General features: G+C 47.3%; 2 pseudogenes; one reads left to right on the top strand and one right to left on the bottom strand.

The window, feature by feature from the left end:
- Window positions 1–14,799: 14,799 nt before the first annotated feature.
- On the bottom strand, window positions 14,800–133,466 carry LOC142435744 (cytosolic phospholipase A2 beta-like; annotated as a pseudogene).
- A 55,295-nt stretch (window positions 133,467–188,761) lies between these two features.
- On the top strand, window positions 188,762–189,839 carry LOC142435745 (large ribosomal subunit protein uL3 pseudogene; annotated as a pseudogene).
- Window positions 189,840–288,358: the final 98,519 nt, after the last annotated feature.

Raw genomic sequence — 288,358 nt, forward strand, 5'->3', positions numbered from 1 at the left:
CACCTGAGCCTCAGGTCACTCAGGGCCATCTCCTCCCCACACCTGGCCCCGGCCAGCCAAGCCCTACGCGGTTTGGTTGGAAATTGATGGGGCTCCTCCCCACCTCGTCAGAAGTTGGGATGTTCCTAACGGCCCCCAGGTTGGAGTGCTCTTCTTCCTCAGGTTCCTTCCCCTCTTGCTCAGCACCCACCTCCCCACCCCCAGCCGCAGGCCCCTTGATGCACCCCCATAGAGCCCAGGCTGTAAACCAAGGTTCTGGCAGATGTTGCTGTCCAGGGTTCCCTTTGAACCACCATCTGTGCCCCTGATCCCCCCCCCCACCTCTGTGTCACCTCCATGGCTGCCCCAGGTCTTCCAGGAAACCAGTGCCCTGGAGGGCTCTGTGGAAGAGTTGGCGCAGCTGATCCAGAAGCATGGCACCTTCCAGAGGTGCTGAGCACACAGGAAAGGGAGGTGATGGCCGGGACGGTCATGGGCGTGACCCTGATAAGGCCAGGGGATCCAGACTGTTGGGGGCACACGGGTGAGGTGTGTATGCACACCGAACCTGTGCTGGTGGGTGAGGGATTACCAAGGAGCCAGGGGCTCCAATCCAGGGCTCGTGACCAAGCCGAGGTGCCCAAGCACCCAGAAGTGCATGGGGATGGGTTAGGCCACACTCTGGGGACCACAGAGGGCATTTGGATCTGCCCATATCACATGGCCCCTGTTTCCTTCTGCCCAGGAGCCTGGCCAACCCTCTACTGCAGAGCTGTTAGTGAGGGTTAGAGACTTATAGTGAGGACTATGGGCTGTGAGCCAGCCCCAGCAGGGGTACACTCGGTACTCAGGGCTGGGTCCACCTCCCACTTCCCACCTCCCACTACGCAAGCGGTTGCGCTGAGAGAGCAGGCCAGGGTGCTGCCAGGCCCCTGGGTTCAGGGCCTGCTGGGCAGGATATGAGAGCGGCTGGCTTGAGTGGAAGTCTTGGGATAAGGTCAGCGACACAGCTTCACACCTCTCTGATTACTGCCGGCTTTCTCAGGGCTGCTAGCCAGGTCAGAGGGCACCGCACCTGAACCCCATTTTACCTTTACAAGTGACCTTCCGCCCCACTAGGGGCCAAGGGGCGGCCTGCGGTGGAACCAGATGTGGAGAGTTTAATGGCTTTTCGAGTGGCAAAGCTAGGACTGGAGTCCAGGGCCCTTGATTCTCAGACCCGTCATTCTGATGGGTAGAGTAGACAGGGCCCCAGGGGTGGGTGAGGGGCACCCTCCACATGAGAACCCACCCATGGCTCCTGCCCAGTCACTTCCTAGATCTGAAGATTGATGGGCCTGGGCCCTGTCATCTTGGGTGAAAGAAAAATTATTGTGCTGTCCCTGAGCCTGGTCAGCATTTCACTCCTTGGCACAGCCCGAAGGGTAGACGGGGTCACCGCTTGGGGCCAAGACAGTATGAACATCAGGGCACTCATGTCCCCACCATCACACAGGACGGCGACTGGATCCAGGGGTGGGGCCAGCAGCTGGAATAGCCTGTCCCTCTTGGGGACCACAAAGAGAAGCTGATGCGGTTTCAGAAACACCTGGCCTATGCGACAGAGACCCCATGGAAGGGAGGCAGGAAAGGAATTGACAGGAAGACCTGGCACCCCTGCTAGGTACTGGTTTTCCATCCAGCAGCCTTGTCCCCAACACCCGCAGTGTCACTGTGCAGACACTAATCAGACTCTGTCACCTGCCCGAGGCCAAGGCCTACACCAGCCAGGAAGAAAGGATCGAAGAGAACCCTGGGCAGAAGGGCAGAGGCCAAGCCTGTAATGTGCCCGTCCTCCACAGGGTGCCCTTGCTAGAGTCCTGGACCTTGGGAAGGATCTGGAGAGCATGGAGAGGCTGCTGCACAGACACGAGGCCTTGGAGCAGGAGATGGGCCTCCTCCAAGTTCAGGGGCAGGTATGCCACTGGGTCTAGCATCGGGGCCAGGCCAGGGGACCTCTTCTGTGGGACCCTGCAGAGGAAGAGCTGAGCCAGTATACTCCCATGCCAGGGGCCTCTTGAGCACAACCTGATCCCCTTCCTCAGCCTCCGTACATCCCCCATATCCCGGAGCAGAAGGCAGCCCTCCTCTGCCAGAGAAGCCTGGGGTCAGCCCGCAGCCTCGGCCACAGGTGCCAACAGTTTATGCACAGCTGGCAACAGCTCCACAGCAGAGCCCAGAAGTGGTATGGACTCCCTTTGTGTCCATTTCTTCACTCCTGCCCCCCTTCAGCAATCAAGTCCCATGCATCTCCTTGACTCCTTGTTTTAGGGTACTAAAGAGACCTTCAGGACAAACAATGTAAAGAAAACATCGATCAAGTCTTAAAATAGACCACGACCACACAATGACCCAGACACATCATCCGTGAAACAAATGCAGGGAGACTCATATGTGTGTAAGAAAGAGGTCTACTGGCGATATCTAAAACAGATGGAAATAGAGTTACCATATGACCCAACAACCCCCGCACCCTTACTGGGCAAGAAACAAACCAAGATCAGACATCTGTGCTCCAATGTTCATTGTGGCACAGTTCACAATTGCAAGGAATTGGAAACAACCCAAATTTCCATCACCTGACAATTGGATTAAAAAGCTGGTTTACCTCTACAAGTGGGGATCAACGATGTAATGTCACACCGGAAGCTCTCGGAGCCCCAGCATGGGTCTCTAGGCTTCCTGCCTCGGAAGCGCATCAGCCGGCACGGCGGGAAGGTGAAGAGCTTCCCCAAGGATGACGCCTCCAAGCCGGTCCACCTGACGGCCTTCCTGGGCTACAAGGCCGGCATGACCCACATTGTGCACGAGGTCGACAGGCCAGGCTCCAAGGTGAACAAGAAGGAAGTGGTGGAGGCCGTGACCATCATGGAGACCCCTCCCATGGTGGTGGTGGGCATCGTGGGCTATGTGGAGACACCTCGCGCCCTCCGGACCTTCAAGACGGTCTTTGCGGAACACATCAGTGACGACGAGTGCAAGCGACGGTTCTACTAGAACTGGCACAAGTCGAAGAAGAAGGCTTTCACCAAGGACTGCAAGAAGTGGCAGGATGACGAGGGTAAGAAGCAGCTTGAGAAAGACTTTAGCAGCATGAAGAAGTCCTGCCCGGTCATGTGCGCCATCGCCCACACCCAGACGCTCCTGCTCCACCTGACGGAGATGCAGGTGAACGGGGGCTCGCTCCATGGCTGACAAGCTGGACTGGGCCTGAGAGAAGCTGGTGCCAGTGAACCAGGTGTTCAGGCAGGATGAAATGATCGACGTCACGGGGGTGACCAAGGGCAAAGGCTACAAAGGGGTCACCAGTCGTTGGCACACCAAGAATATGCCCCGAAAGACCCACCGAGGGTTGCACAAGGTGGCTTGTATCGGGGCCTGGCATGCCGCCCGTGTGGCCTTCTCGATGGCCCGCGCTGTGCACAAAGGCTACCACCACTGCACAGAGATCAAAAAGAAGATCTATAAGATTGGCCAGGGCTACCTCGTCAAGGATGGCAAGCTTATCAAACAACGCCTCCATCGACTACAAACTCTCTGACAAGAGCATCCACCCCCTGGGCGACTTTGTCCACTACGGGGAAGTGATCAATGACTTTGTCATGCTCAAGGGCTGCATGGTGGGCACCAAGAAGCGAGTGCTCACTCTGCACAAGTCCCTGCTGGTGCAGAACAAGCGCCGTGCCCTGGAGAAGATCGACCTCAAGTTCATTGACACCACCTCCAAGTTGGGCCATGGCCGTTTCCAGATCGTGGAAGAGAAAAAAGCTTTCATGGGACCACTCAAGAAAGACCGGATTGCCAAGGAGGAGGCGCATAACAGATGGTACAGCTGGTGGGATCAGAATAAAGACTTCTTTTTCAGTGGGGAGGAAAAAACTGTGGTACATACATACAATGGAGTACTACGCATCGCTAAAAAGTAGTGATGAAAGTTTGAAGCACATCACTGCATGGGAAGAACGGGATGAAAGCATGCTAAGCGAAGTAAAACAAGCACAAAAGGACAAGTACACATTGAGTCCACGGAGGTAAGCTTTAAAAACAATGCAAAAGGGACATAGGGGAAAAGCTACTGTATGAACATTCCTGGGGTGAGGACCAGGTAATATGGCAGGGACCAGACCAAATTCAGGGATACACATGGTAGACAGATAAAAAGAGGTGAGGAAAGAAAAAGTAATAATAATAATAAATAAATGGGTAGCGGGGTCACAGGGCACTAACCCGCCCAAGGGTGCCAACGTGAACCCCTATATCTCTGATCTGCCTGCCTCTGTGCCTTTGCCTGTGCTCACCCTTTCTCTACTTGACTCGGTCTGACACCTGTTCTTTTGTGTCTGGCTTATGTCCTTACCAGCAGCCCTGCTGGCGTAGTAGTTACAAATTGGACTGTGATCTGCAAGACCGGCAGTTCAAGTCCACCAGCTGCGCCTTGTGAGAAAGATGAAGTTTTCTATGTCTGTAAAGAGTTACCATCCCCGGACCCCATGGGGGCAGTTCTACTCTGCCCTTTAGGGTCACCATGAGACAGAGTTGACTGGATGGCAGTGAGTTGGGAATTTTATTTATTTCATTCCCAGCATGTCTTTCCAAGGTTCATTTGTGACCTGACATTTATCCCCCTATTTTAATGAAAGACACCACTCCATTCTAGAACTCGAACTCACTGACTTGGTCCATCCATCTGTCCACGGACTCAAAGGCGGCTTCCACCTTTGGCTGTCGTAACTATAATGCAGTGATGTCCATAATTTAAAAGAAAACGTTTTGACATTAGGTTTTTAGGGGACACAGTGAGACCAGAGCATTTGTCCCTGCCGGTGAAGGGACTGGAGGTCAATCCTTTTTTTTCCCCTTCTTTTTTAAGTGTCTCTATTCCCATCTACAAAAGGTGGACCCCACTCAGGACTGTATATGGTTTCTCTCCTTGAAACAAAATAATCCATTGTTGTGCCCATTACATAGAGGGGGGCACGAAGCTTACAAGCTAGTGCCCAGACCTACAGCCACAAGGCTGGTGGCTGGAGGAGGTCTGTGTGCCCACTGTGGCTGCAGGAGGGACAGAGGGGCCTGCAGGGGGGGCCACTGGGCCTCAGAGACCTTCCAGGCGAGGCTACAGGAACTGCAGCATCTCTGGGGCGAGCTGAGGGCCAACTGTAAGAGGAAAGAGGCCACGCTCCAGGAGGCCTGCAAGGTAGGACTGTGCACGCCCTGGGCCAGGTTGGATGGGACCCCAGGTTGCCCAGTGCCCACTGCTCACCCCACGTCCTTCTCGGGCCCTGCGTACGGGGGAGCATCTGGGAGCTGGAGAGCTGGCTGCATCCTGTGGAGGGGGAGCTGCGAGTCCCTGGCAGTGGATAGGACCGTCCTTGGGTGGATGATCTCCTGGGGGCACAGGCAGACGTGGAGGCAGCAGTGGCTGAGCATGCTCAAAGGGCACGGAGCCTGCTGGCCCGGGCCTGGGCCTTCATTCCTGAAGGGCTCAGCCTCAACGTGGAGGATCCTGCCCGGCTGCTGCTTCAGAAGTAGATCTGCCTGTGCCCCCTCCTCCTTTCCTGCAGGAATCCCACCCCTGTCCCCAGCACACTCACTCCCAGCGCTCCTGTGACCAGCATGAGGAGCTCACCTTAAGACTGTCAACCCTGCACCACCACCACACCCTGACCCCCCCACCCCCATCCCTCACCCCCACCCCCCACACTGACAGCAAGCTAGAGAGCCTGCGGGAGCCCTGAGGCCCGGAGCCTCCTTTCCCAGTACTTTAGGGACACTGATGAGGAACAGGCTTGGGTGCAGGAAAAACTGGCCCTGGCCACAGCCCAGGACAACGGCCAGAGTCTGAGCGAGGTGCAGTACCTGCAGCAGCAGCACCAGGTGCCAGCCCACTCCAGGATCAGAGGGGAGGGTGTCTGCCCCAGCAGGGAGCAAGCACAGGGCCCTGAGTGACCACTAGAGACTACGAGAAGACACAATGTGGGGCCCAAGGAGGAGCTTCTGCCTCAGCCGGCTTTGGGACATCCTGGGCTCTTTGCTGACCATGGAGACAGGGTCCATGTCTATGGGGCCCCATAAGGCTTCATGGGAGTCTCCCAAGTAATGGCCTGTTCACATAGCAGCCCTGGAGACCTTGCGTACTCCACAGAACTTGGAGCAAGAGCTGCACAGCCGGTCCTGGCCAGGTTGGTGGAGGACACAGGGCACAAGCTGCAGGCTGGCACTTTGCCACCCAAGAGGTGGCAGCTGAGGTGCAGCAGCTGGAGAGCGCTATGCGCTGCCTGTGCGCAGAGGCAGAGCAAAGAGGCTGAGGCTACAGCAGGCTCAGGAGGCCCAGCAGCTGCAGATAGATAGAGGTGAGGGGCACGAAAAGTGGGGGTCTGCCCGGTGTCCAGGGCTCAAGGGGACTCCTATGTGGGACCCAGACTCTCGATGTGCCTAGCAACTCCTCTAAGCGCTCTCTTGTTCCAAGGCCTCTCTTCCACACGTGTCCAGAGATGAGACCCACTGTGTCCTTTAGCTTTGCTTTCCTACTGAGGCAGAATGGACCCAATGGCAGTGGGTGTGGGGGTGTCTTCTAAGCCGGTGGCTCTTCTCAGTCGGTTATTGCATTCGAATGTCCTGGAACTTTGAAAAGATATGGACATGCAGCCTCCAATCCAGACAAAATCTGGATCTACAGGGGTGGGGCCTAGGCAGAAGCACCTTTTAAAGCTCTCCTGCCAACCCCGCGGGGAGGAGGCAGCACACCCAGGTCCAGTGGGGAAACAGATAAGCCACTCTGGACAACCGTCTGGCTGGAATCACCGTGTTCTTGTGACACGGGAGAACTTCGTGGGAAAGGGAAAAGAAAAGGCCACAGGGCTGCAGGGGACCTCGGGGAAGGAGCTGTCTTGCTTCCTGAGAACCAAGACTGCCTTCAGAGTAAACTGTGGGAAATAAAAAAGAAACAGGGGGCGGGCTTCTAAAGAGCAGCCAGGTGGGCCGGTGCACTCCTTCTCAAAGCTGCAAACCCAGGTTGGAGGCCATGGCCCGCCCGGCTGTCACCCCAGCTCCTGGAGGCAGAATCCTGGCTGGCAGAGCAGGGCTGTGCCCTGGACGGCATGAACACGGGCCTCGTGCACCCTGATGCCATGGTTGGAGGCCACCCAGAGCGAGCTGAAAGGGTTCTGCGGGCACCTGGAGGATTTGCAGAACTCAGACAGGTTGGCAGGGGGTGGGAAACCTAGAGAGCAGGGGGTGGGCAGCCAGAGAGGAGAGGGCAGCAATCCCCTGTGACTTTCCTGATGCAGCCCCACAGTGCTGTCCAGCTGTGGGCGGTGAAGGAGGTCCACGCAGTACGACTATGGGCAGCGGAGGCCCAGGGGTAGTGCCAACTGGAGGGAGAAGCCCTGCTCCTCCACGCCTGGCTGTACAGCAAGGTGGCCACTACGACTCCCAGGACTGTGGGCAGGACCTTGAGGGTGTGGAAGTGAGTCGTGCCGGGAAAGTGGATGGAGGAACGGAGGGTAGGGTAGATGCTGGGTGGGCTGAGGGGGCAGGAGATGCCCTGCGGAGTTCTAGAACCAGGGCTGAGGGATGTGGGAGCTGTTGGGGCCAGCTGGCCCTTTCGTGAGTTTTAGGAGCTGCCTGAACCCTATCCACATTGACCCTCTCCAGCCCCACCTTTGCAGATGCTGGAACAGAAGTTCAAGGTCTTCCGGGAGAAAGGGCAGAGTGTGGGGCTGCCAGGGTGCAAGCTCTGAGGGAGCTGGCAGGTGCCCTGGAACTCGCCTCCCCCAGCTCCATGGCCCAGAGTCAAGTCCACAGGAGCTGGGTTGAGGCCACATGGGTGAGGCTGGACAAGGCAATGAAAGCCCGCACAGAGGTGGGTGCCAAGAGGGACAGGCCAGCGACAGCCAAGGGGCTCGGGACGCTGGGGCCTACCCCAGATGTGTGTGCGTGTGTGTGCGTGTGTGTGTGTGTGCTCATGTGTAGGGGTGGGCATGTGGGTGTGTGCATGCGTACTTCTGTGTGTATGAAGGGGCATGGCTGACTCCAGCTCCCAGCATCAATCAGCCTTCCCCGTCCAACCACGCTCCTTCCTGCCCCCAGTTTGGAGTCCTTCAGCGCAGGTCACCCCTTGTGGCAGGAGCACGAAGTGGACTCTCCCAATGCTCCCTGAGCACAGGCCGCAGTTTCGTTGGGGGCACAGGCCCTGCTGGTCTTCTTGCTGACCGCCACTCTTAGAGCTCCCTGCCTCCCCTCCCCACACCCTCCTTTCTCGGGATCTGGTGTCTCAGTGCACTGAGCACCTGACAGGTCCTGCAACCGAAATCCTGGGGCTGGGTGGCCACGGGGCCAGCCCTCTCCACACTGACTGTTGGAGGTGCTACAGGCAGACCCCCTGACAGGCAGCCCACTCGCTCCCTGAGCCGCCGTCCTCATGTGCTCAGGGCTCCCCATATTTTTGCCTTCCACCCAACATGCGTGTCCAGACCCTTTCCTCCCTCGGACCCTGCCTGTGGCCCCCGGGCCTCATCAGGAACCTGCTGTGATCAGAGGAAACCATCTTCTAACCACCAAAGGGCCAGAAGGTGCGAATGTACAGCGATGATAATAGGTAAAGGTCACGGTAAAGTCACAGAGGACAGGAAAGACAGGGGCGAGAGAATACAATACAGAGTCAGACATGTTTTATTAGGCATTCTCACTTCAGCTCCTCTTGATGGACCACGTGGAACTGGGAGAAGTGGAACCTTTGCTATCTTGGGACGTGTATAGGGAGCCTGGAGACACACCTCTTCAGTAGTGACATGGGTCACAAGGTGGGTGATATCTATCGTAAGGCCCCTGTACTTGAGCTCACCAAGGTGAGGAAAGCTAATACCTGCATTGGGGGAAGCTACAAAGGGGGCTGGGTGTCACGGTGGGAAGAGAGGGCAAAAGGATCATATCTGCTTCTACACAGAGATACAATCAGCCATGTGCTCACGTTAAGGCAGCCTAGCTGTTAACGGAGAATCCGTGAGAATGATTTTTAAAGTAGGATAATGTACTTGGACTTTACCTCTAACTTACCAAAGTAGAGGCTTTCCTACCGTGGAACACCAGCTTTCCAGATTCTCACTGTTATAAGTTAGGGAATAGAGTCTTCGTCCTATTTCCCTCCGTGTTAACGCCCCACAAATCCCCAAGCCACAGTCTTTGCTCAAAAGGAGGTGGCCCTGTTCTCAGGGAGAAAGTTGCTGGCCCTCCTTCCCGCTGTGCCCTCGACTTCCACAAGGCGGCGCTCGAGCTGTGGGGCCACATGCAGAAGGTGGTCTGGTGGAGGGTGCTGTCCTTGGCCACGACCTGGCGTCTGTGGAGGTGCTGCAGCGCCAGCACCGCCTCTTGCAGGGAGGGCCCCAGTCCCTTTCCGCCCTCCGCGTGAACCCCTCTTTGTAGGCAATGGATGGATGAGGAGCCCTCGCCCCCAGCTGACCTCAGGCAGTACTGCAGCCTGCCCCTGCCCCCTCTGTGATGGGGGGTGACGAGCCTGGGCTTGACCTAGGCTGGGGTACAGCCAGGATGGCCTGCAGAGTCCTGGGTGGTGAAGCATTCAGCCTGCTCTTTGCCAGCTGCAGAGGGAGCTGGTGGCTGTGGATGAGGTGGTGGTTCAGATGGGGATGGAGGCCATTCAGGTACACCCTGCGGTCCAGGAGGGCCTGGCCGGGCAGCTGGCTGAGGTGCAGGAGGCCTGGGCCACCTGGACATGAAGGCCTGGGGGCAGGACCAGCAGCTGGAGTGGGCAGCCCATGGCCATGCCTTCCTCAGGCACTGCCAGGAACTGCTGTATGTGCCACCCCACCTGGATGGGGGCTCGCTCTGTCCCATGAGGGTGGGGGCACCCAGCTCTTCCCTGCCTCCTCCCTGTTCTGCCCTCCTGGCCCTAAGACCTGTTCCCATGCCCTGTCCCCCACCCAGCACTCGGGCTCAAGCGAAGCAGGCACTAGTCTATATCCTCAGAAGGGCCAGCTGGGGCCAAGGAGACACTGGGGCAGGAGCTCTGCCTGAGAGCCCAGGCAGTGTGACCGGCGGGGTAGCAGGTGCTGGACACCAGCCACGTCATAGCCCCAGAGATGTGCGCGCTGAGGGCTAGGGCCAGGGTGGTGCGTGGCCAGAGCCCCCTTTCCTGCTTCTCCCTGCTCCATGGTAACCCAGTCCTGCCCCACCCAGGTGACACTCTGCGCCCCTCCCAACAGCCCTCTGCCCCCCAGGTCACAGCGTCTCCGGGAGCTGAACAGGCAGCTGCAGGAGCTCCGGACGACCTGGGCCCTTCACCAGGAGCACTGCCTGGTGAGCCAGGACCAGGAGGAGCTTCGGGGAATGCTTGGTCAGGCTGAGGTCTGGCTGGCCTCCTGAGAGGACCTCCTGCTAGACCCTGACTGTGGGGTGAGCAGGGATCCACCCCTTAGAGGGCCACATGCCTGGCACCAGGACTTGGAAAGGCAGCTGGCGGCCCAGGAGGAGAAGCTCACCCAGCTCCAGATGTAGGTGAGGGTGTGGAGGGCGGAACTGAGGAGGGGTCGAGGGGCCTCAACCTGCGGTGGAGTCCCCAGAGCATTGATCCGCCCTGAGGGGCACCCCTTCGAGGAAACAGCCGCAGGGTCCTGTCCTCCGTGGGCAGTCTGGCTCTGTGGGGTCCATCACAGCGTCTTCTGCCCAACTGCTCCCTCCCCTCCTCCTCCTGGTTTCCCCATCTGAGAGCTGCCCTCAGAGCAAGCCCTGTGGGACACAGAGGGTCACTATGGGTGGAAACCAATCAATAATCTCATGGGTGCAGAGCACACTCTGAGGAACACAGGGGAGGTGACACTAGCTACAGAGAATCTGAGTGGAGCGAGGGTTTGTAATCCTTGTGTAGGCTGGGGGCGGGTTGATATCACAGGATCCTGTGGGACTGAAAGTGAGGACCTGAGGGTGGATGGGAAGAGGGAGTGCCCCATCCTCTGAGGCAGGAAGGTGGTCAGCTAGGGTGAGCACGGAGGAAGATGAGCAGGGGCTCTGCAGTCACACAAATGTCACCTAAGAATCTCACTTTAGTATAAAATGTTTGTCTCCATTGCAAAGCCACCTCTAGCAACTAGGATCCCCTCTCTCCCCATCTGGAGCAGACGAGTGAAGAAAATCAAAAACTGAAGCAAAGCAGTCCACAGGACTAACGGACCACCAACACCACAGCCCTCCATCCTTGTCCTGGAGACCAGGAGAGTTAGATGGTGCCCAGCCACCGCCTCAAACTGCTCTGGTTGAGCTCAAACTGGCAACTTGTGCACAGCTTGAAAGACAATGGAAGTCGACTTCATGAAGAGAGGGCATTACAAGTTTGACAGGGACTACTGGATCCCCGAACCAGGGCCCTTCAAATCCAAAACAGAGCCCAGCTCCGGGAATCACCCCTGCCCAAGCAACAGTCGAGCTGATAAAGTGAACGCATGGCACCTGTGAGGCACTTGCTTCCCAGAACAAAGGGGAACATTTGCCCTCAAAGTTCAGGAGGGAGGGAGGGGCCAGGGAGGAGGCAAGAAGAGTGCTGTGTTATATTATGAGGGCTGCAAACAAAATGTGTAGAAATTGTTAAACTGCTCTGCATGTTTTCACTTAAAACAAAAACCCTCTATATTAAAATTCATATATATATGTGCATTATATGTATATATATATATATATATATATATGTATATATTAGTCAAACCCAAGGTCAGAAAAAGGCATGCCCCGGGCTTCTGCTCGTGGCAAGGTCAGTGGTCTGAAACCCATCAGAAAGATGCGGCTTGGCTGTCTGCTCCCGTAGTGACAGCCTCAGAGAGCCGCAGGGGCCGTCGTGTGCTGTCCTACAGGGCCTCCATGATAGAAATCGACTCGATGGCAATGATTTGAGTGCTTTGAAGGTCAGAAACTGTAGACAGTGATCTATAAATGTCCTTCTCTCCTGTAAGGTGTCTGTAACACAATCAAAGGAAAACAATCGGTCTGCTCTCCAGATCTTCAATGGGACCATTTCCAGGGAGCCTGGCCACACATTTCCAGGCTGTGCCTTCTCAGATCAGCTGGCACTGCTAGGAAGGTTGTGGGCCCTGCAGGGGTGGGGGACTCTCCAGCCTGCTCCCCAGCAATAGAGGCACTAGGCCAAGACTGGAAGAGCCCCGGCGGGGGGAGAGTGGGGAGGTTGAGGCAGTCACTGTGCCCTGCTTCTGAACTCTTCATGTGGCTGCTATGGTCACCCTTGACCTCAGGGAAGGCCAAGGGTCACCAGGGCAGAAAACACTTCCTTTTTATGGTGAGGGCCATATCGGGTCTCAACTCCACTGCTAATTAGCTGTGGTCTCTAGCAAGTAAGCCAGCCTCTCGGTGCACCCAGTTTCCCCAGTGCTATCTGGAGTCCCCAGAAGGGCCAGGGACAGCGAGGCTGCTTGCAGCTGGGCCAGAACCAGCACCTGCCCTCACCGTGCCCTGAAGCCAGAAGCCCAGAACTCAAAGGCTGAGCTTTGCTGAAGGTCGTCCGACAGGGCCTCTCAGCTTAAGTAAGCGGTCCCAAGCTCCAGGCTGCACAAGTTGCTCCCTGGAACACGTGGCCCAGGCCCCCAATATGGGCACACAGAAAGCCAGTTCACCTCTCAGGACAGTGGTGGTGTGACTGGATGTGGACATGCCCGCATGGCCCACTCGGGGCTCCTGGAGCAGGGTCCCCATCTGCTCTGCACCTCCCGCACCAGACACTCACTGCCCTGGGACTAAGAGAAGCCTCACCCCCACCCGCCAGGCAACCCATGGTCCCCGGGCAGCTTCTGGACCATGTCACTCCCTTCCCCAGACTTGACGGCTGTCCCACCCATGGGCTCAGCCCTCTGTACTCATGCCTTTCCATGTGTGCATGTGTGTGTGCGGGCGCACCTGTGATAGATGTTCACGTGTTTTTGGTAGATGCGTGTCCATCGGTGTGGTGTGTGTTCATCCAGGTGTGTTTATGGTATACATGCCTGTGGTATGTCCATCCATGTGTGTGTGTCTGTGTGGTGTGCGTCCATGGGCACACACACACATCTGCAGACCCGTGCGATCCTTCAGCTTCCTGCTGCTGGCTGGTCTGCGGAGAAGAGCAGGCCCTCTCGGAACGCCTTGCCTACTGGAGCAGCACGGGGTTAGGGCAGCCTCTCTTGGCATAGTCCCAGCAAGCTTGCCTGGACTTGGCCTCCTGCAACTGTGCCCTTTGGCCTGCCTTCTCCTCTTCCCTCTCCAAAACAACCTTGGCTCATGGGCAGCCTGCTGCCTCCCTGTCCCTTGCTGTCACAGTCCCCTGCAGCTCTCCCAAGGCACAGGCCCTGTCGCCCTCCAAGGGGAGAAGAGAATCTAGTCAGGGGTCAGAAGGTGGAGGCAGAGAAGGCAGGGCATGGCAAGGCTCTCTCTCTCTCTCTCTCTCTCTCTCTCTCTCTCTCTCTCTCACATGTGCAAGCAGGAGCCCCTGTTCCCCCCTACTCCCACCCCCCAGAATGTGCAGCACCCCTGAGCCCACCACCCTCCACCAGTGGAGACATCCTGGGGCACCATCTCCGCTGTAATTGCCCACCTCCACGCACTCTCCCATGGGGTCCAGTTCATGAATGGGATGAATGGCTGGGGTGAAGCCTCATCCTGGACACAGGGGTACTGAGCAGTCACTCCTGCCCTGACTCTCACTCTGTGCCCAACCTGGGCGTCACTCAGCCATGCATTGGGGTGAAGGGGGAAGGGGAGTGTCATGGGAATCCACGTGGTTACCAATGCTAGAGAAACATGGGGTATTGTCAGGGAGGTGGTGGTGGGGCAGGTGTGACCCAGGGACCCAACATTCATTCACTGGGCCTCGCTGCTCCTCCACAGGGGTGGGTGGGGCCAGAAGTGACCCTGGGGCTGTAGGTGAGGACGTGCTCCATCCAGGTCACCACATGGAACCAGCCACAGACTGCCCATGCAGGCTTGCCACAGTCTAGCCAGGCCACCACGCAGCACCCTGGGAACGGGCAGCTCCTGGTAAAAGGCAGCCCTTCCGAGGTCACACCTTCCTAGGCTCTTCCTCAAGGTGCTCTGACCCCCACCCAGCAAAGAGGGCAGCTACTGGCTGGGAGGGTGGGGCAGGGCTGCCCAAAGCAGACACCTCCTACGGGGCATCCGGCTGGGAAAGGGTGGCACAGCACCAAGAGGCTGGCAACTCTTTGCGGGGCCAGGGAGATGTGTCCTTGTCTTGTTTCCTAAACTGGTCTTTGATGGTGGTACCAAAGGTCTCCCCATTCGTAGCAGCAATGACATCCTCAGACCGTTGGTGGGACGAGTCCTGTAATGTGTGCAGGCCCCGAGTCCCTGCGTACAGCATTCAGAGCAGCAGGGCGGGGGAGCCTGGGACCCTCCCCCCAGTGCCAGCACTCTACACCGGGCCCAGCCACCCCGAACCCCAACCCCACCCCATTTGCACCCCGGCTGCCACAGCACCTCTGCACCCCACCTCTCCCGGTGCTTGAAGAAGAGGCCCACTGTGGCCTGCTCCAGGGGCCCAGGGCCCAGGACCAGAGCAGCTGCTGAGCTGTGGCAAGCCCGTAGTCACAGCTTCAGTTCACAGTGCAGATGGCCCTCTGTGAGGTGCTGGCAGCTCCTGCCCCATCTGGGGTTCCAGGGCATACACCCAAGGCTAGGAAGGGTGCTGCTGGGGCCAACCAGGCCCTCTGAGGCCCCAGAACACTGGGGGATGGCTCTCTGAGGCTGAGGCATGGCGTCACTCGGGGCGGGCTGTCAGCGCTGCCTCCTCTTCAGCAGGGCCTCGCGCAGGGCAGCCGGCAGAGGCTCCTGGTTGTTGCAGATGTTGTAGTGGGCCAGGCCCAGAAGCTTGTCCAAGTCCTCTTGGCTATGGGTCACTTTCGAGTAGTGGTAGGGGGAGTCAGACGGAGACTTGTTCAACCGGCCGGCCTCCTGCTCCTCGGGTGTCCTAGGGACCCCTGTGCAGAGAGCACATCATGGGCATGGAGGGGCAGGGTGCTGGGGTGGAGGGCGGGTCTGCTGGGTCGGGGAGGCTGGGACACCAGGAAGGGGGTGGCGGCAAGCTGGCTCACCAGGGGCTGAGTGGTCCTGGAAGGAGTCGTTGACCAGGGGGAAGTGCAGAATGACTGGGGCCTCAGGCCGGCCGGGATCAGAGAACTTGTGGCACTCCCGAGGCTGGCGCTCCTCATCAAGGCTGGGAGAGATGGGCGGGAATGGGATGCCCTGCTCTTGGCACATGCGGCCCACCAGCTCCAGCTGCTGCAGGGGCACAGAGGGCAGGAGAGGGCTAGCCTTGGGCTCCCTTGGTCCTGGACACTGACGTCACATAGGACCAAGCATCAGTCGGAGTTGACAGCCGTGCCACAGCCCCTCAGAGCTCCACCAAACGGACTGTAGCCATCGCTGAGGCCAGCCATGAAGGGCACACACCTCTCACTAAATTAACATAGAAACTAAACGCTGGGGTGTCGACGGCCTGCAACCAGCCGTGGTGCAGGTGCAGCCAACCAGATTCACCATCACATCCTCTCCCCATTGCGGAGAAAGCCCCCTGATGGAGCGTGAATGAAACCCCAGTTCTTTTCACAGGGAGCGCTGGTGGTGAAGCAGTTATGTGCTGGGCGAGGTTCTGCAGGGTCAGCACTGGGAAACCACCCGCTGCTCCATGGAGAGAGGGCCGAGCACCACGTTCCTGAACTTGTGCCTCCACGTTGGTAGCCACAGACTCTCCCTTAACAGCCATGCTGCCTTCAAGTGGGCACATGGCTGGTCTGATCTCCCTACAGAGGCAGACATCCTCTGGCTCTCTCTTCCTGCTGTCGCCCAGCCCCCCTCTCAGCTTCCCCCAATGCAGCTGTTAGGCTTCCTCACTTGTGAGCTCAGCGTTACTGTCGATCCCACCCACCTTGTGGCGTATGTAACTACTGAATATGCATGTCTTAAGGCTACCTGTAACTACCCCAAGATAATACAGATGCTCTCTCTTCCCCCACTTCCACGTGGTCCATCAAGAGGAGCTGAGGTGAGCATGCTATCATAAAACGTGCCTGACTCCTTTATTGTACTCTCGCTCCCCTATCTCTCCTAGCCTCTATGACTTTACTAGACCTTTACTATTTTATCGCCATACAATTGTGCCTACTGACCCATTGGTTGTTAGAGGCTGATTTCCTGTGACAAACTGCTCCGTGGGCATTTTTACTCCCGTAAGCAGTTCGATCTCGGAAACACACCAAGGGGGACCCGGTGAGTCAGCATGGACTCCATGGTGGGGATCCTGGTTTGGTTGTTTTGACTGGTGTGGTGGTTAGATATTATGTCCACTTGGACCTGCGTGAAAGTGCAGGGGTGGAGTCCCACCTGTCACTCAGGTGGAAGCCTGGTGATCCCTCCTTGGAAGGAAGGGGAGAAGCTATGAGCCTCTTCTTCCTCGCTGGGATTCTGTCTCCAGGGACGGCCCCATGGGGCCACCAGCCTGGAGAGCCGCCGACTTGGCCGTGTTCACGCCAGCCTGGGCATTATCTGCCTGCAGCTACACAGAGGCTGAGGAAAGTTCTGACTAGCATGGTCTTGAATCACACTGGGCTGGGATGCCTTGCTGATCTAAAATGACTTCTTGATCTAAAGCTCTTTCTTTCTACACAGAGGAGTGTTGCTGCTTTTGTTTTTCTGGACAGCTCAGCCCATAGCATGTGGGTCCCTGTCTCATAGGGTTGGGAGGAAGCCAGCAAGGCACACACTGTGAAGCCGCCCTAGCATCCTCGGGTGCCACTCATCAGCTCCCCCACCTGAAAGGCGGCATTTAAGTTGTAGTCCAGCGACAGGATGAGGTCCACGTCCCGGGTGGGCTGCAGGAGGGGCGGGCAGCTGGTGTTGACAAAGTAGCCCACGTCCAGCAGGCAGAGGCGGGGCTCCCCAGGGGTCAGCTGGTTAGGGAGTTCATCCAGTTTGGTGTCTGGAGAGGTGAGCGGGGTGGGAGGGCAGCCTTGAGCACGGGTGCTGAGGACACCACGCTTGCTCCCCTGGTCAGTGGCAGTCACTGGCTGCTCCTGGAAAAAGACTCCGCCCTCAGGCCCCACCCACCTGGCCCCAGCCCTGAAGCAACCTCCAGCCCCAGCTGAAGGAGAAGGCAGGAAACTCTACTCCCCACATCCCGTGGGATCCCGTGGGTCCACACATGGAAGGCCTGGAGCCAAGGGGTGAGGTGAGGGGCCTGGAGCCAAGGCCCACAGCTCTGGGAAGACATCAGGGGGCTGGGCCCCGGTGGGAGAAGCTACCTTTCCAGGAGGAGAAGTGAGGGTGCTGGAAATAGTCTTTGTGGAACTGGAGACCACGCAGAAAGTTGTGGGTGGCCTGGGCAAGCGGGCGCCACGTCAGGAGGCCAGAGAACAACTCCCCGATCCTCCCAGCCAGGCTGGGTGGCACTTCCATCTTCAGCACTGGGACCTGCTCCTTGTCTGCATAGCCAGGGAGTGGGGCGTGGGTGCTAGCCCAGTCTGAGGGCAGTGACCCCGGAGAGGGAAAGAGCTGAGACCAGTGCCCCCACCACCACACACACACAGAGCTGGGAGTCACATGCCCACCCCCAGCACCAGCCCCGGTCCTGGGCACCTACCCAAGCTGGTCAGGGTCTGAGCCCAGCGATCCCAGAACGGACTGGGCTCCAAGGACCAGTATAAGCTGTCTTGGAGGCTGGCTGCATATAGGTTGGTCCAGATGCCTGGGAGCGCAGACACAAGGGGACGAGAGCCACCATTCCTGTCACAGCCTGACCCTTCCCTGCTGCCCGCCTCAGTGATGGGGCTCCCCCAGAAACATCCTCCCCTCCCCCATTCTCTCTCCAAGACCCCCTCACCTTCCAGGAAGCAGATGCGGGACTCAGGCATCCTCTTCATCAGCCGCCCCATGAAGAACTCGGAGCCGAAGAGCTCGGAGGGGATGGAGGCACCTTAATTGGAGAAACCGAGCTCGTAGGGGGAGAAATCACACCACTGTGCGGTGGGAAGGGACCGCTGTTGGCCACCACCCTCCTGCCCACCCGAACCCACGCAGGGCAGCCACAAAGGAGGCGCGACTCCCCTCCAGTCCAAGTATCTCTGGGGTCATGGGTGTCTGGATTCACTCGGGTCCCGGACCAGAGTGTAAGGAGAAGGGCATGAAAAACTGTCTCCCCACACCATCCCAACCACCCCTTCCCCGACCCCTGGCCGCCCGGGGCCTCAACCAGCTGCCTCGACCTGCCTCCAAATTCAAAGGTGGACAGGCCGTGCCCCTTAGTGTTGAGGGCATAGTACATGGGGAGAGGTTTCTGGCCGTGCCTCAGAGCCTGTCGCTGCTCTGAGAGCTTGTGGACATTAGGCTGTAGGGAGATACCTCAGTGTAAACCCATTGCTGCCTGGTCTCTGGAGATCTCCCCTCACCCTGCTACCCAGCAGGGCTGCCTCCAGGTCCAGGCCCGTCCCCGTGGGCCGCCCTTCTGTATCCCATCATGTCGCATGGCCTCATTGATGAGGGCCCAGAGGTTGGTGAAGCAGGCCGGGTGTTCCCAGGCGAGCGCACTCCTCCAGCTCCTGGTAGTACCATTGCAGCTGGCTGGGAGCCAACACGCCCAGCTTGTTCTTGGTCACCTGCGTCTTCAGCAGTACGGTGACGCCCCCCAGGTCCTTCTGCGACCACTCTGGATCCTTGTAGAGGTTTTCTAAGGTCCTAGGCAAAGCCAGAGTTCGGGGGCAGACAGGTTCCTCTAAGAGTCCCCCGAGACCTCACACCCCTTCGGACCTTCTCTCCCAGGGCAGCAGCCCGCAGGTGCCTTCCAGCTCCATGGAGACAGCCGAAGCCCATGGGGCACCTTGGGCATATCGCACCTGCCACCTGCCTCCTCGCAGACCTTCCAATCTAGTCAGGGAGGCCAAGGGGGCACTAGAGAAGCCTTACCACAGGCACCCCTGCCTCTGCCCACTCACCCCCAGATCCCACACTCAGCCTGCTCACCAAGTGGAGCCCGAGGCCCCTGTGATGTAGAAGACGCAGTCCAAGAGGCCCAGCTCCCTGAGGCCGGTCAGCTGCCCATACAGGGAAGTCATTGCCCGGACCCCTCCACCAGTAGCCATGATTGCCACCACTGGGACCTGGAAGGGCAGAGTACAGCTGGGGTCAAGGGAGGCCCTGCGGGGACTTCCAGTTGGTGGAGGGGAGGTCAGGGTGCGCCGGGCAGTAAAAACCACAGGAGGAGAACACAGCAAGTCAAGTGGCCACTCAGTCCCCTGCCCCTGGCCCCACCACCAAGTTAGCGTAGGTCAGAGTCTGGTGGGGACCCATGGAGCGGGTCTGAGTCAGAGCAGCTGAGGAGAGTCATGTCAGGATAACCTCCTTCAGCAGGGTGGGTCCTTTCGGGTTTTGAAAACTCCAGGGAGCGTACAGGCCACAGGCCTTATCTCCCCATCCCCAGCCTGGGGAGTACGGCGGTCACTACTTAAAAGACGCAGGCTCACCTCAAAACCCCCAAATCAGCGTCCCTCTCCCCTTGCAAGGAGCTCATTTCCTTAGGAGCCAGCCCAACCAGCAGAGAGGCCTGGCCAGATGTCCACCGAGTTGTCTGAGAGGCCCAGTCTTAAAATCAGCTCCAGGCCAAGGGCCAATGCCCAGAGAAGGGTAGCTACCCCTGGTGGGGCCCGTGGTTCTGACACTGCTCAGCCGCATCGGGCCCAAGATAACATCAAGAGAGCTCCGGGAAGTACAAGGGGGGTAGGTGGGCAGACGAGAGGCAAACACAAGTCTGCCTTACAACCAACCCTGGTCGGGCAATGGAAGTGTGGAGGCCCACTCAGCTCAACACTCAGCCTGAGACCCCCACACTCCTGCAAAGCCTGACAGACCTCGTCCTCCTGCAGGTCTCCCTCCAGCTGCAGGGCCTGCTGCAGGGCCTTGGCCACCACCTGCTTCCTCCTGCTCAGGAAGGCCTGCTCCTCAGCACACAGCTCGAAGTCCAGGCGCACGGCTAGCTCCCCTGGTCTGGGGGTGGGGTGGGGGGATGGACGGACAGTGAGGCAGTGCTCATCCTCGTCAGAAAAGAGGACACTGGGCCCATCTCCCTGCAAGATCCACGTCCATCTCTTCTCTCCCTTCAGCCTGCGTGCTGAAGCTTGGAGAGTGAGGTGGGCATGGTGGGCCCAGAGCCACACCAACACGCCCGGCATGACAGCAAGGCCAGCTGTCAGATGAGGGTGTCCCTGTGGCCAAAGGTGGCCCTGAGTCTCAGCTTCTCCCTCCCCTGCAACGCTGGACCAGGGCTACACTGGGAAGGGGGCACGGGGGCTGAGAAGGAACAAAGGTCTTTAAGTTGGGGCTGTTTATGCTCCTAGACACTGAGGGCCAGTAAAAGTTCTTGAAGGCCCAGCCACGTTGCTTCTACCCAAAAGGTTGCTTCCTTCTGGTCTTTGTGCTCCTCAAACCAGGCGTGTTACTCTCCTCAGCCCCCACCTCTCTCCCACCCAGTGAGGCCACACGCAGACTACAAGGCTGAGGAAGGACCCTCTCTGCTCTGAGCACCTTCCCAAGACTGGGAGCTCCCTGCTGCAGCCACCCGCTTGCTTCCGGTCCTCCAGGCCACCCAGCTGCACATAGCGCCCTCCCTCCCCCGGCTGCTCTCCCCCAGCCCAGCCTCTCACCTGTCTTCTTTTCTCAGCTCCACCTTCATCAGAGGCTCCTGCAAACCAGCAAAACACCACTCAGAAAGGCTGGCACCTCCACCCCAACTTCGGCCCTGGGATGCCCCAGTCATCTCCACAGGGATGCACCCCCACAGCCCAGCCCAGGGGCTTGGCCCAAAAGAAAAGGGAGAGAAGGAGTCACCCCCTGCCCCCACCCCCGCACTGGCCTGAGGCCCTGTCCCACACCCACATCAAGGTCTCTTCCTCTGAGTGAAGAGTACCTGGGACGTAGGGAAGACCAGCCTCACAAGGTGGTCTGATGGCAGGGCCCTGAGTGGCACCTTCAGTTGCTCCTGGGGGGCATTCTGCAAGGGGACAAAAACTGTACACTTACCCGAGTCTCAGAGCAGGGGTACCACCCGGCCCTGTGGGCCTGAATTCCAGGGGGTCAGTGGGGGAGCACCCTACCTGCAGGTGGATACTCAGCTCCTGCTCCCAGCAGGTGGGGAAGTGGAAACGGAAGGAGTCGCTGCCTACGGTGGCCTCCTGAGATCCCTCGTAGGACCCGGGGACCACAAGCTGAATTTTCCCTTTGACTCTGGAGAAAGTAACCGAGGTAGGGGTGGGAGGGGGTTCCCTGCCCGTGAGGTGTCTCCCGCCCCTGTGGCTGGCAGAGGCTGGGAGGAGTTACCCCCAGCCCAGCCCCCTCGGAGCAGGGTCATGGGAAAAGACCAGGTCTTGGTAAGCCCGGGCAGTTTCACCCCCAGCCCCTAGCCTTCGGAGGCTAAAGGTGGCTGGCAGCTTCTTCCAGGATGGGCAGCTGAGGAAGGGGGAAGACATAGGCTGAGGGCCAGGGCTGTCCTGGTGACCTGGGAGACTCACCCTTCTGGTCCCCGGCCTCCTCCAGCCGCACATGCAAGCGGGAATGCTCACGGCCTGTGTTGGGAAGAGGAGATTCATATGCCGCCCCTCCCACGGGAGGATACCTCACCACTACCCATTCCCCTGCAGCCCGCGGTTCCTGCTCCTCAGTCCCATGTCCTCTGGAAATCATAGCCCCTCCCACTTTGCTCTTTCCTGGTCCAGACAGACTTGCAGCCAGGAGGGCAGGTGAGCAGATGGCCTGAGGGAGGGTGTGTCACTCACCACTACAATCCCAAAGCACCACTATGCTCCCAAATCACTACTGTGATCCCAAATCACTACTATGATCCCAAATCACTACTATGATCATAAAGCACTACTATGACCCCAAAGCACTAATATGATCACAAAGCACTACTATGATCACAAAGCACTACTATGATCACAAAGCACTAGTATGATCCCTAAGCACTACTATGATCATAAAGCACTACTATGATCCCAAATCACTACTATGATCACAAAGCACTACTATGATCACACAGCACTACTATGATCCCGAATCACTACTATGATCCCGAATTAGTACCATGATCCTAAGTCACCATTACCATCCCAAGTCACCACTATAATCCCGAATCACTACTATGATCCTGAATCAATCACTACAATGATCTGACTCACCACTAGGACACGGTTGCTGGTGAGCTGCTCCGCACAGTCTGTCCTGGGTAAAGCCATGAGCGGGGGTCAGGTTCTTGCCCCCAAGGAAGCCTAGGCAGTCCTTCCAACCACAGAGGGTCCCCGGGGAAGGACACCAGCCCTGAGCGCACGAGGCTCTCTCCTTCCAGAAGGGACAGATTTGACCCAGAGCCCCTCTCCCTACCTCGCAACTGCCAACTCCCCTGACCCCCGCAACCCCCAACTCACACACTCCGCAGGCGGAATTCAACGTCAAACCGCTCCCCACCATGAAAAAGCAAGTTATAAAGGTAAGACGTGTGCATGTATGTGGGCATGCATGTGAGTGGTTGTGTGCACATGTGAGTGTGTGTGCATGTGTATCCACATGGCGGTGCATGTGTGAGTGTGGCAGTGGTTGAGTGCGTGTGCTTGCGTGTGAGTATACCTGTGTATGTGTGTGAGGCTGCGTGTGGGTATGAATGTGAGTGTGTGTGTCAGTGTGGGTATGTGCAGATTCCAACCCAGATGCCAGCCAGGGGAGCCAATGCGGGGAGGGCTGCTGTCCATAATGTGGCCCCGAGGAGGGGGCCGCTCCTCGGGAAGCAGGTCCTGGTTGACAAGGGCCTCAGGCACCAGGGAAACCTGACCTCATGGTCTGTAAACAAGTTCTTTGAAGAGGGGCATTTAAGCAGCATCCCGTTGGTGGTACCGAGGGTGGCCGCCCATGTGGAGTCTTGCCTGCAGGCTCAGCAAGAAGCTCTGGCGCCGGAACTCCCCAGGCAGCAGAGTGCCCACGTCAAACAGCACTGACAGCACGGGGTCGTCGCTGGTCAGCAGGTCCTGGTCAAAGACTTTCAGCTCCACCATGTTCTGGAAGGGGAGCAGCGGGACAGGGCCATGGGGTGGGGGGTGGGGTGGGGGTGGCACTGGGGGTACGCAGGGCTGGGCTGAGGCAGGCCCACCTTGATCTGGCTGTGCACCCGGAAGTGGAAGCTCTGGTTCCAGACAGGGTTTCTGTAGTTGTTGACAGTGTGCGTCTGGAACCGGTGGTTGCAGGCCGTGGTCAGCCACAGGGTCACACAGAAGTCAGGGTGGGTCACTTGGAGGAGAAGAAATGAGGGCCAATTCTCCCCCAAGCCACGCAGAGTTCACCACCAGAGGGATCCCTGGGGACGCACCAAGCCCCACCCTCCATCACCAGCCCTTGCCCGTCACTCTTTGCAGGCCCTCCTCCCAGGACCTCGCAGGCCCAGCCCTCCTGCCATCTCCCACCGTCCCTGCCCTGCTCCAATTGCAACCTCAGTTCCCTTCTCCTCTCTCGGTCAACTCACCCACATCCCTGGCAGGCAGGCTGTGGGCCTGCAGCACATGAATGGTGTGCAGGCAGGTCCCGGGCAACTTTGCCTGCAGAGCAGCGGGGAGGGGACAAGCTTGCTGTGGGATGACATGACCAAAGGCCGCAGGCAATGGAAGGGAGGTTGGGGCACCTGTGAGGGCTCACCCTGCACCAACAGGGCCAAGGCCACCCAGAACCCCGAGTCTAGAAGAGACAGGGCACGTCCATAGGAACTTACACAATGCCCATGACAGGTCTGTCCCAAGGGCTATCCATACATTAACTCAGCCGACTACTACGCTGCCTCACGAGGAGGCGGAGGCATGGAGAGGTGACCCAGCAACTGGCCGGAGACCCAGAGGCAGGATCGCTGTGCTCTCCGCTTCCCTCTCCTGGAACCAGCAGGCTCCCATCTTGCCACCTGTCTGCACCAGCCCATGCCCTCGCTTACAAAGCTCTGGGTGGGCATACAGAAGGGCATGGAGGGAGCGGCCTGCTAGGACTAAGCTCCTGCTTGCTCACTCACTCCTCCCTGTGCATCCCACCCCTGGTCAGGGGGCAGTTCTGGAAGCCACCTCTGTGCTGGGGCAGGTGGGAGGTTACCAGGCCAGGCAGCCCATGGGCGCCAAGCCCTGTGCCCTCCAGGTTCTCCGAGGGCAGAGAAACAAAGGACCCCAGGACTCCATCCCAAACCACCCCGGGCTCTGGGCTGAAGCCCTGCCAGGTGCGCTGGGGCCAGGGAGCGTGTGTCAGCACACCCTTTCACTGGCCTCCCAGCTGCCATTGGAAGTCCCAGCTGCCTGCGCCCAGGGGTTCCTGGCAGAGGAAGAACCCGGGAAAGTCACCCATCTCATCAGTCTCAGGCCCCGACAGCCCAGGCAACTGACTCAGAGGGAGCAGGGGAGCAGCCAGGAGCCTCTCCCTGCCTAGAAGCTCTGTGGATCCGCAGCCCAGCCATGCCCCTACCCAAAGCTGGCAAACACGCCCCCTACACCTGAAGACCACCGCGGCCACAGCCCTCCAGAGAAAGCATTAGCCAGGACTCAGGTGGGCAGCAAGGGTCAGAGTGGGCTCCAGTGCCACGCCAGTCTTACCAGAGCCATGAGGCTGGGGGTCCCAGGCGGGGTGAGCAAAGGCAGCAGTAGCCACTGGGCCGAGGACTCTGGTGTTTTAAGCCAAAATCCAAGTATGTCCCAACTGGCCTCCCTAGCCCCTCCCACCTGCATCTTCCGCTCCGCCCAAGCCCCACACCCTGCCCAAGAAATGAGGCACCTCAGCCTATACTGGGGCTACTGACACCCTCCCATGGGCTCAAGGTCCCCCACCCCTGCTGGGTTCCTGGAAAACCCACTGCCCCCAGCAGACACCAACTGGGCCTGCCCAGCCGGGTCCTGCTTCCAGGACAGCTCACCAACCACCCGTGTGAGCAGGACAGGAAGGCATGGCTTGGAGGGGCCACAGGTCTGGGCAGCCGCCAGAGGTAGGGCAAGGGCAGAGTCCCCACCAACAAGGCTTGTAGAAACAACCAGGTACCAGTAGGACAGGAATGCCCAGTTTCCACTGAAGCAGACCCGGAGGAGGGGTGTATCCGGAGCCTATCATCACAGCAGGGGAGTGGCTGTTACTAAAAACAGCTCTTCAAAGCCAGGGCCTGGGCCACCTGGGTCCCCAGAGATGGCCAGGACTGGAGCTCCAGGTGGGCACCCAGGGGAAGGGGGCTCATCTCCCCTTTTGTGGGGGCAGCAAGAGAAAGCCAGTTCCTTCTGCAGAGGAGCAGCCCAGGGGTGGGGGTGGGGCAGTTTCTGTCCCCTGGTCCCTGTGCTGGTTAGGAGACACAGGCTCTTCCCCAGGCAACCAACCCTATCGCAAAGTAAACCAGAGTCCCAGTCAATAAGCCCTGGCAGATAGTTAAAACAGGGTTGGCCTGCCGGCCAGACCGGAGTACAAGCTGTGGTCCCTGGACAGACAGGGAGCTAGCTCCTCTCTCTGACGTTTCCATCTGAACCCTCCCCGCCCTCCTGGAGACACAGAAAGCCACAAGGAGCAGGTACCACATGGAGCCTCCCCGGCTTTATTGAGCATGTCCTTCGAGCGAGCGAGCGGGCCCTTACAGAAACCCTCTCCACTCCCCAGGGCGGCCAGAAAGGTAGGGACCATCATTATATCCACTTCACAGCTTTACAGAGGAGGGAGGACGCCGCAGCTGGCCTCCACCCACGGGGCTGCTTCACCTGCGTGGCAGCTTTCTGGGAACCCTGACCTAGACACCTGCCTGGGACTTCCTGGTCCTCCTCCTATCACCACGATAGTCTCCAGGGTCGGTCCCAACCCAAACGGGGTTCTGGGTCAGACAGATTGCAGGGTGTCTCTGTGGGGGCCCATCTGGGGAGGAGCCAGAGTGCCCCCTGAGCTGTGGGGGGGCACGTTCCCTGGGGGCTCCACTAGTCCAGGCCTGAGGTCTTGGTGAGGGTGTCGAGCAGTTGGAAGTAACTGTACTTGAGGTCATACTCCATGTCGTACCAGAAGTTCACTGTGGGGAGAGCAAGCACAGGAGTGGGTGGCCCAGCTCTGACCCAGAGCCTCCCCAGCCCACCCGCTGGCCGAGGCCAGCAGCTCCTCACCAGCAATGCAGCCCTGGGACTGCTGCACATGGTGGAACCACAAGGCCGGCAGGTAGAGCATCTCGCCGGCCTGCATGGTGCAGCGGAGGGCCTGGGCCCCACGGTACTGTGGGTACCGGGACAGATCTGGTGTCAGGGGATCCAGTGGAAGCCAGGGCACCTGGGGATGGAGCAGGACCGGGGAACTCGGCCTTTGGCCTTGCCAACGGTAAGGGCCAAAGATCCCCCTCCATCCGCCCTGGGAAGCCAGCCCCAGAAGGCAGGACCTTACGGAGGAAGGGGCCACCTTCCCAAGACCTTTGGGGCCCGCTTGCTCCTCAGAGATGGATGAGCTCGCTCCTCCCTGAGGCCCAGGGCCAAGATGGACACCTTCTCCATGGCCTCTTCATCCACCACCTCAAAGGTGCCTGCCTCAGTGACTCGGTAGGTTGCTGGGGTGTACAGCTCTGATGCCAGAGAAAAAGGGGTAGCTCAGCAAAGAGTGCTCCCAGCCCCTCACACCTCCTCCCAGCCTCTCCTGTTGGCTGCCTGGCCCCAGGGACACAGGCAGGGAATCCTCGCTACCCTTCCTCTGGTTTGGGGCCCATGCTTAAGGCAGGCCCCAGCCCTACCATAGGGGATGAAGGGTCAGTCGCTTGGCGGGTGTAACAGGAAATGTTTCTCTCCAGAGAGGACACAGTAGAGGTTTTCGTAGTGGTCCTTGTGCACTGCCAACACAAAGAAGGTCCTGGGCAGATTTGGCGGAGCAGGGCACATGAGAGGCAGAACCTGCCCACCCAGAGCCTTGCGCCTCAAGACAGCCAGGGGTGTAAAAACGAGAAAGTCCTGCGAATAAAGATTTCAACCTTCCATCCAAAGTGTCCCCTGATGTCTCCTTTACGCCCAGTACTAGTTCAACTTAGCCAGTAAAGGATCTCCATCCCTCTGCCATGAGCATGGTGCTCTTTTAAACTCCATCCGGGATCAGACTGAAAACAGCCTCTTCAAAGAACAGCCAGGATCCTGGAGGACAATGAATTTATAAGGGGGGAGGGGGAATCCCATTATTTTCTACACAGTTTCTGAAGCCCCCTCATTTCCCTCAGGGAGAAGAACTCGGGAAGGGAGGGTGAGAACGTTTGAACCAACTAGAGGGACTGAATCAATGTCACTGAGCTGTCAGCGTAGAAGCTTGGTGTGTGCTTTTGCTCTGTGTATTCTCAACGACATAGTCAAACCAGACTCCAGGAGATGCCCAGGGGGGGTTGGGGTGGAGGGCATTCCAGATCCCAGCCACCAGGGACTTGGCACTCACCACACGCCCCATGCGGGTCATCTCTCCAAAGAGGTAAATATCCACGCATAGGGTTCTCCCAAGTTCACCTCCGGGGCCAACGTGCCCTCTGAGAGATGTCTAGGGCGCCCCCACACCAAAGTCATCCCACCCACCACGCTGCCACGCCGCTCCTCCTCTGTTCGCAGAATGGTAGACCGACCCTCCAGGCCAGCCTCCCACCCTTGGCCCCATCCTGGCTCCTCCCTGTCCCTGCATCCCAGAGACACCTACAGGACGTCACTGCGGCCGCCTCCCCCAGCCAGAAGTTCACCGCATCTGGCATCTTCCCTGCAGGACAGAGGAGGAGAGTTAGGAGCGGTTCTCCCCTGCAGGTTGGGTCTGGGATAACACCCAACAGGATGTGGGCAGGGGTGCTGCGTGCGAGCGAGGGGCATCCCAGGGAAAAGTGGCGAAGAGGCCATGGTTTGGAGGGCTTGGGGAGTGGGCCCAGCCCCCCACAGGCAAAATTAGAGCACTAATCCTTTGCAGTCGGTCAACAGTCAAGGCTTCCAGGGTGGCAGGGCCTGACCCTGGCCATGGGGTGGTGGGTGTGGCCCAAGACAATCAATGTCACCGAGCTGTCAGTGTAGAAGCTTGGTGTGTGCTTCTGCTGTGTATTCTCAACGACTGCCCTCTGCCCCAGTCGCCCCCTCTCACCCAGAGCCTCGGAGGCCCAGGGCATGTGGGGCTCCAAGTCGGGCAGCAGCTGGGGCAGCTCGGTAAGCAGGTTATAGCACTGGTTCTGCACGTAGAGCACACCAGGGTGCCGGGCGCTGTCCTCCAGGACGTCCAACACACCTCACAGGGGCAGCAGGCGCTCGGCTGGCATCACAAAGTGGTCTCCGCGCACGGAATCAGCATAGCCATCTGGGGTCACCGCTACGCTCACCTCCGTGGGGCCCACCGTGGCCCTAGGGGAAGGGACTCTAAGAGCATGCCCACATGCCACAAGACAGCTCGCCCATCACCCTAGCCCAGCCCAGGGCTGCACCCACCTCAGATAGGGGAGTGACCACTTCTGCAGGGCATTGCGCACGATGCAGGGCCTGCTGGGGCAGACCCAGTCCCGGTAGAAGTGCAGTGGCATCGGGGCCTCATCCAGGTAGGGCACGGTTGGAGGCACGCCAAGCTCTTAAGTGGGGTGGGAGGTAGATGTTGACATAAACAGCACCCAGCCACTTACGGATGAGATGCCCTCTCTGGGCAGGCCACAGGGTATCACTGGGCAGTGCTCACTGGGGAGGGACCAAGAGACTCTGGACCACCAGAAATAGAAGGGGATTTTCAAGGAGGAGGCTGCCGCACGCCTACTCCAGGAGGGGCCACACAGCCCAAGAGCACGTGAGCAACATACTCTGGTGTCAACTTGTGGAGGGGTGGAGTCTAAGCTGTCATTCAGGTTGCAGCTAGATGACTTCATTTGTAGGTGCCCTCGATAATCAATAGCTCCCTTCCTGTGAGACATTCCTGCTGACAAGACACACAGAGCTACACTAGAGCCCTGGAGCCGCAGGGCTCACTTGGAGACCCCTGCTAGCGCTGGGATGCCTCCACCACCACTGGGTCCACAAGGCTTTCCACCCACTGGCCTGTGATCTTCCTGCATCAGCACCATTGCTTGTGTTTCGTGAGGAGGAAGAGGGATTTATAGACTGGTATCGGACATATGGGCTAATATCAGACTTAAGGACTTGATCTGGACTGGGCTGGGATGTTTTCTTAACGTACAATTTTTCTTTGATATAAAGTTCTCTTTTAAAACACATATAAGTGTCTATGAATTTGTTTTTCTGGTCAACTGGGGCTAACACAACGGGACTCCTGCTTGGCCCAAACCCCAGTCCTCCCTGGGGCCAGACCCTTGGTTAGCTTCCCTAGCTACGGTGGCAGACCTCTAGCGAAGTATAGAAAAGCAGCCTCAGGCACCACGCAGGGAGCTCCCCGTGGCTGGGGGCAGCAAGATGAAGGAAGAATGCCTTCCAACTGCGAATATTCACTGAATATTTTGGAATGTGCTCAGCACTTGGCTTGGCCAGTGTGAATGGGTCCTTTCAAGATGCTGACAGCCTCATCGGGGAGACATGCCTATAACCTGAACGCCCTGGGTCTTCCATGATGGTACCGTGCTGTGTGCTGCCTGGGTGGCTTTCTCTTGCTGCCCTTCATCGCACCCTTCATAAACATCACTGACTCCCTGTTGTGCTCCTGGCTGGCTCCTCGTCTCACCGAGTCTACCTACAAACACTCCCAACCTCCCTCGCCCTCACCTTCTCCCTCTCCCATGCCACCTCCTTTGAGGCCCCTCCACTCACAAGTCACCCCAAGAGCCTTCCTTCCCCCAGCTGGCTATCCTTCTTCTTTAGGAACTTGTGAACCACACCACCCACCGCCCACCCCCTCCCGGCCCCAGCCCACAACCATTTCTAGTAAACAAACAACAGTTGCCCTCGAGTCGATTCTGGTTCCTGGTGACCCGGGATGTCAGAGTGGACCTTTGCTCCACAGTTTGTGGCCCTGACTTTTCTGAAAAGGATTGCATTTCATTGGGGGTCCTTTAGGAGTAGGCAAAGTGCACCGACCTTCCCATTAGTAAGACAAATGCTTAACCATGGACACCACCCCGGGGCTCTGAAAAACTCCTCGTTCCCTTCCTGCGTGCATGTCCACTTGACCACCTACACCGTCAAGCACACTATCTACGGGCCCTGGTGGTGGCACGGTGCTTAAGCACTTGGCTGCTAACCAGGAGGGTATGATCTCAGTCCACCAGGTGCCCCTCGGGAGAGAGACGTGGTGGCCAATCTGTTTCCTCAGACACAATACGGGGCAGTTCTACGACTCCAGTGACAGGTTTGCAAACAGGTTAATATACTATCTACTCAATTGATTTCCACTGGATAGCTGTCTCTGTCCCCGGCTAGAATGTGATCTCCATGAGGGTGGGGGTGTGGGTTACGCCTTCCCAGGATGGAGCACAGTGCCCAGTACGCCCATGATCCCCAGTACACACTGGCTTAATGACTGGATGAAAGACTTACAATATCTCCTGCCACAGTGAACTAACTGGTTCCCCTGGCTTAACTCCCCTCCTTCCAAAAGCATTTATCACCCCAGCTCCAGACATCTTCTTGAAAGGCAGCCTCATGTTGTCACTCTGAGCAAACCTCCTTTGATGACTTACCACTTGGAGAATAAAGTCTGCCTGGCCTTGGTAACGGGGCCCAACCCATTCTTCTCCTCTGATTAGCCTCTGCCTGGAGCCGGCCCCTTACCACACACCCTCCCTGCTCCCTGGCCCTGCAGCTCCCTCCATTCTTTCCCTTGGGTAGAGAGGAAGGTCCCCCCTGTGCTTCAAGGCCACTGCCCTCCCCCTAAACCACAAGGTCGCGCGCCTCCGGTGAAGTCATCCGATTAGTCTCACGGTCAGTGGGAAAGTGGGGATGTCTTTAGCTAGATCAGAAATTGGAGCTGAATAGGAAGGTCCCAGGGGACCTGGGAAGGTGGAAAGGGAAGAGCTGATTGGTACTTGAAAGTCACTGGCAAAGAGGCAAGAAGGATCCTACCTAGTAGATACAGGAACGCGGAGGGGTGACACGTGGCCAAGCTGTGCCAGCCCACTGTAACAGGCACCGCGGAAGATGACTCAGTAAACCCCTGAGATTCTCACAGAAATTCTTAACAGAGGTGCTAACTGCTATTTTTAGCCCCTTTATGTTTTCTACTCTTCTTCCATTTTGATTTTCTTGCATTTGAATAGATTTCTTTTGGGGTACGGTCACTCTTCTATCCCAGGGCTTTGAAATGAGAGAATTTCAAAGGAGATCGAGACAATTCCTTTGACCCCATAATTCCTCTGCTAGGAATTTAACCAACCAAAAACACATGGGCAAAACGCTTCCCTCTCCCGAGCGCACCAACCTCTCTCCGACTCAGGGTGTTTGCCTTCCGTGAACTGCCCCCGCATGTGTCTGCACACTCCCTCCCTCCCCACCCTTGAGTCTGTGCCCAAGAGCCACCTCCTCATTGAGGCCCGCTGTACTCACCCTATTGAACCTCCATCCCGGAGCCCCTCATTGCACTTAACTGATTTCCCCACATTTATCTTCTAACCTACTGTCTCTTCATTTAGTGTGCCTACGGCTAACTGTAAGGAACCCCGGTAGCTGCTAACAGCAAGGTCAGTGGTTCAAACCCATCGGCCACTCCTCAGGAGAAAATAGACGCTGTCTGCTCACTTAAAGAATTTCAGCCTCACTAACCCACCCAAGGGGAGCGGGTATTGTTTTTATCTCCACAGGGAAAGAGGGACCAGACTTCAACCCAATGCTCCAAGATGTGAATGCAGCATGCCAGCACGCAGTAGGGAACCAGTGGAGAGGTTTGAGGGGCCGGTCCCAATCCCAACTACTAAATGGACACCTGCCCCTCGCCCCAGAAGAATTTATTTCAAAGGGCGGCATTGAATCTGAAGCTCCGGGAGAGGGACATATCTGATCGGAGCACACGGGAGCAGATGAAGGGGAACGAGGAGAGTGGAGCACATCCTGGACCACCAGGCCATGGGGACGATATTTCCAATTAGAACAGCCAGTTCACAGAGAGGACCACATGGCCAGCCAAACTAGGAGACATGGCGCCCCTCACTGACTCATAGCCCTACAGGGGACAACAATGGAGACACAGTGTGGGAATTGCACCCAATATGATCCTGCCACACTGAGGCAAAACACTAAAGGGGTGCAACAGCAAGGGATTGGAGTGGCGAGGTCCCCAGGGAATGCTGAAGGTGGACTTTGGAGCCAGCATGGTGCCCCAACAGACTGGACTGGAAAACACTCCTAAAGGCCAACAAACAATCCTTGAACTAACTACAAGCTTTTTTTTCTTATTGTGTTTTGTTTTGGTTTTTGTCATTGGTTTGTTGTTGTTTTGCTGTATATTGTTTCTTGGTTTTGCTCTGTCTTGTTTTTGTGCATGTTATTACCTCCTCAGGTCTGTCTAAATAAGATAGGCTGGATGAACAATCTGGAGGAGAAAACAATGGAACCAACAATTCTGAGGGGACATGGGAGAGGGGGAAGTGGGGGGAAAGGTAGTGGTGTTAACAAACCCAGGGACAAAGGAACAAGTGACCCAAATCGGTGGTGAGGAGGGTGTGGGAGGCTTGGTAGGGCATGATCAAGGGTAATGTAACCAAGAGGAATTGCTGAAACCCTGGTGTGGACTGAGCATGATAGAGGGAAAGGAGGAAAGTCAAAAAAGGAAATAGAGGGAAGAGCTGGGAGGCAAAGGGCATTTATAGAGTTCTTGATAAAGACATGTACATAGGCAAATATGTTTATATATGAGAATGGGGAAATAGATCTGTTAGGTAGCTTAGCCTAGGTAATTGGGAAGTCCATTTACGCATGCCCAGGAGAACCAGCAAAGGACAAAGCTGGATTTTCCCGCCAGTGGGTGGAGATGGGCGTTACACCTGGAGCAGCCCACCTGGGCCAGGTTACTACAATTCAGCCAATGGGATCGACCTGGGGTCGTTCACCACGCCTCCCCCAGGAACCCTTAAGAAGGCAGGAACCGAGAGGGAGAGGGTCTGGTCATCTCCGTGGGAGGGGAGAGATCCTTGCGTGTCCCGGAGCAGTCTCTGCCAGGCCGCATGGTCAAAGGAATCCTATGGGTGCCGTGTAAAACCTGATGCTTCTTTGAACTTTCATTAAATTCACTTGGATCACGAGCCCGGCGTCAGCATAAAATCTTTCTCACGCGGAGCCAAGGACCAAGGCTGAAATCTAGTCCCAGAGAGAGAGACCTTACAGATCTATGTGCATATATTTATAGGTTTAGTATTAAGGTAGCAGAAGGACTTTGGGCCTGCACTCAAGTACTCCCTCAATGCAAGAATACTTTCTTCTTTTAAATTGACACTCTATGAGGCTCACCTTCCTGATACAACTGCTGAAGACAAAGCGGGTGAATAAGCAAATGTGGTGAAGAAAGCTGATGGTGCCCGGCTATCAAAAGATAATAGCATCTGAGGTCTTAAAGGCTTGAAGGTAAACGAGCGGCCATCTAACTCAGAAGCAACAAAGCCCACATGGAAGAAGCACACCAGCCTGTGTGATCAAGAGGTGCCGAAGCCATCACTTATCAGGCATCAAAGAACAAAAATTCATATCATTGTGTGCTCACCTCCCTGATTTGATCGCTGAAGACAAATGGGTGCATAAGCAAATGTGGTGAAGGAAGCTGATGGTGCCCGGCTATAGATTTGGGGTCTTAAAGGTTTGAAGGTAAACAAGCAGCCATCTACCTCAGAAGCAAAAAAAGCCCACATGGACAAAGCACACCAGCCTGTGCGATCACGAGGTGTTGAAGGGATCAGGTATCAGGCATCATCAGAACAAAAAATTATATCATAGTGAATAAGGGGTGGAGTGCAGAGTGGAAACCCAAAGTCCATTTGTGGGCCACTGTACAACACCCCCTTACAGAAGGGTCTCAGGGAGGAGACAAGCCAGTCAGGGTGCGATGTTGCAATGATGAAAAATACAACTTTCCTTAAGTTCCTAAATGCTTCCTCCTCCCCCACTATCATGATCCCAATTCTACCTTGCAAGTCTGCCTAGACCAGAGGATGTACACTGGTACAGAAGGGAACTGGAAACACAAGGAATCAAGGGCAGATGATCCCTTCAGGACCAGTGGTGTGAGTGGTGATGCTGGGAGGGTAGAGGGAGGATGGGTTGGAAACGGGGAACCAATTACAAGGATCTACATGTGACCTCCTCTCTGGGGGACGGACAACAGAGGGGTGGGTGAAGGGAGATATCGGACAGGGAAAGATATGGCAAAATAATAATTTATAAATTATCAAGGGTTCATGAGGGAGGGGGGAACAGGGAGGGAGGGAAAAAAATGAGGACCTGATGCTAGGGGCTTAGGTGGAGAGCAAATGTTTTGAGAACGATGAGGGCAATGAATGTACGGATGGGCTTTACATAATTGATGTGTATATGGATTGTGATGGGAGTTGTATGAGTCCCTAATAAAAAGATTCTTTAAAAATATGTTGTGCTTCCATACACCAGCAGCAAACAATCGGAAAAGGAAAGAAAGAGAACAATTCCATTTCTAATACCATCTAAACAACTAAAGGACTGAGGAATAATTTTTTTAATAAATCGTATTATTGGGGCTCATACAACTCTTATCAGAATCCATACATACATCAATTGAGTAAAGCACCCTTATACATTCGTTGTCCTCATCATTCTCAAAATTCGTCTTCCAATTGGGTTCCTGGAATCAGCTTTTTCCTTTTTTTCCCCTCCCCTCCTTCTCCGCTCCCCCTCCCCCTCCCCCATGAACCCTTAATAGTTTATAAATTATTATTTTATCTTATCTTACACTGCCCCGCGTCTCCCCTCGCCCTCCGTCGCATTGCCCATTTCCCAGAAAGAAGGTTACATGTAGATGGGACTGGGGAATAATTTAATGAGGGAGACAAATACTAAAAATACTTCTGAGGGAATTTAAAGAAGACATAAATAAATTAGAAGGCTTAATATTGTTAAGATGACAATATGACCAAAGTGATCTGCAATCCCTATAAAAATTCCAACAGCTTTTATGTTCCTTTTAGGGGAACGGAAAGTTCCTTTTAGGGGAATTCTCAAATTCACATGATTGCAAAGGGCCTCAAATAGTAAAAATGATCTTGAACAAAAGAAGAACAAAATAGGAGGTTTCAAAATAAAATAAAAAATAAATTTTTAAAAATAGGAAGTTTCATCCTTTCCAATTTAAAAATGTACTGTAACGTTGTTAGGCAGACTAGCGCAGGGATGGGATGTCCCTTAAGCCATGCCCAGAGAGCCAGGCAAGGGAACAAAGAGCGGCACACTGCACATGCTCAGAGGCTCAGGTTTCCCACCAGTGGGATTGGGTGGGTGCTAAACCTGGATCAGTCCACCTGAGCCAGGTGAATTCAGTTCAGCCAATGGGGTCCATCTGGGGTCGTCCACCACGCCTCCCCCTGGAATACATGAAAAGGGAGGGGTGGGGGAGGGGGAGGGGGAGAAGGGAGAGAGAGAGTGAGAGAGAGAGAGAGAGAGAGAGAGAGAGAGAGAGAGAGAGAGAGAGAGAGAGAGAGAGAGAGAGATCTAACAGAGAGCAGAGAGTCGCAGGGAAGGAGAGATCTTTGCGTGACGCTGAGCAGCTTCAGCCAGGCTACATGGTCGGGAGGAGTCCTATGGGTGCTGTGTAAAACCTGAAACTTCTTCTACCTCTCTTCAAACTCACTTGGATCACGAACCAGGCTCCGGCGTGAATTCTTTCTAAAGAGGTACAACTCGATCTCCTGAGAGATCTAACAAAGCCACAATCATCAAAAGAGTGTGGTACTCCTAAGAGGGCAGTCCAAGGAGTAGAAATGAGAATCAAGAAATACACCCGTACACCTATGGTAACTTTTGATTTGACAATTATGTGAATGGGGGAAGACCCACTTATTCAATACACAGTGCTATGACCACTGAGTCGCCACATGCAAAGGAATGAAGGCAAATGGGCCGATACCTTACATCATGTATGTGGAATTATAAAGAGACTTCTCCCTAGATTTGTCTCCCCAAAGGCATGTCAAACACTAGAGCCTATTTGCTAGCATATCGTGGGAGGCCAGATGCTTGGAGACATCCTCCCTGAAGGCAGTCATTGGCCAGACAACTGTCTGCTCCCAGGGCAGGTAGAGGTCCCCCCCTCCCTGCTGTTAAGGACAATGGGCTAGTTCTCCCTAAATGCTTGTGACCATTAGCTTGGTTCCCATAGGAAGAGTTTACACCCTACTGATAATGGTTTCTATGGAGACCCAGAAAACAGGTCAAACCAGCTCAGTGACATTCCAAGTTAGGCTGCCATCCTGAATCTAGGATCTGCCCTTGTCACATGTGTGCCCCCAATCCCTCCTCTTCCTATTGTGTATATCCCTATATTGTCCCCCTCTCATTGCTGTATACCCTATAGTGCAACCCCTTCCTGTGATGTATGTCTTTACCTGTAATTACTGGTCTTGCACATCCCCCAAAGATATATAGGCCTGGGTTATGTGTCTTTGTAGTCAGAACTCCAGAGCCTCGGAGCACTCTGCTGATTTTCTTTAGATGCCTTTCCTCCCACATACCCAACAACCCGTTCCCCTATTTTAGCATTGAAAGTCCCTCCACCCAGGCCAACTGGTTTGATCATGTATTCGATTTGCATGCAGCCCCTCCCCTCTCCTGAGGGGTAGCCTCAGTGAAGGCACTGACAGGCTCAGAATCTTGGTTTCCTGACCTGTGCGTGTGCTGGAAAGTTTACATGGGATGATAAATAATAACACGGATCGCAATGAACAATTAGAAGCACTTACTATGGGCCAGACGTTGTTCCTCAGTGCTTCTAGCAGGCACACAAATGCCATGTCCTTGGGGCCTACAAGAACTCAGATTCCACTTCAGCAGATCTGAAGCAAGCTGTGAGAAATGGAGTTTCTACAACAGTGAGGACCAGGATTCTAAGAAGGATTGAGGCATTCAAATGACCGTGATGGCAAAGACCATGTATTGAGTATACTTTGGGTGGCCAAAAGAATGAGCAAATCAGTCCTGGAGGAAATCGAACCAGGACATTCTTCGAAGAATGTTCCTAGAAGATAGAATGGCAAAATTTTGTCATGCTGATTTTGGACATGTCGTTAGGAAAGACCAATTGCGAGACGAGAACATCATGTTTGGTAAAATAGTGGATCTGGGGAAACTCTTCATGACACGGACTGGCACAATAACCGCAACAATGACCTCAAACCTGCCAATGGGCAGGAAGATTGCATAGGATCTAGCAGTAATTTGTCCTATTCGGCATAAGGTCACAAGGAATCAAATTTGCTTTGCTGGCGACTAACAACAACAAGGTCTTTCTATCATTCAATCTCAACCTCGAACACACAACCTAAGAACTATTTTTCACTTCCCTTGTACACATAGCAGAACAAAGGGGTTTCAATGATTTTTCCGAGGTTATAGAGCTAGAAGGACATAGAGCCAAGACTGGACAATGGAGCGATTTGACACCAGAGATATTAATCTTAAGCAGGACCTTTGTCTCCCACAAAGATCATAGGCATATCCATAACGGACATGGCACAAGCTCTTCCACATGGCAACCTTTCAGCAGATAGTTGATATCTTAGTGCCATCCAGTTGACACCAAATCAGCGACTGTATAGGGCAGGGTAGAACAGTCTATGTGGGTTTTTGACACTAAATATTTACAGCCGTAGAAATCCTCATCTTTCTCCCACAAAAGTCTGAATGATTGTTATTAATTGGGTCAGAAGTCACTTTAATGGTGACCAAATCCTTCCTCTTCTTGGATTCAACATTATACCCCACTGCTTCTAATAGCTCCTCTACCCAAAACAAAACAGGCATGAGAGAGTTGATTCTGACTCATGGTGCCTTATGTGTGGATTCCACAGGACTTTCAAGACTATAGGCTTTAAGCAGGTTTCCAGGCCTTTCCTCCATGGTGCCCCTGTGTGGGTTCCAACTGCCAATGATTTGTTGAATAGTTGAGTGTGGAACTCTTTGCCCTCCTCCAGGAACTCCAATACCCTTGAAGCTCTCTATTCACAAAGGACTGTCCTTCCAACCTAGGCTCAGAGTGCTTTTCTTCTCTCTCTCATTTTCCTTTTCATCAAGTTGTTTGGGACTCCCCAGGAGTTGGGTCCCAGGGACATATTTATATGTAATTATGTCCCTGTCATCTACAACATGATCATGATAAATGGAGAAAATACTGAAGTGATCAGTGCTATCTTCTTGCTGCGATCCACAATAAATGATCACGCGAGCCCCAGTCAAGAACACAAAGGATGTATTGCATTGGGTAAATCTGCTCTATGAGACCTCTACCTTTTTAAAATTTATTTGCAGCTGGGAAAGAGGAAGGGGAGATGGCTCTTCTCCCAAATTGGCATCCCTGCCAGGGCACCCCTACTCAAATCTGGCCAACTTCACTCCCGAATAGAGTTCCCTGCTACTCCTGTAGAACTGCCCCGTGGAAGGACCAATGGTCTAAAGATTCAGAATGGAGAAGACAAGTGCCAAAAGCCATAGCCTAGCCCTTCACAGCCAGAGTGTGACCCTACAAGGGCCCCCACAAACAGACAATTTCTAGGGATCTTAAATTGTTGGGGCTTAAGGGGAGGGGAGTGGGGCTATAGCAAGCTAGGATCCCATTCCAGGCTGTGGGCACATATCCCGAGCCCTTGATGGGGAGGCCTCACGTACCCAGTGGGTCCAATGGAGTTCTGGGTATATGGCCCTGTGGGAGGGAAGCCACCTTGGGGGCTGGACCAACCCAGAGCATCCCAAGTTGGATGGGGTGCAAGGGCCTGGGCAGGATCCCTCCTCCTTTCCATCCCTCATGATCAACCAGACTAACAAAGTCTTGGGCAGGGAGGGGGCCTGGAGCAGGACCAGGGTTGGGACAGGGGGCCTGGAGTGAGGCCTCAGGTGGGTGGACCAGGCAGGGCAGGAGTACTGGGGCCTAGGCTGGCACCAGGTGGGCTGCAGACCCACATCAGTGGTTATGGTGGCAAGGCCCGGGTGGGCAGGAGTCTGGGAGAGGGCGGGGAGGCCGCAGGAACCACATCAGGTCTGTGAAGCCCTAGGCCTAGCCCATCAGGTCATTTTGGCCCATGGAGGTGGTGCGGCTCTGAGGCTGGCTCACTCAGCACTCAGAGCTTAACCTGCTCAGGTCCTGAGCCCTTGGCCTCCACAGGAAGTGCTGGCTGGCCTCTTGCCTTGTCCTCAATAGTGGCTCCAGCTGCTGCCAAATAGGCCAAGGCTTAAAGGGGCCATGGGCTTCCACCTGTGCGCCCCGCCTCTTCATCCTTAAAGGGGCCACGCGTTGCAGCCAGAGACCTCTTTCAAAAGTGTTCTCCAAAGTGTTTAAGAGCAAGGATTTTGCCTTGAAGCTTAAGGTGTACCTGAATAAAGCCATCTGAGTCATATATTCAATGGCCTTGTATGCACGTGAAAGTTGGACATTGAAAAGGAAGATCAAAGAAGAATCAATGCATTTATATTGGGATGCTGGTGAATAATATTGGAAGTACTATGAACTGCCAAAAGAACAAACAAATGTGGGTTAGAAGTGCAGCCAGAATACTCCTTACAAGCAAGAATGGTGAGACTTCCCCTCATGTACCTTAGACATACTGTTAGTGAGAGATCAGTCCCTGGAGGAGTAAGGACATCCTGCTAGGTGAAGAGAGATAAGCGAAAATGAGGAAGACCTTCAGTAATGGATTGACACAGTGGCTGCAACAAGGGGCTGAACCATAACAACTATTGAGAGGATGGTGCAGGACTGGGTGGTGTTTCGTTCTATTGTCCATAGGGTGGCTAGGAGTTGGAATTGACTCAATGGCATCTAACAACAGAAACAAAATCTACACCCACTACTAACAGGACAGGAAGTTTTCCAACCCCTCGCATCTCTAAACCCCAGGAACAGAGATGCCACCTTCCTTCTAGTTGTATAACCAGTATCTAGAACAGAGCTCAACGACGAAGTGGCTAACAAACATGAAGTTGCTGTTACTTAGCTCCATGCCTCATAGGTCTCAGTTCACCAGCCCCAAAACAATAACATAGGTGTTGTTGTTTGTTGCCATCAAGTTGATTTCTACTTACACCTGCCTCACACCTGCCTATTTAGTAACCCACCTTATGAAAATAAGGCAGAAGAATGATTCTTTCCCACGGTGTCTGCAGACTATGACTCACCACTCTGAAGGCACTGTCATGGAAATGTTGAATGGCTAGCTGAAAGGTTGACAGTTGAAACCCACCAGCTGCTTCAAGGTAAAATGATGGGGCTGTCTGTTCCAGTAATGTGGTACAACCTTGGAAAACTTACATAAGGAATTGATTGGACTGCAATGAGTTTGCTGTACCGGGAATGATGATGTGACCAGAGAAAGAATGAGAGGGAAGCCTGAACAGAAAGCACTGCCTGCCCTCCATCTGGCAGTTTTGTGATTTTTTGCAGCAGTTGGTTCGAATGGAACAAGGAATAAAGAGGGGGAGCGCATGGCAGTTGAACGCTATTTGCCATTCTGACCAAGTGCCTCTGTGAGAAAAGGGGGAGGGTAGGGTTGATCTTGGTCTTGATCAAAGTCCAAGACAATATTTGCATTTCCAGAAAGTGGGAGGTTTCCCAAGCCAGGGTAATAACAGGAGCTGCTAGCTCTCACATCTGGCCTTGTGGACCCTGTTCAAAGAAGCTCCTGCACTGGGTAAGAGGTTGGTGGTTAGGCAGAGAGACAAAGAGAGAGTTGAACTTCCTCTGGTTGTGTCTGGTCTGAAGGGGTTTGTCGACAGGCATCTTGGCTCTTTCCCAGCCTGAGCCCTTGAGCCTCCTCAAGTCCACACTCCCGCTTCCCAGCCCCCAACAGGGACACCTTCAAGAGGTCTTCCTGTACCCATATGTGGATTTTGGCTTTTCCTTCTTTTGGCTCTGCTCAGTGGCAGGGCATTTGAAGGGTGGTTGTGGGTTTTGTACAGTTATCATTAGCATAAATGAGTGAAAATTTCCTAAATTTCTCCCCCCGCAGCTTTAGGCTGTGTTTCCAAACTCCCGGTCCTCCCAGAGGCTCTGCAGAGGGGGCAGTGGCTCTGATTCCAACAGGCAGTTCCTGGTTGAGCACATGGATGCCACATCCCAGTCTAGCCATGGCACCAGGGATCACGGTGCTAGGAGAGGGGCAAATGGGTCCTCCAAAGGAGATGTGTAGTGACCACAAAAGTGACACACTTATGGTTATCTACTAATTGTACATGGTGGTGCATGGCCCTCTCAAGGTGGAAACATACAAATTAGCCTATGCCTCTTCTCTAAAAGCAAGGGTACCTGCTTGTGACATGAGGTTTTGGAAAGTTCTTTCATGGACACAAAGAAGGGTGGCTGATCCAATCCTTCAGCAGCTCATCAATCATTGAGTATCTCAAGCTGATTTAGAGTAGTGTCCAGAGATCTAGTGGTGAAATGGGGTAGAAAGCTGTGGGGCGCTAGCCAGGGAGAGAATACGGAATATTTTGAGCCAGAAAGAGTTATGAATGGGAGGCAGAATGAATATAGAAGGGATCTGAGAAATAAGTTTGGATCTATCTACCTCTTGAAGGATCTCACACTTCTCTCTTCTCAACTGCTTCCTATGCAGCCTCGGTCTGCCTGCTCTGGGCTTCCAAACCACACAAGCGACAATGCAGACACACGCACTCACAGGCACGCACACGCACATGTACACACACATGTACAAATCCACTCCGAAGAAGCAAAACCTACTTTTGGTGAATCCAGCCAATTCAGATGCATAGCAATCCTAGAGGAAATAGTAGAACTTCCTGTGTGGGTTTCTGACACCATAAATTTGTCCATTGTCAGACGGCCTCATCTTTCTCCCTCTCAGAACAGCTAGTGGGTTTGAACTGCTGGCCTTGTGATTAGTAGTGAGATGCTTAACCCACAGCATCACCAAATCTCCTTAGCAAGAAGGATATTACCAAAATCACCACCACCTTTTTCCTACTTTTCTGGGGGTTATGGAAGGAAAGAGTACTGTTCAGCATTCGACTCCCTTTAAAGAAAATGGGAGGTCCAGGGTGATGACAGCAGATGGCTGGAACATTCCAGCCTGGCATCCTGGGTCACCCGGAAAGATTCTCCCTTGTGGGCTCTATAAAGCAGGCACACTCAAAGACCACAGAACCTCGTTCTCAGCTGTCAGCCTCGGGTCTTGGGTTTCTTCGGACCTGCTGGTTGGAGAGGGGCTGCTCGATGGAGAGCCTCATCACTTAGCATCATGGCTGCTCCGACATGATACCTCTGAGTCATGTAATTTATATTTCATGCACAATTGAAGCAGCTAATGGTGTCATTCTCCAAGGGGGAAACAAGTTGTTACAGTGTGAATTTCATTGCAGGCGTGTGCCCTTTCCTTTGTCCCCAAGTGCCCCAGGGGAAGTTCCCAGGTACCCGTCTTGTGGGTGTCCAGGAGAGTGGACAGGCCCCAAGGTGTCAGGGCTAAGGAGTGGTGGCAAGGCCAAAAATGCTTTCTCTGACTTCTTTTTGTGTGCACTGAGGCGGTGGAAGTAGACGTGGCAGCTAAAACTGCCCAGTGGTCTCACCATTTTTTTCTCACCAGTACGTGTGGGATTGGGCAGGGCTAGAGTGTGACTCTTCAGTTCTCATGCTAACATTGATCGATATTGGACAGTGGAGATGATGTGTAGGGGAAGGGATGCAAAATCCAACCACTTGTAGTCAAGACATCAACAGAGTGTGGAGCTAAGCCTGTAGTCTCTGAGGTTGGTCTGCTGGGTTATGAAATCTAGCTCCCCCTTTGATAACCTGGTCAACTCTGGGCTAGATTGTTTCACTTTTCTGTGCATTCATGTTCTCACCAATAGTCGGGAGCTGATGCACTCACTACCAATGGGTCAGTCAATTCCAATTCATTGTGAGCCTGCAGGACAGAGTGGAACCATTCTAGAGGTGTTCCTATAAGCTGTGACTTGTCCTGGAGAAAATTGATGCATCATTCTCAGGGGAAGCTGCTGAGGGTTTTTCTGAGCTTGTGGTAAATAGTCAAGGGCTTCTCTATTGCCCCACCAGCGCTGCTCTTAAAAGGGTTGCAAAAGCCACCAAAACCCCACTGCTCTTGAGTTCATTCAGACCCATAGCAACTCGGCAGGATAAATTAATAACTGTCCCGGCAGATGTCCAACCCTGAACACCTTTATGAGAGCTGACAGCCCAATCTTGATCCCGAAGAACAGCTGGTGGATTTGAACCACCGACCTTCTGGTTAGCAGTTCTAATGCTTCACCCACACCACCACCAGTGGGATGAAATGAGTGAATGTACATGCAATGCTTAGAACACTGGTACATAACATGAACTTAGTAATTGTGTGATATTGTGGTAGGAGGGGAGTCCAAAAACCAAACCAACTCACTGCCATCCAGTCCACTCTGACTCACCATGACCTGAGTTCTACCCTATAGGACAGGGTCCAACTGCTCCTGTGGTTATTTGAGACTGTAACTTGGTAGGAGTGGAAAGCCTCATCTTTTTCCCTGAGAGTGGCTGGTCGTTTTGAACTGTTGACTTTGGGATTAGCAGTCCAATATGTAATCACCCACGCCACTATTAAATGAGAGCAACGAGTTTCTGACATTTTCTTTGAGGTGGTAGAATTATTTGTCATTTCTATATTTGAATACGGTAAATCGACTGAAACACAGCAATGGTCATGACTTTACAAAGAGAGGAGAGATGTCAATTTTAAGGATATATAGAGCTGGAAGTCAATCCTGGATAGTACAAATGGTGAAAACACTTGGCCATTAAGAGAAACGTAGGAGGCTCAAGCGCACCCAGAATACCTTGGAAGAAAGTCTGGCCATCTGTTTCTGAAAGGATATGCCCATTGGAAATCCTATGAATTGCCATGAATCACAATCAACTCAGTGTCAAATGGTCATTTTAAATTTCAGAATGGTTCCTGGGATGAAAGAAAAAATCTAAGTTGTCTATTGAAGAGGTGGTTTGTGAGAGCACCTGGCCCATTTAAACACCAAAATGGACGAGGAACCTCGCTGGGGTCACTGTACACAGACCAGTCCATGCTTTCTCCACATCTAGTTTTGTTGGATGCTGTCAAGTTGGTTTCAACTCACAGTGACTCTTTGTACAACCGAAAGAAACACTTCCTGTTCCTGTGCCATTCTCAACAATTGTTATGTTTTAGACTATTGCTGCAGAAACTGTGTCCATCCATCTTGGTGAGGGCCTTCCTCTTTTTGGTGCCCCTTTACCAAGCATGATGGCCTTCTCTATGATGTTGCTCCTCATAGCTCCTGATGTTCAAGTATGTGAGACGAATTCTAGCCATTCTTGCCTCTAAGGAGCATTCTGGATACACTTCTTTCAAGACAGATCTTGCTCCTCAACTGAAATTCTTGCACAGAGAGTGAAAACTAACCTGATTTACCTAGAGTCTCATTTCCCACAGTGGGCAACACCACCATCTGCTTGGCATGGAAAAATCCAGGGATCTACAAAGCAGATATCTACATTTTATCCTGGATGGTGAGCTATAGTACAAAATTCTTTCATTAACAGGGGTCCCTGAGTAATTTCTTTTTCTGAAAAGAGGGCAGTAGGCAGAATAAGTTTCGGAACTTTTGGTCTAGAGCAGGAGCTGAATACTTGTTTTTCTGCCAAGGATCATGTGATTTATAATGTCATTCATGGGGCCATACAGGTCAAATATTTAATGAACTCACCCCTAAGGTGATGGCTACAAATGCTTCTCTTTGGTGAGATGTGTGATGCTGGCAGGTATTGATGATTTGGGGGGCCATATACAGCCCTCGGGGCAAACGTTGTTCTAGGGTAGTAGATCTCAACTGGTGGGTCATGACTCCTTTGGGGGTCGAATGAGACTTTCACGGGGGTGGCCTGATTCATCACAGTAACAAAATTACAGTGATGAATTAGAAATGAAATAATTTTGTGGTCAGGTGTCACCACAAACTGAGGAAATATATGAAAAAGTCACGGCATTAGCAAGGCTGAGAAACACTGGTGTAGGGAATGGTTGGGATCTCAATGTAGGAAAACATGAACTTAATAGGCATTCAGGCAGTGTAGCACTTGGGTTTCATTGGAGAGGAAAGAACTATTGATCTTGTTACAAGGACAAACTAATCTGGAAGTAAATGCTTTTGTGGATGAAAACAAAACATAAAACAAACTCTTGAAAGATTTCTGTATGCTAGAGATGAATTGCAATCAAGAAAATTAAATGATATCTGTTAGGGGTCCAGCAGAAAACAAACCATTCAGAAGTTTTAATTAAAGAGAGTTTAATGAAGACTGTTCACAGTGGTGCAGATGGGGTTAAGGGAACCAACAAAAGATAGGGTGGCCCCAAGGGGTTAACAAGAGCATAAAGCTGTTGCCACGTGTCCTATGGAATTTCCTCTACAGCTCTTTGACTTCATATCATCTCATTGTCTTAGCTACTCTATGATGTAGAGCAATTCTGCCTCATAGGAATTTTATACTACTGTCCTCTCCCAATTTCCATTACTTTCCAACTTCATTCATGTTAAAATAGGTAGTATTTAATCAGATTTACTATGCTCTAAACCAGTGGTTCTCAAACTTCGTAATTCTTTTGCACTATAATGAAGTCCCTGATGTTGTGGTGAACATCCATTCATAAAATTATTTTCGTTGCTACTTTACACCTGTAATTTTGCTACTAATAAGAAGAGGCCAACCCCTGTGAATGGGTAGCTCAAGCCCCAAAGAGGTCCTGATCCACAGGTTGTGAACCGCTGCTCTAAACTAAGAAGTGTTTCTTTAAGATGTAGTTCAGTATATTGTTAGACGCCCAAGTCCTGTTGTTGCTGTTGTTAGGTGCAATCGAGTGGGTTTTGGCTCACAGCAACTCTATGTACAATGTACTGAAATGCTGACCCATCCTGTGCATTCCTCACAGTGGTTCTTTGCTTGGGTTCTATGTTTCAGCCACTGAGCTCTTCCAAATTGTAGGGGCTGCCTCTCTTTTGCTGCCCTTCTACTGTATCAATATTTGTGTCATCCTCTAGAACAGTGATTTCAACCTTCCTAATTCCACAACACTTTCCAATGTAGTGGTAGACCTTCAATCATAAAATTATATTCTTTGCTACTTCATAGCTCTAGTTTTGCTACTGTTATGAATAGTGCCACCCTGTAAAAGGTTCGTCTAAGCCCCAAATTGGTCACGACCCACATGTTGAGAACTGCTGCTCTAAATTCAGAGGAGTTTCTCTTAAGGTCTGCTTCACCATACTGTTAGAATCTCAAGTCCATTTGTTGTTGTTGTTAGGTGCCGTAGAGTGGGTGTGTCTCATAGCAACTCTATGCACATTATAATGGAATGCCGCCCTGTCCTGTGCCCTCCTCATAGTGGTTCCTTGATTATGTTCAGCCACTGTACTAATGTATCTTGTTGGGGACTGCCTCTCTTTTCCTGCCCTTCTGTACCAAGATTTGGGTCTTCCTTTAGAGCAGTGGCTCTCAACTTTCCTAATGCCATTTTCTTTTCATACTGATTCTCATTTAGTGGTGACCCCCAACCATAAAATTATTTTCATTTCACCTTCCTAACTGTAATTTTGTTACTGTTATGAATCATGACACCCTTGTGTAATTTTCATTCCACACTACAAAGAGGTTGTGACACGCAGGTGAAAATCCTCTGCTCTAAACTAAGAGGAGATTCTCTTAAGATAGAATTCAGCATATTTGTAGATGCAGAAGTTCTGTTGTTAGGTACCATTGAGTGGGTTTTGGCTCATAACAACTCTATGCACAATGCAAAGAAACACTTTCCCGTCCTATACCACAGTGGTTCTTACACTTGCGCTCATTGTAGCAGCCACTGTGCTAAACCAACTTTTGGGTAGCTGCCTCTTTTTTGTGGCCTTTGTACTGTACCAAGAATTGTGTCTTCCTCTAGGGCAGTGGTTGTCAAATTTCCTAATGCCATGACCCTTTCATACAGTTCCTCATGTAGTGGTGACTCACATCATAAAATTAATTTCATTGTTACTTTGTAACTGTAATTTTCCTACAGTTATGAATCGGGTCATACTTGTGAAAGGGTCATTTGACCGCCAAAAGCGGTCACGACCCACAAATGGAAAACTGCTGGTCTAAACTAAGAGGAGTTTCTCTTAATATCTATTTCACCCTATTGTTAGAAGCTCAAATCCCGTAGTTATTGTTGTTAGATTCTGTCGCATAGCTTTCGACGTACAGCTACTCTAAGAACAATATGGTGGAAAGGTGTCCTGTCCTGTGCCATACTCACAGTGGTTCTTTTGCTTGCTCGGATTGTTACAGCCACTGTCGTATTCCATCTTGCTGTGGGTTGCCTCTTTTTTGCTGCCCTTCTACTGTACCCAGATTTATGTCTTTCTCTAGGGCAGTGGTTCTCTACCTTCCTAATGCCACGACTCTTTCACACCATTTCTCTTGTACTGGTGACACCCCCCAATCATCAAATTATTTTCCTAGTTATTTCATAACTATAATTGTACCACTGTTATGAATCAGGCCACCCATGTGAAATGGTCATTCCTCCCCCTTAAAACGTTGTGATCCACATTTTGAGAGCTGCTACTCTACACTAAGAGGAGTTTCTTTTAAGGTCTACTTCAGCATATTATTAGAGGCACAAGTCCTGTTGTTTTTGGCTGCCTTCGAGTGGGTTTTGGCTCATACCAACTCTATGCACCGTGTAATGAAATGCTTTCCCGTCCTGTGCCTTCCTCACAGTGGTTCTTTTGCTCATGCTCATTGTTGCTGCCACTGTGCCAATCCATCTTGTTGGTCACTGCCTCTTTTCCTGCCCTTCTATACACAGATTTGTGTCTTCCTCTAGAGCAGTAGTTCTTAATTTTCTGAATGCCTCTACCATTTCACACCGTTCCTCATGTAGTGGTGACATCCCAACCATAAAATATATTCATTGCTACATCACAACTGTAATTTTGCTTCTGCTATGAATCAGGCCACCCATGGGAAAGGTTCATTAGTCTCCTCAAAGGTGTCAGGACACACAGTTTGAGAACCAATGTTCTAAATTAATAGGAGTTTCTCTAAAGGTCCACTTCAGAATATTCTTCGAACCACCAGTCCTGTTTTTTATTGTTAGGTGCCTTTTAGTGTGTGTTGGCTCATAGCAACTGTACAGCCCCATCTTGTGCGATCCTCACAGTGGTGATTTTGCTTGTGCTCTTTGTTTCAGCCATTGTACTAATCCAACTTTTGGAGTGCGGCCTCTCTTTTGCTGCCCCTCTAATGTACCAAGATTTGTGTCTTCCTCTAGGGCAGTGGTTCTCAAATATGCTAATGTCATGACCCTTGCATACATTTCCTCATGTAGTGATGAACCCCCAATCATAAAATTATTTTCATTGCTACTTCGCAACTTTAATTTTGCTGTAGTTATGAATTGGGCCTCCACTGTGAAAGGGTCATTTGAACCCCCCCCTAAGGGGTCGCGACCCACAGGTTGAGAATCGCTGCTCTAAACTAACAGTAGTTTCTCTTAGGATCTACGTCACCATATTGTGAGAAGCACAAGTCCTGTAGTTATTGTTGTTAGGTGCTGTCTAGTAGTTTCGTCTCACAGCAACTCTACGCACAATATAATGAAATGTTGCCGCCACTTATGCAAACCTCACAGTGGCTCTTTGCTTGCGCTCATTGTTGTAGCCACTGTGCTCTTCCATCATTTGGGGTCTGCCTCTCATTTGCTGGCTTTCTACTCTACCAAGATTTCTGTCTTCCTTTAGGCCAGTGGTTCTCAACCTCCCTAATTCCACAACCCTTTCCTACCATTCCTGATGTAGTGCATAGCCCCCAATCATAAATTTATTTTCATTACTACTTCATAACTGTAATTTTGCTACCGTTATGTACTGGGACACCCCTGTGAAAGGGTCATTTATCACCTAAATGGCGTCCTGGCCCACAGGTTGAGAACCGCTGCTCTAAACTATGAAGAATTTTGCTTTAGATATATTTAAACACATTGTTAGAAGCACAAGTCTTTTGTTATTGTAGTTAGGTGCCATAGAGTGGGATTCAACTCACAGTAACTCTATGCAAATATAATGAAACACTGCCCTGTGCCATCCTCACCGTGCTTCCTTGCTTGTGCTTTGTGTTGCAGCCACTGTACAATTCCAACTTGTGGGGGCTGCCTCTGCTTTGCTGCTCCTCTACTATACCAACATTTGTGTCTTCCTCTCAGACAGTGGTTCTCAACCTTCCTAATTTCATGACCCTTTCATACAGTTCCCAATGTAGTGGTGGACCCCCAGTCATAAAACTTTTTTGCTGCTGAAATCAGGGAGGTAGGTAGTAATAGCGGGAACCACTTTCTACTCCCATAGTTCCCATAGCAACCTGGACCAATTGGTGGGAGGAATGGGGGGTTTCGGTGCTTGGTGGAGGTGAAGGCTGACGTGTTTAGAGTGGAGAGAGGAAAACTGCCTGTTGGGGAAATGTTATTGGAGATGGCTTTGAGACTAGCCTCTGCTGGTCTCTTGCTCCTCACTCTCCTCTTGGTAGCAGCACGTGTGTTCCCCTCCCCACCATGCCTCATCCCAACTTGGAGCCCTTCTGGCTATTATTTCCTTATGGAAAAGCTGTCAGCTCATCATCCTGCTTTCTTCCATTCATGCTTCTTTAGCTCCGTGTTGACTTCTAATAGGAGAGAATCAGAAAAGTTAAGCCCAACCCCACAGGGCCTTTGCTGAAGGAGATGGCAAGCTGTGTACGGAATATCTCCTAGCTCACTCTCTCACTTCTCCCTAATAGATTTTTCCTGCCACTGCTCCTGGCTGGAGGGGATGGAGAGTTGACGTGATGCCACAGAAGTCACAGCAAAAGAACCAAGGCACTTAGCAAAGACCATTCATGAGCTGGAATATGATAGAAGCTCTTGAATGGGAAGGCACCATTCTGGCAGTAAACATGCTCCTATGGACCCTCCCAGTTCTAAGGCTTTAGTGCAGTCCCACCTGAATGAGTTCTCCCTGGGTGAGTTCCTCCTGAAAGCGAAAGAGGGCTTATCCTTCTTTATCTTTGAAGCTATGCCTTCTATACCTACTGGATCCAGATATTGAGGATCTTCGCTTCCTGATTCCTGAACTCAACTGTGCTGATTGATAGCTGCATGGCCAAGGACCCAGACACAGCTCTGGATTCTCTGTTCGCTCTCTTTAGCCACCATTGGTTTCCTTTTGTCTAATTGTGCAACAGAAATCTCGGAGGATGCTTTATTCTAAAGTTCTTCCACTTTCCTAAGGCGGGTATAGAGAAAGGCAAAGTTAACTGGAGTATCTCCAGCACACACTGGAACCCAAAGTGGGCTGCATAGGTCTCATCCAAAAGTGGAGATCTGCTGCCTCACCCCTAGCCTGGGAACCCATCATGGGTAGGGGCCAAGTGCTGTTTCTATCTGGACCTTCAGGGTCTTCGCAGTGCCTGGCTCATAGAGGAAATGAAAAATGCTTGTTTCTTCTTAACAAGTCAGAGATTTACTATTGTTGTTAGGGTCGGTCCTGTTGGTTCCCACTCATAACAACCCTATGTCAAACAGAACACAACGCCACCCGGTACCATCATCACAATTGTTCTTCTGTTTGAGCCCATTACTGCAGCCCCCATGTTCATCCTTCTCATGAGAGCCTCCCTCTTTTCCATTGCCCTTCCACTTTACCAAGCATGATGTCCTATTCCTGGGCCTGGTCTCTCCTGACAACATGTTGAAAGTACATGTCCAAAGGGTGACAAAATCTGGCCATCCTTACTTCTAAGGAACATTTGGCCTGTGCTTCTTCCAAGACAAGTTTATTGGTGCTTCTGGTAGTCCATAGTACTTTCTATGGTTCTTTTTTCCTAGCACCATAATTCAAATGCATCGATTCTTCTTTGGCCTGCCTTATTTAATCTCCAAATTTTGCATGCATAGGAAGTGTTTGAACACACTATGGCTTGTGTCAGATGCACCTTAGTTCTCAAAATAACATCCCTGCTTTTCAATACCCTAAAGAGGTCTTGTGAATATTTAGCCAATACAATGCAATGCATTTTTTAAGCTCTTGACTGCTGCTTGCATGAGCGTTGAACATGGATCCAAGGAAGAGGAAATCCTTGACCACCTCACAATTCTACATCTAAGCATATACCTCAAAGAATAACAAACAGAGACTCAAAGAGATAGTGGTATACAAGTTCACTGCAGCACTACCCACAATAGCTGAAAGGTGACTATTACCAAAGTGCCCCGGGCCCGAAGAATGGTTAAACCAAACAATATCTAAGTCATGCAATGGAATATTATTCAGCCTTTAAAAAGGAATGATGTTTTGGAATATGCTACACCATGCAGGGACTTTGAACACCTTCTGCTGAGTGAAACAAGTCAGACCATAATGAGATTGATATAAAATATGCAGAATCCATAGGGAAATCCATACACAGCAAGCAGAGTCACGGTTAATAAGGGTTGGGTGACGAAGGCAATGGGGAGTGACTGGTTAATGAGCATTGACTGTGTCTCCATTCAGAGTGATCCAAATGTTGGCCTGATCCTATATTCAGTTTGCATGGAGCCCCTGCCCTCTCCTGAGGGGTAGCGTCAGCAAAGGCACTGACAGGCTGAGAATCTTGGTTTCCTGACCTGTGAGTGTGCTGGAAAGATTAGATGGAGTAATAAATAATGACACTGATCACAACCAATAATTATAAAGCACTTAGTATGGGCCAGACGTTGTTCCCCAGCCGTGCTTCTAGCAGGCACACAAATAAAATGCCCTTGGGGCCTAACAGAAACTCAGATTCCACTTCAGCAGATCTGAAGCAATCTACGAGAAATGGAGTTTCTAATGGGGAAAACAGTGAGGACCAGGATTCTCAGAAGGATTGAGGCATTTGAATTGCACTGATGGCAAAGACCATGTTTGGAGTATACTGTGTTTGGCCAGGAGAATGAGCAAATCTATCCTGGAGGAAATTGAGCCAGGACACTCTTCACAGAATGTTCCTAGAAGAGAGAATGGCAAATTTTTGTCATGCTGATTTTGGTCATGTCGTTAGGAAAGACCAGTTGCAAGAAGAGGACATCATGTGGATCTGGGGAAACTCTTTATGACACGGACTGGCTCCATAACCGCAACAATGACCTCAAACCTGCCGATGGGCAGGAAGATGGCATAGAATCTGGCAGTGATTTGTCTTATCAGACCTATGGTCAAAAGGAGTCAAATTTGACTTACTGGAGACTAACAACAACAACAAGGTCTTTCTATCTATTGATGCATTCAATCTCAACCTCGAACACACAACCTAAGCACTATTTTTCACTTCCCTTCTACACACAGCAGCGCAAAGGGGGTTCAATGATTTGTCCCAGGTCATGGAGCTAGAAGGACATAGAGCCAGGACTGGACAATGGAGCGATCTGACAACAGAGACATTAAACATAAGCAAGGCTTTGTCTCCCACAAAGATCATAGGCATTACCTTAATGGACTTGGCACAAGTCCTGCCGCATGGCAACCTTTCAGCAGATAGGTGCTATCTTAGTGCCATCCAGTTGACAGCAAGTCAGCGACTGTATAGGACAGGGGAGAACTGTCTGTGGGTTTTTGACACGAAATATTTACAGCAGTAGAAATCCTCATCTTTCTCCCACAAAAGTCCTTATGATTGTTAGTAATTTGGTCAGAAGTCACTTTAATGGTGACCAAATCCTTCCTTTTTTGGGATTCAACATTATACCCCACTGCTTCTAATAGCTCCTCGCCCCAAACCATAACAGGCATGAGAGAGTTGATTCGGACTCATGGTGCCCCCATGTGTACATTGCATAGGACTTTCAAGACTATAGGCTTTAAGGAGGTTGCCAGCCCATTCCTCCATGGTGTCCCTGGGTGGGTTCCAACGGCAAATGATTTGTTAAATAGTTGTTTGTGGAACTGTTTGCCCCCCTTCAGGAACTTCAATATCCTTGCAGCTCTCTATTCACAAAGGACTGTCCTTCCAACCAAGAGCTCAGAGTGCTTGTTTTCTCTCTCTTATTTTCTTTACATCAAGAAGTTTGGGACTCCCCAGGAGCTGGGTTCCAGGGACATATTTATATGTAATTATGACCCTGTCATCTACAACATGATCATGATAAATGGAGAAAAGACTGAAGTGATCAGGGCTATCTTCTTTCTGGAGTCCACCATAAATGATCATGTGAGCCCCGGTCAAGAACTCAAGGGATGTACTGTATTGGGTAAATCTGCTCTTTGAGATCTCTTTCTTTTTTTCCTTTTTTGCAGTTGGGAATGAGAAAGGGGAGATGGGCTGTTCTCCCAAGTTGGGGTCCCTGCCAGGGCACCCCCCACTCAAACCTGGCCAACTCCACTCGGGAATAGAGTTCCCTGCCACTTCTGTAGAACTGCCCTGTGGAAGGACCAATGTCCTAAAGGTTCAGAATGGAGAAGACAAGTTTCAAGAGCTACAGCCTAGCCCCTTACAGCCAGAGTGTGACTCAACAAGGGCCCCCACAGGCACTTTCTAGGGATCTTAAGTAGTTGGGGCTTAAGGAGAGTGGCATGGGGCTCTAGCATGCTAGGAGCCCATCCCAGGCTGGGGTTACATATCCCAAGCCCTTGATGGGGAGGCCTCAGGTAAGCAGTGGGCCCAATGGAGTTCAGGGTATGTGGGCCTGGGGGAAGGGAGCCACCTTTGGGGCTGGGCCAACCCAGGGCATCCCAAGTGGGATGGGGTGCAGGGGCCTGGGCAGGGTCCCTCTTCCTCTCCATCCTCCATGGCCAGTCAGGCTAACACAAGGTCTTGGGCAGGCAGGGGGCCTGGGGCAGTGCCCAGATGACCCAGGGGCTAGCTGGGCAGGGGGTGTTTCCTGGGTATGCAGAGGGCCTCGGGCAGGGTCTTTGTGGCAGGCCCAGACCCAGGTGGGCAGGGACCTGGAACAGGGATCCCAGGTGTATGCCCGGCCTGGACTGGACCCAGGGTTGGCAAGGTCCCTGATGCAGGTTCCTGGGTGGGCAGCGGGTCCAGGGCAGTCTTGGTGGTGAGCAGGCCCAGGGTGGGAGCAGGGGGTCTGTAGTGTGGTCCTGGGTGGGTCAACTGGGAAGGGCAGGGATCCTGGTGGCTGGCCAGGTGCCTGGTGGGCTGCAGACCCACATCAGGGGTCATGGTGGCAAGGCCCTCCCTGGTGGGCAGGAGTCTGGGAAGGGGCAGGAAGGCTGCACAGACCACACCTGGTCTTTGAAGTCCTAGGCCTTGCGCATCAGGTCATTATGGCCCATGGAGGCAGTGCGGCTCCGAAGCTGGCTCACAGCCTTCAGAGCTTGGCTCGCTCAGCTCCTGAGCCCTTGAACTCGATAGGAACTGCTGGCTGGCCTCCTGTCATGTTCTCAATAGGCTCCAGCTGCTGCCAAGTAGGCCAAGCCTTAAAGGGGCCATGGGCTTCCACCTGTGCGCCCATCCTCCTCACCCTTAAAGGGGCCGGGTGCTGCCGCCAGAGACCTCTTTCAAAAGTGTTCTTCAAAGTGTTGAAGAGCAAGAATGTTACATTAAGGTGCACCTGACTAAAGCCATCTTAGTCATATTTTCGATGGCCTTCTATGCACGTGAAAGTTGGACATTGAAAAGGAAGATCAGAGAAGAATCAATGCCTTTGAATTGGGAGGCTCGTGAAGAATATTGAAAGTACTATGAACGGCCAAAGAACAAACAAATGTGGGTTAGAAGTACAGCCAGAATACTCCTTAGAATCCAGGATGGTGAGGCTTCCCCTCACGTACCTTGGACATACTGTTAGGGAGAGACCAGTCCCTGGAGGAGGAAGGATGTCCTGCTTGGTGAAGCAGAGAGGCAGTGAAAATGAGGAAGAACTTCGGCCAATGGATTGACACAGTGGCTGCAACAAGGGGCTCAAACATAACAACAATTGAGAGGATGGTGCAGGACAAGGTGGTGTTTCGTTCTATTATCCATAGGGTGGCTAGGGGTTGGAACTGACTCAGACATCTAACAGCAAAAACAATGTCTACACCCACTACTAACAGGACAGGAAGTTTCCCAACCCCTCTCATCTCTCAACCCCAGGAACAGAGATGCCACCTTCCTTCTAGCTGTATTCCCAGTATCTAGAACAGAGCTCAACGACGAAGTGCCTAACAAACCTGAAGTAGCTGTTACTTAGCTCCATGCCTCATAGGTCTCAGTTCCCAAGTCCCGAAACAATGACATCAGTGTTGTTGTTTGTTGCCATCAAGTCGATTTCCAGTTACACCTGCGTCACACCTGCCTACCTAGAATCCCACCTTATGAAAATAAGCCAGAACAATGATTCTTGCCCACGGTGTCTGCAGACTATGACTCACCACTCTGAAGGGATGTCATGTAAATGTTGAACTGCTAGCTCAAAGTTGACAGTTCAAACCATCAGCTGCTTCAAGGAAAATGATGAGGCTGTATGTTCCAGTAATGTTGGACAATGTTGGAAAACTTACATAGGGTCTCCGTGAGTTGGAATTTACTGGACAGTAATGGGCTTGCTGTACCTGGAATGATGATGCGACCAGAGAAAGAATGAGAGGAAAGTCTGAAAAAGAAGCACCGACCTGCCCTCCATCGGGCTGTTTTGTGATTTTTTGCAGCAGATGGTTTGAAGGGAACAGGGAAAGAAAAGGCGGAGTGCATGGCACAGTTGAGGGCTATTTGCCATTCTGACCAAGTGCCTCTGTGAGAAAAGGGGGAGGGGAGGCTTGACCTGGGTCTTGATCAAAGTCCAAGAAAATATTTGCATTTCCAGAAAGTGGGAGGTTTCCCAAGCCAGGGTAGTAACAGGACCTGCCAGCTCTCACCTCTGACCCTGTGGGCCCTGTTCAAAGAATCTCCTGGACTAGGTGGGAGGTGGGTGGTTAGGCAGAGAGACAAAGAGAGATTCAAACTAGGAACTCTGGCTCTTTCCCAGCCTGAGCCTTAGCCCGCGAGCCTCCTCATCTCCACTCTCCCCCTTCCCCGGCCCCCCACAGGGACACCTTCCAGAGGTCTTCCTGTACTCATATGTAGGTTTTGGCTCTTCCTGCTTTTGGCTCTGCTCAGTGGAGGGCATTTGAAGGTTGTTTGTGGGGTTTGTACAGTTGACATTAGGGTAAATGCGTGATCATTTCTTAAATTTATCCTACTGCAGATTTAGGCTGTGTTTCCAAACTCCCTGTCCTCACAGAGGCTCTGCAGAGGGGACAGTGACTCTGATTCCACCTGGAATTTCCTGGTTGAGCACAGGGATTTCCCATCCCAGTCTAACCATGGCACCAGGGATCAGGGTGCTAGGAGAGGGGCAAATGGGTCCCCAAAGGAGATGTGTAGTGACCACAAAAGTGACACACTGGTGGTCACCTACTAATTGTACATGGTGGTGCTTGCCCCTCTCAAGGTGGACACATACAATTTCGCCTATGCCTCTTCTCTAAAAGCAAGTGGACCTGCTTGTGACATGAGGTTTTGGAAAGTTCTTTCATGGGCCACAAAGAAGTGTGGCTGATCCAGTGTCTAAAGCTGATTTCGAGTAGTGTCCAGAGAGTTCGTGGTGAAAGGGGGTAGGGAAATGTGGAGAGCTGGCCAGGGAGTGAACACGGAATAATTTGAGCCAGACAGAGTAATGAATGGGAGGCAGAATGGATATGGAAGTAATCTGGGGGACGAGTTTGGATCTGCCTCTGTTGGTTTCTGACACTATAAATTTGTCCATTGTCAGACGGCCTCATCTTTCTCCCTCTCAGAGCAGCTAGTGGGTTTGAACTGCTGGCTTTGAGATTAGTAGCGGGATGCTTAACCCACAGCATCACGAAAACTCCTTAGCAAGAAGGATATTACCACAACCACAGCCACCACCCATTTTCCTAATTTTCTGAGAGATAGAGAGGAAAGAGTGCTGTCCAGCGTTCGACTTCCTTTAGAGAAAATGGGAGGTCCAGGGTGATGACAGCAGGTGGCTGGAACATCCCAGCCTGGCATCCAGGGCCACCCAGAAAGATCCTCCCTTGTGGGCTCTGTGGAGCAGGCACACTCAAAGACCATAGAACCTCGGTCTCAGCTGTCGGCCTCGGGACTTGGGTTTCTTAGTTCCTGTTGCTTGGGGAGGGGCTGCTCGATGGAGAGTCTCGTCACTTAGCATCATGGCTGCTCAGATGTGATACCCCTGAGTCGTGTAATTTACATTTCATGCACAATTGAAGCAGCTAATGGTGTCATTCTCTAAGGGGGGAACAAGTTGTCATGATGTTAATTACATTGCAGGCGTGCTCCCTCTCCTTTGTCCCCAAGTGCTCCAAGGGAAGTTCCCAGGTAGCAGTCGAGTGGGTGTCCAAGAGAGTGGCTTTGGCTCCCTCCAAGGTGTCAGGGCTGAGGAGTGGTTACAAGGCCAAGAATTCTTTCTCTGACTTCGTTGTGGGTGTGTTGGCGCAGTGGGAGTAGAGGTGGCAGCTAAAACAGCCCAGTGATCTCCCCATCCTTTTCTAACCTGCGCGTGTGCAATCGGGCAGGGCTGGAGGGTGCCTGTTCAATGCTCAAGCTAATTTTGCTTGATAGGGGACAGTGGAGATAATGTGTAGGGAAAAGGAGGCAAAAATCCAACCACTCCTAGTCCAGATTTCAGCAGACGGTAGAGCTAAGCCTGTAGTCTCTGAGGCTGGTCTGCTGGGATTTAAATTCCAGCTCCCCCTTGGATAACCTGATTACCCCTGGGCCAGATGGCTTCACATCTCTGTGCATTCGTGTCCTCACCTATATACGGAAGCTGATGTACTACCAATGGGTCAGTCGATTCCAACTCATAGTGAGCCTGGAGGACAGAGTGGAACCATTCTATAGGCGTTCCCATAGGCTGTGACTGATACTGGAGCAAATTGACGCATCATTCTCATGGGAAGCTGCCGAGGTTTTCGCTGAGCTAGTGGTAAATAGTCAAGGGCTTCTCTATTGCCCCGCCAGCACTCCTCTTAAAGGGGTTGCAAAAGTTAGCAAAACCCCACTTCTCTTGAGTTCATTCAGACTCATAGCAACTCAGCAGGATAAAGTAATAACTGTCCCTGCAGACGTCCGACCCTGAAAATCTTTATGAGCTCAGACAGCCCCAACTTGATCCCGAAGAACAGCTGGTGGGTTTGAACCACCGACCTTCTGGTTAGCAGTTCTAATGCTTCACCCACACCACCACCAGTGGGATGAAATGAGTGCATGTACATGCAATGCTTAGAACACTAGTACATAACATGCACTTAGTAATTGTGAGCTATTGTGGTAGGCGGGGAGTCCAAAAACCAAACCAAACTCACTGCCATCGAACCCACTCTGACTCCCCATGACCTGAGTTCTACCCTATAGGACAGGGTCCAAAAGCTCCTGTGGGTATTTGAGATTGTAACTTTATTTGATTGGAAAGTATCATGTTTTTCCCTGAGAGTGGCTGGTGGTTTTGAACTGTTGGCTTTGGGATTAGCAGCCCAATATGTAATCACCCACACCATTATTAAATGAGAGCTACGAGTTTCTGACATTTTCTGTGAGGTGGTAGAAGTATATGTCATTCCTATATTTAAAGAAGGTAAATCTACTGAAACAGAAAAATTGCCATGGCTTTCCAAAGAGAGGAGAGATGTCACTTTTAAGGATAAATAGAGCTGTGAGTCATCCCTGGAGAGTACAAATGGTTAAAACACTTGGCCATTAACAGAAACTTAGGAGGTTCAAGCGCACCCAGAAAGACCTTGGAAGAAAAGCCTGACCATCTTTTTCAGAAAGGTTATGCCGATTGAAAGTCCTATGACTCACCATGAATCACAATCAACTCAGTGTCAAGTGGTCATTTTAAATTTCAGGATGGTTCCTGGGCAGAAAGAAAACATTCTAAGTTGTCTATTGAAGAGGAGGTTTGTGAGAGCACCTGGCCCATTCAAACACAACTGATGAGGAACCTTGGTGGGGCCACTGTACACAGACCAGGCCATGCTTTCTCCACATCTGGTTTTGTTGGATGCTGTCAAGTTGGTTTCAACTCGTGGCGACCCTACATACAACCGAAAGAAACACTGCCTGCTCCTGTCCAGCCTCACAATTGTTATGTTTTAGTGTGTTGTTGTAGAAACTGTGTCCATCCATCATGGTGAGGGTCCTCCCCATTTGGGCGCCCCTTTACCAAGCATGATGGCTTTTCCATGACGTTCCTCCTCATAGCTCCTGATGCCCAAGGATGTGAGATGAAGTCTAGCCATCCTTGCCTCTAAGGAGCATTCTGGATACACTTCTTTCAAGACAGATCTTGCTCCTCAACTGAAATTCTTGCAGAGACAGTGAAAGCACACCTGATTTTCCTAGAGTCTCATTTCCCAAAGTGGGCAACACCACCCACCTACTGGGCACAGAAAAATCCAGATATCTACAAAGCAGATATCTACATTTTATCCTGGTTGGTGGGCTATAGTCCAAAATTCTTTCATTGCTGAGGGGTCCTGAGTAAATTCTTTTTCTGAAAAGAGGGCAGTAGGCAGAATAAGTTTGGGAAGCTTTGGTCTGGAGCAGGAGCTGGAAACCTGTTTTTCTGCCAAGGACCATGTGGTGATTGATAACATCATACATGGGGCCATACAGGTCAAATATTTAATGAATTTACCCATAAGGTGATGGCTCCAAATGCTTCTCGTTGGTGAGATGTGTGATGCTGGCAGCTATTGATTATTTGGGGGGCCCTATACAGCCCTCGGGCCATACGTTGGTCTAAGGTAGTGGATCTCAACCAGTGGGTCACGACACCTTTGTGGGTCCAATGACACTTTCACAGGGGTTGCCTGGTTCATCGCAGTAGCACAATTACAGTAATGAATTAGCAATGAAATAATTTTTATGATCGGGGTAAAAACAACATGAGGAACTGTATGAAAGGATCATGGCATTCGGAAGGTTGAGAAACACTTGTCTAGGGAATGGTTGGGATCTCCATGTAGGCTACACATGAACTTCATAGGCAGTCAAGCAGCATATCACTTGGGTTTCATTGGAGAGGAAAAAAACTATTGATCATGTTTCAAGGACAAACAAATCTGGAAGGAAATGCTATTGTGGATGAAAACAAAACATAAAACAAACTCTTGAAAGATTTCTGTATGCTAGAGATGAATTGCAATCAAGAAAATTAAATGATATCTCTGAAGGTTCCAGCAGAAAACAAACCATGCAGAAGGTTTAATTAAAGAGAGTTTAATGAAAACTATTCACAGTGGTGGGGATGGGCTTAAGAAAGCCAACAAAAGATAGGGAGGCCCTGAGGGTCTAACAAGAGCATAAAGCTGTTGCCACGTGTCCTATGGAATTTTCTCTTCTGCTCTTTGACTTTGTCATTTCTTTTCATTGTCTTAGCTACTCTATGATATAGAGCAATTCTGACTCATAGGAATTTGATACTACTGTCCTCTCCAATTTCCATTACTTTCCAACATCATGTGTGTTAAAATATGCAGTATTTCATCAGATTTCGTATGCTCTAAACCAGTGGTTCTCAACCTTCCTAATTCCTTGGCACTGTAATGAAGTTCCTGATGTTGTGGTGAACATCCATTCATAAAATTATTTTCGTTGCTACTTCATAACTGTAATTTTGCTACTATGAAGAAGATACCGACCCCTGTGAATGGGTAGCGCAACCCCCAAAGAGGTCCCGATCCACAGGTTGAGAACCGCTGCTCTTAACTAAGAGGTGTTTCTTTAAGATGTAGTTCAGTATATTGTTAGACGCCCAAGTCCTATTGTTGCTGTTGTTAGGTGCCGTCGAGTGGATTTTGGTTCATAGCAACTCTATGAAGAATGTACTGAAACGCTGCCCCGTCCTGTGCATTCCTCACAGTGGTTCTTTGCTTGTGTTCATTGTTGCAGCCACTGAGCTATTCCAAATTGTAGGGGATGCCTCTCCTTTGCTGCCCGTCTACTCTATCAATATCTGTGTCTTCCTCTAGGACAGTGCTTCTCAACCTTCCTAAATCCACGGCACTTTCATACACTTTCCTTTGTAGTGGTAGACCCCCAATCATAAAATTATATTCTTTGCTACTTCGTAACTCTCGTTTTGTTACAAGTTATGAATAGTGCCACCCTGTAAAGGGTTCGTCTAAGCCCCAAAGGGGTCACGACCCACATGTTGAGAACTGCTGCTCTAAATTTAGAGAAGTTTCTCTTAAGGTCTATTTCACCATACTGTTAGAAGCTCAAGTCCATTTGTTGTTGTTGTTAGGTGCCGTCGAGTGGGTATGTCTCATAGCAACTCTACGCACAATATAATGAAATGCCGCCCTGTCCTGTGACATCCTCACAGTGGTTCTCTGCTTGCGCTCATTGTTGCAGCGACTGTGCTAATGCATCTTCTTGGGGACCGCCTCTCTTTTCCTGCCCTTTCATACCAAGATTTGGGACTTCCACTAGAGCAGTGGTTCTCAACTTTCCTAATGCCATGATATTTTCATACCGATTCACATTTAGTGGTGGCCCCCCCAACCATAAAAATGATTTCATTGCAGCTTCATAACTGTAATTTTGTTACTGCTATGAGTCACGACACCCCTGTGAAATTTTCATTCCATACCCACAAAGGGGTCGCGACACACAGGTGAAGATCCCCTGCTCTAAACTAAGAGGAGATTCTCTTAAGATAGAATTCAACATACTGGTAGATGCACAAGTTCTGTTGTTATTGGTGTTTGGTACCATCGAGTGGGTTTTGGCTCATATTAACTCTATGCACAATATAATGAAACGCTTTCCCATCCTATGCCATCCTAACAGTGGTTCTTTTGCTTGTGCTCATTGTTGCAGCCACTGTGCTAATCCAACTTTTGGGTAGCTGCCTCTTTTTTGTGGCCTTTCTACTGTACCAAGACTTTTGTCTTCCTCTAGGGCAGTGGTTGTCAAATTTCCTAATGCCATGACCCTTTCATACAGTTCCTCATGTAGTGGTGACCCCCATCATAACATTATTGTTACTTCGTAATTGTAATTTTCCTACAGTTATGAATCATTTCACACCTGTGAAAGGGTCATTCGATCGCCAAAAGTGGTCGTGAACCACAGTTTAAAAACAGCTGGTCTAAACTAAGAGGAGTTTCTCTTAATATCTACTTCACCCTATTGTCAGAAGCACAAATCCTATAGTTATTGTTAGATTCTCTTGTGTAGCTTTCGACGCCTAGCAACTCTAAGCACAATATGATGGAAAGGTGTCCTGTCCTGCGCCATCCTCCCAGTGGTTCTTTTGCTTGCGCGGATTGTTGCAGCCACTGTTGTATTCTATCGTGCTGTGGGCTGCCTCTTTTTGCTGCCCTTCTACTGTACCCAGATCTATGTCTCCCTCTAGGGCAGTGGTTTTCAACCTTCCTAATGTCATGACTCTTTCACACCATTCCTCATGTACTAGTGACCCCCCCCCCAAACATAAAATTATTTTCCTTGTTACTCCATAACTATAAACTTGCTATTGTTATGAATCAGGTCACCCATGTGAAATGCTCATTGTTCCCTCCTAAGACGTCGTGATCCACAGTTAGAGAACTGTTACTCTACACTAAGAGTTTCTTTTAAAGTCTTCTTCAGCATATTGTTAGAGGCACATATCCTGTTGTTTGGTGCCTTCGAAACGGTTTAGGCTCATGCCAACTCTATGCACCATGTAATGAAATGCTTTCCCGTGCTGTGCCTTCCATACAGTGGTTCTTTTGCTCACACTCATTTTTGCAGCCACTGTGCTAATCCATCTTGTTGGGCACTGCCTCTCTTTTCCTGCCCTTTTGTACCGAGATATGTGTCTTCCTCTAGAGCAGTGGTTCTCAACTTTCCAAATGCCACAACCACTTCACACTATTCCTCGTGTAGTGGTGACATCCAACCATAAAATATTTGCATTGCTACATCATAATTGTAATTTTGCTTCTGTTATGGATCAGGCCACCCATGCGAAAGTTTCGTTAGTCTCCTCAAAGGCGTCTCGAGACACAGTTTGGAGAACCAATGGTCTATACAAATAGGAGTTTCTCTTAAGGTCTACTTCAGAATATTCTTAGAAGTCCAAGTTCTTTTTATTATGGTTTGGTGCCTTTGAGTGTGTGTTGGCTCATAGCAACTGTATGCACAATATAATGAAACTCAGCCCCATCTCGTGCCATCTCACTGTGGTCCTTTGCTTGCTCTAACTGCGGCATCTATTCCATCTTGTAGGGGCTGCCTGACTTTTGCAGCCCTTCTGCTGTACCAACATTTGTGTCTTCCTCTAGGACAATGTTTCTCATACATCCTAATTCTGTGGCCCTTTCGTACAGTTCCCAATGTAGTGGTGGACCCCAATCATAAAATTATAAAATTATATTCATTGATATTTCATAACTGTACTTTTGCTACTGTTATGAATCAGGCCATCACTGTGAAGGGGTGTTTCGAAACACCTCCCACCTGAAAGTGTTCACGACCCAATATTGAGAACCCTGCTGTAAACTAAGAAGAGTTGCTCTTAAGATTTACTTTAGCATATTGTTAAACACACAAGCCCTGTTGTTATTGTTGTTAAGTTCCGCGGAGGGCGTTTTGGCTCATCGCATCTCTATGCACAATATCATGAAATGCTTCCCAGACCTGTGCCATCCTGACAGTGTTTGTTTGCTAGTGCTCATTGTTGGAGCCATATTGGGGGGGTCTGGCTATTTTTTGTTGCCCTTCTACTCTACCAAGATTTGTGTATTCCTTTAGGGCAGTGGTCTTAACCTTCCTAATGCCACAACATTTTCATACCATTCCTCATATAGTTCTGACTGCCAAATCATAAAATTATTTTCATTGCAACTTTGTAACACTAATTTTTCTACTGTTATGACTGGGCGACCACTATGAAAGGTTCATTCATCCCCCAACAGGGCTCGTGACACAAAAGTTGAGAACCGCTGCACTAAACTAATAGGAGTTTCTCTTAAGGTCTACTTCAGCACATTATAAGAAACACAAGTCCTGTTGTTTTGTTGTCAGGTGCAGTCGAGTGGGTTCTGACTCATAGCAACTCTATGCTCCATATAATGTAACGCTGTCCCATCTTGTGCCATCCTCACAGTGTTCCCTTAGCTTGAGCTCATTGCTGCAGCCACTGTGCTATTACATCTATTTGGGGGCTGACTCTATATTGCGGCCCTTCAACTGTATCAAGACTTGTGTCTTCCTGTAGGACTGTGGTTTTCAGCAATCCTAATGCCACGACCCTTTCATACAGTGCCTCGTGTAGTAATGACCCCCCAACCAAAAAAATTATACTGTTGCTACTTCATAACTGTAATTTTGCTACTGTTACATATCGGCCCACGCCTATGGGAGGGTCATTCGAACACCCCCAAAGGATTTACCACTCACAAGTTGAGAACAGCTGCTCTAAACTAAGAGCAGTTTCTCTCAAGGTTTAGTTGAGCATATTGTTAGATGTATGATTCCTCCTGTTATTGTTGTTCATGCCGTGGAGAGGGTTTGGGCTCATAGCAACCCTACGCACAATATTATACAGGCCTGCCCAGACTTGCATCATCCTCACAGTGGTTCTTTGCTTGCGCTCATTGTTGCAGCCACCGTACAAATCCGTCTTGTAGGGACTTCCTCTCTTCTGCTGCCCTTCTACTGTACTTGCGTCTTCCTCTAGGACAGTGTTCCTCACCCTTCCTATTTCTACGACCTTTCCATACACTTCCCAATGTGTAGTGGTGGTCCCCAAAGCATAAAGGTTTTTTTCTACTGTTTTTCCATAACTGTAATTTTGCAAGTCTTATGAATCTAGTCACCCTGTGAAAGGGTTGTTCAAACCAAACAAAGTGGTCACAAATCACAGGTTGAGAACCGCTGTTCTAAATTAAGAGGAGTTTCTCCTGTGGTCTAGTTCAGTATATTATTACACACACGAGTCCTGTTCTTATTGTTGTTAGGGGCTGTCGAGTGGGTTTGGCTCATAGTTGGCTCATAACAACTCTATGCACAGTATCATGAAACACTGTTCCATCCTCTAACACCCTCACACTTTTCTTTTGTTTTCTTTCATTGTTGCAGTCTCTGTGCTAATCCATCTTTTGGGGGACTGCCTCTCATTTGCTGACCTTCTACTGTACCCAGATTTGTGTCTTCCTCTAGGGCAGTGGTTCTCAAACTTCCTAATGCACGACTCTCTCACACCATTCCTCATGTATTGGTGCCCCCCCCCAATCATAAAATTACTTTCCTTGTTACTTTATAACTAAAATTATGCTACTGTTATGAATCAGGCCACCATGTGATATAGTCATTCTCGCCCCCACCCCCCAAAAGGCATCACTACCCACAGTTTGAGAACTGCTATTCTACACTAAGAGGAGTTTCTTTTTAAGGTATGTTTCAACATATTGTTAGAAGCACAAATCCTGTTCTTCTTTTTGGCTGCCTTCAAGTGGGTTTTGGCTCATACCAACTCTATGCACAATGTAATGAAACGTTGTCCTCATTGTTGCGGCCACTGTGGTAGTCCATCTTGTTAGGGACTACCTCTCTTTTCCTGCCCTTCCGTACCAAGATTTGTGTCTTCCTCAAGAATAGTGGTTCTCAACTTTCTGAATGCCACTACTATTTCATACCAGTCCTCATGTAGTGGTGACACCCCAACCATAAAATATTTTCATTGCTACATCATAACTGTAATTTCGCTTCTGTTATGGATCAGGCCACCCATGTGAAAGGTTTATTAGTCTTCTAAAGGCACTGTGACACAGTTTGAGAACCACTGGTCTAAACTAAGGGGAGTTTCTCTTAAGGTCTACTTCAGCATATTCATAGAAGCACAGTCCTGTTGTTTTTGTTTGGTGCCTTTGAGTGTGTGCTGGGTCATAGCAACTCTATACACAATATAATGAAACGTGACCCCATCTCGTGCCACCCTCACAGTGGTTATTTTGCTTGTTGTCATTGTTGCAGCCATGGGCTAATCCAACTTTTGGGGGGCTCCCTCTCTTTTGCTGCCCCTCTACTGCCCTTTCATTCATTTCCTCAGGTAGTGATGAACCCCCAATCATAAAATTATTTTCATTGCTACTTCGTAACTTTAATTTTGCTACAGTTATGAATCAGGCCTCCACTGTGAAAGGGTCATTTGACCCCCCCAAAGGGCTAGCGACCCACAGGTTGAGAACCACTGCTCTATACTAAGAGGAGTTTCTCTTAGGATCTACAGCACCATATTGTGAAAAGCATGAGTCCTACAGTGATTGTTGTTAGGTGTTGCCCAGTGGGTTTCGACTCTCAGCAACTCTACGCACAAGATAATGAAACGCTTCCCCGTCCTGTGCCATCCTCACAGTGGTTTCTTGTCTGCACTCATTGTTGCAGCCACTGCGCTAATCTATCATCGGGGGTCTGGCTCTCATTTGCTGCTTTTCTGCTCTGCCAAGATTTCTGTCTTGCTCGAGGACTGTGGCTCTCAACCATCCTATAATGCCACAGGCCTTTTATACCACTCCTCATGTAGTGGGTACAATCCCAGTCATAAATTTATCTTCATTGCTACTTCATAACTGTAATGAAGCTACTGCTATGAATTGGGCCACCCCTGTGCAAGGGTAGTTCATCACCCTAATGGAGTCGTGGCCCACAGGTTGAGAATCTCTGCTCTGCTCCAAACTATGAAGAATGTCTCTTAAGATATATTCAGCACATTGTTAGAAGCAAAAGTCCTGTTGTTATTGTATTTAGGTGCCTTCAAGTGGGTTTTGGCTCATAGCAACTCTATGCAAAATGTAACGAAAAGCTCCCCCATCTTGTGCATTCCTCACAATGGTTCTTTGCTTGTGCTGGTTGTTTCAGCCACTGAGGTATTCCAACTTGGAGGGGCTGCCTCACCTTTGCTGCCCTTCTACTCTACCAACATTTGTGTCTTCCTCTCAGACAGTGGTTCTCAATCTTCCTAATTCCACGACCCTTTCATGCAGTTCCCAATAGAGTGGTGGACCCCCAGTCATACAAAATTTTCGCTGATATTTCATAACTGTAATATTGCTAATCTTATGAATCAGGCAACCCTTGTGAAAGGGTCATTCAACCCACTCACTCCCCAAAAGGGTTCGTCATTCATAGGTTGAGAACCCTGCTCTAAACTAAGAGGAGTTTCTTTAAGATCTACGTGAGCATATTGTTAGAAGCTCAAGTCCTTTTTGTGTTGCTGTTAGTTGCCATCGAGAGGGTTTTGACTCTCAGCAACTCTACGCACAATATAATTAAACGCTGCCCCGTCCTGTACCATCCTCACAGTGGTTTGTTGATGGCACTCATTGTTGCAGCCACTGAGCTATTCCATCTTGTAGGGTCTGCCTCTCACTTGCTGCCCTTCTGCAGTACCACGTTTTGTGTATTCCACTTGGGCAGTGTTTCTGAACCTTCTTAATGGCATGGCTCATTTATACAATCCTTAATGTTGTGCTGATCTTCCAACAGTAATTTTTTTTCATTGTTACTCCATTACTGTGATTTCTCTACTGTTATTAATTGGCAACACCTGTGAGAGGCTCGTCTGAAACCCCATAGGGGTCGCGACCCACACGTTAAGAACCACTGCTCTAAATTTAGAGGAGTTTCTCTTAAGATCTAGTTCAGCATATTGTTAGAAGTACACGTCCTGTAGTTATTGTCCTTAAGTTCCGTCGAGTGGGTTTTGACTCTTAGAACCTCTATGCACAATATAATGAAACGCTGCCCTGTCCTGTGTCACCCTCACCGTGCTGTGTGCTTGGCCTCAGTGTTGCAGCCACTGTGCTAATGCAACTTGTTGGAGACTGCCGCTCTCTTCCTTCCCATCTGTACCAAATTTGTGTCTTGCCCTAGAGAAGTGGTTCTTAACCTTCCTAATGCCACTACCCTTTCATATCGATTCTCATTTAGTGGGGACCCACAACCATAAAATTATTTTCATTGGTACTTTGTCACTGTAATTGTACTACAGTTATGAATTGGGCCACCCCTGTGAAAGGGTCATTCTACCCTCCCAAGGGGCACGACCCACAGGTTGAGAACTGCTGCTCTAAAGTTAAAGGACTTTCTCTTAAGTCCTACTTCACCATATTGTTAGAAGCACAAGTCCTGTAGTTATTTTTGTTGAGTGCTGTTGATTGGGTTTCTGGTCACAAGAACTCTATGCACAATATAATGAAATGCTGCCCAGTCCAATGCCATGCTCAGAGTTGATCATTTGCTTGTGCTCATTGTTGCAGCCACTGGGCTAATCAATCTTGTAGGGGCTGCCTCTCCTTTGCTGCCCTTGTACTCTACCAAAAATTCTGTCTTCCTCTAGGGAAGTGGTTCTCAACCTTCCTAATGCCACGACTCTTTCATACCATTCCTCATGTAGTGGTGACTGCCAAATCATGAAATTATTTTCATTGCTACATCATACCTCTAATTTTTCCACTTTAATGAACGGCCCACTGCCGTGAAAGGGTCATTCGTCCCCCAAAAGGGGTCACAACCCTCAGTTTGAGGACCGCTGCGCTAAACTAATAGGAGGTTCTCTTCAGGTCTACTTAGGTACATTGTTAGAAAAACAAGTCCCATTTTTTTTTTCTTGTGGGTTTTGACTCATAGCAACTCTATGTCAATATAATGAAACACTGTCCCGTCTTGTGCCATCCTTGCAGTGTTTCTTTGGCTTGTGTTTATTGTTGCAGCCACTGTGCTATCCCATCTATATGTGGCTGACTCTATTTTGTTGCCCTTCAACTGTATCAAGAATTGAGTCTTCCTCTTGGACAGTGGTTTTCAACATTCTTACTCACGACCCTTTCATCCAGTTCCTCATGTAGTCGTGACCAACCAACCATAAAATTATTTTTGTTGCTACATCCTAGCTGTAATTTTGCTACTGCTATAATTCAGGCAACCCCATGAAAGGGCGTTTGACCCCCTACGTAGACACGACCCACAGGTCGAGAGCCGCTGCTCTAAAAGAAAAGTGAGATTCTCTTAAGGTCTTCTTCAGCATATTGTTAGAAGCACAAGTCCTGTTGTTATTGTTGTTGGGTGCAGTCGAGTGGGTTTGGCTCATAGCCACTCTCTGCACAATATAATGAAACTCTGGGGGTCTTAAAGGCTTGAAGGTAAACAGGCTGAAATCAAGCTCGGAAGCAACAAAGCCCACAGAGAAGAAGCACACAAGCCTAAGTGAACACGAGGTGTTGAAGGGATCAGGTAGCAGACACCAAAGAACAAAAACCATTATTGTGTGATCACCTTCCCCACATAAACGCTGAAGATGAATGTGTGCATAAGTAAGTGTGGTGAAGAAGGCTGATGGTGCCCGGCTATCAAGCGATATAGCGTCCTGGGTCTTAAAGGCTTGAAAGTAAACAAGCAGGCCCAGAAGCAACAAAGCCCACATGGAAGCATCACACCAACATGTGTGATCATGAAGTGCTGAGGGGATCAGTTTTCAAGCAACAAAGGCGGGAGGGGGGATTATATCATCGTGAATGAGGGGAGTTCATGACGGGGGACCAATGCCCACCTGTAGACAACTGCACATCCCTTGCGGAGGAGTAGTGGGAAGGAGATGAGTCACTCAGGGTTCAGTGTAGCAATAATGAAACCCACAACCTTCCTCTAGTTATTAAACACTTCCTCCCCCCACCTCTCATGATCCCAATTCTACCTTGCAAACCTGGTTAGACCAGAAGATACACAGCGCTACAGATGGGAACTGGAAACACAGGGAATCCAGGACAGATGAACCCCCCAGGATCAGCGGTGAGAGTGGCGATACTGGGAGGGAAGTGGGTGTAGAAATGGGAAACCGATCACAAGGATCTACATATAACTTCCCCCCTGGGAGATGGGCAACAGAAAATTGGGTGAAGGGAGACGCCGGGCAGTGTAAGATAAGAGAAAATAATAATTTATAAATTATTAAGGGTTCATGAAGGAAGAGGAGCAGGGTGAGAGGGGGAGAGGGGAAAGGGGAAATGAGATGATTCCAGGAACCCAGGAGGAAAGCAAATTTTGAGAATGATGAAGGCAATGAATGCATAACTGTGCTTTACACAATTGGTGTATGTATGGATTGTGATGAGTTGTATGAGCCCCAATAAAATGATTTTTTTAAAAAAGAAAGAAATGTCTATAAATGAATGAAGGCAACATATGTACAAAATGCCTGATGCAATCAATACGGATTGCAACAAAAGTTGTAAGTGTCTCCAATAAAAGATATTTAATAAAAATGTATATATAATAAATATTTTCATAACTTATGTAAATGATTAAAAAGAATAAAATTAAGCAGCCTGGGTTTTTTATAGGAAAAAATAATGATAAAAGAACAAATGAGAGATTCAGCAGGAAGCAATGGATAGGAAAATATTATAAGGAAAGTTTTCTCTTATATGGAATGTACATTCTCTTACATGACAACAATCAGAATATGCCATAAGAACATCAGACCAAATACTAGAATAAAATAGAGGAAAACATTCCCACCCTTCAATAAAATTCTATGTGCTTTCGATGATTTTCACAAAAGGTCAAATTCTTTAACAAAATATTTTGTTCATTCAAATTTTTAATTATGCATAAATTTAGGTCTACTTGCATTACATCTCATAAAAAGGCATAAGAATTATTTTTGCTCTATCTAAAACTAAATAGAAGATAGTGAAGGTGAAAAAATAGCTTTCGTGAATGTTGCTTTGAAATACAAATGGCATTGTCCTAAGAAATTATAATGATTTAATTTTTAAAAATCATTTTATTAGGGGCACATACAACTCTTATCACAATCCATACATACATCAGTTGTGTAAAGCACATCCGTACATTCATTGCCCTCATCATTCTCAAAACATTTGCTCTCCATTTAAAGCCCTGGCATCATGCCCTCATTTTTCTCCGCCCTCCCTGTTCCCCCTCACTCATGAAACCTTGATAATTTGTCAGATCTTACATATTTTGTCTCCCTTCACCCACATTTCCATTGTCCATCCCCCAGGGAGGAAGTTATACGTAGATCCTTGTAACTGAGGTCTCAGAGCAGCTGGGTGTGATGCAGGGGAAGCTCTGGAATCAGCTGCAGACACTGCAGGAGTTGGCAGCCCAACAGTGAGGGTCACTGCATCCGTGGGTACCAGAAAACTGGCTGGGGTTGCTTATTCCCCTAGATGCTACCCCTGCCTTGAAGAGAACCGTGACAGAGGCCTATAGACATGTGTCAGGAAAAGATGAGTCCTTCACTGTTTCCTCTTCCCACAAACTTTTGAGGAGAGCCTGCAGGACAGGGGCTCAGCTCCCTGGCTCCAGTCAAAGGCCCTTCCCCACAGCCACACCCTCGCCAGCCCCAACTCCCCATGCCCTGGGTTTGCTTCTTGAATCCAGAGGCACAGCCTGGGAGAAGACCATGAAGAACCTTGTCCTTCAGGCAACTCCTTTGATTGGGTTTCTTGACGTCCAGAGTGTGCACACATGCACACTAACTGTTGGGGGACTCAGGCTGTCATCACAGGGGCCAGGATCTGAAGAGGATTCTGGCACTGCAGGGCTTCCTGAGGGAAGCAGAGGACTTGCAGAGCTGGCTGAGCAGCCAGCAGCAGGTGGCCAGAAGAGAGAGGACTATGAGCACACCCTAGTGAGGAAGGGGCTAGGGGCAAGGAAGGTGCCCTGGAGCCGAATGAAGACGGGTACTGGAGGGGGGCTTCATGCACAAGGGCTGATGGGGAACATCAGTCTGGACTGAGGACAGCTGTGGCTTCCTATTCCCCTCTCTGCGTAGAGGGGCAAGTTCTGTGTCTGTTCATTCCTGCCCTGCCCAGTCACTCACTGAGGTGTCTCACAGCCCACCAGACAGGGCCCCCTGTGACCCATCTCCTCTCTTCTCAGCTCCACTTAACCAAGTTTGCAATGTTTCGGCACCAAGTGAAGATGGGTGGCCACCAGGGGGCAGCCTACCCCACTAGCGGAGAGCCTGCTGGAGTGGTGGCCCAGCACTGCCCCCAGGGCCCAGCCCTGGTGACAGGACCTACAGTGAGTACCAGCAGCCTGGAGCACGGGTGAGTTTGGGAGGAGGTGCTGGGCAAGGGATGAAGAGGCTTCCAGGGAGACCCTTGCTGTGCTGGGGCTCTGCCAAACCACTGTCTCTGGAGAGGGCCCGAGTTCAGGGAACCCAGGACAGCCCCTGCTGTCTGCGGCCTGTGTTGGAGGCAAAGCTGGGTCGGTGGATCAGGGAGCCTGGTCACAAAGCCCACTTAGCAGGGTCACTTTCCCAGCCACGGGCTCCCTGCACCTGCAGGGGCATTCTGGGAAGAGTTGAGCAGGGCTGAGGATGCCCTGCACAGCCCAAGGCTGACCCAGGTCACAGTACAAGCTACTGCGTTTCCAGCCAAGATGGAGCTTAGGCGAGATCCCGATTTGCCCATGATCTTAGCCCAGAGGCTGGCCCAGAGTCTCAGGGGCCCGGCATTTGCTGCATGCAGGAACCATGGAGGGGTGCAGCTTCTACCTTTGAAGGGTGTGCAGTCTCCTCCAAACACACAGCATGCCTGGGTGGCACACAACGTGGCTACCTGCCGTGTGCCAGGCTTTAGAATGACCCCACCTGCTGACTCATGGGGATCCTACAGAGGGTGTGCAAGTCAGTAAGTCTTTCCAGGAGCAGGGAACCTCTTCTTTCTCCTGAGGAGCAGTTAGTGGGACTGAACCAGGCAACAGCCCAACACTTTCCAAACAGGCCTCCTGGAGCATCGTTAGAGCAAGGGGTAAACTGCTAGTGATAATGGGCCCTGGGAGGAGAGTTTGCAGAAAGGCCTGAAGCGCTGAGCAAGATCTCAGGACGGTGGCCCTCTGGGAGCTTAAGACAAGTTCTAAACCCAGCCAGGAGGCTGAAGGGCTGACCAGACAGAAGCTGAGGGGCAGGAATGAGCATGCTGGGATAACTGCTGACCCCCGCCTGGGGGCAGGGCTGCCTGGTTGGAGCTGTGGGAGCTGAGTCAGGCCAGACCCCACCTGCTATGGGATGCTGAGGCCACCCTCAAAGTTCACAGCCAACTGTCTCACGTGCTCGTCCATATCCAGGTGTGTGCCTGGGGGAGGGGGTGGCTTCTGCAAGTGCTGCCACCCCAGGCCCAGAGTCCCACACTCAATGCCCGGGCCCTTGGCCACCATGCTGTCTCAGGAGAAAGCCACAAGCCTCCCAGATGCTGTGTCCCACTAGGTGGAGGCCCCCCTGAGGAGACATGGATCGCACCAATGAATCACACAATCTGCCTCTGACATCTTGAGGCCTCCTCACTCCCCACTATCATCACCCCAGTGCCGATTCCCACTCTGGACTAGAGTGCATAGGTATTAGCAAGAGATAAAACTCACGACACATGGAACCCAGGAACAGGAATGGGAATAGAGATACCAAATGGGTAGGGGGAAGGGGGGTCGAGGATGGGAGGAACGGGAACCGAAAGCAATGAATGACATATAACCACACACCCCTCCCAGGGAGAGGAGCAACAGAAACCAGAGGAAAAAAGAGACAATGGTCGATGTGAGATATGAAAATAATAACAATCTATAATCTATCAAAGAACCATGATTGGGGGAGAAGGAAAAAAGGAGGAGCTGATCCCAAGGGCTCAATAGAAAGTAAATGTCTAGAAAAGAATGATGGCAATATACGTATGACTATGTCAGATACAATTGGTGTATGGATTGTAACAAGAGTTGTAAGAGCCCCCAATAAAATAAATAAATTTAAATTTAAATTAAAAAAAAAACACCAAAAACCTCCATCTGCACAGTGAGGCAGTGAAGGGACAAGATTCCGAGTCCCTCAGCTCTCACACAAGGCCACCAAAGGCAACCTCTAAGTGGGGGTCTGGCAAAGTTGTGGATGGGTGGGCAAAGCTATCAAGCGGCCCATGAGGGACTTCATTGGCCCTGGAGAACTGGGTGGGAAGGAGGTGTGGCGGGCAGAGCGGAGGCCGAGTAGACACTTGGTAAGGCTGTGGGATTGAGCGGCAGAGACATGGAGGTTTGGACATGAGTGGTGGTGGACTCAGGCCGGCTGTGACGCTGCCTCGGTACCAGGTCCCCTCACCTCGTGCTCTCCCTTGCTCTCCCAGGCTCCAGGTGCAAGACTATGCCTCCTGGGCAGCCAGTGTGCAGTGAGATTTGCAGGTGGTGGAGGAGCTCCAAGACCCCGGCAGTGGAGCCCAAAACTTCAGTGTCCACCAAGAGCTGCGGGCCAAGCTGGAGGCCCAGAAGGAGCTGCACCAGTGCGCCACCCAGCGGGGACAGCAGGTGCTCCAGGCTACAGGGCCTTCCACCGTGGAGGTCGGCTCTCCTTTCTGGCCCTTCCCCAGCCCACTGGACCCCCGCACCCTGGCCCCACAGGGCCAAGCACCTTTCTTTTCTATTTTTTTAATCATTTTATTGTGGGCTCGTGCAATTCTTATCACAATTCATACATACATGCATTGTGTCAAGAACATATGTACAGGCTCTTCCTCTATCTCTAGCGGCCTGAGGTGACCTGCTAAAATGGTTCGCTACTCATTTGACCCAGAAAACCCTACAAAATCCTGCAAATACAGAGGGTCGAATCTCCGGGTCCACTTCAAAAACACCCGTGAAACTGCCCAGGCCATCAAAGGCATGCACATCTGGAAAGCCACCAAATACTTGAAAGACGTCACTCTGCAGAAGCAGTGTGTGCCTTTCCGACGGGACAATGATGGTGTTGGTAGATGTGCCCAGGCCAAACAGTGGGGTGGGACCCAGAGTTGGTAGCCCAAAAAGAGTGCTGAATGTTTGGTTCACATGCTTAAAAATGCAGAAAGTCATGCTGAACTCAAGGGTTTAGATGTGGATTCTCAGGTCATCGAGCACATCCAGGTGAACAAAGCCCCCAAGATGCACCACCGGACTTACAGAGCTCTTGGCTAGATTAATCCACACAGGAGCTCCCCCTGCCACATTGAAATGATACTGACTGAGAAGGAACAAATCGTTCCCAAGCCAGAAGAGGATGTTGCACTGAAGAAAAAGATTTCCCAAAAGAAACTGAAGAAGCAAAAACTCATGGCTTGGGAATAAATTAAGCTTAAATAATAAAAGGGTTTTATTTTTTTTAAAAGAACATATGTACATTTGTTGCCATCATCATTCTCAAAACATTTGCCTTCTACTTGAGCCCTTAATATCTGCTGTTCATTTTCCCCCTCCCTCCGCACTCTCCCCTACCTCATGAAACCTTCATCATTCATAAATTAATATTATTTTATCATATGTTGCACTGACCAAAGTCTCCCCCTTCCTTCTTCTCTGCTGTCCCTCCCCCAGGGAGGAGGTTATTTGTAGATTCTTGTAATCAATTTCCCCTTTCCACCCCACATTCTCTCCACCCTCCAGGCATCACCACTCTCACCACTGGTCCTGAAGGAGTCATCTGTCCTGCGTTCCCTGTGTTTCCAGTTCCTATCTGTACCTATGTACACCCTCTTATCTAGCCAGATTTGTAAGGTAGAATTGGGATCATGAGAGTGGGGGGAGGAAGCATTTTAGAACTAGAGGAAAGTTATATGTTTCATCGTAGCTACCCTGCACCCTGACTGGCTCATCTCCTCCCCACAACCCTTCAGTAAAGGGTGTCCGGTTGGCTACCAATGGGCATTGAGTCTCCACTTTGCACTCACCCACATTTTCAATGATATGATTTTTTGTTCTTTGATTCTTGATACCTCATGATCCCTTCGACAGCTCGTGGTCACACAGGCTGGTGTGTTTCTTCCATGTGGGCTTTGTTGCTCCTGAACTAGGTGGCCACTTGTTTATCTTTGAGCCTTAAAGATCCCAGATGCTATATCTTTTGACAGCCAGGCACCATCAGATCTGTTTCCCTACACTCATATAAATATATTTACATATGTACATTCCAGTCTTTGGACCTCTATAAATACCCTTTGTCACCTAGTTCTCTCCTCTATTTCCTTTTACTTTCCTCTTGTCCCACTATCATGCTCAGCCTTCATTTGGGTTTCAGTAATTTCTCTCGGTTACCTTGCCCTTGCTGAATCCCTACCAGACCACTCACACCCTCCTTGCTACTGATTTTGGATAACTTATTGCTCCCCTGTCCCTGGGTTGGTCAGCACTACCCCTTTGCCCCCTTCTCTCCCACTCCCCTATTCCCCCGGAACTATTGGTCCCCTTGTTTTCTCCTCCAAACTATTCATGCAGTCTATCGTATCTAGATAGATCTGTAGAGATAATAATATGTACCAAAAATCAAGTCATTGCAAGATAGGCAATGAGTGAGAACACAGGAATGACAACAAAAAGGAAACCAATTACCCATAGAAGAATAAATTAATTTTGGAAGGCAAATGCTTTGAAAATGATGAGGGCAAAGAATGTACAGATGTGCTTTATACAACTGATGTAAGTATGGATTGTGATAAGAGTTGTATGAGTCCCTAATAAAATGCTTTTTTAAAAATAAAAGAAAAGAAAAAAAATTTAAAGAAAGAAAAACCTATACATAGATGAAGGTCTGATTTTTAATCTCTAGGTGTGTCCTTCAGTCAGGTCCAATGGGGTACCATGCTTTGGCCCCAGAGTCTGTCCTTTGTACTACCTCAGGGGCTCCCTGCTCTGCTCCCACGGTTGCTCTGCCACACACTTTTAGTGGTTTGCCTCAGTGCCATAGGATCAGTCTGGGCCAGTTCTAACCCTGAGTCTCCAGTGTAGTCCCCCTTAGGGCCCTTGGCCATCAATGGACGGTGTGTCTCGTAGTGGGATCAGCCACATTGTCCACTCTGTCCATTGACTGTTCAGAGCCGGGATATCGTCCTCCAGGCCTGATGGGCCAGGATGTGCTCCATTCTCTCTTCCTCCCCCTTCTTTGGTCACATTTGCTCTGATCAAACATGCCCCTCTCTCCTAGATGCAGCTTCAGTGCTGTCCTCTGAAGTAAATTCTTCTGGGGACAGGGGCAGTTGTCCACATAGCTGGTATGGGAGCCCAGCCTTCAGGCCCCACCACTGGCTCCCCACTCCGTGCGGGCACACTGCATTCATCTGGCACTGGCTTTATATCTGGTCCCTCTTTCCCTGTGGAAACACAAACAATACCCTCCCCTTGGGTGGGACAGTCAGGCACCTTTTCTCTGGAGCTTCCCTCAGCACCACCTTCGGTTGTGTCCATGCCCATGCCCAGGTCCAGGAAAGGCTATGTGCCATGCAGGATGCTTGGGAACAGGTCTTTCAGGCCTGTGAACGGAAGCAAGGGAGACGGCAGGCCATGCACCGCAAGCAGCTCTTCCTCAGACAGTGTGGAAGCTGGACTAGATCCTGCAGGCCCAGGAGAGAGCTCCCCTCACCACACACAGACACACTGACCCCAGGACCTCCAGTCCTCCTGTAGTACCACCCCAATACCCCTTGCTTCCTGGATCACTGGCTGCTATTCTGATACGGAGCTAGATAGTGTGTCTTCCCAAGTGGCCAAGGGGACACCTGAGCCTCAGGTCACTCAGGGCCATCTCCTCCCCACACCTGGCCCCGGCCAGCCAAGCCCTACGCGGTTTGGTTGGTAATTGATGGGGCTCCTCCCCACCTCGTCAGAAGTTGGGATGTTCCTAACGGCCCCCAGGTTGGAGTGTTCTTCTTCCTCAGATTCCTTCCCCTCCTGCTCAGCACCCACCTCCCCACCCCCAGCCGCAGGCCCCATGGTTTCCCCCCAGAGAGCCCAGGCTGTAAACCAAGGTTCTGGCAGATGTTGCTGTCTAGAGTTCCCTTTGAACCACCATCTTTGCCCCTGATCCCCCCCCCCACCTCTGTGTCACCTCCATGGCTGCCCCAGGTCTTCCAGGAAGCCAGTGCCCTGGAGGGCTCTGTGGAAGAGGTGGAGCGGCTGATCCAGAAGCATGGCACCTTCCAGAGGTGCTGAGCACACAGGACAGGGAGGTGATGGCCGGGACGGTCATGGGCGTTACCCTGATAAGGCCGGGGTATCCAGACTGTTGGGGGCACACGGGTGAGGTGTGTATGCTCACCGAACCTGTGCTGGTGGGTGAGGGATTACCAAGGAGCCAGGGGCTCCAATCCAGGGCTGGTGACCAAGCCGAGGTGCCCATGCACCCAGAAGCGCATGGGGATGGGTTAGGCCACACTCTGGGGACCACAGAGGGCATTTGGATCTGCCCATATCACATGGCCCCTGCTTCCTTCTGCCCAGGAGCCTGGCCAACCCTCAATGGCAGAGCTGTTAGTGAGGGTTAGAGACTTATAGTGAGGGCTATGGGCTGTGAGCCAGCCCCAGCAGGGGTAAACTCGGAACTCAGGGCTGGGTCCACCTCCCACCTCCCACCTCCCACTATGCAGGAGGCTGCGCTGAGAGAGTAGGCCAGGGTGCTGCCAGGCCCCTGGGTTCAGGGTCTGCTGGGCACGATATGAGAGTGGCCGGCTTGAGTGGAAGCCCTGGGAGAAGGTCAGCGACACAAGCTTCACACCTCTCTGATTACTGCCGGCTTACTCAGGGCTGCTAGCCAGGTCAGAGGGCACCCCACCTGAACCCCTTTTTACCTTTATAAGTGACCTTCAGCCCCACTAGGGGCCAAGGGGCGGCCTGCGGTGGAACCAGATGTGGAGAGTTTAATGGCTTTTCCAGGGGCAAAGCTAGGACTGGAGTCCAGGGCCCTTGATTCTCAGATCCGTGTGGTCACCTGTCATCCTGATGGGCAGAGTAGACAGGGCCCCAGGGGTGGGTGAGGGGCACCCTCCACATGAGAACCCACCCATGGCCCCTGCCCAGCCACTTCCTAGATCTGAAGACTGATGGGCCTGGGCCCTGTCATCTTGGGTGAAAGAAAAATTATTGTGCTGTCCCTGAGCCTGGTCAGCATTTCACTCCTTGGCACAGCCCGAGGGGTAGACAGGGTCACCGCTTGGGCCAAGGCAGTATGAACATCAGGGCACTCATGTCCCCACCATCACACAGGACGGCGACTGGATCCAGGGGTGGGGCCAGCAGCTGGAATAGCCTGTCCCTCTTGGGGACCTCAAAGAGAAGCTGATGCGGTTTCAGAAACACCTGGCCTATGAGACAGAGACCCCATGGAAGTGAGGCAGGAAGGGAATTGACAGGAAGACCTGGGACCCCTGCTAGGTACTGGTTTTCCATCCAGCAGCCTTGTCCCCAACACCCGCAGTGTCACTGTGCAGACACTAATCAGACTCTGTCACCTGCCTGAGGCCAAGGCCAAGACCAGACAGAAGAAAGGATCGAAGAGAACCCTGGGCAGAGGGGCAGAGGCCAAGCCTGTAATGTGCCCGTCCTCCACAGGGTGCCCTTGCTAGTGTCCTGGACCTTGGGAAAGCTCTGGAGAGCACGGAGAGGCTGCTGCACAGACACGAGTCCTTGGAGCAGGAGATGGGCCTCCTCCAAGTTCAGGGGCAGGTATGCCACTGGGTCTAGCATCGGGGCCAAGCCAGGGGACCTCTTCTGTGGGACCCTGCGAGTAAGAGCTGAGCCAGTACACTCCCATGCCAGGGGCCTCTTGAGCACAACCTGATCCCCTTCCTCAGCCTCCGGACATCCCCCATATCCCGGAGCAGAAGGCAGCCCTCCTCAGACAGAGAAGCCTGGGGTCAGCCCGCAGCCTCGGCCACAGCTGCCAACAGTTTATGGACAGCTGGCAACAGCTCCAGAGCAGAGCCCAGAAGTGGTATGGACACCCTTTGGGTCCATTTCTTCACTCCTGCCCCCCTTCAGCAATCAAGTCCCATGCATCTCCTTGACTCCTTGTTTTAGGGTAAAAAAGAGACCTTCAGGACAACAATGTAAAGAAAACATCGATCAAGTCTTAAAAGAGACCAAGATTACACAATGACCCAGACGCATCATACGTGAAACAATCCAGGGAGACTCATATGTGTGTAAGAAAGAGGTCTACTGGCGATATCTTAAAAAGATGGAAATAGAGTTACCATATGACCCAGCAACCGCCCCCCTACCCTTACTGGGCAAGAAACAAACCAAGATCAGACATCTGTGCTCCAATGTTCATTGTGGCACAGTTCACAATTGCAAGGAATTGGAAACAACCCAAATTTTCATCACCTGACAATTGGATTAAAAAGCTGGGGTACCTCTACCAGTGGGGATCAACGATGTAATGTTACACCGGAAGTTCTCGGCTCCCCAGCATGGGTCTCTGGGCTTCCTGCCTCGGAAGCGCAGTAGCCGGCACAGTGGGAAGGTGAAGAGCTTCCCCAAGGATGACGCCTCCAAGCCGGTCCACCTGACGGCCTTCCTGGGCTACAAACCCGGCATGACCCACATTGTGCGCGAGGTCGACAGGCCAGGCTCCAAGGTGATCAAGAAGGAAGTGGTGGAGGCCGTGACCATCATTGAGACCCCTCCCATGGTGGTGGTGGGCATCGTGGGCTATGTGGAGACACCTCGCGGCCTCCGGACCTTCAAGACGGTCTTTGCGGAACACATCAGTGACGACGAGTGCAAGCCGCGGTTCTACAAGAACTGGCACTAGTCGAAGAAGAAGGCTTTCACCAAGTACTGCAAGAAGTGGCAGGATGACAAGGGTAATAAGCAGCTCGAGAAAGACTTTAGCAGCATGAAGAAGTCCTGCCCGGTCATGCGCGCCATCGCCCACACCCAGACGCGCCTGCTCCCCCTGCGCCAGGAGAAGGCACACCTGACGGAGATGCAGGTGAACGGGGGCTCCGTGGCTGAGAAGCTGGACTGGGCCCGAGAGAAGCTGGTGCCAGTTAACCAGGTGTTCGGGCAGGATGAAATGATCGACATCACGGGGGTGACCAAGGGCAAAGGCTACAAAGGGGTCACCAGTTGTGGGCACACCAAGAAGATGCCCCGAAAGACCCACCGAGGGTTGCGCAAGGTGGCTTGTATCGGGGCCTGGCATCCTGCCCGTGTGGCCTTCTCGATGGCCCGCGCTGGGCAGAAAGTCTACCACCACTGCACAGAGATCAACAAGAAGATCTATAAGATTGGCCAGGGCTACCTCATCAAGGACGAAAAGCTTATCAAGAACAACGCCTCCACCGACTACGATCTCTCTGACAAGAGCATCAACCCCCTGGGCGACTTTGTCCACTACGGGGAAGTGATCAATGACTTTGTCATGCTGAAGGGCGGCATGGTGGGCACCAAGAAGCGAGTGCTCACTCTGCACAAGTCCCTGCTGGTGCAGACCAAGCGCTGTGCCCTGGAGAAGATCGACCTCAAGTTCATCGACACCACCTCCAAGTTGGGCCATGGCCGTTTCCCGACCGTGGAAGAGAAAAAAAGCTTTCATGGGACCACTCAAGAAAGACCGGATTGCCAAGGAGGAAGGCGCATAACAGATGGTACAGCTGGTGGGATCAGAATAAAGACTTCTTTTTCATGGGGGGAAAAAACTGTGGTACATACATATAATGGAGTACTATGCATCGCTAAAAAGTAGTGATGAAAATTTGAAGCACATCACTGCATGGGAAGAACGAGAGGAAAGCATGCTAAGCAAAGTAAACCAAGCAAAAAAGGACAAGTACACATTGAGTCCACGGAGGTAAGCTTTAAAAAAAATGCAAAAGGGACATTGGGGAAAAGCTACTGTATGAACATTCCTGTGCTGAGGACCAGGTAATATGGCAGGGACCTGACCAAATTCAGGAATACACATGGTAGACAGATAAAAAAGAGGTGGTGAAAGGAATAATAATAATAATAAATAAATGGGTAGCGGGGTCACAGGGCACTAACCTGCCCAAGGGTGCCAACGTGAACCCGTATATCTCCGATCTGCCTGCCTCTGTGCCTTTGCCTGTGCTCACCCTTTCTCTACTTGGCTCGGTCCTACACCTGTTCTTTTGTGTCTGGCTTATGTCATTACCAGCAGCCCTGCTGGCGTAGTGGTTATGAATTGGACTGTGATCTGCAAGACCGGCAGTTCAAGTCCACCAGCTGCGCCTTGTGAGAAAGATGAAGCTTTCTATGTCTGTAAAAGAGTTGCCATTCCCGGAACCCGTGGGGGAATTTCCACTCTGCCCTTTAGGGTTACCATGAGTCAGACTTGACTGGATGGCAGTGAGTAGGGAATTTTATTTATTTCATTCCCAGCATGTCTTTCCAAGGTTCATTTGTGACCTCACATTTATCCCCCTATTTTAAGGAAAGGACACCACTCCGTTCTAGAACTCGAACTCACTGACTTGGTCCATCCATCTGTCCACGGACTCAAAAGCGGCTTCCACCTTTGGCTGTCGTAACTATAATGCAGTGATATCCATAATTTAAAAGAAAACGTTTTGACATGATGTTTTTAGGGGACACAGTGAGACCAGAGCATTTTACCCTGCCGGTGAAGGGACTGGAGGTCAATCCTTTTTTTTCCTTCCTTTTTAAGTGTCTCTATTACCAACCACAAAAGATGGGCCCCACTCAGGACTGTATATGGTTTCTCTCCTTGAAACAAAAAAATCCATTGTTGTGCCCATTACATAGAGGGGGGAACGAAGTTTACAAGCTAGTGCCCAGAACCAACACCCACAAGGCTGGTGGCTGGAGGAGGTCTGTGTGCCCACTGTGGCTGCAGGAGGGACAGAGCGGCCTGCAGGGGGGCCACAGGGCCTCAGAGACCTTACAGGCGAGGCTACAGGAACTGCAGCAGCTCTGGGGCGAGCTGAGGGCCAACTGTAGGAGGAAAGAGACCACGCTCCAGGAGGCCTGCAAGGTAGGACTGTGCATGCCCTGGGCCAGGTTGGATGGGACCCCAGGTTGCGCAGTGCCCACTGCTCACCCCACGTCCTGCCCCAGGCCCTGCATACGGGGGAGCATCTGGGAGCTGGAGAGCTGGCTGCATCCTGTGGAGGGGGAGCTGCGAGTCCCTGGCAGTGGATAGGACCGTCCTGGGGTGGATGAGCTCCAACTGGGGGCAAACAAGACTCGTTTCTAACACCAGCTTTGTCTCCTCTAATGGCCCGTGTACAACTGCGACAACACAACATTGGGTCCTGCTGGGTCCCCATTAGCATCTGGGAGGAAGGCTATTTATTACAGGGAATCCTACCTTTGTCCCTTGGTGTTAATTGCAGACTCACTGGGTGACGGATTGTATCTGACACGCACCACGTTTGCCGCAGCAAACACCAACACTTTGTCAAACTCCGTTTGGTATTGCTCCATCCCTCCATTATTCTCCCTAATGACAAAAATAATTAACACATTCATATAAAAGCATAGGATGAGGAAAGCTTTAATTTATGCATCTAGTTCAGAGTCATCCCTCTTATCAATATATGACAATCTAATGAGGCTTAATTAAAAAGTAGCAGTGAAGCTATTTAGGAAACTGAGGGATTGTCACGAGTCCTGGTTGTGACAGCATGTTTTGTGCACCATGGAAGATAACAGATTTGTCTTCTGTGGTATCTCATATCCATCATCCCCAAACTACCTGCTCTTAGGGGTAGAGAGAGCGAGCTTGTCTTTGAAAAAAGGGCCTGGGTTTGGTAGCTGCTCACAGGATGGCAGGTTTAATGTATTATGAGAACTTAACAAGGCTCTGAGAAGATGGCTATTGGAAGGTCTGGGTGGAGGGCAAAGTCATGGCCCTGAAGGATTCAGGATCCAGAAGTCAAGTCAGAACGGGATGCCAGAGACTTTCTCAATCCAGCCCTCTTTGCCCCTCCCCTAAGGCCAATACATTTCTAAGGGTTATGGATTCTACTTCAGAATCTTATTCAAACCCAGGGCCCTCTTCACCATTTTTATCTAGACATGGTCACTTCTTGCCTTATAAATAAAAATATGGGTTTATTGTAAGTCTGGGTCTGTTAGGTTTCTCGGGTGGGAAATGTCTCGGTCCTTGGCTACACACTGGAAAGAAATTCACACCAAAGCCTGGTTGGTAATCCGAGTGGGTTTATATACATGAGAGAAGAAGGCTACGGCATTACACTAAACTGAACACGGGCACCCTCATGACACTGCACACCCAGCCCTGCTGAGTGGAAGGCAGAGAAGTAGCTGAAGGGAAGGGGCGGTGGTCTCCAGATTCCAGCCTTTTAAGGGCTTTCAGCTGGGAGGCGTCAATTAAGCTCTCCTGGCTTGGGCTTAGCCCATATTGGCTTCCAACCTCCCGTAGGGGGCCCCCTAAGCATGGAGAGGAACAACCCCTTGTCTTGCTACCTAACCGGTCTACATTCCTGCATGGCTACATTGAGATGGAACTAGCCCCTTTAGACAGCCTGTGTGGTTCACCAGGAGACACGGGCCCCAGTGTTCCCTGTGACCACCTTAAACCTTAAACTACTGTTGGAGTTTATATTACCTGTGTGGGTCTGTGGGGATGGGACGTTTCCATGCCAGAGACCTGAAGTTACACAAATAGGCATCCAGAACAGAACTCATACAGGCTCTAATAAGATGCTCAGATGCTTCTCGCTAGGATGAGAATTTAACGAAGTGTGTGAGCAGTTCAGATCTTGTAAGGGAGAACAGGTCAGTAGGGTATCCAGAGAAGAGAGCAAAGGTCAGGGGAAAGGGAGGGGGCCCACAGACATCTGTGCTCTGCGTTTGGCCACAAGACAAGAAACCGGGTCTCCTTGCCAAAGAAAGCAGAACAGCAAGTCCCTCAGAACTACGACATTTTAAAACATGACCTATACAACACGCGGCTCTGGGAGGCACCTTGGAAAACCATAAAAGCCCTAAAAGAGGGGCAAGGAGGAAGCCCAAGTCTTTGATTTTCCCTGCTGTGATTTCAGTGTTGAAATGTCTGTGCACAGAGCCTTTGAAATTTCAGAATCAGAGAGTGGATTCACAAGCCAAGCTCCTGCTTTATTCTTCAATGCATTTTGGCCCAGCTTCTCCTTGGTGAGACATGTAACAGAAATTCTGGACTTAGGAGCCACTTGGTCCTTGGACACTAGGAGATTTCAGTGGAATCTGAAACAGGGCTCTAACCACCAGCTAGACTGGCCTAGGAAGCCCAAGTATTCAGTCTCCCAAATACCAACCTCCCGTTGCTCTTCATCTTCCTCCACCTTGTTCAGCTTTAGTGTTGTCCGTGGAAGCGTTTGGCACCCATCTGATGCTTCGGAACCCAGAAAGGAGGAAAGGTAAAACTGGGATTCAAATGAAACAGACTTAAGCAGGACCATAGCCAAGATGTGCCCAGGGCTCCTCGCAGCATTTGTCACCTTCATTTCCCTCTTCGGACTCAGACGTGGCAAGGTTCAGAAACAAGCTTTACCAGAAAGAACAGCTGTGAACCCAGCCTGCTTCCAAGTGAGAAAAAGCCCTTTACACATGAGTTCCTGAGGTCAGCCCAGCCCTGTGCGTCCCCACCACTCCCAGAGTCCTCGGCTCTCTGGCGAAGCATTAAAGCAAGTGGAAGCAGAGATTTGCTCAGAATAAAAAATCATTTTTCACAATAGCATGGCACGTTCTGGATGGCAATCACGGCTGCACAAATCATATCCGTCCTCCAGCCAAAATGTTGGCGCCTCAGTGACCACGCACATACATTGTGTGGCGAGACTCAGAGCCTATTCCATTTGTGGTCAATTGTTTCCTCCCTCTCCATACTTTGCACTTAGGAGACATACTCTCTGGAGGTGGTTGAGGCTTGTCTTGTCACCAATAATCATCACCTACACCTTCCTTTACAGTCACTAATTTGATGTGTTCACTCAAAGAAATGCCAATCATATGAGGTTTCAGAGGAGAGCTCCTAGAGCTCCCCCAGACAAAAAGGAGGCCGAGTGTCACCGTCATTATCCTGAGCTGGGAGGGGGCACTAGTGTTCCGGAAGCTAGGGATCCGTCACTGCCTGCCCACCGCACAGACAGAGCAGGTGCTGGTTATAATTGCTTCTAGACGTCCTGCCATCCTGAGTTGAAAGTCAAACCCGTAAACGCTGCCCGACTACAATAAAACTGGAGTACACAGACATTTCTGCATCATTGCTGGCTGAAAATATACTGAGTGGAGTTGGATGAGATGGCAGCAAGTGCCTAAGGAGGGGATGCTGTGGGAACACCAACAAGATGACTGTCACTCGCCGTTTCCTCTTCTCGTCTGCTTTTCCCCCCCTATCTTTCAGGACCAAAAGACATGACAAATATGTAAGGAAACAAATTTGTTCATTTTTAGAGGAGTCTCCCACCCCACCCCACCCCCATCCACCTCTGGCCTCCTTTGAGCAAGTCAGTAGAACTTTTTTTTTTTTAAAACCTGGCTTCTACTATGGCAATTTCCGGAGTTGCTATGTGGCTGTGTTTAAAAGTCGCCTTTGGGATCCAGAGCACAATCCTTGTCACAAAGGCATTCTCCCAGTCCCAAATAGCAATGCGACCTCATTTCAGAAGGTTGTTCTTGTTTCTGTAGACCCAGAAAGGAGTTCAAGCTGTTGATCTTGTCCATGGTTGTCGAGTCAGCCTCTCATGGGCACCTCATGGGAAGCGGAGCAAACTATGCCAGTCTGTGCTATCACCAGGGCTGGGAGGGAAAGCCAACTGTGGCGGGCCATAGGTCGATGTGTGGATGGAGATAATCAGGTCTTTCCTCCTTATTCTATTTCAGTCTGGAAACATCACTGAAGCCTGCTCAGTGTCATAGCAACACACAAACTTTCACTGACAGTCTGGGGCACATTGACTGCAAATCGAACCCGGGTCTTCCCGGTGAAAGACGATGAGAGATCTACCACTGCAGCACCGTGGCCCTCACCTCAAACCAGGGCAGTCATTTCCCACAGATCTACCAGAGTTCAAACCAGACCACAATGCAGGATGACTGAGATTGCCACCAGAATCTGATACTGATGCAGAAAAAAACCTAACTACCATTTTATTGACTCCCACTCATACCGGCCCAATAGGACAAAGAACTGCACCTTTGGGGTTTTGAGACTTTAAATCCTTACAGTAGCGGTTCTCAACCTGTGGGTCGCGACCCCTCTGGGGATCAAATAACCCTTTCACAGGGGTCAACCAATTCATAACAATAGCAAAATTACAGTTATGAAGTAGCAATGAAAATGATTTTATGGTTGCAGGTGTCCACAACATGAAATGTATTAAAGGGTGGGGGCATTATGAAGGTTGAGAACCACTGCCTTACAGAAATAGACAACCTCATATTTCTCCCACGGACGGGCTAGTCAGTTCAAACCACCGACCTTGCGATTAGCAGCTTAATGCACAGTCCACTAGACCACCTGGGCTCCTAATGCTATAATAAGAGATATTATTGTTAGATCTCTCCTGGGAGAGATATACCTCAGGCCTTGGCTTCGCGCGAGAAAGAATTCACTTCGAAGCCTGGATTGTGATCCAAGTGAGTTTTTTGAGAGAAGAAGTTTCAGGTTTACACAGGCACCTCAGGGCCCCTCACGGGGCACAGCCTACCTAGAAGCTGCTGGAGAGAATGTCACTCAGTGGGCTCCGGGATCCTGCCTTTTTTCTTTTTTTAAAAATCATTCTATTAGGGGCTCATACAACTCTTATCACAATCCATATATACATCAATTGTGTAAAGCACATTTGTACATTCATTGCCCTCATTATTCTCAAAACATTTGCTCTCCACTTAAGCCCCTGGCATCAAGTCCTCATTTTTCCCCTCCCTCCACGCTCCCCCATCCATCAAGAAACCTTGGTAATTTGTGAGTGGTGATACTGAGAGGGTTGTGGGAGGGTGGATTGGAAAGAGGGAACTGATTACAAGCATCTACATGTGACCTTCTCCCTGGGGGACGGACAACAGAAAAGTGGGCGAAGGGAGACATCGGAGCGGGCAAGATCCTGCCTTTTCAATTCCTCCATAGGGAGGCATGGTTGACGGTCATGGTCAACCCCAATGGCTGGATTGAATTCACCTGGCCCAGATGTGCCAATCCAGGTGTAATGCCCACCTAGGTGTACCATCCCTTCCTAGCCGGAAGTTTGAACCTGAGCATATGTAATGGATGATCCAGTCCCTATGCTAAACCACCTAATAGTATTTGCAAGATGCCAAGCACCGTTCTAAATTTTTTGTGTATAATAATTCAATTATTCCACTTAACAAGCCTATGTGTGGACTCTATTCTGGCCTCATTTTCCATTTGAAAAATCAGTGGCACAGGATGATAAAGTCATGAGCCTAGGACCACACAGTGAGGAAGTGGGAAGGAGAGATTTGGAACCAGGCTGCAGAGCCCATGCCTTGGGTGCCTACAGCTGCCATGTAGGACACAGAAAAGCATGGAGCAGACTCGGCGTAATTCATTAGGGAGTTTGGAGGACTGTAGCATGAATGTATGTGCTATGACTTCATGAGAGTAGCTGCTACTCAGATCCAGAAGAGAATACTAGTCTTTTGCAAAAATTATATTTGTCAAGAGAGGGGGGAAAACTGCAAAGTCCTAAACACACTCGGGCAGTGGTTCTCAACCTTCCTAATACAGGTCCTCTTGTTGTGGTGATGCCCCCCTCCCCCAACCATTAAATGATTTTCTTGCTACTTCATCACTGTAATTTTGCTACAGTTATGAATTGGGTGAGCCCTGTGAAAGGGTCATATGACTCCCAAAGGGGTCGCAACCCACAGGTTGAGAACCACTGCACTAAGGGTTCCCCTCCCAGGCAGCCCTACCAGTGTCTGGTGTGCATAGTTCTGTGAGGTGAGAGAAATGGACTTAGTGTCTGCTTCTGGTGACAGTTGATGTGGGTGGGCTTTCTCCCTATGTCAAATCCCTCTGGAGCCATTTGTCACCACAACAGAGGGAGCCATGCACAAAAAAGCAAGAAGAGGATGCAGCACAGCAGGACAGCAAGCAGAACAATGATTGAATAAGCACAATTCACTTCAATCATGAATCGGGTGCCCTTGAGATGTGAGGAAGACCCCAGTCTAGTGACATTAGATCAGGTTTAGGGATTGAGTAAAGGGACCCCTCTTGGCTCCCCTCAGGCCCTATTTTGCTTTCCCATTAACCCTGACCCTTGCATCGTGATTGGTCCTTATTCCAGCATGATGGTTGGTTTCATAACCACGGCATATGGGAATGTGTTAGTCGATAGGTTATACAGGCACAGCCTCTGGAATGGGTAAGTGAGGAGGCGATTTGGGCTCGCTCATACAGACCTCTAGTTGTCCTTGACATGACTGGTAGAATGGATCATGTGAAGTGATTTGAGATCTGCGTTGAGATCTGATAGGTCATGCAGACTTCTAGCTGATCCTGGCAGTACCCTATTTAAGGAATCAGAATGTTTAAGTCGTATTTGAGCTTAAATTTTGAGCAATAGGCTGTGGCTCACAGTGAGAGTCTATGTGGAGACCCTACATCCATTTTGAGGGGCCACAGATTCAGCCGCCATTGAGTTCTTTCCTACTGCTGACTGGCGGTGGAAAGCTTGTCCCTCAGGCAGTGTGCTTGCGTCCACTCCCCGGGCCAGATTCAACAATATACGGTAGTGTGCACATCCCAATGAAGGTTCCGCTCATGCTCTCACAGGCCCTCCTGAAACTCCATGAATTGATCTGTCTTCAGTCACAATTTTGTGACAAAGTTGTTTGTTTTCTATGTCTTATTTAAGTTTTCAGGAGCCCAGGTGGTAGTGCTGGATAGTGTTGGACTATTAAGAGCAAGGTCACTGGTTCAATGCCACTAGTCATTCCACAGGAAAAAGATGATGTTATTGCTTCCTGTAAAGGTAGCAACTTCAGGATCCCTACACAGAGTCACTATGAGTCAGATTCAGCAGGACAGAATGGGTGTCATTTTATTTAAGTAACTGTGGCTTTGGGTCCTTCTGACACCATTGTGGCCTCATGCGGATGCTCTCCTTCATCCAGAACAATAGTTTGTGCCTTTCTCTTGTGTAAAACTTAGCAAAGGAGTTCCTAATAAAATATAGTTGAATTGGGGGTCTTTTCCCTCTAAAAACAAAGTAAATACATAAATAGAAACGAGACTATGGTACTAATAACCAGTTGGAGAGTTGAGAGAGCTGAACTCTCAATCCTGATAAAAACCCATTGTGACTCAGCACCTGCTCAAGGTCTTACACAGCCTATGAGGTGGAGCCTATGTGTTGGGGAGTAATTGTGTACATAAAGTTAACAATTTATCTTTCTAAAGATTCTGTCTAAAACTTACTTTAAATAATAAGTTTTCCCCTGGGCTAGGTAAAGTTCAGGGAGTTTAACCCCCTAGTATCCACCCCCTCTCAGCATTCATCATGTTAGGCCAGAGGAGGAAAATCACACCCACTACCCAGGGAGCACTGCTTCCAAAAGCACATTACCTGTGCCGGGGCAGAGGGGAGGTACCCGGACCAGAAATGCTGACAGAGTGGAACCAGAGAGCTCAGCCCCCAGCTTCCCGAGGGAGCAGCTGTGATGGTTCACTTCTGGATGAATATGTTTAAGCAAAGGCCAAGGGCATGACTTGGGCAGCACAAAAAGCAGATATGCAGAGGTTGTTCACTGCATTCCAGAAGTTCACACACTCTCCGGAGGCTCCTTGGCCCAATGTCAGGAAGTCATTGTTGGCTTCCACCTTCAATCCCAAAAGGTCACTGCCGTGCAGTGGATTCCAACCACAGTGACCCTATATGGAGTGTTCAAGACTGTAAATCTTCATGGGAGCCAGCATTCTCATTGTCCCCCTTGGGACAGGGAGCTAGCAGCCCGTTTTGCCACCAGGGCTCCTTCCTCTCTAATTCTGGATCCAGTCCCTGCGAATATCCTGCCCTGCCCTTGTCTAGGCTTCTTAAATGCGTTCCACGCTGCTTATGTTAGTCTGGGTGCATTCGAGAAACAAATCCACAGAAACACGTATGTATAAGAGAGTTGTATGTAAAGGGTGAGTGCACATCAAGAAAACATGCTCGCATGTGCTTATGCACCCGCTTTGTCTTCAGCGATCATGTCAGGGTAGGCTGGTGTGCTTTTTCCATGTGGGCTTTGTTGTTTCTTTGCTAGATGGCCCCCTGTTTATCTTCAGCCTTTAAGACCCCAGACGCTATATCCTTTGAAAGCCGGGCACCATAGTGCATAACTACTACACCACCAGGGTTCATTAGCATGTGACTTATCTCCTGTCATTCACACTAGATGCTCAAAGTAGCAGGGACCAAGTTTCTCCTTTGTGGCCACACCAGGTACTGACAGAACCAAGAACAGAGACACAGTTATATATCTTGACTATCATTTGCATATTATATGCCAGGAATCCCTAGGAAGTGTCTTGGAATTGTTCTACTCTGGTTCAAAATTCACACACCCTCCCAGTTTCCATACTAACTCTGCCAAACCCCTAGTAACTGATGTGCACCTCCTATCAACTTGGGAAAAAGACCCTATGCCAGATATAGAAGTGGACATACTTGGTACCCAGAAAACCTCTTCAGTATTTTGAGGGCAGCTCAGCAAACAGCCTATGTCAGACATAGAAGTGGACATACTTGGTACCCAGAAAACCTGTTCAGTGTTTTGAGGGCGGTTCAGCAAACAAAATGGGCACAGTGATTAAGCATTCAGCTGCTAACACAACGGTCTACTCTGTAGTGCTTCTGAAAGAGAAGGATATGGTAGTTGACACCCCAAAAGAGTTCCAAACTTGGAAACCCTACGGATATTTGTATAGGGTCACTATGTGTTCAAATTGAGATGATTGTCATAGGTTGGGTTTGGTTTAACCCGTCTTACTGAGGAGACTCCTTCTTTACACGCGATCAGTTACATTAGAGGAAAAAGACATGCCTGTCCCAGAACAATCCAGGGACTGGTAAAGGCAACACCCACAAAGACACTCCCTCTGCCTGCCTAACTCTAAAATGCTGCCCATAAAACACTCTGCCTGGTAATATGTGGGCAGCACACTGGGGAGGTGCAGCAAATGTGTGTTGAATGCATGAGGCCATTTCATAGTTTGGTTGCACGATCAGGGTGTCTGTCATAAAGCCCAACTCTTTGACTCCACCTCTCAGCAGAGATGAACACAAAATTCCCATTTTTTTCTCGGCAATGTCCTTGTCAAATAAAATTTCCTTGTAGATCAGTAACTTGCCACAGAGCAAAAGTTATGGGAAGAGGCTCATTTTTCTCCTGGCTATGAAATAGAATGGCAAGCCCCTCCCTTCAACACACACACACACACACGCACGCACACACACGCGCGCACACACACCCCTGCCTTACAACTACATTCAGTTGATTAGCAAACAAAGCTCTACAACCCAACTATGTGTTTTTCTTCTCCAGAGGAATGACAGACTTACATACCCTGCATTGTCTTTTTTTAATGGAATTGCCCCAGTTCTCCTCACCTTTCCTTAGATAGTGCAGTGAACTATTAGATGAATGCAGGTATTGAAAACTAGTACTGATCTCCAGTTTGTGTCACCTTTGGCTTTGAGCAACGTCCACTTCTCTAGTAAGCTTTCCATTGCTTTGGGGAAATGTTCTCTCTCTGAATTTATTATGTGAGAGGGGTAGGGTAATAATCAATGTGCCTATGGAGGACTACCCTTCATGACCTAAACTCATTAAGGGGCAGTGCCTGATGGAGCATCAGATTGGAGGAAGGCTTATTAACAACCTGCATTATACAGATGACACAATTTTGCTGAAAATGAGAAGGACTTGATTCACTTGCTGATGAAGATGAAGGATTAAAGCCTTCAGTTTGGATTATGACTCAAGGTAAAGAAAGCCCAGACCCTCACAACTAGACCTATTGATAACATCATGATAAATGGAGGAAAGATCGAAATTGTCAAGGATTTTGTCTTGCTTGAATCCACAATCAATTCTCATGGAAGCAGCAGAGAAGAGAACAAATGATACATTTCACTAGTCAAATCTGCTGCTCGAGACCTCTTTAAAGTGTTGAAAAGCAAGAGATTACTTTGAAGACTGGGGCGGGTTGACCCAGGCCATGGTATTTTCAACTGTCTCATATTCATGTGAAAGTTGAACACTGAATAAGGAAGACCAAAGAAGAATAGATATATTTGATTAATAGTGATGTAAAAGAGTAATGAATGTACCATGGACTGCCAAAAGAACAAACCCATCTAACTTGGATGAAATACAGCCAGAATGTTCCTCAGGGCAAGGATAAGGAGACTTCGCTTTAACTTTGACATGTTGTCCGGAGTGATCAGTCCCTGGAGCAGGACATCGTGTTCTGGAAAGTAGAGGGACAATGGAAAAGTGGAAGGCCCTCAACAAATGGGAATGACACAGTGGCTGCAACAATGGGCTCAAAACTTAAGAACAACTGTGAGAATGGTACAGTACCGGGCAGTGTATGATTATGTTGTATGTATGGTTACAATGAATCCAAACCCTCCCTATGACACTGAACAACAACAACAACAACAACAACCTGACTGAATCCTCTGGGAGGACTCTTGAATGTGAGAAAAATGGAACGAAGCCAGCGGAAGGATTGGAGGATGTCTTAAGTTCCTGTCTTAATCTCCTTAACCAAAAATTATCCAACAAGTCAGTAGCCTTAAAACACTTTCCCCCCTGCTTTGGAGCTTACAGGTTCAAATTGGGGTGTGACTCTAGGTCAGGGTCCTTCTTTGTGGATACCAGAAAGTTCCTTGGCATTCCTTGCTATCTTTCTCCCCGTACTGTGTGTTACTGGGTCTATCCTGGCCTTTAACTCAGAAGTGTTTAGGTTTAGTCTCAAGCCTATTCTCATATGGCCTCATTTTTTTTAACATTTTATTAGGGGCTCATACAACTCTTATCACAATCCATACATATACATACATCAATTGTATAAAGCACATCCGCACATTCCCTGCCCCAATCATTCTCAAAGCATTTGCTCTCCACTTAAGCCCTTTGCATCAGGTCCTCTTTTTGTTCCCTCTCCCTCCCTGCTCCCCCCTCCCTCATGTACCCTTGGTAATTTATACATTGTTATTTTGTCATATCTTGCCCTATACCGAGTCTCCCTTCCCCCCCTCCTCCCTGGGAGAGGGAGGTCACATATGGATCCTCATAACCAGTTCCCCCTTTCCAACCCACTCACCCTCCACTCTCCCAGCATCGCCCCTCTGACTGACCCATCTCCTCTTCTAAACCCCTCTATGAGGGGATCTCCAGTGGCCATACGGCCTCATTTATATTACAAAAGAACTCCCTTCTTTTCAAACAGGATCATGTCCACCAAGGCTCAAATTTCTCACATATTTTGAGGGGGCTACAGATCAATCCATAATGGTTCTTTTGGGTAGCTGTAACAAATGGCTACCAATCGAGTGACTTAAACAGCAGGCATTTGTTCTCTCACTTTTCTGAAGGTCAAAGGGTTAAAATTAAGGTGTGGGCAAGATTCATTCCTTCTGAGAGCTCTGAAGCAGAATCAAAGTAGCCTCTCTCTGCTTCTGGTCACTGCTGCTAATCCTTGATATTTCTTGGCTTATAGATGTACTGATCCAATCTCTGCCAGTGTCTTCACACGGTGTCTCTGTGTCCCCACTCCTCTTCTTATAAGAACACACCAATCAATGCATGTAGCATCCATCTGAAATCTAAACCCAGAAAGATGGAGCTCTTGAAATCCTTAAGTAAGCACATCTGCCAAGACCTCCTCTCCGAGTAAGGCCATAGCCTCAGCTTCCATGAGAACATGAATGGGTGTGTGTGAATGTGATTTAATGTACTACAGAGGGCACGCCTTGGCCTCAGGAGGAGTGTTTCGCCAGTACCTGCTTCACAGCCCTGAGATTGCCCAGGCATTTGCCACATTTTCTTGTCTTCCCACCATTTATCCACCATTAGGCCTTTTTCCCTAGGTTAGTCAAGCGTCAGGTTCTGTCACTTGTGATCATGACCCTCCCTCCCGCCCAGGTCACAAATTTAAACTGATACAGGCAGTTTCTTTAATGAGCACTATGTTATCCTGACTAGCAAGCATTGCTAAGGAGGGAGGATGAATCAGCAAGAACCCGCTTGCTTCATCTAGCTTTGGGGCAGTCCACAGAGGATTGATCCCTGAGCCACTAATGAATTTTGCAACTGTCACAGTACAAGGCAAATAAGTAAGATCCACATCTGCTGAACACCATCATGAGGTCAAACTGTGTGTAAATAAATGCCTGTTTCAAGGAGTGAGTAAATCCTAAAGTAAGGAGTGACAGGGCTTTGTTGGCATAAACCCAGCAAGGCATTATGGGTCGGATATTAATGAACTCATGCTCCTGGGCCTCACAGAGCCCCAGCTCAACTGCTTCAGCTTGTTGACAAACTGAACTCAGGGTACCCGGAGAGAGTACTACCATTTTGATGAACAGGGTTGGTTGGGGATGATGCTTCCTAACGTGCATTTTAATACAAATTTGATGCTTCATCTGAGCAATGTGGAAAGAGCATTCAGATAAAAGAGAGGGACAAACATCAAGTGACCAGAGGATGAAACTTCTATCTAATCTGTGCCCACTGGAATTGCTTCGTGGGAAGGTATTTTTTGGTGGTGTTGGGTTGTTCCCCTACCCTGCTCCAAGACTTCCTCCTCATGCCCACCCCCACCCCAGCATACATCCTACTGGGAGAATGTCTCTGAAGAATGAAGTTTTAATAAATGAAGCTTTAATGAGCCTGATAGTCAGCCTAAGACCCCTTCAAACTCTAGTCTTTCATTTGTATTCTTCCAACCTTTCTGAAGAAATGAACCTGATGGCAGGTAGTATGTTTCTTTTACAGGATGAGCTGATAGAGCCTCTCGCTGCTGCAGTGGGAGGTGAAACATTAAACCCATCTCAACCAACCCAGTCTTCATTTGCACTGCATGCCCTCTCTGAGCTCCAACTGCATGCTTCATTTGAGGATGACAAAGCCTCTATTGACTGAGAAGATGCGCAGACATATAAACTAATCAATGCTCCCCCTGTCCCCGGGGAGTGTGAAATTCTCCCATCATGACCCACCAGCTTCCCTGGAAATTCCTGTCTTAACTCAGGCACTTAATATCATTGGTGTCTCTGCTTCCTTCCTTCTTGCACAGCCCGCAGGCATTAACTGTCATCCTTCCTCTCCCTAAAATATACTTTGAATCTATTCACTTCATGCCATCCCTACTGCCCCAAGGTGTGTCTTGCATTGACTATGAAACTACATTCTGTATCCATTTTCCAGGGCTGTCAAAGCAAAGCATCGTAAATCAGGTGGCTTTTAAGAACAGTCCACCACCTGTCTATCAGTTCGTGGTGCAGTGGTAGCTAGAGTGTTGCTGTGAAATTGGAAGCCGTGCCACCGAGATGACAAACCCCAGAAGGGTCAGCAATGATGGGCAGGCTTCAGTGGAACCTCGAGCCCTGTGGTGCTCAACCTTCTTTTAATACAATTCCTCATGTTGTGGTGACCCCAAACATAAAATCATTTTCCTTGCTACTTCATAACTGTAATTTTGCTACTGCCATGAATCAGGTGACTCGTGTTTAAAGGTCGCTGGACCCCAAAAGGGGTCACAACCCACAGATTGAGAACCACTGCTCTAGCCTAAGGCAGACTAGGAAGAAAGACCTGGTTATCTACACCCAAATATTAACAAATGAAAGCCTTATGGCTCACAACAAAATATGGTCCTATAGAGTGCTGGAAGATGAGCCACTGACCTGCACACAACAGCTACAAAAATAGACTCAAACACACCAACAAAGGCCTGCTGAACTCCAAAGCCCTAACAAACCCACTGTCCTCAAGTCCATGCCAACTCATAGCGGCCCTATAGGACAGGGGCGAACTGTGTATTAGTCTGGGTATGCTAGAGAAAACTCGAGGGAGACTCATGTGTATGACAGAGAGTTGGTGATTTTTAAAAATCATTTCCCTATTATTTAATCATTATATTAGGGATTCATACAACTCTTATCACAATCCATCCATCCATCCATCCATTATAAAGCACATTTATGCATTCATTGCCCTCATCATTGTCAAAACATTTGCTCTCCACATAAGCCCCTGGCACCTGCTCCTCGTTTTTCTCCTCACTTCCCGCTCCCCCCTCCTTATGAACCCTTGATAATTTTATTGGGGGCTCATACAACTCTTATCACAGTCATTCCATCCAACCATCCATCCATCCATCCATCCATCCATCCATCCATCCATCCATCCATCCATCCACCCATTGCTTGTCAAGTACATTTGTACATGTGTTGCCCTCATCATTCTCAAAACATTTGCTTTCTACTTGAGCCCTTGGTATCAGATCCTCATTTCCCCACTTCCATCCTCCCCCCCTCCCTCATAAATCCTTGATAATATATCAATTATTTTGTCATCTCTTACACGTCTAACATCTCACTTCCCCCACTTTTCTGTTGTCCGTCCCCCAGGGCAGAGGTTTTATGTAGATCCTTGTAATCGCTTCACCCTTTCTACCCCACCTTCCCTCCACCCTCCTGGTATTGCCACTCTCACCACTGGTCCTGAAGGGATCATCTGTCGTGGATTCCCTGTGTTTCCAGCTCCTGCCTATAACAGAGTACATGTTCTGGTCTAATTCTACCTTATAAATCCAGAGAGAGAGTTTTATATCAAACACTAATTGTACATTAAACAAACGTCCCAGCCCAGTGCAGATCAAATCCACGAATCTATAAATTCCTTTTCAGACCCATAAAACATGTGCAGTGATGCTGAATGCAGGATAATCACAGGCCAATGTTGGAAAGTCTTGTGGATCCAGTGACATTGTAAGCATCTCAGTGCTGGCAGTGATCTCTCTGAGGCTTCTTTGGCTTCAGAGGTCTGGTCGCATCCATTTGGCTTGCCTTCTGCAATGTCTCCCAAGGAGTAGCAGAGAGAGAAAGAGAGAGAGAGAGGTGTCTTCCACCTCCAAGGAGGAAGTACCAGATTTCTCAGAGTTCTCAGGAGAAGGCTATGCCCACATAAAAATCTCACTGACTATCTCCAGATTGGCAGCCTAGACTCCACGCCTACACTCCTAATCCTTAACTTGACACAAGATTAGGTGACTACCACAGGCTCCTAATCCATAACAAGCCCATTTATTTTTTCCCTGCATACCGACACCAATCCAATACCCAAAGCTTTACCCAATGGGTGGAGATCTACTTCTAAAACATGAATATAGAAAAATCGCTTTTGCTTGAAAGCTGTCAAGGAAATGCTCACTGAAAACTCCATTCCTATTATATCACCTCCCCCAAATTAGTCTTCTTCTGGGCTTTCAGTCACACCATGATATCTCCTGCCCCAAGGCCTTTACATGCACTGTCATCTCTTCCAAGCCCTGAAGTGCCAAGTTCAAAGTTCCAGTTAATCTCCCTGATCCTGAATTTTAAGAACTGTGTGTGTGGGAGGGAAGGGGTTGGGCTGTTTGTTGAACTGCTGGGTTTTGGAGCCATTTGTTATGCAACCTCATTTTGTCAATGACTGGTTAATTAATGCACCATTCATCTGTCCTTCTTCCCCGCACAGCACATGGCTTGTATCTTTGGGATCACTCTTCTACCATGCTCCATCTCCATGCTTCTGCTGGCATTGACCCAATCTGCCAGCTCCAGGCCTGGCTAGTCAGGGCATGACTTTCCTCTGTCCAAAGGGACTGGGTCAGACACCGTATGTGACTCATGCTAGGTTAATGATATCTAACCCTAAAAAATGCCCCAGAAACAATTGCCCCATTGCCAATGAGTCCATTTTGAATCATAGAAGGTCCCTGTGGGGTTTCTCAGACTGTAAATATTTATGTGAGCAGAAAGTTCCATCTTTTTCCCTATGAGGTAGCTGGTAGGGTAGCACTGCCAACCTTGCAGTTAGCAATCCAATGCTTACCTGATAGTACCACCAATGATTAGAAAGAAAAAGAGCCTCTCTCTAATAGAATTCCTGAGCTTCTAGATAAAACTACAGCTGTCATCAGGAAGCCTGCGTGAAACTCAAAAGGAAACAATACTGAAAGGAAAAGGTTCAAACTCTGATGGTATCAACTGAGTGCCAGAACCCAGCTATTCCTGATGCTCTGTCCCCAGACTTACAAATTCCATAAACCTACCCATTAATTTCTTCTCCTGCTCCTTCCCTTCTCACGCCCCAAGGTACTTTGACTTAGCTTTGAAGGCACTCACAACTTCACGGGTTCTGCCTTGCACAGGTGTCTGCTGGCTTCCAGTTCAGTCCTGACATTGTCCCTATCTTTAGCCATGTTAGGCTTGCGTCCTAGAGCTTTCCTTTGCTTGTCTCCCTATTGCTCTTGTCCTATGAAGTCTGTGGCTTTATCTTTAAGTCTAAGTCCTGCCCTTTCGCTTTCGTAGAAATCTGTCTCTGTATCTTGGCTCGTGGCAGGTTGTGTCCTTCAAAGATGACTGTCCTAATGTTTCACATCGCACATTCTCGTTACAAGATGAGTTTGTGTTCACTTTTCCAGAAACAGGGCCTGCTTTCCCTCTTCCTTGCATCTTGGCAGGCCTTTGACTATGGCAGAAGTCTTGCTCTGTGACTTCCACCTGGTCGTATTGGGTTGTTCACCATTGGGACCCTGTCAGGATGTTGCAAGGAAGACCAGGCCAAATGAAAATGTCACATATAGGGTTCTTCTTGAGCTCCAACCAATAGAAGTATCAGTCGTGTGAGGGAGTGAGTCTTAAGAGAGCTGCAGCCTCTGTCCTTTGAGCTACCCCAGCTAATGCTTGATGAAGCCAAAACTAGTGTCCTCACTGAGCTCTGCCCAGATTGCAGATTTGTGAGCAAAATTGATATTATCATTACTTTAAGATGTTATTTGTGGGGATACTTTCTGTTAGCAGCAGATCATCAGAATACTGACTAATCAGACTGCATTGCCAGTTTTACTCTCTCTCTCCATATATATATATATACATATATATATGTATATAGATATAGATATAGATATAGATACAGATACAGATACAGGTGTAGGTGTAGGTGTAGGTGTAGGTGTAGGTGTAGATATAGATATAGATATAGATATAGGTATAGGTATAGGTATAGGTATAGGTATAGGTATAGGTATAGGTATAGATATAGATATAGATATCCTCCACTCATCTGTCAGTTGGTTGTACTATAATGGTTTGCGTATTGTTATGATGCTGGAAGCTCTGTTCCCAGAATTTCAAATACCAGCAGGATTGCCCATGGTGGACCGGTTTCAGTGAAGCTTCTAGACTAAGACAGACAAGGAAGAGGGGCCTGCCAGTCCACTTCCAAAAATTACTGAAAGAAAACCTTATGGATCACAAGAGAACACTGACTGACTAATGTGTTTTGGACACATTATCAGTGGACAATTGCTAGAGGAAGACATCATGTTTGATGAAATAGAGGGACATGGAAGATCCTTATTGACGCAGATTGACCTAATCGCTGCAACAATGGACTTCAACATTCAGGAATGTGTGACAAAGGTGCCAGATCAGACAGCACTCCATTCCATTTCATATAAGGTCTCCATGGATCACAGTAGACTTGATGGCACTCTCTATATGTTTGTCTTCAGTGACTTCTTATAGGGCTGCTCTGCCTGGCAGTCTCTATTCTTCATGCTTCCAAATGGGGAGCACAACAGGTCCTTAGTCACTGATATGCCCCTCAATCCCCAGGTCAATAAGGAGGCATGAAACTAACTATGTTGTTCTCTTTGCCTTGTCTCTCTTCCTTTTTCCCTCCTCCAACAGGGCTAGAGGGGGTAAATACTTACCTTGCAGTCTAGAAGAGAATTTCTTCCACACCAAAATCTTCTCCTTCCTCAAAAGGCACATACATGCTTTTCTCCTTGTTTTGAATTAAAATGGCAGTTGGGATGGTAGGAAAGGAGATGAACTAGTCTAACAGAATGGCCAAACAGATTTACCTTCCACATAAGAATGCAAATAACTCCTCAATCTTGTTATAGAGTCATGATATGATGAGCTCCATCAAAGCAGAGTAGAACACCACGGGGGTCAGACCAGAAAGAACATATTGAGTTGATTTTGTATGAGAGATTCTAGTTGCTAATTATACTTTTCATAACAGACAGATGGCAGGTATAGAAGCCCAGGCTTAAAATGTCTTTATCTAATTGCCTGCCTAAATATATATTTGCAATATGGTCTTCAAAGGGAATACTTTCTTTACCTTAAATTCCTTTTCTTTTTCCCCTCTTTTATGTAATTTTATTGAAGTATCATTGATGTACAATAAACCATAGTGTGTTTTGCTCTTTGAGGTTTTTAAAAAGAATCATTTTATTGGGGGCTCCTACAACTCTTATCACAATCTATACATACATCCACTGTGTACATTTGTTGCCATCATCATTCTCAAAACATTTGCTTTCTACTTGAGCCCTTTGTAGTAGCTCCTCATTTCCACACCTCCCCCCTGCCCCTCCCTCATGGACCCTTGATAATTTATAAATTATTATTCTGTCCTATCTTACACTGTCTGACATCTACCTTCACCCACTTTTTTTTGTCCCTACCTCATGGAGGAGGTTATATGTAGATCCTTGTAATCAGATCCCTCTTTCTACCCCACCTTTCATCCACCCTCCTGTTATTGCTACTCTCAGCACTGGTCCTGAAGGGGTCATCTGTCCTGGTTTCCCTGTGTTTCCAGTTCCTATATGGACCAGTGTATATTCTCTGGTCTAGCCAGGTTTGTAAGGTAGAATTGGGATCATGATAGTGCGCGTGGTAGAATTTAGGAACGAGAGGAAAGTTATATGTTTCATCGTTGCTACACTGCATCCTGAATGGCTCATCTCCTCCCAGCGACCCTTCTGTAAGGGGTTGTCCAGTTGCCTACAGATAGATTTTGGATCCCCTAACTGTACCCACCCTCATTCACAATAATATGATTTTTTTGTTCTTTCATTCCTGATACCTGACCCCTTCTACATCTTGTGATCACACACGCTGGTGTGCTTCTTTCATGTGCACTTTATTAGTTCTGAGTTAGATGGCCACTTGTTAACTTTCTAGTCTTTAAAACCCTAGACTCTTTATCTTTTGATAGCTGGGCTCCAAAAGCTTTCTTCACCTCATTTGTTTATACACCCACCTTTTGTCTTGAGTGATTGTGTCGGGAAGGTGACCATCATGGAATACCAGTTCCTTAAATTCCATATCTATAGGCTCAAGTCTTACCCACAGGAAGCCTATTTTTATTTTATCCCTTTAACAAAATCTTGCAATAATTTTCTCTTTTTGGGTAAGTCTATCCTCAATCACATATCCTTGAACATTTACAAGAATTTATCTGTAACCAACCCCATTTACATAGTCTCATTCATGCTATTTCCACAATAATTGCTAATAACCCTATTTTTTAGAATCGGCAGAAAGCATCAGCTTCAATATCCCATTGCCACTGAGTTGATTTCAACTCATGGGTACCCTATAGGACAGAACAGTATTGCCTCATGGGTTCTCAAGACTGAAAAAAAAATCTCTTTATTGTGAGTTGGGTGAAGGTTTACATAATACATCCGTTTTCCATTCGACAGTTCACACATATTTTGCTTCATGATATTGACTGCAATCTGCTCAATGTAATATCACTTATCGCACTTCCTCTGTGTATTTCCTGTTTCCATTACCCCTTCTTTCCTGACCCTTCTGAATTTTATCTTTGAATAAATTATATCATTTTGATTCAAATAGTTGATTAGTGTTACTTTTTACCTTATAGATCTACCTATTGTTTGTCTGAAGATTGAGCCAAGGGAGTGAGTTCAGTTCCAGATCTGAAGGTGCCTAAGGACAACAGTCTTGTGGGTTCCAAGAATCTCTCTCTGAGTAATACCCCTGAACTTTTAAAATAAGTTTAAACTTTGTTGCACATATTTCTCCTATTCTATCCCAAAATTCCAAAGCAAACTCATTATCATTGTGTTGAAGCTGACTCATAGAGACCCTACAAGATAGAATAGAACTTCACCCTTTGATTTTCCAAGGCTTAAATCTTTACCAGAGCAGACAAACTCATATTTCTCACATGGAGCAACTGATAGGTTAGAACCCCTTACTTTGTGGTTAGGAGCTCAATGAGGAGTCCACTCTGCCATTAGACCTCGTTTAGAATGCTATCCAGGATTCCCTAATGCTATCCCTCTCAGATCAGTTGGTAGTGGTAATAAATGTAAATCTTAAGGGGGTCAGACTGCCACATCGTAACTCTTCCTTGGGGAAGATGGTGGGTTTGAACTGCTGATTGATTAGCCCTTAAGTGCTTAATTACAGCCTCACCAGGGTTCTCCTTAACATTAGAACAGTGGACACTTATTGGTTTATCTTGCTGGTCTCTGTTCCCTAAACATTGCACTGCATCCACAGGGTTTTCTTCCACAACACACAGCTGCTAGTGTTTTTGGTTTGTTTTTCCTCATGACTTCACCTTCCTGGTCAAAGCTGATTTGTCCAGGGCTAAACACACAATGAAGACATAGCCATATTTGCACACTACAAAATTTGAAGTGAGACAGCGAGCTATTTGTTGAGTTTTTTGAATGACAGAAGTCTAAAAGGAAGTGTTATGATACAGGAAACAGTGAGTTTTGATGTCTAAGATCTATGCTGGGGACCCAGTTGGCACTCCGAATGACTATTCAAAGTGATGGTATGAATTCTCCTCTTCCATGACCTACACATATAATAGATATAACCACTAAGTCCATGATTTGACAAATGTCTTGTGTGATTGAGTTTGGGTTTCCCATAGGATTAGATCCTGAGACAAAGGTTTTAATTAAGCCATTTTGGGGGAGATATCAATAAGGAAATGGGAAATAGAAAAGGGAAAGAAGGCAGCCAATGAAAACTACATTATCAAACAATTTAAAATTGTGAGCAACTGGAGGTTAATCTTACTGGAGACACTATAGAAAATCCACTAGTTATTCTGCCCAGAATGTGAGGGATTGTGGCTATTTGTTCAACAACTCCTATGGGTCATTGGTTAAGGGTTACTCCAGGAAGCAAGAATTAACTCCACAACCTCCTAAGCCATGCATGCTCAGGTACAGTGGTCTACAGAAACTAGAGAAAGCAAGAAGAGAGATATGCTGGCCATTCGGAATTAGGCTAGCATGCCAAGTTGTCAGACATGTCAGGTTCTTGCACTATCATAACTTGTGAGATATATCACTGGTATTTCAAACACAAGCATAGTTACCCGTGGTGGAAATTTTTCAGAAAAGCTTACAAGTTAAATAGACTAGAAAAAATAACCTGACAATCTACATCTGAAAAAAAATAATGGTGTTTGTGTAGCACATTGATAGCAGTGGAATATTGTTTCATATAGTGCAGGATGATGAACCCCTCAAGTTGGAAGACACTCAAAATATAATTGGGGAAGAGCTGTCTCCTCAAAGTAGAGTTGACCTTAGTGATATAAAGTTTTCAGGACCTATATTTGTTTATGTGGCAATGACTCAAAATGAGAAGAAACAGCAGTACTGCAATAACCACTAACAAGAAGATGGGATGCATGAAATATGGATCTAGAACAATTGGAAGCCATGAAAAAATGGAACACATAAAGATCAAACACTCTAGGTGTTATTGAACTGAAATAGACTGGTATTGGCCACTTTGAATGTCATAATAATATGGTTTACATACCAGAGTAACAAATTTGAAAGGAATGGATGACTTTCATGTTAAAAAAGAGAATGTTTCAACATCGATTCCAATGTGCACCATTGTTAGGTGTAGGATATATTACACCTACAAGGATGAATAATTAATAAAGTTATTTTTCAAATTTACACACCAACCACTAATGCTAACAATAAAGCCATTGTGGATTTTTACCAAACTTTTCAGTCTGAAATTGATGAAACATGCAATCAAGATTACTGATGACTTGAATGCAAAAATTGGAAACTAAGGATGAGGATCACTAGTTAGAAAATATGGCCATGGGGATGGAAGCCACATGGGAGATCTCATGATAGAATTTTCCAATAAGGATGGCTTATTGATTGAACATTTCTTTTTCAGTGATGTAAACAGTAACCATAGACATGGATCATGTATATTGGATAGAAATACACAGGAGTTAAATCAACTACATATGTTGAAATAAACTACTATATATACTCGAGTATAACCCAAGGCAACTAATTTTACCCCCCAAAGCCGGAGTGCTTTTTCAGCATAAAAAATGTGCTGAAAAAAACTAGGCTTATACTCAAGTATTTATGGTACAAAGAAGTTTAATATGATCAGTCACGAGACTGGAGACCAACTGTGGAACAAACCATCAATGGCAAATTCACCTCGAATTCGAATAAAATTAAAACAAGTACCCAAGAGTCAAAGTATGAATTTGAGTACATCTTATCTAAATTAGAGGATACTTCAAGAAGAAAGTTGACACATTGAACACAAATCACCTGAGATGATACGAGTTCTGCAATAATATCAAGAACATCATAAATAAAGAAATTCAAAGATAATTAAATAGATAGAAACTAAAGAAAAGACAAAATGGATGTCACCTTGAATGGGGACTAGCTGAAGCCAATGAAAGAAATGATGAAGTACGAAAAAGATAGAGAGAGAAATATAGAAATAATTGATGAAGTAAAGACGCTGAATAAAGAAGCTGAACATAAAATTTCAAAGGGGAATTCAAAAAGATGGAATAAAGAATTATATTAAAAGGTGCAAAGACCTGGAATTAGGACAGCAAAAAATGAAAAGCAAGTGCATTTCACTAGCTGAAAAAAAATGGAAGAGAATTTCAAAATACAGAATTACACAGATAGCATCAAAAGAACATGAAAGGGATTCACTGACCACATGAAGCCCATGCTCCACAGCGCTGAGTCCAGAAGACCAAGATAGCATAGGGTTCTCACTGCAGATTGCTCTGAAAGTGCTCATAGTAGTAGGACCTGGATCAACTGGGGAAAATGTAGAACTCAAAATAAGAAGACTAACCTTAGGATATGATAGGCACTAGTGGAATTCCCATTTGACACCTGACCTCACCTCCATGGCTCAACTTTCAGCCCCCAAATAGGAGACCTATACTGTCAACGATGTACAATTCAGAGCTCAGCATTTGTCAGGGAGTTACTCAGAAGGCAGGAAGGAATGGGAATGAAAGACCAATGGAAACTACAAACAAAGGGAGGGAATAGGAAAAGTAGTATTGCATTGTAGGTATTGCAATCAATATCATAAAACATTGCACGAATTGTAAGGAAAATCAATTTACTCTGTAGATTTTCCCTCACATGACAATCAAAACAGTGTAAAAAGAAAATAAGTCATATGACCGAGTACACTGGTAGATCTTGCTGAAGACCAATTTCCAGTGTTAAAAGATGTCACTTTGAGGAATAAGGCACAGCTGAGTCCTAGTGGTATAGTGGTTACAAACATAATGCGTCAGAACCAACCCAGTTGGGTTGCTCAACACAAGATCAACAGTTCTGCTCCCATACAAAGTTCCAGTACTGGAAACCCACAGGGATATCTCTCCCCTGTCCTATAGAGTTGCTAAGGGTTGGAATCAACTTGATGGCAGTGAACTGGATGTAAGCCAGGCTGACTAGAGACACAAATCAAGTGACACTCATATATGTGCAATAAATAGTTTTCTATCAAGAAGTCACTGTAGTATTTCTATTTCAAGGAAATATCCCAGGCCAGTCCAACTCAAGTCCAGAAGTCCAACACTAGCCCATAAGTTCCTTTCCAACTTACGCAGTTACATGCAATGATGCAGAATGCAGGGATGTCAAAGGCCAGTGATTGCAATGTCGTGTGGACCCAAGGTCGATGGAAGCATGGCAAGACTCTGGCAGCTCTCAACGTGGCAGGAAGCAGTTAGGTGAATGCAAAAAGAAGGGGAGCTTCCCAGGGCCCTCCTTATGAGAAGGCCATGGCCACAAAGAGGCACCATCAGGCTATGGTGTGATTGACAGATTGGATACCAACCTTACACTTTTACATATCTTCAAACTGACATAAAATTATATAACTATCATACTTTGGCATTTTCAATCACCTCATATGTACTTGAAAATGGACAATAATTATGAAAGATAAAACAAAAGTTGATGTCTTTGAATTATGATGCTGGTGAAGAATATTGAATATTCTATGGACTTTCAGAAGAAGGAACAAATCTTTCTTGGTGGAAGTAGAGCCAGAATGCTTCCTAGACGTGAGAATGGCAAGACTTCATATCACATACTTTGGACATGTTAACAGCTGAGCATAGTCCCTAGAGAAGGATATCATACTTGGTAAAGTGGAGGGTTGAAAAAAAGAAGAAGGTCCTCAATGGGATGAATTGGCATACTGGCTGCAAAAACGGTCTCCAACATGAACTGTGAGGAAACAGGCTGTGGGTGCTATGAGTTAGAGCCAAATTAACAGTGTCTAACAATGACAACTCCCCTCCCACGCCCCATCTGTCAATTTGCTGCACTGTGGTAGCTTGTGCTTTGCTGTGATGCTGGGAGTTAGTCCACTAGTACTTCAAATAACAGGCAGGATCACCCACGGTGAACAGATTTCAACACAGCTTCCAGACTAAGAACTGACAGGACGACAAAACAATCAGTCCACTTCTGAGGGATTCACCATTGAAAACTTTCTGCATAGCAGTAAAATATTGTCTGATATAATGCCAGAAAATGAGCCCCTCAGATTGCAAAACAATCAAAATATCACCGAGAAAGAGAGCTTCCTCAAAGTAGAGTCCACCTTAATGATAACTCAAAACCTCACAACAGGAGCTGTAGATAACATCATAATAAATGGAGAAAATATTGAAGTTATCAAGGAGTTCGTCTTGCTTAGATTCACAACTAATGCTCATGGAAACAACAATCAAGAAACCAAGTAACATATTGCATTAGGCAAATCTACTGCACATAACCACTTTAAAGTACGGAAGATCAAGAATTTCACGTAGGATTAAGTTGCGCCTGGCCCAAGGCATGGTATTTTCCGCCACATTTTATGCATGTGAAATTTGAACATTGAATGAGAACGACTGAAGGAGAACTGGTGCATTTGAATTAAGGTACTGACAAAAAAAATACTGAAAGTACCATGGGTGGAGAGAAGAACAAACAAATCTGTCTGAGAAGAAGTGCAGCTAAATGTTCCTTGGCAGATAGGATGGCGAGACTTCATCTCATGTACTTTGCAGATGTTATCAGGACAGACCAGTCCCTGGAGGACATCATACACATTACAGTAGAGGGGTTGCAAAAAGAGGAAGACACCCAATCAAATGGATCGAGACAATTCCTACAACAATGGGCTCAAACATAACAAAAATTTTGAGTATGGGGCTGGACCAGGCAATGTTTCATTCTGTTGTGTAGGCATTATTATGAGACAGAACTGACTTGAAGGCATCTAGCAACAAAGTGTACTAAAGCTTCTGGCACCTTCATTTGCTGATGGATTATAATTCAAAATGAGAAAAATCATTGCAACCATTCATTAATAATCAGAACATGAAATGTGCAAAGTAAGAATCTAGGAAAATTGGAAATCATAAAAAAACGGAATCTGACCTATAAAGATCAATATCCTAGGCATTGGTGAGTTGAAATAGTCCCTTTGAATCTTAAAATGATAAGAATGACTATGCTGACAATGACAAATTCAAAAGAATGTCTCTTTCATCCTCAAAAAGAGCATTTCTAGATCTATCTTGAAGTGCAATGCTGCCTGTGACAGAATAATATCTATCTTCATACACAAGGAAGGCCGGTTAATAGAACCATTATTCAAATTTTCTTACACACCACTAAAGCCAATGAAGAATTGTACCAACTTCTTTAGTCTGAAATTGATCACACATGTACTGAAAATGCATTAATAATTGTTGACAATTGGAATGCACACATGGAAACAAAAAGGAAGGAAGAGTAATTAGAAACTATGTCTTTGGTGATCGAAAAGAAGCTGAAGACTGCATGAAAGAATTCTGCAAGAGCAATAACTTCCTCATTGCAAACACCTTTATTCAACAACAGGAGCGGCATATATACATGTGGAATACACAGGGATGGAATTGATTAAATCTGTGGGAAGACATGATAGAGAAGCTCAATATCATTGAGACAAAATAAGACCAGGGGCCAACTATGAAACAGACTATCAATTACTAATATGCAAGTTCAAGTCAAACCTGAAGAAAATTAAAATAAGAACGCAAAAGAGCCCAAATACAGCCTATATTATATCTATGGTCGGCTGGGGTTTCTAGAGAAACAAACCAGTGATACTGATACATGTCGAAGAAGGAAATTCATATCAATAAAGAATTTTACATTAAGAAGTCCACACAACAAGAAACCCCAGACCAACTCCAGCCCACAAATCAGATGCAAACTAGAGGCCCTTCCAGACTCATGAAGCTGTTGGAGGAATAGCCCAAGAAACAGGAAACCACAGGTTGGTGGAGGCAGAGTTGGGAGAATCCAAAGTAAACAGGCAGTTGGCAGGCCACAGACAGCTCTTAGGGTCAGTAAGTTTCATGGTGATTGCCATTCCTAGAAGCCAGACGTAGGGTCCAGGGTCTTTTCATCAGGAAGAAAAAGAGTGAGCCCATACTCCACAGTCTACTTATAGCTATGAAATAGGTCACACCCCCAAGGAGACTGTGACCTGCGCCTTCTGAAGATCCTGGTCAAGCTATATTGACACCAAACCTTACTATCACAATATCTCACCTGAATTTAGAGCCTCTCTCAAGAATGGTTTGGACATATTGAACATTAATGATCAGCTACCAGAAGACTTGTGAAATAGCATCAAGGTCATCAATCTTTTTTCTTTGTCATGTCATCTGTGGCTATTTATTTATTTATCATAAATCATTTTATTGGGGGCTCCTCAAAAAGATCATTATAATACAGTAAAGAAAGAAAATACTACAGTGGATATCAGAGGAGAGTGTGAAACTTGCTCTTGAACCTAAAGCAGCTAAAGCAAATGGAAGAAATGATGAAATAAAAGAGTTGAACAGAAAAATTTGAAAGGCCAGCTTGAGAAGATAAAGTAAAGAATTATATTGTAACGTGTAAAGACCTGGAATTAGGAAAGCAAAAGGAATGAGTACAGACAGCATATCATAAACTGAAAGAACAGAAGAAAAAATCCAAGCCTTGGATTAAAATGTTCAAGGATTATTTATCAAACAATTGAATGATGCAGGGAGAATCCAAAGAATATGGAAGGAGTATACAGAGTCTCTGTACCCAAGAATTAGTTGAGGTTCTACTAGTTCAAAAGGCCAAGAGGAAGTTGAAGCTGCAATGTAAGCATTAGTGAAAAGCAAGGAAGGGATAGGAATGGAAATATTTCAACACGCTCATGCAGTGATAGTCCATGTCAAGAAATTTGGAAGATAGCTATCTGGCCAACCAACTGGAAGTGATTAATATTTGTGTCCATTCTAAAGAAATATGACACAACAAAATCTGCAAATTAATTTAAAATAACATTAATATGACATGCAAGTACAATTTTATTGACGATAACTTTAAAAGTAGTTATGGCAATATGTCAACAGGAAGCTGCCAGAAATCCAGGCTGTATTAAAAGAGGGCATGAGGCAAGGTATATCAATGCTGATTTCAGATGGACCTTGGCTGAAAGCAGAGGATACAAGGAAAATGCTTACTTATGTACTATTGACTATGCAGAGGAATTTACGGTGTATCATAACAAACTTTGGGTAGCATATGAATACATATGAGAACAATGGGAATTCCCGTACATTTAATTGTGCTCCTGTGGTACCTGTACATAAACCAACAGGAAGTGGTTGGAATAGAACAAGGGGATACTGTGTGGTTTAAAATCAGGAGAGTGTGTGTTGTGGTTATATCCTTTCACCATATGTGTTAGACAGGGTTCTCTAGAGAAACAAAACCAGGACATTTATGATTTGATAGATAGATAGAACACGAAGGAATATAACAGTAATTAGTCCACATAGCAGTACAGAGGACTCAGTTTAACTCACTTCCATGCAACTGTAAATATGGCAGTACAGCCAGGCAGCAAACTGCATAACTAGGTAAGGCAGCCACACACTGGTCTGGTCACCAGAGAGCAACTGAGAGATAGGAGTGGCTTGCTGAGCCATTTATCTCTTTGCCCACTAATCAAACTGCAAACTTATTAATCCCACATGTTCTTATTGGCCAGGTTGGCACTATAAACCTACCTATCTATCACACTGTACTTATTCAAATAATCTGGGAAGCTGCTCTCTATGAAGAAATTGAGGCATCTGGATTGGAGGAAGAATCATTAACAACCTGTGTTATGCAGATGACCCAATCTTGCTGGCTGAAAGTCAATAGGCCTTGAAGTACTTACTGATAAAGCTCATATAGTACACCTTCAGTATAAATTAGTCTTCAACACTAAGAATACAAATGTCTTCTCAACTTGACAAATATAAACACACAACATCATTACAAATAGAGAAATGTAGCTAAACTCTATTTTACTTGGACCCACAATCAATACTCACAGAAGCAGCAGTCAATAAATCAACGTATTTCATTGGAAAAATCTGTTGTAAAAGACCTCTTTAAAATGTGAAAGAGCAAATGCTTTACTCTGGGGATTAGCAAGTTATGCCTGCTTTTAGCCTTGATATGTTTAATCACCTTAGATGCATGTGAAAGGAGTCTTAATTTCAGCGTCTGGTATGGGTTGAATGACTAACAGCAAGGTTGGTGGTTCAACCCACTTGCTGCTCCACAGAAGAAAGAGGAAGCTATTTGACCCTGTAAAGATTTACAGCCTTGGAAACCCTATATGGTCACTATGAATAAGAATAGACTTGATGGTAATGTTTGACATACGCATGTGAAAGATGGACCATAAATAAGGAAGAGAGAAGAAAATATGATGCCTTTCAAATATGATGTTGCAAATAATATTGAATATACCATGAATGCTCAGCAGAACAAAGAGGTCTGTCCCGGAAGAAGTTCAGCCAGAATGTATTTTAGAAGTGAGGATGGTAAAACTCCATTTCATATACTTTGAACATGGTATCAGGAGAAATTAGTCCCTAGAAAAGGACAAAATACTTGGTAGAGCATCATCCAAAAACAGGTAAACCCAGAATGAGATGGATCAACACAGTGGCTGTAACTATAGGCTAAAATATGACCATTGTGAGGATGTCACAGGACTAGAAAGGCTTTTATTCTATTGTGCATAGGGTCACTATAAGTGGCAGTGCGTGAGATTTTGTTGATTAACAACACTGGGATATGAGCAATGTCCCCATGGCATATGCTAAACTGTCACCATGCTGGACACAGTTGATCTTTGTGGCTTTAGAGGGTAATTATTTAGAGGGTTATGATTCCACTGAATTTTTTTTCTGTGTATTCAAACTATTCCATCCTAAGATTCCACAGATCTATCCAATCCAAGCTCACTGCCATTGAATCAATGCTAACTCATATCGACCCTACAGGACATGGGTAAAATTGTACCTGTGAGGTTCTGAGACTGTACCTCTTTACAGAGTAGAGTCCCATCTTTCTCCCGAAGAGCAGCCGGTGATTTCAAAATACCGACCGTGCAATTAGCAGCCCAATGTGTAACCAAGAACTATTCAGGGAAGCTAGAGGGAGAGCATGAAATGAAATGGTTGAGGTGGTTGGATGCACATCCATCCCTTTGTTCTACTCTCTATGACTTTTTCTGAGTTCATTCAAAATGTAAATTAAGACACAAAATGGAATTCTACCCAACCCTGCTATATGCCTCAACAGTATCCATTTTTCTCATTCTTACTACTAATAGAAGCTCAATTTTGTTTAGGGTGATAATGTACCTACTTCAATCGCTCACTCCTAGGCTCCCTTGCAGCTATGCATGAGCATTTGACCCAGTTTGGGCCAAATATGTGTAGGTGAAAGATACTGAGTAGGACTCCCAAGAAAGTTTTTGTTGTTGTTTAAGGCAAAACACTTGTCTGGCATAACGCATTTCATTTTTGTCCTTGGCTCTTCTGCTGTCATGCTCCCTAGTCAGAATATTGAAAGATGGGAGAGTCACATAGGTGATATGAGTTTGGCAGACCAAAAAGCATGCATTCTCCTATATGCAAGATGAGTCCCTGAGCAAATACGCTAGACCTAGGCTACCTATTTCAAGACTTACTATTGTATAAGACAAACCCCTGTGTGGTGCAAAGGGTTAACACAATTCACTGCTAAGCCAAAGATGCCTTGGAAGAAAAACCTGGCAATCTACATTTAAAAATTCAGCCCTTGAAAACCTCATGGAGCACAGTTCTACCCTGAATCATATGGGGTAACTGTAAATCAGAATCAATTCAGTGGCAACTGGTTTGGTATTTTTGGTGTTAATATAAGAAAAATGAAGCTTTTGTGATTAGACCACTAGAGTCGGTTTGTTTTTTCCCATGTAGCCAGATGCAATTTGGACTGATAGAGAAATAATTAAAAGAATGTAGAGTTAAGTAAGCGTAATGATTATGGAACTAATCATTTAGCAATGGGCTGCTAACCACAAGGTCAGTAGTTCAAATGCACCAGTCACTCAGGGGGAGAAAAGTGAAGCTCTCTGCTTCTGTAAAGATTTACAGTCTTGGAAGCCCTATATGGGGTTGCTATAAGTTGTAATCACCTTGATAGCATTGTATTTGTTTGAGTTTGGTGACTAGTATGTAAGCTTTGAGGGGGTAGTAATAGATACTTTGAATAATATTCTTAGCACTATAGGTATTATGTCTTTTGCAAATGGGCAAACGAACAAAAGCGATATTCATTTAGTGTTTTCTGTAGTTTGCCTTATTCTTACAAGAAGATTCCTCAAGTGTTAAGACCCAGTCTTCTCTGGCATACTTGAACAAAAGAATAACTGATAGACACAGACTTGAACCCTGGCCTGTGTGATCTTGGGTGTGTCACTCTTTTTCAATCCATTTCTCATCTGTGAACTGGGGATTGCACATGTAGCCCACAGGGTTGTTTTGGAGATTCACAGTAATGTGTGTGTCTTGGATTGAGTGCCCTTGCATGCCGAGCTTATTCCTCAGGCCTGGGTGCAGGGAGTCTATTTGAGATCTGATGGCAGGGAGTGGGAATAGGAAAGCGGACGCAAGACTGAGTTAGGGGGAGAAGCAATCACAATGGGAACGGGGTGTTGAGGCTTTTAATGTAGGATACAGGGGCTTGATTCCCCCAGGACTTCTGAGGAACATGGGTTCTGTCCTAGAATTGCCTACCAGAAACAGGAGGCTGGGCTCTTTTTCGCCTGTAGTGGTGTTGAGCATTCCTCCTAGTAAGGTGACCTCTCCTACCTTCCTGGGTTTGGCTTTCCATGCCTTTGAAAAGGCTTCGAGGCAGAAGGACATGGAGAGCTGCGTGCTGCACAGTTGTGATAAGACACCATTTCAGCAGAAGCCTGCACTTACATAGAGCCGTTCACCACTGCTATGATGGATATCAGGAGGAGCCCTGGAAGTGCAGTGGTTACAAGTTGGTTTGCTAACTTCAAGGTCAGCAGTTCAAAACTACTAGCTCCAAGGAAGAAAGATGGGGTTTGCTACGCCAATAAAGAGTTGTAGTGTTTGAAACTCGCAGGGGGCAATTGTACACTGCCCCACAGGATCGCTATGAGTCGGTATTGACTGGAAGGCAGTGAGATGGTGTCAGAGATGGGTCAAAGAATGTGGCATGGCAACCCTAAGAATCTGCTACAGAACCATAAAGTGCCTGGGATAGATGATTTTATTGTGCTTGACCTTTTAAAACCATCAAACGGGCAACAGTTAGAAAGACAAACATACCAAGTGTCATTGGAGATCCGGGGAAAGCAGAGAAACACTGCTAATGATGCAGGTTTGCTGCACAGCAATCTGGCAGAGCTTAGTGAAAGCCCATTGAATGTACCATAGGACCTAGTGAGCCCCTCCTGGGCGTACAACCAAAGAAGCGCAGTCACTGAGTTGACTTTCATTCCTGATGACCCTATCAAACAAAGCTGAATGGTCCCATGATGTTTTCAGGGTTTCTATTGGGAAGTAGATAGCAATGCCTTTATCCCACTGTGTGTGGAAGACGGCTTCAAACTACTGACCTTTGGGTTAGCAGCCAAGCACTTAATATCTCCCCCATCAAAGCTCTCTCCTGGATGTAGAAAAACAAACAAAACCCCAGTTGATTCTTCCTCATTAGCAACCCTACAAGGCACAGTAGAATTGCTGCTTTAGGTTTACAAAACTAAATTCTTACGACAGCAGACAGCCTCTCTTTGCTCCATGGAATAGCTGGTGGGTTGGAACTGCTCACCTTGGGGTTAGCAGCCCAACGCATAATTCCTGGGTATATAGGCCAAGCTTTTTATCCAATTCACAGGGCCCTTGGGGCATTTTTACAAGAATGGTCACCACACTGATGCCTGCAGTAGAGAAGAGTTGGAGCCGAATTGGATGCCAATCAACAGACAACTGAAGAAGGAAACAAAAGAAAGATGATGATTGCTCATGACCAAGTGGCACGCAGCAGCACATGCAATTGATATGCAGCATGGCAATAACTCTTAATGACATTGCAAGGAGTTGAAAAGGTCAGAAACTGAATGAGATTTATATTGCAGTACCATTCATGGAAGCTGAAAGCCCATTCACCAAGCAGCATGGTCTATTGCACATGGCTGTATGCCTATAAGGACACACACACACCAAGCACCAAGCAGGGCGTATTAGTCTGAAGAGGGGAATGGAAGTGATGTGAATGTGGAAAAGGAGGGACAAAACACAAGCAGGGCCTGACATTGATCAGGGTTCATGGTGTGCTATAAAGTAGGCATGATTAATCACTTCCCTGTACCAGAAGGCAGAGCTAGATTTTTAAAGCAATTCAAGTGCCTGGAACACAATGGTTGTTAGCTGCTGTTGAGTCAGCCTCCAGTCCAACTCACTGTGACAACCAGCTCCCAGTGACTCCATGGGCAATATTTTCCCTGGTCCTGCACCATCTCTTTGGTTGTGCATCAGATTGTGATACACAGGGGTTTTCGTTAACTGGTTTTCAGAAGTAGAATGCCAGGCTCTTCTTCATCGCTCATCTTAGTCTGGACACATCACAGAAACGGGTTCAGTCTCATAGCCGCACCCAACCAAGCTTCCCCATTTCAGTATCATAGCAACACAGAAATCAGTTCAGTACCACAGCAATAACCAAGCATCCCCCTGACAAATGAGTGTTGGATGCACATGAGTTGCATTGTCTTGGACTCAAACCCAGATCTCCCACATGGAAAAGGAGAATTCTACAACTGAACCACCAAATTACCCTCAGAATATAATAAGTATCCAGTAAATGGTTATTAAGAATGTGGCTGCCAGGAAAATCCAGCAATTTCCTGCCAAGGCTTAACACTAATATCTTCCCCCACACACTAGAAAGCTGCAGAGGAATGACTTTCTCCATGCCAGCCCTGGTATCTAGACAAGGGACCCTAACACTGAGCCACTGAGCCCCAGCAGGCTGGGGAGCAATGTCAAATTGGATGAAGGACAATCCTGGTTGAGTTAGTTTCCCTAAGCTTGCAGGGCAGTTTAGCATGTCAACAGCTGTGTTCAGAATAGCCATGTGATTACCACCGAGATATATTCTACATGCTTTCACACCCCATGCTAGTCGTTGCAGCCATCGTTGAGTACAGTTCATGCTCATCAATATCTAGAACTCACGGTGACGCTGTGGGTGAGCCATTGGGCAGGTAACCTCAAGGTTGGCAGTTCAAAGGCACCAGTTGTTCTCTGAGAGGAAGGTGAGATGATCTGCTCCTGTAAAGATTTAGCCTGAGGAATTTTATATAGGGTCACAGTGAGTCAGGATCAACTCAATGGTGTGGGTTTGGTTTATTAGACCCACCATCAGATCATATTTAATGTATTTATTAACATGTATATTTGCCCCAAATCTAATGTCTTTTATCACTGCATTTCAATACAATTTGTGCCTTTGTGATTCTGTATTTCATTGGAGGTATTTGGAAATATTATTCTGGGGAGTGGGCAGGTGTTCCATAGCCTTTCCTAAATGCCAAAAGGATCCATGGGGTTGCAATGGTTAAGACCCTCTAGTAGAGTTTATCAAAGAGCCCTGGAGGCACAATGGTTAAGTGCTCAGCTGCTATCCAAAAGGTTGAAGGTTTGAACCCACCAGTGGCTCTGTTCTTGGAAGAAAAACCAGGCAACTCATTCTTGTAAAGATTACAGCATAGAGAAGCCTAGAGCAGTGGTTCTCAAACTTCCTAATGCCACAACCCTTTCATACAGTTCCTCATGTTGTGGTGACCTCCACAACCGTAAAAATATTCTCATTGCTGCTTCATAACTGTAATTTTGTTACAGTCACCCTGTGCAAGGGTCCCACAGGTTGAGAACCATTGGTCTAGAGAGCTCTGCACTGATGCATTGAGTCACTATGAGTTGGACTGGACTAGAAGGTTCCTAACAAAAACACCAACAATTCTTTTTTACCATGACCTTGTTAACTCAAAAAGATTAATAAGCAAATTCACAAATGAGGACATCCACTTGCCCCGCCAAACTGGAGAAGCATGAGTTAAATGGTGACCCTGACCCCACGGTGTCCTCCAGATGGTTCCATGCTGCCTTTATTCCTTCTGCCTCTCAGTTCTGTGGAGAAGAAGGGGAAAGGGAGGGAAAGAAAAAGAAAGAAATGAAAAGGTAATTTTTCCAGCTTCTTCACATCACTGAATTGAACTTTACTTTTAGTAAAAGTATTATGAAATGGAAATGGTGCTTTCACTATTTTGCTTTTAGGTGATATTCAGAGACATGGTGCTGGTAATTATTTGAGCCGGGGAGGTTAGTGTGCAGATTTTCTGAATATGCCCCCTTCCCGGCCTAGCATTTCCCTGGGCTATGAGAAGTTATAGACAGTCTACCCTCTTCTTCCTCTGACTTCGCTGCAAACCATGGACACACTGGTTCTGACTTGACCTGGCTCCAGTGCAGAAAAAAATATCCTCCATGCATAATTGTAGTGCTTGCATTGGAAGGCACCCAGAGACAAATCTCTCTTCTGGTGGCATAATGGGTTATGTGTTGGGCTATTAACTACAAGGTCAGCAGTTGGAATTCACCATTCACTCCTTTGGAGAAAGATGAGGCTTTCTTCTCCCATAAAGAGTTATAGCCTTAGATGAGTATAAAAACTCAAAATGCATTGGCAGAGATTCCACAGAGAATAAGCCTCCATTAAATCCCCTGGGACCATTCACCAGGGATGGGATTAAACCCTGCTCACCATCAGTACATCAGAAAGTGTATTGTTGCAGATATGATTAGGTTAAAAATTAACATCTTATCATTTGTCTTTACTCTTAACACGTTTTTCATTTGTTCTTTTTTTAATTTTCTGCTTTCCTTTTTATTGAAAAAAGTAACTAATGTCACTAAACAAGTAGAGAATTTGTTAAATGAAAATCTAATCGGTTATGTAAACTTTCACTGAAAACATAACACACTTTTATTTTTACAAAGAGTTATAGCCTTGGAAAACCAGGAAGCCGGGGTATTTTCTCTCGATAGGATTGTTATGCACCCAATGGTAATGAGTGTTGTTGGATTTTGTTTCTTTATTGTTTTCTGTAGCAATGGTGGGGTATAGGGGTTATGTGTTGGGCAGCTGAACGCAATGTCTGAAATGGAAAATTTGAAATCCCCAGCCACTCCAAGGGAGAAAGATGAGGCTTTCTACTCCCCTAAAGAGTTCCAGTCTCAGAGCAGCCAGTCCACAAAGAGAACAACATGGCTGGCCCCACTATAAGACATGATGCCCCTCAGTGACCAAGGTGATACAGGGGACAGCACTGGAGACACAGTGTGCGAATTGCACCTAACCTGATTCCACCACACCGAGGCAAAGTGTGGTGAAGTGCAGTGGAACAGGAAGGGAATGGAGTGGCAAGGTCCCCAGGGAATGCTCAAAGTGGACTTTGGGGCCAGGTTGTGGCGCCTCAACAGACTGGATTGGAAAACACTCCTAAGGTCCAACAAATGATCCTTGAACTAACTACAAGCTCTTCTTTCTTGATGTGTTTTGTTTTGTTATTTGTCAGTGGTTTGTTTTTGTTGTTTTGTTGTCTAGTTGTATACTGTTGCTTTGTTTTCCTCTGTCTTGTTTTCGTGCATGTTAGTGTCTCCACAGGTCTGTCTAAATAAGACAGGCTGGATGAACTATCTGGAGGAAAAGCAACAGGACCGACAGTTCCGGGGGCACTTTGGATAGGGGGAGGTGCGGGGGGGTAAGGAAGTGGTGTTAACAAACACAGGGACAAGGGAACAACATGGGACTCAAAATGGTAGTGACGGGGAAGTGGCAGGCCTGGTAGGGAATGATCAAGGGTAAGGTTACGTAAAGAAGAGGTATAGCTGTAACCCAGGTGGGGACGGAGCATAGTAGTGGGAGAGGAGGAAAGTCAAGGGAGATGGAGGAAAGAGCTAGGAGTCAAATTGCATTTATAGAGGTGTAGACAAAGATATGTACATGCAAATATAAATATCATACAGTTTCCTTTGTAGTGGTAGACCCCCAATCATAAAATTATATTCTTTGCTACTTCGTAACTCTCGTTTTGTTACAAGTTATGGATAATGCCACCCTGTAAAGGGTTTGTCTAAGCCCCAAAGGGGTCACGACCCACATGGTGAGAACCGCTGCTCTAAATTTAGAGGAGTTTCTCTTAAGGTCTATTTCACCATACTGTTAGAAGCTCAAGTCCATTTGTTGTTGTTGTTAGGTGCCGTCGAGTGGGTATGTCTCATAGCAACTCTACACACAATATAATGAAACGCCGCCCTGTCCTGTGACATCATCACAGTGGTTCTCTGCTTGTGCTCATTGTTGCAGCCACTGTGCTAATGCATCTTGTTGGGGACCGCCCCTCTTTTCCTGCCCTTTCATACCAAGATTTGGGACTTCCTCTAGAGCAGTGGTTCTCAACTTTCCTAATGCCATGATATTTTCATACTGATTCTCATTTAGTGGTGAACCCCCCCAACCATAAAAATGATTTCATTGCAGCTTCATAACTGTAATTTTGTTACTGTTATGAGTCATGACACCCCTGTGAAATTTTCATTCCAGACCCACAAAGGGGTCGCGACACACAGGTGAAGATCCCCTGCTCTAAACTAAGAGGAGATTCTCTTAAGATAGAATTCAGCATACTGGTAGATGCACAAGTTCTGTTGTTATTGTTGTTAGGTACCATTGAGTGGGTTTTGGCTCATAGTAACTCTATGCACAATATAATGAAACGCTTTCCCATCCTATGCCATCCTAACAGTGGTTCTTTTGCTTGTGCTCATTGTTGCAGCCACTGTGCTAATCCAACTTTTGGGTAGCTGCCTCTTTTTTGTGGCCTTTCAATTGTACCAAGACTTGTGTCTTCCTCTAGGGCAGTGGTTGTCAAATTTCCTAATGCCATGACCCTTTCATACAGTTCCTCATGTAGTGGTGACCCCCTTCATAACATTATTGTTACTTCGTAACTGTAATTTTCCTACAGTTATGAATCATTTCACATCTGTGAAAGGGTCATTCGATCGCCAAAAGTGGTCGCGAACCACAGGTTAAAAACCGTTGGTCTAAACTAAGAGGAGTTTCTCTTAATATCTACTTCACCCTATTGTCAGAAGCACAAATCCTATAGTTATTGTTAGATTCTCTTGTGTAGCTTTCGACGCCTAGCAACTCTAAGCACAATATGATGGAAAGGTGTCCTGTCCTGCGCCATCCTCCCAGTGGTTCTTTTGCTTGCGCGGATTGTTGCAGCCACTGTTGTATTCCATCGTGCTGTGGGCTGCCTCTTTTTGCTGCCCTTCTACTGTACCCAGATCTATGTCTCCCTCTAGGGCAGTGGTTCTCAACCTTCCTAATGTCATGACTCTTTCACACCATTCCTGATGTACTAGTGACCCCCCCCAATCATAAAATTATTTTCCTTGTTACTCCATAACTATAAATTTGCTATTGTTATGAATCAGGTCACCCATGTGAAATGCTCATTGTTCCCTCCTAAGACGTCCTGACCCACAGTTAAGAACTGTTACTCTACACTAAGAGTTTCTTTTAAAGTCTTCTTCAGCATATTGTTAGAGGCACAAATCCTGTTGTTTGGTGCCTTCGAATGGGTTTAGGCTCATGCCAACTCTATGCACCATGTAATGAAATGCTTTCCCGTCCTGTGCCTTCCATACAGTGGTTCTTTAGCTCACACTCATTTTTGCAGGCACTGTGCTAATCCATCTTGTTGGGCACTGCCTCTCTTTTCCTGCCCTTCTGTACCAAGATATGTGTCTTCCTCTAGAGCAGTGGTTCTCAACTTTCCAAATGCCACAACCACTTAACACCATTCCTCGTGTAGTGGTGACATCCAACCATAAAATATTTGCATTGCTACATCACAATTGTAATTTTGCTTCTGTTATGGATCAGGCCACCCATGTGAAAGGTTCGTTAGTCTCCTCAAAGGCGTCTCGACACACAGTTGGGGGACCAATGGTCTAAACGAATAGGAGTTTCTCTTAAGGTCTACTTCAAAATATTCTTAGAAGTCCAAGTTCTTTTTATTATTGTTTGGTGCCTTTGAGTGTGTGTTGGCTCATAGCAACTGTATGCACAATATAATGAAACTCGGCCCCATCTCGTGCCATCTCACTGTGGTCCTTTGCTTGCGCTCACTTCTGCATCTATTCCATCTTGTAGGGGCTGCCTGACTTTTGCAGCCCTTCTGCTGTACCAACATTTGTGTCTTCCTCTAGGACAATGTTTCTCATACATCCTAATTCTGTGGCCCTTTCGTACAGTTCCCAATGTAGTGGTGGACCCCAATCATAAAATTATAAAATTATATTCATTGATATTTCATAACTGTACTTTTGCTACTGTTATGAATCAGGCCATCACTGTGAAGGGGTGTTTCGAAACACCCCCCACCTGAAAGTGTTCACGACCCAATGTTGAGAACCCTGCTGTAAACTAAGAAGAGTTGCTCTTAAGATTTACTTCAGCATATTGTTAAACACACAAGCCCAGTTGTTATTGTTGTTAAGTTCCCCGGAGGGGGTTTTGGCTCATCGCATCTCTGCACAGTATCATGAAATGCTTCCCAGACCTGTGCCATCCTGACAGTGGTTGTTTGCTAGTGCTCATTGTTGGAGCCATATTGGGGGGGAGGTGGTGGCTATTTTTTGTTGCCCTTCTACTCTACCAAGATTTGTGTCTTCCTTTAGGGCAGTGGTTCTCAACCTTCCTAATGCCACAGCATTTTCATACCGTTCCTCATATAGTGCTGACTGCCAAATCATAAAATTATTTTATTGCAACTTTGTAACTCTAATTTTTCTACTGTTATGACTGGGCGACCACTATGAAAGGTTCATTCATCCCCCAACAGGGCTCGTGACACAAAAGTTGAGAACCGCTGCACTAAACTAATAGGAGTTTCTCCTAAGGTCTACTTCAGCACGTTATAAGAAACACAAGTCCTGTTGTTTTGTTGTCAGGTGCAGTCGAGTGGGTTTTCACTCATAGCAACTCTATGCTCCATATAATGTAACGCTGGTCCATCTTGTGCGATCCTCACAGTGTTCCCTTAGCTTGAGCTCATTGCTGCCGCCACTGTGCTATTCCATCTATTTGGGGGCTGACTCTATATTGCGGCCCTTCAACTGTATCAAGACTTGTGTCTTCCTGTAGGACTGTGGTTTTCAGCAATCCTAATGCCTCGACACTTTCATACAGTGCCTTGTGTAGTAATGACCCCCCCAACCCAAAAATTATACTGTTGCTACTTCATAACTATAATTTTGCTACTGTTACGTATCGGCCCACGCCTATGGGAGGGTCATTCGAACACCCCCAAAGGATTTACCACTCACAAGTTGAGAACGGCTGCTCTAAACTAAGAGCAGTTTCACTCAAGGTTTAGTTGAGCATATTGTTAGATGTATGATGTATGATGTATTGTTAGATGTATGTTAGATGGTCTCTGGAGATCTCCCCTCGCCCTGCTACCCAGCAGGGCTGCCTCCAGGTCCAGGCCCGTCCCCGTGGGCCGCCCTTCTGTACCCCATCATGTCGCATGGCCTCATTGATGAGGGCCTAGAGGTTGGTGAAGCAGGCTGGGTGTCCCAGGCGAGCGCGCTCCTCCAGCTCCTGGTAGTACCATTGCAGCTGGCTGGGAGCCAACACGCCCAGCTTGTTCTTGGTCACCTGCGTCTTCAGCAGTACGGTGCGCCCCCCAGGTCCTTCTGCGACCACTCTGGATCCTTGTAGAGGTTTTCTAAGGTCTTTCCTAGGCAAAGCCAGAGGTCGGGGGCAGACAGGTTCCTCTAAGAGTCCCCTGAGACCTCACACCCCTTCGGACCTTCTCTCCCAGGACAGCAGCCCGCAGGTGCCTTCCAGCTCCATGGAGACAGCCGAAGCCCATGGGGCACCTTGGGCATATCGCACCTGCCACCTGCCTCCTCGCAGACCTTCCAATCTAGTCAGGGAGGCCAAGGGGGCACTGGAGAAGCCTTACCACAGGCACCCCTGCCTCTGCCCACTCACCCCCGATCCCACACTCAGCCTGCTCACCAAGTGGAGCCCAAGGCCCCTGTGATGTAGAAGACGCAGTCCAAGAGGCCCAGCTCCCTGAGGCCGGTCAGCTGCCCATACAGGGAAGTCATTGCCCGGACCCCTCCACCAGTAGCCATGATTGCCACCACTGGGACCTGGAAGGGCAGAGTACAGCTGGGCTCAAGGGAGGCCCTGCGGGGACTTCCAGTTGGTGGAGGGGAGGTCAGGGTGCGCCGGGCAGTAAAAACCACAGGAGGAGAACACAGCAATTCAAGTGGCCACTCAGTCCCCTGCCCCTGGCCCCACCACCAAGTTAGCGTAGGTGAGAGTCTGGTGGGGACCCATGGAGCGGGTCTGAGTCAGAGCAGCTGAGGGGAGTCATGTCATGATAACCTCCTTCAGCAGGGTGGGTCCTTTCGGGTTTTGAAAACTCCAGGGAGCGTACAGGCCACAGGCCTTATCTCCCCATCCCCAGCCTGGGGAGTACGGCGGTCACTTCTTAAAAGACGCAGGCTCACCTCAAACCCCCCAAATCAGCGTCCCTCTCCCCTTGCAAGGAGCTCATTTCCTTAGGAGCCAGCCCAACCAGCAGAGAGGCCTGGCCAGATGTCCACCGAGTTGTCTGAGAGGCCCAGTCTTAAAATCAGCTCCAGGCCAAGGGCCAACGCCCAGAGAAGGGTAGCTACCCCTGGTGGGGCCCGTGGTTCTGACACTGCTCAGCCGCATCGGGCCCAAGATAACATCAAGAAAGCTCCGGGAAGTACAAGGGGGGTAGGTGGGCAGACGAGAGGCAAACACAAGTCTGCCTTACAACCAACCCTGGTCGGGCAATGGAAGTGTGGAGGCCCACTCAGCTCAACACTCGGCCTGAGACCCCCACACTCCTGCCCAGCCCGACAGACCTCGTCCTCCTGCAGGTCTCCCTCCAGCTGCAGGGCCTGCTGCAGGGCCTTGGCCACCACCTGCTTCCTCCTGCTCAGGAAGGCCTGCTCCTCAGCACACAGCTCGAAGCCCAGGCGCACGGCCAGCTCCCCTGGTTGGGGGTGGGGTGGGGGGATGGACGGACAGTGAGGCAGTGCTCATCCTCGTCAGAAAAGAGAACACTGGGCCCATCTCCCTGCAAGATCCACGTCCATCTCTTCTCTCCCTTCAGCCTGCGTGCTGAAGCTTGGATTGTGAGGTGGGGATGGTGAGCCCAGAGCCACACCAACACGCCCGGCATGACAGCAAGGCCAGCTGGCAGATGAGGGTGTCCCTGTGGCCAAGGGTGGCCCTGAGTCTCAGCTTCTCCCTCCCCTGCAACGCTGGACCAGGGCTACACTGGGAAGGGGGCACGGGGGCTGAGAAGGAACAAAGGTCTTTAAAGTTGGGGCTGCTTATGCTCCTAGACACTGAGGGCCAGCAAAAGTTCTTGAAGGCCCAGCCACGTTGCTTCTACCCAAAAGGTTGCTTCCTTCTGGTCTTTGTGCTCCTCAAACCAGGCGTGTTACTCTCCTCAGCCCCCACCTCTCTCCCACCCAGTGAGGCCACACGCAGACTATAAGGCTGAGGAAGGACCCTCTCTGCTCTGAGCACCTTCCCAAGACTGGGAGCTCCCTGCTGCAGCCACCCGCTTGCTTCCGGTCCTGCAGGCCACCCAGCTGCACGTAGCGCCCTCCCTCCCCCGGCTGCTCTCCCCCAGCCCAGCCTCTCACCTGTCTTCTTTTCTCAGCGCCATCTTCATCAGAGGCTCCTGCAAACCAGCAAAACACCACTCAGAAAGGCTGGCACCTCCACCCTAACTTCGACCCTGGGATGCCCCAGTCATCTCCACAGGGATGCACCCCCACAGCCCAGCCCAGGGGCTTGGCCCAAAAGAAAAGGGAGAGAAGGAGTCACCCCCTGCCCCCACCCCCGCACTGGCCTGAGGCCCTGTCCCACACCCACATCAAGGTCTCTTCCTCTGAGTGAAGAGTACCTGGGATGTAGGGAAGACCAGCCTCATGAGCTGGTCTGATGGCAGGGCCCTGAGTGGCACCTTCAGTTGCTCCTGGGGGGCATTCTGCAAGGGGACAAAAACTGTACACTTACCCGAGTCTCAGAGTAGGGGTACCACCCGGCCCTGTGGGCCTGAATTCCAGGGGGTCAGTGGGGGGCACCCTACCTGCAGGTGGATACTCAGCTCCTGCTCCCAGCAGGTGGGGAAGTGGAAACGGAAGGAGTCGCTGCCTACGGTGGCCTCCTGAGATCCCTCGTAGGACCCGGGGACCACAAGCTGAACTTTTCCCTTTGACTCTGGAGAAAGTAACCGAGGTAGGGGTGGGAGGGGGTTCCCTGCCCGTGAGGTGTCTCCCGCCCCTGTGGCTGGCAGAGGCTGGGAGGAGTTACCCCCAGCCCAGCCCCCTCGGAGCAGGGTCATGGGAAAAGACCAGGTCTTGGTAAGCCCGGGCAGTTTCACCCCCAGCCCCTAGCCTTCGGAGGCTAAAGGTGGCTGGCAGCTTCTTCCAGGATGGGCAGCTGAGGAAGGGGGAAGACATAGGCTGAGGGCCAGGGCTGTCCTGGTGACCTGGGAGACTCACCCTTCTGGTCCCCGGCCTCCTCCAGCCGCACATGCAAGCGGGAAAGCTCACGGGCCTGTGTTGGGAAGAGAAGATTCATATGCCGCCCCTCCCATGCAAGGATACCTCACCACTACCCTTTCCCCTGCAGCCCGCGGTTCCTGCTCCTCAGTCCCATGTCCTCTGGAAATCATAGCCCCTCCCACTTTGCTCTTTCCTGGTCCAGACAGACTTGCAGCCAGGAGGGCAGGTGAGCAGATGGCCTGAGGGAGGGTGTGTCACTCACCACTACAATCCCAAAGCACTACTATGATCCCAAATCACTACTGTGATCCCAAATCACTACTATGATCCCAAATCACTACTATGATCATAAAGCACTACTATGATCCCAAAGCACTACTATGATCACTAAGCACTACTATGATCACAAAGCACTACTATGATCACAGCACTACTATGATCCCGAATCACTACTATGATCCTGAATTAGTACCATGATCCTAAGTCACCATTACCATCCCAAATCACCACTATGATCCCGAATCACTACTATGATCCTGAATCAATCACTACAATGATCTGACTCACCACTAGGACACCGTTGCTGGTGAGCTGCTCCGCACAGTCTGTCCTGGGAAAAGCCATGAGCGGGGGTCAGGTTCTTGCCCCCAAGGAAGCCTAGGCAGTCCTTCCAACCACAGAGGGTCCTCGGGGAAGGACACCAGCCCTGAGCGCACGAGGCTCTCTCCTTCCAGAAGGGACAGACTTGACCCAGAGCCCCTCTCCCTACCTCGCAACCGCCAACTCCCCTGACCCCCGCAACCCCCAACTCACACACTCCGCAGGCGGAATTCAACGTCAAACCGCTCCCCACCCTGAAAAAGCAAGTTATGAAGGTAAGACGTGTGCATATATGTGGGCATGAATGTGAGTGGTTGTGTGCACATGTGAGTGTGTGTGCATGTGTATCCACATGGCTGTGCATGTGTGAGTGTGACACTGGTTGAGTGTGTGTGCTTGCGTGTGAGTGTACCTGTGTATGTGTGTGAGGCTGTGTGTGGGTGTGAATGTGAGTGTGTGTGTCAGTGTGGGTATGTGCAGATTCCAACCCAGATGCCAGCCAGGGGTGCCAATGCGGGGAGGGCTGCTGTCCATAATGTGGCCCCGAGGAGGGGGTCGCTCCTCGGGAAGCAAGTCCTGGTTGACAAGGGCCTCAGGCACCAGGGAAACCTGACCTCATGGTCTGTAAACAAGTTCTTTGAAGAGGGGCATTTAAGCAGCATCCCGTTGGTGGTACCGAGGGTGGCCGCCCATGTGGAGTCTTGCCTGCAGGCTCAGCAAGAAGCTCTGGCGCCGGAACTCCCCAGGCAGCAGAGTGCCCACGTCAAACAGCACTGACAGCACGGGGTCGTCGCTGGTCAGCAGGTCCTGGTCAAAGACTTTCAGCTCCACAATGTTCTGGAAGGGGAGCAGCGGGACAGGGCCATGGGGTGGGGGGTGGGTTGGGGGTGGCACTGGGGTTACGCAGGGCTGGGCTGAGGCAGGCCCACCTTGATCTGGCTGTGCACCCGGAAGTGGAAGCTCTGGTTCCAGACAGGGTTTCTGTAGTTGTTGACAGTGCGCGTCTGGAGCCGGTGGTTGCAGGCCATGGGCAGCCACAGGGTCACACAGAAGTCAGGGTGGGTCACTTGGAGGAGAAGGAATGAGGGCCAATTCTCCCCCAAGCCACGCAGAGTTCACCACCAGAGGGATCCCTGGGGACGCACCAAGCCCCACCCTCCATCACCAGCCCTTGCCCGTCACTCTTTGGAGGCCCTCCTCCCAGGATCTCGCAGGCCCAGCCCTCCTGCCACCTCCCACCGTCCCTGCCCTGCTCCAATTGCAACCTCAGTTCTTCTCCTCTCTCGGTCAACTCACCCACATCCCTGGCAGGCAGGCTGTGGGCCTGCAGCACATGAATGGTGTGCAGGCAGGTCCCGGGCAACTTGGCCTGCAGAGCAGCGGGGAGGGGACAAGCTTGCTGTGGGATGACATGACCAAAGGCCGCAGGCGATGGAAGGGAGGTTGGGGCACCTGTGAGGGCTCACCCTGCACCAACAGGGCCAAGGCCACCCAGAACCCCGAGTCTAGAAGAGACAGGGCACGTCCATAGGAACTTACACAATGCCCATGACAGGTCTGTCCCAAGGGCTATCCATACATTAACTCAGCCAACTACTACGCTGCCTCACGAGGAGGCGGAGGCATGGAGAGGTGACCCAGCAACTGGCCGGAGACCCAGAGGCAGGATCGCTGTGCTCTCCGCTTCCCTCTCCTGGAACCAGCAGGCTCCCATCTTGCAACCTGTCTGCCCCAGCCCATGCCCTCGCTTACAAAGCTCTGGGTGGGCATACAGAAGGACATGGAGGGAGCGGCCTGCTAGGACTAAGCTCCTGCTTGCTCACTCGCTCCTCCCTGTGCATCCCACCCCTGGTCAGGGGGCAGTTCTGGAAGCCACCTCTGTGCTGGGGCAGGTGGGAGGTTACCAGGCCAGGCAGCCCATGGGCGCCAAGCCCTGCGCCCTCCAGGTTCTCCGAGGGCAGAGAAACAAAGGACCCCAGGACTCCATCCCAAACCACCCCGGGCTCTGGGCTGAAGCCCTGTCAGGTGCGCTGGGGCCAGGGAGCGTGTGTCAGCACACCCTTTCACTGGCCTCCCAGCTGCGGTTGGAAGTCCCAGCTGCATGCGCCCAGGGGTTCCTGGCAGAGGAAAAACCCGGGAAAGTCACCCATCTCATCAGTCTCAGGCCCCGACAGCCCAGGCAACTGACTCAGAGGGAGCAGGGGAGCAGCCAGGAGCCTCTCCCTGCCTAGAAGCTCTGTGGATCCCCAGCCCTGCCATGCCCCTACCCAAAGCTGGCAAACACGCCCCCTACACCTGAAGACCACCGCGGCAACAGCCCTCCAGAGAAAGCATTAGCCAGGACTCAGGTGGGGAGCAAGGGTCAGAGTGGGCTCCAGTGCCATGCCAGTCTTACCAGAGCCATGAGGCTGGGGGTCCCAGGTGGGGCCAACAAAGGCAGCAGTAGCCACTGGGCCGAGGACTGTGGGGTTTTAAGCCAAAATCCAAGTATGTCCCAACTGGCCTCCCTAGCCCCTCCCACCTGCATCTTCCACTCCGCCCAAGCCCCACACCCTGCCCAAGAAATGAGGCACCTCAGCCTATACTGGGGCTACTGACACCCTCCCATGGGCTCAAGGTCCCCCACCCCTGCTGGGTTCCTGGAAAACCCACTGCCCCCAGCAGACACCAACTGGGCCTGCCCAGCCGGGTCCTGCTTCCAGGACAGCTCACCAACCACCCGTGTGAGCAGGACAGGAAGGCATGGCTTGGAGGGGCCACAGGTCTGGGCAGCCGCCAGAGGTAGGGCAAGTGCAGAGTCCCCACCAACAAGGCTTGTAGAAACATCCAGGTACCAGTAGGACAGGAATGCCCAGTCTCCACTGAAGCAGACCCGGAGGAGGGGTGTATCCGAAGCCTATCATCACAGCAGGGGAGTGGCTGTTACTAAAAGCAGCTCTTCAAAGCCAGGGCCTGGGCCACCTAGGTCCCCAGAGATGGCCAGGACTGGAGCTCCAGGTGGGCACCCAGGGGAAGGGGGCTCATCTCCCCTTTTGTGGGGGCAGCATGAGAAAGCCAGTTCCTTCTGCAGAGGAGCAGCCCAGGGGTGGGGGTGGGGCAGTTTCTGTCCCCTGGTCCCTGTGCTGGTTAGGAGACACATGCTCGTCCCCAGGCCACCAACCCATCGCAAAGTAAACCAGAGTCCCAGTCAATGAGCCCTGGTAGAGAGTTAAAACAGGGTTGGCCTGCCGGCCAGACCGGAGTACAAGCTGTGGTCCCTGGACAGACAGGGAGTTAGCTCCTCTCTGTGACGTTTCCATCTGAACCCTCCCCGCCCTCCTGGAGACACAGAAAGCCACAAGGAGCAGGTACCACATGGAGCCTCCCCGGCTTTATTGAGCATGTCCTTCGAGCGAGCGAGCGGGCCCTTACAGAAACCCTCTCCACTCCCCAGGGCAGCCAGAAAGGTAGGGACCATCATTATATCCACTTCACAGCTTTACAGAGGAGGGAGGACGCCGCAGCTGGCCTCCACCCACGGGGCTGCTTCACCTGCGTGGCAGTTTTCTGGGAACCCTGACCTAGACACCTGCCTGGGACTTCCTGGTCCTCCTCCTATCACCACGATAGTCTCCAGGGTCGGTCCCAACCCAAACGGGGTTCTGGGTCAGACAGATTGCAGGGTGTCTCTGTGGGGGCCCATCTGGGGAGGAGCCAGAGTGCCCCCTGAGCTGTGGGGGGGCACGTTCCCTGGGGGCTCCACTAGTCCAGGCCTGAGGTCTTGGTGAGGGTGTCGAGCAGTTGGAAGTAACTGTACTTGAGGTCATACTCCATGTCGTACCAGAAGTTCACTGTGGGGAGAGCAAGCACAGGAGTGGGTGGCCCAGCTCTGACCCAGAGCCTCCCCAGCCCACCCGCTGGACGAGGCCAGCAGCTCCTCACCAGCAATGCAGCCCTGGGACTGCTGCACATGGTGGAACCACAAGGCCGGCAGGTAGAGCATCTCGCCGGCCTGCATGGTGCAGCGGAGGGCCTGGGCCCCACGGTACTGTGGGTACCGGGACAGATCTGGTGTAGGGGATCCAGTGGAAGCCAGGGCACCTGGGGACCGAGCAGGACCGGGGAACTCGGCCTTTGGCCTTGCCAACGGTAAGGGCCAAAGGTCCCCCTCCATTCGCCCTGGGAAGCCAGCCCCAGAAGGTGGGACCTTACGGGGGAAGGGGCCACCTTCCCAAGACCTTTGGGGCCCGCTTGCTCCTCGGAGATGGATTAGCTCGCCCCTCCCTGAGGCCCAGGGCCAAGATGGACACCTTCTCCATGGCCTCTTCATCCACCACCTCAAAGGTGCCCGCCTCAGTGAGTCGGTAGGTTGCTGGGGTGTACAGCTCTGATGCCAGAGAAAAAGGGGGAGCTCAGCAAAGAGTGCTCCCAGCCTCTCACACCTCCTCCCAGCCTCTCCTGTTGGCTGCCTGGCCCCAGGGACACAGGCAGGGAATCCTCGCTACCCTTCCTCTGGTTTGGGGCCCATGCGTAAAGCAGGCCCCAGCCCTACCATAGGGGATGAAGGGTCGGTCTCTGGGCGGGTGTAACAGGAAATGTTTCTCTCCAGAGAGGACACAGTAGAGGTTTTCGTAGTGGTCCTTGTGCACTGCCAACACAAAGAAGGTCCTGGGCAGATTTGGCGGAGCAGGGCACATGAGAGGCAGAACCTGCCCACCCAGAGCCTTGCGCCTCAAGACAGCCAGGGGTGTAAAAACGAGAAAGTCCTGCGAATAAAGATTTCAACCTTCCATCCAAAGTGTCCCCTGATGTCTCCTTTACGCCCAGTACTAGTTCAACTTAGCCAGTAAAGGATCTCCATCCCTCTGCCATGAGCATGGTGCTCTTTTAAACTCCATCCGGGCTCAGACTGAAAACAGCCTCTTCAAAGAACAGACAGGATCCTGGAGGACAATGAATTTATAAGGGGGGAGTGGGAATCCCATTATTTTCTACACAGTTTCTGAAGCCCCCTCATTTCCCTCAGGGAGAAGAACTCGGGAAGAGAGGGTGAGAACGTTTGAACCAACTAGAGGGACTGAATCAATGTCACTGAACTGTCAGCATAGAAGCTTGATGTGTGCTTTTGCTCTGTGTATTCTCAACGACATAGTCAATCCAGACTCCAGGAGATGCCCAGGGGGGGCTGGGGTGGAGGGCATTCCAGATCCCAGCCACCAGGGACTTGGCACACACCACACGCCCCATGCGGGTCATCTCTCCAAAGAGGTAAATATCCACGCATAGGGTTCTCCCAAGTTCACCTCCGGGGCCAACGTGCCCTCTGAGAGATGTCTAGTGCGCCCCCACACCAAAGTCATCCCACCCACCACGCTGCCACGCCGCTCCTCCTCTGTTCACAGAATGGTAGACGGACCCTCCAGGCCAGCCTCCCACATTTGGCCCCATCCTGGCTCCTCCCTGTCCCTGCATCCCAGAGACACCTACAGGACGTCACTGCGGCCGCCTCCCCCAGCCAGAAGTTCACCGCCTCTGGCATCTTCCCTGCAGGACAGAGGAGGAGAGTTAGGAGCGGTTGTCCCCTGCAGGTTGGGTCTGGGATAACACCCAACAGGATGTGGGCAGGGGTGCTGCGTCCGAGCGAGGGGCATCCCAGGGAAAAGTGGCGAAGAGGCCATGGTTTGGAGGGCTTGGGGAGTGGGCCCAGCGCCCCACAGGCAAAAGTTAGAGCACTAATCCTTTGCAGTCGGTCAACAGTCAAGGCTTCCAGGGCGGCAGGGCCTGACCCTGGCCATGGGGTGGTGGGTGTGGGCCAAGACAATCAATGTCACCGAGCTGTCTGTGTAGAAGCTTGGTGTGTGCTTCTGCTGTGTATTCTCAACGACTGCCCTCTGCCCCAGTCGCCCCCTCTCACCCAGAGCCTTGGAGGCCCAGGGCACGTGGGGCTCCAAGTCGGGCAGCAGCTGTGGCAGCTCGGTAAGCAGGTTAGAGCACTGCTTCTGCACGTAGAGCACGCCAGGGTGCCGGGCCCTGCCCTCCAGGACGTCCAACACACCTCACAGGGGCAGCAGGCACTCGGCTGGCATCACGAAGTGGTCTCCGCGCACGGAATCAGCATAGCCATCTGGGGTCACCGCTACGCTCACCTCCGTGGCGCCCACCGTGGCCCTAGGGGAAGGGACTCTAAGAGCATGCCCACATGCCACAAGACAGCTCGCCCATCACCCTAGCCCAGCCCAGGGCTGCACCCACCTCAGATAGGGGAGTGACCACTTCTGCAGGGCATTGCGCACAATGCAGAGCATGCTGGGGCAGACCCAGTCCCGGTAGAAGTGCAGTGGCATCGGGGCCTCATCCAGGTAGGGCACGGTTGGAGGCATGCCAAGCTCTTAAGTGGGGTGGGAGGTAGATGTTGACATAAACAGCACCCAGCCACTTACGGATGAGATGCCCTCTCTGGGCAGGCCACAGGGTATCACTGGGCAGTGCTCACTGGGGAGGGACCAAGAGACTCTGGACCACCAGAAATAGAAGGGGATTTTCAAGGAGGAGGCTGCCGCATGCCTACTCCAGGAGGGGACACACAGCCCAAGAGCACGTGAGCAACATACTCTGGTGTCAACTTGTGGAGGGGTGGAGTCTAAGCTGTCATTCAGGTTGCAGCTTGATGACCTCATTTGGAGGTGCCCTCGGAAATCAATAGCTCCCTTCCTGTGAGACATTCCTGCTGACAAGACACACAGAGCTACACTAGAGCCCTGGAGCCGCAGGGCTCACTTGGAGACCCCTGCTAGCGCTGGGATGCCTCCACCACCACTGGGTCCACAAGGCTTTCCACCCACTGGCCTGTGATCTTCCTCCATCAGCATCATTGCTTGTGTTTCGTGAGTAGGAAGAGGGATTTATAGACTGGTATCGGACATATGGGCTAATATCAGACTTAAGGACTTGATCTGGACTGGGCTGGGATGTTTTCTTAATGTACAATTTTTCTTTGATATAAAGTTCTCTTTTAAAACACATATAAGTGTCTATGAATTTGTTTTTCTGGTCAACTGGGGCTAACACAGCGGGACTCCTGCTTGGCCCAAACCCCAGTCCTCCCTGGGGCCAGACCCTTGGTTAGCTTCCCTAGCTGCGGTGGCGGACCTCTAGTGAAGTATAGAAAAGCAGCCTCAGGCACCACGCAGGGAGCTCCCCGTGGCTGGGGGCAGCAAGATGAAGGAAGAATGCCTTCCAACTGCGAATATTCACTGAATATTTTGGAATGTGCTCAGCACTTGGCTTGGCCAGTGTGAATGGGTCCTTTCAAGATGCTGACAGCCTCATCGGGGAGACATGCCTATAACCTGAACGCCCTGGGTCTTCCATGATGGTACCGTGCTGTGTGCTGCCTGGGTGGCTTTCTCTTGCTGCCCTTCATCGCACCCTTCATAAACATCACTGACTCCCTGTTGTGCTCCTGGCTGGCTCCTCGTCTCACCGAGTCTACCTACAAACACTCCCAACCTCCCTCGCCCTCACCTTCTCCCTCTCCCATGCCACCTCCTTTGGGGCCCCTCCACTCACAAGTCACCCCAAGAGCCTTCCTTCCCCCAGCTGGCTATCCTTCTTCTTTAGGAACTTGTGAACCACACCACCCACCGCCCACCCCCTCCCGGCCCCAGCCCACAACCATTTCTAGTAAACAAACAACAGTTGCCCTCGAGTCGATTCTGGTTCCTGGTGACCCGGGATGTCAGAGTGGACCTTTGCTCCACAGTTTGTGGCCCTGACTTTTCTGAAAAGGATTGCATTTCTTTGGGGGTCCTTTAGGAGTAGGCAAAGTGCACCGACCTTCCCATTAGTAAGACAAATGCTTAACCATGGACACCACCCCGGGGCTCTGAAAAACTCCTCGTTCCCTTCCTGCGTGCATGTCCACTTGACCACCTGCACCGTCAAGCACACTATCTAAGGGCCCTGGTGGTGGCACGGTGCTTAAGCACGTGGCTGCTAACCAGGAGGGTATGATCTCAGTCCACCAGGTGCCCCTCGGGAGAGAGACGTGGTGGCCAATCTGTTTCCTCAGACACAATACGGGGCAGTTCTACGACACCAGTGACAGGTTTGCAAAAAGGTTAATATACTATCTACTCAATTGATTTCCACTGGATAGCTGTCTCTGTCCCCGGCTAGAATGTGATCTCCATGAGGGTGGGGGTGTGGGTTACGCCTTCCCAGGATGGAGCACAGTGCCCAGCACGCCCATGATCCCCAGTACACACTGGCTTAATGACTGGATGAAAGGCTTACAATATCTCCTGCCACAGTGAACTAACTGGTTCCCCTGGCTTAACTCCCCTCCTTCCAAAAGCATTTATCACCCCAGCTCCAGACATCTTCTTGAAAGGCAGCCTCATGTTGTCACTCTGAGCAAACCTCCTTTGATGACTTACCACTTGGAGAATAAAGTCTGCCTGGCCTTGGTAACAGGGCCCAACCCATTCTTCTCCTCTGATTAGCCTCTGCCTGGAGCCGGCCCCTTACCACACACCCTCCCTGCTCCCTGGCCCTGCAGCTCCCTCCATTCTTTCCCTTGGGTAGAGAGGAAGGTCCCCCCTGTGCTTCAAGGCCACTGCCCTCCCCCTAAACCACAAGGTCGCGTGCCTCCGGTGAAGTCATCTGATTAGTCTCACGGTCAGTGGGAAAGTGGGGATGTCTTTAGCTAGATCAGAAATTGGAGCTGAATAGGAAGGTCCCAGGGGACCTGGGAAGGTGGAAAGGGAAGAGCTGATTGGTACTTGAAAGTCACTGGCAAAGAGGCAAGAAGGATCCTACCTAGTAGATACAGGAACGCGGAGGGGTGACACGTGGCCAAGCTGTGCCAGCCCACTGTAACAGGCACCGCGGAAGATGACTCAGTAAACCCCTGAGATTCTCACAGAAATTCTTAACAGAGGTGCTAACTGCTATTTTTAGCCCCATTATGTTTTCTGCTCTTCTTCCATTTTGATTTTCTTGCATTTGAATAGATTTCTTTTGGGGTACGGTCACTCTTCTATCCCAGGGCTTTGAAATGAGAGAATTTCAAAGGAGATCGAGACAATTCCTTTGACCCCATAATTCCTCTGCTAGGAATTTAACCAACCAAAAACATATGGGCAAAACGCTTCCCTCTCCCGAGCGCACCAACCTCTCTCCGACTCAGGGTGTTTGCCTTCCGTGAACTGCCCCCACATGTGTCTGCACACTCCCTCCCTCCCCGCCCTTGAGTCTGTGCCCAAGAGCCACCTCCTCATTGAGGCCCGCTCTACTCACCCTATTGAACCTCCATCCCGGAGCCCCTCATTCCACTTAACTGATTTCCCCACATTTATCTTCTAACCTACTGTTTCTTCATTTAGTGTGCCTACGGCTAACTGTAAGGAACCCCGGTAGCTGCTAACAGCAAGGTCAGTGGTTCAAACTCATCGGCCACTCCTCAGGAGGAAATAGACGCTGTCTGCTCACTTAAAGAAATTCAGCCTCACTAACCCACCCAAGGGGAGCGGGTATTGTTTTTATCTCCACAGGGAAAGAGGGACCAGACTTCAACCCAATGCTCCAAGATGTGAATGCAGCATGCCAGCATGCAGTAGGGAACCAGTGGAGAGGTTTGAGGGGCCGGTCCCAATCCCAACTACTAAATGGACATCTGCCCCTCCCCCCAGAAGAATTTATTTCAAAGGGCGGCATTGAATCTGAAGCTCCGGGAGAGGGACATATCTGATCGGAGCACACGGGAGCAGATGAAGGGGAACGAGGAGAGTGGAGCACATCCTGGACCACCAGGCCAATGGGACGATATTTCCAATTAGAACAGCCAGTTCACAGAGAGGACCACATGGCCAGCCAAACTAGGAGACATGGCGCCCCTCACTGACTCATAGCCCTACAGGGGACAACAATGGAGACACAGTGTGGGAATTGCACCCAATATGATCCTGCCACACTGAGGCAAAACACTAAAGGGGTGCAACAGCAAGGGATTGGAGTGGCGAGGTCCCCAGGGAATGCTGAAGGTGGACTTTGGAGCCAGCATGGTGCCCCAACAGACTGGACTGGAAAACACTCCTAAAGGCCAACAAACAATCCTTGAACTAACTACAAGCTTTTTTTTCTTATTGTGTTTTGTTTTGGTTTTTGTCATTGGTTTGTTGTTGTTTTGCTGTATATTGTTTCTTGGTTTTGCTCTGTCTTGTTTTTGTGCATGTTATTACCTCCTCAGATCTGTCTAAATAAGATAGGCTGGATGAACAATCTGGAGGAGAAAACAATGGAACCAACAATTCTGAGGGGACATGGGAGAGGGGGAAGTGGGGGGAAAGGTAGTGGTGTTAACAAACCCAGGGACAAAGGAACAAGTGACCCAAATCGGTGGTGAGGAGGGTGTGGGAGGCTTGGTAGGGCATGATCAAGGGTAATGTAACCAAGAGGAATTGCTGAAACCCTGGTGTGGACTGAGCATGATAGAGGGAAAGGAGGAAAGTCAAAAAAGGAAATAGAGGGAAGAGCTGGGAGGCAAAGGGCATTTATAGAGTTCTTGATAAAGACATGTACATAGGCAAATATGTTTATATATGAGGATGGGGAAATAGATCTGTTAGGTAGCTTAGCCTAGGTAATTGGGAAGTCCATTTACGCATGCCCAGGAGAACCAGCAAAGGACAAAGCTGGATTTTCCCGCCAGTGGGTGGAGATGGGCGTTACACCTGGAGCAGCCCACCTGGGCCAGGTTACTACAATTCAGCCAATGGGATCGACCTGGGGTCGTTCACCACGCCTCCCCCAGGAACCCTTAGGAAGGCAAGAACCGAGAGGGAGAGGGTCTGGTCATCTCCGTGGGAGGGGAGAGATCCTTGCGTGTCCCGGAACAGTCTCTGCCAGGCCGCATGGTCAAAGGAATCCTATGGGTGCCGCGTAAAACCTGATGCTTCTTTGAACTTTCATTAAATTCACTTGGATCACGAGCCCGGCTTCAGCATAAAATCTTTCTCGCGCGGAGCCAAGGACCAAGGCTGAAATCTAGTCCCAGAGAGAGACCTTACAGATCTATGTGCATATATTTATAGGTTTAGTATTAAGGTAGCAGAAGGACTTTGGGCCTCCACTCAAGTACTCCCTCAATGCAAGAATACTTTCTTCTTTTAAATTGACATTCTATGAGGCTCACCTTCCTGATACAACTGCTGAAGACAAAGCGGGTGAATAAGCAAATGTGGTGAAGAAAGCTGATGGTGCCCGGCTATCAAAAGATAATAGCATCTGAGGTCTTAAAGGCTTGAAGGTAAACGAGCGGCCATCTAACTCAGAAGCAACAAAGCCCACATGGAAGAAGCACACCAGCCTGTGTGATCAAGAGGTGCCGAAGCCATCACTTATCAGGCATCAAAGAACAAAAATTCATATCATTGTGTGCTCACCTCCCTGATTTGATCGCTGAAGACAAATGGGTGCATAAGCAAATGTGGTGAAGAAAGCTGATGGTGCCCGGCTATAGAGTCGGGGTCTTAAAAGTTTGAAGGTAAACAAGCAGCCATCTACCTCAGAAGCAAAAAAAAGCCCACATGGACAAAGCACACCAGCCTGTGCGATCACGAGGTGTTGAAGGGATCAGGTATCAGGCATCATCAGAACAAAAAATTATATCATAGTGAATGAGGGGTGGAGTGCAGAGTGGAGACCCAAAGTCCATTTGTGGGCCACTGGACAACACCCCCTTACAGAAGGGTCTCGGCGAGGAGACAAGCCAGTCAGGGTGCGATGTAGCAATGATGAAAAATACAACTTTCCTTAAGTTCCTAAATGCTTCCTCCTCCCCCACTATCATGATCCCAATTCTACCTTGCAAGTCTGCCTAGACCAGAGGATGTACACTGGTACAGAAGGGAACTGGAAACACAGGGAATCAAGGGCAGATGATCCCTTCAGGACCAGTGGTGTGAGTGGTGATGCTGGGAGGGTAGAGGGAGGATGGGTTGGAAACGGGGAACCAATTACAAGGATCTACATGTGACCTCCTCTCTAGGGGACGGACAACAGAGGGGTGGGTGAAGGGAGATATCGGACAGGGAAAGATATGGCAAGATAATAATTTATAAATTATCAAGGGTTCATGAGGGAGGGGGGAACAGGGAGGGAGGGAAAAAATGAGGACCTGATGCTAGGGGCTTAGGTGGAGAGCAAATGTTTTGAGAACGATGAGGGCAATGAATGTACGGATGGGCTTTACATAATTGATGTGTATATGGATTGTGATGGGAGTTGTATGAGTCCCTAATAAAAAGATTCATTAAAAATATGTTGTGCTTCCATACACCAGCAGCAAACAATCGGAAAAGGAAAGAAAGAGAACAATTCCATTTCTAATACCATCTAAACAACTAAAGGACTGAGGAATAATTTTTTTAATAAATCGTTTTATTGGGGCTCATACAACTCTTATCAGACTCCATACATACATCAATTGAGTAAAGCACCCTTATACATTCGTTGTCCTCATCATTCTCAAAATTCGTCTTCCACTTGGGTTCCTGGAATCAGCTTTTTCCTTTTTTTCCCCTCCCCTCCTTCTCTGCTCCGCCTCCCCCTCCCCCATGAACCCTTAATAGTTTATAAATTATTATTTTATCTTATCTTACACTGCCCCGCGTCTCCCCTCACCCACCGTCGCATTGCCCATTTCCCAGAAAGGAGGTTACATGTAGATGGGACTGGGGAATAATTTAATGAGGGAGACAAATACTAAAAATACTTCTGAGGGAATTTAGAGAAGACATAAATAAATTAGAAGGCTTAATATTGTTAAGATGACAATATGACCAAAGTGATCTGCAATCCCTATAAAAATTCCAACAGCTTTTATGTTCCTTTTAGGGGAACGGAAAGTCAATTCTCAAATTCACATGATTGCAAAGGGCCTCAAATAGTAAAAATGATCTTGAAAAAAAGAAGAACAAAATAGGAGGTTTCAAAATAAAATAAAAAATAAATTTTTAAAAATAGGAAGTTTCATCCTTTCCAATTTAAAAATGTACTGTAACGTTGTTAGGCAGACTAGCGCAGGGATGGGATGTCCCTTAAGCCATGCCCAGAGAGCCAGGCAAGGGAACAAAGAGCGGCACACTGCACATGCTCAGAGGCTCAGGTTTCCCACCAGTGGGATTGGGTGGGTGCTAAACCTGGATCAGCCCACCTGAGCCAGGTGAATTCAGTTCAGCCAATGGGGTCCATCTGGGGTCGTCCACCACGCCTCCCCCTGGAATCCATGAAAAGGGAGGGGTGGGGGAGGGGGGGGAGAAGGGAGAGAGAGAGTGAGAGAGAGAGAGAGATCTAACAGAGAGCAGAGAGTCGCAGGGAAGGAGAGATCTTTGCGTGACGCTGAGCAGCTTCAGCCAGGCTACATGGTCGGGAGGAGTCCTATGGGTGCTGTGTAAAACCTGAAACTTCTTCTACCTCTCATCAAACTCACTTGGATCACGAACCAGGCTCCGGCGTGAATTCTTTCTAACGAGGTACAACTCGATCTCCCGAGAGATCTAACAAAGCCACAATCATCAAAAGAGTGTGGTACTCCTAAGAGGGCAGTCCAAGGAGTAGAAATGAGAATCAAGAAATACACCCGTACACCTATGGTAACTTGTGATTTGACAATTATGTGAATGGGGGAAGACCCACTTATTCAATACACAGTGCTATGACCACTGAGTCGCCACATGCAAAGGAATGAAGGCAAATGGACCGATACCTTACATCATGTATGTGGAATTATAAAGAGACTTCTCCCCAGATTTGTCTCCCCAAAGACATGTCAAACACTAGAGCCTATTTGCTAGCATATCGTGGGAGGCCAGATGCTTGGAGACATCCTCCCTGAAGGCAGTCATTGGCCAGACAACTGTCTGCTCCCAGGGCAGGTAGAGGTCCCCCCCTCCCTGCTGTTAAGGACAATGGGCTAGTTCTCCCTAAATGCTTGTGACCATTAGCTTGGTTCCCATAGGAAGAGTTTACACCCTACTGATAATGGTTTCTATGGAGACCCAGAAAACAGGTCAAACCAGCTCAGTGACATTCCAAGTTAGGCTGCCATCCTGAATCTAGGATCTGCCCTTGTCACATGTGTGCCCCCAATCCCTCCTCTTCCTATTGTGTATATCCCTATATTGTCCCCCTCTCATTGCTGTATACCCTATAGTGCAACCCCTTCCTGTGATGTATGTCTTTACCTGTAATTACTGGTCTTGCACGTCCCCCAAAGATATATAGGCCTGGGTTATGTGTCTTAGTAGTCAGAACTCCAGAGCCTCGGAGCACTCTGCTGATTTTCTTTAGATGCCTTTCTTCCCACATACCCAACAACCCGTTCCCCTATTTTAGCATTGAAAGTCCCTCCACCCAGGCCAACTGGTTTGATCATGTATTCGATTTGCATGCAGCCCCTCCCCTCTCCTGAGGGGTAGCCTCAGTGAAGGCACTGACAGGCTCAGAATCTTGGTTTCCTGACCTGTGCGTGTGCTGGAAAGTTTACATGGGATGATAAATAATAACACGGATCGCAATGAACAATTAGAAGCACTTACTATGGGCCAGACGTTGTTCCTCAGTGCTTCTAGCAGGCACACAAATGCCATGTCCTTGGGGCCTACAAGAACTCAGATTCCACTTCAGCAGATCTGAAGCAAGCTGTGAGAAATGGAGTTTCTACAACAGTGAGGACCAGGATTCTAAGAAGGATTGAGGCATTCAAATGACCGTGATGGCAAAGACCATGTATTGAGTATACTGTGGGTGGCCAAAAGACTGAGCAAATCAGTCCTGGAGGAAATCGAACCAGGACATTCTTCGAAGAATGTTCCTAGAAGATAGAATGGCAAAATTTTGTCATGCTGATTTTGGACATGTCGTTAGGAAAGACCAATTGCGAGACGAGAACATCATGTTTGGTAAAATAGTGGATCTGGGGAAACTCTTCATGACACGGACTGGCACAATAACCGCAACAATGACCTCACACCTGCCAATGGGCAGGAAGATTGCATAGGATCTAGCAGTAATTTATCCTATCCGGCATAAGGTCACAAGGAATCAAATTTGCTTTGCTGGCGACTAACAACAACAAGGTCTTTCTATCATTCAATCTCAACCTCAAACACACAACCTAAGAACTATTTTTCACTTTCCTTGTACACATAGCAGAACAAAGGGGGTTCAGTGATTTTTCCGAGGTTATAGAGCTAGAAGGACATAGAGCCAAGACTGGACAATGGAGTGATTTGACACCAGAGACATTAATCTTAAGCAGGATCTTTGTCTCCCACAAAGATCATAGGCATATCCATAACGGACATGGCACAAACTCTTCCACATGGCAACCTTTCAGCAGATAGTTGATATCTTACTGCCATCCAGTTGACACCAAATCAGCGACTGTATAGGGCAGGGTAGAACTGTCTATGTGGGTTTTTGACACTAAATATTTACAGCCGTAGAAATCCTCATCTTTCTCCCACAAAAGTCCGTATGATTGTTATTAATTGGGTCAGAAGTCACTTTAATGGTGACCAAATCCTTCCTCTTCTTGGATTCAACATTATACCCCACTGTTTCTAATAGCTCCTCTACCCAAACCAAAACAGGCATGAGAGAGTTGATTCTGACTCATGGTGCCGTATGTGTGGATTCCACAGGACTTTCAAGACTATAGGCTTTAAGCAGGTTTCCAGGCCTTTCCTCCATGGTGCCCCTGTGTGGGTTCCAACTGCCATTGATTTGTTGAATAGTTGAGTGTGGAACTCTTTGCCCTCCTCCAGGAACTCCAATACCCTTGAAGCTCTCTATTCACAAAGGACTGTCCTTCCAACCTAGGCTCAGAGTGCTTGTCTTCTCTCTCTCATTTTCCTTTTCATCAAGTTGTTTGGGACTCCCCAGGAGTTGGGTCCCAGGAACATATTTATATGTAATTATGTCCCTGTCATCTACAACATGATCATGATAAATGGAGAAAACACTGAAGTGATCAGTGCTATCTTCTTGCTGTGATCCACAATAAATGATCACGCGAGCCCCAGTCAAGAACACAAAGGATGTATTGCATTGGGTAAATCTGCTCTATGAGACCTCTTCCTTTTTTAAATTTTTTTGCAGCTGGGAAAGAGAAAGGGGAGATGGGCTCTTCTCCAAAGTTGGCATCCCTGCCAGGGCACCCCTACTCAAATCTGGCCAACTTCACTCCCGAATAGAGTTCCCTGCTACTCCTGTAGAACTGCCCCGTGGAAGGACCAATGGTCTAAAGATTCAGAATGGAGAAGACAAGTGCCAAAAGCCATAGCCTAGCCCTTCACAGCCAGAGTGTGACCCTACAAGGGCCCCCACAAACAGACACTTTCTAGGGATCTTAAGTTGTTGGGGCTTAAGGGGAGGGGAGTGGGGCTCTAGCAAGCTAGGATCCCATTCCAGGCTGTGGGCACATATCCTGAGCCCTTGATGGGGAGGCCTCACGTACCCAGTGGGTCCAATGGAGTTCTGGGTATATGGGCCTGTGGGAGGGAAGCCACCTTGAGGGCTGGACCAACCCAGAGCATCCCAAGTTGGATGGGGTGCAGGGGCCTGGGCAGGATCCCTCCTCCTTTCCATCCCTCATGACCAACCAGACTAACAAAGTCTTGGGCCGGGATGGGGCCTGGAGCAGGACCAGGGTTGGGACAGGGGGCCTGGAGTGAGGTCTCAGGTGGGTGCACCAGGCAGGGCAGGAGTTCTGGGGCCTAGGCATGCACCAGGTGGGCTGCAGACCCACATCAGGGGTTATGGTGGCAAGGCCCGCCCGGGTGGGCAGGAGTCTGGGAGAGGGCGGGGAGGCCGCAGGAACGACACCTGGTCTGTGAAGCCCTAGGCCTTGCCCATCAGGTCATTTTGGCCCATGGAGGTGGTGCGGCTCTGAGGCTGGCTCACTCAGCACTCAGAGCTTAAACTGCTCAGGTCCTGAGCCCTTGGCCTCCACAGGAAGTGCTGGCTGGCCTCTTGCCTTGTCCTCAATAGTGGCTCCAGCTGCTGCCAAATAGGCCAAGGCTTAAAGGGGCCATGGGCTTCCACCTGTGCGCCCCGCCTCTTCATCCTGAAAGGGGCCACGCGTTGCAGCCAGAGACCTCTTTCAAAAGTGTTCTCCAAAGTGTTTAAGAGCAAGGATTTTACCTTGAAGCTTAAGGTGTAGCTGACTAAAGCCATCTGAGTCATATATTCAATGGCCTTGTATGCACGTGAAAGTTGGACATTGAAAAGGAAGATCAAAGAAGAATCAATGCATTTATATTGGGATGCTGGTGAATAATATTGGAAGTACTATGAACTGCCAAAAGAACAAAAAATGTGGGTTAGAAGTGCAGCCAGAATACTCCTTGGAAGCAAGAATGGTGAGACTTCCACTCATGTACTTTAGACATACTGTTAGTGAGAGATCAGTCCCTGGAGGAGTAAGGACATTCTGCTAGGTGAAGAGAGATAAGCGAAAATGAGGAAGACCTTCAGTAAATGGATTGACACAGTGGCTGCAACAAGGGGCTGAACCATAACAACTATTGAGAGGATGATGCAGCACTGGGTGGTGTTTCGTTCTATTGTCCATAGGGTGGCTAGGAGTTGGAATTGACTCAATGGCATCTAACAACAGAAAAAACATCTACACCCACTACTAACAGGACAGGAAGTTTTCCAACCCCTCTCATCTCTCAACCCCAGGAACAGAGATGCCACCTTCCTTCTAGCTGTATAACCAGTATCTAGAACAGAGCTCAACGACGAAGTGCCTAAGAAACATGAAGTAGTTGTTACTTAGCTCCATGCCTCATAGGTCTCAGTTCCCCAGCCCCAAAACAATAACATCGGTGTTGTTGTTTGTTGCCATCAAGTTGATTTCTACTTACACCTGCCTCACACCTGCCTACCTAGTAACCCACCTTATGAAAATAAGACAGAAGAATGATTCTTTCCCACGGTGTCTGCAGACTATGACTCACCACTCTGAAGGCACTGTCATGGAAATGTTGAATGGCTAGCTGAAAGGTTGACAGTTGAAACCCACCAGCTGCTTCAAGGTAAAATGATGGGGCTGTCTGTTCCAGTAATGTTGTACAACCTTGGAAAACTTACATAAGGAATTGACTGGACTGCAATGAGTTTGCTGTACCTGGAATGATGATGCGACCAGAGAAAGAATGAGAGGGAAGCCTGAAAAGAAAGCACTGCCCTGCCCTCCATCTTGCAGTTTTGTGATTTTTTGCAGCAGTTGGTTCGAATGGAACAAGGAATAAAGAGGCGGAGTGCATGGCAGTTGAGCGCTATTTGCCATTCTGACCAAGTGCCTCTGTGAGAAAAGGGGGAGGGTAGGGTTGATCTTGGTCTTGATCAAAGTCCAAGAACATATTTGCATTTCCAGAAAGTGGGAGGTTTCCCAAGCCAGGGTAATAACAGGAGCTGCTAGCTCTCACATCTGGCCTTGTGGACCCTGTTCAAAGAAGCTCCTGCACTGGGTAAGAGGTTGGTGGTTAGGCAGAGAGACAAAGAGAGAGTTGAACTTCCTCTGGTTGTGTCTGGTCTGAAGGGATTTGTCGACAGGCATCTTGGCTCTTTCCCAGCCTGAGCCCTTGAGCCTCCTCAAGTCCACACTCCCGCTTCCCAGCCCCCCACAAGGACACCATCCAGAGGTCTTCCTGTACTCATATGTGGATTTTGGCTTTTCCTTCTTTTGGCTCTGCTCAGTGGCAGGGCATTTGAATGGTGGTTGTGGGTTTTGTACAGTTGTCATTAGCATAAATGCGTGAAAATTTCCTAAATTTCTCCTCCCGCAGCTTTAGGCTGTGTTTCCAAACTCCCGGTCCTCACAGAGGCTCTGCAGAGGGGGCAGTGGCTCTGATTCCACCTGGCAGTTCCTGGTTGAGCACATGGATGTCCCATCCTAGTCTAGCCATGGCACCAGGGATCACGGTGCTAGGAGAGGGGCAAATGGGTCCTCCAAAGGAGATGTGTAGTGACCACAAAAGTGACACACTTATGGTTATCTACTAATTGTACATGGTGGTGCTTGGCCCTCTCAAGGTGGAAACATACAAATTAGCCTATGCCTCTTCTCTAAAAGCAAGGGTACCTGCTTGTGACATGAGGTTTTGAAAAGTTCTTTCATGGACACAAAGAAGGGTGGCTGATCCAATCCTTCAGCAGCTCATCAATCATTGAGTATCTCAAGCTGATTTAGAGTAGTGTCCAGAGATCTAGTGGTGAAATGGGGTAGAAAGCTGTGGGGCGCTAGCCAGGGAGAGAATACCGAATAATTTGAGCCAGAAAGAGTTATGAATGGGAGGCAGAATGAATATAGAAGGGATCTGGAATATGAGTTTGGATCTATCTACCTCTTGAAGGATCTCACCCTTCTCTCTTCTCAACTGCTTCCTATGCAGCCTCGGTCTGCCTGCTCTGGGCTTCCAAACCACACAAGCGACAATGCAGACACACGCACTCACAGGCACGCACACGCACATGTACACACACATGTACAAATACACTCCAAAGAAGCAAAACCTACTTCTGGTGAATCCAGCCAATTCAGATGCATAGCAATCCTAGAGGAAATAGTAGAACTTCCTGTGTGGGTTTCTGACACCATAAATTTGTCCATTGTCAGACGGCCTCATCTTTCTCCCTCTCAGAACAGCTAGTGGGTTTGAACTGCTGGCCTTGTGATTAGTAGTGAGATGCTTAACCCACAGCATCACCAAATCTCCTTAGCAAGAAGGATATTACCACAATCACCACCACCTTTTTCCTACTTTTCTGGGGGTTAGTGATGGAAAGAGTACTGTTCAGTATTCGACTCCCTTTAAAGAAAATTGGAGGTCCAGGGTGATGACAGCAGATGGCTGGAACATTCCAGCCTGGCATCCTGGGTCACCCGGAAAGATTCTCCCTTGTGGGCTCTATAAAGCAGGCACACTCAAAGACCACAGAACCTCGTTCTCAGCTGTCAGCCTCGGGTCTTGGGTTTCTTTGGACCTGCTGGTTGGAAAGGGGCTGCTCGATGGAGAGCCTCATCACTTAGGATCATGGCTGCTCCGACATGATACCTCTGAGTCATGTAATTTATATTTCATGCACAATTGAAGCAGCTAATGGTGTCATTTTCCAAGGGGGAAACAAGTTGTTACAGTGTGAATTTCATTGCAGGCGTGTGCCCTTTCCTTTGTCCCCAAGTGCCCCAGGGGAAGTTCCCAGGTAGCCGTCTTGTGGGTGTCCAAGAGAGTGGACAGGCCCCAAGGTGTCAGGGCTAAGGAGTGGTGGCAAGGCCAAAAATGCTTTCTCTGAGTTCTTTTTGTGTGCATTGAGGCGGTGGAAGTAGAGGTGGCAGCTAAAACTGCCCAGTGGTCTCACCATTTTCTTCTCACCTGTACGTGTGGGATGGGGCAGGGCTAGAGTGTGACTCTTCAGTCCTCATGCTAACATTGATCGATATTGGACAGTGGAGATGATGTGTAGGGGAAGGGATGCAAAATCCAACCACTTGTAGTCAAGACATCAGCAGAGTGTGGAGCTAAGCCTGTAGTCTCTGAGGTTGGTCTGCTGGGATATGAAATCTAGCTCCCCCTTTGATAACCTGGTCACCTCTGGGCTAGATTGTTTCACTTTTCTGTGCATTCATGTTCTCACCAAGTCGGGAGCTGATGCACTCACTACCAATGGGTCAGTCAATTCCAATTCATAGTGAGCCTGCAGGACAGAGTGGAACCATTCTAGAGGTGTTCCTATAAGCTGTGACTTGTCCTGGAGAAAATTGATGCATCATTCTCAGGGGAAGCTGCTGAGGGTTTTTCTGAGCTTGTGGTAAATAGTCAAGGGCTTCTCTATTGCCCCACCAGCGCTGCTCTTAAAAGGGTTGCAAAAGCCACCAAAACCCCACTGCTCTTGAGTTCATTCAGACCCATAGCAACTCGGAAGGATAAAGTAATAACTGTCCCGGCAGATGTCCAACCCTGAACACCTTTATGAGAGCTGACAGCCCAATCTTGATCCCGAAGAACAGCTGGTGGATTTGAACCACCGACCTTCTGGTTAGCAGTTCTAATGCTTCACCCACACCACCACCAGTTGGATGAAATGAGTGAATGTACATGCAATGCTTAGAGCTCTGGTACATAACATGAACTTAGTAATTGTGTGATATTGTGGTAGGAGGGGAGTCCAAAAACCAAACCAACTCACTGCCATCCAGTCCACTCTGACTCACCATGACCTAAGTTCTACCCTATAGGACAGGATCCAACTGCTCCTGTGGTTATTTGAGACTGTAACTTGGTAGGAGTGGAAAGCCTCATCTTTTTCCTTGAGAGTGGCTGGTCGTTTGGAACTGTTGACTTTGGGATTAGCAGTCCAATATGTAATCACCCACGCCACTATTAAATGAGAGCAACGAGTTTCTGACATATTCTGTGAGGTGGTAGAATTATTTGTCATTTCTATATTTGAATACGGTAAATCGACTGAAACACAGCAATGGTCATGACTTTACAAAGAGAGGAGAGATGTCAATTTTAAGGATATATAGAGCTGGAAGTCAATCCTGGATAGTACAAATGGTGAAAACACTTGGCCATTAACAGAAACGTAGGAGGCTCAAGCGCACCCAGAATACCTTGGAAGAAAGTCTGGCCATCTGTTTCTGAAAGGATATGCCCATTGGAAATCCTATGAATTGCCATGTATCACAATCAACTCAGGGTCAAATGGTCATTTTAAATTTCAGAATGGTTCCTGGGATGAAAGAAAAAATCTAAGTTGTCTATTGAAGAGGTGGTTTGTGAGAGCACCTGGCCCATTTAAACACAAAAATGGACGAGGAACCTCGCTGGGGTCACTGTACACAGACCAGTCCATGCTTTCTCCACATCTAGTTTTGTTGGATGCTGTCAAGTTGGTTTCAACTCACAGCGACTCTTTGTACAACCGAAAGAAACACTTCCTGTTCCTGTGCCATTCTCAACAATTGTTATGTTTTAGACTATTGCTGCAGAAACTGTCCATCCATCTTGGTGAGGGCCTTCCTCTTTTTGGTGCCCCTTTACCAAGCATGATGGCCTTCTCTATGATGTTGCTCCTCATAGCTCCTGATGTTCAAGTATGTGAGACGAATTCTAGTCATTCTTGCCTCTAAGGAGCATTCTGGATACACTTCTTTCAAGATAGATCTTGCTCCTCAACTGAAATTCTTGCACAGAGAGTGAAAGCAAACCTGAGTTACCTAGAGTCTCGTTTCCCACAGTGGGCAACACCACCATCTGCTTGGCATGGAAATATCCAGGGATCTACAAAGCAGATATCTACATTTTATCCTGGATGGTGAGCTATAGTACAAAATTCTTTCATTACCAGGGGTCCCTGAGTAATTTCTTTTTCTGAAAAGAGGGCAGTAGGCAGAATAAGTTTCGGAACTTTTGGTCTAGAGCAGGAGCTGGATACTTGTTTTTCTACCAAGAATCATGTGATTTATAATGTCATTCATGGGGCCATACAGGTCAAATATTTAATGAACTCACCCCTAAGGTGATGGCTACAAATGCTTCTCTTTGGTGAGATGTGTGATGCTGGCAGGTATTGATGATTTGGGGAGCCATATACAGCCCCCGGGCCAAACGTTGTTCTAGGGTAGTGGATCTCAACTGGTGGGTCATGACTACTTTGGGGGTCGAATGAGACTTTCACGGGGGTGGCCTGATTCATCACAGTAACAAAATTACAGTGATGAATTAGAAATGAAATAATTTTGTGGTCAGGTGTCACAACAAACTGAGGAAATATATGAAAAAGCCACGGCATTAGGAAGCCTGAGAAACACTGGTGTAGGGAATGGTTGGGATCTCAATGTAGGAAAACATGAACTTAATAGGCATTCAGGCAGTGTAGCACTTGGGTTTCATTGGAGAGGAAAGAACTATTGATCTTGTTACAAGGACAAACAAATCTGGAAGTAAATGCTTTTGTGGATGAAAACAAAACATAAAACAAACTCTTGAAAGATTTCTGTATGCTAGAGATGAATTGCAATCAAGAAAATTAAATGATATCTGTTAGGGGTCCAGCAGAAAACAAACCATTCAGAAGTTTTAATTAAAGAGAATTTAATGAAGACTGTTCACAGTGGTGCAGATGGGGTTAAGGGAACCAACAAAAGATAGGATGGCCCCAAGGGGTTAACAAGAGCATAAAGCTGTTGCCACGTGTCCTATGGAATTTCCTCTACAGCTCTTTGACTTCATATCATCTCATTGTCTTAGCTACTCTATGATGTAGAGCAATTCTGCCTTATAGGAATTTTATACTACTGTCCTCTCACAATTTCCATTACTTTCCAACTTCATTCGTGTTAAAATAGGTAGTATTTAATCAGATTTACTATGCGCTAAACCAGTGGTTCTCAAACTTCGTAATTCCTTTGCACTATAATGAAGTCCCTGATGTTGTGGTGAACATCCATTCATAAAATTTTTTTTGTTGCTACTTTATACCTGTAATTTTGCAAAAAAAAAAAAAGATATAAGTGTGTGTATGTATGTGTATATATGTGTATATGTATATATGTATGTGTATATATATATTATATTAAATGAAGGGGGAAGTGCAGAGTGGAGACCCAAGGCCCAAGTGTCGGCCAATGGAGATCCCCTCATAGAGAGGCTTAGGAGAGGAGATGGGTTAATTAGGGTGTGAGGTAGTATCGATGAAGAACACAGCTTTCCCCCAGATCCTGGATGCTTCCTCCCCCCAACTACCATGATCCGAATTCTACCTTGCAGGGCTGGATAGGACAGAGGCTGTACACTGGTACATATGAGGGTTGGAGGTACAGGGAATCCAGGGTGGATGATACCTTCAGGACCAAGGGCGTGAGGGACGATGCTGGGAGAGTGGAGGGTAAGTGGGTTGGAAAGGGGGAACTGATTACAAGGAGCCACATGTGACCTCTTCCCTGGGAGAAGGACAGCAGAGAAGGGGGGAAGGGAGACCCCGAATAGGGCAAGATATGACAAAATAACGAGGTATAAATTACCAAGGGCATATGAGGGTGGAGGGAAAGGGGAGGGAGGGGGGGAAAAAAGAGGACCTGATGCAAGGGGCTTAAGTGGAGAGCAAATGCCTTGAGAATGATTGGGGCAGGGAATGTATGGATGTGCTTTATACAATTGATGTATGTATATGTATGGATTGTGGTAAGAGTTGTTGGAGTCCCTAATAAAATGTAAAAGAAGAAAAGGAAAAAAATGATTAGGGCAAAGACTGTACAGATGTGCTTTATACAATTGATGTATGTATATGTATGAACTGTGAAAAGAATTGTATCAGCCCCAATAAATTGTTTAAAAAAAATTTTTTTTTCGTTGCTACTTTATACCTGTAATTTTGCTACTAATAAGAAGAGGCCAACCCCTGTGAATGGGTAGCTCAAGCCCCAAAGAGGTCCTGATCCACAGGTTGTGAACCGCTGCTCTAAACTAAGAAGTGTTTCTTTAAGATGTAGTTCAGTATATTGTTAGACGCCCAAGTCCTATTGTTGCTGTTGTTAGGTGCAATCGAGTGGGTTTTCGCTCACAGCAACTCTATGTACAATGTACTGAAATGCTGACCCATCCTGTGCTTCCTCACAGTGGTTCTTTGCTTGGGTTCTATGTTGCAGCCACTGAGCTATTCCAAATTGTAGGGGCTGCCTCTCTTTTGCTGCCCTTCTACTGTATCAATATTTGTGTCATCCTCTAGGACAGTGATTTCAACCTTCCTAATTCCACAACACTTTCCAATGTAGTGGTAGATCTTCAATCATAAAATTATATTCTTTGCTACTTCATAGCTCTAGTTTTGCTACTGTTATGAATAGTGCCACCCTGTAAAAGGTTCGTCTAAGCCCCAAATTGGTCACGACCCACATGTTGAGAACTGCTGCTCTAAATTCAGAGGAGTTTCTCTTAAGGTCTGCTTAACAATACTGTTAGAATCTCAAGTCCATTTGTTGTTGTTGTTAGGTGCCGTAGAGTGGGTGTGTCTCATAGCAACTCTATGCACATTATAAAGGAACGCCTCCCTGTCCTGTGCCCTCCTCATAGTGGTTCTTTGATTATGTTCAGCCACTGTGCTAATGTATCTTGTTGGGGACTGCCTCTTTTTTCCTGCCCTTCTGTACCAAGATTTGGGTCTTCCTTTAGAGCAGTGGCTCTCAACTTTCCTAATGCCATTTTCTTTTCATACTGATTCTCATTTAGTGGTGACCCCCAACCATAAAATTATTTTCATTGCACCTTCATAACTGTAATTTTGTTACTGTTATGAATCATGACACCCTTGTGTAATTTTCATTCCACACTACAAAGGGGTTGTGACACGCAGGTGAAAATCCTCTGCTCTAAACTAAGAGGAGATTCTCTTAAGATAGAATTCAGCATATTTGTAGATGCAGAAGTTCTGTTGTTAGGTACCATTGACTGGGTTTTGGCTCATAACAACTCTATGCACAATGCAAAGAAACACTTTCCCGTCCTATGCCACAGTGGTTCTTACACTTGCGCTCATTGTAGCAGCCACTGTGCTAAACCAACTTTTGGGTAGCTGCCTCTTTTTTGTGGCCTTTCTACTGTACCAAGAATTGTGTCTTCCTCTAGGGCAGTGGTTGTCAAATTTCCTAATGCCATGACCCTTTCATACAGTTCCTCATGTAGTGGTGACTCACATCATAAAATTAATTTCATTGTTACTTTGTAACTGTAATTTTCCTACAGTTATGAATCGGGTCATACTTGTGAAAGGGTCATTTGACCGCCAAAAGCGGTCGCGACCCACAGATTGAAAACTGCTGGTCTAAACTAAGAGGAGTTTCTCTTAATATCTATTTCACCCTAATGTTAGAAGCACAAATCCCGTAGTTATTGTTGTTAGATTCTGTCGCATAGCTTTCGATGTACAGCTACTCTAAGAACAATATGGTGGAAAGGTGTCCTGTCCTGTGCCATCCTCACAGTGGTTCTTTTGCTTGCTCGGATTGTTACAGCCACTGTCGTATTCCATCTTGCTGTGGGTTGCCTCTTTTTTGCTGCCCTTCTACTGTACCCAGATTTATGTCTTTCTCTAGGGCAGTGGTTCTCTACTTTCCTAATGCCACGACTCTTTCACACCATTTCTCTTGTACTGGTGACACCCCCCAATCATCAAATTATTTTCCTTGTTATTTCATAACTATAATTTTACTACTGTTATGAATCAGGCCACCCATGTGAAATGGTCATTCCTCCCCCTTAAAACGTTGTGATCCACAGTTTGAGAGCTGCTACTCTACACTAAGAGGAGTTTCTTTTAAGGTCTACTTCAGCATATTATTAGAGGCACAAGTCCTGTTGTTTTTGGCTGCCTTCAAGTGGGTTTTGGCTCATACCAACTCTATGCACCGTGTAATGAAATGCTTTCCCATCCTGTGCCTTCCTCACAGTGGTTCTTTTGCTCATGCTCATTGTTGCTGCCACTGTGCCAATCCATCTTGCTGGTCACTGCCTCTTTTCCTGCCCTTCTATACACAGATTTGTGTCTTCCTCTAGAGCAGTAGTTCTTAATTTTCTGAATGCCTCTACCATTTCACACCGTTCCTCATGTAGTGGTGACATCCCAACCATAAAATATATTCATTGCTACATCATAATTGAAATTTTGCTTCTCTTATGAATCAGGCCACCCATGGGAAAGGTTCATTAGTCTCCTCAAAGGTGTCAGGACACACAGTTTGAGAACCAATGTTCTAAATTAATAGGAGTTTCTCTAAAGGTCCACTTCAGAATATTCTTCGAACCACAAGTCCTGTTTTTTATTGTTAGGTGCCTTTTAGTGTGTGTTGGCTCATAGCAACTGTATGCACAATATAATGAAACCCGGCCCCATCTTGTGCGATCCTCACAGTGGTTATTTTGCTTGTGCTCATTGTTTCAGCCATTGTACTAATCCAACTTTTGGAGTGCGGCCTCTCTTTTGCTGCCCCTCTAATGTACCAAGATTTGTGTCTTCCTCTAGGGCAGTGGTTCTCAAATATGCTAATGTCATGACCCTTGCATACATTTCCTCATGTAGTGATGAACCCCCAATCGTAAAATTATTTTCATTGCTACTTCGCAACTTTAATTTTGCTGTAGTTATGAATTGGGCCTCCACTGTGAAAGGGTCATTTGAACCCCCTCTAAGGGGTCGCGACCCACAGGTTGAGAATCACTGCTCTAAACTAACAGTAGTATCTCTTAGGATCTACGTCACCATATTGTGAGAAGCACAAGTCCTGTAGTTATTGTTGTTAGGTGCTGTCTAGTAGTTTCGTCTCACAGCAACTCTACGCACAATATAATGAAATGCTGCCGCCACTTATGCAATCCTCACAGTGGCTCTTTGCTTTCGCTCATTGTTGTAGTCACTGTGCTCTTCCATCACTTGGGGGTCTGCCTCTCATTTGCTGGCTTTCTACTCTACCAAGATTTCTGTCTTCCTTTAGGCCAGTGGTTCTCAACCTCCCTAATTCCACAACCCTTTCATACCTTTCCTGATGTAGTGCATACCCCCCAATCATAAATTTATTTTCATTACTACTTCATAACTGTAATTTTGCTACTGTTATGTACTGGGACACCCCTGTGAAAGGGTCATTTAACACCTAAATGGCGTCCTGGCCCACAGGTTGAGAACCACTGCTCTAAACTATGAAGAATTTTTCTTTAGATATATTTAAACACATTGTTAGAAGCACAAGTCTTTTGTTATTGTAGTTAGTTGCCATAGAGTGGGATTCAGCTCACAGTAACTTTATGCAAATATAATGAAACACTGCCCTGTGCCATCCTCACCGTGCTTCCTTGCTTGTGCTTTGTGTTGCAGCCACTGTGCTATTCCAACTTGTGGGGGCTGCCTCTCCTTTACTGCTCCTCTACTATACCAACATTTGTGTCTTCCTCTCAGACAGTGGTTCTCAACCTTCCTAATTTCATGACCCTTTCATACAGTTCCCAATGTAGTGGTGGACCCCCGTCATAAAACTTTTTGCTGCTGAAATCAGGGAGGTAAGTAGTAATAGCGGGAACCACTTACTACTCCCATAGTTCCCATAGCAACCTGGACCATTTGGTGGGAGGAATGGGGGGGTTTCGGTGCTTGGTGGAGGTGAAGGCTGACGTGTTTAGAGTGGAGAGAGTAAAACAGCCTGTTGGGGAAATGTTATTGGAGATGGCTTTGAGACTAGCCTCTGCTGGTCTCTTGCTCCTCACTCTCCTCTTGTTAGCAGCACGTGTGTTCCCCTCCCCACCATGCCTCATCCCAACTTGGAGCCCTTCTGGCTATTATTTCCTTATGGAAAAGCTGTCAGCTCATTATCCTGCTTTCTTCCATTCATGCTTCTTTAGCTCCGTGTTGACTTCTAATAGGAGAGAATCAGAAAAGTTAAGTCCCCACCCCACAGGGCCTTTGCTGAAGGAGATGGCAAGCTGTGTACGGAATATCTCCTAGCTCACTCTCTCACTTCTCCCTAATAGATTTTTCCTGCCACTGCTCCTGGCTGGAGGGGTTGGAGAGTTCAAGTGATGCCACAGTAGTCACAGCAAAAGAACCAAGGCACTTAGCAAAGACCATTCATGAGCTGGAATATGATAGAAGCTCTTGAATGGGAAGGCACCATTCTGGCAGTAAACATGCTCCTATGGACCCTCCCAGTACTAAGGCTTTACTGCAGTCCCACCTGAATGAGTTCTCCCTGGGTGAGTTCCTCCTGAAAGCGAAAGAGGGCTTATCCTTCTTTATCTTTGAAGCTATGCCTTCTATACCTACTGGATCCAGATATTGAGGATCTTCGCTTCCTGATTCCTGAACTCAACTGTGCTGATTGATAGCTGCATGGCCAGGGACCCAGACACAGCTCTGGATTCTCTGTTCGCCATCTTTAGCCACCATTGGTTTCCTTTTGTCTAATTGTGCAACAGAAATCTCGGAGGATGCTTTATTCTAAAGTTCTTCCACTTTCCTAAGGCGGGTATAGAGAAAGGCAAAGTTAACTGGAGTATCTCCAGCACACACTGGAACCCCAAGGGGGCTGCATAGGTCTCATCCAAAAGTGGAGATCTGCTGCCTCACCCCTAGCCTGGGAACCCATCATGGGTAGGGGCCAAGTGCTGTTTCTATCTGGACCTTCAGGGTCTTTGCAGTGCCTGGCTCATAGAGGAAATGAAAAATGCTTGTCTCTTCTTAACAAGTCAGAGATTTACTATTGTTGTTAGGGTCGGTCCTGTTGGTTCCCACTCATAACAACCCTATGTCAAACAGAACACAACGCCACCCGGTACCATCATCACAATTGTTCTTCTGTTTGAGCCCATTAGTGCAGCCCCCATGTCCATCCATCTCATGAGAGCCTCCCTCTTTTCCATTGCCCTTCCACTTTACCAAGCATGATGTCCTATTCCTGGGTCTGGTCTCTCCTGACAACATGTTGAAAGTACATGTCCAAAGGGTGACAAAATCTGGTCATCCTTACTTCTAAGGAGCATTTGGCCTGTGTTTCTTCCAAGACAAGTTTATTGGTGCTTCTGGTAGTCCATAGTACTTTCTATGGTTCTTTTATCATAGCACCATAATTCAAATGCATCGATTCTTCTTTGGCCTGCCTTATTTAATATCCAAATTTTGCATGCATAGGTAGTATTTGAACATACTATGGCTCGTGTCAGATGCACCTTAGTTCTCAAAATAACATCCCTGCTTTTCAATACTCTAAAGAGGTCTTGTGAATATTTAGCCAATACAATGCAATGCATTTTTTAAGCTCTTGACTGCTGCTTGCATGAGCGTTGAACATGGATCCAAGGAAGAGGAAATCCTTGACCACCTCACAATTCTACATCTAAGCATATACCTCAAAGAATAACAAACAGAGACTCAAAGAGATAGTGGTATACAAGTTCACTGCAGCACTACCCAAAATAGCTGAAAGGTGACTATTACCAAAGTGCCCGGGGCCCGAAGTATAGATAAACCAAACAATAACTAAGTCATGCAATGGAATATTATTCAGCCTTTAAAAAGGAATGATGTTTTGGAATATGCTACACCATGCAGGGACTTTGAACACCTTCTGCTGAGTGAAACAAGTCAGACCATAATGAGATTGATATAAAATATGCAGAATCCATAGGGAAATCCATACACAGCAAGCAGAGTCACGGTTAATAAAGGTTGGGTGACGAAGGCAATGGGGAGTGACTGGTTAATGAGCATTGACTGTGTCTCCATTCAGAGTGATCCAAATGTTGGCCTGATCCTATATTCGGTTTGCATGGAGCCCCTGCCCTCTCCTGAGGGGTAGCCTCAGCAAAGGCACTGACAGGCTGAGAATCTTGGTTTCCTGACCTGTGAGTGTGCTGGAAAGATTAGATGGAGTAATAAATAATGACACTGATCACAACCAATAAATATAAAGCACTTACTATGGGCCAGACGTTGTTCCCCAGCCGTGCTTCTAGCAGGCACACAAATAAAATGCCCTTGGGGCCTAACAGAAACTCAGATTCCACTTCAGTAGATCTGAAGCAATCTACGAGAAATGGAGTTTCTAATGGGGAAAACAGTGAGGACCAGGATTCTCAGAAGGATTGAGGCATTTGAATGGCAGTGATGGCAAAGACCATGTTTGGAGCATACTGTGTGTGGCCAGGAGAATGAGCAAATCTGTCCTGGAGGAAATTGAGCCAGGATACTTTTCACAGAATGTTCCTAGAAGAGAGAATGACAAATTTTTGTCATGCTGATTTTGGTCATGTCGTTAGGAAAGACCAGTTGCAAGAAGAGGACATCATGTGGATCTGGGGAAAGTCTTCATGACACGGACTGGCTCCATAACCGCAACAATGACCTCAAACCTGCCGATGGGCAGGAAGATGGCATAGGTTCTGGCAGTGACTTGTCTTATCAGACCTACGGTCAAAAGGAGTCAAATTTGACTTACTGGAGACTAACAACAACAACAAGGTCTTTCTATCTATTGATGCATTCAATCTCAACCCCGAACACACAACCTAAGCACTATTTTTCACTTCCCTTCTACACACAGCAGCGCAAAGGGGGTTCAATTATTTGTCCCAGGTCATGGAGCTATAAGGACATAGAGCCAGGACTGGACAATGGAGCGATCTGACAACAGAGACATTTAAACATAAGCAAGGCTTTGTCTCCCACAAAGATCATAGGCATTACCATAATGGACTTGGCACAAGTCCTGCCGCATGGCAACCTTTCAGCAGATAGGTGCTATCTTAGTGCCATCCACTTGACAGCAAGTCAGCGACTGTATAGGACAGGGTAGAACTGTCTGTGGGTTTTTGACACGAAATATTTACAGCAGTAGAACTCCTCATCTTTCTCCCACAAAAGTCCCTATGATTGTTAGTAATTTGGTCAGAAGTCACTTTAATGGTGACCAAATCCTTCCTTTTTTGGGATTCAACATTATACCCAACTGCTTCTAATAGCTCCTTGCCCCAAACCAAAACAGGCATGAGAGAGTTGATTCTGACTCATGGTGCCCCCATGTGTACATTGCATAGGACTTTCAAGACTATAGGCTTTAAGCAGGTTGCCAGGCCTTTCCTCCATGGTGTCCCTGGGTGGGTTCCAACGGCAAATGATTTGGTAAATAGTTGTGTGTGGAACTGTTTGCCCCCCCTTCAGGAATCCCAATATCCTTGCAGCTCTCTATTCACAAAGGACTGTCCTTCCAACCAAGAGCCCAGAGTGCTTGTTTTCTCTCTCTTATTTTCTTTACATCAAGTTGTTTGGGACTCCCCATGAGCTGGGTCCCAGGGACATATTTATATGTAATTATGACCCTGTCATCTACAACATGATCATGATAAATGGAGAAAAGACTGAAGTGATCAGGGCTATCTTCTTTCTGGAGTCCACAATAAATGATCATGCGAGCCCCGGTCAAGAACCCAAGGGATGTATTGTATTGGGTAAATCTGCTCTTTGAGATCTCTTTCTTTTTTTCTTTTTTTGCAGTTGGGAAAGAGAAAGGGGAGATGGGCTGTTCTCCCAAGGTGGGGTCCCTGCCAGGGCACCCCCCACTCAAACATGGCCAACTCCACTCGGGAATAGAGTTCCCTGCCACTTCTGTAGAACTGCCCTGTGGAAGGACCAATGTCCTAAAGGTTCAGAATGGAGAAGACAAGTTTCAAGAGCTACAGGCTAGCCCCTTACAGCCAGAGTGTGACTCAACAAGGGCCCCCACAGGCACTTTCTAGGGATCTTAAGTAGTTGGGGCTTAAGGAGAGTGGCATGGGGCTCTAGCAAGCAAGGAGCCCATCCCAGGCTGGGGTTACATATCCCAAGCCCTTGATGGGGAGCCTCAGGTAAGCAGTGGGCCCAATGGAGTTCTGGGTATGTGGGCCTGGGGGAGGGGAGCCAGCTTTGGGGCTGGACCAACCCAGGGCATCCCAAGTGGGATGGGGTGCAGGGGCCTGGGCAGCGTCCCTCTTCCTCTCCATCCTCCATGGCCAGTCAGGCTAACACAATGTCTTGGGCAGGCAGGGGGCCTGGGGCAGTGCCCAGATGAGCCAGGGGCTAGCTGGGCAGGGGGTGTTTCCTGGGTAGGCAGAGGGCCTCGGGCAGGGTCTTTGTGGCAGGGCCAGACCCAGGTGGGCAGGGACCTGGAACAGGGATCCCAGGTGTGTGCCCAGTCTGGACTGGACCCAGAGTTGGCAAGGGCCCTGATGCAGGTTCCTGGGTGGGCAGCGGGCCCAGGGCAAAGTCTTGGTGGTGAGCAGGCCCAGGGTGGGGGCAGGGGGTCTGGAGTGTGGTCCTGGGTGGGTAAGCTGGGCAGGGCAGGGACCCCGGTGGCTGGCCAGGTGCCTGGTGGGCTGCAGACCCACATCAGGAGTCATGGTGGCAAGGCCCTCCCTGGTGGGCAGGAGTCTGGGAAGTGGCAGGAAGGCTGCACAGACCACACCTGGTCTTTGAAGTCCTAGGCCTTGCGCATCAGGTCATTATGGCCCATGGAGGCAGTGCGGCTCTGAGGCTGGCTCACAGCCGTCAGAGCTTGGCTCGCTCAGCTCCTGAGCCCTTGACCTCTATAGGAAGTGCTGGCTGGCCTCCTGTCATGTTCTCAATAGGCTCCAACTGCTGCCAAGTAGGCCAAGCCTTAAAGGGGCCATGGGCTTCCACCTGTGCGCCCCTCCTCCTCACCCTTAAAGGGGCCGCGTGCTGCCGCCAGAGACCTCTTTCAAAAGTGTTCTTCAAAGTGTTTAAGAGCAAGAATGTTACATTAAGGTGCACCTGACTAAAGCCATCTTAGTGATATTTTCGATGGCCTTCTATGCACGTGAAAGTTGGACATTGAAAAGGAAGATCAGAGAAGAATCAATGCATTTGAATTGGGAGGCTGGTGAAGAATATTGAAAGTACTATGAACTGCCAAAGAACAAACAAATGTGGGTTAGAAGTACAGTCAGAATACTTCTTATAAGCCAGGATGGTGAGGCTTCCCCTCACGTACCTTGGACATACTGTTAGGGAGAGACCAGTCGATGGAGGAGGAAGGACGTCCTGCTTGGTGAAGCAGAGAGGCAGTGAAAATGAGCAAGAACTTCGGCCAATGGTTTGACACAGTGGCTGCAACAAGGGGCTCAAAAATAACAACAATTGAGAGGATGGTGCAGGACTGGGTGGTGTTTCGTTCTATTATCCATAGGGTGGCTAGGGATTGGAACTGACTCAATGACATCTAACAGCAGAAACAATGTCTACACACACTACTAACAGGACAGGAAGTTTCCTAACCCCTCTCATCTCTCAACCCCAGGAACAGAGATGCCACCTTCCTTCTAGCTGTATTCCCAATATGTAGAACAGAGTTCAGCAATGAAGTACCTAACAAACCTGAAGTAGCTGTTACTTAGCTCCATGCCTCATAGGTCTCAGTTCCCAAGTCCCGAAACAATGACATCAGTGTTGTTGTTTGTTGCCATCAAGTCGATTTCCAGTTACACCTGCGTCACACCTGCCTACCTAGAATCCCACCATATGAAAATAAGGCAGAAGAATGATTCTTTCCCACGGTGTCTGCAGACTATGACGCACCACTCTGAAGGGATGTCATGTAAGTGTTGAACTGCTAGCTCAAAGTTGACAGTTCAAACCATCAGCTGCTTCGAGGAAAACTATGAGGCTGTCTGTTCCAGTAATGTTGGACAATGTTGGAAAACTTACATAGGGTTTCCATGAGTTGGAATTGACTGGACAGTAATGGGTTTGCTGTACCTGGAATGATGATGCGACCAGAGAAAGAACGAGAGGGAAGTCTGAAAAAGAAGCACCGACCTGCCCTCCATCGGGCTGTTTTGTGATTTTTTGCAGCAGATGGTTCGAAGGGAACAGGGAATGAAGAGGCGGAGTGCATGGCACAGTTGAGGGCTATTTGCCATTCTGACCAAGTGCCTCTGTGAGAAAAGGGGGAGGGGAGGCGTGCCCTGGGTCTTGATCAAAGCCCAAGAAAATATATGGATTTCCAGAATGAGGGAGGTTTGCCAAGCCAGGGTAGTAACAGGAGCTGACAGCTCTCACCTCTGACCCTGTGGGCCCTGTTCAAAGAATCTCCTGGACTGGGTGGGAGGTGGGTGGTTAGGCAGAGAGACAAAGAGAGAGTCGAAATAGGAACTCTGGCTCTTTCTCAGCCTGAGCCTGATCCCCTGAGCCTCCTCATCTCCACTCTCCCCCTTCCCCGGCCCCCCACAGGGACACCTTCCAGAGGTCTTCCTGTACCCATATGTAGCTTTTGGCGCTTCCTGCTTTTGGCTCTGCTCAGTGGCACGGCATTTGAAGGTTGGTTGTGGGTTTTGTACAGTTGACATTAGGGTAAATGCGTGATCATTTCTTAAATTTATCCTACTGCAGATTTAGGCTGTGTTTCCAAACTCCCTGTCCTCACAGAGGCTCTGCAGAGGGGACAGTGACTCTGATTCCACCTGTAATTTCCTGGTCGAGCACAGGGATTTCCCATCCCAGTCTAGCCATGGCACCAGGGTTCAAGGTGCTAAGAGAGGGGCAAATGGGTCCCCAAAGGAGATGTGTAGTGACCACAAAAGTGACACACTGGTGGTCACCTACTAATTGTACATGGTGGTGCTTGCCCCTCTCAAGGTGGAAACATACAATTTCGCCTATGCCTCTTCCCTAAAAGCAAGTGGACCTGCTTGTGACATGAGGTTTTGGAAAGTTCTTTCATGGGCCACAAAGAAGTGTGGCTGATCCAGTGTCTAAAGCTGATTTAGAGTAGTGTCCAGAGAGTTCGTGGTGAAAGGGGGTAGGGAAATGTGGGGAGCTGGCCAGGGAGTGAACACGGAATAATTGGAGCCAGACAGAGTAATGAATGGGAGGCAGAATGGATATGGATGTAATCTGGGGGACAAGTTTGGATCTGCCTCTGTGGGTTTCTGACACTATAAATTTGTCCATTGTCAGACGGCCTCATCTTTCTCCCTCTCAGAGCAGCTAGTGGTTTTGAACTGCTGGCTTTGAGATTAGTAGCGGGATGCATAACCCACAGCATCACCAAAACTCCTTAGCAAGAAGGATATTACCACAACCACAGCCACCACCCCTTTTTCCTAATTTTCTGAGAGATAGAGAGGAAAGAGTGCTGTCCAGCGTTCGACTCCCTTTAAAGAAAATGGGAGGTTCAGGGTGATGTCAGCAGGTGGCTGGAACATCCCTGCCTGGCATCCAGGGCCACCCGGAAAGATCCTCCCTTGTGGGCTCTGTGGAGCAGGCACACTCAAAGACCATAGGACCTCGGTCTCAGCTGTCGGCCTCGGGGCTTGGGTTTCTTAGTTCCTGCTGCTTGGGGAGGGGCTGCTCAATGGAGAGCCTCGTCACTTAGCATCATGGCTGCTCAGACGTGATACCCCTGAGTCATGTAATTTACATTTCATGCACAAGTGAAGCAGCTAATGGTGTCATTCTCCAAGGGGGGAACAAGTTGTCATAATGTTAATTACATTGCAGGCGTGCTCCCTCTCCTTTGTCCCCAAGTGCTCCAAGGGAAGTTCCCAGGTAGCAGTCGAGTGGGTGTCCAAGAGAGTGGCTTTGGCTCTCTCCAAGGTGTCAGGGCTGAGGAGTGGTTACAAGGCCAAGAATTCTTTCTCTGACTTCGTTGTGGGTGTGTTGGCGCAGTGGGAGTAGAGGTGGCAGCTAAAACAGCCCAGTGATCTCCCCATCCTTTTCTAACCTGCGCGTGTGCAATCGGGCAGGGATGGAGGGTGCCTGTTCAATGCTCAAGCTAATTTTGCTTGATAGGGGACAGTGGAGATGATGTGTAGGGAAAAGGAGGCAAAATCCAACCACTCTTAGTCCTGATATCAGCAGATGGTAGAGCTAAGCCTGTAGTCTCTGAGGCTGGTCTGCTGGGATTTAAATTCCAGCTCCCCCTTGGATAACCTGGTTACCCCTGGGCCAGATGGCTTCACCTCTCTGTGCATTCGTGTTCTCACCTATAGACGGAAGCTGATGTATTACCAATGGGTCAGTCGATTCCAACTCATAGTGAGCCTGGAGGACAGAGTGGAACCATTCTATAGGCGTTCCCATAGGCTGTGACTGATACTGGAGCAAATTGACGCATCATTCTCATGGGAAGCTGCCGAGGGTTTCGCTGAGCTACTGGTAAATAGTCAAGGGCTTCTCTATTGCCCCGCCAGCGCTCCTCTTAAAGGGGTTGCAAAAGTCACCAAAACCCCACTTCTCTTGACTTCATTCAGACTCATAGCAACTCAGCAGGATAAAGTAATAACTGTCCCTGCAGACGTCCGACCCTGAAAATCTTTATGAGCTCAGACAGCCCCATCTTGATCCCAAAGAACAGCTGGTGGTTTTGAACCACCGACCTTCTGGTTAGCAGTTCTAATGCTTCACCCACACCACCACCAGTGGGATGAAATGAGTGAATGTACATGCAATGCTTAGAACACTCGTACATAACATGCACTTAGTAATTGTGAGCTATTGTGGTAGGAGGGGAGTCCAAAAACCAAACCAAACTCACTGCCATCGAATCCACTCTCACTCCCCATGACCTGAGTTCTACCCTATAGGACAGGGTCCAACTGCTCCTGTGGGTGTTTGAGATTGTAACTTTATAGGATTGGAAAGTTTCATGTGAGAAACTGAGAGTGGCTGGTGGTTTTGAACTGTTGGCTTTGGGATTAGCAGCCCAATATGTAATCACCCACGCCATTATTAAATGAGAGCTACGAGTTTCTGACATTTTCTGTGAGGTGGTAGAAGTATAGGTCATTCCTATATTTAAAGAAGGTAAATCTACTGAAACAGAACAATTGCCATGGCTTTCCAAAGATAGGAGAGATGTCAGTTTTAAGGATAAATAGAGCTGTGAGTCATCCCTGGAGAGTACAAATGGTTAAAACACTTGGCCGTTAACAGAAACTTAGGAGGTTTAAGCGCACCCAGAAAGACCTTGGAAGAAAAGCCTGGCCATCTGTTTCTGAAAGGTTATGCCGATTGAAAGTCCTATGACTCACCATGAATCGCAATCAACTCAGTGTCAAATGGTCATTTTAAATTTCAGGATGGTTCCTAGGCAGAAAGCAAACATTCTAAGTTGTCTATTGAAGAGGAGGTTTGTGAGAGCACCTGGCCCATTCAAACACAACTGATGAGGAACCTCGGTGGGGCCACTGTACACAGACCAGGCCATGCTTTCTCCACATCTGGTTTTGCTGGATGCTGTCAAGTTGGTTTCAACTCGTGGGGACCCTACATACAACCGAAAGAAACACTGCCTGCTCCTGTCCAGCCTCACAATTGTTATGTTTTAGTGTGTTGTTGTAGAAACTGTGTCCATCCATCTTGGTGAGGGTCCTCCCCATTTGGGCGCCCCTTTACCAAGCATGATGGCCTTTTCCATGACGTTCCTCCTCATAGCTCCTGATGTCCAAGGATGTGAGATGAAGTCTAGCCATCCTTGCCTCTAAGGAGCATTCTGGGTACACTTCTTTCAAGACAGATCTTGCTCCTCAACTGAAATTCTTGCAGAGACAGTGAAAACACACCTGATTTTCCTAGAGTCTCATTTCCCAAAGTGGGCAACACCACCCACCTACTGGGCACTGAAAAATCCAGAGATCTACAAAGCAGATATCTACATTTTATCCTGGATGGTGGACTATAGTCCAAAATTCTTTCATTGTTGGAGGTTCCTGAGTAATTTCTTTTTCTGAAAAGAGGGCAGTATGCAGAATAAGTTTGGGAAGCTTTGGTCTGGAGCAGGAGCTGGAAACCTGTTTTTCTGCCTAGGACCATGTGGTGATTTATAACATCATTCATGGGGCCATACAGGTCAGATATTTAATGAACTCACCCCTAAGGTGATGGCTCCAAATGCTTCTCGTTGGTGAGATGTGTGATGCTGGCAGCTATTGATTATTTGGGGGCCCTATACAGCCCTCGGGCCATACGTTGGTCTAAGGTAGTGGATCTCAACCAGTGGGTCACGACACCTTTGTGGGTCCAATGACACTTTCACAGGGGTTGCCTGGTTCATCGCAGTAGCACAATTACAGTAATGAATTAGCAATGAAATAATTTTTATGATCAGGGTAAACACAACATGAGGAACTGTATGAAAGAATCATGGCATTCGGAAGGATGAGAAACACTTGTCTAGGGAATGGTTGGGATCTCCATGTAGGCTACACATGAACTTCATAGGCAGTCAGGCAGCGTATCATTTGGGTTTCATTGGAGAGGAAAGAACTATTGATCATGTTTCAAGGACAAACAAATATGGAAGGAAATGCTATTGTGGATGAAAACAAAACATAAAACAAACTCTTGAAAGATTTCTGTATGCTAGAGATGAATTGCAATCAAGAAAATTAAATGATAACTTTGAAGGTTCCAGCAGAAAACAAACCATGCAGAAGGTTTAATTAAAGAGAGTTTAATGAAGACTATTCACAGTGGTGGGGATGGGCTTAAGAAAGCCAACAAAAGATAGGGAGGCCCCAAGGGTCTAACAAGAGCATAAAGCTGTTGCCACGTGTCCTATGGAATTTTCTCTTCAGCTCTTTGACTTTGTCATTTCTTCTCATTGTCTTAGCTACTCTATGATATAGAGCAATTCTGAGTCATAGGAATTTGATACTACTGTCCTCTCCCAATTTCCATTACTTTCCAACATCATGTGTGTTAAAATATGCAGTATTTCATCATATATCGTATGCTCTAAACCAGTGGTTCTCAACCTTCCTAATTCCTTGGCACTATAATGAAGTTCCTGATGTTGTGGTGAGCATCCATTCATAAATTAATTTTCGTTGCTACTTCATAACTGCAATTTTGCTACTATGAAGAAGATACCGACCCCTGTGAATGGGTAGCGCAACCCCCAAAGAGGTCCCGATCCCCAGGTTGAGAACCGCTGCTCTTAACTAAGAGGTGTTTCTTTAAGATGTAGTTCAGTATATTGTTAGACGCCCAAGTCCTATTGTTGCTGTTGTTAGGTGCCGTCGAGTGGATTTTGGTTCACAGCAACTCTATGAAGAATGTACTGAAACGCTGCCCCGTCCTGTGCATTCCTCACAGTGGTTCTTTGCTTGCGTTCATTGTTGCAGCCACTGAGCTATTCCAAATTGTAGGGGATGCCTCTCCTTTGCTGCCTGTCTACTCTATCAATATCTGTGTCTTCCTCTAGGACAGTGCTTCTCAACCTTCCTAAATCCACGGCACTTTCATACACTTTCCTTTGTAGTGGTAGACCCCCAATCATAAAATTATATTCTTTGCTACTTCGTAACTCTCGTTTTGTTACAAGTTATGAATAGTGCCACCCTGTAAAGGGTTCGTCTAAGCCCCAAAGGGGTCACGACCCACATGGTGAGAACCGCTGCTCTAAATTTAGAGAAGTTTCTCTTAAGGTCTATTTCACCATACTGTTAGAAGCTCAAGTCCATTTGTTGTTGTTGTTAGGTGCCGTCGAGTGGGTATGTCTCATAGCAACTCTACGCAAAATATAATGAAATGCCGCCCTGTCCTGTTACATCCTCACAGTGGTTCTCTGCTTGCGCTCATTGTTGCAGCTACTGTGCTAATGCATCTTGTTGGGGACCGCCTCTCTTTTCCTTCCCTTTCATACCAAGATTTGGGACTTCCACTAGAGCAGTGGTTCTCAACTTTCCTAATGCCATGATATTTTCATACCGATTCTCATTTAGTGGTGGCCCCCCCAACCATAAAAATGATTTCATTGCAGCTTCATAACTGTAATTTTGTTACTGTTATGAGTCACGACACCCCTGTGAAATTTTCATTCCATACCCACAAAGGGGTCGCGACACACAGGTGAAGATCCCCTGCTCTAAACTAAGAGGAGATTCTCTTAAGATAGAATTCAGCATACTGGTAGATGCACAAGTTCTGTTGTTATTGGTGTTAGGTACCATTGAGTGGGTTTTGGCTCATATTAACTCTATGCACAATATAATGAAACGCTTTCCCATCCTATGCCATCCTCACAGTGGTTCTTTTGCTTGTGCTCATTGTTGCAGCCACTGTGCTAATCCAACTTTTGAGTAGCTGCCTCTTTTTTGTGGCCTTTCTGCTGTACCAAGACTTTTGTCTTCCTCTAGGGCAGTGGTTGTCAAATTTCCTAATGCCATGACTCTTTCATACAGTCACTCATGTAGTGGTGACCCCATCATAACATTATTGTTACTTCATAACTGTAATTTTCCCACAGTTATGAATCATTTCACACCTTGAAAGGGTCATTCGATGGCCAAAAGTGGTCGCGAACCACAAGTTAAAAACCGCTGGTCTAAACTAAGTGGAGTTTCTCTTAATATCTACTTCACCCTACTGTCAGAAGCACAAATCCTAGTTATTGTTAGATTCTGATGTGTAGCTTTCGACGCCTAGCAACTCTAAGCACAATATGAAGGAAAGGTGTCCTGTCCTGCGCCATCATCCCAGTGGTTCTTTTGCTTGCGCGGATTGTGATTGTTGCAGCCACTGTTGTATTCCATCGTGCTGTGGGCTGCCTCTTTTTGCTGCCCTTCTACTGTACCCAGATCTAGGTCTCCTTCTAGGGCAGTGGTTCTCAACCTTCCTAATGTCATGACTCTTTCACACCATTCCTGATGTACCAGTGACCCCCCACAATCATAAAATTATTTTCCTTGTTACTCCATAACTATAAATTTGCTACTGTTATGAATCAGGTCACCCATGTGACCCACAGTTAGAGAACTGTTACTCTACACTAAGAGTTTCTTTTAAAGTCTTCTTCAGCATATTGTTAGAGGCACAAATCCTGTTGTTTGGTGCCTTCGAATGGGTTTAGGCTCATGCCGACTCTATGCACCATGTAATGAAATGCTTTACCGCCCTGTGCCTTCCATACAGTGGTTCTTTTGCTCACACTCATTTTTGCAGCCACTGTGCTAATCTATCTTGTTGGGCACTGCCTCTCTTTTCCTTCCCTTCTATACCGAGATATGTGTCTTCCTCTAGAGCAGTGGTTCTCAACTTTCCAAATGCCACAACCACTTCACACTATTCCTCGTGTAGTGGTGACATCCAACCATAAAATATTTGCATTGCTACATCATAATTGTAATTTTGCTTCTGTTATGGATCAGGCCACCCATGCGAAAGTTTCGTTAGTCTCCTCAAAGGCGTCTCGACACACAGTTGGAGAACCAATGGTCTATATGAATAGGAGTTTCTCTTAAGGTCTACTTCAGAATATTCTTAGAAGTCCAAGTTCTTTTTATTATTGTTTGGTGCCTTTGAGTGTGTGTTGGCTCATAGCAACTGTATGCACAATATAATGAAACTCGGCCCCATCTCGTGCCATCTCACTGTGGTCCTTTGCGCTCACTGCTGCATCTCTTCCATCTTGTAGGGGCTGCCAGACTTTTGCAGCCCTTCTGCTGTACCAACATTTGTGTCTTCCTCTAGGACAATGTTTCTCATACATCCTAATTCTGTGGCCCTTTCATACAGTTCCCAATGTAGTGGTGGACACCAATCATAAAATTATAAAATTATATTCATTGATATTTCATAACTGTACTTTTGCTACTGTTATGAATCAGGCCATCACTCTGAAGGGGTGTTTCGAAACACCCCCCACCTGAAAGTGTTCACGACCCAATGTTGAGAACCCTGCTGTAAACTAAGAAGAGTTGCTCTTAAGATTTACTTTAGCTTATTGTTAAACACACAAGCCCTGTTGTTATTGTTGTTAAGTTCCGCGGAGGGGGTTTTGGCTCATCGCATCTCTATGCACAATATCATGAAATGCTTCCCAGACCTGTGCCATCCTGACAGTGTTTGTTTGCTAGTGCTCATTGTTGGAGCTATATTGGGGGGGTCTGCCTATATTTTGTTGCCCTTCTACTCTACCAAGATTTGTGTATTCCTTTAGGCCAGTGGTTCTCAACCTTCCTAATGCCACAACATTTTCATACCATTCCTCCTATAGTGCTGACTGCCAAATCATAAAATTATTTTCATTGCAACTTTGTTTTTTTTTTTTTCATTTCTAGGACTTATTTATTCATTCTGTATTTTTCTGCGCATTTCTTTTTTTTTTTTAACAATTTATTGGGGCTGAAACAATTCTTTTCACAGTTCATACATATACATACATCAATTGTATAAAGCACATCTGTACAGTCTTTGCCCTAATCATTTTTTTCTCTTTTCTTCTTTTACATTTTATTAGGGACTCCAACAACTCTTACCACAATCCATACATATACATACATCCATTGTATAAAGCACATCCATACATTCCCTGCCCCAATCATTCTCAAGGCATTTGCTCTCCACTTAAGCCCCTTGCATCAGGTCCTCTTTTTTTCCCCCCTCCCTCCCCTTTCCCCCCTCCCTCATATGCCCTTGGTAATTTATACCTCGTTATTTTGTCATATCTTGCCCTATTCGGTGTCTCCCTTCCCCCCTTCTCTGCTGTCCCTCTCCCAGGGAAGAGGTCACATGTGGCTCCTTGTAATCAGTTCCCCCTTTCCAACCCACTCACCCTCCACTCTCCCAGCATCGTCCCTCACGCCCTTGGTCCTGAAGGTATCATCCACCCTGGATTCCCTGTACCTCCAACCCTCATATGTACCAGTGTACAGCCTCTGTCCTATCCAGCCCTGCAAGGTAGAATTCGGATCATGGTAGTTGGCGGGAGGAAGCATCCAGGATCTGGGGGAAAGCTGTGTTCTTCATCGATACTACCTCACACCCTAGTTAACCCATCTCCGCTCCTAAGCCCCTCTATGAGGGGATCTCCATTGGCCGACACTTGGGCCTTGGGTCTCCACTCTGCACTTCCCCCTTCATTTAATATAATATATATATACACATACATATATACATATACACATATATACACATACATACACACACTTATATCTTTTTTTTTTTGCATGATGCCTTATATCTGGTCCCTTGGGCACCTCGTGATCGCACTGGCCGGTGTGCTTCTTCCATGTGGGCTTATTTGTTTCTGAGCGAGATGGCCGCTTGTTCACCTTCAAGCCTTTAAGACCCCAGACACTATCTCTTTTGATAGCCGGGCACCATCAGCTTTCTTCACCACATTTGCTTGTGCACCCATTTGTCTTCAGCAATCCTATCATGGAGGTGTGTAGTCTATGATATGATTTTTTGTTCTTTGATGCCTGGTAACTGATCCCTTTGGGACCACTCGATCACACAGGCTGGTGTGTTCTTCCATGTGGACTTTGTTGCTTCTGAGCTAGATGGCCGCTTGTTTATCTTCAAGCCTTTAAGACACCAGTCACTATCTCTTTTGATAGCCGGGCACCATCAGCTTTCTTCACCACATTTACTTGTTCACCCACTTTGGCCCCAGCCGTTGTGTCGGGAGAGTGAGCATCATAGAGTTCCAATTTAATAAAAGAAGGTATTCATGCATAGAGGGAGTGTTTGAGTAGAGGCCCAAGGTCCTTCCGCCACCTTAATACTTGACCTATAAATATCGACACAAAGATCTATTTCCCCAACCTCCTATATATATTATATATTATATATATATATATATAATATTATATAATATTATATAATATTATATAATATTATATAATATTATATTATATTATATTATATTATATTATATTATATTATATTATATTATATTATATTATATTATATTATATTATATTATATTATATTATATTATATTATATTATATTATATTATATTATATTATATTATATTATATTATATTATATTATATTATATTATATTATATTATATTATATTATATTATATTATATTATATTATATTATATTATATTATATTATATTATATTATATTATATTATATTATATTATATTATATTATATTATATTATATTATATTATATTATATTATATTATATTATATTATATTATATTATATTATATTATATTATATTATATTATATTATATTATATTATATTATATTATATTATATTATATTATATTATATTATATTATATTATATTATATTATATTATATTATATTATATTATATATTATATATATATATATATAGTGCTGACTGACAAATCATAAAATTATTTTCATTGCAACTATGTAACACTAATTTTTCTACTGTTATGACTGGGCGACCACTATGAAAGGTTCATTCATCCCCCAACAGGGCTCGTGACACAAAAGTTGAGAACCAGTGCACTAAACTAATAGTAGTTTCTCTTAAGGTCTACTTCAGCACATTATAAGAAACACAAGTCCTGTTGTTTTGTTGTCAGGTGCAGTCGAGTGGGTTCTGACTCATAGCAACTCTATGCTCCATTTAATGTAACGCTGCCCCATCTTGTGCCATCCTCACAGTGTTCCCTTAGCTTGAGCTCATTGCTGCAGCCACTGTGCTATTCCATCTATTTGGGGGCTGACTCTATATTGCGGCCCTTCAACTGTATCAAGACTTGTGTCTTCCTGTAGGACTGTGGTTTTCAGCAATCCTAATGCCACGACCCTTTCATACAGTGCCTCGTGTAGTAATGACCCCCCAACCAAAAAAATTATGCTGTTGCTACTTCATAACTGTAATTTTGCTACTGTTACGTATCGGCCCACGCCTATGGGAGGGTCATTCGAACACCCCCAAAGGATTTACCACTCACAAGTTGAGAACAGCTGCTCTAAACTAAGAGCAGTTTCTCTCAAGGTTTAGTTGAGCATATTGTTAGATGTATGATTCCTCCTGTTATTGTTGTTCGTGCCGTGGAGAGGGTTTGGGCTCATAGCAACCCTACGCACAATATTATACAGGCCTGCCCAGACTTGCATCATCCTCACAGTGGTTCTTTGCTTGCGCTCATTGTTGCAGCCACCGTACAAATCCGTCTTGTAGGGACTTCCTCTCTTCTGCTGCCCTTCTACTGTACTGGTGTCTTCCTCTAGGACAGTGTTTCTCACCCTTCCTATTTCTATGACCTTTCCATACACTTCCCAATGTGTAGTGGTGGTCCCCAAAGCATAAAGGTTTTTTTCTACTGTTTTTCCATAACTGTAATTTTGCAAGTCTTATGAATCTAGTCACCCTGTGAAAGGGTTGTTCATCCAACCAAAGTGGTCACAAATCACAGGTTGAGAACCGCTGTTCTAAATTAAGAGGAGTTTCTCCTGTGGTCTAGTTCAGTATATTATTACACACACGAGTCCTGTTCTTATTGTTGTTAGGGGCTGTCGAGTGGGTTTGGCTCATAGTTGGCTCATAACAACTCTATGCACAGTATCATGAAACACTGTTCCATCCTCTAACACCCTCACACTTTTCTTTTGTTTTCTTTCATTGTTGCAGTCTCTGTGCTAATCCATCTTTTGGGGGACTGCCTCTCATTTGCTGACCTTCTACTGTACCCAGATTTGTGTCTTTCTCTAGGGCAGTGGTTCTCAAACTTCCTAATGCACGACTCTCTCACACCATTCCTCATGTATTGGTGCCCCCCCCAATCATAAAATTACTTTCCTTGTTACTTTATAACTAAAATTATGCTACTGTTATGAATCAGGCCACCATGTGATATAGTCATTCTCGCCCCCACCCCCCAAAAGCCATCACTACCCACAGTTTGAGAACTGCTATTCTGCACTAAGAGGAGTTTATTTTTAAGATATGTTTCAACATATTTTTAGAAGCACAAATTCTGTTCTTCTTTTTGGCTGCCTTCGAGTGGGTTTTGGCTCATACCAACTCTATGCACAATGTAATGAAACGTTGTCCTGCCCTGTGGATCCTCACAGTGGTTCTTCTGTTTGCGCTCATTGTTGCGGCCACTGTGGTAGTCCATCTTGTTAGGGACTACCTCTCTTTTCCTGCCCTTCCGTACCAAGATTTGTGTCTTCCTCAAGAATAGTGGTTCTCAACTTTCTGAATGCCACTACTATTTCATACCAGTCCTCATGTAGTGGTGACACCCCAACCATAAAATATTTTCATTGCTACATCATAACTGTAATTTCGCTTCTGTTATGGATCAGGCCACCCATGTGAAAGGTTCATTAGTCTTCTAAAGGCACTGTGACACAGTTTGAGAACCACTGGTCTAAACTAAGGGGAGTTTCTCTTAAGGTCTACTTCAGCATATTCATAGAAGCACAGTCCTTTTGTTTTTGTTTGGTGCCTTTGAGTGTGTGCTGGGTCATAGCAACTCTATACACAATATAATGAAACGTGACCCCGTCTCGTGCCACCCTCACAGTGGTTATTTTGCTTGTTGTCATTGTTGCAGCCATGGGCTAATCCAACTTATGAGGGGCTCCCTCTCTTTTGCTGCCCCACTACTGCCCTGTCATTCATTTCCTCAGGTAGTGATGTACCCCCAATCATAAAATTATTTTCATTGCTACTTCGTAACTTTAATTTTGCTACAGTTATGAATCAGGCCTCCACTGTGAAAGGGTCATTTGACCCCCCCAAAGGGCTAGCGACCCACAGGTTGAGAACCACTGCTCTATACTAAGAGGAGTTTCTCTTAGGATCTACAGCACCATATTGTGAAAAGCATGAGTCCTACAGTGATTGTTGTTAGGTGTTGCCCAGTGGATTTCGACTCTCAGCAACTCTACGCACAAGATAATGAAACGCTGCCCCATCCTGTGCCATCCTCACAGTGGTTTCTTGTCTGCACTCATTGTTGCAGCCACCGCGCTAATCTATCATGGGGGGTCTGGCTCTCATTTGCTGCCTTTCTGCTCTGACAAGATTTCTGTCTTGCTCGAGGACAGTGGCTCTCTACCTTCCTATAATGCCACTGGCCTTTTATACCACTCCTCATGTAGTGGGTACAATCCCAGTCATAAATTTATCTTCATTGCTACTTCATAACTGTAATGAAGCTACTGCTATGAATTGGGCCACCCCTGTGCAAGGGTAGTTCATCACCCTAATGGAGTCCTGACCCACAGGTTGAGAATCTCTGCTCCAAACTATGAAGAATGTCTCTTAAGATATATTTCAGCACATTGTTAGAAGCAAAAGTCCTGTTGTTATTGTATTTAGGTGCCTTCAAGTGGGTTTTGGCTCATAGCAACTCTATGCAAAATGTAACGAAACGCTCCCCCATCCTGTGCATTCCTCACAATGGTTCTTTGCTTGTGCTGCTTGTTTCAGCCACTGAGGTATTCCAACTTGGAGGGGCTGCCTCTCCTTTGCTGCCCTTCTACTCTACCAACATTTGTGTCTTCCTCTCGGACAGTGGTTCTCAATCTTCCTAATTCCACGACCCTTTCATGCAGTTCCCAATAGATTGGTGGACCCTCAGTCATACAAAATTTTCGCTGATATTTTATTACTGTAATTTTGCTAATCTTATGAATCAGGCAACCCTTGTGAAAGGGTCATTCAACCCACTCACTACCCAAAAGGGTTCGTGATTCATAGGTTGAGAAGCCTGCTCTAAACTAAGAGGAGTTTTTCTTAAGATCTACGTCAGCATATTTTTAGAAGCTCAAGTCCGTTTTGTGTGTTGCTGTTAGTTGCTGTCGAGTGGGTTTTGACTCTCAGCAACTCTACGCACAATATAATGAAACGCTGCCCGATCCTGTGCCGTCCTCACAGTGGTTTGTTGATGGCACTCATTGTTGCAGCCACTGAGCTATTCCATCTTGTAGGGTCTGCCTCTCACTTGCTGCCCTTCTGCAGTACCACGTTTTGTGTATTCCACCTGGGCAGTGTTTCTGAACCTTCTTAATGGCATGGCTCATTTATACAATCCTTAATGTTGTTTTGATCCTCCAACAGTAATTTTTTTTCATTGTTACTCCATTACTGTGATTTCTCTACTGTTATTAATTGGCAACACCTGTGAGAGGCTCGTCTGAAACCCCATAGGGGTCGCGACCCACAAGTTAAGAACCACTGCTCTAAATTTAGAGGAGTTTCTCTTAAGATCTAGTTCAGCATATTGTTAGAAGTACACGTCCTGTAGTTATTGTCCTTAAGTTCCGTCGAGTGTGTTTTGACTCTTAGAACCTCTATTCACAATATAATGAAACGCTGCCCTGTCCTGTGTCACCCTCACCGTGCTTGTGTGCTTGGCCTCAGTGTTGCAGCCAGTGTGCTAATCCAACTTGTTGGAGACTGCCGCTCTCTTCCTTCCCATCTGTACCAAATTTGTGTCTTGCCCTAGAGAAGTGGTTCTTAACCTTCCTAATGCCACTACCCTTTCATATTGATTCTCATTTAGTGGGGACCCACAACCATAAAATTATTTTCATTGGTACTTTGTCACTGTAATTGTACTACAGTTATGAATTGGGCCACCCCTGTGAAAGGGTCATTCTACCCTCCCAAGGGGCACGACCCACAGGTTGAGAACTGCTGCTCTAAAGTTAAAGGACTTTCTCTTAAGTCCTACTTCACCATATTGTTAGAAGCACAAGTCCTGTAGTTATTTTTGTTGAGTGCAGTTGAGTGGGTTTCTGGTCACAAGAACTCTATGCACAATATAATGAAATGCTGCCCAGTCCAATGCCATGCTCAGAGTTGTTCATTTGCTTGTGCTCATTGTTGCAGCCACTGGGCTAATCAATCTTGTAGGGGCTGCCTCTCCTTTGCTGCCCTTGTACTCTACCAAGAATTCTGTCTTCCTCTAGGGAAGTGGTTCTCAACCTTCCTAATGCCACGACTCTTTCATACCATTCCTCATGTAGTGGTGACTGCCAAATCATGAAATTATTTTCATTGCTACATCATACCTCTAATTTTTCCACTTTAATGAACGGCCCACTGCCGTGAAAGGGTCATTCTTTCCCCCAAAAGGGGTCACAACCCTCAGTTTGAGGATCGCTGCGCTAAACTAATAGGAGGTTCTCTTCAGGTCTACTTAGGTACATTGTTAGAAAAACAAGTCCTGTTTTTTTTTTTTTTTTTCTTGTGGGTTTTGACTCATAGCAACTCTATGTCAATATAATGAAACACTGTCCCATCTTGTGCCATCCTTGCAGTGTTTCTTTGGCTTGTGTTTATTGTTGCAGCCACTGTGCTATCCCATCTATATTGGGGCTGACTCTATTTTGTTGCCTTTCAACTGTATCAAGAATTGCGTCTTCCTCTTGGACAGTGGTTTTCAACATTCTTACTCACGACCCTTTCATCCAGTTCCTCATGTAGTCGTGACCAACCAACCATAAAATTATTTTTGTTGCTACATCATAGCTGTAATTTTGCTACTGCTATAATTCAGGCCACCCCATGAAAGGGCTGTTTGATCCCCTAAGTAGACATGACCCACAGGTAGAGAGCCGCTGCTCTAAACAAAGGGGAGATTCTCCTAGGCCTTATTCAGAATATTGTTAGAAGCACAAGTCCTGTTGTTATTGTTGTTGGGTGCAGTTGAGTGGGTTTGACTCATAGCCACTCTCTGCACAATATAATGAAACTCTGGGGGTCTTAAAGGCTTGAAGGCAAAAAGGCTGAAATCTAACTTGGAAGCAACAAAGCCCACAGAGAAGAAGAACACAAGCCTAAGTGAACACGAGGTGTTGAAGGGATCAGGTAGCAGACACCAAAGAACAAAAACCAATACTGTGTGATCACCTTCCCCACATAAACGCTGAAGATGAATGTGTGCATAAGTAAGTGTGGTGAAGAAGGCTGATGGTGCCCGGCTATCAAGCGATATAGTGTCCCGGGTCTTAAAGGCTTGAAAGTAAACAAGCAGGCCCAGAAGCAACAAAGCCCACATGGAAGCATCACACCAACATGTGTGATCATGAAGGGCTGAGGGAACCAGTTTTCAAGCAACAAAGGCGGGAGGGGGGATTATATCATCGTGAATGAGGGGAGTGCATGACGGGGGACCAATACCCACCTGTAGACAACTGCACATCCCTTGCGGAGGGGTATTGGGAAGGAGTTGAGTCACTCAGGGTTCAGTGTAGCAATAATGAAACCCACAACCTTCCTCTAGTTATTAAACACTTCCTCCCCCCACCTCTCATGATCCCAATTCTACCTTGCAAACCTGGTTAGACCAGAAGATACACAGCGCTACAGATGGGAACAGGAAACACAGGGAATCCAGGAAAGATGAACCCCCCAGGACCAGCGGTGAGAGTGGCGTTACTGGGAGGGAAGTGGTTGTAGAAATGGGAAACCGATCACAAGGATCTACATATCACTTCGCCCCTGGGAGATGGGCAACTGAAAATTGGGTGAAGGGAGACACCGCGCAGTGTAAGATAAGAGAAAATAATAATTTATAAATTATTAATGGTTCATGAAGGAAGAGGAGCAGGGTGAGAGGGGGAGAGGGGAAAGGAGAAATGAGCTGATTCCAGGAACCCAAGCGGAAAGCAAATTTAGAGAATGATGAAGGCAAGGAATGTATAAGTGTGCTTTACACAATTGGTGTATGTATGGATTGTGATGAGTTGTATGAACCCCAATAAAATGATTTTTAAAAAGAAAAAGAAAGAAATGTCTATAAATAAATGAAGGCAACATATGTACAAAATGCCTGATGCAATCAATATGGATTGCAACAAAAGTTGTAAGAGTCTCCAATAAAAGATTTTTAATAAAAATGTATATATAATAAATATTTTCCTAACTTATATAAATGACTAATAAGAATAAAATTAAGCAGCCTGGGTTTTTTATAGGAAAAAATAATGATAAAAGAACAAATGAGAGATTCAGCAGGAAGCAATGGATAGGAAAATATTATAAGGAAAGTTTTCTCTTATATGGAATGTACATTCTCTTACATGACAACAATCAGAATATGCCATCAGAACATCAGACCAAATACTAGAATAAAATAGAGGAATACATTCCCACCCTTCAATAAAATTCTATGTGCTTTCGATGATTTTCACAAAAGGTTAAATTCTTTAACAAAATATTTTGTTCATTCAAATTTTTAATTATGCATAAATTTAGGTCTACTTGCATTACATCTCATAAAAAGGCATAAGAATTATTTTTGCTCTATCTAAAACTAAATAGAAGATAGTGAAGGTGAAAAAATAGCTTTCGTGAATGTTGCTTTGAAATACAAATGGCATTGTCCTAAGAAATTATAATAATTTAATTTTTAAAAATCATTTTATTAGGGGCACATACAACTCTTATCACAATCCATACATACATCAGTTGTGTAAAGCACATCCGTACATTCATTGCCCTCATCATTCTCAAAACATTTGCTCTCCACTTAAGGTCCTGGCATCATGTCCTCATTTTTCTCTGCCCTCCCTGTTCCCCCCTCACTCATGAACCCTTGATAATTTGTCAGATCTTACATATTTTGTCTCCCTTCACCCACTTTTCCGTTGTCCATCCCCCAGGGAGGAAGTTATACGTAGATCCTTGTAACTGAGGTCTCAGAGCAGCTGGGTGTGATGCAGGGGAAGCTCTGGAAGCAGCTGCAGACACTGCGGGAGTTGGCAGCCCAACAGTGAGGGTCACTGCATCCGTGGGTACCAGAAAACTGGCTGGGGTTGCTCATTCCCCTAGATGCTACCCCTGCCTTGAAGAGAACCGTGACAGAGGCCTGTAGACATGTGTCAGGAAAAGATGAGTCCTTCACTGTTTCCTCTTCCCACAAACTTTTGAGGAGAGCCTGCAGGGGAGGGGCTCAGCACCCTGGATCCAGTAAAATGCCCTTCCCCACAGCCACACCCTCCCCAGCCCCAACTCTCCATACCCTGGGTTTGCTTCTTGAATCCAGAGGAGCAGCCTGGGCAAAGACCATGAAGAACCTTGTCCTTCAGGCAACCCCTTTGATTGGGTCCCTTGACCTCCAGAATGTGGACACATGCACAATAACTGTTGGGGGACTCAGGCTGTCACCACAGGGGCCAGGATCTGAAGAGGATGCTGGCACTGCAGGGCTTCCTGAGGGATGCCGAGGACTTGCAGAGCTGGCTGAGCAGCCAGCAGCAGGTGGCCAGAGGAGAGAGGACTATGAGCACACCCTAGTGAGGAAGGGGCTAGGGGCAAGGAAGGTGCCCTGGAGCCGAATCAAGACGGGTACTGGAGGGGGGCTGCATGCACAAGGGGCTGATGGGGAACATCAGTCTGGACTGAGGACAGCTGTGGCTTCCTATTCCCCTATCTGCGTAGAGGGGCAAGTTCTGTGGCTGTTCAGTCCTGCCCTGCCCAGTCACTCACTGAGGTGTCTTACAGCCCACCAGCCAGGGCCCCCTGTGACCCCTCTCCTCTCTTCTCAGCTCCTCTTAACCAAGTTTGCAATGTTTTGGCACCAAGTGAAGATGGGTGTCCACCAGGGGGCAGCCTGCCCCACTAGCAGAGAGCCTGCTGGAGTGGTGGCCCAGCACTGCCCCCAGGGCCCAGCAGTGATGACAGGACAAACAGTGAGTACCAGCAGCCTGGAACATGGGTGAGTTTGGGAGGAGGTGCTGGGCATGGGATGAAGAGGCTTACAGGGAGACCCTTGCTGTGCTGTGGCCCTGCCAAACCACTGTCTCTGGAGAGGGCCCGATTTCAGGGAACCCAGGGCATCCCCTGCTGTCTGCGGCCTGTGGAGGAGGCAAAGCTGGGTCGGTGGATCAGGGAGCCTGGTCACAAAGCCCACTTTGCAGGGTCACTTTCCCAAGCCACGGCCTCCCTGCACCTGCAGGGGCGTTCTGGGAAGAGTTGAACTGGGCTGAGGATGCCCTGCAAAGCCCCAGGCTGACCCAGGTCACAGTACAAGCTACTGCATTTCCAGCCCAGATGGACCTTAGGCGAGATCCCGATTTGCCCTTGATCCTAGCCCAGAGGCTGGCCCGGAGTCTCAGGGGCCCGGCATTTGCTGAATGCAAGAACCATGGAGGGGTGCAGCTTCTACCTTTGAAGGGTGTGCAGTCTCCTCCAAACACACAGAATGCCTGGGTTGCACACAACGTGGCTACCTGCCGTGTGCCGGGCTTTAGAATGACCCCACCTGCTGACTCATGGGGATCCTCCAGAGGGTTTGCAAGTCAGTAAATCTTTCCAGGAGCAGGGAACCTCTTATTTCTCCTGAGGAGCAGTTAGTGGGACTGAACCAGGCAGCAGCCCAACACTTCCCAAGCAGGCCTCCTGGAGCATCTTTAGAGCAAGGGGTAAACTGCTAGTGATAATGGGCTCCTGGCAGGAGAGTTTGCAGAAAGGCCTAAAGCGCCGAGCAAGATCTCAGGACGGTGGCCCTCTGGGAGCTTAGGACAAGTTCTAAACCCAGACAGGAAGCTGAAGGGTTGACCAGACAGAAGCTGATGGGGAGGAATGAGCATGCTGGGATAACTGCTGACCCCCACCTGGGGGCAGGGCTGCCTGGTTGGAGCTGTGGGAGCTGACTCAGGCCAGTCCCAACCTGCTCTGAGACGCTGAGGCCACCCTCAAAGTTCACAGCCAACTGTCTCACGTGCTCGTCCGTATCCAGGTGGGTGCCTGAGGGAGGGGATGGCTTCTGCAAGTGCTGCCACCCCAGGCGCAGAGTCCCACACTCAATGCCCGGGCCCTTGGTCACCATGCTGTCTCAGGAGAAAGCCACAAGCCTCCCAGATGCTGTGTCCCACTGGGTGGAGGCCCTCCTGAGGAGACATGGATTACACCAATGAATCACACAATCTGCCTCTGACACCTTGAGGCCTCCTCACCCCCAACTATCATCACCCCAGTGCCGCTTCCCACTCTGGACTAGAGTGCATAGGTATTAGCAAGAGATAAACTCATGACACATGGAACCCAGGAACAGGAATGGGAATAGAGAAACCAAAAGGGTAGGGGGAAGGGGGTAGAGGATGGGAGGAAGGGGAACCGATAGCAATGAATGACATATAACCACACACCCCTCGCAGGGAGAGGAGCAACAGAAACCTGAGGATAAAAGAGACAATGGTCGATGAGAGATATGAAAATAATAACAATCTATAATCTATCAAGGAACCATGATTGGGGGAGGAGGAAAAAAAGAGGAGCTGATCCCAAGGGCTCAACAGAAAATAAATATCTAGAAAAGAATGATGGCAATATACGTATGACTATGTCAGATACAATTGGTGTATGGATTGTAACAAGAGCTGTAAGAGCCCCCAATAAAATAAATAAATTTAAATTTAAATTAAAAAAAACACCAAAAACCTCCATCTGCACAGTGAGGCAGTGAAGGGACAAGAGTCCCGAGTCCCTCGGCTCTCACACAAGGCCACCAAAGGCTACCTCTAAGTGGGGGTCTGGCAAAGTTGTGGATGGGTGGGCAAAGCTATCAAGCGGCCCATGAGGGACTTCATTGGCCCTGGAGAACTGGGTGGGAAGGAGGGTTGGCGGGCAGAGCTGAGGCCTAGTAGACACTTGGTAAGGCTGTGGGATTGAGCGACAGAGACATGGAGGTTTGGACATGAGTGGTGGTGGACTCAGGCCGGCTGTGACGCTGCCTCGGTACCAGGTCCCCTCACCCCGTGCTCTACCGTGCTCTCCCAGGCTCCAGGTGCAAGACTATGCCTCCTGGGCAGCCAGTGTGCAGTGAGATTTGCAGGTGGTGGAGGAGCCCCAAGACACCGGCAGTGGAGCCCAAAGCTTCTGTGTCCACCAAGAGCTGCGGGCCAAGCTGGAGGCCCAGAAGGAGCTGCACCAGTGCACCACCCAGCGGGGACAGCAGGTGCTCCAGCCTACAGGGCCGTCCGCCGTGGAGGTCGGCTCCCCTTTCTGGCCCTTCCCCAGCCCACTGAACCCCCGCACCCTGGCCCCACAGGGCGAAGCACCTTTCTTTTCTATTTTTTTAATCATTTTATTGGGGGCTCGTGCAATTCTTATCACAATTCATACATACATGCATTGTGTCAAGAACATATGTACAGGCTCTTCCTCTAACTGTAGCGGCCTGAGGTGACCTGCTAAAATGGTTCGCTACTCATTTGACCCAGAAAACCCTACAAAATCCTGCAAATACAGAGGGTCGAATCTCTGGGTCCACTTCAAAAACACCCAGGAAACTGCCCAGGCCATCAAAGGCATGCACATCTGGAAAGCCACCAAATACTTGAAAGACGTCACTCTGCAGAAGCAGTGTGTGCCTTTCCGACGGGACAATGATGGTGTTGGTAGATGTGTCCAGGCCAAACAGTGGGGTGGGACCCAGAGTTGGTAGCCCAAAAAGAGTGCTGAATGTTTGGTTCACATGCTTAAAAATGCAGAAAGTCATGCTGAACTTAAGGGTTTAGATGTGGATTCTCAGGTCATCGAGCACATCCAGGTGAACAAAGCCCCCAAGATGCACCACCGGACTTACAGAGCTCTTGGCTAGATTAATCCACACAGGAGCTCCCCCTGCCACATTGAAATGATCCTGACTGAGAAGGAACAAATCGTTCCCAAGCCAGAAGAGGATGTTGCACTGAAGAAAAAGATTTCCCAGAAGAAACTGAAGAAGCAAAAACTCATGGCTTGGGAATAAATTAAGCTTAAATAATAAAAGGGTTTTTTTTAAAAAAAGAACATATGTACATTTGTTGCCACCATCATTCTCAAAACATTTGCCTTCTACTTGAGCCCTTAATATCTGCTGTTCATTTTCCCCCTCCCTCCCCACTCCCCCCTACCTCACGAAACCTTCATTATTCATAAATTAATATTATTTTATCATATGTTGCACTGTCCAAAGTCTCCCCCTTCCTTCTTCTATGCTGTCCCTCCCCCAGGGAGGAGGCTATTTGTAGATTCTTGTAATCAATTTCCCCTTTCCACCCCACATTCTCTCCACCCTCCAGGCATCGCCACTCTCACCACTGGTCCTGAAGGAGTCATCTGTCCTGCGTTCCCTGTGTTTCCAGTTCCCATGTGTACCTATGTACACCCTCTTATCTAGCCAGATTTGTAAGGTAGAATTGGGATCATGAGAGTGGGGGGAGGAAGCATTTTAGAACTAGAGGAAAGTTATATGTTTCATCGTAGCTACCCTGCACCCTGACTGGCTCATCTCCTCCCCACAACCCTTCAGTAAAGGGTGTCCGGTTGGCTACCATTGGGCTTTGAGTCTTCACTCTGCACTCACCCACATTTTCAATGATATGATTTTTTGTTATTTGATTCCTGATACCTCATGATCCATTCGACAGCTCGTGGTCACACAGGCTGGTGTGTTTCTTCCATGTGGGCTTTGTTGCTTCTGAACTAGGTGGCCACTTGTTTATCTTTGAGCCTTAAAGATCGCAGATGCTATATCTTTTGACAGCCAGGCACCATCAGCTTTCTTCACCACATTTGCTTATGCACACGTTTGTCTTCACTGATCGTATCAGGAAGGTGGGCACCCACTGATACGATTTTTAGTTCTTTGACGTCTGATAACTGGTCCCTTCTATACCTCGTGGTCAGCCAGGCTGGTGTTCCCTTCCATGTGAGCTTTGATATTTCTCAGCTAGATGGCCACTTATTTATCTTCAAGCCTTTAACACCCCAGACGCTATAACTTTTGATAGCCTGGCACCGTCAACTTCCTTCACCACATTTGCTTATGCACACATTTTTCTTCAGCAATCGTGTCGGGAAGGTGTGAACACTGGAATGCCAATTTAATAGAACAACGTGTTCTTGCATTGAGTAAGTGCTTGAGTGGAGGCCCAATGTCCATCTGCTGCCTTAGTACTAAACCTATAAATATATGTACACAGATCTATTTCCCTACACTCATATAAATATATTTACATATGTACATTCCAGTCTTTGGACCTCTATAAATACCTTTTGTCACCTAGTTCTCTCCTCTATTTCCTTTTACTTTCCTCTTGTCCCACTATCATGCTCAGCCTTCATTTGGGTTTCAGTAATTTCTCTCGGTTACCTTGCCCTTGCTGAATCCCTACCAGACCACTCACACCCTCCTTGCTACTGATTTTGGATAACTTATTGCTCCCCTGTCCCTGGGTTGGTCAGCACTACCCTTTTGCCCCCTTCTCTCCCACTCCCCTATTCCTCCGGAACTATTGGTCCCCTTGATTTCTCCTCCAAACTATTCATGCAGTCTATCGTATCTAGATAGGTCTGTAGAGATAATAATATGCACCAAAAATCAAGTCATTGCAAGATAGGCAATGAGTGAGAACACAGCAATGACAACAAAAAGGAAACCAATTACCCATAGAAGAATAAATTAATTTTGGAAGGCAAATGCTTTGAAAATGATGAGGGCAAAGAATGTACAGATGTGCTTTATACAACTGATGTAAGTATGGATTGTGATAAGAGTAGTATGAGTCCCTAATGAAATGCTTTTTTAAGAATAAAATAAAAGAAAAAAATTTTAAAGAAAGAAAAACCTATACATAGATGAAGGTCTGATTTTAATCTCTAGGCGTGTCCTTCAGTCAGGTCCAATGGGGTACCATGCTTTGGCCCCAGAGTCTGTCCTTTGTACTACCTCAGGGGCTCCCTGCTCTGCTCCTACGGTTGCTCTGCCACACACTTTTAGTGGTTTGCCTCAGTGTCATAGGATCATTCTGGGCCAGTTCTAACCCTGAGTCTCCAGTTTTGTCCCCCTTAGGGCCCTGGGCCATCAATGGACGGTGTGTCTCCTAGTGGGATCAGCAACATTGTCCACTCTGTCCATTGGCTGTTCAGAGCCGGGATATCGTCCCCCAGGCCTGATGGGCCAGGATGTGCTCCAGTCTCTCTTCCTCCCCCTTCTTTGCTCCCATTTGCTCTGATCAAACATGCCCCTCTCTCCTAGATGCAGCTTTAGTGCTGTCATCTGAAGTAAATTCTTCTGGGGGCAGGGGCAGTTGTCCACATAGCTGGTATGGGAGCCCAGCCCTCAGGCCCCTCCACTGGCTCCCCACTCCGTGCGGGCACACTGCATTCATCTGGCACTGGCTTGATATCTGGTCCCTCTTTCCCTGTGGAAACACAAACAATACCCTCCCCTTGGGTGGGACAGTCAGGCACTTTTTCTCTGGAGCTTCCCTCAGCACCACCTTCGGTTGTGTCCATGCCCAGGCCCAGGTCCAGGAAAGGCTATGCGTCATGCAGGATGCTTGGGAGCAGGTCTTTCAGGCCTGGGAACGGAATCAAGGGAGACGGCAGGCCATGCACCACAAGCAGCTCTTCCTCAGACAGTGAGGCAGCTGGACGAGATCCTGCAGGCTCAGGAGACAGCTCCCCTCACCACACACAGACACACTGACCCCAGGACCTCCAGTCTTTCTGTAGTACCACCCCAATCCCCCTTGATTCCTGGATCACTGGCTGCTATTCTGATACGGAGCTAGATAGTGTGTCTTCCCAAGTGGCCAAGGGGACACCTGAGCCTCAGGTCACTCAGGGCCATCTCCTCCCCACACCTGGCCCCGGCCAGCCAAGCCCTACGCGGTTTGGTTGGTAATTGATGGGGCTCCTCCCCACCTCGTCAGAAGTTGGGATGTTCCTAACGGCCCCCAGGTTGGAGTGCTCTTCTTCCTCAGGTTCCTTCCCCTCCTGCTCAGCACCCACCTCCCCACCCCCAGCCGCAGGCCCCTTGATGCACCCCCAGAGAGCTCAGGCTGTAAACCAAGGTTCTGGCAGATGTTGCTGTCTAGAGTTCCCTTTGAACCACCATCTGTGCCCCCGACACGCCCCCCCACTTCTGTGTCACCTCCATGGCTGCCCCAGGTCTTCCAGGAAGCCAGTGCCCTGGAGGGCTCTGTGGAAGAGGTGGAGCGGCTGATCCAGAAGAATGGCACCTTCAAGAGGTACTGAGCACACAGGACAGGGAGGTGATGGCCGGGACGGTCATGGGCGTGACCCTGATAAGGCCGGGGAATCCAGACTGTTGGGGGCACACGGGTGAGGTGTGTATGCACACCGAACCTGTGCTGGTGGGTGAGGGATTACCAAGGAGCCATGGGCTCCAATCCAGGGCTGGTGACCAAGCCGAGGTGCCCAAGCACCCAGACGCGCATGGGGATGGGTTAGGCCACACTCTGGGGACCACAGAGGGCATTTGGATCTGCCCATATCACATGGCCCCTGCTTCCTTCTGCCCAGGAACCTGGCCAACCCTCAACTGCAGAGCTGAGGGGAGGCCCCCGCGACTTATAGTGAGGGCTATGGGCTGTGAGCCAGCCCCAGCAGGGGTACACTCAGTACTCAGGGCTGGGCCCACCTCCCACCTCCCACTGTGCAGGAGGCTGAGCTGAGAGAGCAGGCCAGGGTGCTGCCAGGCCCCTGGGTTCAGGGCCAGTTGGGCACGATACGTGAGCGGTCCGCTTGAGTGGAAGCCCTGGGAGAAGGTCAGTGACACAAGCTTCACATCTCTCTGATTATTGCCGGCTTTCTAGGGCTGCTAGCCACGTCAGAGGGCACCCCACCTTAACCCCATTTTACCTTTACAAGTGACCTTCAGCCCCACTAGGGGCCAAGGGGCGGCCTGCCGTGGAACGGGATGTGGAGAGTTTAATGGCTTTTCCAGGGGCAAAGCTAGGACTGGAGCCCAGGGCCCTTGATTCTCAGACCCGTGTGGACACCTGCCATCCTGATGGGCAGAGTACACAGGGCCCCAGGGGTGGGTGAGGGGTACCCTCCACATGAGAACCCACCCATGGCTCCTGCCCAGCCACTTCCTAGATCTGAAGACTGATGGGCCTGGGCCCTGTCATCTTGGGTGAAAGAAAAATTATTGTGCTGTCCCTGAGCCTGGTCAGCATTTCACTCCTTGGCACAGCCCGAGGGGTAGACGGGGTCACCGCTTGGGACCAAGGCAGTATGAACATCAGGGCACTCATGTCCCCACCATCACACAAGACGGCGACTGGATCCAGGGGTGGGGCCAGCAGCTGGAATAGCCTGTCCCTCTTGGGGACCACAAAGAGAAGCTGATGCGGAATCAGAAACACCTGGCCTATGAGACAGAGACCCCATGGAAGGGAGGCAGGAAGGGAATTGACAGGAAGAGCTGGGATCCCTGCTAGGTACTGTTTTTCCATCCAGCAGCCTTGTCCCCAACACCCGCAGTGTCACTGTGTAGACACTAATCAGACTCTGTCACCTGCCCGAGGCCAAGGCCAAGGCCAGCCAGGAAGAAAGGATCGAAGAGAACCCTGGGCAGAAGGGCAGAAGCCAATCCTGTAATGTGCCCGTCCTCCACAGGGTGCCCTTGCTAGAGTCCTGGACCTTGGGAAGGATCTGGAGAGCATGGAGAGGCTGCTGCACAGACACGAGGCCTTGGAGCAGGAGATGGGTCTCCTCCAAGTTCAGGGGCAGGTATGCCACTGGGTCTAGCATCGGGGCCAGGCCAGGGGACCTCTTCTGTGGGACCCTGCAGAGGAAGAGCTGAGCCAGTATACTCCCATGCCAGGGGCCTCCTGAGCACAACCTGATCCTGTTCCTCAGCCTCCATACATCCCCCATATCCCGGAGCAGAAGGCAGCCCTCCTCTGCCAGAGAAGCCTGGGGTCAGCCCGCAGCCTCGGCCACAGCTGCCAACAGTTTATGGACAGCTGGCAACAGCTCCAGAGCAGAGCCCAGAAGTGGTATGGACACCCTTTGGGTCCATTTCTTCACTCCTGCCCCCCTTCAGCAATCAAGTCCCATGCATCTCCTTGACTCCTTGTTTTAGGGTACAAAAGAGACCTTCAGGACAAACAATGTAAAGAAAACATCGATCAAGTCTTAAAAGAGAACATGACCACACAATGACCCAAACACATCATCCGTGAAACAAATCCAGGGAGACTCATATGTGTGTAAGAAAGAGGTCTACTGGTGATATCTAAAACAGATGGAAATAGAGTTACCATATGACCCAGCAACCCCCCCAACCTTACTGGGCAAGAAACAAACCAAGGTCAGACATCTGTGCTCCAAAGTTCATTGGCACAGTTCACAATTGCAAGGAATTGGAAACAACCCAAATTTCCATCACCTTACAATTGGATTAAAAAGCTGGGTTACCTCTACCAGCGGGGAACAACGATATAATGTCACACCGGAAGTTCTTGGTGCCCCAGCATGGGTCTCTGGGCTTCCTGCCTCGGAAGTGCAGCAGCCGGCAAGGCGGGAAGGTGAAGAGCTTCCCCAGGGATGAGGCTTCCAAGCCGGTCCACCTGATGGCCTTCCTGGGCTACAAGGCCGGCATGACCCACATTGTGCGCGAGGTCGACAGGCCAGGCGCCAAGGTGAACAAGAAGGAAGTGGTGGAGGCCGTGACCATCATGGAGACCCCTCCCATGGTGGTGGTGGGCATCGTGGGCTATGTGGAGACACCTCGCGGCCTCCGGACCTTCAAGATGGTCTTTGCGGAACACATCAGTGACGACGAGTGTAAGCCGCGGTTCTACAAGAACTGGCACTAGTCGAAGAAGAAGGCTTTCACCAAGTACTGCAAGAAGTGGCAGGATGACAAGGGTAAGAAGCAACTCGAGAAAAACTTTAGCAGCATGAAGAAGCCCTGCCCGGTCATCCGCGCCATCGCCCACACCCAGACGCGCCGGCCCCTCCTGCGCCACGAGAAGGTGCACCTGACAGAGATGCCGGTGAATGGGGGCTCCGCGGCTGAGAAGCTGGACTTGGCCCGAGAGAAGCTGGTGCCAGTGAACCAGGTGTTCGGGCAGGATGAAATGATCGACATCACGGGGGTTACCAAGGGCAAAGGCTACAAAGGGGTCACCAGTCGTTGGCACACCAAGAAGCTGCCCCGAAAGACCCACCGAGGGTTGCGCAAGGTGGCTTGTATATGGGGTCTGGCATCCCGCCCGTGTGGCCTTCTCGATGGCACACGCTGGGCAGGAAGGCTACCACCACTGCACAGAGATTAACAAGAAGATATATAAGATTTGCCAGGGCTACCTCGTCAAGGACGGCAAGCTTATCAAGAACAATGCCTCCACGGACTACGATCTCTCTGTCTAGAGCAACAACCCCCTGGGTGACTTTGTCCACTACGGGGAAGTGATCAATGACTTTGTCATGCTGAAGGGCGGCATGGTGGGCACCAAGAAGCGGGTGCTGACTCTGCACAACTCCCTGCTTGTGCAGACCAAGCGCCGTGCCCTGGAGAAGATCGACCTCGAGTTCATCGACACCACTTCCAAGTTGGGCCATGGCCGTTTCCAGACCGTGGAAGAGAAAAAAGCTTTCATGGGACCACTCAAGAAAGACCGGATTGCCAAGGAGGAAGGCGCATAACAGATGGTACAGCTGGTGGGATCAGAATAAAGACTTCTTTTTCAGTGGGGGGAAAAAAACGGTGGTACATACATACAATGGAGTACTACGCATCGCTAAAAAGTAGTGATGAAAGTTTGAAGCACATCATTGCATGGGAAGAACTGGAGGAAAGCATGCTAAGCGAAGTAAACCAAGCACAAAAGAACAAGTACACATTGAGTCCACGGAGGTAAGCTTTAAAAAAAAGCAAAAGGGACATAGGGGAAAAGCTACTGTATGAACATTCCTGGGGTGAGGACCAGGTAATATGGCAGGGACCAGACCAAATTCAGGGATACACATGGTAGACAGATAAAAAAGAGGCGGGGAAAGGAAAAGTAATAATAATAATAAATAAATGGGTAGCGGGGTCACAGGGCACTAATCCTCCCAAGGGTGCCACCGTGAACCCGTATATCTCCGATCTGCCTGCCTCTGTGCATTTGCCTGTGCTCACCCTTTCTCTACTTGGCTCGGTCCGACACCTGTTCTTTTGTGTCTGGCTTATGTCATAACAAGCAGCCCTGCTGGCGTAGTGGTTACGATTGGACTGTGATCTGCAAGACCGGCAGTTCAAGTCCACCAGCTGCAACTTGTGTGAAAGATGAAGATTTCTATGTCTGTAAAAGAGTTACCATCCCCGGAAACCGTTGGGGCAGTTCCACTCTGCCCTTTAGGGTTACCATGAGTCAGAGTTGACTGGATGGCAGTGAGTTGGGAGTTTTATTTATTTCATTCCCAGCATGTCTTTTCAAGGTTCATTTGTGAGCTGACATTTATCCCCCTATTTTAATGAAAGGACACCACTCCGTTCTAGAACTCGAACTCACTGACTTGGTCCATCCATCTCTCCACGGACTCAAAGGCGGCTTCCACCTTTGGCTGTCGTAACTATAATGCAGTGATGTCCATAATTTAAAAGAAAACGTTTTGACATAATGTTTTTAGGGGACACAGTGAGATCAGAGCATTTGTCCCTGCTGGTGAAGGGACTGGAGGTCAATCCTTTTTTTTCCTTCTTTTTTAAGTGTCTCTATTCCCATCTACAAAAGATGGGCCCCACTCAGGACTGTATATGGTTTCTCTCCTTGAAACAAAAAAATCCATTGTTGTGCCCATTACATAGAGGGGGGAACGAAGCTTACAAGCTAGTGCCCAGAACCAACAGCCACAAGGCATGTGCCTGGAGGAGGTCTGTGTGCCCACTGTGGCTGCAGGAGGGACAGAGGGGCTTGCAGGGGCGCCACTGGGCCTCAGAGACCTTCCAGGCAAGGCTACAGGAACTGCAGCAGCTCTGGGGCGAGCTGAGGGCCAACTGTAGGAGGAAAGAGACCACACTCCAGGAGGCCTGCAAGGTGGGACTGTGCACGCCCTGGGCCAGGTTGGATGGGACCCCAGGTTGCCCAGTGCCCACTGCTCACGCCACGTCCTGCCCCAGGCCCTGCATACGGGGGAGCATCTGGGAGCTGGAGAGCTGGCTGCATCCTGTGGAGGGGGAGCTGCGAGTCCTTGGCAGTGGATAGGACCGTCCTGGGTGGATGAGCTCCAACTGGGGGCAAACAAGACTCGTTTCAAACACCAGCTCTGTCTCCTCTAAGGGCCCGTGTACAACTGCGACAACACAACATTGGGTCCTGCTGGGTCCCTATTAGCATCTGGGAGGAAGACTATTTATTACAGGGAATCCTACCTTTGTCCCTTGGTGTTAATTGCAGACTCACTGGGTGACGGATTGTATCTGACACGCACCACGTTTCCCGCAGCAAACACCAAAACTTTGTCAAACTCTGTTTGGTATTGCTCCATCCCTCCATCCCTAATGACAAAAATAATTAACACATTCATATAAAAGCATAGGATGAGGAAAGCTTTAATTTATGCATCTAGCTCAGGGTCCTCCCTCTTATCAATATATGACAATCTAATGAGGCTTAATTAAAAAGTAGCAGTGAAGCAATTTAGGAAACTGAGGGATTGTCACGAGTCCTGGTTGTGACAGCATGTTTTGTGCACCATGGAAGATAACAGATTTGTCTTCTGTGGTATCTCATATGCATCATCCCCAAACTACCTGCTCTTAGGGATAGAGAGAGCGAGCTTGTCTTTGAAAAAAGTGCCTGGGTTTGGTAGCTGCTCACAGGATGGCAGGTGTAATGTATTATGAGAACTTAACAAGGCTCTGAGAAGATGGCTATTGGAAGGTCTGGGTGGAGGGCAAGGTCATGGCCCTGAAGGATTCAGGATCCAGAAGTCAAGTCAGAACTGGATGCCAGAGACTTTCTCAATCCAGCCCTCTTTGCCCCTCCCCTAAGGCCAATACATTTCTAAGGGTTATGGATTCTACTTCAGAATCTTTCTCAAACCCAGGGCCCTCTTCACCATTATTGTCTAGACCTGGTCACCTCTTGCCTTATAAATAAAAATATGGGTTTATTGTAAGTCTGGGTCTGTTAGGTTTCTCGGTTGGGAAATGTCTCGGTCCTTGGCTACACACTGGAAAGAAATTCACACCAAAACCTGGTTGGTAATCCGAGTGGGTTTATATACATGAGAGAAGAAGGCTCCGGCATTACACTAAACTGAACACGGGCACCCTCATGACACTGCACACCCAGCCCTGCTGAGTGGAAGGCAGAGAAGTAGCTGAAGGGAAGGGGCGGTGGTCTCCAGATTCCAGCCTTTTAAGGGCTTTCAGCTGGGAGGCGTCAATTAAGCTCTCCTGGCTTGGGCTTAGCCCATATTGGCTTCCAACCTCCCGTAGGGGGCCCCCTAAGCATGGAGAGGAACAACCCCTTGTCTTGCTACCTAACCGGTCTACATTCCGGCATGGCTACATTGAGATGTAACTAGCCCCTTTAGACAGCCTGTGTGGTTCACCAGGAGACACGGGCCCCAGAGTTCCCTGTGACCACCTTAAACCTTAAACTACTGTTGGAGTTTATATAACCTGTGTGGGTCTGTGGGCATGGGACGTTTCCATGCCAGAGACCTGAAGTTACACAAATAGGCATCCAGAACAGAACTCATAAAGGCTCTAATAAGATGCTCAGATTCTTCTCGCTAGGATGAGAATTTAACGAAGTGTGTGAGCAGTTCAGATCTTGTAAAGGAGAACAGGTCAGTAGGGTATCCAGAGAAGAGAGCAAAGGTCAGGGGAAAGGGAGGGGGCCCACAGACATCTGTGCTCTGTGTTTGGCCACAAGACAAGAAACCGGGTTGCCTTGCAAAAGTAAGCAGAACAGCAAGTCCCTCAGAACTACGACATTTTTAAACATGACCTATACAACGCTCGGCTCTGGGAGGCGCCTTGGAAAACCATAAAAGCCCTAAAAGAGGGGCAAGGGGGAAGCCCAAGTCTTTGATTTTCCCTGCTGTGCTTTCAGTGTTGAAATGTCTGTGCACGGAGCCTTTGAAATTTCAGAATCAGAGAGTGGATTCACAAGCCAAGCTCCTGCTTTATTCTTCAATGCATTTTGGCCCAGCTTCTCCTTGGTGAGACATGTAACAGAAATTCTGGACTTAGGAGCCACTTGGTCCTTGGACACTAGGAGATTTCAGTGGAATCTGAAACAGGGCTCTAACCACCAGCTGGACTGGCCTAGGAAGCCCAAGTATTCAGTCTCCCAAACACCAACCTCCCGTTGCTCTTCATCTGCCTCCACCTTGTTCACCTTTAGTCTTGTCCGTGGAAGTGTTTGGCACCCATCTGATGCTTCGGAACCCAGAAAGGAGTAAAGGTAAAACTGGGATTCAAATGAAACAGACTTAAGCAGGACCATAGCCAAGATGTGCCCAGGGCTCCTCGCAGCATTTGTCACCTTCATTTCCCTCTTCGGACTCAGACGTGGCAAGGTTCAGAAACAAGCTTTACCAGAAAGAACAGCTGTGAACCCAGCCTGCTTTCAAGTGAGAAAAAGCCCTTTACACATGAGTTCCTGAGGTCAGCCCAGCCCTGTGCCTCCCCACCACTCCCAGAGTCCCCGGCTCTCTGGCGAAGCATTAAAGCAAGTGGAAGCAGAGATTTGCTCAGAATAAAAAATCATTTTTCACAATAGCATGGCACGTTCTGGATGGCAATCACGGCTGCACAAACCATATCCGTCCTCCAGCCAAAATGTTGGCGCCTCAGTGACCAAGCACATACATTGTGTGGCGTGACTCAGAGCCTATTCCATTTGTGGTCAATTGTTTCCTCCCTCTCCATACTTTGCACTTAGGAGACATGCTCTCTGGAGGTGGTTGAGGCTTGTCTTGTCACCAATAATCAACTCCTACGCCTTCCTTTACAGTCACTAATTTGATGTGTTCACTCAAAGAAATGCCAATAATATGAAGTTTCAGAGGAGAGCTCCTAGAGCTCCCCCAGACAACAAGGAGCCCGAGTGTCACCGTCATTATCCTGAGCTGGGAAGGGGCACTAGTGTTCCGGAAGCTGGGGATCCGTCACTGCCTGCCCACCGCACAGACAGAGCAGGTGCTGGTTATAATTGCTTCTAGACGTCCTGCCATGCTGAGTTGAAAGTCAAACCCATAAACGCTGCCCGACTGCAATAAAACCGGAGTACACAGACATTTCTGCATCATTGCTGGGTGAAAATATACTGAGTGGAGTTGGATGAGATGGCAGCAAGTGCCTAAGGAGGGGATGCTGTGGGAACACCAACAAGATGACTGTCAGTCGCCGTTTCCTCTTCTCGTCTGCTTTCCCCCCCCCCCTATCTTTCAGGACCAAAAGACATGACAAATATGTAAGGAAACAAATTAGTTCATTTTTAGAGGAGTCTCCCACCCCACCCCACCCCACCTCTGGCAACTTTTGAGCAAGTCAGTAGAACTTTTTTTTTTTTTTTAAATCTGGCTTCTACTATTGCAACTTCAGGAGTTGCTATGTGGCTGTGTTTAAAAGTCGCCTTTGGGATCCAGAGCACAATCCTAGTCACAAAGGCATTCTCCCAGTCCCAAACAGCAATGCGACCTCATTTCAGAAGGTTGTTTTTGTTTCTGTAGACCCAGAAAGGTGTTCAAGCTGTTGATCTTGACAGTGGTTGTCGAGTCAGCCTCTCATGGGCACCTCATGGGAAGCGGAGCAAACTATGCCAGTCTGTGCTATCACCAGGGCTGGGAGGGAAGCCAACCATGGCGGGCCATAGGTCGATGTGTGGATGGAGATAATCAGGTCTTTCGTCCTTATTCTATTTCAGTCTGGAAACATCACTGAAGCCTGCTCAGTGTCATAGCAACACACAAGCTTTCACTGACAGTCTGGGGCACATTGGCTGCAAATTGAACCCGGGTCTTCCCGGTGAAAGACGATGAGAGATCTACCACTGCAGCACCGTGGCCCTCACCTCAAACCAGGGCAGTCATTTCCCACAGATCTACCAGAGTTCAAACCAGACCACAATGCAGGATGACTGAGATTGCCACCAGAATCTGATACTGATGCAGAAAAAAACCTAACTACCATTTTATTGACTCCCACTCATACCGGCCCAATAGGACAAAGAACTGCCCCTTTGGGGTTTTGAGACTTTAAATCCTTACAGTAGCGGTTCTCAACCTGTGGGTCGCGACCCCTCTGGGGATCAAATATCCCTTTCACAGGGGTCAAACAAATCATAACAATAGCAAAATTACAGTTATGAAGTAGCAATGAAAATAATTTTATGGTTGCAGGTGTCCACAACATGAAATATATTAAAGGGCGGGGGCATTATGAAGGTTGAGAACCACTGCCTTACAGAAATAGACAACCTCATATTTCTCCCACGGACGGGCTAGTCAGTTCAAACCCCCGACCTTGCGATTAGCAGCTTAATGCACAGTCCACTAGACCACCTGGGCTCCTAATGCTATAATAAGAGATACTATTGTTAGATCTCTCCTGGGAGAGATATACCTCAGGCCTTGGCTTCGCGCGAGAAAGAATTCACTTCGAAGCCTGGATTGTGATCCAAGTGAGTTTTTTGAGAGAAGAAGTTTCAGGTTTACACAGGCACCTCAGGGCCACTCACGGGGCACAGCTTACCTAGAAGCTGCTGGAGAGAAAGTCACTCAGTGGGCTCCGGGATCCTGCCTGTTTTCTTTTTTTAAAAATCGTTTTATTAGGGGCTCATACAACTCTTATCACAATCCATATATACATCAATTGTGTAAAGCACATTTGTACATTCATTGCCCTCGTTATTCTCAAAACATTTGCTCTCCACTTAAGCCCCTGGCATCAAGTCCTCATTTTTCCCCTCCCTCCCCGCTCCCCCATCCATCAAGAAACCTTGATAATTTGTGAGTGGTGATACTGAGAGGGTTGTGGGAGGGTGGATTGGAAAGAGGGAACTGATTACAAGTATCTACATGTGACCTCCTCCCTGGGGGACGGACAACAGAAAAGTGGGTGAAGGGAGACATCGGAGCGGTCAAGAACCTGCCTTTTCAATTCCTCCATAGGGAGGCATGGTTGACGGTCATGGTCAACCCCAATGGCTGGATTGAATTCACCTGGCCCAGATGGGCCAATCCAGGTGTAATGCCCACCTAGGTGTACCACCCCTTCCTGGCCGGAAGTTTGAACCTGAGCATATGTAATGGATGACCCAGTCCCTATGCTAAACCACCTAATAGTATTTGCAAGATGCCAAGCACCGTTCTAAGCTTTTTGTGTATAATGATTCAATTATTCCACTAAACAAGCCTATGTGTGGACTCTATTTGGCCTCCTTTTACAGATGAAATATCAGTGGCACAGGATGATAAAGTCATGAGCCTAGGACCACACAGTGAGGAAGGGGGGAGGAGAGATTTGGACCCAGGCTGCAGAGCCCATGCCTTGGGTGCCTACAGCTGCCATGTAGGACACAGAAAAGCATGGAGCAGACTCGGCGTAAGACATTAGTGAGTTGGGAGGAATGTAGCATGAATGTATGTGCTATGACTTCATGAGAGTAGCTGCTACTCAGATCCAGAAGAGAATACAAGCCTTTTGCAAAAAATATTTTTGCCAAGAGAGGGTGGAAAACTGCATCTTTTGCGAAATCCCCCCAACCTGCACATGTGCATAGCTATTTCAGAAGGTTCCAAACAATGTGTGCTGTGCGGCAAACCAAACTGAGCTCAGAGGGAGCTGGTCTGTGGGTTATGTTAGCCAGAAAGTGAGCAGTTTGAACTCACCAGCCACCACTCCAAGGGAGAAAGAGGAGGCTTTCTGCTCCCATGGACTTACAGCCTTCGAAGTGGCAGGGAGCATTTCCATGCGTCCTATGATTAGGATATCAGAGAGTGAGGGTGGAGTTGGTTGAGACCTGTCTTCAGAAGGGCTTCCTGCAGTGGCTCTGCCTTCAGGAATGTCTGATGACCTTGAGGGCAGCAAAGTCCTAAACACACTCGGGCAGTGGTTCTCAACCTTCCTAATACAGGTCCTCTTGTTGTGGTGATGCCCCCCTCCCCCAACCATTAAATGATTTTCTTGCTACTTCATTACTTCATTACTGTAATTTTGCTACAGTTATGAATTGGGTGAGCCCTGTGAAAGGGTCATATGACTCCCAAAGGGGTCGCAACCCACAGGTTGAGAACCACTGCACTAAGGGTTCCCCTCCCAGGCAGCCCTACCAGTGTCTGGTGTGCATAGTTCTGTGAGGTGAGAGAAATGGACTTAGTGTCTGCTTCTGGTGACATTTGATGGGGGTGGGCTTTCTCTCTATGTCAAATCCCTCTGGAGCCATTTGTCACCACAACAGAGGGAGCCATGCACAAAAAAGCAAGAAGAGGATGCAGCACAGCAGGACAGCAAGCAGAACAATGATTGAATAAGCACAATTCACTTCAATCATGAATCGGGTGCCCTTGAGATGTGAGGAAGACCCCAATCTAGTGACATTAGATCAGGTTTAGGGATTGAGTAAAGGGACCCCTCTTGGCTCCCCTCAGCCCCTATTTTGCTTTCCCATTGACCCTGACCCTTGCATCGTGATTGGTCCTTATTCCAGCATTATGGTTGTTTTCATAACCACGGCATATGGGAATGTGTTAGTCGATAGGTTATACAGGCACAGCCTCTGGAATGGGTAAGTGAGGAGGCGATTTGGGCTCGCTCATGCAGACCTCTAGTTGTCCTTGACATGACTGGTAGAATGGATCATGTGAAGTGATTTGAGATCGGCGTTGAGATCTGATAGGTCATGCAGACTTCTAGCTGATCCTGGCAGTACCCTATTTAAGGAATCAGAATGTTTGGCGTTTAAGTCGTATTTGAGCTTAAATTTTGAGCAATAGGCTGTGGCTCACAGTGAGAGTCTATGTGGAGACCCTAAATACGTTTTGAGGGGCCACCGATTCAGCCGCCATTGAGTTCTTTCCTACTGCTGACTGACAGTGGAAAGCTTGTCCCTCAGGCAGTGTGCTTGCGTCCACTCCCCGGGCCAGACTCAACGATATACGGTAGTGTGCGCATCCCAATGAAGGTCCCGCTCATGCTCTCACAGGCCCTCCTGAAACTCCATGAATTGATCTGTCTTCAGTCACAATTTTGTGACAAAGTTGTTTGTTTTCTATGTCTTATTTAAGTTTTCAGGAGCCCAGGTGGTAATGCTGGATAGTGTTGGACTATTAAGAGCAAGGTCGCTAGTTCAAAGCCACTAGTCATTCCACAGGAAAAAGATGAGGTTATTGCTTCCTGTAAAGGTAGCAACTTCAGGATCCCTACACAGAGTCACTATGAGTCAGAGTCAGCAGGACAGAATGGGTGTCATTTTATTTAAGTCACTGTGGCTGTGGGTACTTCTGACACCATTGTGGCCTCATGCGGATGATCTCCTTCATCCAGAACAGCAGTTTGTGCCTTTTTCTTGTGTAAAACTTAGCAAATGAGTTGAATTGGGGGTCTTTTCCCCCTAAAAACAAAGTAAATACATAAATAGAAACGAGACTATGGTACTAATAACCAGTTGGAGAGTTGAGAGAGCTGAACTCTCAATCCTGATAGAAACCCATTGTGACTGAGCACCTGCTCAAGGTCGTACACAGCCTATGAGGTTGAGCCTATGTGTTGGGGAATAATTGTGTACATAAAGTTAACAATTTATCTTTCTAAAGATTCTGTCTAAAACTTACTTTAAATAATAAGTTTTCCCCTGGGCTAGGTAAAGTTCAGGGAGTTTAACCCCCTAGTATCCACCCCCTCTCAGCATTCATCATGTTAGGCCAGAGGAGGAAAATCACACCCACTACCCAGGGAGCACTGCTTCCAAAAGCACATTGCCTGTGCCGGTGGTAGATGGGAGGTACCCGGACCAGAAATGCTGACAGAGTGGAACCAGAGAGCTCAGCCCCCAGCTTCCCGAGGGAGCAGCTGTGATGGTTCACTTCTGGATGAATATGTTTAAGCAAAGGCCAAGGGCATGACTTGGGCAGCACAAAAAGCAGATGTGCAGAGGTTGTTCACTGCATTCCAGAAGTTCACACACTCTCCGGAGGCTCCTTGGCTCAATGTCAGGAAGTCATTGGTGGCTTCCACCTTCAATCCCAAAAGGTCACTGTCGTGCAGTGGATTCCAACCACAGTGACCCTATATGGAGTGTTCAAGACTGTAAATCTTCATGGGAGCCAGCAGTCTCATTGTCCCCCTTGGGACAGGGAGCTAGCAGCCCGTTTTGCCACCAGGGCTCCTTCCTCTCTAATTCTGGATCCAGTCCCTCCGAATATCCTGCCCTGCCCTTGTCTAGGCTTCTTAAATGCGTTCCACGCAGCTTATGTTAGTCTGGGTGCATTCGAGAAACAAATCCACAGAAACACATATGTATAAGAGAGTTGTATGTAAAGGGTGAGTGCACATCAAGAAAACATGCTCGTATGTGCTTATGCACCCGCTTTGTCTTTAGCGATCATGTCGGGGTAGGCTGGTGTGCTTTTTCCATGTGGGCTTTGTTGTTTCTTAGCTAGATGGCCCCCTGTTTATCTTCCAGCCTTTAAGACCCCAGACGATATATCCTTTGATAGCCGGGCACCATGGTGCTTAACTACTACACCACCAGGGTTCATTAGCATGTGACTTATCTCCTGTCATTCACACTAGATGCTCAAAATAGCAGGAGATCAGATTTCTCCTTTGTGGCCACACCCGTTACTGACAGAACCAAGAACCGAGACACAGTTATATATCTTGACTATCATTTGCAAATTATATGCCAGGAATCCCTAGGAAGTGTCTTGGAATTGTTCTACTCTGGTTCAAATTTCACACACCCTCCCAGTTTCCATACTGACTCTGCCAAACCCCTAGTAACTGATTTGCACCTCCTATCAACTTGGGGAAAAGACACTATGGCAGAAATAGAAGTGGACATACTTGGTACCCAGAAAACCTGTTCAGTGTTTTGAGGGCGGCTCAGCAAACACCCTATGTCAGACACAGAAATGGACATACTTGGTACCCAGAAAACCTGTTCAGTGTTTTGAGGGCGGCTCAGCAAACAAAATGCGCACAGTGATTAAGCATTCAGCTGCTAACACAACGGTCAACTCTGTAGTGGTTCTGAAAGAGAAGGACATGGTAGTTGGCCGCCCAAAAGAGTTACAAACTTGGAAACCCTATGGGTATTTGTATAGGGTCGCTATGTGTTCCAATTGAGATGATTGTCATAGGTTGGGTTTGGTTTAACCCGTCTTACTGAGGAGACTCCTTTACACGCGATCAGTTACTTTAGAGGAAAAAGACATGCCTGTCCCAGAACAATCCAAGGACTGGTAAAGGCAACACCCACAAAGAAACTCCCTCTGCCTGCCTAACTCTAAAAGGCTGCCCATAAAACACTGCCTGGTAATATCTGGGCAGCACACTGGGGAGGCGCAGCAAATGTGTGTTGAATGTATGAGGCCATTTCATAGTTTGGCTGCACGATCAGGGTGTCTGTCATAAAGCCGATCTCTTTAACTCCACCTCTCAGCAGAGATGAACACAAGCTTCCCGTTTTTTTCTCGGCAATGTCCTTGTCAAATAAAAGTTCCTTGTAGATCAGTAACTTGCCACAGAGCAAAAGATATGGGAAGAGGCTCATCTTTCTCCTGGCTATGAAATAGAATGGCAAGCCCCTCCCTTCAACACACACACACACACACACACACGCACGCATGCACACACACGTGCACGCACACACCCCTGCCTTACAACTACATTCGGTTGATTAGCAAACAAAGCTCTACAACCCAACTATGTGTTTTTCTTCTCCAGAGGAATGACGGATTTATACACCCTGCATTGTCTTTTTTTAATGGAATTGCCCCAGTTCTCCTCACCTTTCCTTAGATAGTGCAGTGAACTATTAGATGACTGCAGGTATTGAAAACTAGTACTGATTTCCAGTTTGTGTCACCTTTGGCTTTGAGCACCCTCCACTTTTCTAGTAAGCTTTCCATTGCTTTGGGGAAATGTTCTCTCTCTGAATTTATTATGTGAGGGGGGTAGGGTAATAATCAATGTGCCTACGGAGGACTACCCTACATGACATAAACTCATTAAGGGGCAGTGCCTGATGGAGCATCAGGTTGCAGGAAGGCTTATTAACAACCTGCATTATACAGATGACACAATTTTGCTGAAAATGAGAAGGACTTGATTCACTTGCTGATGAAGATGAAGGATTAAGCCTTCAGTTTGGATTATGACTCAAGGTAAAGAAAGCCCAGACCCTCACAACTGGACCTATTGATAACATCATGATAAATGGAGGAAAGATTCAAATTGTCAAGGATTTTGTCTTGCTTGAATCCACAATCAATTCTCATGGAAGCAGCAGAGAAGAGAACAAATGATACATTTCACTAGTCAAATCTGCTACACGAGACCTCTTTAAGGTGTTGAAAAGCAAGAGATTACTTTGAGGACTGGGGCGGGTTGACCCAGGCCATGGTATTTTCAACTGTCTCATATCCATGTGAAAGTTGAACACTGAATAAGGAAGACCAAAGAAGAATAGATCTATTTGATTAATAGTGATGTAAAAGAGTATTGAATGTACCATGGACTGCCAAAAGAACAAACCCATCTAACTTGGATGAAGTACAGCCAGAATGTTCCTCAGGGCAAGGATAAGGAGACTTCGCATTAACTTTGACATGTTGTCCAGAGTGATCAGTCCCTGGAGCAGGACATCGTGTTCTGGAAAGTAGAGGGACAATGGAAAAGAGGAAAGCCCTCAACAAATGGGATTGACACAGTGGCTGCAACAATGGGCTCAAACTTAAGAACAACTGTGAGAATGGTACAGTACCGGGCAGTGTATGATTATGTTGTATGTATGATCACAATGAATCCAAACCCTCCCTATGACACCGAACAACAACAACAACAACCTGACTGAATCCTCTGGGAGGACTCCTGAATGTGAGAAAAATGGAACGAAGCCAGCGGAAGGATTGGAGGATGTCTTAAGTTCCTGTCTTAATCTCCTTAACCAAAAATTATCCAACAAGTCAGTAGCCTTAAAACACTTTTCCCCCTGCTTTGGAGCTTACAGGTTCAAATTGGGGTGTGAATCTAGGTCAGGGTCCTTCTTTGTGGATACCAGAAAGTTCCTTGGCATTCCTCGCTATCTTTCTCCCCGTACTGTGTGTTACTGGGTCTATCCTGGCCTTTAACTCAGAAGTGTTTAGGTTTAGGCTCAAGCCTATTCTCATATGGCCTCATTTTTTTAAACATTTTATTAGGGGCTCATACAACTCTTATCACAATCCATACATATACATACATCAATTGTATAAAGCACTTCTGCACATTCCCTGCCCCAATCATTCTCAAAGCCTTTGCTCTCCACTTAAGCCCTTTGCATCAGGTCCTCTTTTTTTTCCCTCTCCCTCCCTGCTCCCCCCTCCCTCATGTACCCTTGGTAATTTATACATTGTTATTTTGTCATATCTTGCCCTATCCCGAGTCTCCCTTCGCCCCCTTCTCTGCTGTCCATCTCCCAGGGAGGAGGTCACATGTGGATCCTCATAATCAGTTCCCCCTTTCCAACCCACTCACCCTCCACTCTCCCAGCATCGCCCCTCTGACTGACCCATCTCCTCTTCTAAACCCCTCTATGAGGGGATCTCCAGTGGCCATACGGCCTCATTTATATTACAAAAGAACTCCCTTCTTTTCAAACTGGATCATGTTCACCAAGGCTCAAATTTCCCACATATTTTGAGGGGGCTACACATCAATCCATAATGGTTCTTTTGGGTAGCTGTAACAAATGGCTACCAATCGAGTGACTTAAACAGCAGGCATTTGTTCTCTCACTTTTCTGAAGGGCAAAGGGTTAAAATTAAGGTGTGGGCAAGATTCATTCCTTCTGAGAGCTCTGAAGCAGAATCAAAGTAGCCTCTCTCTGCTTCTGGTCACTGCTGCTAATCCTTGATATTTCTTGGCTTATAGATGTACTGATCCAATCTCTGCCAGTGTCTTCACACGGTGTCTCTGTGTGCCCACTCCTCTTCTTATAAGAACACACCAATCAATGCATGTAGCATCCATCTGAAATCTAAACCCAGAAAGATGGAGCTCTTGAAATCCTTAAGTAAGCACATCTGCCAAGACCTCCTCTCCAAGTAAGGCCATAGCCTCAGCTTCCATGTGAACATGAATGAGTGTGTGTGAATGTGATTTAATGTACTACAGAGGGCACACTTTCGCCTCAGGAGGAGTGTTTCGCCAGTACCTGCTTCACAGCCCTGAGATTGCCCAGGCATTTGCCACATTTTCTTGTCTTCGCACCATTTATCCACCATTAGGCCTTTTTCCCTAAGTTAGACAAGCGTCAGTTTCTGTCACTTGTGATCATGACCCTCCCTCCCGCCCAGGTCACAAATTTAAACTGATACAGGCAGTTTCTTTAATGAGCACTATGTTATCCTGACTAGCAAGCATTGCTAAGGAGGGAGGATGAATCAGCGAGAACCCGCTTGCTTCATCTACCTTCGGGGCAGTCCACAGAGGATTGATCCCTGAGCCACTAATGAATTTTGCAACTGTCACAGAACAATGCAAATAAGTAAGATCCACATCTGCTGAACACCATCATGAGGTCAAACTGTGTAAATAAATGCCTGTTTCAAGGAGTGAGTAAATCCTAAGGTAAGGAGTGACAGGGCTTTGTTGGCATAAACCCAGCAAGGCATTATGGGTCAGATATTAATGAACTCATGCTCCTGGGTCTCACAGAGCCCCAGCTCAACTGCTTCAGCTTGTTGACAAAATGAACTCAGGGTACCCGGAGAGAGTACTACCATTTTGATGAACAGGGTTGGTTGGGGATGATGCTTCCTAACTTGCATTTTAATACAAATTTAATGCTTCATCCGAGCAATGTGGAAAGAGCATTCAGATAAAAGAGAGGGACAAAGATCAAGTGACCAGAGGATGAAACTTCTATCTAATCTGTGCCCACTGGAATTGCTTCGTGGGAAGGTATTTTTTGGTGGTGTGGGGTTGTTCCCCTACCCTGCTCCAAGCCTTCCTCCTCATGCCCACCCCCACCCCAGCATACATCCTACTGGGAGAATGTCTCCGTAGAATGAAGTTTTAATAAATGAAGCTTTAATGAGCCTGATAGTCTGCCTTAGACCCCTTCAAACTGTAGTCTTTCATTTGAATTCTTCCATCCTTTTTGAAGAAATGAACCTGATGGCAGGTAGTATGTTTCCTTTCCAGGATGAGCTGATAGAGCCTCTCGCTGCTGCAGTGGGAGGTGAAACATTAAACCCATCTCAACCAACCCAGTCTTCATTTGCACTGCATGCCCTCTCTGAGCTCCAACTGCATGCTTCATTTGAGGATGACAAAGCCTCTATTGTCTGAGAAGATGCGCAGACATATGAACTAATCAATGCTCCCCCTTTCCCCGGGGAGTGTGAAATTCTCCCATCATGACCCACCAGCTTCCCTGGAAATTCTTGTCTTAACTCAGGCACTTAATATCATTGGTGTCTCTGCTTCCTTCCTTCTTGTACAGCCCCCAGGCATTAACTGTCATCCTTTCTCTCCCTAAAATATACTTTGAATCTATTCACTTCATGCCATCCCTACTGCCCCAAGGTGTGTCTTGCATTGACTATGAAACTAGATTCTGTATCCATTTTCCAGGGCTGTCAAAACAAAGCATCGTAAATCAGGTGGCTTTTAAGAACAGTCCACCACCTGTCTATCATTTCGTGGTGCAGTGGTAGCTAGAGTGTTGCTGTGAAATTGGAAGCCGTGCCACCGATATGACAAACCCCAGAAGGGTCAGCAATGATGGGCAGGCTTCAGTGGAACCTCGAGCCCTGTGGTGCTCAACCTTCCTTTAATACAATTCCTCATGTTGTGGTGACCCCCAACCGTAAAATAATTTTCCTTGCTACTTCATAACTGTAAATTTGCTACTGCCATGAATCGGGTGACTCGTGTTAAAAGGTCGCTGGACCCCAAAAGGGGTCACAACCCACAGATTGAGAACCATTGCTCTAGCCTAAGGCAGACTAGGAAGAAAGACCTGGTGATCTACTTCCAAATATTAACAAATGAAAGCCTTATGGGTCACAACAAAATATGGTCCTATAGAGTGCTGGAAGATGAGCCACTGACCTGCACACAACAGCTACAAAAATAGACTCAAACACACCAACAAAGGCCGGCTGAACTCCAAAGCCCTAACAAACCCACTGCCCTCAAGTCCATGCCAACTCATAGCGGCCCTATAGGACAGGGGCGAACTGTGCATTAATCTGGGTATGCTAGAGAAAACTCGAGAGAGACTCATGTGTATGACAGAGAGTTGGTGATTTTTAAAAATCATTTCCCTATTATTTAATCATTATATTAGCGATTCATACAACTCTTATCACAATGCATCCATCCGTCCATTATAAAGCACATTTATACATTCATTGCCCTCATCATTGTCAAAACATTTGCTCTCCACATAAGCCCCTGGCACCTGATCCTCGTTTTTCTCCTCCCTCCCCACTCCCCCCTCCTTATGAACCCTTGATAATTTTATTGGAGGCTCATACAAATCTTATCACAGTCATTCCATCCATCCATCCATCCATCCATCCATCCATCCATCCATCCATCCATCCATCCATCCATCCATTCAACCACCCATTGTGTGTCAAGTACATTTGTACATGTGTTGCCCTCATCATTCTCAAAACTTTTGCTTTCTACTTGAGCCCTTGGTATCAGCTCCTCATTTCCCCACTTCCATCCTCCCCCGCCTCCCTCATAAATCCTTGATAATATATAAATTATTTTGTCATCTCTTACACGTCAAATATCTCACTTCCCCCACTTTTCTGTTGTCCGTGGCCCAGGGCAGAGGTTTTATGTAGATCCTTGTAATCGGTTCACCCTTTCTACCCCACCTTCCCTCCACCCTCCTGATATTGCCACTCTCACCACTGGTCCTGAAGGGATCATCTGTCGTGGATTCCCTGTGTTTCCAGCTCCTGTCTGTAGCAGAGTACATGTTCTGGTCTAATTCTACCTTATAAATCCAGAGAGAGAGTTTTATATCAAACAGTAATTGTACATTAAACAAAAGTCCCAGCCCAGTGCAGATCAAATCCATAAGTCTGATATTAGCCCATATGTCTGATACCAATCTATAAATTCCTTTTCAGACCCATAAAACATGTGCAGTGATGCTGAATGCAGGATAATCACAGGCCAATGGGTGGAAAGTCTTGTGGATCCAGTGGCATTGTAAGCATCTCAGTGCTGGCAGCGATCTCTCTGAGGCTTCTTTGGCTTCAGAGGTCTGGTCGCATCCATTTGGCTTGCCTTCTGCAATGTCTCCCAAGAAGTAGCAGAGAGAGAGAGAGAGAGAGAGAGAGAGAGAGAGAGAGAGAGAGAGAGAGAGAGAGAGAGAGAGAGGTGTCTTCCACCTCCAAGGAGGAAGTACCAGATTTCTCAGAGTTCTCAGGAGAAGGCTATGCCCACATAAAAATCTCACTGACTATCTCCAGATTGGCAGCCTAGACTCCACGCCTACACTCCTAATCCTTAACTTGACACAAGATTAGGTGACTACCACAGGCTCCTAATCCATAACAAGCCCATTTATTTTTCCCTGCATACCGACACCAATCCAATACCCAAAGTTTTACCCAATGAGGGGAGATCTACTTCTAAAACATGAATATAGAAAAATCGCTTTTGCTTGAAGGCTCTCAAGGAAATGCTCACTGAAAACTCCATTCCTATTATCTCACCTCCCCCAAATTAGTCTTCTTCTGGGCTTTCAGTTACACCAAGATCTCTCCTGCCCCAAGGCCTTTACATGCACTGTCATCTCTTCCAAGCCCTGAAGTGCTAAGTTCAAAGTTTCAGTTAATCTCCCTGATCCTGAATTTTAAGAACTGTGTGTGTGGGAGGGAAGGGGTTGGGCTGTTTGTTGAACTGCTGGGTTTTGGAGCCATTTGTTATGCAACCTCATTTTGTCAATGACTGGTTAATTAATGCACCATTCATCTGCCCTTCTTCCACGCACAGCACATGGCTTGTATCTTTGGGATCACTCTTCCACCATGCTCCATCTCTATGCTTCTGCTGGCATTGACCCAATCTGCCAGCTCCAGGCCTGGCTAGTCAGGGCATGACTTTCCTCTGTCCAAAGGGACTGGGTCAGACTCAGTATGTGACTCATGCTAGGTTAATGATATCTAACCCTAAAAAATGCCCCAGAAACAATTGCCCCATTACTAATGAGTCCATTTTGAATCATAGAAGGTCCCTGTGGGGTTTCTCACACTGTAAATATTTATGTGAGCAGAAAGTTCCATCTTTTTCCCTATGAGGTAGCTGGTAGGGTAGCACTGCCAACCTTGCAGCTAGCAATCCAATGCTTACCTGATAGTACCACCAATGATTAGAAAGGAAAAGAGCCTCTCTCTAATAGAATTCCTGAGCTTCTAGATAAAACTACAGCTGTCATCAGGAAGCCTGCGTGAAACTCAAAAGGAAACAGCACTGAAAGGAAATGGTTCAAACTCTGATGGTATCAACTGAGTGCCAGAACCCAGCTATTCCTGATGCTCTGTCCCCAGACTTACAAATTCCATAAACCTACCCATTAATTTCTTCTCCTGCTCCTTCCCTTCTCACGCCCCAAGGTACTTTGACTTAGCTTTGAAGGCACTCACAACTTCACGGGTTCTGCCTTGCACAGGTGTCTGCTTGCTTCCAGTTCAGTCCTGACATTGTCCCTATCTTTAGCCATGTTAGGCTTGCGTCCTAGAGCTTTCCTTTGCTTGTCTCCCTATTGCTCTTGTCCTATGAAGTCTGTGGCTTTATCTTTAAGTCTAAGTCCTGCCCTTTCGCTTTCGTAGAAATCTGTCTCTGTATCTTGGCTCGTGGCAGGTTGTGTCCTTCAAAGATGACTGTCCTAATGTTTCACATCGCACATTCTCTTGTGACAAGATGAGTTTGTGTTCACTTTTCCAGAAACAGGGCCTGCTTTCCCTCTTCCTTGCATCTTGGCAGTCCTTTGACTATGGCAGAAGTGTTGCTCTGTGACTTCCACCTGGTCTTATTGGGTTGTTCACCATTGGGACCCTGTCAGGATGTTGCAAGGAAGACCAGGCCAAATGAAAATGTCACATATAGGGTTCTTCTTGAGCTCCAACCAATAGAAGTATCAGTCGTGTGAGGGAGTGAGTCTTAAGAGAGCTGCAGCCTCTGTCCTTTGAGCTACCCCAGCTAATGCTTGATGAAGCCAAAACAAGTGACCTCACTGAACTCTGTCCAGATTGCAGATTTGTGAGCAAAATAGATATTATCATAACTTTAAGATGTTATTTGTGGGGATACTTTCTGTTAGCAGCAGATCATCAGAACACTGACTAATCAGACTGGATTGCCAGTTTTACTCTCTCTCTCCATATATATATATATATATATATATACATATATATATGTATATAGATATAGATATAGATACAGATACAGGTGTAGGTGTAGGTGTAGGTGTAGGTGCAGGTGCAGGTGTAGGTGTAGGTGTAGATATAGATATAGATATAGATATAGATATAGATATAGATATAGATATAGATATAGATATAGATATAGATATGGATATGGATATGGATATAGATATGGATATGGATATAGATATGGATATAGATATGGATATAGACATGGATATAGACATGGATATAGACATGGATATAGACATGGATATAGACATAGATATAGACATAGATGATATAGATATAGATATAGATATAGATACAGATACAGATACAGATACAGATATAGATACAGATATAGATATAGATATAGATATCCTCCAGTCATCTGTCAGTTGGTTGAACTATAATGGTTTGTGTATTGTTATGATGCTGGAAGCTCTGTTCCCAGAATTTCAAATACCAGAAGGATTGCCCATGGTGGACCTGTTTCAGTGAAGCTTCTAGACTAAGACAGACAAGGAAGAGGGGCCTACCAGTCCACTTCCAAAAATTACTGAAAGAAAACCTTATGGATCACAAGAGAACACTGACTGACTAATGTGTTTTGGACACACTATCAGTGGACAATTGCTAGAGGAAGACATCATGTTTGATGAAATAGAGGGACATGGAAGATCCTTATTGAGGCAGATTGACCTAATCACTGCAAAAATGGACTTCAACATTCAGGAATGTGTGACAATGGTGCAAGATCAGACAGCACTCCATTCCATTTCATATAAGGTCTCCTTGGATCACATTAGACATGATGGCACTCTCAAAATGTTTGTCTTCAGGGACTTCCCATAGGGCTGCTCTGCATGGCAGCCTCTATTCTTCATGCTTCCAAATGGGGAGCACAACAGGTCCATAGTCACTGATATTCCCCTCAATCCCCAGGTCAAGTAAGGAGGCATGAAACTAACTATGTTGTTCTCTATTCCTTGTCTCTCTTCCTTTTCCCCTCCTCCAACAGGGCTAGAGGGGGTAAATACTTACCTTGCAGTCTAGAAGAGAATTTCTTCCACACCAAAATCTTCTCCTTCCTCAAAAGGCACATACATGCTTTTCTCCTTGTTTTGAATTAAAATGGCAGATGGGATGGTAGGAAAGAAAATGAACTAGTCTAACAGAATGGCCAAACAGATTTACCTTCCACATAAGAATGCAAATAACTCCTCAATCTTGTTATACAGTCATGATATGATGAGCTCCATCAAAGCAGAGTAGAACACCACGGAGGTCAGACCAGAAAGACCATATTGAGTTGATTTTGTATGAGAGATTCTAGTTGCTAATTATACTTTTCATAACAGACAGATGGCAGGTATAGAAGCCCAGACTTAAAATGTCTTTATCTAATTGCCTGCCTAAATATATATTTGCAATATGGTCTTCAAAGGGAATACTTTCTTTACCTTAAATTCCATTTCTTTTTCCCCTCTTTTATGTAATTTTATTGAAGTACCATTGATGTACAATAAACCACAGTGTGTTTTGCTCTTTGAGGTTTTTAAAAAGAATCATTTTATTGGGGGCTCCTACAACTCTTATCACAATCTATACATACATCCACTGTGTACATTTGTTGCCATCATCATTCTCAAAACATTTGCTTTCTACTTGAGCCCTTGGTAGTAGCTCCTCATTTCAACTCCTTCCCCCTCCCCCGCCCTCATGGACCCTTGATAATTTATAAATTATTATTCTGTCCTATCTTACAATGTCCGACATCTACCTTCACCCACTTTTTTGTTGTCCCTCCCTCATAGAGGAGGTTATATGTAGATCCTTGTAATCAGATCCCTCTTTCTACCCCACCTTTCCTCCACCCTCCTGTTATTGCTACTCTCAGCACTGGTCCTGAAGGGGTCATCTGTCCTGGTTTCCCTGTGTTTCCAGTTCCTATATGGACCAGTGTATATTCTCTGGTCTAGCCAGGTTTGTAAGGTAGAATTGGGATCATGATAGTGGACGTGGTAGAATTTAGGAACGAGAGGAAAGTTATATGTTTCATCGTTGCTACACTGCATCCTGAATGGCTCATCTCCTCCCAGCGACCCTTCTGTAAGGGTTTGTCCAGTTGCCTACAGATAGATTTTGGATCTCTAACAGTACCCCCCATCATTCACAATGATATGATTTTTTTGTTCTTTCATGCCTGATACCTGATCCCTTCTACATCTTGTGATCACACAGGCTGGTGTGCTTCTTTCATGTGCACTTTATTGGTTCTGAGTTAGGTGGCCACTTGTTAACCTTCTAGTCTTTAAAACCATAGACTCTTTATCTTTTGATAGCTAGGCTCCATAAGCTTTCTTCACCTCATTTGTTTATACACTCACCTTTTGTCTTGAGTGATTGTGTCGGGAAGGTGACCATCATGGAATACCAGTTCCTTAAATTCCATATCTATAGGCTTAAGTCTTACCCACAGGAAGCCTATTTTTATTTTATCCCTTGAACAAAATCTTGCAATAATTTTCTCTTTTTGGGTAAGTCCATCCTCAATCACTTATCCTTTAACATTTACAAGAATTTATCTGTAACCAACCCCATTTACATAGTCTCATAAGTGCTATTTCCACAATAATTGCTAATAACCCTATTTTTTAGAATCGGCATAAAGCATCAGCATCAATATCCCATTGCCACTGAGTTGATGTCAACTCATGAGTACCCTATAGGACAGAATAGTATTGCCTCATAGGTTTCCAAGGCTGAAAAAAAAATCTCTTTATTGTGAGTTGGGTGAAGGTTTACAGAATACGTCCGTTTTCCATTTGACAGTTCACACATATTATGCTTCATGATATTGACTGCAATCTGCTCAACGTAATATCACTTATCACACTTCCTCCTTGTATTTCCTGTTTCCATTCCCCCTTCTTTAATGACCCTTCTGAACTTTATCTTTGAATAAATTATATCCTTTTGATTCAAATAGTTGATTAGTGTTACTTTTTACCTTATAGATCTACCTATTGTTTGGCTGAAGATTGAGCCAAGGGAGTGAGTTCAGTTACAGAACTGAAGGTGCCTAAGGACAACAGTCTTGTGGGTTCCAAGAATCTCTCTTTGAGCAATACCCCTGAACTTTTAAAATAAGTTTAAACTTTGCTGCACATATTTCTCCTATTCTATCCCAAAATTCCAAAGCAAACTCATTATCATTGTGTTGAAGCTGACTCATAGAGACCCTACAAGATAGAATAGAACTTCACCCTTTGATTTTCCAAGGCTTAAATCTTTACCAGAGCAGACAAACTCATATTTCTCACATGGAGCAACTGATAGGTTAGAACCACTTACTTTGTGGTTAGGAGCTCAATGAGGAGTCTACTCTGCCATTAGAGCTCGTTTAGAATGCTGTCCAGGATTCCCTAATGCTATGCCTCTCAGATCAGTTGGTAGTGGTAATAAATGTAAATCTTAAGGGGGTCAGACTGCCACATCATAACTCTTCCTTGGGGAAGATGGTGGGTTTGAACTGCTGATTGATTAGCCCTTAAGTGCTTAATTACAGCCTCACCAGGGTTCTCTTTAACATCAGAACAGTGGACACTTATTCGTTTATCTTGCTGGTCTCTGTTCCCTAAAAATTGCACTTCATCCACAGGGTTTTCTTCCACAACACACAGCTGCTAGTGATTTTGGTTTGTTTTTCCACATGACTTCACCTTCCTGGTCAAAACTGATTTGTCCAGGGCTAAACACACAATGAAAACATAGCCATATTTGCACACTACAAAATTTGAAGTGAGACAGCGAGCTATTTGTTGAGTTTTTTGAATGACAAAGTCTAAAAGGAAGTGTTATGATACAGGAAACACTGAGTTTTGATGTCCAGGATCTATGCTGGGGACCCAGTTGGCACTCCGAATGACTATTCAAAGTGATGGTATGAATTCTCCTCTTCCATGACCTACACATATAATAGATATAACCACTAAGTCCATGATTTGACAAATGTCTTGTGTGATTGAGTTTGGGTTCCCCATAGGATTAGATCCTGAGTCAAAGGTTTTAATTAAGCCATTTTTGGGGGAGATATCAATAAGGAAATGGGAAATAGAAAAGGGAAAGAAGGCAGCCAATGAAAACTACATAATCAAACAATATAAAATTATGAGCAACTGGAGGTTAATCTTACTGGAGAAACTGTAGAAAATCCACTAGTTATTCTGCCCAGAATGTGAGGGAGTGTGGCTATTTGTCCAACAACTCCTATGGGTCATTGGTTAAGGGTTACTCCAGGAAGCAAGAATTAACTCCACAACCACCTGAGCCATGCATGCTCAGATACAGTGGTCTACAGAAACTAGAGAAAGCAAGAAGAGAGATGTGATGGCCATTCGGAATTAGGCTAGCATGCCAAGTTGTCAGACATGTCAGGTTCTTGCACTATCATAACTTTTGAGATATACCACTGGTATTTCAAACACAAGCATAGTTAACCGTGGTGGAAAATTTTCAGAAAAGCTTACAAGCAAAATAGACTAGAAAGAATAACCTGCCAATCTACATCTGAAAAAAATAGTGGTGTTTTTGGAGCACATTGATAGCAGTGGAATATTGTTTCATATAGGGCAGGATGATGAATCCCTCAAGTTGGAAGCCACTCAAAATATAATTGGGGAAGAGCTGTCTCCTCAAAGTAGAGTTGACCTTAATGATATAAAGTTTTCAGGACCTATATTTGTTTATGTGGCAATGACTCAAAATGAGAAGACACAGCAGTACTGCAATATCCACTAACAAGAAGATGGGATGCATGAAATATGGATCTAGAACAATTGGAAGCCATGAAAAAATGGAACACATAAAGATCAAACACTCTAGGTGTTATTGAACTGAAATAGACTGGTATTGGCCATTTTGAATGTCATAATAATATGGTTTACATACCAGAGTAACAAATTTGAAAGGAATGGATGACTTTCATGTTAAAAAAGAGAATGTTTCAACATCGATTCCAATGTTCACCATTGTTAGGTGTAGGATATATTACACCTACAAGGATGAATAATTAATAAAGTTATTTTTCAAATTTACACACCAACCACTAATGCTAACAATAAAGCCATTGAGGATTTTTACCAAACTTTTCAGTCTGAAATTGATGAAACATGCAATCAAGATTACTGATGACTTGAATGCAAAAATTGGAAACTAAGGATGAGGATCACTAGTTAGAAAATATGGCCATGGGGATGGAAGCCACATGGGAGATCTCATGATAGAATTTTCCAATAAGGATGGCTTATTGATTGAACATTTCTTTTTCAGTGATGTAAACAGTAACCATAGACATGGATCATGTATATTGGATAGAAATACACAGGAGTTAAATCAACTACATCTGTTGAAATAAACTACTATATATACTCGAGTATAACCCAAGGCAACTAATTTTACCCCCCAAAGCTGGAGTGCTTTTTCAGCATAAAAAATGTGCTGAAAAATAACGCGGCTTATACTCAAGTATTTACGGTATAAAGAAGTTTAATATCATCAGTCACGAGACTGGAGACCAACTGTGGAACAAACCATCAATGGCAAATTCAACTCGAATTCAAATAAAATTAAAACAAGTCCCCAAGAGTCAAAGTATGAATTTGAGTATAGCTCATCTAAATTAGAGGATACTTCAAGAAGAAAGTTGACACATTGAACACAAATCACCTGAGATGATACGAGTTCTGCAATAATATCAAGAACATCATAAATAAAGAAATTCAAAGACAATTAAAAAGATCGAAACTAAAGAAAAGACAAAATGGATGTCACCTTGAATGTGGAGTAGCTGAAGCCAATGAAAGAAATGATGAAGTACGAAAAAGATAGAGAGAGAAATATAGAAATAATTGATGAAGTAAAGACGCTGAATAAAGAAGCTGAACATAAAATTTCAAAGGGGAATTCAAAAAGATGGAATAAAGAATTATATTAAAAGGTGCAAAGACCTGGAATTAGGACAGCAAAAAATGAAAAGCAAGTGCATTTCACTAGCTGAAAAAATTGAAGAGAAATTCAAAATACAGAATTACACAGATAGCATCAAAAGAACATGAAAGGGATTCACTGACCACATGAAGCCCAGGCTCCACAGCGCTGAGTCCAGAAGACCAAGATAGCATAGGGTTCTCACTGCAGATTGCTCTGAAAGTGCTCACAGTAGTAGGCCCTGGATGAACTGGGGAAAATGTAGAACTCAAAATAAGAAGACTAACTTTAGGATATGATTGGCACTAGTGGAATTCCCATTTGACACCTGACCTCACCTCCAAGGTTCAACTTTCAGCCCCCAAATAGGAGACCTATACTGTCAACGATGTACAGTTCAGAGCCCAGCATTTGTCAGGGAGTTACACAGAAGGCAGGAAGGAATGGGAATGAAAGACCAATGGAAATGGCAAACAAAGGGAGGGAATAGGAAAAGTAGTATTGCATTGTAGGTATTGCAATCAATATCATAAAACATTGCACGAATTGTAAGGAAAATCAATTTACTCTGTAGATTTTCCCTCACATGACAATCAAAACAGTGTAAAAAGAAAATAAGTCATATGACCGAGTACACTGGAAGATCTTGCTGAAGACCAATTTCCAATGTTAAAAGATGTCACTTTGAGGAATAAGGCACAACTGAGACCTAGTGGTATAGTGGTTACAAACATAATGCGTCAGAACCAACCCAGTTGGGTTGCTCAACACAAGATCAACAGTTCTGCTCCCATACAAAGTTCCAGTACTGGAAACCCACAGGGATATCTCTCCCCTGTCCTATAGAGTGGCTAAGGGTTGGAATCAACTTGATGGCAGTGAACTGGATGTAAGCCAGGCTGACTAGAGACACAAATCAACTGACACTCATATATGTGCAATAAATAGTTTTCTATCAAGAAGTCACTGTAGTATTTCTATTTCAAGGAAATATCCCAGGCCAGTCCAACTCAAGTCCATAAGTCTAACACTAGCCCATAAGTTCCTTTCCAACTTACGCAATTACATGCAATGATGCAGAATACAGGGATGTCAAAGGCCAGTAATTGCAATGTCGTGTGGACCCAAGGTCGATGGAAGCATGGCAAGACTCTGGTAGCTCTCAACGTGGGCAGGAAGCAGTCAGGTGAATGCAAAAAGAAGGGGAGGTTCCCAGAGCCCTCCTTATGAGAAGGCCATGGCTACAAAGAGGCAACACAAGGCTATGGTGTGATTGACAGATTGGATACCAACCTTACACTTTTACATATCTTCAAACTGACATAAATTATATAACTATCATACTATGGCATTTTCAATCACCTCATATGTACTTGAAAATGGACAATAATTATGAAAGATAAAACAAAAGTTGATGTCTTTGAATTATGATGCTGGTGAAGAATATTGAATATTCCATGGACTTTCAGAAGAAGGAACAAATCTTTCTTGGTGGAAGTAGAGCCAGAATGCTTCCTAGACGTGAGAATGGCAAGACTTCATATCACATACTTTGGACATGTTAACAGCTGAGCATAGTCCCTAGAGAAGGATATCATACTTGGTAAAGTGGAGTGGTGAAAAAAAGAAGAAGGTCCTCAATGGGATGAATTGGCATACTGGCTGCAAAAACGGTCTCCAACATTAACTGTGAGGAAACAGGCTGTGGGTGCTATGAGTTAGAGCCAAATTAACAGTGTCTAACAATGACAACTCCCCTGCCCCGCCCCATCTGTCAATTTGCTGCACTGTGGTAGCTTGTGCTTTGCTGTGATGCTGGGAGTTAGTCCACTAGTACTTCACATACCAGGCAGGATCACCCACGGTGAACAGATTTCAACACAGCTTCCAGACTACGAACTGACAGGACGACAAAACAATCAGTCCACTTCTGAGGGATTCACCATTGAAAACTTTCTGCATAGCAGTAAAATATTGTCTGATATAATGCCAGAAAATGAGCCCCTCAGATTGCAAAACAATCAAAATATCACCGAGAAAGAGAGCTTCCTCAAAGTAGAGTCCACCTTAATGATAACTCAAAACCTCACAACAGGACCTGTAGATAACATCATAATAAATGGAGAAAATATTGAAGTTATCAAGGATTTCGTCTTCCTTAGATTCACAACTAATGCTCATGGAAACAACAATCAAGAAACCAAATAACATATTGCATTAGGCAAATCTACTGCACATAACCACTTTAAAGTACTGAAGATCAAGAATTTCACGTAGGATTAAGTTGCGCCTGGCCCAAGGCATGGTATTTTCTGCCACATCTTATGCATGTGAAATTTGAACATTGAATGAGAACGACTGAAGGAGAACTGGTGCATTTGAATTAAGGTACTGACAAAAAAAATACTGAAAGTACCATGGGTGGAGAGAAGAACAAACAAATCTGTCTGAGAAGAAGTGCAGCTAAATGTTCCTTGGCAGATAGGATGGCGAGACTTCATCTCATGTACTTTGCAGATGTTATCAGGACAGACCAGACCCTGGAGGACATCATACACATGACAGTGGAGGGGTTGCCAAAGAGGAAGACACCAGATAAAATGGATCGAGACAATTCCTACAACAATGGACTCAAACATAACAAAATTTTTGAGTATGGGGCAGGACCAGGCAATGTTTCATTCTGTTGTGTAGGCATTATTATGAGACAGAACTGACTTGAAGGCATCTAGCAACAAAGTGTACTAAAGCTTCTGGCACCTTCATTTGCTGATGGATTATAATTCAAAATGAGAAAAATCATTGCAACCATTCATTAATAATCAGAACATGAAACGTGCAAAATAAGAATCTAGGAAAACTGGAAATCATAAAAAACGGAATCTGACCTATAAAGATCAATATCCTAGGCATTGGTGAGTTGAAATAGTCCCTTTGAATCTTAAAATGATAAGAATGACTACGCTGACAATGACAAATTCAAAAGAATGTCTCTTTCATCCTCAAAAAGAGCATTTCCAGATCTATCTTGAAGTGCAATGCTGCCTGTGACAGAATAATATCTATCTTAATACACAAAGGAAGGCCGGTTAATAGAACCATTATTCAAATTTTCTTACAAACCACTAAAGCCAATGAAGAATTGTACCAACTTCTTTAGTCTGAAATTGATCACACATGTACTGAAAATGCATTAATAATTGTTGACAATTGGAATGCACACATGGAAACAAAAAGGAAGGAACAGTAATTAGAAACTGTGGCTTTGGGGATCGAAAAGAAGCTGAAGACTGCATGAAAGAATTGTGCAAGAGCAATAACTTCCTCATTGCAAACACCTTTATTCAACAACAGGAGCGGCATATATACATGTGGAATACACAGGAATGGAATTGATTAAATCTGTGTGAAGACATGATAGAGAAGCTCAATATCATTGAGACAAAATAAGACCAGGGGCCAACTATGTAACAGACTATCAATTACTAATATGCAAGTTCAAGTCAAACCTGAAGAAAATTAAAATAAGAACGCAAAAGAGCCCAAATACAGCCTATATTATATCTGTGGTCGGCTGGGGTTTCTAGAGAAACAAACCAGTGATACTGATATATGTAGAAGAAGGAAATTCATATCAATAAAGAATTTAACATTAAGAAGTCCACACAACAAGAAACCCCAGTCCAACTCGAGCCCATAAATCAGGTGCAAACTAGAGGCCCTTCCAGACTCATGAAGCTGTTGGAGGAATAGCCCAAGAAACAGGAAAACCACAGGTTGGTGGAGGCACAATTGGGAGAATCCAAAGTCAACAGGCAGTTGGCAGGCCACAGACAGCTCTTAGGGTCAGCATGTTTCATGGTGATTGCCATCCCAAGAAGCCAGACGTAGGGTCCAAGGTCTTTTCATCAGGAAGAAAAAGAGTGAGCCCATACTCCACAGTCTACTTATAGCTATGAAATAGGTCACACCCCCAAGGAGACTGTGACCTGCGCCTTCTGAAGATCCTGGTCAAGCTATATTGACACCAAACCTTACTATCACAATATCTCACCTGAATTTAGAGCCTCTCTCAAGAATGGTTTGGACATATTGAACATTAATGATCAGCTACCAGAAGACTTGTGAAATAGCATCAAGGTCATCAATCTTTTTTTTTTTTTGTCATGTCATCTGTGGCTATTTATTTATTTATTTATCATAAATCATTTTATTGGGGGCTCCTCAAAAAGATCATTATAATACAGTAAAGAAAGAAAATACTACAGTGGATATCAGAGGAGAGTGTGAAACTTGCTCTTGGACCTAAAGCAGCTAAAGCAAATGGAAGAAATGATGAAATAAAAGAGTTGAACAGAAAAATTGGAAAGGCCAGCTTGAGAAGATAAAGTAAAGAATTATATTGTAACGTGTAAAGACCTAGAATTAGGAAAGCAAAAGGAATGAGTACAGTCAGCATATCATAAATTGAAAGAACAGAAGAAAAAATCCAAGCCTTGGATTAAAATGTTCAAGGATTATTTATCAAACTATTGAGTTTTGCAGGGAGAATCCAAAGAATATGGACGGAGTATACAGAGTCTCTGTACCCAAGAATTAGTTGAGGTTCTACTAGTTCAAAAGTCCAAGAGGAAGTTGAAGCTGCAATGTAAGCTTTAGTGAAAAGCAAGGAAGGGATAGGAATGGAAATATTTCAACACGCTCATGCAGTGATAGTCCATGTCAAGAAATTTGGAAGATAGCTATCTGGCCAACCAACTGGAAGTGATTAATATTTGTGTTCATTCTAAAGAAATATGACACAACAAAATCTGCAAATTAATTTAAAATAACATTAATATGACATGCAAGTACAATTTTATTGACGATAACTTTAAAAGTAGTTATAGCAATATGTCAACATGAAGCTGCCAGAAATCCAGGCTGTATTAAAAGAGGGCATAAGGCAAGGTATATCAATGCTGATTTCAGATGGACCTTGGCTGAAAGCAGAGGATAAAAGGAAAATGCTTACTTATGTACTATTGACTATGCAGAGGATTTTACTGTGTATCATAACAAACTTTGGGTAGCATATGAATGCATAGGAGAACAATGGGAATCCCCGTACAGTTAATTGTGCTCCTGTGGTACCTGTACATAAACCAACAGGAAGTGGTTGGAATAGAACAAGGGGATACTGCGTGGTTTAAAATCAGGAGAGTGTGTGTTGTGGTTATATCCTTTCACCATGTGTGTTAGACAGGGTTCTCTAGAGAAACAAAACCAGGACATTTATGATTTGATAGATAGATAGAACACGAAGGAATATAACAGCTAATTAGTCATCATAGCAGTACAGAGGACTCAGTTTAACTCACTTCCATGCAACAGTAAATATGGCAGTACAGCCAGGCAGCAAACTGCAGAACTAGGTAAGGCAGCCACACACTGGTCTGGTCACCAGAGAGCAACTGAGAGATAGGAGTGGCTTGCTGAGCCATTTATCTCTTTGCCCACTAATCAAACTGCAAACTTATTAATCCCACATGTTTTTATTGGCCAGGTTGGCACTATAAACCTACCTATCTATCACACTATACTTATTCAAATAATCTGAGAAGCTGCTCTGTATGAAGAAGTTGAGGCATCTGGATTGGAGGAAGAATCAATAACAACCTGTGTTATGCAGATGACCCAGTCTTGCTGCCTGAAAGTCAATAGGCCTTGAAGTACTTACTGATAAAGCTCATATAGTACACATTCAGTATAAATTAGTCTTCAACACTAAGAATACAAATGTCTTCTCAACTTGACAAATATAAACACACAACATCATTACAAATAGAGAAATGTAGCTAAACTCTATTTTACTTGGACCCACAATCAATACTCACAGAAGCAGCAGTCAATAAATCAATGTATTTCATTGGAAAAATCTGTTGTAAAAGACCTCTTTAAAATGTGAAAGAGCAAATGCTTTACTCTGGGGATTAGCAAGTTATGCCTGCTTTTAGCCTCGATATTTTTAATCACCTTAGATGCATGTGAAAGGAGTCTTAATTTCAGTGTCTGGTATGGGTTGAATGACTAACAGCAAGGTTGGTGGTTCAACCCACTTGCTGCTCCACAGAAGAAAGAGGAAGCTATTTGACCCTGTAAAGATTTGCAGCCTTGGAAACCCTATATGGTCACTATAAATTAGAATAGACTTGATGGTAATGATTGGCATATGCATGTGAAAGATGGACCATAAATAAGGAAGACTGAAGAAAATATGATGCCTTTCAAATATGATGTTGCAAATAATATTGAATATACCATGAATGCCCAGCAGAACAAAGAGGTCTGTCCCGGAAGAAGTACAGCCAGAATGTATTTTAGAAGTGAGGATGGTAAAACTCCATTTCATATACTTTGAACATGGCATCAGGAGAAATTAGTCCCTAGAAAAGGACAAAATACTTGGTAGAGCATCATCCAAAAACAGGTAAATCCTGAATGAGATGGATCAACACAGTGGCTGTAAAAATAGGCTAAAATATGACCATTGTGAGGATGTCACAGGACTAGAAAGGCTTTTATTCTATTGTGCATTGGGTCACTATAAGTGGACGTGCGTGAGATTTTGTTGATTAACAACACTGGGATATGAGCAATGTCCCCATGGCATATGCTAAACTGTCACCATGCTGGACACAGTTGATCTTTGTGGCTTTAGAGGGTAATTATTTAGAGGGTTATGATTCCACTGAATTTTTTTTTTGTGTATTCAAACTATTCCATCCTAAGATTCCACAGATCTATCCAAACCAAGCTCACTGCAATTGAATCAATGCTAACTCATATCGACCCTACAAGACATGGGTAAAATTGTACCTGTGAGGTTCTGAGACTGTACCTCTTTACAGAGTAGAGTCACACCTTTCTCCCGAAGAGCAGCCGGTGATTTCAAAATACCGACCATGCAATTAGCAGCCCAATGTGTAACCAAGAACTATTCAGGGAAGCTAGAGGGAGAGCATGAAAAGAAATGAGTAGTTGAGGTGGTTGGATGCACATCTATCCCTTTGTTATACTCTTTATAACTTTTTCTGAGTTCATTCAAACTGTAAATTAAGACACAAAATAGAATTCTACCCAACCCTGCTATATGCCTCAACAGTATCCATTTTTCTCATTCTTACTACTAATAGAAGCTCAATTTTGTTTAGGGTGATAATGTACCTACTTAAATCGCTCACTCCTAGGCTCCCTTGCAGCTATGCATGAGCATTTGATCCAGTTTGGGCCAAATATGTGTAGGTGAAAGACACTGAGTAGGACTCCCAAGAAAGTTTTTGTTGTTGTTTAAGGCAAAACACTTGTCTGGCATAACCCATTTCATTTTTGTCCTTGGCTCTTCTGCTGTCATGCTCCCTAGTCAGAATATTGAAAGATGGGAGAGTCACATAGGTTACATGAGTTTGGCAGACCAAAAAGCATGCATTCTCCTATATGCAAGATGAGTTCCTGAGAAAATACGCCAGACCTAGGCTACCGATTTCAAGACTTACTATTGTATAAGACAAACCCCTGTGTGGTGCAAAGGGTTAACACAATTCACTGTTAAGCCAAAGATGCCTTGGTAGAAAAACCTGGCAATCTACATTTAAAAATTCAGCCCTTGAAAACCTCATGGAGCACAGTTCTACCCTGAATCATATGGGGTAACTGTAAATCAGAATCAATTCAGTGGCAACTGGTTTGGTATTTTTGGTGTTAATATAAGAAAAATGAAGCTTTTGTGATTAGACCACTAGTGTCGGTTTGTTTTTTCCCATGTAGCCAGATGCAATTTGGACTGATAGAGAAATAATTAAAAGAATGTAGAGTTAAGTAAGCGTAATGATTATGGAACTAATCATTTAGCAATGGGCTGCTAACCACAAGGTCAGTAGTTCAAATGCACCAGTCACTCAGGGGGAGAAAAGTGAAGCTCTCTGCTTCTGTAAAGATTTACAGTCTTGGAAGCCCTATATGGGGTTGCTATAAGTTGTAATCACCTTGATAGAATTGTATTTGTTTGAGTTTGGTGACTAGTATGTAAGCTTTGAGGGGGTAGTAATAGATACTTTGAATTATATTCTTAGCACTATAGGTATTATGTCTTTTGCAAATGGGCAAACGAACAAAAGCGATATTCATTTAGTGTTTTCTGTAGTTTGCCTTATTCTTCCAAGAAGATTCCTCAAGTGTTAAGACCCAGTCTTCTCTGGCATACTTGAATAAAAGAATAACTGATAGACACAGACTTGAATCCTGGCCTGTGTGATGTTGGGTGTGTCACTGTTTTTCAATCCATTTCTCATCTGTGAACTGGGGATTACACACGTAGCCCACAGGGTTGTTTTGGAGATTCAGAGTAATGTGTGTGTCTTGGATTGAGTGCCCTTGCATGCCGAGCTTATTCCTCAGCCCTGGGTGCAGGGAGTCTATTTGAGATCTGATGGCAGGGAGTGGGAATAGGAAACGGACGCAAGACTGAGTTAGGGGGAGAAGCAATCACAATGGGAACGGGGTGTTGAGGCTTTTAATGTAGGATACAGGGGCTTGATTCCCCCAGGACTTCTGAGGAACATGGGTTCTGTCCTAGAATTGCCTACCAGAAACAGGAGGCTGGGCTCTTCTTCTCCTGTAGTGGTGTTGAGCATTCCTCCTAGTACGGTGACCTCTCCTACCTTCCTGGGTTTGGCTTTCCATGCCTTTGAAAAGGCTTCCAGGCAGAAGGACATGGAGAGCTGCGTGCTGCACAGTTGTGATAAGACACCATTTCAGCAGGAGCCTGCACTTACATAGAGCCGTTCGCCACTGCTATGATGGATATCAGGAGGAGCCCTGGAAGTGCAGTGGTTACAAGTTGGTTTGCTAACTTCAAGGTCAGCAGTTCAAAACTACTAGCTCCAAGGAAGAAAGATGGGGTTTGCTACTCCAATAAAGAGTTGTAGTGTTTGAAACTCGCAGGGGGCAATTGTACACTGCCCCACAGGATCGCGATGATTCGGTATTGACTGGACGGCTGTGAGATGGTGTCAGAGATGGGTCAAAGGAATGTGGCATGGCAACCCTAAGAATCTGCTACAGAAAGTGCCTGGGATAGATTAGTTTATTGTGCTTGACCTTTTAAAACCATCAAACGGGCAGCAGTTAGAAAGACAAACATACCAAGTGTCATTGGAGATCTGGGGAAAGCAGAGAAACACTGCTAATGATGCAGGTTTGCTGCACAGCAATCTGGCAGAGCTTAGTGAAAGTCCACTGAATGGACCCTAGGACCTAGACAGCCCCTCCTGGGCGTACAACCAAAGAAGCGCAGTCACTGAATTGACTTTCATTCCTCATGACCCTATCAAACAAAGCTGAATGGTCCCATGATGTTTTCAAGGCTTCTATTGGGAAGTAGACAGCCATGCCTTTATCCCACAGTGTGTGGAAGACGGCTTCAAACTACTGACCTTTGGGTTAGCAGCCAAGCACTTAATATCTCCCCCATCAAAGCTCTCTCCTGGATGTAGAAAAACAAACAAAACCCCAGTTGATTCTTCCTCATTAGCAACCCTACAAGGCACAGTAGAATTTCTGCTTTAGGTTTACAAAACTAAATTCTTAGACAGCAGACAGCCTCTCTTTGCTCCATAGAATAGCTGGTGGGTTGGAACTGCTCACCTTGGGGTTAGCAGCTCAACGCATAATTCCTGGGTATATAGGCCAAGCTTTTTATCCGATTCACAGGGCCCTTGGGTCATTTTTACAAGAATGGTCACCACACTGATGCCTGCAGTAGAGAAGAGTTGGAGCTGAATTGGATGCCAATCAACAGACAACTGAAGAAGGAAACAAAAGAAAGATGATGATTGCTCATGACCAAGTGGCACGCAGCAGCACATGCAATTGATATGCAGCATGGCAATAACTCTTAATGACATTGCAAGGAGTTGAAAAGGTCAAAACTGAATGAGATGTATATTGCAGTACCATTCATGGAAGCTGAAAGCCCATTCACCACCAGCATGGTCTATTGCACATGGCTGTATGCCTATAAGGACACACACACACCAAGCACCAAGCAGGGCGTATTAGTCTGAAGAGGGGAATGGAAGTGATGTGAATGTGGAAAAGGAGGGACAAAACACAAGCAGGGCCTGACATTGATCAGGGTTCGCGAAGTGCTAAAGTAGGCATGATTAATCCCTTCCCTGTACCAGAAGACTGTGCTAGATTTTTAAAGCAAGTAAACTGCCTGGAACACAATGGTTGTTAGCTGCTGTTGAGTCAGCCTCCAGTCCAACTCACTGTGACAACCAGCTCCCAGTGACTCCATGGGCAATATTCTCCCTGGACCTGCACCATCTCTTTGGTTGTGCATCAGACTGTGATTCACAGGGGTTTTCGTTAACTGGTTTTCAGAAGTAGAATGCCAGGCTCTTCTTCATCGCTCATCTTAGTCTGGACACATCACAGAAACGGGTTCAGTCTCATAGCCGCACCCAACCAAGCTCCCCCATTTCAGTATCATAGCAACACAGAAATCAGTTCAGTACCACAGCAATAACCAAGCATCACCCTGACAAATGAGTGTTGGATGCACATGAGTTGCATTGTCTTGGACTCAAACCCAGATCTCCCACATGGAAAAGGAGAATTCTACAACTGAACCACCAATTTACCCTCATAATATAATAAGTATCCAGTAAATGGTTATTAAGAATGTGGCTGCCAGGAAAATCCAGCAATTTCCTGCCAAGGCTTAACACTAATATCTTCCCCCACACACTAGAAGGCTGCAGAGGAATGACTTTCTCCATGCCAGCCCTGGTATCTAGACAAGGGACCCTAACACTGAGCCACTGAGCCCCAGCAGGCTGGGGAGCAATGTCAAATTGGATGAGGGACAATCCTGGTTGAGTTAGTTTCCCTAAGCTTGCAGGGCAGTTTAGCATGTCCACAGCTGTGTTCAGAATAGCCATGTGATTACCACCGAGAGAAATTCTACATGCTTTCACACCCCATGCTAGTCGTTGCAGCCATCGTTGAGTACAGTTAATGCTCATCACTATCTAGAACTCACGGTGACGCTGTGGGTGAGCCATTGGGCAGGTAACCTCAAGGTTGGCAGTTCAAAGGCACCAGTTGTTCTCTGAGAGGAAGGTGAGATGATCTGCTCCTGTAAAGATTTAGCCTGAGGAATTTTATATAGGGTCACAGTGAGTCAGGATCAACTCAATGGTGTGGGCTTGGTTTATTAGACCCACCATCAGATCATATTTAATGTATTTATTAACATGTATATTTGCCACAAATCCAATGTCATTTATTTTTATCACTGCATTTCAATACAATTTGTGCCTTTGTGATTCTGTATTTTATTGGAGGTATTTGGAAATATTATTCTGGGGAGTGGGCAGGTGTTCCATAGCCTTTCCTAAATGCCAAAAGGATCCATGGGGTTGCAATGGTTAAGACGCTCTAATAGAGTTTATCAAAGAGCCCTGGAGGCACAATGGTTAAGTGCTCAGCTGCTATCCAAAAGGTTGAAGGTTTGAACCCACCAGTGGCTCTGTTCTTGGAAGAAAAACCAGGCAACTCATTCTTGTAAAGATTACAGCCTAGAGAAGCCTAGAGCAGTGGTTCTCAAACTTCCTAATGCCACAACCCTGTCATACAGTTCCTCATGTTGTGGTGACCTCCACAACCATAAAAATATTCTCATTGCTGCTTCATAACTGTAATTTTGTTACAGTCACCCTGTGCAAGGGTCCCACAGGTTGAGAACCATTGGTCTAGAGAGCTCTGCACTGATGCATTGAGTCACTATGAGTTGGACTGGACTAGAAGGTTCCTAACAAAAACACCAACAATCCTTTATTACCATGACCTTGTTAACTCAAAAAGATTACTAAGCAAATTCACAAATGAGGACATCCAGTTGCCCCGCCAAACTGGAGAAGCATGAGTTAAATGGTGACCCTGACCCCACGGTGTCCTACAGCTGGTGCCATGCTGCCTTTATTCCTTCTGCCTCTCAGTTCTGTGGAGAAGAAGAGGAAAGGGAGGGAAATTAAAAGAAAGAAATGAAAAGATAATTTTTCCAGCTTCTTCACATCACTGAATTGAACTTTACTTTTAGTAAAAGAATTATGAAATGGAAATGGTGCTTTCACTATTTTGCTTTTAGATGATATTCAGAGACATGGTGCTGGTAATTATTTGAGCCGGGGAGGTTAGTGTGCAGATTTTCTGAATATGGTTGAGCCAGCATGCCCCCTTCCAGGCCTAGCATTCCCTTGGCTATGAGAAGTTATAGACAGTCTACTCTCTTCTTCCTCTGATTTCGCTGTAAACCATGGACACACTGGTTCTGACTTGACCTGGCTCCAGTACAGAAAAAAATATCCTCCTTGCATAATTGTAGTGCTTGCATTGGAAGGCACCCAGAGACAAATCTCTCTTCTGGTGGCATAATGGGTTATGTGTTGGGCTATTAACTGCAAGGTCAGCAGTTGGAATTCACCAGTCACTCCTTTGGAGAAAGATGAGGCTTTCTTCTCCCATAAAGTGTTATAGCCTTAGATGAGTATAAAAACTCAAAATGCATTGGCAGAGCTTCCACAGAGAATAAGCCTCCATTAAATCCCCTGGGACCATTCACCAGGGATGGGATTAAACCCTGCTCACCGTCTGTACATCAGAAAGTGTATTGTTGCAGATATGATTAGGTTAAAAATTAACATCTTATCATTTGTCTTTACTCTTAACACGTTTTTCATTTGTTCTTTTTTTTAATTTTATGCTTTCCTCTTTATTGAAAAAAGTAACTAATGTCACTAAACAAATAGAGAATTTGTTAAATGAAAATCTAATCGGTTATGTAAACTTTAAATGAAAACATAACACACTTTTATTTTTACAAAGAGTTATAGCCATGGAAACCCAGGAAGCCGGAGTATTTTCTCTCGATAGGATTGTTATGCACCCAATGGCAATGAGTGTTGTTGGATTTTGTTTCTTTATTGTTTTCTGTAGCTATGGAGGGGTATAGGGGTTATGTGTTGGGCTGCTAAACGCATTGTCTGAAATGGCAAATTTGAAATCCCCAGCCACTCCAAGGGAGAAACATGAGGCTTTCTACTCCCCTAAAGAGTTTCAGTCTCAGAGCAGCCAGTCCACAAAGAGAACAACATGGCTGGCCCCACTATGAAACATGATTCCCCTCAGTGACCAAGGGTGATACAGGGGACAGCACTGGAGACACAGTGTGCGAATAGCACCTAACTTGATTCCACCACACCGAGGCAAAGTGTGGTGGAGTGCAGTGGAACAGCAAGGGAATGGAGTGGCAAGGTCCCCAGGGAATGCTGAAAGTGGACTTTGGGGCCAGGTTGTGGTGCGTCAACAGAATGGATTGGAAAACACTCCTATGGTCCAACAAATGATCCTTGAACTAACTACAAGCTCTTCTCTCTTGATGTGTTTTGTTTTGTTCTTTGTCAGTGGTTTGTTTTTGTTGTTTTCTTGTCTGGTTGTATACTGTTGTTTTGTTTTCCTTTGTCTTCTTTTCATGCATGTTAGTGTCTCCACAGGTCTGCCTAAATAAGAAAGGCTGGATGAACTATCTGGAGGAAAAACAACAGGACCGACAGTTATGGGGGCACTTGGGATAGGTGGAGGTGCGAGGGGTAAGGAAGTGGTGTTAACAAACACAGGGACAAGGGAACAACATGGGACTCAAAATGGTAGTAGGGGGAAGTGGCAGGCCTGGTAGGGAATGATCAAGGGTAAGGTTACGTAAAGAAGAGGTATAGCTGTAACCCAGGTGGGGACGGAGCATAGTAGTGGGAGAGGAGGAAAGTCAAGGGAGATGGAGGAAAGAGCTAGGAGTCAAAGTGCATTTATAGAGGTCTAGACAAAGACATGTACATGCAATATATATATATATATATATATATATATATATATATATATATATATATATATATCGAAATAGATCTATGTGTCCATATTTATAGGTTTAGTATTAAGTTGGGGGCAGGACCTTGGGCCTTAACTCAAGCACTCCCTCAATGCATGAATACTTTCTTTTATTAAATTGGCACTCTACAATGCTCATCCTCCCAACACAACTGCTGAAGCCAAAGCTGGTGAACAAGTAAATGTGGTGAAGAAAGCTGATGGTGCCCGGCTATCAAAAGAGATAGTGTCTGGGATCTTAAAGACTTGAAGATAAACAAGCGGCCATTTAGCTCAGAAGCAACAAAGCCCACATGGAAGAGCACACCAGCCTGTGTGATCACGAGGTTCCAAAGGGATCAGTTATCAGGCATCAAAGAACAAAAAAAATCACAGCATTGGCTGCACACCTCCATGATATGATTGCTGAAGACAAACGGGTGCATAAGCAAATGTGGCGAAGAAAGCTGATGGTGCCCGGCTATCAAAAGAGATAGTGTCTGGGGCCTTAAAGGCTTGAAGGTGAACAAGCGGCCATCTAGCTCAGAAATAAAAAAGCCCACATGGAAGAAGCACACCAGCCTGTGCGATCTCAAGTTGCCAAAGGGACCAGGTATAAGGCATTATGATATATATATATATATATATATATATATATATATATATATATATATATACACATACATAATAGTGAATGAAGGGGGAAGTGCAGAGTGGCGACCCAAAGCCCATTTGCTGGCCACTGGATATCCCCTCACAGAGGGGTTTAGAAGAGGAGATGGGTCAGTCAGGGTGCGATGTAGTACCGATGAAAAACACAGCTTTCCCCCAGATCCTGGATGCTTCCTCCCCCCAACTACCATGATCCGTATTCTACCTTGCAGGACTGGATAGGGCAGAGGTTGTACACTGGTACATATAGGAGCTGGAGGCACAGGCAATCCACGGTGGATGATACCTTCAGGACCAGGAGTGTGAGGGGCGATCCTGGGAGAGTGGAGGGTGAGTGGGTTGGAAATGGGGAACAGATTACAAGGATCCACATGTAACCTCCTCCCTGGGAGACAGACAGCTGAGAAGGGGGGGAGGGAGACTCCGGATAGGGCAAGATATGACAAAATAACAATCTGTGGATTATCAAGGGCTCATGAGGGAGTGGGGAGCGGGAGGGAGGGTAAAAAAAAAGAGGACCTGATGCAAAGGGCTTAAGTGGAGAGCAAATGCTTTGAGAGTGATTAGGGCAAAGAATGTACAGATATGCTTTATACAATTGATGTATGTATATGTATGGATTGTAATAAGAGTTGTATGAGCCCCAAATAAAATGTTTTAAATAAAAAGAGTTCCAGTCAGAGAAACTCACAGGTGCAGTTCTACCCTATCCTATAGAGTCGCCATGAGTCGGCATCAACTGAGTGGCAGGAAGGACACATAATGATTCAGACCTGGGCTTAGTTTGGGTTCTCACTGAAGCAGACCCTGGCCAAAGACTTAAAGGCAATGAGCTTATTTAGGGAACTCTGAGCATGCAGGTAATGAAGTGGCATTGTGAGCCAGTGGAGGGAAGGCCACTGATAACAAATAGACTGTGAATCCAATTATAAACCTGGGAACCTGCTGCTTAATCACTTAGGAAGTCTCCAGGGGTAGGTGTAGCACACGCCTCTCAGAGTTTTGCCATCCAAGGAGTGAGGGGCCTGGTCAGGGCTGTTCCCAGGGGCATATGTTCCTCAGCACATTCAGCCAGCACCAGCAAAGGGACCTTCAGAGCTGGCCCTTGGTGTCTGAGGCGAGTTCACGGAATCAGGAATTTGGGAGTGAAGAGAAGGAGCACCGGGAGTGTCTGCTACAGGTTGGAGACTGGAAAGTCAACTCGGTGCTCCTCAACAGGCGCTCCCCTCTCTGGATCTCACTTTTAACATCGATACACAAAGGTCGATTCTGTGAGGGTCACAGACTGGGGACTCCCATGGCCAAATGAGGACCTGTGTGGACTCTGGTTGGCCTGCTTATTCACTGCCATCTAGAAGATTCCAACTCACAGTGACCCTGTAAGACCGAGCAGAACTGCCCTTGTGGGTTTCCGAGGCTGAAATTCTATATGGACTAGAAAGTCTCATCTCTGCACAGCCCCCCACCCTATCCCCCACCCCCCGCTCCCCCAGTGTGACTAGTGGTTTCAAACTACTGACCTTCTAGTTAGCTGCCCAACACATAACGCACTGTGCCATCAAGGCTCTTTGGCCTACCTGGCTTCTATCCAATGTTATTGAATCGCCTTTGAAAAATTCAGGAGGTTTTTAAGAAAACAGGAATTTTGACTTTCTCTAGAAAAATCGATCTGGCATCACTGGAACCTAAACTGGAGGATCCACAATTCCACGTGGCTCTGGGAATCTCAACATTTCTTCCTCCTGCTCAAAGTAAAATGGTTTAAGGGGACCTTTCACAGCTGGTGGGCTGGTCTCCTTTCTAGAAAGTTGCCCCTGTAAAGAAAATGCATCTTTCTTCCCTTTTACCTAGTTGGGGGTGGTGAGGGTAGCAGGAGCCATTGGGTTAAGGAAAAACAGTCCAGGTAGCTTCAGTCTGCCCTGCCAGGGCTTTAGAGGCCAAGCCTTTTTTGCTCCAGCTGACTGGCCTGCTGTTTCCAGGGCAGCCCCACCATCTGTTCCCAGATGCAGGGAGGGAGCCGACTTTCCTTCATCACACCTGCCCCAAACTCAGGCCCAGAACTACTGTCTAAACACAGAACAACTTTTGTCTGTGGCCAAATGTGGGACCCCAGATTTCTTCCCTCTTTCCCGATACTCCTTCAGTGACTTGATGACCTGGGCCAGGCTGAGATGAATTAGCTTGCTCCTCACAGCTGGCTGCTGGGTTCCAGTCAACTCCCAGAGGCCACTGGCTGTGCCCATCAGTAGAAGTGGGAGTTGAGAACCCTCAGCTCTTGGCTGAGCAGCTCTGTCAGTCTGTAGCTGTTGACTGTAGCTGGTTCTGACAGCCAGTCTAGCTGGTGCTTTAAGTCATTTCAGTCGCTCCACCTCAGCTGTGATTAGTCTAGTCTCTGTAGCCTCAGAGGGAGGGGAAAACAAAACACCTCAATGACTTTGAATCAGAGTGGGTTATCCTCTTTTAAAAGGCAGAAAGTCTGAATTGGAGGATATTTTGGGGGTTCTCTTTTATGCATTTCACATTTATGAAATAAGAACTAACAGTATTTGTTCCAGTAAGTGGATCAGAACCACCTAAGGGCCCACTCCTCCCACCAGGCCACGCCTCACTAAGAATAGAGGTCCATCACTTGTCTGGCATTTTGTGGTACTGTGGTGACTTTTGTTTTGTGTGATACTGGGAGCTATGTGATTGGCATTTCATATACCAGCAGGGTCACCCAAAGAGCTTCCAGACAAAGAACAGACAATGAAGAAGGAATTGGCTGCCCGCATGGGAAGAATGAGCCATTGAAAACCCTATGGATAGCAGTAACACTGTCAGTTACTAGACCCCCCATGAACAACAGAAGAACATTGTCAGAACGTGTGCCAGAAGATGAGCTCTTCAACTTGGAAAGTACTCAAAATATGGCTGAGGAAGAGGAAGAGCTGACTTTTCATAGGCAAGTCGACCATAATGATGCAAATCGAGTATAGCCATCAGGACCTTCATTTGCTGGTGGGGCACAACTCAAAATGAGGAGAAACAGTTCAAATCGTCATTAATAATTGAAACTTGGGATGTATGAAATATGAATCTAGGGACATTGGAAGTCATTAAAAATGAAATGAAATACATAAAGATTGATATTGTAAGCATTAGTTAGCTGAAATGGACTGATATTGACCACTTTGAAACAGAAAATCTTATGGTTTACTCTGCTGGAAATGACACAATCAAGAGAAACAACATTGCATTCATCATCAAAAGGACATTTTAAGATCTATTTTAATGTACAATGCTATCTTTGATAGGATGCTATCTAGCCCCCTTCAAGGAGAACCAATCAATACAACTATTGTTCAAATTTATGCACCAACCACCCAAAGCTGGTGATGTAGAAATTGAATAATTCTACCACCATATTCAGTCCCAAATTTGTCAGACTTGCTATCAAAATGCTATTGGAATGCAAAAGTTGAAAACAAAGAGGAAGGATCAGTAGTTGAAACATATGGTCTTGGTGATAGAAACCAAGCTGGAGATCGCATGACAGAGTTTGCAAGACCAATAAATTGCTGATAGCATATACCATGTTTTCCAACTTCTGTTCTTTCCTCTTTGGTTCCAACATTTGCACTCCAATCACCAATAATTACCAATTTATCTTGATTGTATGTTAGAATTTTGCATGATTAATGATTTCTTCAAACATATGATCAACAACAAAAAAGGTGACCATAAATGTGGACTTCTCCAGATGGAATACACAGAAATCAAATTGACTACACCTGTGGGAAGAGACAATAAAAGAAGCTCAATATCAGCAACTGAAACCAGTCCAGGGGCTGATTGTGGAACAGATCAGCAATTGTTCATATGTGAGCTCAAGTTGAAGTTCAAGAAAATGCAAACAAGTACACGAGAGTCAAGATACAACCTTGATAATAACCGAACAAATTTTGAGAACATCTCTGAATAAAGCACAGTGTCATTTAAAAAAAAAGGAAATAAAGAAAAGATACAAGTGCTTGTCAGAAGAGACTCTGAAACTTACTCTTAATCAGAGAGTAGCTAAGGCAAATAGGACAACTCGAGAATACAAAGTAAAATATTATCACAAAATGTGCAAAGGCCTAGAGTTAGAAAACCAAAACAGAACATATTCAGCATATCTTAAACTGAAAGAACTGAAGAAAAATGTCAAGTCTCGAAGTGCAATATTAAAAAATTCTATGGGCAAAATATTGAATGATGAAGGAAACATCTGAGGAAGATGGAAACAATATGGAGTCACTGTATCAAAAAGAATAGACCAACATTCAACCATTTCAGGAGGTAACATATGAGCAAGAACCAATGGTCAGGAAAGAAGAAATTCAAGATGCATGGAAAGCACTAGCCCAAAACAAGATGCCAGGAATTGCTGGAATATCTAGTGAAATGTTTCCACAAGCTGATAAAGCACTGGCAGCACTCACTCATCCATGTCAGGAAATTTGGAATACAGCTACTTGGCTAACGGACTGGAAGAGATCCATATGTGTATACATACCAAAGAAGGGAGACCAACGGAATGGTCAAATTATGTAACACTATCATTGGCATCACATGTGAGTCAAATTGTACTGAAGCTAATACAACAACAGTTGCATTAATTCATTGACAGAAAGTTACCATATTCAGCATTCAAGAGCCATCATGGCACAGTGGTTACAGGTTGGATTGCAAACCCCAAGGTCAGCAGTTCAAAACCACCAGTCACTCCGTGGGAGAAAGGCAAGGTTTTCTACTCCCATAATGAGTTACAGTCTCAGAAACTCACAGGGGCAGTTAGTTCTACCCTATACTATAGGGTCAGGATGAGTTGTCATCAACTACAAGGCAGTGAGTTTGGTTTCCCAGAGATTTAAGCCAGATTCAGAAGAGGATGTGGAACAAAGCATATCTGATATCAGATGGATCTTGCCTGAAAGCAGTGAATAACCAAAAGATGTTTACTTATGTTTTATTAACACCCAAGGTATCTGACTGTGTGGATCATAACAAAACATGGATAGTTTTGAGAAGGGAATTCCAGAACACATTGTCTTGCTCATGTGAAACTTGTACATGGATTAAGAAGCAGCAGCACAAATAGAACAAGGGTTGATTGCATGGTTTAAGAATCAAGAAAGGTGTGCATCCAGGTTGCACGCACTTATTATACTTTTTCAATCTGTATGGTGAGCAAATAATCAGAGAAGCCAAATTATATGAAGAAGAACACAGAATCAGATTTGGAGGAAATATTATTAACAACCTGCTATATGCAGACGACACAGTTTGGCTTGCTGACAAGGATGGGGGACTTGAAGCACTTGCTGGTGATGATCAAGGATTGCAGCCTTCAATGTGGGATACAACTCAACACAAAGAAAACCAAAATCCTCACAACTGAACCAATAGGTAACATGATGATAAATCGAGAAAAACTTGAAGTTGTCAATGATTTTGTCTTCTCTGGATCCACAAGCAATGCTCCTGGAAGCAGCAGTCAAGAGATGAAAAGATACATTGCACTGGGTAGATCTGCTGCATAAGAGCTCTTTAGAATGTTGAAAAGTTAGGATGTTACTTTAAGCAGGAAGTGCACCTGATCCAAACCATGGTATTTTCATTTGCCTCATCTGCATGTGAAAAGCTTGCCATTGAGTGAAGAAGACCCAGGTAAACTGTATGAATTTGAACCATGGTACTGGCAAAGAATATTGACAGTACCATGGACTGCCAAAAGAACAAACAAAATCTGTCTTGGAAATACGGCCAGAAATCCCATTAGAAGAAAGGATGGTGAGACTTTGGACATGTTGTCAGTGGAGAGCAGTCCCTGGAGAGGCATCATGCTTAGAAAAATGGAAGGGCTGTGAAAAAAGGTTGAAGTCCCTTGAAGAGCTGGATTGACACAGTGACTACAACAAGAGGACTGAGCATAGGAACACTTGGGTGGATGGAGGAGGAGCTGTTATTGTTATATTCTGCTGTGAATAGGTTTGCCATGGACCAGAACCAACGGGATGGCAAACTAACAACAACAAAACAGGGAGAGAAATTAAAAAGCCAAACTCACTGCCATTGAGTTGACCTTGATTCAGAGCAACCCTGGAGGACAGGGTAGAACTGGCGCCCGTGAGTTTCCTGAGAGTGTAACTTTTCACAGGAGGGGAAAGCCTGTTTAACCTACTACTTAGCAGCCCAGCCCATCACCAGGGCTCCACAAGGATAGAGAGAAGCACTCTTAGGGCTGGATATGGCAGAGGCTGTATACTGGTACATATGAGGGCTGGAGGTACAGGGAATCCAGGGTGGACGATACCTTCAGGACCAAGGGTGTGAGGGGCGATGCTGGGAGAGTGGAGGATGAGTGGGTTGGAAAGGAGGAACTGATTACAGGGATCCACATGTGACCTCTTCCCTGGGAGAGGGACAGCAGAGAACCAGGGAAGGGAGACGCCGGATAGGGCAAGATATGACAAAATAACGATGTATAAATTACCAAGGGCACATGAGGGAGGGGGGAAGGGGAGGGAGGGGAAAAAAAGAGGACTTGATGCAAAGGGCTTAAGTGGAGAGCAAATGCTTTGAGAATGATTGGGGTAGGGAATGTATGGATGTGCTTCATACAATTGATGTATGAATATGTATGGATTGTGATAAGAGTTGTATGAGTCCCTAATAAAATGTGAAAAAAGAAAAGAGGAGAAAAAAATGATTAGGGCAAAGACTGTACAGATGTGCTTTATACAATTGATGTATGTAAATGTATGAACTCTGATAAGAGTTGTATGAGCCCCTAATAAATTGTTTAAAAAAATGATCCTCAATTCTATCTGAATCCTTGCCAGATCTGCAAGTTGCCTTAATAAACACAAGCAAAAAAAGTACCTCTGGCAGCAGACCGCTCAGGTTCAAATCCAGGCTCTCTAATGTATTGACTATGTGACCTTGGGCAAACCTGGACCTCTCTGTGCTTCCAAAGACTCACTTTCCAAAAGGGAAGTCATAAGCCAACTTTTCTTATTCCTCACTGAGTTGCTTTGAAGATGAAATGAGACATCTGTCTAAAAATGCTTCTGACCATCCCTTGGTTCTCAGAGCTCCACAAATGCTATGGATTATTGTTATAAGATTATAAATGATTTTTTTCCCCATGGTAGTGCAAAGATTAACATCAGTGCTACTTCTCTCTGACAAAATATAAATCCAAATTTCTAAATAGCATGGTCTGATGGATGCGCTGTTAACAGCATCTTGCTTTTCTCCCATCACTTGCCAAAGTAAATCTGATAAGAAATGCTGGGCTAGGGCCTGCAGCCAAGCCCCTCACTGGCAGCGTGCAGGACCTTAGGTTGTTGGCAGGCCAAGGGGCATCACAATGGCAAGAGGAGACTCCACAAAGTGCCCCTGCTTCTTCCCCCACGCCCCCCTTCCCCACGTTCAGGGTGAAACGTCAAAATACAATTTTTTTGTCACCTGGTGAAATAATGAGCCCCCATTCCCGTTGCCTTGGTATCATCAGAGCGCAACAGCCACGTGGGGTAATCGCTGTCTCCGTGTTAATGCTGCTCAGTTCAAACATTTTCACAGGCCCTGGCGAAATGAAACCCGTGCTTTCTACCTAGGTGGAGTTTGAGGCGATTCAGCCCATTTGCTTCTGCTGAAGAGGCTACCTCAGAAAAACAGGAAATAAAAACATAGAGGGTGCCATTGACATTAGGTTTCTTGTTTTCTTCCTTTCTTCCCTACCTTCCTTTATTCTTCTAGCCCTTCTCTTTCTCTTTTCTTCCTTCCCTCCCTTTGCTCCCGTCTTCCTGACTGCCTTCACCTTCCATCTTCCCTCCCGCACTCCTCCATTTCTTCTTCGCTCCTCTCTCCCCACCCCCACCTTTCTCCTTTCCTTCCCTGCCTTTTCCCTTCAGCCTCCCAGTCTCCCTCCTTCACTCTCTCCCTTTGCTCCTTCCTTTCCCCACCTTGTTTTCATCCAGTGATTTGTACTCCTTTCTTCCTCTCATCCCACCCCTCCCCATTGCTGGAGAAACATCAGTTCCTTGTGGCGCTGGTTTCTTGGCGCCAGACCCTGTTCTTTGGGTGTTCACAAGTCTGCGTCCTGTGTGCAAACATAAGACAGACATAGGATCAGGGTTGGACAGAAGATGGGATTTGACAGGTGTTCTGCATCCCAAATCTCCAGGAGGCAAAGGTAAAGTCAGGCTCCTGCCTTCAAGGTTATGTCTCCCATTGTAACTGCATCCCACAGAGGCTCCTGCCTCCTGGCCACCTGAGGCCTGCTGCCTGCCTTCCTGTAGCTCCTGGGGAATTGGGGCAGCAGTGGCAAGAACAACAAAAATCCCCAGGAGTTGACAAGAAGGGAGGCTGCCTTGCTCCAGAGACGGCCCCCTCACCCACCTGCATGTTGTTGAGATGCAGGTTCTCATCCCTGTGGCTGGGCAAGAAACGCCCCCTCCCCAAACGCAGTGGCTTCAAACAAGGACCATCATCGTGTGGTTGCTGGGAGGCCACTGGGTCGTGCTTGGAGTCTCCCATGAGTTGGCAGTCACATGGGAGCTGGGGCAGGGGCCTCTGGTGACTCCAGTGCCTACACGTGCACTCAGAGGGCTGGCAGCTGAAGCTGGCCGTTAGCTGGGTGCTTAGCTGGGTTGTTGGTTGGAGTGTCTCCACGTGGCCTTTCCAGGTGGCTCAGGCTTCTTTCAGCATAGTGTCCGGGTGCTGAGAAGTGTCCTGAGAGGTAGCACGTGGAGGCTGGACATTCTAAGGGTGAGTACTCAAGAAGAAGTCTTTGAAGGGATTTTTCAGAAGCTGTGATGCACTTTGGGGGAGGGAAGGGAGTTGCCCAAACTAGATGTCGCAGTGTCATCTTCTCCATAATCTATTGGTCACAGAGGTCATGAAACATCCCAATTTAAGGGGAAAGGGCATAGACTCTACCTTCCTATAGGTAGCCTGTCAAGGAATTTGGGGGTCACATACAAAGACTGGGAGACCCTGGGTGGCACAAATGTTTAAGGACTCAACGTATCAAGAGGTGGGCAGTTGCACCCCTCAGAAGAAATAACTAATGGCCTGCTTCTAGAAGCCCACAGGCTTGAGAATCCTGTGATGTGTAGTTTCTCCCTGGCACCCAGGGGGTCCTCGGGAGCCAGAACCAACATAACAGCAACGGGTTGGGTTTTTGTTGGTTTTGTTTGGGCTAATATTAAAACGACTAGTATGAAATTATATATGTATTGTGTTTAACTCTCAGGACTCTGATTATGCTGAAGTTGAACAAAACCGTCTGCCTCTTCTATGAACGCCAGCCGATGGAGGCAAAGGGTGAGGGACTAGAGGAAGAATGAATGTCACATTCCCGTCCTTATGTTTCAGTTGTCCTTAAAGGGCAAAGGGGATAAACCAGACGTCTTTGATATGATTTTAGCCTAATGATGTGCTAGTATGATGATGAGCAGCCTGAAAAGTGCTTTTAACTAATGTGATCCAATATTTGAAAAGTTGATTTCACATCGAATTTTATATTCTCAGCATCTCAGTTACAAACAGAAAATCAGGCCTTAAAATCCTTGCATTTCCCCAAGGCAACAGCAGTCTGGAGCTAGAATTTGAATGTCCCCTGTGGATGAGCTGACACGTGCCTGTTAACCACAGTCCCCATCCATCCCTATTGTCCCCAACACAGAGGTTGGCTACAAGTATCCTTTATCTATATGGCTAAATAGGTTAGTTGGTTTGGATTGGGTTGCAAGTTTTTCCTGGTTTGTTTTTGCTTACTTTTGATTTTTTTTTGGGGGGGCTAGGAAATGGTGTGTATTTTGGTACCATATCTTCCAAAGCGAGAAAATAAAATCCAGTAAGCCAAGACGGTCAAAAAGTCTAGGTTAATGATGAAAGGAGGAGCCCTGTTGGTGAAGTAGATTATGAGTTGGACTTCTAACTGCAAGATCAGAAGTTCGAAACTCCCCCCACCCCCACTCCACAAGAGAAAGATGAGATTTTCTACTCCTGTAAAGATTTACAGCCTTGGAAACCCACAGGGGCAGTTCTATACTCTGTCCAAAGGGTTGCTATATGTCAGAATTGATTCCAGGGTAGTGAGGTTTTCTTGATTGATATAAATAATTTTGGTGAGTATTGAAAAAACCAGTCAATATTATTTTTAATACACATCCAAGAAGGTCCACATTAATTGTTCACAAACCCTGCCACCTTCTTTCTTTATTTCCTTGCCTCCCACTCTCCTTTCTTCCTCCCTATGGTCTTTTATCTCATTCTTTTTCTTTCAAGGGTTAGCCTAGAAGTTGGAAAGTATGACTAATTCTTAACCAAAAGACTAAATTGGTTTTATTGTTGGTGTTATTACTTGGGTTAAATATTTTTCTTTATTCTTCTTCTATTGGTTTGTGTCATGTAACCCAGAAATGGGGAAACATTTGGAACATCAAAACACTATCCTTTCTCAGTAGACTACAAGCATTAAAGGCAACAGAGATAAATACTCCAATAATAACAATAACATACAAGGATAGCTAGAGAGATAAATAGATAGATAGAAAAAACACAAAATCTGAGCAGTTGTGGGAAGGAGAATGGGACTAGCCCCATGAATAAATATAGGTTTCCCAGAGAATAGTTCTATATACATATTAGCATATACTACAAATATGTCCATGAATATATTAGTGCATCCAGGAGACATAATTATGAAAATGTCTTAGCTATAACAAAACCCCTTGAGGGAGCGTGTCCTAAATATGGGGGATCAGGAACATAGCTCTGAGAGACCTCCAGATCAATTGGTACAAACTAGCTCACAAAGACAATGTTCTGTATCCATCAGGGAAGTGACTGGGGTCTTCAAAAGCTAGTGAGTAGCAAACTAAAAGTCGGTTCTTGGTCTCACCCTATGTGTTGGACAGGGTTCTCTAGAGAGACAAAACCATATTGCTAGTAATTATATATAAATATATTTATAAAGCTAGATATACAATACAAGAAATGAACCAGTAAATTATATACAGATAGATAACACAAGAAACTAACAGTTAAATTATAAAACAGTGAGACACTAGCAGCCCTTTAAGGCTTGACAGCCGCCAATTGCCAGTCCCTTTCTGTAGAGAGAGCTGGGCTATGTATACCCAGGCAGCAAACAGCAAGGCAAGTCACCAACTATCACCAACTGTCGGTCCCCAGATCCAGAGACGAACATTCCAATCCTGTGGGATTAAATGGACCTCAACTTACAGTGACACAGTCCACAAGTTAGGCATCCCACAGGTAGTGTACCCCTTTAAATTGAGGCACAGAACAAGCAAGGCGAGGCTCACGAAGCCATTTATCCCTCTGCCCTGTGATTAATCCTACTTGTGTTTATCGGCCTGGCTGACACAATAAACTATTGCACCCTGTCTGGAGCAAATAACAGTGAAGAAAATCAAGATGCCTGGCAACAATTAGTCCAAATCAGTAATGGACTATGCGTACCTCAGCCTCTATGATGCTAAGGTCAGAAGAACTAAATGGTGCCTGCCTATGACAAACAGCTGCTCTGAAAGGGATTATGGTACATGATCCTAGATAGAGTGGGGAGTAATGTGTAAGAAAGCTGAAAGTCATACTACTACTACCAATAGTAATAATAATAATGATAAAAGATGAGGTTTATTGGTTAGATAGACTAGTGGTCCTTCATCACCCTTCAGGTCTGGAACTGAATTCAAGCCCCTGAAAAATAGACAGGTTTATAAAGTGAACCTTATGAGAAAAGATTGCAGCCCTCAGTATGGATTACAACTCAATGTCAAGAAGACACACATCCTCACAACTTGATCAATAGGTACCATGATAAATGGAGAAGTTTGTTGTTGTTTTTATTTGTTGTTATTTGTTGAAGTTGTCACGGATTTTTGTCTTGATGAGGTCAATTATCAATGCTCTTGGAAGCTGCAATCATGAGATCCAATGACGCATTGCATATGGATACATTTGGTGCACAATACGTCTGTAGAGTGCTAAAAAGCAAGGACGTTACTTTGAGGACTAAGGTGCACCTTACCCAAGCCATAGTAATTTAAATTGCCTCATAAGTATGTGAAAGTCAGACTTGAATAAAGAAGGCTGAAGAAGAATTGATATGTTTGAATTGTGGTGCTGGTGAAGAATATTGAAAGTAACATGGACTGCCAAGGGAACAAACAGATCTGTCTTAGAAGAAGTATGGTCAGAGGGATCCTTAAAGGCAAGGATGGTGAGACTTCCTCTCACATACTTTTGTCATGTTATTAAGTGAGACTAGTCCCTGGAGAAGGACATCATGCCAGGTGAAGTAGAGGGACAGTGAAAGAGAGGAAGCCCCTTAAGGAGATGGATTGACAGTGACTGAAACAAGGGGCTCAAGCTTGGGAACAATTAGGAGAATAATTCAGGGCTAGGTGGTGTTTCTTTCTGTTTGGCATAGGGTCAATGTGGGTTGCAACTGGCTCAATGGCATCTGATAAGAACAACTGCAACAAAATGAATCATAGCACCGAGGAGCACACATTCCTCAGAACCATCAACCATTCAAAAGCAAATAGGCAGTATTTGCCCAAGGCCAAATTCAAAAGGCAGGCAAGGTTAGGGGAGAAGGGTGAATGAAAACAGGAAGCAGAGTTTCAATGGCATGAGTGATATTACATTGCAGGAGATTGTCATCAATGTCACATAACAAAACGTGTATAAATTGTTACGTGTAAAGCTGATTTTCTCTGTAAATCTTAACCCACCTTACAATAAAAAGTTTCTTTTTTTAAAACAAAGACACCATCGTTCATATAATAGACACAGCCAAAGATCTCCTGGACAATCCTAAAATGATCTCCCAAATGATTTGGGTAGTTAGCCCTCCCCAGGGAGTTCTACCCATTGAAACACTGGGCGGTTATGGCTGCAATTATATTTCAGGCCAGAAGAGGCAGCAGAGGCCTGGTTGTTCAAATGCTACAAAACTACCAGACAATGGGCAAACAGTTTCTTTCCATGGACGACTAGCGGCTCTGTCATATCCATGTCTGGTGTTCAACACTTGGCGACAGAATCCAGCCCCCTGGGTTTGGGTGGGGTCTGTTTCTCACCCATGCTTGGCTTGGGATTGTTCTATGGCATCCACAAAGTGGAGTTCTTTCCTTTCTGATGTCCCGAGAAAGCTGTTTTCTCCTTTTTCTCGCTCCGGCCCTCTTCCCAAGAAACCTGGGGTTCACTCTGCTTTCCTCTGGTTGATGTTTCTCAGGCAGTTACTTGACCTTGGTTCATCTACTGCAGGTGACCATTAGCAAGTAACTGTACCGTCCTTGGATGGTATTGTTCATGAGCTAGGCTGCGAACTATGGGTTAAAGGTTTGAGTTCACCCAGAGGTGCCTACCAAGAAGGGCCTGATGATATGCCTCTGGAAAAAAACCCACCCCGGCCATGGAAAATTCTAGGGACCGGACTTCTCTAACACACTTGGGCTCTCCATGAGTCCGAGTTGACTCAATGGCAATTGGTTGCTGGTATTCCTGTAAGTAGAAGACAACAATCTTTAAGCAGTCCCTCTTGGATTCATGGGAGGAGGATGGCTTCCTCTGAGAGAACTTCTCAGGGCTCCAAGGGCTCAATGATCTTACAGAAAATGAGAGAAACGATGAGCCTGATGACAGATGATATTGCTATGCAGGCCCCGTTTCAGGATGCTCAAGTTTCCAGGTCTTTCCCTGACTCACAGTAGAGCCCTGTGAGGTTCCAAATAGAAGGGCACCCTTGCTCCCAGGACCTGGAGCCTTGTAGCTGAGCAGAGCAGTCATGATGAGAAAGAGGACCCAAGGGGGAAGACAGGGGGCTGCTTCACTTGTCTCAGTGTCAAGCAAACAAATGTTTTGGCAGGAAATTTCTCTTCAAGAGTGTTCTGATTTCTTGAAGGAAATCTTTTTCTGAACCATTTCCTCAGGGGAAAACCACTCAACTACCTCGGGAAGGAAGATTTTTCTCCTTCCAAGCTTACCAGGCTGTGCTAACTCACAGAGGAGGTGTGACTAGCAGGCAATGAAACTGATTTCCAGACTCCTATGAAAATCAGCAAGTGCTCGGCTGCTAAGTGAAAGGTCGGCAGTTGGAAAATCCCAGCTGCTCTGCAGGAGAAAGTGGTGGCTGACTGTGTCTGACAAGATGACAGCTTTGGAAACCCAATGGGGCAGTTCTCCTCTGTGTTCTACAGTTGCTTTGAGTTGGAGTGGACTTGACAGTGATAGATCTGATCTTTTTCCCCATGAAAATCGGCTTTCACGAATACATGTGCATTCATGGATGTCTGTGTCTGCTTTGGCATGCATGTGCACATATGTGCCTATTTGCACGTGGATGGATACGTCTGTGAATGTGGGCGTCTCTATTTACTTTGCCATGTGTGTGCACATGTCTGCCTTTGTCAGTATGCATGCGGGATCAGGCAGCATAAAGAGATCACAGAGAAACTTGGAGAGAAAGAGAAAAGTAACCTATTTTCTCATGGGTCTCCCATACCTGACGGTCTACTGGCATCCTCCGCCACGAAGACCAGAGGTCACTTCATGCCATGTGTCCAGCTGCCCATTGCTGGTTGAGGTCAGTCACCAGGGAGGCTGCAGGAGTGATTCTCACCATCTTTCCTGGAGCCCCTCCCACCTTACTCAGCCTCCCTAGACCTTGAGTGAAAGGCGTTTCCAACGTTTTTACATAAAGATTTCTGAGATTGACTGAAGAAATGATTTCATTTGACAAAACATGAAGCTTTGAATTTAAAGATTTGAGGCAAGTGCCCTCCAGAGAGGGGGACACAGGACGGGGCCATGCTCCCTTCCGGTATGCACGGGGGTTGCTATGTGTTGGAACCAACTTGATGAGCACCAGCCAGCAACAACAACAACCAGAAGTTGTCCAAACTTCTGTGGCCTCAACTCGGAAATGAGAATATTAATATTGCCTCCTAGAAAGAACTCAAGGTATGTACAATTGGTTAATAGGCGTTTGGAAAGTGAGTACATTAAGTGGACTGATGACATTGATAAGGCAATAAGAAACTGAGAAGGCTTCACTAACAGGTGCTTTCACATCTGTAACCAGTAGATTCCTTACTTCTTCATCTCTTGGCATCTTCATCAGCTCCCACACTTTCCAGGCAGCTTGAGGGATTAAATGTTCAGTCTGATCCTATTATAAGCCTCAGCCTCAGAATCAGAGGCTTTACCTGAGGTTTGAGGAGCTATACTGGGAATGAGGGAGAGTAACCTGTCTTTTCTATTGCTCTCCTATCGCTCCCTCTTCCCTAGCCCTTCCCTGTCTCTGGGCCTGCTTTTCCTCCCTAGCAGTGGCTTCCGAGAGAAGAGGATGGAAACAATGAGCACATTCCTGACCAGGCCTCTTACCATGCTATGTTCCAACCCTCTCTTGGAAGGGCCTCCAGGAAGTCCTCTTATGTCATCTCACAATAACTTGTTAGATACCATTGAGTGAGCTCCTGACTCATAGCAAATGTACACACCAGAGATTGAAGCACCACCTGGTCCTGCACCGTCCTCACAATGGTCATTGTGTGTGAGCCCATGGTTGTAGCAGTGTTGAGGAGATCCTGTCCAAGAAGGCTGCCAGTGGGTGGGAGGGGCTGCAGCTCTCAGAGACTTTGGAGGATGCCAAGGTGGATAGTTCACGGCGTATCATATGAGGTCAGCCAGCGGGCCTTGGGGGCCCTTCCCATTATCCATAGATATATGAAATAAATGGAGGCCCTCAGCAAGATGGGTTGCAGACACCTCCAGGACTCACTTGATCCTTGGCAAGCTCCCTTAGCCTTAGGACACCACCTGCTGGAACTGTGGCTTTGCTGCCTCTCCTGGCTCTCAACTTCCCTCCGAGAGGACTCTAGCCACACTTCTCCTCCCAGATCCTTCCAGCAGGAGGCAGATATTAGTCTCTATGCTTTTGCATGTGGCCAGTTTTCTAGGGACAGATCAGCCTCTCCCAAGAATTTGGGTTCACCAGAGTGAGCGTGCCCACAAGTCTGCAGAGCGTATGGCCAGGCCTCTGAAGAGAGAACTGCTGGAAGATTTGCCCCTTTTCAAAAGCGCTAATTCCACAGTTGAGAGCTCGTCTCCTGGGGACTCAGTTTGAGTCTCAAGGAGCACATCCCCTTTGACACTGCTGGCAACTCGAGGTGCTGTGGGTCATTTTCTTGCCTTTGAGGAGTGCAAAGGAAATGATACAATATATCCCTTCACATGAACCACCAATCCTTATCTGGAGAACTTTCCGAGATGGCAGGGATGGGAGGGAGATGTTACTGGGGCACACTTTCACCTGCACATCTCTCAGGTGAGTCAAACATTTGACCCCCAAAAGTTGAGTATGATGGTGAGAGTTCAGGCTGGGAGATAGAGTGTCTGGGTTCAAATCAAGAGCCTGAAGATCTCAGCTCCCATGGTTCTCCTGCATAAAACCCAAGCCAAGCAGTTTATCACTTCCCTGCTGAGCATCCTACTGAGGTAAGCTAAACTCAGGCTTTGCTGATGACAACGTTGCTTGTACCAAATGGCTTTGCCATGTAGCCCTTAGCAATGGCCAAAAGGGCTGCTCATCAAACCGCAGAGCAGGGCTTCCGGCGCACATGTTAAGAAGGGGGCTATTGACAACAATGTCGGTAGTTCAGAACCCACTAGCTGTTTCTCTGGAGAAAAACTGTGGCTGTGTGCTTCCATAAAGATGCCCAGCCATGGAACCCCCCTGGAGAAGGCCATGATGAGCTGGAGTGAGCTCTACAGGAGTGGGATTTTTTTACTGTGGATGTAATCCCACCTGGGCAGAGATTTTCTTTGTGACATTAAAGAGGTTGTACCTTACACCAATCACTTGGCTGCTACAAAAGGATTAAATTCAACACTGAAGCAAACTAACTCCAAGGAAAGAAGGCAGCTGCCATGCAGAGAGCTCCAAGGACCACCAACCATGGAGGTTATTGAAGCCAAAACAAGAATACTGCCCACCAGCCATCAGCCCCCAGGGATGGACAAAGAGAGCCTGCCCATCAAGCTGGTGCACTGGCATAATGCTGTCAGCCTCCGGTGCTGTGAGAACATTGACTTTGGTGTGTTAACGGCACCCACTTGCATTATGTTTGCGATGTCAGCGTGTGGAAACTATGGCAAGCCCCCCTCCCGGCCTCACAGCAGCAAAGCCTCGGCATTAAAACCCCGTGCCTTCTGTGGCGCTTGCTAGCTGTGAGAGGGCAGGAAATGCCCTTGGCTTTTCTGCTCCTTGTTGCGACCTCCCTCTGAGGCAGGGAGCAGAGGATGTGAGCTTGGAATCTGTTTTGTTTCCTCACTACCCTTTGTCATCTCTCTGAAAATTGTCATGTACTCCTCACCAGTGCTTCGCCCTCTCTATCACCAAGCCATGTGCTCTTTAAAACATGCACACACACACACACACACACACACACACACACACACCTAATGTTCACATTTTGAGGCACATATGTCTTTGATTCACTAATAATAACAATAATTATTCAAAGCCACTTTACCATCTGAAAAGAAATCTCTATGCATACACTTAGATCATGGATGCCAACTGCCTTCTTAACAACATTTCCCAATGAAATATTCAGCAGCGATTATATGAAGCCTGAAGCTGTTCATCCAGTTTGTGTTAATCAAAACAAAAACAAGAGACGAAGGGATCCAAAAGGACATGTAAGATCATAGACTGAAAGTATCCCCATCGAGCACCAAAGGCTTGTCCAGAAGGGCAGAGCCACAGGTAAAAGCTACGTCTCTCTGGAGTTGCTGGCATTTAACTAGATGTAAAATGTCAGCGCAGGAAATGGCTTGCCCAATGCAAATACTAACAAGGGGGGCTTGTGTTCCTGTGTAAATGGAGCTTCAGCCAATCCGGGCCTTCAGGATCCAGTTCCCATCGCAGCATCCACGGGAAGCACCAGGGGAATGTTCCGTTTGCTTATTTTCTCTCTCTTTGCTAAGAAGAAAAAGAGCCTTTGTGGCCTAGTGGCTACAAGTTGGGCTGCTAATTGCTATATCAGCAGTTTGAAGATAAGATAAGGCATTCTGCTCCCATAAAGAATTCGAGTCTCAGACACTCCCAGGGGCAGTTCTACGCTGCCCTATAAGTTGGCTGTGAGTCAGTATGGATTCGATGGCAGTGAGTTTTCTAAGAGTAAGAAGTATCTAGGGGTGTAAACAGTTAATGAGCTCTGCTATTAAGGGAAAAGTTGTCATTCCCAACCCACTAAGAAGAGCTGTGAAAGAGAAGGCTGGCAATCTTCTTCAGAATCCTCGGCCATTGAAAAGTTTATAGAATGTATTGACCTTGGTTGTTAAATAGATCCAGGTATATGGTGGAGCATACAGGGACCAATGTCATAAAACTGGGTGGGGGTGGATAAAATCTCTGAGAAAGATGCAAAAACTGTGAGGGAATGAGTTGTTGAGCCTGGGGGATCAGGACCATCGTCTCTGGGATTTTCAAAGTTCCTGAGCAATCAGGAAAGGGGCAACAGTTGGTCTCTCCCCATCCAGAGGACAGCAGAAGAGGAGAACTGATTGGGCACAATGAATCAATGACTAGTGACTCAAGCAACGATCACCCTCCACCACTGGAGACCAGAAGAACTAGATGGTGCCTAGCTCCCACTATCGACTGCTATGAAAGAGATCACATTAGAAGGGCTTGATTAGAGTAGAAGGGAAATGTGGGGCAAAACTGAAAATCATGATAAAACACCAAGCTTACTGTTTGGATAAAGGCTGGTGAAATTGCAAGACTATGGTGCTTAGTTACCCTGCAGGTCTGGAACTGAACTCATCATGGCTCGATGTTCAACCAAACAATAGACAGGTCTATAATGGGAACAATGACATTAGAGACATACAAATACCATAGAATAATAGATCACATGAGATCAAAAGACAGCATTCCCCCAAGAACGAAGTTCAAACAAGTTGAGAATGAAGGAAGCTTGGAGACAAGAAACAAGAAGATGTGGGGGAAGTGATGGTACATTGTGGGAATTGCTATCAATGACATGAAACAAAATGTGTATGCATTGCTCAATGGACAGCTGAGCTGCTCTTTAACCTTCACCCAAATCACAATAAAAATGTTTTTAATCAAAGAAAACATCATGGTTCACTTCTACTCTGACACACACGGGGTGATGAGGAAATAGTGTCAACCGGGTTTGCTGTAGTCCAGCCACCAGACATGTGCTTATGGGAGAAAGAGCATGCTGATGTTGGCAATACTGAGCAGGACCAAGATGGTTTTATTTGCCTGCATCATGAAGATGGTAGCCCTGGTGGTGAGATGATTCAGAGCTCAAGTGCTAACCAAGAAGCCACCCAGTTTTAACTCACCCAGCCCTACTGAAGGAGACTTCCCTCCTCAAAAGTGTTGTTGGTTGTGATGTGCCATTGAGGCGATTCTGACTCCCTGTGACGGGAAGGAAAGGCACACTGTGCTATAGTGTTAGGGTTTTCAGCGGCTACTTCCTCTGAAGTGGGCAGTGGAACCCTTCTTTGTATTTTGTTCTTAGCCTGGAAGTTTCCCTGACACCTCTTCACTTGAGGTAACCCTGCTGGCATTTGAAATACCAGTGACGTGGCTTCCAGCATCACAGTAACACACAACTTACCACAGCACCACAAATGGACAGACAACAACAGGCTAGGAGTCTTCATGGGAGCAGGCAGTCACGTCTTCACTCTCTCGATGGGGATCAGTGAGTTCAAACTGCCAGTCTCTCTGTTACAGCCGCACATGCAACCACTGTGCTGCTAGGTACATTTCCTTAAAATTCTGCCTAGAAAAATCTGTGGAACAGTTTTTCTCTGTCACAGAGGGTCACTGTGAGCCAGGATGGGCTCTGAGACACACAAATGCAACACCATGAAGCCACCTTACTCTGTCCTGCTCTTATTTAACTCTATTCTTTTCTGAGCTATCTTTTCCGTATATTCAGAAGAGACTGGCACTAAGCAGTGTTAATTCCACCAAGGCCAGGAAGGAGGTCAAAGAGTCACAAAGGACTATCTCTTTGCTCTCATGCCACTGCACTAAGGAGGCTTGGGTGGCAGCTGGAAACTGCACATTTCCCTCCCTGTCCCTACACTCCTGGCTGAGTCTCCTCAGAGTGAGACTGCCCCTTTACCCAGCTCACTGCATTGGCTGTCTTGCTCTGAAAAGAGAATTCGCACATGTGAGTCTGACTGGGTGACAGATGGGAATCTTAATGCTGCTCTTTGGAATATGAAAGGCCTCCGATCAGAGTGCTGCAGGGGAGTGATGTCTGCAGAAGACCTGCTGGTCTCCCAGTTAGAAAGAAGCCTTCGCCTTTGCCTCAGAGGTACGTTCACTGTGGGTGGCAAGTCAGATCCTTGGCCTGGCACTCTCAGTAAACAGATCATATGGGCACCTTGAGAAGCGCTTGCTCACTGACCCAGCTCCCCAAGGATGTAAATATACCAACCAGGATGACTAAGGACACCAGTGCCAAGAATGATCACATTCTTTGCATGTGTACAAATGAGGTGGGCAGCCACCTTCGCTGATGGTGGCTGCACAGTGAGTGTCTGGAATCACACCTGGCTAGGTGGACCATTGAAAGAGTTGGTGATATGATAATAGGGAGTACACCCCGTTGCCAGTAAAGCTGAGGAAATGGCATTTGAGGAAGCAAGGGCAGCCGGGTCGCCAGCATGAAGGCAGCGAGAACCTTGCTTGTGCCTCCTGTGTTCACTGGTGGCTGCTGTCATCTGGGTTGTGAGGACACCAAGGCTACTGCCAGCATTCTCCACGGTCCCTGGTTCCACTCTCAAGTCGCTGGCTTCATCACTACCACTGCCATCGAGTCGATTCTGACTCACAGCAACCCGAAAGGACAGAGTAGAACTGCGGCTGGTGGGTCTGGGGGGCTGTGGATCATTATGAGAGCATTTCTATCTCGCAGTATCTAAAGGGTCCAAAATGCTGGCCTTACGGTTAGCAGCCCAACATAACCCACTTGGTCATGAACCCTTGCCAGCTGATCCAGGGAGTCCATTCCCAAGTGCATATCTAAAAGAATGAATGACGAGTACCCAGATGGATGCTGCACTAATCACTATGGGCAAAAGGTAAACAATAAGCCAACAATACCCATCAGTAGAAGAATAGAGAAAATATGATCTACACTGAGTGGGATATACATATAGTCTGCCACAAGAAAACTAAGGCCTTTGATTCGGACAGACTCTGTAACACAGGTGAAGGCAAGACATGAAGAGAAAGACGCCAAACACCAAATGCCATGTATTGTGAGTCCATTTAGAGGAAAAATGCTGGGCAGGTAAATCCCGTAGAGCCATAGAGTAGATTGGTGGTTTCCCAGGGTGGGGTGGGAGGGGCAATGGGGAATGACTGCTTAATGGCTGCAGGGTCGATGAAAATGTTCTGGAACTGGATGGTGGGAAGCTTTCACAGTGTCCTTAAAACTACTCTTAAAAAGGGGAGAGAACGAATCTGCAGAAAGCACAGTTCTGATTGACTCACATGAATGCGATCACCAAGAATTGGAATCCACTAGAATTGGAATGGCAGCTAGACTATTGTTTCCTTGGGAGGTGCCTCCAGGAAGGACCAGTAGAGAAGGGTAATACTGATAGAGCAAAGGGAAGGGGCCGATAAAGAAATGTCATTGAGTAGGTTCCCAGAGACAGTATAAATCCTCTTGTACTTGTCCCACCCAAAGGCTGAGGGAACTGGAGTGTGGCTCCACCTATCCTCATGTGTCATTGGTTAAAGTGGCATTAGGTCCTGGAGGATGTCAACTCCCCTGTCTGCTCAATGACTGTTCCCTGTGTGGGGAGTTACATGTGCTTCCTGTGAGACCATTGGCATTTATGGGAGTGGTGGGTGCCAAGTGCTAATACATGGGCACATTAGCAGCTGCTACAGCAAGTGCTATACATTTTTAGCTGCTTGAGTGTCAGGTGGGCCCTACCTCCTGCCTATGTTCAGTGGTAGGGTGTTCAGATGGGGGCATGCGAAAAATAATAAGGCCCTATTCTTTGAAAATAGACATTATTATTATTTTAATCTGTCCCAACCCCCTTTCTTATCTCTCCCTGTGAACTACCTCACTGGCTGAAACATCATTTCCCTGGGGAAGACACCACATTTCAATACGGTCACAAGGCTGTTTTCATTGGCCCAGTGGAGACACTGATATAAGATGGGTCAACTAGACGCTTTTTCTGGAGCATTTCCAACCAAAAAAATTAAAAAGAAAGTCCCGCTTTTGCAAGTGGCCTGGCATCTAAGGAGCATAATTCAGAAGCACATGTCCCGCCACGTGGAGGAGGCGGTCTATGTTGCGAGATTACAGCATGTGCCCTGAGAGACAGACACAAAGAACACAGGAACATGCCAGTGGTGGTGAGGAACCGTCGACAGAGCCAGCTGTCCTCTTGTTCTCCCCACCTTTCCATTTTCCTAGGATTCTCTCTTCCAAGTATTGGTCTCTTTGCCTGTTTACAACCAAATGAGCCCCAAATAAGATCCAGATCATAGAAATAGAAGGAGGAAGTTGGATGGAGACTGCAGTTCATACTCCCCGGAAGCCATTCAGACTCCCTGGAAGAAGGAGACACTTTGATGGAATTAGCTCTGGATTCCTGACATTTATTGAGGAATGCTCAGGGAATAAGCACCTGTGGGGGGAATCAAGGAAGGGCACAGGAGGGAAATCTCAACAGAGGTCTCAGCCCTGCCTATGGAGAGTGTCATAGTCAGTGTTCCCTGGAGAAACCAAACCAGTTATATAGCTGAAACTGGAGATATCGATATATCCACCAGGGCTCCTATAGTTAACCACTGCACCGGCCACTCATTGCCATCAAGGTGGACTCAAAGTGACTGTGTAAAACAGTATAGAACTGACCTTTTGGGTGTTGGAGACTGTAACTCTTCAGGAGATTACGAAGCTTCATCTTTCCCTCAAGGAGCCCTTGGTGTTTTCAAACTGATGTCCTTGCTGTTGGATGCCCAATGGGCCACCCACTACGACACCAGAGCCCCAGAGAGTGAGGCTTATTTCTAGGAATTGGCTCACATAGGGGAATGGCAAGTTCCAAATTCATAGGTCAGGCAACAGCCTAAAGAGCTCTGTAGATGTTCATCTTAAAATCCATTGGTTAGGTGATGGGAAAAGACAAGAATAAGAATGATCAGAACACACCCTAGGGAAACTCTCTTTCTGCGCTGAAGGCCTTTGGCTGATAGGTTTACCCCTTCCCACATTATGGAAGGTATTCTATTTTGCTTGAGACCAACTCCTTCAGAAGAGCAAATAGATGAGGTGAATAAGCGGCCATCTAGCTCAGAAGCAATAAAGCCCACCTGGAAGAAGCACACCAGCCGGTGCGATCATGAGGTGCCAAAGGGACCAGGTATAAGGCATCATGCAAAAAAATAAAGAATATATATGTATACATATCTCTGTGTGTATATGGATATATATATATATATATACCATAGAGAATGAAGGGGGAAGTGCAGAGTGGAGACCAGAGGCCCAAATGTCGACCACTAGAGATCCCCTCATAGAGGGCTTTAGGAGAGGAGATGGGTCAGTCAGGGTGCGATGTAGTACCGATGAAGAACACAGCTTTCCCCCAGATCCTGGATGCTTCCTCTCCCCAACTACCAGGATCCAAATTCTACCTTGCAGGACTGGATAGGGCAGAGGCTGTACACTGGTGCATATGGGAGCTGGAGGCACAGGGAATCCAGGGTGGATGATACCTTCAGGACCAGGGGTGTGAGGGGTGATACTGGGAGAGTGGAAACTGGAAAGGGGGAACTGATTACAAGGATCCACATGTGACCTCCTCCCTGGGAGATGAACGGCAGAGAAGGGGGGAAGGGAGACTCCGGAAAGGGTAAGAGATGACAAAATAACAATCTGTGGATTATCAAGAGCTCATGAGGGAGGGGGAGTGGGGAGGGAGGGGACAAAAAAGAGGACCTGATGCGGAGGGCTTAAGTGGAGAGCAAATGCTTTGAGAGTGATTAGGGCAAAGAATGTACAGATGTGCTTTATAAAATTGATGTATGTATATGTATGGATTGTGATAAGAGTTGTATGAGCCCCTAATAAAATGTTTAAAAAACAAGAGCAAATAGATGAATGCTTGTTTGACCCAAAAACTGGGCACCATAGCCTCGCCACATTGATATGCAAAAGGAGCCATCACAGGGAGCTCTGTAACTGGGACCTGGCCAAGTGGTGACCAGTAGCCTGGGACTTTGTAGCCTAATACGTTGCAGCGAATTGCTTACTAGTTCTCCTCTAGCTATAGTCTTTGTAACTCCTACCAATGACAGGGTGGAACTATGCCACCGAGGGAAGTAGACAGCATGCTAATAATATCAGTAAGGTGCATGGTGTCCTCGAAGTGGTGAGACCATTCAAATAAGACCTGTAGACCCCTAATGTAGGGATTGGTCGGTTTGGTCATCCTGGGTGAGTTAGCTCAGAAACAGAAAGTGGAGTTTCAAGAGCACCGAGAAAGACGAGCCAGCAGTGGAGTGTGCTCTTTGGACCCAGGATTATTACTCTGAGCACCACCTCTGTCCAGGAGACAGAGATCCCTGACACTCGATGCATCAGGAGACAATGAAAAACAGTGGCAGATAAATAGCTCATGGAAGCAGAGGCAGCAGCACCAAGACCCCAGAACGGGGAGCTCGCCAGCACACAGAATGAGAAAGCTGAGTGTCTTTGGGCCAAGGCTTCCAGACAAAGCGGGCTGCCTCAACGCACTTATCAGCAGAGCTGAAAGAATTTTGTACACGGTCCCAAGCAGAGCAGAGGTCAAGGAGCTGCAGGGCAGAGGCCAAGGACCAGAAAAAGTTCTGCCTCTGGGCACCACTGGGAAGAGACTGTCCTGACTGAAGAACTATATCCCCAGACATTTCTGATCCTGAATTGTCACCTGCTAGGTCCCCAATTAACCCCAGAATCATAAGTATTGTTTGCGAGTTCTGTGTGGCCATTACCACTTAAGGATTATCAAACCCAGCAGAGAAGAAGAGAGTGTCATGGTAGGAAAGGTTGGTGTCAGAAACTGTGAAAAGAAAGGAGGGTGGAGGCATTTTGATCTCTGTCTCATAGGAATCAGCCTTGGGCTGTTTATCTTGATTTTCCTCCATTGCCTTTTGTGAAGTTACAGGGGGGTCAAATGCCTCCACTATGCCATTTATACCCCTACATTGACAAGTCGTTGGATGAAGGTTAGTTTGGGGAAGGAGCAGACCTTGGATGAGCTCTCATCAGCTGAGGCAATCCTAAAAGGGGCCAGACAGCTGGGACCTTTTCTATCAGTGGCTCTCTCAGCAGCTGGGGAAATCAGTCTCTTGGCCCTGAGAGGAATCTGGGTGACACACTCATCTATGACAATACCCTGAAGAACAAGCTCCCGCAAAAACCTGGCTGAGAACTCTCGCCTAGAAAACAGGAGTGCATACCTAGCTAACAATAGCCATTTACTGAAGGCCCTATGATTGGAACTGTGCCTCATTTACAGATGGAAAACTAGAGGAAGGGATTTAAGGTAGCTAAGTTAATAAGTGACAGAGACAAGATTCAAACACAAGTTTGAAGCTGGTACTGTTAGCCTTTTTTCCAGGGCTGGGTTTTAGATGAGGCAAATGAGACACTTGTCAGGCACACAAGGTAAAGAGGCCTTCCCTCTCCAGTGTGAATTTCCCCATAAGTCTGAATCATGGGCCTGGTGTGTCTTATTTGCCTTCCCTGAGTCTCAGAACCTGGTCTAGTCTGATTTGCTATTTGGATGAATAAGCCAGAATGCTCAAGTACTCTGAGTCAAGACCCATTCTCCCCTGGAATTGTTCAGTGGGACTTACCAGCCTCTTCCTTCGTGTTTCACTTTTCTAGAAAGCTCCATGGAGGACTAGCTCTCATGAAGAGAGCTTCAAAAAGCTCATGGCAAAATTCCATTATTTTTTCGTATCATTTTTCCACACGCTTTTGGAAGCTCCCTCCTCATCCCTTTCCACAGTCTTTCTCAAGGAAAGAGACTGTTGCTGGTTGATGTCACATGCCCCTGAGTCTGTTTTCTACTCAGAAAGCTCTGCACAAACTCTATCAACAAATGACGTAGAGTCAAACGTGCTGTGTGTCTTTAAGTTGAAGTCAGCTCATAGTGACCCTACAGGACAGAGTAGAACTGCCCCCAAAGGTGTCCTAGGCTGAGATCGTTATGGGACCAGCTCGTCAGGTCTTTTCCCCTTTAGAGCCCATGGGTAGGTTCAAACTACCAGCCTTTTGTTTAGCCACCCAGTCCTTAGCCATTGTACCACCAGGGCTCTTTAAAACAGGGATTAGGTTGATTAATTGTATAATCTCCAGCCACATTTGAAAGCTGCTTCCCAGAACACCCTTCCCCAGATTGTTGATTAAGACGGGCATTTGGGGACTCATTTCTTTCTCATTTGTGTAAGTGCACTCTATGATAGGGGTTTCCCTTCATAGATAGGTGATCACATACTATTTTTCCAAAATGAACCACTCTTGGTGGTATATTGGGTTAAGAGTTGGGCTGCTGCTAATGGCAAAGTTAATGGTTCAAACCCACCAGCTACTCCTTGGGAGAAAGATGAGGGTTTTCTGCTCCCGTAAAGATGTGCGGTTCTGAAAATCAGCAGAGCCAGTCGATTGTGCCATATATGAGGTCAACCCCATGGCAGTGGATTTGGTTTTGGTTTGGGTCTGGGGGGGAAGTCCTTAAGTCATTCTTTAGTCACAGGGTGGAGTCCCTGGGTGGTGCAGTTGGTTAACATAGTGGGCTACTAACTCATAGGTTGGAGCTTCAAGGCCAGCCAGAAGTGTCTCCGAAGAAATGCCTGGTGCTGCATTTCAAACAACAACTACAAAATCAGTTATAGAAAAAAACAACAGAATGTCGTTCTACTCTGGCCCAAAGGAGTCCCTATGAATCAGAGTTAACTTCATGGCAACTGGCATGGGTTTGGTCCATGGGAAAAAAGAATCCTTCATAATTGCCTCCATGCCCAATAGTTCCTTTCCTGTATCCCTAGACCACCCCAGCACCCTCAGCATCTTGCCTTATAATTGCCATGGGTCCGTCTCTCTTCCCAATGGGCCAGGCCGTGATACAGCCGCTGCCGACACAGAGGGATTGTGCAGTCCCTGCATGATTTACAGTCCTCATGACATATATCTTGAATGAAGATTAAGTGATCCTCTCTAGAGCTTAGTTCGGGGGAATCCACTACCTCAGCTGGAACCGAAGTGGTGCCAGACCAATATCTGTTTTTAAAAGATAGAAGGACATTCCTAATCTTTGTGGAGAAACAGAGAGGATTTAGTGAAATGTTTCTGCAGTTGAGGCTACAGATGATCTGTTGACATGGTCTAAAAGGTTGTAGGTGGTTTAATGTCTCTGGGTACCATCAATTTTGCATTTTGTCCTGACTTAGCAAATTGGTTGGGATTTCGGCTTACTGACAAGGACCTTCAGAAAGAATGTGGTTGCAGGAGCAAGTTTAGAAAGGAAGGAGCTTTGAAGCAGCCCTCACTGAGTACCAATCCAAAACTCTGTAACCCAGCACCTCACAGGGCTTGATCTGGGATGGACTATGGCAGCACCACCATGAGACACTTCCTCCAGTGGCCCTGACTGAAGGCTCAGAACCTGCCTCTGATTGGCAGCTGAGAGATACTAGGACCGTCACCTGCCACATCGCCTGCATTTCTCCTGGCAGTAAGAAATCCCCAAAGTACACTATGTTCGGGCAATCTTTCCAGCCTACAAGCAGTTGTTGCTTATCTCTGTTAGCTTTGTGCAGGGGAACAATCAGGCTTTGAAATGGAAAGACTTGCATGTGTGTGACTCATGAGGTTAAGAGACCAACGCATAACCACTATATTACCAGGTTTCCTTCCTCTTGAAGGATAGGTAAGCAACAAAAGGACCATTTCTCTTAAAACCTCTGATCGAGAGTGGCACACAACTCCTTCCACTTTTATTCTATTGGCCAAGCCCTTCGCTGGCAGGGCAGGAAAGTTTACTCTTTCCTTGGATGACTAGGAAGTGAGTGAAATTTTGTCATCTCATACAAAGGGAAAAGGGAAACATGCTCTATGATCAAATAAGTTTAAAAAAAAGTCAAAATATTCATAGAATCTGCCGAGTGTGGCAAAAGCATGAGCACTCCCATTGTAGAAGAAACACTGCTCTCGGAAACCACACTGTGCCTGGCAAGGGAGGCTGGGAGGATTTATGCTTGATCACTTTGGCCAAGTCATTAAGCAAGGCTGATCAGTAGAAAAGGAAATCGGGTTTGGTGCGGGGATGTGTCATTGGATATGCAGGCGATTCTCCTTGAGATGTATTGGCCCACAACTTTGGACTCACATACAGCAGTGACCATGAAGATGGCATCGGACCTGGCGACATTTCATTTTTGTATATAGAAAGTTGACACAAGCATCTCCTGGTGGTGTAGTGGGTTACACATTGTGTCCCTAACCTTAAACTCAGCAGTTCGAAAACAGCAGCACTCGGTGAGGGAAAGATGAGGCTTTCTCCTCCTGTCAAGAGTTACAGGCTCAGAAACTCATGGGGGCAATTCTCCCCTGTCCTACAAGGTCGCTATGCATCAGCAGTGACTCAATGGCAGGGAGATTAAGTTGATATTACCTATTTTAGAAAACGGTTCTGATTATTCAATTAAGTAAGGCAGGTGCAGCCCTGTCACACAGGGTTTGTTTAGATAGCACAGTAGTGTCCACTCACTCATTAGCTCAGTGTGTCTAGAAACCCAATGTGTATTTCCACATGGGACAAGTCAGGTTGAAGACACTGGGGATTCGTGCTTTGTTGAGCAAGCCCTGGAATTGCAAGAGTTCTAAAAAGAGGTCAAAGTTCCTGTTTTTATAACTCTCTCTCACACACACAGACACACAGACACACGGAGAAAGTGGTGAACTTCACAGAACGTAGTGGGGACTTCACAGAAAGGGGGGTTGATAGCCGTGAACAGGGTTGGGATGGGTCTTGTTCTATCCATTTGAAAGTCTTTAGGCTAAACAGAAATGTCCTGGTAGTATAGTAGGTTCGGTGTTGGCCTGCTAACCACCAGGTCAGCAGTTCTGAATCCACCAGTTCCTCCATGGAAAAAAGATGAGGCTTTCTATTTGAGTAAAGAATTATAGTCTCAGAGACTCATTGGGGCATGTTTATTCTTCCCTATAGGGGCGCTGCGAGTCAGAATGAACTCAGTACAGTGTGCAAATAACAAGCTGTGCTAATACCATTCCAGAGAGACAGTGGTGTTCCAGGGACATTGGTTTCGCCTGGCCCGTGACCCTGAGGAAACATGAGGTCTTCAGGTCCTCTCCTGCTGCTCTTTTTACCATCCTCCCATATCCTCCTCTGCACTCCCAAGTGGTGGGCATGATTTATAAACACAGAAATCCACTTACTCCTTTGGAAAAGTGGTTTACTTCACTCAAAAATTCGGAGAACTGTGTCGTCTCCCTTTCAAAGTAAATTATACGATGAACATTCAATATTGATTGCAGGCATGTGGATTCTTAATCCCCAAGTTCCCATGAAACCCTGCTTTCCATGGCAAATCAGCCCGCCATTTCAGCACGCCAGTATTGCCAGGAGAAAGGAGCCTCAGAAGCCACCGCTGCTCCACAGCCTGCTTTTCACGGTTACACGGGGATGTCAGAGTGCCCCACACCTCATGCACTTGACTCAGTGCTTGCTTGCAGGGGTTGCATTTCGTTAGAGCCCAACAACTTCCGAGCATTGGCAAATTCCCTCAACCAAAGGTGGGCAGCGGCCTCAAAATGTCACCAGTCATTAACCACCAGCAGGGTTGCGTTATGCTCGTCAGTGCCATCATGTGCAAGGGGAAAGACAATTCCCACAGGCTGCCAGCTGTGTTTGGGGAGGGAATGCCAAGTGGGGAAGCTGGGGGTCCTCACCCCAGCAGCCACAGTTCCTGGCTCCAGGCCCTGCCCCAGGCTGTGCCAGGACGAAGAGCCTGGACTCTCAGAGACTCCATAGCTCGATTTCCACTCAGGTTGTGTTGTGTTGATCATTCCTTCCCTAGGCTGCCACCCATCTGTCAGTTTGTCATCATGTTGTCATTTGTCTATAGCTGTGATTGCTGTAAGCAGTGTCACCAGCTACGATTATAACCAGAGCAAGCCACTCTGGACACGCTTCACCAGAGCATCCAAGCTAGGACACACTGGGAAGAAAGACCTGATGATGTACTACTGAGAATGAGTACATGGAACCCTGTGGATCAAAAGAGAATACCGTCCAAACAAGTACTGGAAGAGGAGCACCCTAGGTGGGAATACACTCACACTATTCAGTGGGAGGACTCCCTGGGTAGTGTTTGACTAGCACCCAGGAGGTCGGCAGTTAAATCCCACCCAGAATCCAAGAGGTGCCTAAGGAAGGTAGGCCTGAATATCTGCTTCCAAAAGATAACAACATAAACTCACTGCCATGGAGTCAATTTTCACTCAGTATAGAACACCCCCTGTGGTTTCCTCGCTTGCTATTCTTTAAGGAAACAGAAAGCCTTTTCTTTCCCCTGCAGAGTGGTTTCAACTATTGACTTTGAGGTTAGCAGGCACCATAGCACCATGATTCCTAGGATGCTGATACAAAGGAAGAACCTTGTGGAACATAATTTAAAATTCTTTAACTATCTAGACTTACTTAACTGGAAGAGTCCCAGAGACTATGACCCTGAGTTACTCTTCAAACCTTGAATTGAAACTGTCCCCTGAAGTCATCTTTAAACTAAATAACAATTTAGCTCTTAAAGGATTGCATCCTTGAGTATTGCAGTCTTTAAAAATCAGCACAATTCTAAATGGGCTACAGATAATTCAAAATATATGTGAGAGGGTTGTGGCAGAGAGATTAAGTAAAAAGAAACACCTAGAATAGAAAGAACAAGAATGTTAATTCAATATGAAGAGTGTGACCAATGTCACTGAACATTGTGTCCAGAAAGGGTTGAAATGGAACAGATTTTGCTTTGTATGTTTTCACATATCAAAATTAAATATTAGTAGAAAAAGAGAGACTCGCATCTGTATGAGGCAGACTACCAAATACTGGGTTATATATAATGCTAAGTATTGAATATTATCCCATTTTCATATGGCAAGTATGGAAAGCCAAGGATGGAGTGAGGCATTCACAGGGGAGATGGCATTTGAATGATCCAGGAATATGGCTAAAGAAGATGCTCATTCCCAAGTGTTTCCACTGGGTTCGCAAACACATCAGCAAATGAATGTCAAATAACCCGTCTCACCCTCTAACTCAGAGCTGTGCAACCGAACTCTCTTCTATGATGAAAATGTTCCAGAGCAGTGATTCTCAACCTGTGGGTCGCTACCCCCATGGGGGGGGGGGTCGAACAATGCTTTCACAGGGGTCATCCGATTCATCACAGTAGCAGTATTATAGTTATGAAGTAGCAACAAAAATAATTTTATAGTTGGGGGGAGCACCACACATGAGGAACTATATGAAAGTGTCAACATTAGGAAGGTTGAGAACCATTGTTCTAAAGGCATGACATCCAATCTGGTAGCTACTACATTTTATCAGGAAAGACCAGTCCATGGAAAGGGACATCATGCTTGGTAAAACTGAAGGTCCACAAGAAAAGAGACTGACCATCAAGGAGATGGGCTGACACCATGGCTGCAACAATGGACTCCAACCTAACAACCATGGCGAGATTTGGCACAAGATCAGGCAGTGTCCTCAAAGTAACATCCTTGATCTTCAGTCTTTTTAAAAGATCTGTTGTAGCACATTTAGCCAATGCAACGTGTCATTTGATGTCTTGACTGATGCTTCCTTGAGCATTGATCTGGCTTAGGGTTTAAAAATTCCCCTTGGCTTCTCAATCATACAGGAGGCCCACACAGTGATCATCTTTCCTCACTACACAGAGTGTCATGCCCCACTCACATTGGTCTCCTTGCTGTTCCAGGAAGAAGCTTGGAGAACCCAATCACAAGGCCTTTTGCACTGACTGTCTCCTACCTGGAACACTTTCCCCACCGCCACATGGCCACTCCTACAATTGATGTATGTTTATGTATGAACTGTGAAAAGAATTGTATCAGCCCCAATAAATTGTTTAAAAAAATTAGATCTTCCTTGGCTGCGATGCACTACTTGCCTCAAGTTTCCCATCCAGCGCAGTTTAGTGAGAAAAATCTCACTGCTACCTGCAATGGGGGAGCCTCGGCACTGGCATCTCAGAAAATAGAGCATAATCAGAACAGAAATGTGACCCTACCTCTCATGCTAAAAGGCTGCTAACTGCAAGATCTAAACCACCACACAACCAGCCACTTCTCAGGAGAAAGGCTGAAAGTTAGTCGCAGAAACCTACAGGGGAAGTTCTACCCTGTCTTATAGGGTCATTATGAGTCAGTATCAACTCTATGGCAGTAAATTTGCATTTGGGGGGGGGGCGCATTATAAGGAGCTCTGGGTCACATACCCTGATCAATCCAACTGGCAGCTGCATCAGCTGGCTAAGGCTTCAAAAGACTGAGTAGGTAACCCAGAGTTCAGTGCTGTTGGCTGAAACTTGTGGGGGGTCAGAAGGACTTGAGGTGATGGTGTCCTTCTCAGTGGCCTCAGATAATCTTCTCCCCGGTCTGGGCATCAGCATCTTCTTTGCAAAATGGGATGATTGCATTAGAGAACCACTAAACTCCTACATACCTGAGCAACCAGGAAGCAATTGTGAATCCTGGAGAGGAGCAAAGACTATGCTGGTGGCTCTGCAAATCTTGGGAAGCTTGGATCCGATGCGGCTGGAACTGTCCACTGCGAGGCACCAAGAATCCCGAGAGCTGCAGTTCAGGTCTCCCCCTTGCCTGTGTACCATGGAAGATTTAATAAATGTTCTCCTCATGCTACCTTTAGGATCCTTGGTGGCAAAGTGGCAAAATCCCTTCACATTGGCCTGTTAACTGCAGGGTTGGCAGTTCAAACGCACCTGCTGCATTCCTGTAGGAAGGGCAGCTTTCAACTCCCACAAAGAATTGTTGTTTCAGAAATCCACAAGGACAGTTGTATCCTGTAACTATGAGTCAGAACTGGCACAATAGCAGTGCGTGAGTGAGCTTTAAACTACATTTGAGACTGTGGTCTAATTTGAATTCCCCTACCTATCCATTGGGTGTCATGGGAAGAGAGTAGATAGGAGAAAAAAGGGTAGAAGGCAGTGAGGGAGGAGGGTAGAATGTACGGGAGTAACACGTTCTGGAAGAAAATTGTGTGTATGTGTGTGTGTGCGTGTTCTATTGTAATTCACACAGATTATGGGTGGGGGAGGGAACTGAAAAAGTAAATATCCATGAAAAAGAAAAATTTTTTTCTTTGGTGATTTTTCTTTTGTTGAGCTAAGGGATGGAGAATGTACTGCATGGGCGTAACCAGCCACTGGACCGGTGTGCTGTTAACACACCCTCCTGCCTTTGCATGCTGGGGGCATCTCTGTAAACAGAAGTGACTTGTGACTTCTGATTTCCTGCGGCTCTAAAGAGAACCCGAGAATAGAAGTTCTAAATCGTGAACAAAGGAGAGACAAAGGGTTAATGAGAGGACAGAAGTTTGAAGTTTCATTGGATGAACACATCGCCAGCATCCAACAAACATGCCAAAGGCTGAACTCTGCCCGGAAGTAATGAATGAGCACTGCCTTTAGCCCGTGTCCTCACTCTCCCCGTCTCCTGCACTCCAAGCCAGCCTTACTAAGAGTAGTCAAAGGTGACATGGTGGTCCTTTCATCTCTCTCTGACCCCTCACGCTGCCTTCACCTCTATCCAAGTTGCTTCATCCTTCCCCCTTCTCCCTGATCTTCCTCGTGGAAAGATCTAATTCATACTAACTGGTAAAAGTCAGTTAGCACACAAGAAAGAAGACATCTCCTTCCTCAGCCTATGCTTCAGAAAAAGAAACTCGGGCTTGAGCTCATTTGCCCAACTGTCAAAGGTCCCATCACGGGCAGGGCCATGATGTGAAAATTCAAGCAAGCAGCCCCAGAGCCAGAGTTCCCAACCCTCATCCACTGCAGTTCAAGTTCATGGGGTGAAGTGGTGAAAAGCTAACCAGAAACTGAGAGTTAATGTAGATACCCAAGGCTTACTTGCCAGGGCACTCACTCACTGCCATTGAGTCAATGCTGACTCATAACAACCCTATAGGACAGGGTAGAATTCCCCTGTGAGTTACTGAGGATGTATCTCTTTATAGGAATAGAAAGCCCCATCTTTCCCTTGTGGAGTGACTAGTGGTTTTAAACTGTTGCACAAAGCAAAACCATGACACCATCAGGACTCCAAAACATGCCAGGGCAATCAATGGTTCTGTGAGATCTCTCAGGATAGAGATATACCTTGCTCCTTGGCTACACACGAGAAAGCATTCACCTCCAAGCCTAGTTTGTGATCCAAGTGAGTTTTATGAGAATTAGAAGAAGTTTCATATTTATAAAGGCACCTGCAGGGCTCTTCAGAAATGTGCATCTCCTTAGAAGCTTCCCTGAAAGTCACGAGGTCTGCTCTGTGCTCCTGCCTTTTAAATTACTCCCAGAGGTGGGGCGTGCTGGTGACCCTGGTTGAACTCATTGGCTGAACTGAATTCACCTGGCCTTGGTGGGCCAATTCAGGTGCAGAACACACCCAGGTGTACCTCCCCTTCCTGGCTGGGAACCTGAGCCTTTGAGCATGCGCAGTGTACCACTTGTTCATTGGACAAAGGCTCAGACTGCTGACCATGCGTAATGGATGCCTTAGTCCCTAAGCTAAACTACCTAGCAGTTCCAAAACCCCACTGCTGTGTAGTGTTCATGAACTTTGGCAGGAACACATCCTTACCACGAAGAATCCTGGTGGCCCAATGGCTAAGCACTTGGGCTTTAGACCACGGTCAGTAGCAATACATGAGAAAAAGGTCTTGCCATTGTAAACATTCCACCCCACTGCCATCAAACGCAAAGGACCTCTGGTGACATGGCGGGCTACTCACAGAGCTACTAAATGCAAAGTCAACATTTCTAACCCACCAGCTTCACTGTGGGAGAAAGATGAAGCTATCTATTCCTATAGAGACATAATATCTCAGAAACCTATAGGGAAAATTCTACCCTGCCATGGACTACTAAACGAACAACCTAATCTGTCTTGGAAGAAGTCAGGCCAGAGTGCCCTTGACAGCATATATGGCAAGATTTTGCCTCCCAAATATGTTGGACATATTGCCTGGAGAAGGACATCCTGCTTGGTAAAGTGGAGGGGCAGCACAAAAGAGGAAGGCCCTCAACGAGCTGGATTGACACCGTGGCTGCATCAATGGACTCAGGCAGAGAACAAATGTGATGATGGTGCAGGACTTGGAAGTGTTTGGTTCTGTTGTGCATAGGGTCACTTTGGGTCAGAAACCACTCAATGGCACCCGACAGCAACAACAACAAGTATGTAAGATCACCATGAGTTGGAATCAACTCGATAGAAAGTGGGCTTTGGGTCTGTCATGTAACCAACCCTGGCTCATAGAGACCCAATCATGGGATTCTGAGGCTGTAAATCTTCATGGGAGGAGAGGGTCTCATCTGTCTCCTGCGGAACAGCTGGTAGGTGTGAACCCCTGCCTTTGCAGTTGACAGTCCAACACTTCCCTTAAAGTACCCCCCGGGGCTCCTTTGGTAATGATGACAGACTAGGAAAACCAATGGCGACATTTCTACTCTGTCACATGAAGGCATCCTATGCAGAATGGGCTCAACGGGAACTAACACCAACCCCACCACTTTTAACACCATCCCAATCTTACAGACTGTGCTAGGCTCTTGAAGGAATTGACTTTTTGCACTTCCACTGAGCGAGCTATGAGCATGCATGCCAACACGTAACTTCCGGTCCTGAACTAGGGATCAGCTTCACATGTAAGGATGTGCTTCTAATGTGGAAGGAAATAAAGAGAGGGGATCTGGAAGCAGGAAAAGCCAGGAAGCAGGAGTCACTAAGGCAGACCCCTTTCCTAAACCAACTTAATTAGCATATCACAGATCCTGGCTCAGAGGAGATGTTCAAAGAAGAATTGTTGACTGAATACACAAGGGATGGAACAGAATAAGTAAACACAGAAATGTGCTAATGACCAAATTGACTCACAGTTCTGACCCTGCTCTTCTTCTTCCAGGTTCTTCTCTAGTTGCTAATGGTATTTGCTCGAACTCTCACAAGCACAAAAGGAGCCCTGGTGGCCTAGCAGTTAGGCAGTGGGCTGCTAACCACCAAACTAGCAGTTCTAAATTAGCAGGCATTCTGAAAGAGAACAACAAGCTGTCTGCTCCTTTAAAGAATTACAGTCTTGGGATTGCACAGTGGTAGCTCTACCCAGGCCCATAGGGCTGCTCTGAGTCTGACTCGACTGGACAGCAGTGAGTATGTGTTTGGTTTGGATTTCACAGGTACCCCGATCCGTTGGTGGTCTTGGTAAATTGCACACGCTGGTTCAGTGGACCTTGTGTAGGGCTTGAGAATTTGCACTTCTATCAAGCTCCTGATGTTGCTAGTCTGTGACCATATTTAGGGTGGCAAGGCTCTGGACTACCCGGGTCTTCCTGGTGGCTGCTGTCACAGCGCAAGTTCCCAAGAGTGCACCGCTACTCATTTCTTTGGAATGATTTGGACTGAGTTTTCCCAGCCATTTCATCATGGTTTTTGGCTATTTGTTCCATGACACTGAAAAGTTTGGACCTGACATACGCAGCTCAGGCTGTATTATCTATCTTCTCTGCCCTCTTGGATTGGAGATGGATCACCTATGAAGCGATGAGGGAAAGAAGGGTTGGGTGTCCCCGGGTAATGTGAACAGTTAGCGCGCTCAACCACTGCTGATTAAAAGGTTTGCGGTTCAATACCAAGGCCCCTCAGGAGAAAGGCCTGCTGATTGACATCGGAACGACCAGCCTTTGAAAGCTCTGTGGGGTCCCGTGGTGCTGACCCACACGGCATCACCGTGAGTTGGAATGGACTCCTCAGAAACGGGTTTAGTAAGCAGCACAAAGAGGAAACTCCTTGGTGAACTGGAGGCCACAGTAGCTGAAACCATGGGCTCCAACATACTACCCCTGAGGCTGGCAAAGGACCGGGCAGTGCTGCCTTGTGTTGCAAAGAAGGTCCCTGTGATATCAGAATGACTGGACAGCACTAACAACAACAAAGGATGTCAGGGCCCTTCACTTCCCCAGACCACTGACCAGGTTCAAAGACCCGCATGTGAGTATAGTTTCACAGTTAGACGTGTTTAGAAAAAATAATGTTTGCAAAAGTAAAATCTTGGTTTAATTTTACAGAGCATGAACAATTAGTAGAACTCTTAAGGTCCACCGGAACCTCTTTAGGGTCCCCTCCACTTGCTCACCACCAATAAGTCGATTCTGACTCATATTGATCCTACAGGAGAGGTTAAAATTTCCCCTGTGGGTATTTCTGAAACTGTAGCTCCTTATGGGAATAGAAAGCCTCCTCTTTCTCTGCAGCTGGTGGGTTCAAACTGCCAACCTTGTCTTCAGCAGCTCAGGACTGACTTGTATCTCTATGAAACCAAAATCTACCTCACTGCCAGGGAGGTGATGCTGACTCATAGTGACCCTATGAGGCAGAGTAGATCTGTCCCTGTGAGTTTCTGAGACTGTAATTCTTTATAGGAGTAGACAGACTCTTCTTCCCACGGAGTGGCTGGTGGTTTCAAAGTGCTGACTTTGGTGTTAGCAGCCCAACATGCAAACACTATTACACCAAAGGTCCTTTTGTACCCCTATAAGTAGATAAATATTTCTCTTATATCTGTGTTTCAACCAAAGGCATGGCTATAGAGGAAAAAAGGCCATGAGTGTCAAGAATGATTTGAAAATGTGGAGTTCTTTTGGGAAAGGATATATATATACTTGTGTATATAAATACAATTCTGACGGCAAGAGTGGTCAGGAGTTGGACTACTGTTAATCTCAAGGTCAGCAGTTTGAATGACCAACCGCTCCTCTGGAGAAAGAGGAGATTTTCTACTCCTCTAAAGAATCACAGTCTCAGAAACCCACGGGGGCCATTTTACTCAGTCCCATGGGCCTGTGAGTTGGAATGGACTTGATGGCAGTGAGGGCATGTAAATATGCAAACACCCACCTCGGACTTAGGGTTTGACCTGCTCCCTCAGCCCCGTGAGCATCTGCATCTGCAGCCATGGACTTGGCCTTCTGTGAAGAACCCATTAATGCACCGCCACAAAGAGAATGAGTTTCCTCTGTGTCAGTCCATTACCCTGCCAACGTTCAGGATGGAGCCAACACCCTTGGTCTCCCAGAGAAATTGGCTCAACATCCCCCTGATGTGGTTGCATGAGAAAGGCCACTCATGCAATGCACTGCATGTGCTCTATTTAATGCACTATCACCAACAAGTCTACATGGGTGGTAACTCTGAAAACCTTGCCTAAACAGCTGGCTTCACCAAAGTATATGGAATCCTGTGGAGTCGTCGACCAGTTCGACTCTGCACTGGCTGTACGTTGGCATTGCCAAGGGGGCTTTCTCACTGACCGTGACCTGAATCCTGCTTCCACTAAGCCTTGCTTCATTGGCCTGGGATGGCGCCAGGCCAATGGGAGGCAGGAAATCTCCTAAGGGATTCCAAAGTATGACCAAGGGTGAACACTACTGCTTTTGGCCATCACATCCGGGAAGGCCCTTGGGACTTTGCCACTCAAAGTATCATAGGTCAAGGAACCAGCAACATCAGCATTAGCTTCTCCCACGCTAATGCCATCGAGTTGATGCTGACTCATAGTGACCCTACAGGACAGGGTAGAACTGCCCTTGTGGGTTTCCCAGACTGTCACTCTTGCCCGGAGTCTACAACCTCATATTTCTCCCAAGGAGTGGCTGGTGGTTTAGGACTACTGTCCTTGTGGTTAACAGCCCAAGAGTACCATGGCCTCTAGAACTGCTGGATCCTAGACCCCACCCTGAACCCACAAAATCAGAATCTGCCCCCCAGCCCGATTTCCAGGAACCTGGGTAAGTGCATGCTTGTGAAAATTTAAGAAATACTTCTCTAGAAACCATTACTTTCCAGAACAAACTCCTCCGGCCAGAGGTGCAGAAATGGAAGCCCATTAGGCCATGCTCGCCTAGAAGCAATTGGAGGTCTCAGTGCTCCTATATCCTGGCTGTCATCCAGATTTCCTTATTCTCACCTGGACTGTTGTCACTGCAGCAGGTATTGGTGAGTCCTCAGCACGAACAGCCCCACATTAGGTCTAGAGACACAGCTCCCATTTCAGAGTAGTACAATCCACAGTTTACTGTAGAGTTTCTGGCTTTTACTGGCTTGGGGTAGGGTCTAGTGGGAAACGCATCTTAGCAAGAGCCATTATGTATTCTGGATGTGCACAATGAGTTTGTCTTGAGGCATATTTATGTCTGATGTTGTTATGTATTTCCCTTTCTATCCCATGAAACGTTATTTCTTTGAAAATTTATATTTGCTTTTAATTACCCAGACTTATAAGTGATTTATAGCTAGGTCTGATCGATTGGAATCAGATGACCACGCCTGGATTAACCATGGGTCCTGGTGACCATTAGGCACTTCTTTCCATGAATGATATTTTCACCTGAGTGAATGCATTCACGACTTTTCTTCTCTTAAGATAAATAAGCAGGTGGGTATCATTTTGCTATGCTGGCACTTCCTTGTGTTGTTTTAAGTTCACCCAGCAATTTTTAAAAAGAGAAACATATTACAACTGTCACACACTTTATAATTCATGTTGAAAAATTTGGCGGAGAGCTAAATAGAGGTGACCCGTGGTGCAGTCTTACTTACTGCGTGTTAGAAGGTACTGAAATCTTATAGACATAAACACTAGAAACCAGGAGAGAAGAAATGGTGGTTCCATGGCAGAATTGTCACTAGCCATGCAGGAAATTTGGGTTTGATTCTTGGCCAGTGCGCCTCCTGTTACAGCTACCACCTAACTGCTAGTGGAGGCTGGCATATTGCTATGATGCTGAACAGATTTTAGCGATGTTTTCTGCCTACCGACAGACTAGGAGAAAAGGCCTGGTGAACTCCTTCAAGCCATCAGCCACTGAAAACCCCCCAGCTGACAAGGGGTCAAATCTACAACCCATTGAAGGAATGGGGCAGGACCAGTGGGCATTGAGTTCTGTAGCGCATGGAGTCCGCATGAGTCAGGAGCTGGCTGACTTGAAGGCAATTGTCCACAGCACTCTCTAGGAAGGCAGTGGTTGGAGCACATAGGCGTCCTTCATGTGGCCCCATGATCATCAAGCCTTAAGTCATGCAACCAACTCTGGGAAATGAAACATGCCCGGGGTACCAGGGATATTTGAAGGACCTGGTGTAAATTGGTTCAGCCCGAGGGAGTTCTGGAAACCACCGAGGTAAGCTTCCTGCTGAAACCACTAACTTAGCTCCAGTGCGAGTGGATGGGTGTCTGCGCATGTACCCAGCCACCATTAGTGCGTTTGTTGTTGTTGTTGTTGTTGTTGCCGTTCACGTCTGTAGAGTCGATGCCGATTCACAGTGACCCTATATGACAGGGTAGAATTCCCCCTGTGAGTTTCTCACACTGCGACTCTTTACGGGAGTAAAAAAGCCTCATATTTCTCTTGAGGAGTGGCTGGTGGTTTTGAATGGTTGATCTTGCCATTAGTCCATTGCGTAACCAGGTGCTGTCAATTTGGTTCCAACTCATGGCCACTCTATGTACAGCAGAACAAAACAACACGCTGCCCTGCGCATTTCTCACAGTCATTCCTACATTTGAGCCACTGTGTCAACCCATCTTGTGGAGGTTTGTCCTCCTTTTGGCTTGACCAAGCATGCTGCCCAACTCCAGGGACTGGTCCCTCCTGATAACACCCAAAGTACATGAAGCCAAATGTCACCATCCTCGCTTCTAAGAATCAATCTGGCTGTAGTTCTTTCAACATAGATTTGTTTGTTCTCCTTGAAGTTCCTTGGTGTATTCAATATTCCTCACCAGGACCATATTTCAAATGCATCAATTCTTCTCATGGGACTTCCTTATGCATTTTCCAGCTTCCACATGAAAATAATCATGCCTTGGGATAGGATATTCCTGAGTTTTTAAGGTGGCAAAGTCACCTTGGTTCAAAAAAATGTTTAAAAGAGCTTTTGCAGCAAATTCACTGAAAGCAATTTATCCAGTGATTTCTTTACAGATATTTCTATGAGCGTTGGTTGTGGATGGGTCCAAGTAAGATGAAATGCTTCATCATTTAAATCTTTTCTCTGTTTATCATGTTGCTTATTGGTTCAGTGGTGAGGATTCTTATTCTTTTAACCTCGAGTTGTAATCCATACTGAAGACTATCATCTTTGAACTTCATCAGTAAGTGCTTCAACTCCTCTTCCCTTGCAGCAAGCAAGGCTGGTCGCCTGCATATCTCAGGCTGTTCTCAAATCTTCCTGCAATCCTGAAGTCTCCAATTCAGCCATTCAAAACTCAAAACAGCTCAATGCCATGGAAGTCAAGTCAATTCTGACTCCAGCAACCCTGTAGGCCAGGGAAGAACCTCCCGGAAGGTTTCCAAGGCTGTAATCTTTGTGGCAGCACATGGTCACATCTTTCTCACTCGGGATAGCTGGTGAATTCCAAGTGTTGCTCTTTCAGTTAACAGTGAAGTGCTTAAAGATTGCCCTACCTGGATTCCAAGTGTGAGCTAGCAGACACAATTTTCTTCTGAGACCAAAGGGGTTGTTAGGTGTGAATTCTCGACAAAGGGTTGTCCAGCAGACCTGCTCAGTATTCGCCCAGGTGCAAAATCCATCAAGAGAATGCATTGTCATTATTTTTAATAACATAACACACCCAGGTGTAGCAGCAACCCAGCTTTGTAATATCACCCTGGTTTTGATAAATATGTACCATTCCTTGATAACGCTTCCAAATCCTTTAATATCCTGCAGCTCAGTCCCTGATGTCTGGCTGTAACAAAATGTGTGAGGGGAGACCGTATGTCAATAAACTCTCCCCGTCTGCATCAACTCAGGGCATAATCAGCTCCAAGGTAAAATGCATGGTAAGTCAGTTATGCGCTGGCGGGGAGGGCAAGGGGCCCCTTTCAGGTTTGTCTTCTGATGAAGCTGACCAAAAGGACTTCTTATTTCAGCCTATTAGGAGAGTGAGAGTTGCCCCCCTCCCTCGCCATTTTTCTTTTCTTTTCCCTTTTTGTCCCTTCCCCCTTGGAGGGACAGCCTGCTCTGCTATTCTGAAAGGGTTGTCTGTTATTTGCTGCGCTCTCCACTCCATTAAATCACCTTTCCTCACATTAAATACAGGTCTTCAGCGTGGTCAGAGAGCTTTGCTCTGAGGGATAATGATATAATGAGGATGACATGCATGAAAAATCATTTTTCAGCTCAATCCCAGGCAGACCACGGGAAAGCATGAAATGGGAAGGGAGAGAGGTGTACCTCACTTTAGACAAGAGCCAGGCTTCTGAGGGGGGCAGTCTCGACCTGGAAGGCTGCAGAAGGCTTCTTTACATCACTCACTCATTCACCCATTCATTCAACCAGCTTGCTACTTACTTATTAAATGCCAGACCTTGGGGCTCTCTCACTGAACAAAAGAGACAAAAATCCCCCTTCTGTCAAGAAGCTTCCATAAACAGAGGCATTCAAACACTTCCTAGAGAATGTGTTTAAAGTTCAATTTACACAAAAGCAGAAGAAGAGACTGATGTGAGGGGTTTCACATACGCACATGTTCATATATGACTCCCATTGCAGCGACAAAGTGTAGTACTCTTCCAGGAGACACTATTCATTGGAGTTAAATTGCTCCCCCCCAAACCCCTGAGCTCTCTCTCTCTTTTTTTTCTTTCTTTCTGAGAGCAATTGCCCTTGGAAGGGATTAGCTGTTATCACTCTCTAGCACCTTAGTGTGAAATTATTTATTGGCTCCTTTTCCTGCCTAGATAGGAGGGGCCTCCAGGGCTGCTAAAAGCCAGAAAAATCCCAAAAAAGGCAGCAACAAGAGAGGCAGAGGACAATTGGGGACAGTTTTTCTCATTTGAGTGGGGGGGGCATTTGTTAAAGATGCAGATTACACACACACTTCCCTGCCGCCCCCCCCCCAATATGGCCCTACTAAATAAGGATCCTACCCCACCATCTGTCCGGGAGCCCCTGAACTGGCCTTTCCCATGAAACAAGCCAGGACCATTGAAAGTGACTCTTTAGGCAAAAGACCCGTGACTTAGGTTTTCCAAACCAGGATAAAGCCCATTAGTTAAGCACTTGCATATTAACCAAAAGGTTGATGCTTCAAACCCACCCACAGGTTCCTAGGAAAGCAGGCCTGGTGATCTGTTTCTGAAAGGGCACAGTCTTGAAAAGGATCCCTGGTAACATATTGTCCTGCTAGCCATAAGGTCGGCAGTTCAATACTACCAGCTGCTCTGAGAGAGAATGCTGAAGCTTTCTACTGTACAGATGTATAGTCTCAGAAACCTACCAGGGCAAGTATACTCCGCTGCCATGAGTCAGAATTGACTCAATGGCAGCAAGTGAGTGGATGGGCAGGGATTGATTGGGCACCAACTAACACTAAGAACAACTATTTTGGGTGGCAGTGACATTCTTCTGCTTTATCTAGAATCTGAACTCTCAGCGTCATTAACAATGGAGGCAACAGACAAATAATTATAAACTACAGAAGGGTAAAGAGAAGCTAAAGAAGTTACTTCTGTTTGGGGTTTAGTTGTGTGTTTTTTTGAGCAGAAAATATGAACTATGAAGGAGCAGGTACTTGCTGGACTTAAATATAAACTGTAAGATCTCTCTCCGGGCTAGAGTTACATCTCAGTTCTTGGCTCTGCATGAGAAAGAATTCATGCCAAAGCCTGGCTCATGATCCAAGTGAGTTTAATGAAAGTTAAAAGAAGTTTCAGGTTTTACGCGGCACCCCTAGGATTCCTCCCCACCTTGCAGCCTGGCAGAGACTGCTCGAGGTCACGCAAAGATCTCTCTCCTAAGTTTTCCTCCAAAAAAAAGACCTGTCTCATGTTCTTTCTCAATTTCTCTCCCCAGTTCCTGTCCCCAGTTTTTCCTTTCTCCCCCTCACTCCTGCCTTTTCAAGGATTCCCGGGGGGAGGCATGGTGAATGACCCCAGGTCGATCCCATTGTGCTGATCCAGGTTTAACGCCCATCTGTACCCACCAGTGGGAAAACCTAGGCTTTTGTTCTATGCTTGGTTCTCCTGGGCATGCGTCAATGGACATCTCATTTCTGCTTATCTGCCTAACAAAACCTATTTTTCAACCCCAAGTCTTTCTTGCCAAAAAATAATGCCCCATAATAGGAATGGCATGAGCATGGCTTCTGCGTTGGATCAGATCAAGAAGATAGCTTTCATGCCCTGTACTAAGATCACAAAAGAATGTAATCCAGTGCCTTGTAGACAGTCTCGTGTACACAAAAGGTTTTCTAAGAGTCTAAATAGGCTGAATTGCAGCCTAAAACAGAGAGGGACCCATTTCAAAGAGATGTGGGGACACGGCTTTCATAAAATGGAATGCATCATGTAATCCAGTGCAAGGGAAACCCAGTAACTTTGGGAAGGAACTGCATTGGCTTGGACTAAACAGCCAGAGATAGTGCTACATAAAAAGAAAGAAGATGATTGATAAAGCAACCCAGACATTATTGTGGAAAAGGAAAAGGGACTTAGAAGAAAATCAAAAGCTACAAGGAACCTCTCTTAGGGAGAAGTCTTGTGGTTTCAACTTGTGTGCTCTGGGGGATATTTGGCAGTCACGTATTAACTTGTGCATTCAATTTAATCCCTTTAAGGGATTTTGTCACTGGGCCTACAGCCCAACTATCCTGACAAAAAAATCTATCTTGAAAATCACCCTGCTGTGAGGAAGCTAAAGGCAAGCACATGATACGATCACATGGAGGGAAATTGGGGAGCCAATGCAACAGCAAGAACCCAAGCCCTAGACCTAGGCCCTAGACCTATGAACCAAAGCAAACCCATCTTGCCAGGTTTCACTGCTTGAGCTGGTTTGGCCAATGCCGCATGGAGTGGAGATGTGCTGCCCCAGCCAACCCTTCCTCAAATTACAAAATTATGAGCAAATAATACACCGAGTGGGATTGAAAGTCACTAAGCAGCAATAGGTAAGTAAAACATATGGGCCTACCATTACCTATCTGTAAAGAGTCTTTGGCAACTGGTTTATGGAAGACGCAGGCCCTGATTACCTCCCATAACACGTATTCTTTATCATAGCCACGGACACTCATGGAAACATTAAAGTTGTGCTTGAGAGAGGAAAAGGTGAGTTAAGAACTGAGAAAGATGGTCATGTGGCCTGGATATTGCTCAAACACTCCATTCTCCTTGGTCTCTTGGAAGAAGTAGAGGGATGAGAACCCAAAGCTGTAAACATTGTGTGGATTAGAAACGTGTTAAATTTGGCGTGAGGGCTGAAGGCCCAGGTTGGTAAAATTATTTCTGTAGGATTTTCTAGAACCAGAGCTGCTCTGAGGCCCACACTGGAGAGAATGCCATGGTCATTACCCTTGTATGCTTTATTTTGGCTGAGTCCCTCCCCCATCATGTGTCAGGCTTTACCCAGTGCCCCTTCTCAGCCCTGATACACGGTGTTGCCAAAATGGCTCAGAGATGTTAAGCAATCTGATCAAGGTCATGTGGCTTAAGGTCAGTTACAGAGTCAGACACTGAAATGCAAGAAGACTGACTCCTATGCCCAGACCTGGGACAAATCTCTCTGACAGAGCTGGGTAGATGCCCCTAAACATCCGTCTTGTGTGTGTGTGTGTGTATTTGTGTGTGTGTGTGTATGTGTGTATCCACATATATATGTTTGGTTTATTTGTCATCAACATAATTAGAGTACTTTCTATCCAATTAAAAAATGAATTAAGCCAAGGTTGGTGGTTTACAATTTGCACAAGTGCCTTTATGAACTATCATGGTTTACTTTCTTTCATTGGGAGGCAGCTCCAAGCTTCAGACTTCTTCACTCCCCAGGTGAGGTGCTACATCAGACCAGAGTCAGAGGAAAGGATTGACCAGAAAGAGTCAGTTCACTGAATGAGGTTCCTTTGAAAAGGAAGCCAAAATGGCCCTTAAACTCATGGCCATCAAGTCAATACTAGCTCATAGTGAGGGACCCTGTTGAACAGGATCCTATGGTACAGGGTAGCTCTGTCCCTGTGACTCTCCAAGACTAACTCCATGGAAGCCGAAAGCACCATCTTTCTGCCACAGGGATGATGGTGGTATCAAATTACTGGCCTTTGGGATGTCAGCTCAACTTGTAACCACTGTGCCACAAGGGCCCTTAGTCAATCTAACAGGTCTGGCAAAATGTAGAGCCAGACATTATATACTGAAAATGGCTCACCACCACCACCACCACCACCACCAAAGGCTGGCTTTCTGGTGGGGTCTTCTGCTATTGACTGGTCCTCTGTTGTGGCCCTCCTCCTTTCAGGGATGCACATTCTGGCACTTTTATCAACCACATCTTGGTGCCCCAGATTTCATGCTGTGCTCTTGTCTCGGACCCCAAACTTGAGGCTATTAGGTAATTGAGAGCATAATATGAACATTCTTCCCCCAGCCATTTCATTTGCTCCATTATTTTGGTTCTCATCCATCAGGTAAGGAAATGCGTCTTAGTCTGCCCTTCCCCTTCCTTTGTGCTGAGGAGGTACAAAGGGAAAACTTGTCTCTACTTCTCTTTTGCAGGACAACTTCTACCATATCCCTCCATTATCACCTCATTGCCCTTTGCCAGTCTCTGAGTAGCTAAAACTTTGCATCATTATTAAGGAGCTTTAGTGATATAATGGGTTACTGCTACCACCAGGCAAGTAGTTCAAACCCAACAGCCTCTCCACAGGAGAAAGATGAGGCTTTCTGCTCCGCTAAAGAGTTACAGCTCCAGAAACCCACGGAGGCAGTTTTACTCTGCTCTACAGGCTCACTACGAATTGGAAGCAATTAGATGGCAGTGAGTTTGTTGGGTACGGCTTGGTTTGATTTGGTTTTCTACCATCGTGTTATCAACTCTAAGATGGGAAAGAGTAGACCACAGACCCCAGGGCTCTCTCTCTTGTGTCCCCCAGATTTCACACTCAACAGTGACTTGTCTTGCACTGCTTCTGCCCGCAGCTCTGCACTTTTACTTGATACCCCAGGTACTACTGCTGATGAACAAAGTACCCCACCGCAGTGACTTAAAACACCAGTCATTTTCTCATGCTGACAGAGTCTTTGGGTCAGCAATTCAGACAGGCTCCAGCGTATAGTCTCAGCTGGGAAAACACGGACACTGAGGTGGCTTGATAACTGGGCTGATTTGTTGAAGAACTGTGGGAAGAACAGATTTTCGTACGTGATAGTGATTTGATGGTTGCATCATGAGGGTTCCTTCATTCACATATCTGCCTCCCCTCTGCCCACCTAGTTTGGGAGGACTGTCAGCTGCGTATCTACAGGTGGTCTCTCTATGTAGCTCAAGCTTCTTCTTCGCAGCAGCATAGTGAATGCAGGATCATTGGATGTCTTACAAGGCAGCTCAAGACTCAAGTACAAGTGAATAACGCAGCAACTGCACAGCCTGGCCATCAGCATCACTTACATTGTATTCTATTGGTTGAAGCAGACATCAGTTTACTCATATACAAATAGAAAGGACCCAGATCCCACCTTGTGGTGGGAGGAGTATCTAGATTAGGTGGCAAAGAGTCGACTGGTTGAGAGAGATGACTGGCTACCATCTTGGAAAATTTGATCTCACCCAGTCTGGCCACTGGTACAATAATTTATATCCTCCCTGCTACCCTTCAATGGCTGATTCCTCCCCAGGCCGCCTTCTAAAACCCCTTCCTCCAGGAAGCCTTCTCTGATTACTCCAGTTCACCTTATCCCCAATTTTATCTCCATCATTTGTATTTAACATTACAGAGTATAATAGTGGTTGTGGTTTTTAGAGGGGGTAATAGTTAATATTATGAGGCAGAATGACTATGCTCACCTAGCAGTTATCAACCTCTGGGTCACAACCCCTTTGGGGGTCCAACAACGCTTTCACAGGGGTTGCCCAATTCATAACAACCCCAGAACTGACCATGTTCCCAAGAGTCTGCTGACCTCAGCCTCTGCCAGTCCAGAACAAAATGAGATTTAAAAATGGTTTTCATTGTAGGTTCTTAGAGTCCTAAGGAATGAGTTGAGAGTAAGGGGGTGGCCAGGATGGAAAAAGGGAGGAGAGCAGGAGCAGAGAGGAGACACACACACACACACACACACACACACAGAGAGAGAGAGAGAGAGAGAGAGAGAGAGAGAGAGAGAGAGAGAGAGAGAGAGAGAGATGATTTAGAACTGTGGGAATTTTATGGGCAAGCAAGCCTTTTTCAGCCTGAGCAGGCAGATTGAGAAATCCATAAACAACCAAGGAGCAAGCCTGAAGATAGAGCTGCACGGTCTAACAGACAGGGGGATAATAGCACTCAAGTCGAAGGAGACCCTGGGCCACATGTAAATGATTCAAGTCATAAAAGGCTGCTCCTGGGTGCTTTGTAGCAGAACAAAAGCATTCCACTGACATGCAAAAGTGGTTTTGGAAAAACCTACCGATTTTCCTGACTTGCCTCTCTGGCCTATAAATTAATGCTTCAGACCTCTACCTTGAAACAGTTGCCCCTGTCAAGAACCAATCTGGAAGGTGAGGTGGGGCCATTCAATATTCACAGGAATATTGGCAAATCTTGGCTGCCAACTGCTTCAAAGCACGTCTTCCAGCAGCTTTCAGCAGTCCACTCTACTCAGAAGCAGGGAAGGGCAGTGGGGGCAATCACCATGACCTAGGACCATGGAAGCAGGAAGAAATGCTGAGGTGGGCAGATAACTTTACCATCCTTAATGGGCTACTTAACTCCTTGGGGGAAGGGTAGAGGTGGCGCCAGTGAGGTGCCCCAGGCAGCAGATGGCACTGTTAGCAGCCTTTTAGAAGGGAGGGTGTCTGAGTTTAGGGTGCCCAAGAAGCAGACCTGACATAAGGAAGGAGGCAAGTGCAAGGTGTTTGTTTGGGAGATGCAAGAAACATTGGTAGGGGAATGGGGAAGGAAACCAAGAGTTGGAAGGCAGCCAATATAGGGTGTAGTAGTGAGCCAGCTGACTCTGTGGGCAGCTGGAGAGTAATTCCCCTGGGGAACGTCTGGAAAACCAGGACAATGGTGCTTCCCCAGCTTTCTGTGATGAAGGGCCAGGCTGTTGGTTACCTTTAAAAAAGACTCTTAAAACATCCTAGTGATGTCAGATTCTGAGATCATAGAGGCTTCCTCTTCCTTGCTTGGTCTTGTTGGTATGTGCTATCAAGTTGGCCTGCCTCAAAGCAACCCCCATGTACAACACAAGGAAATGCTGCCAGTCCTGGGTCACCCTCACAATCGTTCTGATGTTTGAACCCATCGTTGCAGCCTCCGAGGCCATCCATCCTGCCAACGACCTGCCTCTTTGTCGCTGGCCCTCCCCTTATTTCTGACCAGATGGGTTCGTCCTCTGGCCCCCTCTCTGACAAGGTTCTGCCTTGACTTACTAGGCCTCCACCACCTGACAGTGTTTCCATGCCGAGCATAAGATTTTCAGTGGCGAATTCCTTTGCAGTGGGCAGCCGATTTTTCTTCATTCTTAGCTTGTCCTCAGCCTGGAAACTCTGAAGCACCCTTTGCCCTTTGGATGACGTTGCTGGCATTGGAAATACCAGTGACATGGCCTCCAGCCTTCCTTTGTGTACCTAGCTGAAAATGGACAGATAATAAACATCTCACAGTTTATCACCGGTTCATGTACCACCCTTGGAGCAGCACTGGTGTAGATCATACATCACTGAGTTCTCCTGCACAAGGAGATGGAGCCCTCGTGGCTGAGTGGTTATACACACCAGCTGCTCCAGGGGAGAAAAGGTGGCTTTCTATTCCAGTAAAGAGTTAACAACCTCAGAAACCCACATGGGCAGTTCTACCGTGTCATATAGAGTCATTATGAGCTAGAATCAACTCAATGGCAGGAGTCTGAGTTTTGGCTGTCATGTTAGCCAGTGGGGGAAGGTTGGTGGCCAGGGTGTTGGTTTGACTGGGGCACAAGTGGGGAGGGATAAACTCCTCTGTGTGCATTGCACTAGAAAAGTGGCCATTTCCTCTTTCTAGCATGCGATTGAAAAAGAACTGCAGTTAGTGGCAGTTGATAGTCAGCCTGAAAACACTGTTGGACAAAGTGTAGGGTGCCCAAGCATATGCTCCTGAGGGGTCCACCATGGTCTTTGCCCATCCCGTCCCAGTTAGTGACACTCTGGGCACTTAAGGGAAACGCAAAGACTAGACGAAGGGTCTGGAAAAATGTCCCAGTGTCATGACTTCACTCTGACTAGTTTTAAAGACGGAGGCATTGTGAGGTGGGCCCTACTTTACCTGCTGTGATAGTTAAGGTTTATTAACTATCCAGGCCAACAAACACATGTGGGATTAATTGTAGGGCAGGGAGATAAATGCCTCAGTAATAAGCCTCGCCTTTCTCTTTCTCTGGTTTCTTGTTCTCTGATGGTCAGACCAGTGTGCCTTAGCAGTAAAGCCTTAGACATTCTTTATCTCAACTGGTAAGGCTCACTTTCTGTGAGCCATCCCTGAGGAGAAGCCACATGAACCTACCCTGATGCAGCCCTGGGTGGTGGAGAAGCCAACTGAAGAACCCTGCCAGTGCTGATACGCTTACGCGCTAACTGATTTGGCTTTTCTCCTGCACCCGGCATCACTGCGTGTGCTTGGTAAGATGGAGGAGGACTTTGTGTATTGGTGGTGACATACAGCCTAATGTTGGACTTGTGGACTTGGGCAGCACTGGGTTGGGAGGTTTTCTTGGTGTGCATTTACGCTTTGTTTAAAACTCTCTTATACATATGAGTTTCTGTGGATTTGTTTCTCTAATGTACCCAGACTAATACACCTGCCTAACCTAGTATCAGAGTTCAGTTTTCCTCAAAGTAGTGATACCACTATTGAGATAGTTAAAGTTTATTCTGACAACCTGGCCAACTAACACAGGTGGGGTTAATGGAAGGGCGGAGAGATCAATGGCTTGGTGAGCCTCGCCTTTCTTGTTCTTGGGTCCCTTGCTTTCTGATGGTCAGATTCGGTTGCAGCTGTCTTAGCCAGTTCTCTGCTTCAGGTGGCAAGGCTGACTTACTGCAAGACATCCCTGAGGAGAAGCCACATAGACCTGCCCCGATGCTGTCCTGGGTCCTAGAGAAGCAGACTGGAGACCCCTGCCAGCGCGAGAGATGCTTACATGTTCACTTACTCGGCTTTCCTCCTGCAGCCGGCACCACTGTGTTTGGTAAGATGGAGGAGAACTTTGTGGATTGGTGTGGGACACATGGGCTAATGTTGGACTTGTGGGTTTGGGCAGCACTGGATTGGGATGTTTTCTTGATGTGCACTTAACCTTTATCCAAAACTGTCTTTTATACATAAGATTTTCTGTGGATTTATTTCTCCAATGTACTCAGACTAACACAACTACTATAAGAAAAGCCAGGACACAGGACACAAGTTAGCACCCTTGTCAGTTTGGGAATGACACTAAATACAGAAAAGCTATTCTCCCCCATGGCACCTCTGGGTGGCATCCCTGGGTGGCACAAACAGTTAAGAGCTCAATTCCTGACTAAAATATACTTCTGAATCTATATGGTGGTGCCTCAGAAGACAGACCTGGTGGCCTGCTTATGAACGCTCACACAGCCTTGAAGCCCCTACCTAACACGGTTCAATTTGGCTCTGCACACATGGTAGTTCTGTGACTTGGAATCAACCTCACAGCAACTGGTTTGGATGACAGGTACTCAGTCCCTGAGTTATGACCGGCACCATTCTGACGATTCTGTTATGAGTCAGTCCTGACAGAAGTCAAATATCTCATTATTCTTACCTTTTATTTTCATCTTTACACATCTGACCATCATTAGTTTGTGGGGGTTGAAAACATTGGATATAAACTTACAGCTAGAATGGCATCAGAGATACATGCTATAGCATTACATGTAGTGCATGCTACTTATGGGAAATTTTCTAAAAAAGAAAGAAAAGCAGATGGTCATAATGCAGCTCATCTCAACTTGAATACAGCACAAATCAGAGATTGTGTTTTCTGGGTCTTTGAACTGATATGAGGCAATTCAGTTGTGGGCTGATGAAAAGAAGTGAAGTAGACCTGTTTTTAAAAGCTTTAACGATCTCGAAGGCTAAATGGAATGGGGGCAAATATGGTTTAAATCCCTGGAATAGAGATTTGGGAACCTTTCACGAACCTGTTTCATGACACCAATTTACTTCCAACACTGTGGAGAGCGACACACTTTCAATGCAGCAAGTGGTTTGCTGCCATCTTTGAGCAGGCTCTATTATTTTCTACTCAGCCTATCCAGACATTTACTTGCATGCTGGCCTTATTTTTTTTTAAGCGAAATACGTTTCTAATGGCTTAAAATTTTTAAAATTTCTGTACACCACATCACTTAATAACAAAGAAATTAAATAAAAACTGAACAAAGGAAAAGGTGGCTATAAAGTAGAATCAGCAGGGTTGTTGGGTAAAAGACAGGGACTGCAGGACACAGGGTTCTAGGAACTTCAGAAGCTTAGGAATTTGGGTGGAGACACTGATTTAGGTAGGCCAAAGTGACTTAATCCTGGCCACGACTAAACCAGGGTGAACCACTTTGAGAAGCTCTAGTGTTTTCTCCTCTTCTCGGTTGTCTGATCTTCTCTCACCTGAAGCTATTGATTCTATGTCTCCTCTTCTCCAGGCTAGTTTTTCAGGGCATTGACAGCTCTTTCTAGACTTGTGACACACTCTTAGTCTGCAGGTTTGGAGTCTGGGGCTGGCTACAGTTTTGTCTATGGGAGTGAGAGGGCCATCGAGATCAAAAGGTCTATTCAGATGGTCTCTGTGTCCTACTGGAGAAGTCAGACAGAACAGTCTGGGCACTGTAGTTGCCATCGCCCCTGGGACAGAGTTTTGGGTGCAGGAGAAGAAAGATAGGGATAAAAGTGATGCAAACTCAAGCAAGTATCTTTAATACATAGATCCCTTCAGACTCCAGCCTGGACACTGTTCCTTTGTTGGTCTTTACATACACTCTCCCCTGATTCCAGAAACAGTTCTGAGTAGTCGGTGATTGTGACTGAGTAGGAGGGCTCACTGCCTAGATGTCACATTTCCTAGGTCTGCCTGATGGCTGTTCCACCACAAGTGCTCTCTTAGTGTGCCTCCGTTTCTTTGTCTGGAAAATGGGGTTGATAGTTCTCCCCACCTCATCCACTTAGTGGTTAGTCAATTAAATAACTAATCACGCCAATAGGTTATTTAAAGTTAAGGGGCTTGCCTGCTAACCCAAAGGCTGGCTATATGAATCCACCCAGAGGTGCCTTAGAAGAAAGGCCTGGTGTTCTACTTCCAAACTCTCAACCCTGGGAAACCTATGGAGCAGAGTTCTATGACAGACAGAGTGTCGCAAAGGGTGGGAGCAGGTAGATTTCCACTCCTCGGAACCCTAGGGATCAGTTCTGCTCTGTTCACGTCATCACTATATATCAGAATCGATTTAATAGCAGTGGATGGCTTTAAAACTCACATTGAATCCCTATCGGTGCAGGGGTTTAAGCACCTGGATGCTAACTGCAAGTTTGGTGTAAAGTTGAAGCTCTCTGCTCCCATAAAGATCCACAGCCTTGGAAACCCCGGTGGGGTTTCCTACTCTGTCCTGCAGGGTCACTATGAATCAGAGTTGACTCTACGGCAGTAAGAGTGCTTTTGATGGTCTGTCCTTACATAGTTGGCTGGACAAGTTGCCCAAGGAGACCATGGGATGCAAACACTTCCCAGATGAAGTATGTTAAAGCTTCAAATTCACAGATCTATGTAGCCTAGCGTTACCAGTCACCCAGGCGTCTGTCACTATTCCCAGTTTCCCTATTAATTCAGACTTCTTTGCAACCATGGTTCAGGTGTAAGGCTTCCAGGTAAAACACAGGCTGCCCAGTTTAAACTGAATCCAAAATAAACAATGACGTTTTCTTAGTACACACATACCCCATAGTTATACTAAATATGACACATACTAAAATCCTATCTATTGTTTACCTGAAATTCAAATTAACCAGGAATTCTATATTTTCATGTAAAGAACCTGGTAGGCAGGGCCACAGAGGGCTCTTTTAGTAGCATTAAAGAACACCAGCCCCCTTTCTGTAGCAGTATAGGCATCTCCCGAAGCCAACATGGGGAAGCACTTGGGCACAGGTGGTTTGAATGAGAGGTGGCCCTGAAAAACACAGTGCAAGAACAGCAAGGTGAGGCCAGGAAGGGAGGGAAACCAGTAAGAGGGAGTCACTAGGACTCAATCCCCTAGGAGGCTTCCCAGCAACCACGGAACTTGTCTTAGCATCAGGGCACAGGAGGAGTGAGGAGCTGGGGCTGAGCAATATCCTGGGGGCGTTCATGCCTCTGCACTTCCGGGTGGCACTTGTGCTTGACTGAGCATGCCCATGGCAGAGAAGCAGAGAGCCTCAGGCACTTGAGGTGGAAAGCCTTCAGTGTACTGGAAACTGTCTCCCACAGCTGCTGAGTTGCAGTGCTACACCCGAGCAGAGAGTAAGGCGGATGTCTAGAGCCCCAGCCTGATTTGCCCGAAATCAACCTCTCAATCTTAGTTGGATGAAAGAAGTTGCTCAGTTGACCACAGAGGGTTGCTATGAAGATAAAATCTGAGAATGTGTGGAAGAGGATGTTAAAAATTGATAAGCACTACCAAAATGGAACGTATATTAAGCATTATTCAGTTAAGAATGAAAGGGAGAGAAAAGAGGGAAAGAGGGAAGGGCAGAAGAAAAGTGGGGGAGGGAAAAAGGAAATAGCCTCATAAAAATAACGTCCAAGTAACAAAATTATTTGGTAAAAATTTTTATTGAGTGCCTTATTTTTTACCCGGTAATGTAAATAGGTAATAAGGAATACATAGTGAATCAAACAATCCAAATGCCTGCCCTCACAGAGCTTACATTTTAGGGGGAAAGTAAAATGGATAACAAATTAGAGAAGTACTATTAAAAGAAATCAGACAAAGGAGCTGGGGTGGGAGTTGAGAGGGGGTGTTTGGGGAGAATGATAGGGTTTCTATTTTGAATGGGATGGTCAGCCAGGGGAGGTGTCACAAAGGTGACTTTGAGATCAAAACCTGAAGGAGATGAGAGGGAAAGTGACACAGATCTCTGGAGGAGAGGGTTCCAAACAATGAGATCCTGTGGGCAAAGGTCCTCAGATGGATATGTGCCTGGTCTGTGGCAGGAGTGGCAAGGCCACCAGCTTGGCCATATCACAGAGAGCAATGGGGAGGGAGGGAAGGAGGGAGGAAGAAGGAATAGAAGACCCGTGGGCTGAAGGGATACTGAGGGAGATGTATACAGAATATACAGAGCTCTACAGGGCATTTGAAGAATTTGTCTTCCTTGGGGGTAGATGAGCCGTTAGAAGGTAGTGCGTGGGCATGACATGGCCCACCGTGCATTTTAAAAGGGCATTAGCTTCTGTGTTAACAGCAGGCTTTAAGGGAACAAAGATGGAAAGCAGTCAGTGAATTGGGAGGTTAGGAAAGCAGTGCAGGCATGAACAGATGGTGGTAGGGCAAGGGCGGTAGGAGTGGAAAGGGTTGGACAGAACAGGATTCTGAATCTACCATAACAATGGATGGAAAGAAAGAGGCAAGTTATGGATGCATCTACAGCACTTGACCTGAGCAACTGGAGGTAAGGAGCTGCTAACACTGAGCTACAGAAGTCTAGGGGAGGAACAATCTTGAGTAAGGTGTGACGGAGAACGTGGCTAAGTTTGAGAGGCTGTGAAGGTCCAAGTAGAATAGCAATGGGTGGAGTCTGTGTCGTAGTCATGAATCTGGCAATCCTCAGTATAAGAGATTATTTCAAGTCACAAAATGGGATAAGGACATCTACATGGAAGGGTGTAGGCAGAGAACAGAAGAAATTCAGAGTTAGTCTTTGGGTAAAACAAGAATAAGAGGTCAAGGAGGCCAGAAAGAACCAGCAAAAAAGACTCAAAAGGAGTGGCTAGAGAGATGAAGAAAACCCAAGAAGCCAAGTGAAGCATGAGATCATTGTAGAAGTGAGGCTCTGTGGACTAGCCGGGTGATACAACAAGAAAGGTTCTTTCAAAACGAAAAAAAAGTTCTCCTAAGGAGAGCATATTCCAATGGGTTTTCTCCTTGACACAGTGCTTGCCTTCCTCCCATTTAGATAAAGCTGCCCCCAGGGCACCAGTTGTCCACATCTTGTGCCTTTTAAGACAGGTGTTTGAACTGTCCACCATTTCCATCCATGCCTGGCCTCTACCCTGCCCTGAGCCGCCTCTGCCTTGTGGTATCACATCCCCTAGCATCTAGCCCAATCCTTGAAGCACTGTGAGCCCCAGACTACATGTGTCTGAGCTATCCCTATTTAGATCACACCTAGTTCCAGACCCATCATCTGTCCCCTCAAATCAGCAGTGGCCAGGGTTTGCGGCTGCGGCTGCTACTGCTATTACACAGAGTCTCAGTGAGAGAGTTGGGTAAGCATTGGGCTGCAATTGTAAGGTCAGCGGTTCATGCTCATCAGCCCATCCGCTAAGAACAATGTGCCTGGCTGCTCCTGAAAAATGCAGTCCCAGAAATTCCAGGGAGTAGGCCTACTCTGCCCTAAAGGGTGGCTATGAGTCAGAATGGATTCCCTGGCAGTGATGTTTGTTTTGGAGTTAGGTGATTGTTGTTAATGGCCTTGAAGTAGGCTCCCCTAATGGTGACCTTATGTACAAAAGAACAAAACATTGACCATGACTGTACCATCTTCAGAGCACTGGTGTGCTTGAGTCCTTTGCAGGGATACTGTGTCCATTGGTTTCATGGATGAGCTCCCCTGGTTTGTTTACCTAATTTGCGAAGCATGATGTCGTTTTTTAGCTATCAGCCCTTTGTGATGAGATGTCCACAGTATCAAGCCACAACCTTGCCATCGTCATTTCCTAATAGGGTTCTGGTTGTATTTCTTCGAAGATGGATTGTTCATTCTTTTGATAGTCCACTGTAAATTCAATATCTGAAATATACCTGGGCCAACCTCTAATGTTCTATCACCACCCCTTATAAAATAGCACGACTTCCTGGCAATCAGCTTGCTTGTTATTTGTGTACTAGGTTAGCCAACAGGCTAGTGTAAGTCTTCTGGAACTTTCCAGGGAGCATACTTTCTTTCCTCCCACTTGGCCAACGCCAAAGTAATCCAGTATCACAAAGTCTTGATCTGCAGAACTGACTTGAATTTAACGGAACACACACACACACACACACACACACACACACACACACACACACAGACACACACACATACACATGCACACGGCCAACACCACCATCATCCTTTGTAACTAGAGCCATTGCCGAATGACTCAGCTGTCCGCAGTTATTGGGAATCATGACTGAGTGATCCAAACTGTGAACATCGCATCTCTTCTTGCCACTCTGAGGCAGCAAGGACCCTTAAATACCCATTAGAACATCCTCCCCTTCCAGAGTAAATAAATGCAGGTCTCTGATAAGGGAGCCAAAATGGGAGGCTCTGAAGAACTGGGTGGGTTTTTCCCTTGCCACAGCAAGCTCTTCACTCATCGGAGGCTGGCTCAGGTTTTAGAGAAAGGTAGGGCAATGACTCCTGAGATTAAAACATGCCTGCTTCTCAGACATGTATTCTAAATGAAAATGTGGTTTATGGGCATCAGGTTCATAAATCTAAAGGCCAAGCAATTCTACTTATGACCATCAATCATGGAAGTTACACTCGCAGAGAATGAAAATGTACACAACCACTGTTAGCCCATACCCAGCCAAGGAGCGTCTTCTACCAAGGAACCAGGTTCCCTGACAAAAACTATCTGCCCTGTGTTTACTCATTGGTACCCAAACTGGTGGCATTGACTCTCAAACAAGAGGATTTATCACGAGATGCTCTCAAGGCCAATCTCTTCTGATTTGTAGAGAGGGGATTATATTAGGAGTCAGAAAAAAAGGGTTTGATTGCCACCTTGGCTGTTTACAACGCATGTAGAACGTGGCCATTCCCTCTCTTTGTCTCAGTTTTCTCCCCTACCTAGAAGTACCTAAGAGGCTGTGAACCTCCTTTGCATCAGTTGCTATTAGAATTGTCTTAGTTCAGAATAGCATAGTGGTTAGTGAAGATCTCACACATCAGATTACTCTTGGAAATCTAATTCTTCTTCTTTTTTTTTTTTGAGCCAAGTCTTTTTTTTCTTTCTCTCATCTCTTAATTTTTTTTCATTTCTTTTTTTTATTATTATTATTGTATTTTATTGGGGGCTCTTACAGTTCATCATAATCCATACATATATCCATTGCCTCAAACACATCTGTACATGTGTTGTCATCTTTTTAAAAAAATCTTTTTATTAGGGCTCATAATGCTCTTATCACAGTCTGCACATACATCAATTGAGCAAAGCACCCTTATACATTCGTTGCACTCGTCATTCT

The sequence above is a fragment of the Tenrec ecaudatus genome (genome assembly GCF_050624435.1).
Source record: "Tenrec ecaudatus isolate mTenEca1 chromosome 1 unlocalized genomic scaffold, mTenEca1.hap1 SUPER_1_unloc_13, whole genome shotgun sequence".
In the NCBI taxonomy this organism is placed as follows: Eukaryota; Metazoa; Chordata; class Mammalia; order Afrosoricida; family Tenrecidae; genus Tenrec; species Tenrec ecaudatus.